Genomic DNA, 225,547 nt, shown 5'->3' with positions numbered 1-225,547 from the left:
GGAACTAAATCTTGTTTAGAGGAAACTAAATTGCCATTAAATTTGCAGTCTTTTAAGAAAGGTGACATTTTGGGGAGGAGACTGCTTTATCCAGAGACACCCAGCTCAAGAAGGTAATGCTGCCTTGCTACACAGGCTGAACTTTAACACATCTGTAAAAAATAAGTCCTGTTTTACTCACTGCTTTTACCTGAATTAATAATGTATCTTTGAAACAAACAAGTGACCCTATATCCCTATAGAGTCCTTTCTATGCCCCATTTTCAAATACAGCAAAAGAGACAGATGACACAGTACCCAAGGAATTATTTCCACAAAGAAAGCTTCAGACATAAACCAGAAATGGTTCTTCCACTCTCGTTCTAAAAAAGTTCATTTTCAAGAAAGGAAGTTTGCAATTCACTGCAGCTGGAGGATTTTTCATACGTCCCACCCCAGTCCATCCCCCGAGGATATAGAAACCCCCCCATGCGGCCACTGGGTCCGCAGCAGACAAGGGGTGGGCACAGGGATCCTCAGTCTGGGGTGGAAACAGAACCAACTCAGCAGGCCTTCTCCTCACCAAAGCCTAAATAAGATCTGCCTTGTGTGCGAGCTGCTCCACGGGCTGGGTTTGTTATGGGGCTTTTTTATTTGGAACAATTTCACTGTGGCGTGGCTGCTGACTAGATGCGTGGTGATGGAGTTCTGGGATCGCCCTCCCCCTCAGCGCCGCCTTCTGTCGGACCAAAGTTAGGGAACAGCCAGCATTAACATCATTCCTGGAGAAAGAAAGAAAGAAAGAATGGGAAAAAGGAGTTTCTAGCCGCCCGCTGAGGGGGAGGGAAGGGCCGGGCTTGTGCCGGCAGCGTCCCGCCGCAGCGGGGGCGATACGGAGAGAGGGAGGGAGCGGGCGGAGGGCGGCTGCGCGGCCGCCTACCCCGCGTACAGACGGCGGCGGAGCTGAGCGGAGCGGGGAGGCCACGGTGGGTGCCCGCGGGCGGTGGTGGCGGGCTCAGGGGGAGGGAAGGAGGGAGCGGCGGGGCGGGGAGAGGAGAGGAGAGGAGGCGGCTGCGGCCGCGCCCGCCCATCAGCGCCGTGCGGGAGTGGAGAGCGCTGGGGAGGGCGGCGATGGTGCTGCGTGCTGACGGCCGCCCCGCGCTCCTCCATAGGCGGCGGCCACGGAGGTCCTGAGGCGGCGGTGAGCGGGCACGGGGGGCGGCGGGGCAGGGCACGGCGCTGCGGTGTGCGGAGAGGGGGAGAGGCGGGGCAGGGAGTGCGGAGGACGGAGGGGGCCTCCGGATCTCCCCCGGGCCGGTAGGGAGCGGGCGGAGCTGGGGGCCTGGGGCCGCCCGAGAGAAGGGATCGCAGCGTGGACTCTTTCACGCTTTCTGAACTCTTTCTGGTCGCTCATGGGAACCAGCGTGGGTTTGGCCGGGTTTTTATCTCCAGCAATCGACACCTCCGCAAAGTGCGGGATGGTTTCTCTCCTGTTGGAGATTGTGTCATCCTCTCGAAACTGCGAGTTGAGAGCAACAAAGGCGGCGACTTCTTAGGAGCCTCCGGGAGCTGCTCGGTTCCCCTCCTGGGTAGTGGGGAAACGACGGGAACCGGTTTGATTCCGTGGGTGCGATGCGAAGTGGATGTAAGACGTGAAACTGCGGGGTTGGGTGTGGGGATCTGCGTGGGAGGAGGGAGCCGGGAGCCTGAGCGTGGGGCTGGGAAGGAGCGTGATGGGGTCCTGCCGCCTCTCCGAAGGAATGGAACGTGTTCGATGAGATGAGGTCCAAAGATCGGGCTGTTCTTGGGGCCTGAGCCTGTCGTGCTCAGGTTGTGCCCATCCTGCCTGTGCTTGGCTCCCATAATGTGACCCCAGTTACAGAATCACAGAGTTGTAGGGTTTGAGAGAGACCTCCAGAGATCATGGAGACCAGCCCCGCTGCCAAAACAGGCTCCCTAACGCAGATAGGCATCCAGACTGGTCTTGAATGTCTCCAGAAAAGTTATGCTGTCAAGAATTGGAATCAGCTGGGAGAACAACAGCAGAGGGTTGGTTCTTGTGCAAGAAATATGGATGAGGAAAGAGTCAATCTGCTCTTAGATCTTTTGTTGCAGTACGTTACAGCAGATTCTGCCACCACTCCTCATGCTATCAGACACACCTGTCTGTGCAGCTTGTACGCTGGGTGTTTGTGCTTCATCAGAAGAACCTCTCCTCCCATCAGCAAGCATGGCCATCCATAGCAGCCCTTAGATGTGAGCTGTATAATCACAGAGTCATTGAGATTGGAAACGGCTGCTAAGACCATGAAGTCCAACCATCCCTACTGTGCCCGGTAACCATATCCCTCAGTGTCTCATCCACACAGTTCTTGAACCCTTCCAGGGATGGTGGTTCTACCACCTCCCTGGTTAGCCCATTCCAATACTTCCTTACTGCTCTTTCTGAGAAGAAATTCTTCCTAATATCCAACCTGAACCTCCCCTGGCACAACGCAAGGCCATTCCCACTTATCCTATTGCTGTTACCTGGGAGAAAAGTCTGTCTCCCACCTCTCCACAGCCTCCTTTCAGGGAGTTGTAGAGAGCAATAATGTCTCCCCTGAGCGCTGGGGACTGATTCTTGCAATGTGCCTTTGCAAGACTTTTCAGACCAACACTAATCCAAGGTACTGGAGAGTTTGCATTCATGTTTCAGATTCTCTGGGATGAGCTGCAGTTTTTCTAGGAAAAGGTATTGCATCTGCCAGCTCAGTGGAAGGGAAGGTGTTGTGTTTGACCACGTTGCTTTTCTGTTTTTACTTTAAAGTGGGATTTGTCAGCCATGCGGCTCCTGTAAATATGGGTTAAATACAACATTGAAGAGCTGCAAATTGAAATGCACAGCCTTTATCTGTTCGCTTCCTAAGGAGTTCAGCAAAGCAAAAATGTTGACGTTCACACATGGAACAAGGGACAGTTCTAACTTAAATTGGCACACAGCTGTTTTCCTCTCAAATGAATGTGGGCCTGAGCAATAATAATTAGCAGTTGAGTAGCACAGTAAATCTTCCAAGTGCCATCAAATCATAATCAGCCAGCTCTAATAGCGTGCTGCTCCTGCAAGAGAGGTGAGTAATTAGACAGATAAAATGAGACTGGGCAGCCACTGAAATGGAGCTTATTGTTGAAGTGGCGGTCACTGGAACAAAGCTCTGCTTTATCACTGAACCTCTGAGAACTGCTGTACATTAAACACTGCCTCAAATATTTGTATGTTGAAATAGTAACCAATAAGGCCCGGAGGGCCTGGCTGCTGCAGGCACCCTTGTTGGAATTCTCTATCATCAGGAGACCTTGGTCTGGAGAGTCTTTGGTGGTTGTTCCACAGCACCTATCAGAACTTGGGCAGGTGTTGCATCAGCTCCTTGGGAAAAATGGTTTTCTCTGGAAGAGCCTTCCAGTTTACTCATGTAACAAGCCTAGAACTTTATGATGTTGATGATACTCCAAAACTGAAAGTGATTTCACCAGTGCGCTGTTAAGCTTGGGAACTTGTAAGCATTGGTCTGCCTGCCACATTTTAGACACTGGAGAGAAAATGTTGGTTAACAGCTTTGTGGTTTTAAAGTGAACCATTCAGTGAACCAGAGTTCTGGGATAGTGTGTCATGGTGCGGGAAATATCTATAAGCAGCTACCCTGAGCTGTCACTTTCTGTGGGACAAGCGTGGATGGAAAGCCATGAATACCAGAATAAGTTAATGCTGTGTGTTGCCGGTTAGCTGTTAATGAAATCTGTACATCTGTAAAGTAGGGTGGAACTCCTGAAAGAAGTGGTTCCCAGCCCCACCTCCTCCTCAGGTGCAGAGGAGGAAGCTGATGCTTATGGATGGGAAGGGCAGGAGAAGACTCTTTGGTGCTGTTTTTGTTTTGTCCAGGCTTCTCTTTCTCCTATGTCACTTAAATACTTGGTGAGCAGCTAGGCATATTCCTTGTGCATCATAATCTATTAAAATGCCTTCATTAAAGGCAGTTGAGTGCCTGCCTTGGGACAACGATATGTCCTGTGAATATGAAATCCAATTGCCAGGATAGGGATCTGCTATGCTTAGCTTATGAAACTTCTTAGGAAGAATAACAAGTGAGAAAACTTTGTTCTCAGGGTTTCATCTGTTCTTCATCTTTTATGTGTAAATTTACAATGTCGTGCCAGCACGCCACAGAAATTCAGTAAGATATAATTGGAGAACTACAGGAGATGTAGTGTTAAAGCTGCTGACGTTTGGTTGCTGATATTTGAAGGCTGTACTTTTTCAGGTCATTCAGTGTCATTATGGGTTTGTAGATGATACTGTAATGTCAGATTTAATACTGGATGTCGTGTCAGCACATTGTTCCTGTTGGAACCAGTTTATAGTCAGATGAGTGAAAAAGGAGGTAAAGCTGCCCTCCCCTTTCCAAGTGCCCCATTTCCAAGCTGAAAGTGAAACAGAGAGGGAGAAATGTGGAAACAATAAAAAAGTAAGTGCTGAAACTTGAATACCAGCTTCTTGTCAAGTGCTCCAGCCAGTCTGTCTGAAAACATCACTTCTGCAGACTTTCAGGTGGAAGACTTTCAACCTCTTCGTGCCTGTGCTTTGTCAGAGGAAGGGTATATTTGGGGTCGGGGTATTCTACCAGATGGTTTGTTTCTTGTACATTTGTCTTAGGAACATTTGTCTGTGTTTGGGGGAGAAGAAATGGAGGGAAATTCCTGTAGAGTTTGCTGAATTTCTTGAAAACGAATTTGAGAGTGGTCTTTGTGTCTTATTGACCTCTTCACTGAGCACCTATGTGTTATGTAGGTGCTTCATTTCAGGCATACATGCATAGAAGTCCCTCACCACTGGCATCCCTGAAATCTGCTTTATTTACAAAAAGAAAAAGTATATCTTGAGCTGAAAGATTCTTTGGGTGACTTTTCTTCATGGTGCTGTTGCAGATGATTTATAGTTGTGCTGTAGGCTTGAAATTGATGTTGAGTTTGACAGGAAACATTCTGATCCTATTCAGCTCTTTCTCAAGTGAGAGAACTTAAACACAAGTTCTTTACCACCTTCCCATGAAATCCATTTTATTTTTTTTGGTCTTGAATTTGTTGGGGTGTGGGGACAAAACTGTTGTAGTGCGCAGATTTCTGATGTTTTGAAGGTTGAGTACATAGTCATAAGTAGATACAACTGATACTCTGTAGAAGCCAGGTGCCCATTAGGTTCCAGCATGCCCTCTTACGCTGGAATCTTAATGCCATGGCTGTTTGCTTTGTAAAACTGAAGGTACAAGTTCTCTGTGCTACCACAGTTACACCAAGTTGCTGTAGAAACTGTTTCATTCAGTGTTGACTTCCTTTCTGTTTTGGAGTCAACACTGAAAGGCATAAAAGGTTGTGAGCGTAAACAATATTTGACACCAAATAGCATGCTTGAAGATATGTGAGTTCGTGTCTGTTCTGTAATTCTTCTTGGTTTTGCTTCATGTAATAGCCATTGTTGGGATCAGGTAGTGGGCAGGCCCTCAAGGCCTCTTACAGGGGAAAAAACAAGGAACTAAATGTGAAAGCTTTGTAGCTCATTACTGAGTGCAGACAGAACATGACTTATCTTGTTATCGCAAGGGTTATAGACACTCATTTGCAGCTCCTTGTTTGTACAAGGAATTGGTTCCCAGTGACTCATTTTATGTTTCAGATGAGGATTTTTCCCTTTTTAATATTATTTTCTTCAGCATCTCAATGACACGTGTAGATTGGTCTTCCATTTTTCACATAGACATGCGTAGCTATGCAGAGGGCATAGAAACCAATGAACCTGTGATGTGGGTGTCCCCAGGTCTCTAATGGGGTCCACCAAAGAAGGGTGATGGGATGTGATCTTCAAGCCACATTTGGAGCATGGCAGGTGTTCCGAGTGCTGGAGGATGGAGCTGGGGAAATCTTAACAATAACATTTCAGCCTTACATCAGTTATGTTTGGGGTTGTGTGTCAAAGGTTTTTGGTAGTTTATGGAGTGCAACAGTTTGTTATTACTGACCACTTTTCTTTTTTTATTTGCAAAACTTAGCATTTCAAACAAAAGTTACAGTAGGGAAAAGGAGTGGATGTGTATCACCTTTTATTATCTTTCCCATATAATTGCTGTGTGGAAGGTCCCTTCATACTGCTTGAGAGTGTGGTCCCTGAAATAATAGATCCGTATTTGTGACCAGTAAATTAACAGGGAAATCGGCTGCCAGGCAAGCAAATAGTTTGATAGGGTAGTACAAGTTCTGCTTCTGTTATTCACTTGTTAATGTCAGTGAGTAACAGTGCACGTGTTGCTTTGGGAGACAGTCTCTAGTATGTGTTGCTGACTGGATGACCATGTGGTTAGGTCTATAGGGAGTTATCACTCCAGCCTCATTTCAGAGTATACGAAACTTCCTTAAATATGTGTTTCACCTGGTAATAAATCACATTTTCTCCTTTAGAGGCCTTGTATTTCAAACATCTTAGGCTGTTTCAACTATTCAACCTTAAAAGGGTTGAGGTGCATTTTCTCCAAAAAGTGAGATAGTTGCCTGGGAAATCTGCTGTGGTGACCCACTGACCAAGATCTGCAGGCAATGGACCACCGTAACTTTTGCAGGCAATAGCAGAACATTAGCATTTTATTTTAGTTTTTTTACCTCAGAAAGTTTTCTTCATATGCTGTTCACTTGGCAAATGAACATGCTTAGGGGAAGAATCATGTCCCCAAGTACTTTTGAACAGCCTGGTTTATCAGTGTGCCCTGTCGCTGTAGTCTCTTGAATGACCTTGATGCGGTTACAAAGATGTACTAGCTGGCAGTGATACAAGTTTGTTTCCATCAGCTCTATAGACTCAGTTATTGAGTAGCTACACAGTTGGGTTATCATGTTGGAGCAGCCCGGTCAGCTGAAGCTTTATGCACACAAGCTTACTGTATTTTCTGGGATGGAAGGCTGTTTGGATTTGTTGCTCCTGTGGAGGTAGTTCACGCAACAGAGGCAGGCAAGAGAAAGCATTTCCTTATGTGCACTGGCTTCAACTGTGCATTGCTAAAGGCTGGTGAAAGCCAAGTGGCCTTCATAAGGTGGCCGTGAGGCATGAGAAATACCTCAAGTCACTTGGCCTGTTCCTCTCCAGCAAAAGTGGACTTGATAACCCTAGAGGTCTCTTTCAACCTTACCGATTCTATGATTCTGTGTACCTGAAAGAGAAACTTCCACCTAGCAGAAGATGTAAGCAGGGCGCTGAGCTATCTGATTCAATCTGCAGTCCCTTGCTTTTGACCTTTTAACCAGGAGTCTCCAATCCCTTTGGACATCTTAGGAAGGGATGCAGTAACAGGTGGTCATGTAACCAAGGGAGCTCACTGTCATATAGCTCTGAAGAATCAAATTAATTGGCTGGGAAGGCAGAAGCAAGTTTTAGCACCAGAGTGGTTCTGTCTTTTAAGTTTCTGTTGCATTTTTTTTTTTATTGCTATTAAAGAGGAAGGTGAGAGTATTCTATTTGATTAAATAATAAAATAGTTTAGACAAGTCTATTTGAATATTAACGGATTGGTCACCATTAAATGTTAACAATCTCGGTACTGATGTGTGTTGGTGGGTAATGTATGCAGTTGCTGTGGACCTGAAACTTTTAAGGTGGCTTATTTCACAGGGAAATAGATGGTTTATATCACTTACGTAATAATAAAGATGTAAGAGGTCATTTTTGTATCTTAATTGAGTTCTGGTTTGAGTTAGAAAATGCAGGTTGCTGAGTTCCTTTCTACAAGCTTAAGGTACAGTAACAATTGTGATCTGGAAAAAGAAAATCTTAGGTAGGCTTTTAAAATGTATTCCTAATAGTAAACAGTGAAGATGTACTCGATTTAATGTAATGGAGTTGTGTTTTTATACCTCTTCAGATGTTTATATTGACTGAAAAGAATTAAACTGTCATGAGAAAAATAAATTTTAAAGAGTAAAATGTAGTGCAGGTTCAAAATGTGTAATGGCAGTGGTGAGGTTTTAAGACCAGAAGCAGTTCTGTTGGTTGCTGTGATGAGGAGAGTGTTTTGGGGTACTCGAGTCTTTGCTCAGTGCAGAGATGAGGTACTGAGAAATGAACAAGATGTCAGTAAGAGTAGCTAGAACACTGGGAAGAGGCTTCATTGAAGATGAATGTCATGCTAGCATGGATGGCTAAGATCTAGAGTAGGTTTTCTGATGGGCACCATGTGTAGTCTGCTTCTCAGAGCAGTTTGAGGAATGATGAAGTTCTGAATCTCAGTTGCACAGCTCCAATTATTCCCGTGTGATCTGTTGTGTGAAGTTGTTCTGTGGTGAACTGCAAGCAGAAAAAGTGCCGTACAAACAGTAATTCAAAGAACAGGACTAATGAAACAAACAAATAGAGATCAACTTGCAGAGGTGTAAATTGGTTCATTTCGTTTACAGGTAAGAGAGACACTGCTGAAGAACTGAAGGGCGTTCTGTTATGATAAAAGGCATTCTTTTTGTTCTTGCCTGCCTCAATGTCAGATTGCTATTTTCTGTTGGCACGAATACAAGCGCTGTTTTGCTGTGTGGGCTCTTTGGCCCTGCTTGCTGTAATAAGCACAGAAGAGTCAAAAGGAGGATTTTTTACCTCAAACCTTTTAGTTACGTGATACTGTCCAACAGCTGCATTCTGTCTTTCACTACTGACTGTTAAACAGCCACACAGAGAAAACAAATTGTATTTAGTTTGATATGTGAAACTTGCTTGCATAGTGCCGAATATATTTTTCAATATTAGAGAAAATATTTAAGTTTGACGTTAGCTGAATTCTTTGATATATGCATGCTCTCTTATTCTGCCCCACCCATTGTTATTGCTTTGAGAATATTAAAGAATTGAAGATCACAGCATTTAACTTTTCACCGTAGAGTGAACTGCAGCTTGGGAAGTCTGCTGATGATGCAAAATGTGCTGCTTCTGCTTCCCTTTTCAGTGGTTTTGGACAAGGGGAAGAGAAACGATTGCTTGTCTAGACTTCAGTAATTTCTATATAAATTTACTTGTTGTGCAGACAGCATTCAGTTCGAGGTTTATGATGTATTTTCAATGATATGCTATGAAACCAGTTTATAGAGAAAAAGGAGAGGGAAAAAAATGTAGAGGCTGTTGTGCCAGAACTAAAATGCGTCTCATGGGAGTGATTGCTTTTTGTAGCACTTTGGAGGCACAAGGTACCCTGTCTATAAACTGTTTTCAGGACATTTTTCTTTTGTTTTCCCTTCCCAAATGTCACCTGGAGATATGGAGGGCTTTACTACCTGCTTATCTTTACTACTAATGTAGAATACAGGGTGAAGTCTTACAGCCACTTTTGCAGAAGTCTTATTGTGGCAGCCCACTGACCAATTGACGGAGGTACTGATCAGCATGAGAAAAGGTGAAGCCTTGTTTGAGTGCCAGCTGCCTTCAGTTAGTATTTCTGCCAATGCCCAGCCTTTTAATCTTTGAATTTCAAAATACAGCCTGTGAATTGCTGTAAGCAATTATTCTGCCCTAAATGATTGGGGTATATTCAGTTTTCAGGTAAGTGGATGAAAAATGGCTAGTAGAGCAAAGCATTAAAATACTACCAAAAAACAAAACAAAACAACAACAATAAAATAGTAATTATAATAATGATAACAATGATCAACATTATGTCTTATGTTTGCCAGTAAGACTCGGCACCTGTAAAGAAATATGCCTCTGTGTTGAGTGTCCCTTCGCCAGCAAAGCGGTTTGTGTGTGCACTCATACAGCTCCTCTTCTCTCCTGCTTCTCTCTATGGCTGATACTGTTTTGGTTCTTTGTTCTTCCACATGGTGAGGAAGCTGTGGATTATTCTGAAAAGATATTTAATTTTCCACCCTTTTGGGATTTAACTTGTCAAATTCTGGTCTCCTCCTTTTGTTAGTATCGCTTTGAGAGTTTCTATAAGTGGTGAACTGCTGATGCTTCTTATTGTTCAGTACCTTGTATCACTTTTTCTTGGGTAAGAATATGCAGCTTGAGTTGGGATAAACCTATACACTAGGACCAGGTTTTGTTGTTTCATTATAAAAATCATGGGAAGGTGAAAAGATATGGAAATTGGTTCCCATTTGGATGTCTGTGATTGTAGATAACTGTGTGATCTCTTCCCTGTTAGAAAATAAGGGAGATTGTCCTGCTGTGTTCCATTAGTTGGCTTAGTCTGATAATTAATCAATTAAGAGTGATATTAGGCATGGGGAATTGGAGATTCAGTCACTACTGCGAGGCACTGTTTAGTGGAGTAGGGAGATGTGGTAGTTATGGCTTAGAGTCTACTTTTGCTTTTAGCTCACTAGGGAAAACTTAGTGGATATTATGAAAAAAATTAAATTGCATCTTTTGACTAGAGGTGAATTCCATAGTCCTTTATGCTGTGAGATGAATGGATGACCTTTTAAGCCATCCTACTTTAAATGTAGGATAAAAAATAGATGGTGGGGAAGAGGGACTTGGGAGAAGGAAACATAACTATGCTCAGGACAAGCTAACTTCATGCATATGGCTGCTGCATTTCTGCTCAGAGATCTGACAAGTTGATCAAACCCTTACCTACCAAAGGCAGAAATCAAAGTCCTCCAGAAGAGAAGAAATTAACCTAATCAATGACTTCAGGTGCATACAACTATTATGTCAAATGTGGAAAAATTGTGTTCCTTACTATTGTATTTCTCCTTTTGTTCCCATTAAGACCTGGACTTGCAGTGAGTAACACAGTTCTAATAACAGCGGCTTGATGGTTTGTTTTGTTTCCCCCTCCAAAGTTGATGGCAGAGTGCAGTATTCAACTTGGGTATGTGAGGGAGATACTTGGAGTTGAAAACTGTTTACTTGGTGTGTTTGAGTTCTGTATGTTTTCATAATGAAATTTCTTAATCTTTTCTACTGCTATGGATTTACAGTTCCCTCTCTTCTTTTTTATTATTATTTTATTTTTTGTGTATGATTGTATTTGGGATGGCTGGAAACTTAATATTGAGCCTAATATTTGGGGCCAGGGGATGTTTGAGTGCCACATGCTTTCAAGGGATGAAACATGGTACGAAGACTGTGTTTTATAAGAGTCAAGCTCTTAGATTTTAGAGCGGTCACATTTTTTTAGCCTAGTTGTGGTGTTTCTCCTTCTTTTGTATTCTCTAGTCTTTCTTTGGGTCTCTGTGAAATAAAAGAGTAACACTTAATCTGCTGAATATAGAATTACCAAAATGATTTTGAGAACAGCAAAATCTGATACATTCCTTAACTGGTGTGGCTCTTTGTGGTCTAGCTTTGCCAATAAATCCAAATGCTCTTCTGTTATCTTTCCATTCTTATTTCTCTTAGTGCCTCAGCTGAGCAGGGTGATTAGAGGTTTATACAACCTTCTGCTAGGCTCCGTCTCAGTTCAGAGAATGCAGTTTGTTCCTGGGCACTGTGTGCATATGTCCTCAGTCTGACTTGCTGTCTGTTACTGCTCATAGAACACTGTCAAAAGAGAAGAAAGGTGATGCCAGGACTTGCTTTCCTCTCATGGCATCTAGGCCTGCAGAGGAAAAGGTTCTGCTGGCCTGTCCTTGTTATGCAGCCAAGGGTGTAATATGGCTCTTTGTCCTCTAACTCTATTAACAGGAATGAGTTGAGCATCCATACAAAGCAGAACTTCCCTGAACTCTGGTTTGTTGTTTTGTTGTTATTTTATTTATTTATTTTTTTTTCAACAGAGGGCTTGTCATTGTGTAAGGGAAGGGAGGAGGTGCTGCTATCTTGTTTTTCCTGTTTTCTGGCAATGCTATCTTCTGTAGCTTGTTCTGTCCTGTCATCTCTCCAAGTACCAAAATACTGCAGTTGGATGGAGTGCTGTTGCATTCCAGTGCACAGAGCTAACTGAGATGTGTGACGCTAAGCTATCTCACTGGCTGGGGCTTTAGGTCATCTGTCGTGTGTGTGTGGAAGATGTAAGAGTTCTGCACATCACTCTGCAGCTCTTCATGTTGCTGTCAAATAATACAAATGCTTATATTCTTTGTGGCAAGGTTTCTTCTATGCTCTGAAGCCTGTTTAATTTTTTTTTTTCTCAGAAACCATAAGCTTGGGCAGCACTAACAGGTGGAACAATCTCTTAGGAAAGGGATTAATGTCTTGTCCCATCTAAAAGGAAAAGGACTGCTAAGTCCTAAGTCATGTCACCATCGAGGGCTGTTTAAGTGTGAAGAATATCGTGGCTGTAGGACTCAATAAACACAGCGTGTCTTAATTGGGGATGAATCAGAAACGGGGTGTGTGTGTGAACTGTGTTCAAGGGGCAGTATAGGCAATTTAATAATTGTTAAGTTGTAAACAGCATATTGAATCATATAACGTGTAATTATATATGTTTTTCTGAAATGGCAATAAACAGCGAGAGGCTGAGGGACTTGCATTATCTGACCACGTTCCTGTTAACATATGTTATTTTGGGACAGAGCCCTTGTGCTGTGTCAACTAATGTTTTAGAGCAAGATCACGATTTCCTAACCATAGGCATTCCAAGTTTTCAAGTCGATTTGTCTACTAATTAATCTAGAGCTAAAAATTCCCTAATTGCAGGATTTAAATAAGACACTGTAAGCTATTCTGGAAGCTTTTGGCTTTCCTAAAGAGATCTTTGTTCATGAATGTCTGCTTTTTAAATGAACTTCATGTTTTCTGTCCAAGTTTTTCAGCTGACAGGTAGTTCTTGACGTTCTGATGGTGATGTGTTCGCATTGAATGCACTGTTCTTGCTGCTCAGCCAGCTCTGCATCCGTAGAGCTGAGTGCCATCTGGCAGATGGGCAAGCAGTAGGTAAATCATGATGGATCTCTTGAGCTGCAGAAAGCAGATCAACTGAGGATCCTTGGGTACAGAAAGTCTGAGTGGAAAAGGCAGTATCTACGCAGTGCTTGGAAGGTGGTGGTGCTTAGAAACCCTGCTGAGTATAGATTTAACAGAGATCCAAGGTGACTTGAGAGTTTGAGCAGTGCTGGAGTATGAAAACAGCAGTGCAAGTGGATGCTTCAGCCTTTTGGGAAATCCTGTAATGAGCCAGTGGGGAATGGTGCCTTCCTATGAAGTCTGGCTGCCTCATTGTGGGTAATGGGTCCATTTGATAACATGAAAGTAATGCTGTGTGTTGTTTGCTCTTGTTCAGATTTTTCTGATGTGCCCTGCAAATTGCTCGCTGGCTATGGAGTACATGCAGATAGAATGTATATCTTGTCTCAGTCAATTTCTGCGTCTGCATGATTATGGAAGAAAATGCCAAAAGAAGGGATCCAGTCTAAAAGAGCAAATTAATGATTATAGTTGCCATGATCTCTGCTTTTGCCAAACAGCTGCTAAGTGGAAGAAGGAATCTTAATGTTTGCACTTCATGCATCTGAATCAGGACACAAGCATCTTTTATGTTAACCAATTTATTTATATATTTTTTTCCAATTTGGTTTCACTGAACCATGTTTAAGACAGGTGATGCGCGGACCCGTTTGCTAGCTCACTTCAGAGGGTGGATAGTGATAGGAGAAGGGGGGATGGCTTTAAACTAAGACATGGGAGGTTTAGGTTAGATGTTAGAAGGAAGTTTTTCACCCAGAGGGTGGTGATGCACTGGAACAGGTTGCCCAAGGAGGCTGTGGATGTCCCATCCCTGGAGGCATTCAAGGCCAGGCTGGATTTGGCTCTGGGCAGCCTGGTCTGGTGGTTGGTGACCCTGAACATAGCAGGGGGGTTGAAACTCAATGATCATTTCAGTCCTTTTCAATCCAAGCCATTCAGTGATTCTGTGTGCCTTTAGCAGACTCTCAGGTACTGGGTATAAAGATGAGATGTACCCTTGCTCAAGTACAATACTCACTAATTTTCAAGAGTCTGCTCCTCCGCTGTGCTTTACTTCACAAAGGAGAAACATCTTTTTTATCACTTTAGCAGTTGCAAAGTGCTTTCAAGAAGTAGCAGTTAAATTGAACAGTTTGTGTGGAAAGCAGGTCAGGGGTGGAGGGAAGACCTTCCTCTATAGAGCAGGTCTTTGTGCGGGTGTCAGTGTGGTGCCTCTCCAGCACTGGTGCTGCCCTGTACAATGTGTCAGTGCTGGACTTGTAGTACCACCGTGCATGTGGAATGAAGAGCTACTTTCTGGACAGACGGAGCTCTGCTGCAGCCCATCTGCAGCTATCAGATCTACTTTTCCAAATGCTTACAGAACCTTGCTTTAAAGCTGCCTTAGCCAAAACCCTTAATAGGTTTTAGAGACCTCTAATTAAGCTTTCAAGTGATCGATGTTGACTTCTAAAAAGTAGATTGGTGTTCCTGTTGCTTTACAGCTCCATTTGCCCTTCAGGGGTTTTCTCCTGTTCTGCAGGAGAAACATAAAAACTTTGTACAGATTTTAACACCTGCTGGGAGAAACGTAGATTATTCACCTTCTGAATTGTATTTTGAACATCTAAAAAGTGGTGATCTAGTGCTCTGTAGTACCGTAGCTTCATTCGTAGTAATATCTAAGAATTTTGCATACAAATTTTTGCTTCTCTGTGAATGTCTTTTTTTCCTGTTTTACAGGGGAGCAAAGAAAATATAGTGCTCTAGACAGCAGACTTGATACCTACTACTGACCTTGAATTAATTCAGTTGAAGTAGAACAAAGATCTCCAAGCTTTATGCATTGGTCGTAAAAATGCCGTTGTTCTTGTGTATACAGTTCTTGACAGCTGAAACGTAGGCTTATGTTCTGGCTTGTCTGTTTTTCAGGGTAGAAATGCAGAATTTCACAATGGGAATTAATCATATCTTGTGTGAGTAATAGCTTTATTCCCAGACAGGTGAGTTCACAGATAAGACATCCATGGTGTCATCGAGCTGCTGACCTTGTAATGCTCTGTTCCTTATGTCGTGTGGCCCAGCAGTTTTTTTCCGAGAAATAGAACATGAAATGGTAACTGGAAAGGTGACACAGTTCTTTTTCTGCTGCAGATCCTGGGATTCTCTGGTGATTGCCTGTGTCATAGGGCTTCAGCAGTCATATAGAGAAGTTCACATTTCTGAGAAGTTGGTGATGTTGTTGATAGGGGAATGAATTTCTACTTTGCTGATTGGAAAGCAATTTGTGGAAGGACTGAAGTATGTTGGAATATAGTTTAGTTTTGAATAACCTATGACGGAGCAAGCCTTCATACTTGGTAAGACTGTTAAATACAGTAGTGATTTACAGATGCTACTGCAGTGTTAACATTTATCTTTCTTACTAAAGTTGGTGGGTTTTAGTATTTTTTTGTCCCAACATTTTACCTCATTAATGTCACAATGTTCTTATATTTACCTGAAAGTCAGCATTGTTTTGAGTAAAAAACAAAACAAAAAAAAAGAAGAAAAAACACCAAGCTGTAAAGTTTCCTGAAGTGAACTTTCTTTTTGTAGCACTGCATCCAGGAAATGTGAGGACTCATACTCTTGGCATGCTGTGCCTCGGTTCCTGCTGATCCAGTTGTGCTGTCTTCATTTACATTTATTATTACTGTCCTGCGAAGGGCTGCAGAACTGAGAAGGGATAGCTAGAAAGCGATGGATTGTTCAGTTATTGAGAATGGAAAGGTTCATATCTAAAAGCATCTGAACCCAGCAGTACTGGAGAATTGATCTAATGTAGCATGATTGATATTGCTTTACTACCACAGGAGAGTTAAAGCTTAAGCTTTTAAGAACCCAAGCTGTTTTTACAGCCCTGAAATTTCTGCTTTTCCCTTCATGAAGTTTATGTTAGTCGCAGGTGTCCTGCTGCTACTTAGCAATTAAAATGAAAGTTGCACGTCTGAGGAGCGCAGTAGGAACTGTGCCTCTCTCAAGTAGAGCTGACTAGCAGCAAATTCAGGGAGTTGCCAAGGGATCCCACATTGACAATTAAAACAAGAGAGGGATATTTGAGCCATGCCCCAATTTACGTGGATTATGCTAACTTTGTAGTGATAATTGTATGCTCTTCTGAATATGATTTTAATATCAGATGTGAAACATCAGCTGCCCTGATGTATAAAAGAACAGTCTCCAGTTGCCTAGGAAAACACGACTTTCATGATGATTATTATATACGTTTTGGACTGGATTTACTAGTTTGCCTTCCCTGGAGCCTCAGATAAACAAGTTGATCTGGTTCTGGTGATAGAGAGGCAGAACGGCAAGGGAGGGAGTGTACTGTCATCTACAACTCTGCATGTCTTCCATTGAGTCTTCTGTCCAGTGCTGGAAGCTGATTTCTTTCCACCTTCCAGGGAAGCAAGCTAATGCTTCTCCAGCCAAACGCATACTGCTTGCTCTGGGGTGCAAGCTGGGATTATAAAGTCACATTCCTCTGTCTTCCAGACACTGGAATCCAAGGGTGATTGAAGGCTTTGCAGGGAAATGCTGATGTCTCATGTGGCAGTATGTGAAGGCATCGCTGTATGGCCAGAACAGAAGGGATAGAAGCCTCCTATGCTTCTGGGAACGTTCAGCATACCTTGGCTTTCTTGGGTGTTATTGCAAGTTGGAGTTAATTACTGCTTTTTTACATAGGGGATGTCAGGTCAAGGAGAAAGCGTCAGTTTGAAGAAGAGATGCAACTGTAAACGGACTTTCTTGATAAAATGTGAGGTTTGGCCCAGGTGTATAGCACTGTGTTGCTGGGATTGCATCCTGTCTGCCTGCAGGAGCAAAACAGAGATGAAAGGAAGGCAGGAATGGAAGAAATTTCCACAAATTGAGGGGGAAAGGCATTCTACTGTGTTAATGCCAATGCCTCCAAATGAAAGGGGGACTGATGGAATGAGAAGAACCAAGAAGCACCTTTGGTTTAACAGCTTCTGTTCACATCATTTCCAGTGGTTATTTAGAGACTTCACAACAACAAAAGGAGAGAATAAACTGAAGGGGGAAAAAGATGAACTGTAGGTTGTGGGGCTTTCCTCCATTTATCACCTATTTGTAGCTGTAGACTTGAAAATGGCAAGCATAGCACAGGGTTTGTTTCTTTATTCTCTAAGGCAATACATGGTAATAGTGTGCAGTAAGTATCTCGAGTGTTGGATTCTAAACAATTATCCATAAACACAGCAGATTTGATTAGCTTATGTATTTACCCTGATTGCATACCTGACTTGAATATTTGCAAACAGTGCCTTATTTTGTGGAGAGTCTATGCAAATTGGACCTGCAGCTACAGGGAGCCACACTTGACGTACACACAAACCTGTGTGGATTTGAATATAAGGTTTCAAAAGGTACTGGAGCCCAAGGTTTTTGAGTTGGCTCCAGGGTTCCCACTTAAGCACAGTTTCAGCAGCGGTGTTACTGGGGATAAACTGGTAGATGCATTTTCAGTCTTCTTTAGGGGTGTGAGATGTGGGTCAGCATAAATAAATAGCATGGTGCCAGCACTCTGAGATTACAGGGCATGGCAGTGACTCCAGATGCTTGGGCTCTGAAATGGGAGAGGCCAGGCTTGCAAAATATCCTGGTACAGCCTCAGTTTGGTTTCACTGGGCTTTGTGAGCATTGGGTGGCTTCTGGAAAGCACTTTGCATTCATTGAGTGCTCAGCAAGACAGTTTGTGGTTTGTTTTTGGGCAGCTTAGTGTGTCTTTAGAGATTTAAATTTTAAGAGCCTATTTATTTATTTATTTATGGGCAGAAATACATGTTACAGTGTTTCTGCTTTCAAAAACTGGAATCTTCAGAGCAGAAGTTGATAAGGGGATCTTTCTGACTGCTAAGAGAAGAGCACTCATCAGAAATTGCCATTTTTGGCCAGATATACCGATAGAGCAGTGGGCAGTAATGTTCCTGTTGCAGACAGATAAAGTTTGACATGGAGAACGGGTTTCTTTTGGTTTAGTGTCTTTTTTTCTTGTTAACTATGCAGCAGATTTGGGACTTTCTGCTGCCTTTCTGCTGCCTCTCTTCTCTGTTTCTCATTTTGTCAAAGGAGAAAAATGAATCCCAGCATGTTTTCTGTGGTGATCTAGATGCTCCAACAGTGTTTTTATATTCTGTATTTTTATTTCCCTACTTCTAGCGAACGTAACAAATGACAGCATGCAACCGGAGCAGCTGTTCTCTGCATTTCTTGGCAGTGTGCTCTGATGAGATACGCAGTAAGAATGAAGTAGCTGCAGGCATCTCAGTGAGCCCATGTTGTTAAAACACAGCTTGTGACCTGGGGTTTTGGTTCTGAATGTGGAATGTGGGTAAAAATGCTGATCTGGAAGGCAGGGTAAACGACAAAGAACGTGTGTTGTTAAAAACCAGCGCACAAAGTAGTTGGCAAAGTTGTTGGAGCAGTTCAGCCTTTTGACTTTCAGTCTTGCGTTTTTAGGATCTCATTGACAAAATGACTAATAGTACAGCCTTCATCAAACACAATTACAGCAATACTTCCTTAATATTTTGGGTGGCAAATGTTCAGTAAAATCTTGAAAGAGCGGGCCATGACATTTCTAATTCTCAGGCGCTATTTCCAATTTAAAACTCATAACAATTCTGAGCATCTCAGCTGCACACATAAATAATTATAAATCAAGTTGATTTGAAGACTAAAGCAGTAGGAATAGGAGACTGTATACTCAACTGATGAGAGTTTGTCTGTCCTATTCGGTGTGAGGCTGTGTGGTGCTTTGTAGGTGCTGGACCCTTGCTGTGGGCTGCATAGTGCAGTTGAGAGAGGGGAGGTCACCAAGTATGCTTTTCTCATTGCACTGCCAGGGATGCCTGAGCCATATGCCCAAGAGGAATGAATTGGCACTGCTGCTCAGGAGCTTTGGAAAGGAGGTGTGTGAGGTAGGGGAGAGGCCTTTGGCCTCGGCTGCTTTCTGTCTTGAAGCTGTGCTGCCCATATGGCTTAGGGTGGAATGACATGGAGGGTGAGAAACTGCACACAGGGCTTGTTGTGACAAATGGTTTACACTTGAGTTAACTCTCTTGTCCCGAAGCAAATAAAACCATGATGTAACACCTTTCCGGCAGAAGTTGCACTTGTGTATGGTCAAGGAGTACATTCTGTCTCAGAGAGTAAACTGAAAGTCAGGTGCATGTGTGTGCTTCCCCAGCGTCAACTCTTACCTTGCTCCCTGGGAGCCTGTGCCAATGCTTCACCATTCTTTAGGAGATGAAATGTTTCCTCTTAGAGTCTGTGAAAGTGCAGTTTCAGATGTAATTTTCTTCTGACCACTTCCAGGGTTACGAAAGACCATAAATGGGTCAGCCCAAACTTCAAGGTAGAGAGAGAAATGACGGGATAGTTTCCTTATTCTCTATGAGTACCGGTGAGACAGAACTGTTGTGAGGAAGTTCTGTTACCTTTCTTGTCTGTCAAAGCAGCCCAGCACTGCAGTTTTAAGATGGTTTTTCATCTTCATAGAAGCAGGTGGTCAATTTTGTGTTGTTTTATTTTATCCTCAAGGTAAATATTTAATATTATTTATGTCTGTTGAGTTCTGTTAATATCAGAGGACTTGCAGAAAGTAACTACTGTGTATTCTTAACGCAGCTGTGTCTCATTTTGCAGATAACATGCATGTGTCACTCGCTGAAGCTCTGGAGGTTCGGGGAGGGCCGCTGCAAGAAGAAGAGATATGGGCTATTTTGAATCAGAGCGCAGAGAGCCTTCAAGAGCTCTTCAGAAAAGGTAAGCGTTTTCAAGGAGGGATACATGCAGAGCTATAAACATCTTGCTTATGTTTTCCTGTTATTACTCCTGTATTCTTCATCAGCTCTAAGTACTTATAGTAACCTACTTCTCAGTAGACTGCTGCTCCAGTGAGCCGTGCCTCAGCTCAGCAATTGTTTCCAGCCATTCCATCATGTTCTGTTGGGACATAAAACACATTGGGTTTTGCATGATGACAACATCACTTTGGTAGAAAGCTAATACGTACTCTGCGTTATTGTAGGCATTTAGAAAGGAGATGGAAACAGACAAAGTGTTAAACGTGGCTGATGTCATTGGAGCAATTTGATATTGAAGGGGTCACAAAATCATGTATAGTGTGGTCATGCTCAGGCTGCTCTAAAGTGATTCTGTCCCAGGTGAGGCAAAAGCAAGCTACTGCAAAAACTTGATCAAAGGGCTGGTAATCATGGCCTAGAGTGCATTTATTGATACATTTCTAGCTACTGAGAGGTACCTGATTGCCTGTTCTATTTTCAAATATTTTCAAGTGGTGTCAGTAAATTTCTTCCCACCCACTCCGAAGTAGACTGTAAGCAGAGGATCTTATCTGCAGTGCTGCTACTAATTGTCTGTCCTAGCATTAGATCTAAGTCTGGTGCCTTCCTTCTCTGTCATATTTTCCTTCTTTTTTATAATCTGCTTATAAACCCTTCAGCCTATTCTCTTCTCCTGTTGTTCCTCCCCTCATGTTCATTTTTTTAATAACAATAAAAACTGAAGTCAAGCTTTGGACATTGGTGTTACCTTTAATCTGGGCCTTAATTGGTTAGAGGCTGTGTTTCCATGGTATATCCAGCATTTGAGAACATTTGTGGGTTATATCATCTGCCTGTATCTAGGCATGCGTATGTGTGCTTATACAGATTTATTCAGGAAAAATCAGAAGCTTTCACTTTGAAAATGCTTGTTATTGTCATCATTTTGCCTTATTACTATGCAAGGGGCATATTTTCATTATTGAGGGAAAATTCCATTGTATTTTTTGCATGGATTTTGTTTCTGGCTCCAGCAAGATTAAATATGGCAGTTTTTTGGGGGTGGTTGGTTTTTTTTCTGTATGTGTTTTGTTTTTAAGATATGCTTTAGACAAACAGGGTGTCTCCTCAACCACCAGATCTGTCTCATATATGGTGCTACCTCTAGACGTGGTTCACAAGAATCAAAAGAAGGCAGATGTGGGCAGAAACTTTCATGAAGTATTAGATTTTTGAGCAAGATTGTCTTAATTTTTTTATCAGGAAATTTTATCAGCTTTTCTGAATTTATTTATTTATTTTTTTAATGTAAATTATGGGTAATTTTAGGTATTGTATACAAATTGAATTTCAGCCCTGTGCTAGCAACAGTCCACATGGCATGAGAAATATTCCCTATTAGGAATGTTCACTTTGTTGTTGCTACTTGACCAACTCTCTCTGCTCCTTGTATTGCAAGGAGGGAAAGCTGGCATCTTCTTTCCTATCTCTGATATCTCTAAAAGAGAATTGGAGAAAGATTTATTTATTTAAGACATTGAGCGTGAAGGACTACATAAAACTTCACTTAAGAGATATCTTGAATGGTAACAGAGCTGGACACTTCAGCACCTGAAAGAAGACTGTACCCTAAGTACATAACAGTGAAACTGCTTAAAAATTGTAGACTGGAGTGAGCATTTTACAAGAATGAAGTCTTCACTGGTAGCAGGAGCTCGCCCTTTCTTAGCAGTGAAGGAAAGAGTTATAATTACAGTGAAGAGTGCCAGCAAGTTGAGAGTGAGAACACAGAGCAGCCCTCCTTTGGAGGAACAATGTAGAAAGATGAGAGCACAGAAAGCAAAGCTGCCCCAGGTCTTCTGCTGTATACTTTTAAGGTAGGGCAACGTCTGCCAGTCAGGACTGGCTGAGATGGCAGCCGTTTCTGGTCTCACTTCCTATCAGTGAATACCAAAACGCAACTTTAGATAAAATCAGTGCCAGAAGAATCTGTCTCTTTTTGGATATGAAGGTGTTTTACTGAGCTGTTCTGCTAGTTCAGCAAACTGTTTTCAGTCGCATGCTATTAATTAGCCTGGAATATAGCCCTGTGGTAAAGTGCACTTTAAAAGACACCCAAATGAAAGGGCTTTACAATGTAACAGTGGTTGACAAGGGCAGTTTAATTCCTCCCAGCAAGATGCAGATAACCAGTCTTTAATGAAGATTTGGCTTCTCTAAGGAAAAAAATCTAGACATCTTTTTGGTCATCTTGAATATCAGTTTCTGTGCTGGCTTGTAAGGATGTGTTGCAAAGCTGATGGAATAAAGAACGCAGAGGTTCCCATGACCTTTGTTGTCTGTCTATTTCATTTGCCCTTTATGGAGGAGCTGTAGTGTACAGGGGATCCTAGAGAAGTCCTCTTTGTCACAATTAATTTTTAGTCAGAACGTACAGCTTGACAGAGTTTCCTCAGTGACAGAGGTCATGTTTCCAGAGTTGTTCAGACGTCTACAGCCACTCCTGGCTGAAGTACATTCACCACGTTTGGCTCTAGTCAGTCTCAGAGATGTGATGCTCTTCTCTTGCTCTTTGTATTGCTCTGGATCCCCTGAACATCTTATTCTGTAACAAAATCTAAGCTTGGTGAGGACGTTCTGTATCAGGTTTCCTCAGTTTAAAAAGCAACTGGAAAAAAAAAAAACAACAACACATCAGCTCCCCCCCTCAAAAAAAAAAAAAAAGAAAAAAAACATGACAGAATTCAGGACTATGGCCTAACCAGTTTGAAATTAGGATTAAATGCCATTGGAAATTGTCACTACTTACATTGTCACGTATTTGCAGCTTCCCCACATCAGCCCAGCAGCCGCACGTACACAGAGGAGTGACCAGCCTAAGAGATCATTTATGTATTTGTACAATGCTGGTCAAATTTTGGTAGTGTTCTCTGACTGAAGTTGAGAATTCCTGCTATTGTACCAACTGAGAAAGCATCCTTCATTTGTTCATTTGTTACATAAAATTGGTTTCAGGAAATTAGGAAAGAATATCTGAGACAAGTTTCTGTTAAAGATGTGATGACTTGACTTGTAAGAGTTGTGTTTCTTAGTGAGCCTGTCTACTTATCCATCAAAGTACCAAATACAAGTACGTAATGAAATTCTATGTCTTCCTTTGTTAATCACAAGTTACACCATATCTAATCCAGTGATTGATCAATAAATGTGCATCTTTTTATGCTTATTTGTATTTACAATTCTAAGAGTTGTTGAGCTCATTAAAATACTTTACAAATTGATTTCAATCATTATAAGCAGTGAAAGATCGGTTGGAAATGCTCATTTGGTAATAACTGGTGTAGAAGATCAAGGCTGGTAGCTGTCGTGTCAGCAAGTCATAAGCTGTTAAATGGGGAAGAAAGACAATCCAGTGCTCCTGATTGCAGTTGTGAAGTTTAAATGAATCTAGTGATTTGAAAAGGCTGATACCAGACCTGCCCTTCTCTTACATCTGTTTAATTATCTTCACTAACTGTTTTGTTGTTCAGAGGGTGAATCAGCTGTGTCAGACATGCTGAATCTTGTATTCAGCGCTGCGTGAAGGCAGAGGAAGAAGTCTTTGAAGTGCAGTATCTCGGCTGTGAGCACATAGGCGTAAGGAGCATGCTGTGCTCTTGGCACTCAGTAATAAACCAGGGTTTCTTCTCGTTAAATAGGTTGAAATGGGGAAAGCTTATCAGAGCTTGAAAGTGGGAAAGATTTCGTTGCTTCAGCCGCTCCTGTGCTAGCATGCTTTATGAGTTCTGGAAGTAGTTACACCATGTGGTTCGAATCAAACAATGTGCTCAGTACAGGAGGAAGAGAAGGGAAGAAAGCAGTTCTGCTAATAGGAGAGCGGGCTGGGTAAATACAGTCACTTTACAAAAATGTAAATGGAGAATCATTTCTCTGAAGAAAAATACCATCTGAAAGTGCATGTGAAGAAAGACGGTGATGTTTTTTTGAGCACCTGTAAACCTTGTTGAGTCACCCAGTTGCATGCACTTAGCTTGGGTGAGTGCAATGAAGGGCAAGGAGCCAAAGATGTTGGTGGAAACTAATGGTGAGTCCTGGTAATTGGAGCTGATTGCTTGGGGAAGAGGAGATGGAGTGGATCGTTCTTGTTGATTAGAGGGAAAATACAGTAAGAGGGGGAAAAATCCACATTTTCTAGCCATCCATTGCTGGCAGGTTTGAGCAAGTTGTTTTTTCTACTTTATGTATGTCATTTCCTACCAGTTTTGTTAATGGCTGTGGCCGAAGGGAGAAAAAGTTGAGAGGAAACACAATTAAAGGACTTGGAATCATTTAAATAGCTTAGGAATTCAGAATTACCAGCCATCGATATTGTAACATTGACCAATTTTAAACTACTGCCTGAACTTTCTAGTATTGTTTGGGTTCTTTTGCTCTGGCTACTTATGTGCTGTTAAACCATTTAAAAGACTGTTTTCGAAGTCTTCAATTTGTTTGGCAGATGCTATTTAGCTGAACAATCTTCCAGTTTTTATTACACTCAAAGCTAGTTCAGTCTCTCCTTTTAAGTAAGACCACACTGTTTATTTGTGCTTTGGCATTGATGATAAGCTGTGATCTCACAAGGGTTTTGTTACCATGCTGCATACTTCCAGAGTTAACTCAGAAGGTTGGCATCTCCAGCACAGCTGCAAGTTTCCTGCATATAAAACTGACCAGTAGTTGTAACCTGAATTCCAGTGCTTCTTGAAGTTTCTTTTTGTTCTTTTTGTTTTTTTCTCCTTTATTCTGAGGAGTAGGTTTCTCTTAATACTCTCAAAAATTCTTCTGAAGAACTAGAAGAGGAGATGAGCACCTGATGTAGCTGTAGGTGTCCCTATTTGTTGTAGGGGAGTTGTACTAGATGGCCTTTAAGGATCCCTTCCAACTCAAACAATTCTGATATTTTCCGTGGCACAGACACTGAGATGGAAGAGTAAAGTTACTTGAAAATACTGTTCTTAGGATAAATTTGCACAGTAGGAGCTTTGGTTTGTTATGGATGCTTCATCCTTTCTAAACATACGTTGAAGGTTATGGTGTAGGTAACCAATATATCGGTTAAAAGGTGCTAAAAGATGAAGCCATGAAATTGCCAACAAAAGAATCTTGGCAAAATCAACCCCTTTTCTACTCTTAACTGCATTCATTGTCCATAGTTTCAAATCATGCAGACTGTAGAATGTAAACAGAAGTATTTTACATGGATCAGTAAATTCAGTCTTTTCATCTACAGGGGACAGAAGCATGAGTTAGACTAAACCAATATTTGCAAGACTTCAGGCTAAATGGGTTGTTTTTTAGTATTGTCAAAACTAAATCGTGTTTCCATTCTCATAATCTCTGGTTTCTGTAGTGCACTTCAGAATATAAAGAGTTCGGAGTTATTTAAAGTCTTCATGGTACAAAACATAAAGGATAGAGCCTCATCTTTACTCAAGTTGGAGCTGTTCAGCAGAAATCTTACAGTATTTTTCAGTGCTTATTTTTGTATCAGTGAACACGCAGCTGGTCAAAATCCAGTAGCTTAGTTGCAGTGTTACTTTGGGAAGCTGATGGCCAACTGATGTTTTTTTTTCTAGAAGTGTTTTGCAATATAATGTAATGTCAAATGGGAGGGGTCTCTTCATGTCTGTATTTCTTCAAGTTAGCATGTCTGTGTACTGCATAGTAGTGAATAACAGTTGTTCTGTTTGTTTTGGAGGAAGCGGGGTTAGAGTTATGGTGCAAAATGTCTTTGGGGCTGGGAGAGGCAGATAATGTTGGTGTCTAAATCAGTTGGCTGTAGTGACTTTCTTTTACTTTTGCCATATCTGGTGTTTCAGGTAGTTGCTCAGTGAGTTTTCGACAGCTCATCTTGTTTGTAATTTTAAGTATTAGAAAAGGTCTCATATCATGAGGCTGAACTCCAGCTTTGGAAGCTTGTCATACTAAGAGAAGGTGAATGAAGAGATGGTCTTATATAATTCTTGCAATGTGTCTTGTTATATATTGTAGTGAAACTATCACCTTAGACAAAATTGGTTATTTTTACTTCTGTATCAAGCAGATGTTTTGTCTTAGCTGTTGCAAATGATGCTAAACTTGAATCGTTTTGTAGCCAGGGGTCAGTTAGATTGCCCAGAGGAAGAAGTGATGCATGTACTGCAGTCTAAGGATTGGTTATTAGTGTCTGCATGAAGTTTACATTTTCTTCTCTTGCCCAAATTTATTTGATGTTGTTGTGTATTCTCTCTTCTTTATGAGGAGAGATCATCATGTAGAGTTCTGTATTTGGATTTTGTATGGTTTTAGGGCACGTTTGCTTGGAGTGACCATCTGGTTTCTGTTGTGACAAACTGTGCTGATCTCTATGGGGAGCTCAGCAATTCTGTACAAGACCTTGAATTGATTTAGCCACCACGATCAGAGATGCCTGCTACAGTAATTACTGGTATGTTTGGGATCCAGAAGACAAAGTGAGAACAGCAAAATATATTTCTTAGAGGCAACAAGATTGAACCACCCTTGTGTATCACAAAGAGCGGAGGAAAAAGCGTTTCTATGCTGTGAATCTGGAGCTTTTCATGCTGGCTGGTAGCAAAGCACACTGGCATTTTAAAATGAATTAGGAAAACCATAACCAACTTTTTTTGTTTTTATATACAGTGTGCGCTTGTGTATATGTATGTATGTATGTATATATATATATATATATATATATATATATATATACACTCAAGTGACAAGTCGAAGCCTATATATATATATATATATATACACATGCTTCTTTTGGCTTTGACCTTGTCACTTGAGTGTTTTTGTTTGTTTAAATTGTTGAATGTGAACTTCTCAAATTAATTGTAAACTTCAAAAACTCTCGGGAAATAAAAAAACTGATGAAGAAGAAACATTTTGGAGTGAGAAGTGCAAGTTTTTACAGATTCAAGGGAGCTTAAACTTGAAATAATGAGTGGAAGCAGAGTCTGTAGGATCTGTCCATTTTAGAATGATTTCTGACCTTAATCGTCTCTCTCTCCTTTCAAGGGAAAATTGTGCTTAGGGTTTGACAACAATGTATATGTTGGCTTTTCTGCTGAATGAATTCCTCTGCATGCACTGGTAGGAGGTGATACTTGCTGAGCTTTCATGAGTTTGAATTTGGGAATGTTTTTCTGGATAATTGTACTCACTAGTTAATTACATAGTCCTGCTTCCCATATCATATAGAATGAGGGAAGCCTTAAAGCAGTTTCTTAGCTGCTTTGGGAGGAAGAAGAGTTGGAGAAATGGAAGGAATTACTCAGTAGATCCTTTTACATCTGATACCTGTATGTAGTAATTCAATACATTTGCTAGGAGATTAGAAATATTCTAGATTACAAGATAGTTGCACAGCCTGGGCACCAGCACTGCAGGAACATCCTAAACTGATAGGAGAGTGGAAAGTGTTTGTGGTGATGATGAAGAGAGAAATGATCATTCTGTTGTTGGTGCTTATGATGTAGAGGAGGAAGACCCTTTTAAGTCCTTTAAATGTTTCCTCAGCTCTTTGATAAATCATGTATTAGAAAACAGATTATTTGTCTTAATGCCTCCAGAAAAGTAATGAGTACATTTTTTGTTTTTACTGACATAAAAGCTTGTGCCTCCTTTGGTGAAATGGAGCTGTTTTGCTGTGAGATGTAAAAAAGAATTTCAACTCAAGGAAGTGGAGAAGGAAAGTTTTATTAGCCAGTTTGGTTCTCTGATTTCAATGCTTGTTTTGTTATTTCAAACTAAGGTTTGGAAAGAGAGTCCTAGAGTAGGGTTCAGCTTAGTTTGCCGCCTTCTACTGCTGACTAGAATTTTATTGCTTTTCAGTAGTGAAATTATTTCTTGCTTTGAACTAGATAAAACTGAAGTTCCCTGAAATGTTTCTTTTTTTGGCCCAGCCAGTCTAATACAGAATCTTCCTTTTCTCTGCTAACCTGGTCTTCTCTATCCAGATTGTTGCTGCTACACCAGTACTGTTAGGAAAGCAATTAAATCCATTCTTGCTTTGGAGCTGGCCTTCATGTCATGGCTTCTGTAGTGTTTGGTCATTTTGGTGTTTCGGGGGTGAAATAACCTGGGGATAGGAGATCTGTGAGTGTGACCCTGGGGGTATGAGTACTGACACAGAATTGTTAACTTTAAAAGACATAAAAAGGGGGGGAGGGGAGCTGAGAGGGAGGGACTACTATAGTGGTTATGAAGCACCTTAGTTGAAAAAGGAAATATATTGATATTGAATATGTGTTTGAGCAAATAAAGTTACATCAAGAAATGACACAGAACATTTGTATGTTAATCTGAAGATTTCCTTTTTCTTTCTTTCAAACACAGCTGACCCTGCTGCTCTGGGATTCATCATTTCCCCATGGTCTCTCCTCTTGCTTCCATCTGGCAGTGTATCATTTACTGATGACAATGTTTCCCAAGACCTGCGAGCATTCACAGCGCCCGAGGTTCTGCAGAACCAGTCCCTGTCATCTCTCTCAGATGTTGAGAAGGTACCGTGCCTCTTCTACTGCAGAGGGCTGTCTTTAAATGGACTTTTTTGTCTGTAGAATTCTTGATTTGTGTGCTTCATTGATTTCTTTTGGGAGAGGGGCAGGACCCTTCTGCTTTTATTGTTTTTTTGTACATGTAAGTGGGGTAGAGATTGTAGCTGTATTGTGCTTGTAGGAAGAAGTGTCTGTATGTAGATCTGCACGTGTTCTACTCACAGCCATGCTTGAATGGTGGCTATGTGATACATATACTACCCATCCTAGCTAATGGGAAGTGTCATTTCACCTTGTTTTTCTAAAAGTAGCATCAGCAATTCCTTTCAAACTGCATGTAAGAGGTAAGTAAAACAGTTACTCAAGCATGCCAAGACTTAAAAAATTCTTGCTCATCTCAGAAATTTTATTTTCATTGTTAAAAATACTCATGAATTGTGTGTAGAATTGTTCCTTTCCACCTTCCTTCTCTTCCCCAAGGGTTGATGATCAGGTAGGTAATGTCTGTGTATGAAATCCGCTCCAGGTCTTTGATACAAATGGTCACGGTGACTACAGCTTCTCAGATGTTTGCCTAACAACCATTTATTGCAAATGGCAATGCTCTGCTTTGTCCTTGTCAAAGATATTTAGAGGTAGGAGTAAAAGGAAGCTGAGCTCTATTCCCATCTCCTTGGCTTCTCAAGATCAGTAATCCTAAGGGAAGGATAGGAATCAAAGCTAGCATTGTTTTAAGCTGGGAACAAGCAGGAGGTTTGACAACATTTCTCCAGGAAGAACAGCACTCTGCTCTTACATCCAAGGAAGCTGCTCTTGGCATCAGTTGCTTTTCTATGCATAAGGACTATCAAAACTTGTTTCTGTCTACAGAATACATGGTGTGTGCTACTTCTTCTTTCCCCTAAATCTTGTATCTAGTTGCTTTTTCGCTTTTTCTTTTTTTTTTTTTTTCTTTTTTTTCTTCTTTACAACTATATCAGATGAAAATAACTGCATTTGCAGTTACAAGCTCTTCCTCTGCAATGTAGCAAAATGTAATGGCATAATATTGTATATTACTTGATCTATGACAAAACCAGGCAGCCAGCAACCTAAGTTGAAAGTTTTAAAAGAAAAGTAAAAATAAACACTGAAATGAAAGCCAGGATCAGATTCAGTGAAGTAGAATACAGCTGCCAAGTTCTGCAGTCATAGCATTGGAATTGTTTATCTTCTTTCAGGAGAGACAATATTGTTGAAGACAGTAACTTTGCCTCTAGTGTAAGCTGGGAGGTTAACATCAAAAACAGGCCTTTAAAAACATCAGAAACAAGTTTCTGAATGGCACATTTGAGAACTTCAGAACTGGTGGCATTCTTTGTTTCATGCCAGTATTCATTCAGGACATCTCATATTAAAAGCCGTGTTGTGATGTTTCTTAGTTGTTAGGGAAGAAATCAGAGTCCTTTAGGGAAGGACCGGACCGCTGAGGGTTGTAAACGTGGGCACAGAGTATATCAATAAGCAGTGACCAAACATTGGCATTCTGCACACACAGTGCTGATTAATCTCTGGTTACAGCAGTGCGAGTTTATCATGACAGCAACACAACTTTGCTTGCTGGAAATGAGACTCCAGGCTGCAGCTACTGTGATGATGTTTCCATTGGGAAACAAGAGCGTGTGGAAATTTATAAGTTTTGGCTTTACATAACCAAATTGCTCAGAGTCACCTATTAACTGAACAAAACCCTTTACTTTGTGGTTGAAGCTTCAGACTTTGGGTTTAGAATGAATTAACTTGATTCATGAACTCAACAAAATTTCTGCATGTTTTGTCCACGCTGTGAGGAGAAGGGTAAAAAATGAACTGTTGGGATACTGTGGGGTGATATAAAAACATTTGCGAAAAGGGTTGCTTCTGCCATTCTTGTTCTCACTTAACACTTGTCAGATGAATGACAGAGTGGTGCTCCTAGTGCAGCACTTGGGACTGGGTGCAGCTAAGGACAGCTGCAGTCTAAGTTGTTAGATGTTATTTTACTCATCCTCTAGTCAAATCCAGGGGATTCTTCATTGAATTCCTAGGAATGTCCCTTTGTGTTAAAAGAATTTAAGGATACTGTGTTTTCACAGTAGAAACAGTATACAGTAGTATTGTGTTAAAGTTACATTGGGTAGCATGCCAAGGGTGGAAGTGATTGTGATGCTGGTCTGTAACCCCTGAGGTGGGAGCTGCAGAGGTTAGTATGTCTGTGTGTAGTTCTTTCGTGATACCCATCCCTTAGGATGTATTTGCTTGCTTATGTGAAAGAAAACTTCCTGAAATAGCAAGGAGAGGTGAATTTGGCACAAAAACTTTACTGTAAAGTTATACTGGTAAAGCACTCTAATATTGGTAAAACAACGGCAAAACTCCTCACTTGGAGAATAACCTGGCCAAGCTAAGCAAGTTTTTCTCCTGGCATAAAAGCAGAACTGTAAATAATTATCTTTTTCTTTCTTCCCAGCGTTTTGTATGAACACCCTTGTAATATTATGGCATTGTTTGAAGGCATCTGGGCAGTTCAATAACTTACTTGTGCATGCTTTTTGTTACTAGTTGTTTCCCTTTACATCAGTATTAAACTATGTATTGGGATGCACAGTGTTTATTTTTCTCCAGATGAGCTGACTTCATGCTTCTTAGGTCTTGCTTTGCATTAGCTTCAAACATAGTTAAACTTCTTTTTCTTTTCTACTTCTGTGGTTTGCTGAACTCATTAAATGGAAATCTGAGTGTTTTTTGGATCTTGCTCTGAAATAGGTCTGCTCTGGAAGTTGGACTTTGTGCATTTTTATTTCTTATGTTCTCTGACCAGACAGTGACAGGATAGCTTTCAGCTCTGCAGCTGTGACCTCACTTGCTAGCTCAATGGAACAGTATGTGCATTGCTAACTATCAGACAACACAGTGGTCAGACGATGAATACCCTTCTGATTAATCTATGACACTCAATCAAATGGAATATAAGACAAATTTGATGCAACTGCAATACAGTGTATCAAAAGTTATAGTGAAAGATGATTCCGTGAAGTGAATTTGGTTTTGTTTTATAGATTGTGGAAATTATTGGAATTATTGTAAAACAAAGACAAAATAAAACTTTTATTTAGTAATTACTTCCTTACCCTGTCTCAAAGCTGTATATTGCTCTTTGCAATACATCATAAGGAAACATTTCCTGTTTTACAAGAGAAATCTGACCATGCGTCATACATGTGTCTGGGGCTACATATCTGTACAGTGCAGTGGTGACAGTTACGCTGTATTGCCTTTTGAGCAGTCTGGCCTAAACAGGAAATCATTTCTATATCCTTTTTCTGAGTCTTTGAGAATACATTTTGTTGCCCATACATGAAGAGACTTTCCAATGAAGAGATCAATTCTCATGTCCAACCTTCAGCTTCTTCTAGCTGTGCAATTTCCACCAATTCTACAGGCTTAGAATGACCATTTCACAGATTGCAAAATTGTCTGTCTGTTGCCTTTGTTCCCTCAGTTGTGACTTTATGAAACTTCATATGAAGTTCCTAGGCCTGGACAGAGCTTTTCAGCTTATGTATTTAGGACTTAAGTAAGATGTGTTGCTTTTCACTGGTGAAGAGACTTCCTTCAATGACTTAATCTTAATTTATATCTGTCCTCATAATTGCTGTTCATTGTCTGTGCAATTACTTAAAGTTGCACAGATACTGCGATCAATCTGATAGCAAGAGTCATCAGTAGTGTATGTTCCTTACAGTCCAGAAAACAGAAGTTACTTATCTGTGTCACAAATGACACAGTGTCCTATAGGGTTTGTGTGTGTGTTTGTGATCTTAAATCGGCAGTATTTGAAGGCTGTATAACTCCAGTTGAGCTTCATATGTTAAAGTCATATGTTAATATCACTGCTGTTGATATTAGCTGTCAGTTTATAGATATAATGATTAATATTATATATAAATGTATCTTACAACATCAATGACAGATTAAGTTGACTGCTTTATACCTTGATAATCCTGCATTCCTTGCATTCTCTCTTCTATCTCAGTCCTATCCATCCCTTGACAGTAGCAGCTGGCTGTCTTATTGAGGCCTGCTGTGCCTTCAGACCAAAGCATTAGGGTGCCTCAGGTTCCACCTTGCAGTCTGTGCCATATCTGAGGCTGCTGGCATGGATCACGTGAGCTTCTGCCTTCAACATGAGAGGAAAGTTTAAAGCTGAACAAAGAAGACAGAGACGTTGATGAGATGCATCCATTTTGTTGCAGTAGAGTTTGCTTCTCCAGCCCTCATGGAAAAAGGGAAGAAAAATCTGAAAGTCAGCTAAGCTTAACTGCCAAGAAAGTGCATGCACAAAATGACACTGAGTACTTTGCTCTGCTTTAAGATCTTTATATTTCCAGATGAACTCTCCTGAGTTGACATGTGTCTTTTGTCTTACTGCAGGTCCATATTTATTCTCTTGGTATGACGCTCTTCTGGGGAGCTGACCATGAAGTTCCTCAAAGCCAAGTAAGTTTCATTTGGTTTCACTTAGTACCTGGATTGTGTCACCACTGCTGCATGTGAATGAACACAGTGGCCTGTTCTTGTGGGACACCAAAGAGTGTGGATTATTTTCTGTACTTGTATACTTCTGAAATACTTCTGTATTTCCTGTGATGTGAGGGTATTGTTATCACACAGAAAGAAGGTGCTGATACCACATCTGTGTTTGTTTCTGTGAAGATATATTTGGGTTGGTCTATCCTTTAGTGTCACAGGCTGAAAGGCTATAATTAATGCTTCTGACAAAGGAAAAAATAATTTGTTTTAGTTCAAGCTTATGTATAATAACAAATGCTTAAGTAAAATGGCTTTACCCACAGTATAGCAACTTGTGATCTCTGCTGCTGTTGCTTTGGTGAGTGTGCACTCAGCATATGTAGCTACATTACACAATGGCCAAGAAAAGATATATGTTGTTTGGAATAGGGAGTAACTCCTACTACTGTCTTGTCAGCCACTATGGATGCAGACTGCTTAAAGCCAAATCTTGTTTCTCAAGAAGTCATCCACCACACCCACCACTCATTTTTGTAACAAGTCTGAAACATGAAATTCATCTACTGCCCGTGTGCTGCCTCCCACTCTGGCTGAGTTCTCAGCAGTCAGTATCATAACGGGTGGAAATCATGTGAACTGCATAGAGAGAACTTCTAATAGCGGATTTGCTATTGAGGGATTTGACAGTGTTGTGTAGCTTGGGAAGTTAAGGTATTTCTGTTTCATGATTTGGTTTGACCCCATTTATGGGTGTTATGCATAAGGGTAAGGAAGGAAATTTGAAGGCTGTCTGGCAGTATAAGTGCTTCATTTCTAATGTTTTTCTGTAGCGGAGTGGTAGTTGGGTTCTTAGTTCCGTTGATTTGGAGGTCTTTGTCTGAGTGCAGAAGTCAGAGAATTGAAAGCTGTGGTTTTTGTAGCAATACTTTTTTGTAATATCCTCCATGTCTGCCCCCTAAATCCCACTGTTCTCATAGAGAGCTTTCACATTTCTTTGTTATCCTGTCTTGTAGTAGATGAAAGGGACAGTATTAAAGCAGTGCTGGGAGAATATCTTGAGGCAGGTGCTATCTCCAAATGTTGTTTGTCAGAAATCAGATGACAGAGCCTGTGCCTGTGAGATGACCACCCCATCTGGGACAGCTCCAGATCAGAAAGCTGGAGTCTCAAGTGCTTGTGGCATCTGAGGTGTTAGCACTGACTGTTGCATACCCTGTGGAATCATATTGCACTGACACTGCTGGATTAACTGCATGCAGAGAAGAATTAAACCTAGATTGTTCTCAGCCTTGTGGGCACTGTCCTGAAACTACAGAGCTTTGCTTCCTTCACCAGCATTGTTGCCACTTTAGTCCTTGTTTCTTTGTTGATGATTTTTGGTGGTGTTGCTGCAATTTAGAAGTGCTAGCCCAGCTGGCACAGAATATTGAAACGTGGAACTACAGAACAATAGAGCAGTGGACAGAGGCTTAAAAAAGTATTGCAATGAGGATTTGATTTTTATGTTTGTGACTGGCAGAATGTTGAAAAACAACAAAAACAGTTAACTTACTCCAGACCTGGATAGTGACCTTAATGTTGGCATTCACTTAATGTAGGCAATAAATCTTGTGAATAGTCCTTTTATCACGTTGAATGTCTTTTGTTTCCATGTGTGCTACAGGGTGCTGTTAAAACTAATTCTGCTGTCCATTTTTGTTTGTCATTAGCCTATCAAACTTGGAGATCATCTCAACAGCATCCTCCTTGGCATGTGTGAAGATGTCATTTATGCTCGAGTATCTGTACGAACCGTTCTGGATGCCTGCAGTGCTCACATAAGGAACAGTAACTGTGCCCCATCTTTTTCATATGTGAAGCAGTTAGTTAGACTGGTCTTGGGAAGCCTGTCTGGGGTAAGTTTTCATAAGCATTTGAGGATTAAGGGAGATGGGCAGGAAGAGAGAAAAGATGGTAAAACAGGGTCACTCAATGGTCATTCTTCCTCTTGTTTTACCATGCTGCAATTCTGATAAGAGGGTGTGCAGAAGGGAGAAAAATTCTGAAATCCCAGGAGGGAACTGTTTCTTTCTCCACTTACCAGTTTGTGCAATCAACAGTTCCTTCTGGAATATAGATTCACAACTGCTGTTTCTGAGAAAGATACTTTTCTGAAATGGTTGTCTTTCTTGAAAGAAAAGTAGAGGAAAACGTAGTCTGGGGCAAGCACTGGACCTGTCACTATTTAAAATGCTGCTAAAATGATCACTGTGAATTTTCTTTTTTAAATGTATGCTTGACTTTCGGAGGGGCACTGATTAATGGGGAGAAGGACTGAGTCATCACTGTGTGCCAGTTCTCTTACATGCCTCCTCACCTCAGGGGTGGGATTATTTTAGGGGAATTTATTATCAAATTATGACAAATACATTGAGCTGCTTTAAGAAGTGAAATATGCTGCCTGTAGTTGTCCTGCAAAGTTACTGTTTTTGACAGAGGCATTTCCCTTCATCTGAACCATCACAACCTAGATAGGAATAGCCACATATTTTCAGGCTCTGAAAGCAACCAAAGGCATTGTGTTGTCAGTATTACTAGGACTGTTCTTTTCTCAGTACTTACTTTTCTTTGTGCTCTGTTTATGACTCCAACAGATGCTGAGCAGCATGTTTTTACTGGAATTATATGCCATTATGGTCTTGGTTTTATTCTATTTTATCCTATTGGAACACTTCTATCTCAGAGGGGTTATGTAAATGTAAAAATAACCAAGCAGCTAGATGCACAGTACTGTGATTAGAAAAACAGTACTTGACCTCAGAATACTCTCATTTTAAAATGTCCATCATTATTTAATGATTACATAGGTTCTTTGTACATCTAGTTTGGAAGTTTCTGCATGAGGTGACAGGTCTCTGTGTTTGTGTAGTAGTCAGAAGAAGCTGTTAATGACTGGCATCTAAAAGCAGCACTGAGCCTGAGCACCACAAAAAGCACTGCCTGGACTGTGAGGTTATATCTGTCAGCCTGGTGCTCTTTGTCATTGTATCTGATTTCATGGGCCAAGTTGCTAAATGGGCTTGTTCTGGGATGGAATAAAACAAAGACCTGCAAGGCCTTAATCACTGAAAATATTAAAATAAAGAAACAAACTTTAAATTGGGCAACAAGCTATAGAAACAATCAGGGAGAAGAATGAGTCATTCACCTTTGGGTTCTCAATGCCCCTTTTTGCTTAGCAAATGTTCTCCTTTTCTGCTGATCTTGTTCTTGTCAGCAGATGCGAAAAGGGCATCTTAGGTCAATGTGAGGGACTGGTCTGGCTTGGCCAGCCAGTGATGGCTGTAGTGGTCTCAAATGCACATCCTAAAGTATAGTCATGCTGAATCCAGCTGGCTTGTTCCTGATCGTGCTGCTGCCTGTTTTGCAGATGGATCAGCTTTCTTGCAATGGAGATAAAAAATTGCAGCCAGACAGGAGCCAGGCAATTCGGGAGAGGCTGAGGGGAAAAGGACTGCCCACAGGTAAGTGACCTGTTTCTGTGAGGATTGGGGCATAACAGCCCCATGGAAGACCAAGTGTGTTGGGTAGATGTTGCACCCAGTGTAGCTGAGCAGTGGAGCAACCAGCTCTGAGCCAGGCTTCCCTGACAGGAAGATGTGTTGTTCAGATAACCAGTCTTATCAGGGCTTCTTGGGAGCATTTTATGTTGCAGCAGCTGGACCAGTCTGAGTCACTGTGATGCAGGCAGTGCAATGTGATAATCACCTGAGGCCCCTCTTGCCCTAAAATGCTCAACTGTCCATACAATATATAGATATGCATACCAGTATGTGATGTCTCCCACACTTCATAAATGCATATTTTTCAGCTACCAGTATGTGATGTCTCCCACAAATACTCAACTTCATAAATGCGTATTTTTCAGCTACCACATTATCTCTTTGCATATTTGCCAGCAGCAAACATTGAACAAAAGTTATATTGGTGTTATGTTTGAGCTGCTCCTCTGCCTTTTAGTTCTGTGTCTTCTAAAACCAAAGACAGTACGGAGAATTGCAGGAACAAAAATAATCCATGGAATTGTCATTGGCAGGAGAAACTGCAGAAATATGATGCAAGTCTGGCAAGTCCTTGTTTTTCTTATAATTCTTATAAGACAAGCACTAGATCAGGCTGCTTCTTGATAAAGGAATAGTATGTAAACATTTGCTAGCTCTGTTTAGGAACAGCGTCTAGTACAACTGTCTCCTCATTTTCTGGCACAACTGCACACTCTGCCTCCTCAGAGGTTTGGTGTTCCACTTCTTTCCTATTGTCATCTCTCCCAGAGTATTTCTAAGCAGATCTTGGTGAGTAAGGGACTTAGGATGAATGAAACCATGTCATACATTGCTTCTGTGAACTTCTTAAGCCTTGCAATTTCTTCCCTGGTTCTCACCAGTTCTTTAAAGGTTGTGCCAGAACTCTTACTGTTTTGATTTGTTAAATTAATAATTTGTTCTTTGACCCTATTCCACCCCAATTTTTAGTTTCATTACATCCACAATTTCTTTACACGCTTTTGTACTTCTAAGAGTATGTACTTCTTCCATATTCCTCACTTTGTACTTTCATTTTGCTTTTTAAGTGGATTCCCATCATCTTAGGTTTAATTAATAACTTGCTACGTGTTGTAGAGGAACTTGATGTTAACGCATTGTCATTTGACTACTACCTTAAGCTGGGTAGTTTCCATGCTCTCATTTTCACCACCTCTTTTACACTTTTGATCCCGTGATTATCATTCATTAACTGTTTTGTTTATGGTCAAAATTAATATCTGTTTAGTTTTGAAGACATAGCAAGGTCGTTTTTAATCTGTTCTCACTGTGTTGCTGACCCTAATTTTTCTTTCCTTTGTTCTTTTCGCTAATTCTGAACGCTTTTCTGCTTTCATTTTTAAGTTCTCTTTTTTCAGTCTGTTTGTGCTTTGATAATTTTTTTTGGTCCTATTTTGTACAGTTTTCCTACCCATGAATTTCTCACTGAGCTTTTTAGCAATTTTTAAATTCCTTTTTTTTAATCTCCAGAAGTCCTGTTTAACCCACGGTCTTAACTGTATCTTAACAGTGAAGGTCTTGTTTAGAATTGCAGAGATTGGTACTGCATCTCTACCAGTATCTGCATGGCTTTTTGGCTCAGGACCAGGTTGAATAACCTCTCTTTTAATGTGGAAACATCTGAGAACTGTGCCTTTTACTTACAGAATAGAGGCTCTAACTGGTATTCTTCTGTTGTATCTTCTGACTTCTAAAATGGCATGTCAACATTATTGTTCTCTGTTATCCTGGCTCTCTTTGAATCACTTTGTATGCATAACTGTGCTTATGAGATAAATGAGAGGTGTTGCTTTTCATTTAATTAATACAGAAGTTGGTGAGGGTACAGTGTCTGGGCACTGGAAGGACTGTGGATCTGGACACTGACCTCTGTGTTCCCACATGCCTCTGGCTTTACCTGGTATTTCCACAGTGCTGGACAGACCGAGTTCCTGTAGTGTGTGGGTCTGGGAATTTTGTGTGTCAGGGAAGAACAACCAAAGTTATGGGGCTCTCTGGGGCAGAGGTGACCAATTGAGTTAGCTGCAGTATATTCAAAAACAGGATTTTAAATAGTCAGTGTTCACTTTATGAAATGCTTCTTTTATTCCTTTTTTTTTTTTTTTTTTCTGGGAACATCACATTGTCTTCACAGACCTAACTAAACCTAATCTTCACTGAAACACTGCTTGGGAAATGAAGTGAACTTGGTAGTCCGCAGACTGAAGTTGGCTGCATAGTTCTTAGCCTCTGTTTCCTCTTTCTCTCAAGTTAAGCACAAGTCCTTGCGTGCTCAGCATTACAGGTGGTGTGTGGCACAGTGAAAAATTGTGCACTACTGTTCAGGTACAAATATTGGCTTGTTTGCATCCTCCCAGACCCAATAATGAAGGTGTGAGTTATTAATACTGGATTTTTTTCCTAGTTTTGTCAATGTGAACTGTCAACTACCAAAAATGTCTGCTGATGACTGTATGCTTTTAGTGATAGCATACAGTATTTTGCTTCTTCCCTTCTGTTCTGCTAGAATTTAAAAAAAATAAAAAACATTCATTGTTTGTGCCTCTGTTTTCAGAAAAAGGAGAGAAATTGAATTCTGCTGTTCCTTTTTTTCTTTTTTTTTTTTTTGTAAATGTTTGGTATGTTCTGCTTCCGTCCCAATCTGTTTTAGTTTCCCTATACCTGCAGAACTCTGATTACTTCTCTCTTTTGCCTTAAAGGGCTTAAACCTGTCCTAGTTCCCCCTAAAACTTTCCGGTGTGTCTTCTGACTTCAGCCCTGTTCCCTAATGTGTTTTACTGCCATCATCTTAATTCTCTGTATTTCCATTTTAGATCCATGCCTTAATCTCCACTCATTCCTCAGGGAATACAGAGAGTCAGTACACCACAGAACTGAACAAAATGTCCATGTATCCAAAGCAGCTGTAACTATTTTCAGTTCCACTTGGCAGATATACTGAGCTTTGTATTGGAGTGTTAGGAAGGAGACCCAGTGAAAGGGGTCTCTGGGGTTAATGATTGACAGCTCTCAATGAATTAGGGCTTGGTTATTTCTTTTTCTGCAGCAGCGTGCTGTTTTGCTGGTGCTAATTCTGTCCATATGAACGCAGATCAGCTTCCCTGAGGGTACAGCTTTTAGGTTTCTGGAAAAGGGAGCTATGGGGTATTGTACTGATCCTACCAACAGTGGTCTCACAGAGTGAGCAGCCACAAGGAGAAAACCAGATTACAGTTTAAGAAAAGCAGTAATGCCATGAGAAAAATAAACCAAAAACAACTCAGAAAAGTACAGAGCCCTTTATTTTTCTCTCTGTTGATGCTGTACTGTTCTGCAATTGTGTATACTTGAAATAAATGCCTCTTTTTCCAGCTGCAAAATAGCCAGCACTTGCAAAGGTAGAAAGCTACTGGATTAGTGCTGTGATGCCGACTAGACTCTTTCCAGTAAGTCAGAAGTTATGTCCATCATTTTTCTCATGGCCAGTCATCAGCTGGATTTAACTCCATTCACCACCATTTTCTGGGCCAGGCCATCCAACCAGTTTTGTATCTAGCAGAGTCTACCTGTCTAAGCCATGGGCTGCCAAGCTTCTCCAGAAGAATACCATGGAAGACAGAGTCAGAGGGTTACCTAAAGTCTAGATAGACTATGTCCACAGCCTTTCCCTCTTGTACCAGTCAGGTCCCCTGGTCATTGAAGGAGATCAAGGTGGCTAAGCAGGACTTGGCCTCCATGAACCTGTGCTGGCTGGACATGATCCCTTAGTTGTCCCACACATGCTGTGCTCTAGGACTTTCCCTGATATCGAGGCCAGGCTGACAGACCTATAGTTCCCTCCATCCTTCTTACTATCCTTCTTGTAGATAGGCATCGCATTAGCAAGTCTCTGGTCATTGGGGACATCCCCGGTTAACCAAGACTTGTGGTAATTGATGGAAATTATGCACTGCTTCTACTTGGCTTTTTTTGTTTGTTTTTTTTTGAGGAGTCCTACGCAGTTAAGGAAAACATAGAGTGGATTGAAAATAAAGCTGCAGTCATTTTCACAGTAAGAAACTGAGCAGAAATCTTAACTGGACAGGAGACTTGTCTGCTGCTTACTGGGGTGTAATGCTGTTGAGTCATTGCTAAATTGTAGTTAGAGAGGATTGTCAGTGTATCGAATAGCTGTCAAAGAAAAAAAAATAGCAGCATGAAGCAAAAGCATTTATTATCAATTCTAAGACCATCAAAACATTGCTGTAAACATCAAACTTCAGACCACTTCTTAGTTGTGCTATGTTCATGCTTAATGGAGATGGTTGAGCTGAAGAGAGATATACTCCCCGTTTCAGTCTTTGAAAGGTGGAAATATTACCCTTTGGATTGCTTTTCCATGCCACGGTCATCCAAAATGACAGTTGCTGGGGCTTCTTCTCCTGGCTTAGAACAAACATATTGAAATATTTTGTTACTTCACTTGTTGAAATTAGATACATTGCTCTCCTTACATATACTAAGGTTGGATATTTTCAGTTATTTATTTCTGTCTTTACATCTTAAATATGATTATTAAATAGCTTCTTGCTCACATTCTCCCCAATTAAATTTGTTTTCGGTCTCTTTTATGACTCAGTTTCTGTGGTTATTTTGGTGAATGAGCTTCATGGCAGGGCTGACTGCAGAAGTAATTTATTCTAAATTAATGCTAGAGAACATCTGTTTAGTTGATGTTCTTATTTAGGAACTGACTTAGCCAGTAGAAATAAAAATGGTAAAACGTGGTGTGAGTCATCTGAACATTGGAGTTGTTATTAAAGCTTCCTATTCAAAACACGATAGACCTTGTAAGTCTTAAGGAATTATTGTGGAAGTTGTTTGATATAATTCTCTTGGTGTGACAAAAGGGTGAGTAATTTTCGAAGTCTTCCAAATAGAAAGCAAGGATTAATTTGCCACCATTCTCTTTTTGCTAAAAACTGTAGCATTCCTCCTTCAAAAGGATGTGTGGTCTGTGTAAAACCCAGTTGACATCTGTCCATTAACTGACAGAGGCCTGAGAGCTTGCTTTCCATCTCTGGAAGAGCTGAAATCCTGCACCAGGACAGCATCACTGTGTCTTCTGTGTGTTTATGTATGGGGTTGGAGCTTGTGATCAGGATTTGTCAACACCAAGGGTGGGCCTTAGTAAACGTATTTCATCTTTTCAAGAAATCTAGATACAGGTTTTTTTGCCTTCACGTTCCCACTACAGTGAATCTTGACTTGACCCAGTGCAGAGTCCATTGCAAGTTAACCTTATGTATTGTAGGGCTACAGGTTAAGTCTGCAAAATTCTAACCTTCATCTGTGCCAGAATACTGTGCCACCTGAGCAAGAGATAGAGATGAGTTTAAATGATCAAGAATGCTTACCTTATTTCTGCTTTATAGGAAACTGGAAATATAGAACAAAATTTTAGGTGCTAACTGCTTGGTAGACTTCGCTCTGTGTGAAGTGCTACAGTAATGACTAGCACTGTAAATAAAATAGAAGGTTCTAAGGCCCAATGAGGCTGCTTTTAGTTTTAACAAGAAATGTTCGTGTTTGGTTAACACTCTTCAGAATATTTATTGCTTCACAGCTGCCTGGCAAAAACTCCTTGAAATGAGAAAGTTTCCAGGGAAATGGATCAACAGATTAAATTTTAGTTCCCCATCTTGTTGAAAATGAGGTCTAAAAAGAGTTTACAGTGATGACCTCCACATGTGAACTAAGGCATCTTTGTCATTTTCTTGCCAAATACAAGCACATGACTTTCACTTATCAAAAAATACAGCACATAACTTTATTCCATTAATATGAAGATCTTTCCTCTGGCAGTATCTTCTTGCACACGCCTTTCTCAGCTCCTTGCTATTAGAAAAACAGAACTGAGTGTGTGGAAGAACGATTGCAAGAGATCAGTAAAACAAAACAGGCACTTGATGAAGGTTTTATTTTATTTATTTATTATTTCACCATCAGTAATCCAGTGCTGTTTTCATCCTGTACACGTGTGCACCCAGCAGTGCTGTGATTGATGGTGGTGAAAATCTTTCAACTGAAGTGTAATGGCTGCTGTGTTAATGAGCTGCTGGCCAGGCAGTGCTGAAAGTGTGGGCAAACACAGACCTCCTGGAACAAAGGGAGAAAGGGACACAAAGATTAGGGAGTAAACCAAACTGGAAATATAAAATACTGTGTCAGTGCTGCAGAAAATTGGCTATAGAACTGAGCTTCTCCTGGGGAATGCAGAAAGGGGAAAGCAGGGTTGCCCTTTGGCCTCAGTGAAAAAGAAATCAACCCACACGTCCAGCTCATTTCTTCCTTCACTGAGGAGACATTTTCTCAACAATTATAAAAAGTAAAAGGAGAAGGTGCAATTTTAGCAGCCAGCCCCCAGCCTTATCTCACTGTTGTGTTCTGTTGGCTCTTAATGGGCCCCATAAGGACTGCAAATCCAGCCTCCCCACTAGTTGCCCACTCACATCTGAAAGACTGATCACATTGTTTGGGGATAAGGACTTTTTCTTTTTCCTGAACATTAACAGTGTGGGAGGTGTTTTGTAAACTTACATAGAACCACTTCCTCTTTTCAGACCTCATGGTCTTGCATTGATAGTCCACTCTTTTCTGCATGTGTAGGCAGCCTCTCTCTTTCTCCCCTCATTTCAGGATGTGTGTATGGTGTATGTACATACCCACAAACACTGCTAAAAGGCAGCTAGAAGGGCTTCCTGGTTTTCACAAACAAAAAAGGATGATTAGAAGGGATTTTAACAAACATGCACTCAATTCTATATAGATAGACTCTGTGTTTGTGTGATGACATTTGTTCTTGCGTAGCATTTGACTGATTGTGTGTATGATCAAGCTAGCGCACAGGTGATTGCAGACAAACTGAATTGGGTTAGGAGCAGATGCAGCTCTCCAGCTCAGGTGAAAATTGCCAAGATTACAGGCAGTTGGAGTGAAAGATGGTTTGTAAATAGGGCTACTGTCAAAAAAAGCGTGGTTGTGTTTGTAGCTGAAGACAACAAAGGCAGTAGATCCATAGTCATGTAGAAAATGTAACTTCTGTCTTTTGTACGGGTGTGGAAACTTATATTTTGATGTTAGCACCAGAAGGTTGGTGGTGTGTTTTGGTTTTTTTTTTGTGAACTCTTGGTGATTAATTGCTATTCTTATGGTATGTATTCTCTCACTATGTATTATACTTTGGAATCATACAATTAATATAATTGCATTTGAATTATTTACAGTAATTATAAATAATTGCACCAGTGTAAAATCAAGTAGAAGATAAACACCCACAGGCAATATGTGAAATAGAGAACCCAGGCAGTATTCTGAGAGTTTGTTTTAACAGAGAAGTTACTGGGGAAGGAGAAAGCCTGTTTCTTTTTAGGACTTCGTTGCTCTAATATCTTAACTGCTATTGGAATGACCAGTCCCCTTTACTGAGATGTGGAGCAGCAGTTCTTTGTCCTGTTACACTGCTGGGAACTGGAGCACAGAGTAACTCCTGTGTGTGCTTACAACATTGTGAGCGTAGGTCATTGTGGAAATTAGGTGAAGAATGACCTGTAGGTATCACCAGGCTGCAGAGTGGAAGGGCAGTGTGGAAGTGGAGCATTTCCTCCAGTGTCTCCTGATGGGACAGCTCATACCCTTTCTCATCACACAATTAGCTGATTCGGTGAGGAACCTGTAGCAGTGAGTGATTTCTCAGCCATTGCTATTGAGCTATTGAGCTCACGGCCTTCACTTTTCCTCAAGAGGAATTCCCAGTTGGGTGAGTAATGCAAGGAGAAGAAAGTCTGCATCTTCTGAGCCACCGCATGAGCAAGAACAGTTCCTGCTGCACTCAGGCTCAGAGCCCTAACGTTTTGATATCAGATGTTTATGTGTGGGTAAGAGGCAAGGAACATTTTGCTTTGATTTTCATTAAGCACCTGCCTTCAGCTTGCTATCACAGAAACAGTGAAAGCAAGGAGTTCCCCATTCAAGTAGAGTATGAGAGTCCAAAAACCACAGGCTTTTAAAGCATTTCTGAGCGCAGCTACCATTGCCATCCTGTATTCTGTGGAACTTGATTTCTGCAGAGCAGACAGTAGCACAGGAGAGGTAGCTGTGAGGGTGGAGGGCAAAGCATGTTCGTGTATTCTGAGGTAAAGGCTGGTTTCTGTTCTCAGGAGGGCTTCAAGGCAGTTCTTTGTTACTAGATGTACATGGTAATAATTGGGAATTAAGTTAGCTCTAGGAAAGGCTGTATGTCTCCAGTTGAGTGGGCAGACAGTACTTAGGTGGTTCTGAGTAGAACACAGTCCTGTTGGATTTTCTCAATGAGAGAACCATGATAAAGCTCAGATTCCATGGTCAGGCAATGAGTGTTCTGCAGATTGAAAATGTTGGACTTCATAGTGACTTGTGCAATGTATTTGATCAGTGGTAGCTATGAGTAGACTACTGCAACAGAGTAGACTACTAAAACGGACTTAAGACTATTACAATTTTAATAATGCATAAGTATTGAAATATATTAGTTCTCCCTTCAGGAAGTAGCTGTTGGGCAGTCTCTGATGCTGATCTTTTTCTGTGAATTAACTCTCTAAACGGTTATTCTGAGATCAGAAAGTCTTAGCATGAGCTCTCAGTTCATTTGTGAATATTAAGAAATGTCATTACTGAATGCTTGTAATTAGTTCTGTAAAATTAGGCATGTACATTCACCAAATTTTATGTCTGAGGTGAACATAAGTATCCAAACTTTGCAGTGACTGTGATATGGTATTTTTCTGAGAACACGTATTTCTCTGCTAACATTCCACCTCAGGCAGTTTCATCTATTCTCAGAGCTATTTTGTGGTAAGGGAGAAGGAAGAGAGGCAGTGTTCATTATAACAAAACTTGAAGCATGCAGGCTCATAGAATCATCTTGACCTTGGAAACTTTGTCAGTTTTTTTTGTTGTGGAGCATTCCGTGTATTGAGAAACTGTTATCATCAAAAGCAGTCATTACAAGAAAAGTTACAGGAAAAGTGGGGATGTTTAAAATACCGAACTGCACAGTCATTCTTCCGTACTACTGATACTACTGTAAGGCATCTGTACATCCGTGGAACAAACCTGGACTTGTTGGGAGGTGATTACAAATAGCAGGTTGTGTGTTTGGGTGTGAGGGGTGAAAGGAGTCGCTGATTTCTGATTAATCATTACACAGTACTTCTGGTGCTAGTTCCAGACTTAAATAGAATTAATGGGAAATCAAATTCCAGTATGTATCTAGTAGTACTTTTTAATGCTATTGCTAAATTGGGAGGTGCACTAGTTTTCCTTGAGCTCTTCAGAAATAAGATGGAATGTTTCTCAGAGCTGAGATAGCTGGACTTTTGTCTTTGACTGAGCCAGTCTTTAAGCAGCTGTTTCACATGACGAAGTCAATGCCAAATACATGCTTATGGTGTGATTTCAAGCACATAATTTGTGTTGCACTCCTGTGTCCTAAGTATAATATGACTTACATGAAATGTCTCCTTATTCCAGGAAAATCCTCAGTGGTTGATGCACGTGACGAACACAAGACTCATTTCTCTCAACAGACAATGCTTAACAAAGGGCTTAGCAAGTCGATGGGATTTCTGGCCATGAGAGGAACACAAGGCGAGGAGGAATTTTTCCAGGGCATTTCCTCAGATTACAACTCAGGACAGGAAGATTCTTTCTATCCTTACAGATGTAAAACCAATGAGTTTGAAAACAAAGGTCACCTCCATACAGATGCAGCTCCCAAGCGAAAGGTGTGGGCTTCCTCCACAGACTTGCTTTGCACGAGCAACAAAGCAGCTGAGAGGGACCATGCTTCAGACTCCCACAGGCACAGTCATCAGTGTGAGACCTTTGCAGTACGGACTTCTACTGTGACCAGAAACAAAGAAGCAAGATATTCTGATGGGAGCATAGCACTGGATATCTTTGGACCTCAGAAACTGGACCAAACACGCCACGTGCCTGAGACATCAACTTCTGCAGCAATATCGAGTGCCTTTGACAGGATAAGGGAGAGACAGAAGAAGTTGCAGCTCCTGAGGGAAGCCATGAGTGTAGAAGGTTAGTGAAGCTTTTAGATGTTCTGAATTATTCCAGTCACTAAACAGAGATTTCTCTTTATGATAAATTTGAGTTCTCTTGTAGCAGCTCTTGAAACCGCTGAGATTTTACCTTGGCCTTCTATTTTTAAGTAAAATCAAAGTATTTGTTGCCAGCAAAAATGAAAGTTCTTGTGCAGATTACTTTCTCAGTAAACATAGTGACTCTCTTTAAGCCAGCTAGTATCAAGTGAAGTTAGGAAAAAGTAACAATATTGGCAACAGTAATTTCCCATTAAGGAAAATATTCTTCTCTAGCCATTAGGAATAGATTTATAACCCAGTGAAAACGAAGAAGTGGGTCACCTGGTAATCTCAGGTTTTGCTCTGTATAATTCTGGATGATCCAGTTGAGCCCATAAATATGTAATTTCTTTTGGGCTTATATTAAGATCTTTATCTCAGTGAGAATAATTATCAACAAGTTCCCCTGGTTAATTTAGAGAACATGGGGAGAGGAAAAAAAGCTGTTGTGGAAACTTCTGAAAACATCTTTATGTGGAGCCATATAATGAGAAACTGTGTATTTTGTTTGTTTTGAATGTGTGATTTGATTTTCAGGGGTTATAAATATAGTTCAGCTGAATTGGAACTGAGAGCCAAGTCATAACCTGTTCATGATGGGCCAGAAGGTATAACTTATTTATCTAAGGTATAAGCTGGAAGAGCTGTGTGTACAGAGCTAATTGAGTGATTTATTCTAATGTGTACGAAGTCCACACAATGGAGAACTAGCCTGGATGCCTTATGTCAGAAATAACAACTACATGATGTAATTTCTGTCTCATTGTCCTGCTCTGAGATGTAAGGACTACCTCAGGAACATCTCTAATAAGCAGAAATGATAAAACCTTTTATCAGTTGAAGTTGCCAAAATCACTCCTGTGGCCATTCCAGGAGAAGCCTATATTGCAGGTTGCATGGGAAGTTAATTCTTTCCTATGTGCGTGAGCCTTGTGCTTCAGAAAGAAGGAGCTGTACTGACAAGGCATAGGCAGTTTAAAAACTTGCTGTGATTGCTGCAATGATTGTGCAGAAAGGACACATGGAGATTTTTTGTGTCCTCATATTAACATCTTTCAATGAGGGTTATATTATCAAGTGAAGGAATGAATGTAGAGGGAAATAGCTCTGTAGAGATAACCATTGTTTGTTCAGACTAGGACTTCACCATCTGTAATTATCTACTGAGATGTCTGATGGTGCAAATGGGATGTTTTTGTTTTTGGTTCAAGAGTGTGGAATTGAAGGGGGACCATATCAAGTGTGTGAGTCACCTCAGATGTTTAGAGATAGGCACCTCGCAGAGTGCAAGAGGAGGCCACTCCCTGCATTAGGAAAGATAACCAGCTTTGTTGGTCAGGAGTTCAGCTTTGTGCAGGTTGATGTTGCACAACAGCAAAACCAAAAGCTCGGCCAAACCCCTTGATGAGTCAGGCTTTCTCATTCTCAGCTAAACAGATTGGAAGATGGCAGAGAATGTAACATGCCTCCTGTGCTTTGCCATCCTAGATGGGTCAGATGTGCGAAACTGTGCAGTTCATCTGGGGAATGGGTGAGCAAACCAGGAACTGGGGCTCTGCACTCAGGCAAGCTGAGTGACAAATCTATACAGGGCAGATGGAAGCAGTTGCAATGAGTCACTGCCCATCCTTAGGAATTCACAATCACTGCTTGCTACAAAAAAAGTCTTAGATACTTTCTCACCAAATAGCTGGGCTGCAGTATTCTTTTCTGCTCTTGATAGAGGAAGAAGGCACCTTTCACTCTTGTTTTGTAGTTAGAGTTCCGTGTTCTTCTGCTTTATTTTAGATTCTCCATTTTTCACTGCTTAGAAGTTGGGAGCCAATGTCTGACTGTGAACGTGATATTTTAATTAGAGCCAATTTGAAGAGGTGTTTTAGGACAATGAACAGGGAATGGTTTTTCACATGGGAGTTAGAATCATAGGATCAAAGAATGGCTTGTGTTGGAAGGCTCATACAGTGCCACATCATATGGTAGACATTGGAAAGGAGGAAGAAAGAGCAGGAGAACAAGGTGTTCCAGCAGATTGGTTGTCAGCAGTGACGGTTCTGCTCCAGCATGGAGTTGTGGAACAGCCCTGGGAGCCAGACTGGGGCTGGGCTCAGCAGTGTTGAGGTTATCTCCCTGCTTGGTGATGTAGTGGGACTGTTTGCAGTCCTGCTAAACCCAGGTCAAGGTTGCGCGTTAGGCGTGAGTAAGGCCTGCCTGCAGCTGTAACTTGTTTTTCAGTTTCTGAACTGTAAAATGGCACTGGACTTGGCAGGCAAAGATTCGCCGGATATAAGTTCCCTCTTCAATCTATGCAGGAATTTAAGTGACACGTGGCTTATTTCTCCCTTAACTTCTTTTCGGTTGAGCTGGCAAACTGTTTTGTTATTCACAAGGCCTTGAGGAGCTGGCTGTCTTGGAAAAAGAGAATGTTCTCATGCTCGGGCTCCAGTACACCAAGCTTGCACTCAGAGCAGATTTTACAACCCAAATTATAAACTCATGAAAAGTAGTGTTTATAGTGGAAAGAATGACAGAGCTTTAATTACAGCTGTGCTATAGTGGGATTGTTTGTAGTGAGCTACTGAACATCAAGCTGCACTATAATCTGCAGCCGGGATGCCTCGAGTGCTGCTGAACTGCTGTCTTTGTGTTCTTTCTCTGCATTGTGTTCATCAGCTGTATGCTAAGGAAAGCTGGGGACATTGCTCAGGTGCCAGAAGGTGGGAGGGGAAGAGCAGAGGACTGCTATTTAGTTCAAGGATACAGCAGCCAATTTTGAACTCTCAGAGCAGACTCCAAAATGTGCTTTAATCGTGCCAAGAAATGGAAGAATAAGTGCTGTGTCTCAGCTGTGATTGTTCATTCCTATTTTTGTAACAGAGTTGTGGTGACCTGAGTTAAAACCAAGCAATTATTGGTACCAAATGAGCTGATTCTGTTGTTCTCTTAAACCCTGGCAATTTTTGCTTGGCACCCTTGGCAACATCTCTGCTCAGAGGGAAAATACATTCAGTCTTTTACATGCAGGACCAGGGAGCAAGGATTTCAATGTCCTGCTGCAGGGGCACTTGGGCTGGTTGGAGAGCAGTGCTGCAGGGCTGGCTGTGCAGCAAGTAGCAGACAATAGGAGGAATAGGGGAGGATACCAAAAACTGGATCTTGATGAAGCTTTGGAATGTGACTACAGGGGTGGGGTGTGGGGGTGGTTTGGGAATATTCCCAAGACATTGTTAAAAGGTTTTGCAGTTGGAGCCATGTGAGTTCCAGACCCTCAGCTTGTTTTTATCCCTCTCTCTTTGTTACCTTTGATTTTTTCCTACTGAAAGGCTGGATGATGAGGTCTCCGTTATTTCTTCACTTACTGTTGCTTTCTCCATGGAGTCAGTAAGAGCAGACAGTAGTGTTCTGTGCCTCCAGAGATCAGCCTTTACCTCCCAGGTACATTTGTCTCACCAAGTGTTAGTTCCTGTGCAGGCTCATCTGGACTCCATTATAAAGCTTCTGTGTCATGGCTGTTGTATTTGGGTTGGTAGTGATGGGTGGGTGTCTGGGGGTACTTCACGTGCTCGGGATTTTAAAGACTCTCATAGTTTGAAGCTGCACTTGTGGATGAGGAAAGATGTCTGCAGGTGAGCAGACGTTGCATGCAGATGAGAGACTGGAATAGGGGAGCTGCTGGTGAAGTGGGAGATGGGATTTAGCAAAGAGGAACAGCTTCCCTACAAACTCATCTCTGTGAAGCCAGTGAAATGCACACTTCTTTCAGTTGGGTTATATTTATTCTGTAGGAGAAGCAGGGGAAATGCGAGTCACCCACAGTGATGTACACAATATGCATGTGGAAGCAGAGGCTCAGCTGACGCATATCTTACCATCACTGTGCTGTAGGATGATTTAAATGCAGTAGTGGTGCAATGAGCTTATCATGTGGTTGGTATTTCCGCTGTGGACTGAGTTCACCTTAAACAGTGTTCGAAAGCTGAAGGGTGGTTTATCAGAAGGTATAAAACAGACCTTGTAATCCCATCACTGCCCTGCAGAGTGGCAGGTGTTATCTGCTGTCACATCTGCAGCAGCTCACACTGTCTGGGAACAGGTTTGGGATTATCTCAGTCTAACAAAGCACTTAAAAACAAACAAAAACCAAAGCAGACCGCATTTGTCAAACTTTCAGCCAGCGTATGAGTGTGTGTGTGTGCCTCATCCTGGATGGTGTAGTCAAGATCCAGAAAAGAATGGTGGGAGGCACCAAGTTCTGGCAGCCCTTCGCCCTTCCAGCCCTGGAGATGTGTGGGACTGGCAGTTCTACATGGCTCTGCTCCTTCTTGTCACGCAGATGGTGCCAGACGCTGTGTACCAGATGGCCGTTAGGTTCTCTGGGAGGTCTGAGTGGTGACATGGTTGGTATGCTCAGTACAGCTTTTCTGTTCAGTGTGGTAACTGTGTATTAAAAACAAGGGTTGAGGCTGTTCCCCTGGAGGAGCAGATTTCTTCCTGTGGCTGTTAGTCCAGATGGATCTTCACTAGGAATTCAGACTGGGTTTCCATGCTCTTCCCACTGTACCTGCGCCGTTCTGCCTTGTGTAAGATCATTGAGGCTTGATTAGATGGAAAGGGGAAAAAGAAGGGTGAACATGACTCCAGCCTATTTGTTAAATACCTGTGAGGGAAGCAGATCCCAGGCCCTCTTCAAACGACTGCTTATGTGTTTTAAATAATGCAACAATGAAACTCTCTGCTAACAAAGATGGATACCACTAAAACCCACAGACCAGACTAGCACCCTTTCACAAAACTGCTCCTTTAACTCTGCCATCGTCTCAGCCCTTTTCCTTCTCTGTACAACCAGTTGTAATTTTGCAATAACACGCATTTGAGAACCAGTGTATCTAATGTGAGTCATGTGCTCGGGATAATGGCATTCCAAGTTGAATGCGGTTCTGATTTCTGTTGCAGTTGGCTGGGACAAGGCTTTCTGTAATGACGTGTCTGAGCTCGCATGCCTTGCCCTGCACAAATACCACGTTTTGTTATTCTGCATTAGGTGAGGTGCCTCTGGGGTTGTGCACTGCTGCCTTCCATGGGGAGGTGGAAAAAGTACCACTGCAGCACTGAGCAACATGGCCTGGGTTCTTTGCTCATCCTGTGTTGGATGGTAGCTGGTGTTAGCTTCAGTTGTATAACAAGTTGTATATGGATGTTGTAGTCACGGATTCTTAGAACACGCTGAAATTGAGAGGGAGTTTTTGTGTGTTTCTTTTATTTTTCTTTCCACTAAGGTATTGAAATGACCTAGGGTGTTCTGATAAGAGACTATCACCTAGCAGTGTATTGCATAGGAAAAGCTACTGGTAGAATAAGTTTTGCTACAGTGTGCTTGCTGTTTCTAGGAGTTAAATCAATCCTACACTCTCTCCTTAGTCACCAAATATAAAACAACAAGGTTGTTAAAAAAAAAAATCCCAGGGAAAGCTGTGGATTGCAGAGGGAAGTTCTTTATTGCCTTCATTAGCTGTCGTGGATTTCATCTTTCACCTTCCCACCTAATGAGCTGGAAGCTCATCCTTGTTTTTCTAACTATTGCATGAAGAACTGAACTTTACCTCAATCCCAGAGTCAGGACTCATGACCTTTGGAAGCCAGCCCTGATTTAGAAGGAATTCGGTTTGGTCATGATCCATGTGTCTTCTCTGAAGTTAAATCTCAGTGTGATGTGTTAAAATTGAAGAGAATGTGCTGAGGGAAGAAGGCAGAGTGAGCTATTCGGTGATTTTTTTCCAAGCACAGTAAATATAGTAGCCTCAGTATTGAATCCTATGCTCACAGGTCTGCCCTGCATGTCCTGTCTATGCCCCTGGCAAAGATCTCACGTGGTCAGGATGTGTGCATGTATCGCATCAACAGCTGAGAGCTGGGAGCTGCTGCCAATGAGAGGATGCCCCACGGCGATCGATCAGGACTCTGAGTGCATACTCTTTGGCTTGGGAGCTCAGCTCTCAGCTCCTGATTTAAAGCTTTACATGGATTTTGTGCAGAACGCCATGTCTCAAAGGAGCGGGCTGGAGGCACAGTTTGTGTGTCGTTCAGGAAGCCCAGTTGCTGACTGGGTGGAAAAAGGATCTGCTCAGAATCTCATGTTGTACTTTATTATGCCCTTCCTTTCCTCTTGCTTCAAAGCCAGCCAGCAGACTTGCAAAATCAGGAGTCAGTAAAACTGCTGGGAAAGAGGAGATCTGTTTTCATTTAAGTGTTTCTGCGCTGTAGCTGCTATATTGTGGTGGGGTGGGAGCATTGTAACAATACATGACAAAAGGCTCCCTACCAAATTTGGCCTTTGTTTCCCTGTCTAGTCAAGTAATGGTTAGGTTGATGGTGAATTTCTTTGCATTAAAATCCAGGGTGCTGAAGTAGCAGTTGTGAAAGGGAAGATGATTTTTGGTGCTGGGTTTGCAAGGTAGAGTGCTTGCCCTGCTGAAAAAAAGCTGCTCCTAGTAACCAAACAAGGCATCTTAGCTTGCTAGTTGAGCTCAGTTTCTTCCTTTCCAAACAGCAGATAACTGGTTTTCCATAAGAATATTTTTAATACTGGAGGTTTTTGCCCATTTCCCTTGTTATTTCTGTATGATAACCTCATTATTAATGATTCTCTCTCAGCAGATGTATCGCTGGGTTAATAACTCCTCTTCCAGCTGTACTCTGCAGTAACTTCAAATCCGCTGCTGCTACCTGCCCCATTGCTCAGCATTCTGTATTCCAACCTTTCCATTCTTTACTGCAGTGCTTTGCGTTTGTGTCTACAGCTGTTAAGAATGTTACCTGTATGAGGACCAAAGGCCTTCTAGAAAGGACAACTGAAGTGGTATCCTGAAGTGGTGAATGATGGAGGCTTTTTTGTTTGTTTGTTTTGCTTGTTTTCTGCTTACAAACACTCTATGTAGTTGTTCACTCACCTGCATATGAGAATGTTTGGGGAGGCTGTTGCAAATAGCACAGATGGATCCTTTCCACTGTCTCCTTTGCTTCAGTGTGTTAAAGAATCCACAAATGAGAGAAGTTGAGGCTGTGTTGTTCTGATTTCTCTTCAAATGCAGTTGTTTATTGTGGTTCTGTAGAAGTCCCAGAGAGACTCATTAATTGGTTGTTATGATTTATTTATTTATTTCTGTGGGTGCCGAACGTGAATGAATTATAATTTTCCAGTTCCTGCTTTCTTGCTGTGAGGGTTTTTCCTTTTTCATAGAGAAGGAACCAGGGGCTGGGCTGTGGTTGCACACAGGAGAGGTGCATGGACACTTATGACATTGGGTGATAGAGATTGGTTTTGTTCTGCCTTTTGGTTGTTTCTCTTTGGTTATTTTTGGGATTTTAGCCATCAATTTTAACTTGGGAGTGATTCTGAGAGGGAGTTATGAGGAGCCAGGAGAGGGGCTGCCGGCCCAGAACGCTGAGCCATGGAGGCAGCCCTGTGGATTCACAGAGTGCATCCTTGGCTTCCATGTTAACTAAGCACAGAGAGGCATTTAAAATACTGAGAACAGAGCACATTTCATTGCACTGTGTTTGATTCTACATTAGAACTGTTGTTCTCTTACTATTCCGATACCCCAATTTCAACTTTCAGAGCCTCTGAGAAGATACAAATCATACCACAGCGATGTTTACAGTACTTCGAGTGAAAGCCCATCCATTATTTCTTCAGAAGCAGATTTCAGGCAAGGTAAGATTTCAGTTTAAGAAATAACAAAACAAAAAGAAGTGAAGATAATTGTTTAAAAAAAAAAAAAAAAAGATGAAGGAAGTCTAAATCTGTAGTAGGAGGCTTGATAATTACCACTGGTCTGAAGTTGTAAGATGATCTCATATAATTACATAATTGTGTACAATTCAGCACAATTGGCAGTCTGTGCAGAAATGAGTTTGACATTTCACACTCTGAAAGGGAACTTGTCAGGAAAAGGTGGAAATGGTTAACTTCCCTGGAGGACTTGATCTAAATGGCATGCAGCCTTCCCAGACACAAAAACAATCAAGCTGTTGCTGGTGTACAATTGTAGTAAATTGCAAAAGCCTCATATGGAACACGTATGCTTTAATTATTTGGGTTTCAGAAGGTTTCTCTGTGCTCTCAGCTTTCTCCATGTTTTTGGCTGCCCTCTTCCTAAATGCTGAACCAGAGTCTAGGAAGTAGAAGCAAGCAGCAAGTAACAATCTTGGTCTTGAGGTACAGCTCCTGTAACTCACTTCCCTTCCATGTCTTGTCATTCAGACCAGGCTGCTTGTCAGTGTCTGCCCAAAGCCAAAAATTTCTGGGGTCTGTACGGGTGAGAGAGAGCACCTTTTGGTTACCTGCACTGCTGGGCTCTGCAAAACAGCTGTAATGTAAAAAACAGTTTCAAAGTCTTCATGTCCAAGAGCTCTCCTGCTGCCTTTGTTCATTGTGGGTACAGTCAGAGAGGAAAGCAAAATGCTTTGCAAAATCAGATTCTAAGTGTAGAATCTCAGCGCTGCTGCAGAGGACTTATCAGCAAAAGAGGTGACTTGTCAACAGGAAAGCAAGTAAGTCTATTATCAAAAGGAGAAAAGAATGACCACTATTTCATAAATCATAGAAAAGTGTCAGATTTCAGAAACAGAAATTAAACACGGGAGTTCAGCGATGTGTTGCTTTCCTAATTCCCTTCTTCTGAACTGCAGCACTGTGCTTTACCTCGCTGCTCTGATTCTGCTCCAAAGCAATTTTTAAGGTGACTCTGCCACTTGTACATTTCGTGACTGAAGAAGAAACATTTCAGGCTGGAAAGTTGTCTGTGTGTGGTTTTGTGGTTTTGATTGGATAGGGTTTTCTTGTGTTGTTTTTTTTTTTATTTAATTAGGCTTGCCTTAGTATTCTTCCTCAAAGAGCTTGTGGTATTGTTACCTTCATTGGAGGAAGCAGTAAGATCTCTGAGAACTAAAATGACTGGATAATGATTGCGTGTCTAATATCAGGAACACAGAAACCAGATTCTTTCTAAGTTGTCTTTGATGAAAATCTAATTAATCTCTGCTAAGTCCTTAATGTTAGATGGGATTGCTCCTTATGCTTTGTTGCCCATTTCTATACTAATTTGTCTTTTGGTTTGCCAGTGAGAAGAAATGAAGGATTCAAGAGGGATGATGCTGGTGGTGCTTTGCCAGGTACTGATGATATCTCTCAATCAAGTCAAGCACATTCTCAGAGGGCAAGGTAAGCCATGTGAAAGCAGTGTTTCTTGGAATGCTCGGTCTCTATCGGAGAAACTACTGTCAATCTGCAAGCAGATTTTTCGTGTGCTTCTGTGTAATGTTAGGAAACTGCATGTTGGACACTAAAATCATTTTAGAATTGCATATATTTCAGTATACTGAAATCATTTGTATTTTGATTATACTTCTCTGAAGGTTTTATAAAGTACTGATATCAGTAAGTATTATTTTGATGTGTGCTTACTTAATAATGGAGCTATAATATATAACTGCTTTAAAATAATCCAGCAGCTGTCCATGTAGTTGCTTTGTCTGACAAGCGCTTGGTTTCTGTTGGTGTTCCATGTTGTCTTTTTGCTTTTGTATAACCTCAGCACTGACTAGGCAGGCCCATTTTACTAAGTATTAGTACAACTTCTGCTTTCTGAGTTGCCTTTCACTGTTACATATATATTGGAATATTAAGTCTGTACATTATTGTGTTGTTGTTTTTGGTTTTTTTTTAATTTCTTTTACAAATGCTGTTCATCAGTACTGCTTTAAAAAGTGGGTTCTACTTTGTACTACACCTTAGTACAGCAGCAGCTGCTCTGAACATACCTGCTGGGTCCATTGTAAGTGTCTGAGCATCTTTCAGACATGGACCTTTTAGTCAGATGTTCTTTTGGTCTCTGTAAGATGCTGAGTCACTGTGGCATACCTATAATAATCCATTCAGTAGGATTGAAATTGCTTATGTTGTGGAAACAGAAGAGGCTGGGACATGTTTCCTTTCTTCACTGCAACAACCACCACCATCTCAGCAGCCTTCTGTTTTGTTTGGGATGGCTCAGGGGAATGATAGCTCAGTATTTTAGGATATTTATAACTTTCTATCATGGTGTTTCAGTGTACGTTTGGATCTGAGAGACAGAATGTCTCAGGTCTGGAGGCAAGCAAACCACGCACTCACAGCAGCACAGATGGCTGTGGGTCCCGTTCGACATACACACACTCACACACACACACACAGGTGTCCTGCACTGCATTACCTGCCCTGAATGCACCTGAGTGAGGCAGGGTCTAAGATGATCTGTGGGGGGAGTGCAGATTAGCAAAAGAAAGGTGACTTGGAAGTGTTATTTGGTCTGCTGAGATGACACATTGCTTTCTTAGCACTTGTACCGTGCCTGAAAACTGTAAATTATTTAGAAATATGTGTATTGGCAATTAAATGTAATGGCTTTTCTTGTAGTGGGAAAAGTATTTAAGCATTGCTTAGCTGGGTGAATACTTCTTTGGTGGTTGGAATGCATGTAACCCTGGCAAATCACAGAATCATTTGAATTGGAAGGGACCCTTAAAGGTCATCTAGTCTGACTCCCCTGCAATGAACAGGGACGTTTGCAGTTAGATCAGAGGCCCATCCAGACTGACCTTAAATGTCTCCAAGGGTGGGGCTTTTACCACCTCTCTGGACAACTGTGTGAGTGCTTCAGTACCACCCTTGTGTAAGAAAACTTCTTCCTTCTATCCAGTCTAAATCTACCCTCTTTTAGTTTGAAACCATTTCCTCTTGTCCTATCACAACAGACCCTGCTAAAGAGTCTGTCCCCTTCTTTTCAGATCCCCCTTTTAGATATTGAAAGGCCGTTATCAGGTCCCCCTGGAACTTTCTCTTCTCCATGCTGAATAGTCTCAGCTCTCTCAGCCTGTCCTCATAAGAGAGGTGTTCCCTTGGATCATTTTTATGGCCCTCCTCTGGATGTTGCCTAACAAGTCCATGTCGTTCCTGTACTGAGGATTCAACATCTGGATATGGTACTGCAGATGAGGTCTCAACCAGTGCAGGTTAGAGGGGCAGGATCACCTTCCTCTCCTTGCTGACCACGCTACTTTACATGCAGCCTGGGATATGGTTGGCTTTTTAGGCTGTGAGGACACATTGCTTGTCCAGCTTGCCATCTACCAGTATGCTCAAGTCTTTTTGGCTGAGCAGTCTCTGTCTTTACATCCCCCAGCTTGTACTGATAGTGAGAGTTGCCGTGATGCAGGTGCAAGAGCAGGAGGTGATAGGGAGTAAAGGGCTCTACACTTCTGCTTCCAGTTGTATGCCACCTCAGTACTGCGCTAGAATGGTCAAACAGTTCACTTACCACTGTGTGCATGGAGTCAGCTCAGAGCTTTCTTCATTCCTTTGCCATTGTTTCTTTCTTTCTTGATGTGCACTGTGAAGTCAGCCCTGTTTCCACAGTAGGTTTGAATTCAACACATGGAAGCTGCCAGTTCAGCACTGTGGCTGTACTTAAGAATGAGCCAGCAGTAATTCGCGGATGCTGATAGAGAACTTTTATTTCTGTTTGCAAAACATTTCAGAAACTGACTGTAGTACGTTGTATGGAAGCGAGTCACGCTGCTGTCAACAAATCAGGCCCATTATGGAAGTGGAAGTGCTACCATTAAAGATTAAGGACTTTCTCATGGTTCATTTCACAGTGCATCATTTCACTTTATATTGCTCTTTTAAGACTGTGTTTTTAATAGAGCTAGTTCGTGTACATATGGAATTCTGAAGAATACTACTCTGTATGCTCAGCACAGAATCATCTGCTGCTTTGCAATGGTGTGAACCTTACACTGATGTAACTGCAGTCTTCCTCCAAGGCCTGGTATTCATTTGAGTCTGGTGGTGTTGCTTGGCTTCATATCTGTGCCTGTGCTATAAGATACTGTTCTACAGCTGCACAAGAAATGGCATAGAAGGTACCACAAGTTCCTTACTGATTTCCATATTAGTCCCCCCCATTTCCTAAGGCTAAAAAAAGCTTTTTCTGCTGAAGAACCACGAGTAATTATAGTTAAGATATTTTAAAAGACTAAAATCTTAAAAGCAAATTCTACTTTTTTGTAGACCTATTGCAAAACAGCAAAGCAGCTAGGATCAGAATTTGTTGCTACAATAACAGTTTGATAATATCTCTGTTAATTACATGAGCTGAATGGGAGGCAGAGCTGGCTAGCTCCTTCTTTGTCATTCTCCAACTGCTACTAAAGGTTTGCAATTCAATGCCATGTAGAAAGGAGTACCATCAAACACAGTAACAGAATTCAGCAGGGACATTTCTGGGGATGCAAATGCACTGTTTATATCCAGAATACTGTATGTTGCTTCTTCAGAATGTTCTGCGCTGTTGAAGACTTTGTCTTTTCTGACTTCAGAAACACTCTTTCAAAGTACTTGCTAACAAGTAGTTCTAAGAAGCACATTCTCAGAGGTTTGGGGGTTTTGGCTCATCATTTGATTTCAGGGTTTGGGGCAGTATGTGACTGAATCCCCAGCTTGAGTCCTTTCAGCAGTTGGGAACAGTTTTAGTGCTCAGAGATACCATCTATACTTTGGTGCGTTTTAAATGTACTGCTTCTGTAGCATGTCATTAGAGACAGTCAGTTTAATTACTTGTGGAATGAACTTCGTACAATTGAGGTATAGCAAATGGGGGAATCTGGATCAAAGGGAATCTGCAGCCAATGCTAAGCAAGCAGTAAAGCTGCTCATTTACCAGGCTGTGGGACTCATGCTGCAGCCTGCTCCTGAGCTAGCAGAAGCCATCAATTTTTTTTTAGTAGTTTTAGAGTAAGGCGAAACCCTTCTTGTGTTCTGTCACCGCTGTTACCCTTTGAACTTCTCGGAATGCTTTCCTCGTGGCAGTGGATTGTGCCTGTTTTTCCTCTTTGCTTCTTGTATTTCTGATTTTTGTCCTTTTTTCTCTTTTTCCTCCTTCACTATTTCTTCCTTTTTCTCTCTAGGAGCAGCTGCTGACACGGATCTTTTCCTTCTGATCCCTTTCCTTCCATTCCTCACTACATTCCGTGTGCATCTCCGTCCTCTCCTACCCAAATGCATCACTCTTTCTCCATCTCTTCCTGACCTTCCCACTGCACTATCACAGAATGTCCACCCGCTTCCCTTCTTCCAGCCTCCTCCTCTGACCCAATCTGTGCTAATTCTTGGTAAGTACACCAGATGAGGTTCTGTATACACTTGCTGCTTATGGAGTCAGCCATCTGGGGGTTAATGAGCAGCTGTAGTGCTGTGATTTGCACTCAAACACAGACGAAAATACAGAGCAGCAACCAAGTACTTGCCTCATGGGGAACCAGAGAAAAAACACTTTTATCTGCTATGCTATCTGTTAGGAATGGAATTTGGAGTTTTTGGTGGGAGTAATAATACCTGCATGTTCCACATTTCTCAGAAGTGCTCTGCCTGTATCTGTCAACAGTATCTTCTCTAATGACAAAGGAGAGGTACAGTCCTGGCCTTGGAAACCTGACAGTGGCCTGTACTCTATCTTCCATTGAAATCTGTCTACCTGAGCCTGGCATTGTTGCATTTAGCCAAGATGTCAGTTTGCTATCTTGAACTGATGACAGCATTTGTGTCCTGCACCAGGAAAATGCCTGAAGCATTACATTTTTGAGTTTCCTCCCACTTGCCCCCATGCACTATTTCAGAAAAAGGCACGTGAGTTAAAAAGACAAAGCAGTGTGAGGATACTATTTTGCACAGTAACTTCTGATTGCTGTTGCATACGTCTGCCTGCTATTGGAGAGGCACTTTTTTTTCAGCAGTTGGCATTTTCACTCATGTGAAAGTGCTTTCAGATAAAGCCAGTTGTAACACGCCTCACTTTTTCATATCATCTTTGATAATTCACAGATACTTATGTTCAGAAGGTGTTTTGGTTTTGTTTTGTGTTGTGCTTTTCTTTTTCATTTCAGGGCCCATCCTTAGGCCTTGATCTGGAGAACGCTTGTGGGCATATTTAAGTAACTTCATTGTGAATATTCCCACGTACGTTGATCTCAATAAGCCTCCTCTCTGCGAAAAGCTGAGATGGTGCACAAGTCCCTGCAGGTCTGGGGCCTTTCCTCTTTGCTGTGTCCTTTTGGGCACACATTATTAAGTCTGTTACAGTGAGGAGCGGAGGAGGGAAAAGGGGAGCACTGTTATGAAGGCCCAGAACAGTGGGAAGGATAATGGGTTGACATGAATGCGATCTTCCATTACTCCTCAAGAACTTACCTGAAATTCCATTTGAGGATTCAGTGTTATTTTGCTTTGTTCTTGGCACATTGTTACCATTTTATTATTTGGGCTTTTCCACAGTAATATAAATTGTATTTTAAGTGTGCTTTTGTCTTGTCTGTTTATTGGCCAATGAAACTTCAATCTCAGGGAGTTTCAGAAGATGTTCTGTGTGGTTCTCACTTCTGGCATTCATTAGATGGAACTAAATCTGACGTCATGCCCACAAATTATCATAGACAATGGTGCTGTCTGCACAGAGGCATTTTCTTTTTTTTTTTAATTGATTTGTTCATCAAACACATTTGGGTTCTGATAAGAAACAGCTATAGGAATTGTTGTGTCCTAAAAAGTCTCAGTAAATGACCTTCTTACTACCAAGGGCTCTACATCAGCGTCAGTGAAGGACTTGATTTTACATTTGTCTGTATTCCTGAGATTCAGTGCAGCAATGTAAAGGATTCAGAACTCTTTCCATGTTTTTCATTGCTCCAGCGTGCCATCAAATTGGCTTAGCTTAGAATTGGAATTATTGACACAACTGATGATGGGTTGTTAGCAAAGTGAACTGAGCTTGCTGTTGTGCAAATATACCTTTGTTAAATGTGCTTTCTGGTGGATGGAAGTTCTGTTAAGTTCCCCTACCTACTTCTGTTTAAAAATTGTCTCTGTCTGATTCTCTATGCAGGAGAAGAATGATATTTTTTTCTTGCTTTAGGATTTCTAAAGAAGCCTTGATTCATTTGTTTTGAGTTTTGGGTTTAGAAATGTTTTTCCTTATGTATGGGAGAAAGGGAGAGGAGAGAAAAATATTTTGGGTTTTTTTTCTCCTATTTTTGCATTTCCAAATATCTGGATTTTCAATAAAAAACAGCATCCATCCACCTAAAATGGAATATGACTTTTTTTTCCCCTAATGAAAATAGATAAAATTTCAGCACGTGTGCTGATACAAGAACTGGAAACTAATTTGCTGTTTTCTCAGAAATAGTGGCATTTTTTATTTTTCTTGCTTGCTTTTTTTCCCCCTGCTGCTTCATTTAGACTCTTATTTATTACCACGCCTGTGTATCAGTGAAGCCATTTTAGCACTTTAAAATAAACATTTTTTTCCTGTTCAAAAAAGATGAAAACATTTAATTATTCTATTTATAATAATGTAGAATGCTGATATGTAGGCACGTCACATATTTTTCAGAGTGCATTTGAGCATTCATTTTTATACAAATAAATGACAGTTTGCAGTTGTCGAAACTTGGCATGTTCTACTCATTTTCCATACTGATTGCTTGCTGTAGGGTGCTTCAGTCCTGATGTGCTATATTCGTCTCCTGGCTGCTGAATAAACGTTGAGTTTAATGCAATATTTGTTAGGGGCTTGTTGATGTTTCTGATTTTTCACTTTGGAAATTGCTTAATGCAGAAGAATGTCTGATGCCTACTGGTAATGACTTTTATCCCCTCTGACTGTATAGCAGGCAGCATGAAGCATCATTTGACGGCAATCTCGTCAGTCAAGAAGCGATGCTGAAGCGCCAGGAAGAAGAAATGCTGCAGCTGCAGGCTCGTATGGCTCTCAGGCAGTCCCGGCCCAACCTCTACTCTGGAGATGCAATCAGGTCTTCTATGCTGGACATCACCAGAGATCCGCTCAGAGAAATAGCTCTGGAAACAGCCATGACTCAAAGGAAACTGAGGGTAATGCCTTGATCGTGGGTGAACTTATGTATTCTTTGAAAAAGAGCAGTGTCTCAGCTGAAACTGAAGTATGTGAGATTCATAAATCAGGTCTTGTAATAAGCAGTCATTGGTAGTTTGGTGTTGCCTTCTAGGAGAGACTTTGGAGATCTTGTTTTATTAGTGGGCAGGTAGGCAAATGCAGCATCAAAAGATAATGAAACGAACAGCAAGATGCAACTTGAATGTGCATTGAGTACTACAGTATCCAGCAAGGATAAGGTGCATTTTTCTCCTATATCCTGTCATGTTTTTAACCAGTTCTGTTTGTATTGGTTTCCCTTGGCAGAACGTAGATGTGTCCCACCACCTTCAAAGATTGTGAAATTAACAAACTGGGAAGGTAAAGACACACCAAGAGGATGTGTTTTACTCTTGGGTCCACCTTGAAGCATCATGCAAGCTCCCCTTTGCTTTCCCAGCTCTTGCTAGGAAAAGTAAAAGTGGATGAAATATGAGATTAAAGAGGAAGAGGGAGACAGAGATATAATATAGGCAGATGGAGCACTGATTGTTGGATAGATGGCAATTTGATGCCCCCTGCTGCTGCTTTCATTTCATTGGATTCTTTTTTTCTGGTTTGGATGGGAAAATATGACACGGGACCTAAATATGAATTTGCTGTCCCCTAATGCAGAGTTTGTCTCCAGACGCTCGTTTGTCTCCAGTCCCAACATTCTGGCTAGTTTATTCACGTAGGCTTTAACCAGCAATTATTTGGATGAAACTTGGGCCTGTTGCTTAAGGCATGATTTAAATCAATATTGTGCAGAGGCCTTCTTTAAGCGTTTGGACAGATTCTTTTGTAATTTCCAGGAATAACCAGCAGAATACTTGTTTGCCTACAGGCAGGGAGAAATTGGCCAGAATCTCTGCATGAACCTAGCAGGCAGAATTAGACTGAAGCATTTTAGCCTCTAGGAAAGGAGAGTTGTATGTTACAGGCAGAAGTTTGCTGAGGCAGAGTTGCCACCAGCACAGAGGACCTTCTCAGTGTCAGGCAACTGATGACTGAAAGAAGCCCATATGATCCTGATATGCAATGTGCGCCTTCTATTTTCAAGGAAGACAAAATCAGATTAATGTCCTAGCTTTTTGCCCTCAAAAGGAAGGACAACATAATAGTGGTAATGTCATCAACAGCATGGCCTGCCAGTGTGTCTGGCACGCATGTGGGTGAAATGAGGTTGTTCAAACCAACCAGCTCTTGGCAAGAATTCCTAGCGATTTTCCAGTTTCAGCCTTCAGTTCTTATTTAGTACTTACAGGGCAGGAGTTTACTGTGCCTCTGTCTCTTGTTCCAGTAATGCAGTATTAATTCGTACTCTTGTGCTTTGCAGAATTTCTTTGGCCCTGAGTTTGTGAAAATGACGATTGAACCATTCATCTCCTTGGATCTGCCAAAGTCTATCTTGGTAAGAAAGGGACTACTAAGCAGTTGGTGGCAGGGAAAATATATTTAACCAACAAAGGCACCTTAACCATGAGGCTGAACCTTGGGATATTTTATTTCATCAAACGCAGACAAAGAAAGGGAAGAATGATGATACAAGGAGGAAAGTAAATGTGATGCTTCTAAGTGGACAGAAGCTGGAGCTGACCTGTGACACCAAAACAATTTGCAAAGATGTCTTTGATATGGTTGTTGCCCATATTGGCTTAGTGGAGCATCATTTATTTGGACTGGCTACTTTAAGAGGTAAGAATAAATATTTTCTGGAGCAATAGGTATGAGAGCTAACTACAGGATGTTGGGAATAATTGGAGGCTGCCTGGCGCATACAGAGGTGTCACTTTGAGTTACACGCTCTTGTATGAGGCAAAATACATTCCTCAGGGAAGAAAATGTTTACTCAATAAAAGCCTACATTTGTCTGAGTAACAGCATCTCAGCTGGTTCTTTTTGGTTTCTGAGTGTTCTTCACTATTGCTTGTTGCCTTCATGCATGTTGCTGTCTAGTGCCCCACAGAAGATGTGAGCTGGGTTTAATTTGTATGTTCTTACAGCCTTTTGGGGGCAGCCCACAGGCATGCTGGGGCAAATGGTAGGGCCTTTTGTACAGAGTAAGATGCCTTCAAACTAGATAAATTTGTTTCTGAACTGTTCATTTTCTGCTGTTAGAACAGACCAGATGTTGGACTTTACTTTCCCCAAAGGGGAGAAGATCACTTTGGCAGCACTAACGTATTGAGACCCACGTTTCCTGTTTTTGTGTCTAGCAGGATATCACAGAACTGTAGCACTCAGAGTTCTGGCATGAGTCAGAAAACCTGAGCAGCCTGAGAGCCTTCTTCATCTGTACTTGGCTCCCAGTGCCTTTTGCAATTCAACCATGAAAATGTTTATAGAAGTGCAAATTGGACATAAATAGTAAGGGAGGGAGGGAGTGACAGATTAGGAATTCCTGTGGGTTAAGAAATTTGAAGGATACCATGGTGCCTGATTCATAGCCATCATGGAAGATGGTTTTTCTTTTTCTGCTCTCATATTTTTTTGTTAACTAAAAAAATATTTCTCCTGCTGTTACTCAGTGATCCCTTGGATCCTTGATAGACTGTGCTTACAATCCATTGTTGGGACAGTGAGGTTTTGTGATGGCTGAACCGAATTCCAGAATTGGAAATTCTGTCCTGACCCTCCAGCTGGAAAAATGACTTTGTTCTGTTTTTACCCATGTCCTTTTCTTTAACGTTCATGGCAGACAATGAATTTTTCTTCGTTGATCCTGACATAAAGCTGAGTAAAGTAGCTCCAGAAGGATGGAAAGAAGAGTCGAAGAAAAAGAACAAACCCCCTGTCAACTTCACTCTGTTTTTTCGCATCAAGTTTTTTGTGGATGATGTCAGTCTTATACAGTGAGTGTATGAACATCTTTTTAACCTCTTAAGCTCTGAACTTATGGACATAAATTGAATATTTATTGAGGATTCCAAATTCCCTAAAAATAAGAATACCAAAGATGATTTTTTGTGTCTTTCCTTTTTTTTTTTTTTTTTTTTTTTTTACCTTCTAGGCACACTCTCACTTGTCACCAGTATTACCTGCAGCTGCGGAAGGACATCCTGGAAGACAGGATGCACTGTGATGATGAGACAGCTTTATTGTTAGCATCCCTTGCTCTTCAAGCTGAGTATGGAGATTACCAGGCAGAGGTACATCATAAGTTTCATCTCTGTGAAATGATTTTTTTTGCTGCTTAATAAAAAAATGGACTGTGAGCTACTGTGCATCCTTCGCAGTTCCATCCTGGACAGGAAAGTCAGCCAATTGGTAACTGTAGTTTTGAAGTAGTCTAGCAGAGCTTAGACATGGGACTGCTGCGGAACCTAGTTCAAGATCCAATTGTTGAACCTTCCTTATTTAGTGGAGAAGGATTCAGGCTTGAATAGGCCTTCAAAATACAAGTGAAATTAAACTCTGGGTCAGCACTGGGATGCATAATCTCTCCCCTTGCTCTGTCTAAGTTTACAGATCTGTAGTTCTTTTTAAAATTAAGTCTTTATGTTTCAGGCATATCCATGTAGTCCATTGCATATGGAGACGCTGTTACAAAAATGTTTTGTATTGTAGGTGCATGGCATGTCATATTTCAGACTAGAACACTATGTCCCAGCTAGAGTGCTGGAGAAACTGGATACATCCTACATCAAGGAAGAGTTGCCAAAGTTGCATAGCACTTATGCAGGTGCTTCTGAAAAAGAGATAGAATTAGAATTCTTGAAGGTAAGTGATAGTGGTTTGTTTCCTTCATCAGACTTTATAATTCCTTTTGAGAAGATGAGTGCATGGACTTCAAGTAAAATAGAGGAAAACAGCTGGAAAGGAAGGAAGGTGAAAACGTATTCTTAAAAGGTTGATTGTTACAAGTGAAAAGAAATCATGATTGATGAGAGAGAAGTCCTTTCACTTTTTTTTTTTTCCATTGTCAGTATTGCTCTTGCTTTATCTCAAATGCAGTAGTTAAAGGCAACTACTGATCCTCATGTTTATGCTGAAGGAAGCTCTGATTATGAGGCAGCACATCCTGCATTTCCTTCATACTTGGTTTTTCTTCATCTTTGTGTGGAGGATGGGGAAAAGAATTTAAATAAGGAAAAGTTTTATTACAGCTCATACCCTTTGTGCTGCTTGAGATACTTGGTTTGAAGCAAGCCAGAAACATTACTGAGCAGACTTCCTTGTGCAGATAGCCTGAAAAATGATGGGAAGACTGCATATAATCACAGGTATACTTAGTTTATTCTAAAAGAGGCAACTGAGAAATGTCATTATGGGTTTTCTGCTGTTGCTCATGAGATAGTGATCAGATACTGCCTTGACTCAATGCATGAAAATGAACTTAGCAGGTAAGAGTTTGCAATTAAGCCACTGGATAACTATGACACCTGCATTTTCTTGGTCACTTTGAGACCACAATGGCAGAGGTGATCTCAGCTGTTGCTCATTTGGCAGAAATGTTCCTGTAATTGCTAAAAATTATGCTAAGCAGGAGCAGGGAACTTGATCCTAATTGAATCTAGGCTGACCAGTGGTGGGTAGAGAGAGAGCAGTTGGATTTCCTTGGCTGATACATTACCACAGTCCCTTCAGCAACGAATGAAGAGACTGAATGAATGAATGAATGACTAGGGCAGCAGAGTGAGCAGAGTTACTTCTTTTGACTGTCTTTGCTAACATCACAAAATGGAAGTGGAGATCTCATTCTGCATCAAAGGAATGTATTCACATACCAAATTCATCTGACTAGTTACAATTCATTTTTAGCAATTAGTTTGTGGAAAGTTCAATTTACCCAGAGGTTTTTATTGTTTGTACTTCAGTTGTGAGTTTTTAGATGAATCCTTGGTTTATGTGCTATAGCATTGCTGTTACAGAGCCCAGATACTACTGAGTCTTAAAGCCATCTAGAACAGTTTGTATTCAATGTCTTTGCTATTGTAACATCTGCGCACCGTGTATAGTCAATCGAAGAGGAAGCTTCTTTCCAAAATTCATCTCTGTTTTTAGTACTTGCGATATCCTTCACTTCAGACCCTTAGAATTGTTATTGCATTGATCTGTACAGCTGTGTCAGAGGCTCACAGAGTATGGTGTTCACCTTCATCACGTGTTACCGGAGAAGAGATCGCAGACAGGCATCCTGCTGGGGGTGTGCTCCAGAGGAGTCGTTATCTTTGAGGTTCACAATGGTGCCCGCACTCCTGTGCTGCGCTTCCCATGGAGAGAGACAAAAAAAATTTCCTTCAGTGTAAGTTGGTCTCTTACCCTGTACCTGTGTGTGTCCCTTTCTGCGTTTCTATCTCCAGATCCTGTTTCTTTGTGTTCATTATTTCTGCAAATTATGTTGCACTACTACAGCATAATCTGTGACGATGTCTTGTATGGCTGAGCCATGAAAACAGTACTTCTAGCTCCCATAACTTACTGGAATGCTGTGCCCATTTCTTCTGTGCTAAGGTTATCAGTAGTAAACTGATTAAATAATAATGAAGTGCCATCTCAGCTTGCTCAGAAGTAGCTTTAAAATGCTTCTGTGTTAAGCTCAAATTACTTTCAGGCCCTATGCATGTCTTCAGTCAATGCATTTTCTTCAGGAAAATTTGAATGCAGTCATTGTGCACAAGCAGATTAAAAGTTCTTCGTAGGGTAGAAGTCGTCACCATCTTAAACTTTTTTTTTCCCCCCCATCATGTAGAAGAAGAAAATAACATTGCAGAACACATCAGATGGTATCAAGCATTCCTTTCAGACTGACAACAGTAAAACCTGTCAGTACCTTTTGCATCTCTGCTCTTCCCAGCATAAGTTCCAGCTGCAGATGAGGACCAGGCAGAGCAACCAGGACACTCAGGACATCGGTAAGAACTGTGCTGTCACGTTGGTTTTTAATAACAATCTTTATGTGCTTTTATAAGAGGAGAAAAGCTGGACTTGAGCTTTGATAATTCCACTGCATGCTACACAGGTAGCTCTGCATTTGCAGGGATTGTACTCCAGAGCTTTTATTATGAGAACAAGAGGAAGAGTTGGCAATTGCACAGAGCCGGCAGCCAGGAACAACTCTTAAGTAAAAGAAATCTAAAAATAATTCATTAATAGTGCCTTCTCATTTGATTAATGGCTTTTGGTACATTTAAGAAAAAATAATTAGAGGTAGTTCTTTAATATGATGTTAAGAGTTTGTCCAGTGTGAAATGTGTTGAGTTGCTTATGTGAGGTTACAGATAAAGTAATATAAACACAATAGAGCAAATAAAGCAGGAAGCATTGTAATGGTGCTGTGTGTGTAAGCAGTGAGTGTGGCTGTCTTTATGCTACTTCCTTTTTGGTGGACCTTGCTAAGGAGCAACACTAATGACTTCTCTGCCAGTTTTCTTCAGATAGGAATTGCCACCTGGTTTGTGTGTATAAAAATAGCAGTGTTCTTTTAGGAATAAATAAATAAATAAATAAAAATCTGCAGAATAGAATCATTTAAAAGCAAAAAAAGTTAACAACAATCCAACAGCCCCTGTTCTAATTAATTTCTGTCCTGCTTGGAGCAGGGTTCACTTGGCTGGTGGCTGGCTGGCCTTCACTGCAGACCTGAAAGTGATCTTTGGGTCAGTCTGCCTTCTCACTCTCTCTTTGTTCCATATTTGTATCTGTCTGCATTCCAGTTGCTGTTAATCCGGGTTTTCGCTAGCATAGCTGGGATGGAGTCTGATCCCAAAGCAGTGGAGACTGTGATTTCTAATTTAGGGAAAAAAAAAAAAATCACATTGCAGCCATGCAGCCAAATCACTATCACAGAATCACAGAATTGAAGGGGTTGGAAGGGGCCTCCAGAGATCATCGAGTCCAACCCCCCTGCCAAAGCAGGTTCCCTACACAGGTAGGCATCCAGGTGGCTCTTGAATATCTCCAGAGAAGGAGATGCCATAACCTCCCTGGGCAGCCTGTTCCAGTGCTCCGTCACCCTCACTGTAAAGAAGTTCTTAAGCTCATTTGTGTGGAACTTCCTATGTTCCAGTTTCTGGCCATTTCCCCTTGTCCTGTCTCCACACACTGCTGAAAAGAGCCTGGCCTCGCCACTTCGCTCCCCACACCTCAGATATTTATAGACCTGGATCAGGTCTCCTCTCAGCCTTCTTTTCTCAAGGCTAAACAGACTCAGTTCACTTAGCCTTTCTTCATAGGGGAGATGCTCCAGGACCTTCACTATTTTTGTGGCCCTCCTCTGGACTCTTTCCAAGAGATCCCTGACTTTTTTGTACTGGGGGGCCCAGAACTGGATGCAGTACTCCAGATGAGGCCTTACCAGGGTGGAGAAGAGGGGGAGGATCACCTCCCTCCCTATGATCTTAGCTGAATAGAGAAATTATTCTGAGAAACGGAAGAAGACCCAGCGTGCATGGGAGTGACTTGCCATGGAACATTACAACAGAGAATGGAGACATGGGAAAGAGCACTTCATAGTCCCAGTGCTGCACAGTGTTTTCAGTTATCTGGGGGGAAAAAATCGTCATTATAACACATGTAAATCTAATAAAAAGTGTTAAGACTGGGAAAATAAAAGGAAAATGCCAATTCGGTAACATTCTGTCTGCATAAATAAAAAGAGAAGAGGCACAGAGCTCAGGAAAAGTGGAATTTATGATTTTGTGGTACACAAGAAAGGGCTTTTGCTATAACTTGAGGGATAATAGTTTCTTTTATTCACTTCTATCACACAGTGACCAGAACCAGACACTGAGTTTTAGGAATGAACTTTGAATACCTGAAAGGGTATTTAGAAAACCGCAAAGCACTGAGATTTAAGTCAGTTTTATTAAGGAAGTCTCCTGAGCACATGAGGATTCTCAGTTGGGGGTTGGCAGAAAGTATTCACCTGAAATCCATAGGAAAATTGTGGCTTGTGTTGGCAGGGATTAATAGCAACATCAGGAAAAGAGCCCTTAAAATATTTCATTAAAGTGCTTTTCCACAGGATGTGAGCCCAGCCATAGGCAGAAAATTGAGATTTGTGATGTCTGCTCCAGCAAAACCATTCTTACATAGCTCACTAGGTCTGTCTATGGTCATGACTGGGGCAGCTCTTTGATGTGGATATAGAAGTGGCAGTTGTGCACTAATTCACATTTTAAAATTACAAAAATTGTCTTCCACCACTACATGTTCCTTGTCTGCATGCTTAGTATGGATTGAATATGGATCAGTGGGCAGTCAGGTAGTCAAAATTCTGGTCAGCACTTTGCATTCTGTTCTTTGCAGCAGATGTGATATGCCTCTTCCTAAGGCCCTGCAGTTTAACAGAGAGTGTGAATGCTAATAAAGGGGATATTTTCCTGTTTAGCGTTGTTGCACTTAAGCACAGCAGATGGATAGGGCAGCGTACTGTCCAAGTTTTGTGTCTTTAGTGAACTAAATGGACCTGATGATGATGTGTACTTCTTAGCACTGTTGCTAAAGCAAAAAAATAACCTTGTTGCATGCCTTGTATAGGGAGATCACGCTGGCTCTGTTGTATAACTTGAAACTGTTCCTTGTTCTAAAAATTTCACAGAGCGAGCTTCCTTTAGGAGCCTGAACATCCATGCGGAGTCGGTGAAAGGCTTTGGCATGGGGCGGGCCATCAGCACGGGCAGCCTGGCCAGCAGCACCCTCAACCGCCTTGCCGTGCGCCCTCTATCTGTGCAAGCAGAGATCCTGAAGCGACTGTCCTGCTCCGAGCTCTCGCTCTTCCAACCACCCTCTGGCTCTTCAAAGGACAAGAATGAAAAGACTTCGTGGGAGGAAAGACCCAGGGTTATTAGCAAATCGTTCCATGATCTGAGTCAGAGCCATATCTCAGTTTACCCCCCGAAGAAGAATATTATCACAGCTTTGGACTCTTCCTCACAGAAAATAGAGGACTTAATGGGAAGAGTCTTTCAGCGAATGCCAAAATTTGATAGTGGATCAGCAGCGGGACCATTAAAACTGAACAAGTAAGAGTCTCTCTGAGCACCCTGAAATTCCTTTGTGTACATTTGATGTACATTTTGCATCAATTTTAATTTATTATTCATACCATTATTTTATTACATTGATCCCTCCCTTCCCTTTCCCAATTTCCTTTTCCCTCTGTCTGATTTCCCTTCTCTCCTTCTCCCCTTTAAGTTCAAAATCTCATGCAGGTTTAAGTAGAAGTCCTGAAAGAAAGAAAAATGAATCGGACTCATCATCCATGGAAGATACCGGGCAAGCCTATGTAGTAGGTCAGCACACAAAAATACTGTTACTGTATTTACTAACAAATTACAGTTGCTTCATATGTAGTGCTTTGATATTCATATAAACTGATGGTAGCTTTTTGACTTGAAAAAGGGATGAGGGCAAAGTTAATGCAGGCAAATTGCCTATTATTCCAGGTCAGTTGTAGCAAAGAAGAAAAATAAAATACTCCTATGGACAAAGTATCCAACTGTTCTAATACCACAGGTGTTCAAAGTACTGCACACAAGTAAGTCCTAGTAGCAGTAAAAAAGTATGTTCACAAAAACAAAACAAAAAAAACCCAATGTTTTTGAGCAGAAAAAGTGCTCCAAAGCAGCTGAATACAGTTATTTCTCACACTGGGATGTGGTATGTTAATTTTTTATATCTCTGTCATCAATTTTTGGTTGCAGGAGGCTTTCTGTTACAATAATAAAAGCTAGGATGATGGAAGTGTTCACAACATTAGCTTGCTTTTCATGTGTTTAATAAGATAACTGTGATTATTTATGTAGCTTTACAACAAGTGGGAGATGGGTAAGCACTCAGGCAGTAACATACAAACACTACAACTACCTACACTGCACTGAAATCAAGACAGAATGGGGAACTGAGGCTTTTCTGCATTATGAGCAGAAACTACTGAAGAGGGACATAAGGCATGTAGTTTCTGTAGTGACTGAAACCATTCTTGTTACTGCCTAAACTTGCTTGTTACTGTATAAAAACTTGCAAGGCTGCGGTTCTGATCTTTGTAAAGTTAGGCATATCCATCAAATAGAACTACAAAATTTAGTCTTTGTCTTAGGCTTTTTCTTAAAGCCTTACTGATTTCTTCTGAAGTTTAGAGTGGCTGAGAAGGCCATCGCTCTGTCCTTTCTTTAGTTCTTTGCCTTTGCATGAGCTTACACCTATCTGAACTTTGAAATGTGACCAAAGCACATTAACGGTTGGAATTTGCTCAACCATAGCTACATTGGTGTTTGCTCATTGTAGAAATAAATACTCTGCTATTGTGATGGGCTCATGCATGTTCTGTGTAAAGCCTAATGTGTCTTCATAGCTTTCTTGGGGAAAAAAATCATATTAATGTCCAATACTTGCATTCATGTTGCAGGTGTTAGCATGAGTAGCTCTGGAAATCTTCCATCATCAACACCATTAAAAGAGAGCAGTAAGTTGATAAATAACAATGCATCCATTCCATTGGTTAAGTTGGTAACTTTTAATTTATACTTGTTGAGAGCTTCACTGGCACTTTTTCTGTTCTTTGGCTATGTTTACATCAGACCTCTGCCAATCAGTTGAATGGGATTTTTGTCTAAATCTATCTCAAATACTGGTTTGGGGGTTGCTTCTGGAGAGAGATTTTTACATCTGTTATATAAAATATAACATACATAAATATAAAATACATGCTGATTTTTACAGCTACGGAAAGTATCTAGTTTGACTCGTTAAAGGTGCTGTTACCTGCAACAAACTTTGCTCTTCAAAGCTCCTCTCCCATGTTTGTGAGGCTGATGGTTCTGCATGGCCCCACATGACCATGTGCTGACTTTTGGAGTAGGGAGGGGTGGGGATAGAAGCTGTTTTCTGGTTGGGGCTCTCTGCTGTGTTCTCTTGCTCCAGTTTTTTTTGCCTGTTACTGAAGTGTAGAGTTCAGTAATGTTCTGTTGTTGAGGAAGTGCCTGTACCACTTCAGCAGAACTGGGCTAGGCACTCCAGTCCAAGCAGTTCCATCTTCTCTGGGTAGATCATTCATGAGTTCAGACTGACAGTATGCTGGCAATTTAAACAAGATGGGTCATAGTACATATTTCTAACATTAATTGTTTCAATTAAAGATTGTAAATAGAATTCACTCAGTAACCTTTTAGTAGCTTAGAACCATAGAATGGCTTGGGTTGGAAAGGACAATCAGGCTGCCAAGGGCCCCATCCAACTGGGTCATGAGTACCTCCAGGGAGGGTGGGCATCCACAGCTTCTCTGGGCAACCTTCTCTTTGCAGCTGGACCCACTATATTAGAGAGGATTTTCAGGCTATCAGAGGAGTGATCTGTTCTATGGAATAGAACTCAAAGACAAACCTGAAAGGATGTCAGTGTGCATGTGTTCATCTGGTGTCTGACTTAAGAAATGTTGGCTTTTCAGGTGAGTCTCTGCAAACAACACAGAACAGAGTTTCTTCACCAGAAAGAGAGATCACTTTGGTGAACCTGAAAAAGGATGAAAAAATGGGCTTGGGTATGTGACATTAGCATGGTTGAATTGTTTTGGATGTTTCTGGAAGCTGAAAATAATATAAGGATTTTGTGTTCTGTATTTAAGTGTATTTATTGTAGGACTGAGGAAAATAGTCATGGGCTGTATTTTAAAGACATTTAAGCTGCAGAAGCCTGGACTTCCTTGGTTACTCCTGCTGCTGACTTGAGTGGTGTTGGGCAAATCCATTTCTCAGTTTCTTTGTATTACATGTGGGCTGACATTTCTGCTTACTGTGAAATAATCTTAAAAAATGGCATTGAGGGATTATCTTTGTGTTCAAATAAAAGGATTGTGTCATGTGGACACCTCACAGTTGTGATGACTTAGAGGTTTTCAAGAAGTAAAGCTTATAAAGCTATTATAAATGAACTGTGTACTTCTATATTCTCATCATATAGCTGAACTGAACTTCAATTATGAGGTTTAGTGAGCCCAGAATCTCAGATATTTGGATTCCATTCCTTGTTTTTTTACTGTTGTTTTTCATAAACCCCCATCATTTTCCCCTGTAATCTGGTATCCCATAGAGTTTAGGGGAGTTCTTTGGAGCATCTCTGTTCTGTCACAGAGTACTGTAATGTAAATTTGAAGGGAGAAGGAGTCCTGGAGATCATATTTAGTATTGACACTGCATAGTAACTTAAGAGCTGACCAAGAACAAGAGCAATTTGTAGGGATTGTCCCTTCTGCCTTTTCTGCTGTTACTTTGGTCTTTTTGTTAGAGCAGAGAAAGCCTGACATCTTGGATGTTCATTTTTCTTGACCATGGACATCTTTCCCAGATTTACCTTGTAGAATTGGTAGAAATAGATATTATTTTATATATATATATTTTTTTTAATTTTACATTTAATAGAATGTCAAAAATTTTTTGTCTGCTTTGAAATACCAACTTGTGCTGGACCAACTTAGGCTCTGCTCACTGACATTTGCATCCTTTGGGCCTTTTTCAATAGGCTTTCAGATAGTTGGTGGAGAGAAGACGGGGAAACTTGATCTGGGAATTTTCATTCACTCAGTTACTCCTGGAGGCCCAGCTGATGTGGAAGGAACTCTGAAACCAGGTGAATGGTGTGAAAAGGGAAAGGTATACATGACAGAAAAGACCAAAAGTGGATGTTGGATTGTGTCTAAACAAGCGCTTTTGTGCAGGACACCGACTGATATCTGTGAACAGCACAAGTTTGGAGGGCGTCAGCCACCACACAGCATTAGAAATTATAGAGAATGCACCTGAGGATGTAACACTTGTTATCTCTCAGCCCAAGGAAAAGCCATCCAAAGGTATGGAGAGAGGTATTTCTTGGTATCAGACCACTGATCTGAGCAGCTGACTTGGCCATACATCACTTCTGTGCACCCCGGTTAATATGTGCTTACAGTTGTGTTAGAGACTGACAGCGGAAGCATTAAACTTTACACTTGGATCATTTGGGGTAATTTCAGTGAGGGCACACTGGTTGCACCTTATATAGAAAGCATTCTGTATGGTATAGAATGGTATAACCTCACGTGGCCCTAAACTGAGAAATTTGTGTAACACTGTAGACAGGATGTCACCAGTCCCTGCTGACTGTCTTCTCTTCTGGCTTTCAGCATCGTGTAGCACCTCACATCTCACTAATGGGACCAGGACCTATGCAAGAAGACCATCATCAGTGCAGGACAATGAGGCAGAGTCCTCTTCAGAGGAACCTAGCAGGTCCCGTGCTCATCAGAGGGCTGTAGCAGGCAGTGTGTCTGCCTTGTCAGGGGGCAGGCGGGATGGGAGTGTGAGCTCCCAGGACTCCAGGACTGAGAGTGCCAGCCTGTCCCAAAGCCAGACGGCTGGTTGCTTTGGCAGACGTGCCAGTGGCAGAGCCCAGCAGGATCCACAGAAGTACAGTGACTCCCAATCTGGGGTTTTGAAAACTAATGAGAAGAGAAGGTTGTCATCGGACAGTACTCGAGCCAAAATGAAAAGGTCGGGAGCTGTGGAGTCCGTGGAGTATTCTGACCGAGGAGATTCTGACATGGATGAAGCAACTTACTCCAGCAGTCAGGAGCAGCAGGTTGCTCAAAAGGCACAGTTTATTTCATGTCAAAGTTTCCCACTGGTGTAATAGTGGCAGTGAAATATCTGTCTGTTGGTGTGAATGAGGTGAAAGGGGCATGAGGGGAATGGCAGACTAACCCACAGTTTGTCCTCTTAATGCCAAATGCTGATAGCATGTTTCTACCAGGTTGGTGATTTCATTCAAAATAAGTGAAGAAATTCACTCCTGGAATTTCAAAGCATTTTCCAGCTTCACCGCGTCATGTCATGGGCATGTCTTACTCAAAGCAGATTCTGCTTTGGAATGAATATGTAATGCTCTTGTACATTCTGTAACGTCCATTCATTAAGTTTTGTCTCATGTGATCATAGTCTGATTACATTCCTAAAGAGATAAGAAAAGTAGTTCTGATGTAACTGAAATGAGAGCCTGGAGTAGCAACTGAACCTGTATCTTTTGACATTGATCTAATCAATGGAAAAAAAAACCTTGTCTAATGAAACTTCATTATTGTCTTATGAAGCTCTGAAATGAGCCATGCCCTGAGCAAAGACATTCTTCATTTTGCTGAAGTTACACAGCGGAAAGTACTATAAATTCATCCCTAACCTGTAATGACCGCTGTGTTGAGCTGATGAAGAGAGTTGCCTTAATTTATGCTAATTAATGCAACAGAACCTAGGCTGCTCTAATGGTGAAGCTCTAGTTATATTTTCTGTGTTCCATGACGTTAAAGACTCAACTACTGAAGGCCAAATGTGTTTCTGCACTAATGCTGTTTGATTGCAGCTGTGGAAGAGTTAAAGCACTGTGTCTCATGTGCTATACATAGTGGTACTTTCCCAGTGTGGAAACTTTTTGGCTGCAGCTGATTCAGAAACACATCCCTTAGGATCTGTTCTAACAACAAATCTCTTTTTTCTTCTTTTTTTCTTTTTTTCTTTTTTTCTTTTTTTCTTTTTTTTTGTTGTTGTTGTTGTTGTTGTTTTAATTAAAGGAATCTTCAGCAAATACAGCCGACAAAATGAATTCTAAAAAGGTTTCTGCAGAACTTCTTAAACCTGGAGATATCTTTGAGGTTGAACTAGCCAAAAAAGATAACGGCTTGGGAATAAGTGTCACGGTACTGTTTGACAAGGTTTTCAGATGTTTTCTCTTTTTCTCTACTCCCATAACCCATTAAATTACTAAATTCCAAGGAAGCAAAATATTTTCTGGAGTTACAGCAGAGCATGTAGTTTTACTGACTTACAATTTATCTTATCAAAGCTGAAAAATAGTGTTGTAAATTCTTCATGCCATCTTCCCTTCAGGTAACCTTCATTTGATGATTTACAGTGAAACCCCAAAGTCAAAATAGAATCTTATTGCAGCAGCTGTTTTGCAAGTACAAACTGAAAGATGGGCTTTGTCCTTTGCTCCCCAGTAACGTGGCAAGTCTGCAAGGGGGAGAAATTAGAGCTCTCCTACTGGGCATCACGTGCAGAAAAGGGGTTGTGTTACCTCAGAGTATTTGCACTCCATGCACATGTACTGTGTTGTGTTCTCCCTCTGCTGGTTAAAAGGCAGAAAGCAAAAAACTACCGAGATGCAACTTAGACCTGTCTGGCAGTGCCTCCTTGCAAGGTTACTGCCCACAGGAGACAAAAACGTACTTTTAATGGGTGAATTTCTCATCAGGTTATAAAATTTTGATGGTGATTCGCACTTAGGGGCTGCCACACCTCGCAGTGGCACCAGAGATGAAGAAAGTTAATCATAACTGATACGTACGTGTCTTTCGCTGCTCTGTTTTTGTGTTCAGAAATGCATCTGAGTATTTTAATATTCCAGAATTATCTCTGGCTGATAGATCAGCAGATTATGCAATAATTTGAGAATGGAAAAGTAGCATAAATTATAACAATAGAGAGCAGCTATTAACTGTAGATCAAATCTGTTGGGTTTTAGTGGCTGCTTATATCTAAACCAAGTCATTCTTCTCCCAAGTGTGGCAGTGTGGATAGGCATATGGGTGGAGTTGGGATTTGTAACCCCTGAAGTCACATTGCTCTGTCAAGTTCTCAGTGACTGGAGGCACAAAGGGTAAGCAGGACGTGGTTACTGAACAGCAGCAAGCCTGCAAGGCCTGGGGTTTTGCAGAAGCCATCACAAAATGCCAACAATGCATTGATTGCCCTTGGAGGAATTACCAAGTAGTGCCTTCACTGCACTTTCCTTTTTCAGCCTCCATGCTGAGCCTTGCACTGCCATCCTGCATAGTGGAGAAAAGAAGGACACAACCAGCTTTGTGCTTTAATCTTTCAGATGTAGCATCACATGCTTTCGGAGTGAACATTAACATTTTGTTGGTCTCCTTCCTCCCTCCCGTTTGTGGAACAATTCTGACAGTGTAGCATTGGCTGTCTGAGAGCCTGGAATGCAAAGGCCCACAGAAAATAGCGCCATTTGAGCTTGAGCAGATTTTTTCAGTGTACACCTTCAAAATTCTATGACCTGAGAGAAAAGAAGCACTCCTCAGTTTGTGTTACATCAGAGGGTGAACTGGAGTAGGGCACTGCATGGGATGCATCTTTGGCTGTTGCTGCTGGATGTGCTCACACAGTTCTTGGAGCTTTGTGTGCATGCAAGCGTGTTAACTCCAGCACAGCAGACATGCTTTGCTGCACGATACCTCTTTGATTGGAGTGCATTTGCATTGTGATGCATTGTGTTTGTACAGTCTTCCACCCTGGCCTCACTCGTAACAAACTGCATGACTGTGGACCATGCTTTGTAAAATGTTTTTGTTTGATGTGCCAGTAGTCAAAGTGCTTCCTTGAGTGCAGCTATCCTTGTAGTGTGTTGAATTGAATTACAAAATGTTCTAGCTGTAAAAAGACTGACATATCCTATTTTTGCTCTCCTTTTAGGGTGGTGTAAACACAAGTATAAAGCATGGTGGTATTTATGTGAAAGCAGTTATTCCAAAAGGAGCAGCTGAAGAAGATGGCAAAATAGAAAAAGGTATTTGGGGTCATTCCATCAGGGATTCTGAATGTGAGAAATGGTCAGAGAGCTGCCCAGGGTAGGCGTGAGGGTACACAGTGGCTTGGAAGCTGGGAAATCTGTTTAACAAAAGCACAATCTGAGAAGGCATCAAGAGGAAGAACGCCTTTCCTGAGGTCAAGTGTTTATGGTTTTAATTTTGTCTCAGGTGATGTGTCAGGTAATTCTGTTAATGTGAGGACAGAGGAGAGAGCAGCAGCAGAACCAAAAGAAAACTGCAGAGATGTGGAGGGGAAAGTATGAAACCATATTATTATCCATAATGCAGCCTGTTTTTGTGGAGAACACTTCTCTGTGTCAGCCTTGGGGAGGGAGAGCTTTTGTGTTATTTGTAGCCCTTTCACTTAGTGCATAGGGTAACTTCATACATAAAATCATTGTAATGGCTGTGGCTTTTCTTGTTTTTGAGCCAAGCTTCAGTCCTTACTAAAGAGATAACTTTACAGATTGAAATTGGTTTTTGATATAGATGTAAGAACTTTGTGGCAGATCCATCATTCCAGTAGTTAATGCTGGCTTTGATGTGGGATTGTCCCAGGTTGGTTTAGTTGTAAAGTTCTCCTCTTCGCTCAGAAAAGTAAGAGAAGATTAGGTACTAGGAAACATTTCTTCTCAGGAAGAGTGGTGAGGCACTGGACAAGGTTATCCAGGGAGGTGGTAGAGTCACCATCCCTAGAGTGTTCAAGAACTGTGAAGATATGGCATTGGAGAGCTGTGGTCAGTAGATGTGGTAGGGATGGTTGAGGTTGGACTAGATAATCTTAATGGTGTTTTCCAACTTCGACGATTCTGTGATTTGATTATTTACTTCAGTCACTGCCTTTATTAGCTGAGAGTTTATGGTTTCTGTGTTTTATTTACATTGTGCTTCATTTTTTCTCAAGTGATGGATTACTTATTTCTAGGTGACCGTGTGCTTTCTGTCAATGGGGTTAGTTTGGAAGGTGCTACTCATAAACAAGCTGTGGAAATGCTGAGAAACACTGGGCAGGTCAGTAGCTAAAGATCCTGACAAACTAGACTGTGCCATCTCCATGATCACTGCCAGTTAACCAGAGGATATTTCATCTTTTCAGGTGGTGCATCTGCTGTTGGAAAAAGGACAGATTTCAGTGGCAAAGGCTCATGCTCCAGTAACACCACAGTGCACACCACCAAATCTGGTGGGGCCATGTGAGCCTCAGGAGACAGCAGCAACAAGAGCTACGAACACCAAAGACTACAGCTTTGTCACTGCAGGTCTGGCCATGTAGGAAAACACTGGAAGAGTCCTTGAGTTTTATATAATTGTTTTTCTGTATCTCCTGTGAAATAGAAAGACGGGAGTCAGAACTGATTAGGAATCCATACCAAACCCCTGCACATCATGCAATTTTTGTGTTTCTGTGCCATTACAATTTGTTCTGAAGGTTTCCTTTCATATCTTGTTAACACAGTTCAGTGCCTGTGAACTGTTCGCTCTCTCACTGTTCCTTTCTTGTTCCTAATTTTGCCAGCAGGCCAGGGCTGTAGGATTGTTGAGATAGAAGGGTGCTGCTAATTCTGGTGCTGCTAAGATAAATGTAGCAGGGGTTAAATCCTCATATAAAAGTGAGAATTCCTGTTTTATATAACTGCTGCTCCTGTCTAGATGGGAACAGACATCCTGCCTGCCAGGAGCTACAGTTGCTGCTCTTACAGGTGTCTGTTCAGTGGCCAGAACAGGCACATCAGTCAGTTGTGATGACAGTCTCCTTAACGGGCTTCTGGAGAACTGAACTTTGAGGACACCTCCATGTGCTGTGTGGTGTGGAGTTAGGAAAGCAAGCTAAAAAACATCATGGCTGAAGGCAGAGTGCACTCCACTTGCTTTAATGGCCAGTGTGCTGTAGGAAATAATGTGCTACCACTTCTCTTACAGAGAACACATTTGAGGTAAAGCTGATGAAGAACAGCTCAGGTCTTGGGTTCAGCTTCTGCCGTGAGGATAATCCTACTCCAGAGCAGCTGGACTCAACCATTGTGAGGGTGAAGAAGCTCTTCCCTGGGCAGCCCGCTGCAGAGAGTGGGCAGATAGACATTGGGGATGTCATTCTCAAAGTGAATGGGGCATCGCTCAAGGGTTTATCCCAGCAGGTTAGTAATTTTTCTGTCTGTCTTCATGGTGTAAGTCGTGCTGTGGTAGTCCTGCACATCTTGGTGGCTCTGTCTAACACTGAACCCAAATATGGCTGTAGGAAGTCATCTCTGCCCTGAGGGGAACATCCCCAGAAGTCTCTCTTCTTCTTTGTCGGCCGCCACCTGGTATACTGCCGGACATCGACCCTGCTTTGTTGGTAAGGCCTGTGGCATAAGATTCTTCTTCTTTAATTGCTGTTTGAGGGTTCACTTGGGGGAGGGTTATTAATTAAATGCAAGATAGAGATGGAAAGATGGGGGAGTTGTGCTCACAGACGGTTGGCTCCTGTGATAAATTCCTCAGGAGTGTACTGAGAAGTTCAGAGACATGGAAAGAACAAGGGCCTTTTTGTTGGTATTTTGTTGGGGGTTTTGTCTTTGTTGGCTTCTTTAATTTTTGTACTTCAGGATTTTTAGCCGGGTTTATTACGATGTTTCTGAGGCGGGTGTTGCTTTGTAGCGCATAGATTTGAAGTTGATCTCAAATAGAAACTGTAACATGTGTGAAATATATTCTATGAAACAGCAATTTGTCTGCTTCTGGTGTACTGCAGTCTTTGCAACCGCACAACTGGAGTTTAATCCATTTAAATGTCCTTGCTTTCTGTAGACCCCCATCACTTCACCTCTACAAGTATTTCCAGATGTCAATAGAGAAGTTTCTGGTCCACCAAATGAAGAACAGGGTGACAGCTCAGATGAAAATGAAACTGCTGATTTGAGCAAGAGAAGGCTGAAGTCTCCCTCAAGGAGAGACAGCTACAGTGACAGTAGCAGGAGTGGCGATGAGGAGACAATGGACTCACTGGCACAGCTGGGTCAGAGCTGGAATTCTGCCCTCTGCCAGCCTCCGGATGAAGCTGTGACACAGGCACACAGCCAGCACGAGGCACGTGGTGCTCTTCGCACCATCTTGTATTCTGCCCATGAGACTCCTAGCAGGTCAGAGCTTGAGGACAGGTGAGCAGCTCATAATGATTCCTGTCATGCACTCATGGGAATGCTTCTTTTGTTTTGCTTGCTAGATCTGTATAAAATCAGTATTAGTTTGCGTATTAATTTACTGTTGACAGCCATGCTGTATTAGCTGATCCTCCTTGTCTATCTCCAGCACTCCGCTGTTGGATTTGACATCGATCCCACCCTGTAGAACCATTCCTGAAGTTACCACATCTGTTTTAATGAACAGCTGTTATGCTGCTTCTGCTTCTGAGCTGCCTCCACGCCTGGAAAGAATGGCCTCACTACTCAGCCAGCTGGAAAAAAGTGCTGAAGAATATGAACCGGTAATTTCCTGCTTCTGTCTTTCTGAGGTTTAAGTGTAACCTCTGCTGTGGCAGCTGGAAGTTTTTGTAGCCATAGTTTGGAGAGTGACTGAATAGAGGATAGGCATATTAATTTACAAACGTGATGATTGTAGGTTATACACGCAGTGAACTGGAGATGTCTTATAAATGGCACTTACACTCTGAACTGTGCTCATACAGTTGTCTGCAGTTGTTTTCTCTCTGAGGTTTTCAAGGATTGATAATATTTCCCTCTGTGAGCATCCTGTGTGCACAGGCAGATTTGCACACATATTTTGTGTATCGCTTTAGCCTAGAAGCTTGGTGTTAAACATTTCCCTAGCTCTAGGCAATTTCTCAAGCCAGACGTATATGCCAGTTACCTTGCTGTGTAGTTGGTTAGAGATCATGGGATAAATCAGGCCAGAGGGGTCCTCAGGAAACTCTGTTCTTTGCTGCTTTAATCAACATTTTGTGCTCTATTGTGAAATGTAGCATAGTTTTGAGACTTCTGTGATAGTTTCTTGCCACTCTGAAAAAATTTGTGCAGAGTATCAGAAGGAGCTTGTGCTTCCATAACCTCACGTAATTGATTCACAAATAAAAAAGAATGTGACAATTGAGCCTTGGTATGTTTCAGTTGTGGAAGCGTCCTAGGTTACACAGCTGTTCATGCCCATACTCCCTTTTGAGAACTAACATACTGTCTCCTTTTTAGTCTCTTCTTCAGAATTTATCTACAGACCTTCATGGCATTGTGTGAGTGTCTGTGCAAATGAAACAGATATGTGTCTTTGAAATGACAGTTCATGCAAATAAAAATAGAGAAGGTATATGTATGCATGCAGTTCCATGGAAAGACATAGTTTTGTCTTGTTGTAGGAAAATCTATTCTTCACTTACTTCACTTGACTAGATCCTGCTGTGCTGTCTTCCTCTGAGAGCCTTTTTATGTATGATAGCTAGTTCAGAATAAAGCAAGGTGCCAGTTTTGATGTGAGCCTTCACAGCACTGTTTAGATCATTAGGCCTTTGGTCCAAGGTCAGCTTCAGGCAAAAGAGCATCCTGTCCAAATGAGAGACAAGTGCTGGATACAGCTGAGTTGAGCCTGCTCTTACAGATGTCTCAGTGCTATCCAGGCTTGAGTTCCAGTTACACCAACTGGTGCATTAGTTATCTATTTCTGTCAGTGTTAAATTCAATTTCCCCATGGTCTAAAGCCGCTTCTGTTTTATGTGTGTGTTGTTAAGTGCTACTTTCTTCCCCTAGGAAGTAGAACTCCAGGTCACCATGACCAAGTCTGAAAAGGGCAGCCTGGGCTTTACGGTGACCAAAGGGAGCGATAATGTGGGCTGCTACATTCATGACATTGTTCAGGATCCTGCCAAAAGTGATGGGAGACTGCGACCTGGGGACCGACTCATAAAAGTGAGTGAATTACCATTTCCAGACAAAGGGGATGCATGAAAATAACAGTTTTGAGCCAAAACCAGAATAATTATGTGAACTCTGTGCTAAGATTAAATAGAATCATAGAATCCTAGAATGGCCTGGGCTGAAAAGGACCTCAAATATTATCTAATTTCAACCTCCCTGCCATGGGCAGAGTCACCAACCACCAGACCAGGCTGCCCAGAGCCACATTCAGCCTGGCCTTGAATGCCTCCAGGGATGGGGCATCCACAACCTCCTTGGTCAACCTGTTCCTGTGTGTTACCATCTGTTGGGGGAAAAGCTTCCTCCTAATATCTAACCCAAATCTCCCGTCTTACTTTAAAACCATTCTCCCTTTTCCTGTCACTATCAACCCATGTAAACAGCCGATCCCCCTCCTGCTTATACATTTCCTTCAAGTACTGGAAGGCCACAATAAGGTCTCCTTGGAGCCTTCTCTTTTCCAGGCTCTGTTGCTTTTGTCTCCACAGGTTAATGACATTGACGTCACCAACATGAGTCATACAGATGCAGTCAGCTTTCTTCGTGCTGCCCCAAAAACTGTCAGACTGGTTCTCGGACGTGTGTTGGAGTTACCTAAGATGCCAGTACTGCCTCACTTGCTGCCCGATATTACGCTAACGTGCCATAAAGAGGAGCTAGGTAATAGAGAATCATAGTGCCTTTTCATGCTAATGTGATTATTTTTCTTAAGTTCCAAAGAAAGTATTAGATCTTTTTTTGTTTTTTGTTGTTTTTTTTTTGCATCTTTCTCCACAGGTCTCTTGTTAGCAGGTGGTCATGACAGCATTTACCAAGTTGTATATATCAGTGACATTCTCCCCAAATCAGCTGCTGCCAGAGAGGAGAGTCTCCGTGCACTAGATATTATCCATTACATTAATGGGGTTAGCACACAAGGAATGACATTGAAAGAAGCCAGAAGAACATTGGAAACATCTCTTCCTTGGGTCGTGCTCAAAGTGACCAGGTGTGTTCTGGAACTGCATGCTTCCCTGTACTTATTGCTTTTCTCACTGATTATAAGTGGGTAAAACATGTTGCTGGTATGACAGCTATTCACCAGGGCAGTATCAGCTGGCATGTTATTGAGGGCTGGTGCTGCAAAAAGGGAACATATGCTCTCAGATTTGCACTTCAGTGCAATAGAAGGGCACTTAATACTTGCTGTGTTTTGTGTTTCTTGGGGAGACAAAGCTGTGTCAAGCTATCAAGTGTTAAAAACATTCACTAAATATGGCACAGAATGTTTTAATGCAATTATTCCTTTTCTTTTTTCCTTTTTATCTTTTTTTAATCAAAACCATTGTTACACATTCTACAAATATATGTATTTAAAAAAAAAAAAAGAGAATGAGAAAAAACTGTTCTGTGCTTACATAATTCCATCATGTGGATGTTCTGGCACAGCTCTGAATGTCAGAACCCTCTGGCACAGACCCATATTTTCACTAATCCCTGCTTCTGTTTTTATGGAAATACTGCAGTCTGACAAACGTCAGACTATTCCTAAGTTTTAAGTTTTGCTCGGAATGGGAAACCTGGCAACATTCCCCTCCATTTTGAAACCTGCTTGTCATGCTGATGTTCTTTGCTCCCTCCTCGCCTATCCTTTAATTTGGAGGCAAACAAGATCAAATCTTTGTCATAACCTAGAATAAAACTGCACAAAGCCCTCACTGATTCCTGAAGTAGGAACCAACCTAACTACTAGTGCTTCATCTCTGTCATTAAATGTTCTAATATTCCTGACCTGTTGAAATGCAAAGTGCAATGACAAGGTTTGATGATTGTTTATACTAAGATGTTAAAGAACTGGGTTTTTTTGTTTGTTTGTTTGTTTGGTGGTGGTTTTATTGATATATGTTGTTGTTTTTTTTAATGAAAATTTCTGCACGTTTCTTTTCATAGAGATGGTCATCCAGTACTTCCAAAATCCAGGAGTCCAGATAGCTCAGATTCGTGGTCAAAGAAAACCAATGGTAAGATTTCCATGGTCACTTATTGCATGTGAAATGCATATCTGTAAAAAAGAAGTGTTGTGGGTCTTACATGCTCTCTAGTGTGCATTGCACTACAACTCTGTGTGCTGAGATAGCTCCAGCAGGCATTCATTCAGTTTCTCTTGCAGTTCTGAAATTTTCTCTCATAACAAGCCAAAGTCATTCAAGGAGTAAATTTAACAGATCAATTATTATTATTATTATTACATATATATATATATATTTTTACTTGAGTCCTGTTTGTTCTGACCACAAATAAAAACATCGTTCTGTTACATCTGCAGTGGCTTCAGGTCTGATGTTCATCTTCTCTTTTCCAAGAGTAAAACAGCCCAGACTGATTTTATTGTATCCCCAGGGTTTGTTTCCATCTGTCTGCTTTCCTCTTCACATCTGGTGTCTGCAGCCCCACACATGGTGTGGACTGAGGTTCACCATTGCCTAGCAGACAAGCAATGGCTTTGAGCATTCTGTAGACAGCACTCCTTTTAGTACTGACCCTGTGAAAGCAGCTCTTTTGCTAAGTACTGCTTGCTTGGATTTAGTTCCAGCTGCATTTGCTTCTCTGCTGAATCACTGCATATACTGCCTCTTATGTCTGAAACATTCACTTTTTCCATTGACATTTGCTGCTTTCATTTGTTTTGATTCATCACAGTCCTGTTTTCCACACCTCTCCATTAATGTATCATTAAATATTATCATTAATATTAATATTATCATTAGTATTAATATAATTAAATTGAATATTGATCTTGCCTCGTGACATCATTTTAGTTCTTCCAATTGCTCATATACTTTTCAACTATAGTAACCATTGTTTCCAAAATGTTGGTCAAGATATTGGTTAGGAACCAGCACTGTAATTGGATCTTGGAAGACACTGCCTGAAACACCTTCCTTTATCTTTCTGTGCTTTCATCTAAATGCTTCATTTCTTACATGTGCTTTTACAAGCAAATCCAGAACGTACATAGCAACTACTTGTTCCACCATGTCTCATTTATTATACCAATAATGTGATGTTTGAGATAGGCACTGGTCTTTTATATCACAGTATCCCATTTTTTGTTGACAAGGAGGGGAAGATACCTTAGGGTGAGGATCCATGTGCAGATGATGTGTGTTGGTTTGGTTTTGCTGTTGGTTGGTTTTTTAGGGGGGAAAAACAGTGATAGATTATTGTGAAGTAGTAATCTATACAGTTGAAAAGGAAGGGAAATCACATCCTATTTCCATAAGGTGCAAGTATTGCCTTCCAACTGCAGGTTGTTAGGCTGCTTATCAACATTTATCTTTGCTTAGAGTTGGTTATTTTTACGAGCTTTCCTGCTTTCTCGTTCCATTGAGCTTGAAGTTCAAATAACCTCAATCAAGTATAGGTCATCAGTCATAATTTTGTCAATGACCATTAATCAAACAGGCAGAAATGTTACCTATTTCACAACACATCTTGTATCTTTTGTATAAAAGATCATCAATGGAAAGTAATGTAATTACAGTGAAAACGATGTTCTTAAGTTGTTGGCTTTTTTCCCCATTTTATTTAGGCTGCTCACATGGTGATCCCTGTGATAAAACAGAAAAGACGACTGATGCCTATGGGCCCAAGGTAAATATCCCTCAGGGGAGTACATTTTCATTACCTAGAAAAAAGGATATAGTTCATACAAGTTGTTTTTTAGTGTGTTTGAAAAAAATGTATTAATTAAACAGTGCTTTTCACCAAACTGTGCAGATCCAACTGTTGCCATTGGAAGTGAAAAAGCAATTATAAATACCCATGTTTTTATTGTTAAGTTGTACTGTTCTTCACTTGTCTTAGGTGAATGGCAACAGCATCATAGGACCTTCTCATGCAAACACAGAAAATAATATCCATCATACAAAGGGACAAATGAATCTCACAGGGTCTGGAGATGCCCCTTCGCTTGGCTTCACTGCTCCGATATCAGATGTTTCTAAACACAGTGACAAATCAGGTGAGATGAGATGAGGGTCATTCAGTATTTTGGTTCATGGATGAAGGAGAATCAAGGCAATTGCACAGTTTGAACGGACTGAAATAAGTCAAAGTAAGGATGGCAGTCATGTTTAGAAGATCATCCTCAAGCCCTGTATTGTGCTCTTGAGGAGTTTCTTAATGTTGGAAGTAGGTTTATGAAATCTGGATATTATGCCAGAGACGATGAGAGAAAGTCATAACAACTGGAAGTAACACTTCAGCATCTGCTCCTCTTTGCCCTGTCCCCTCCCCTGTTTAGGAAATATATATATATATAATTTTACACTATTTCATTTTAGAAGCAGAGGTTCCAGATGATGAGTATTATGATGAAGATGATCACAATGAAGTAGTCCAGTATCTGTTGGATGTTGTAGATGAGGAAGCCCAGAACCTCTTAAATCGTAACAATGCAACATCAGAAGCTCAGAGCCTTCTGCACATCAAGAAGGCCACATCGGAAGATCATCTGCCAGGTACTGAGTCACTGGAAAAACAGATCGCTGGAAACTAGGCCTCCTGAAAGTACAGTGCCTAGCGAGCAGTGGCAAATATGATGAGTGACATGGAATTGTTTTGTACAGCATAAGTAGAAATCAGACCTTCTAGAATTACAATTATTTCAGCACTTTCGTTCTTCTTGAAGTTCACTTTGCTTATTGCCATCCATTGTTACATTAAAATCAGGGAGGAAAGAGGACCTCAGCCAGTCGTATGAGCTCCACTACTTCAAATTTATTTTAGATGGGATTTGGCCTTTGCAAATGAAGATATATTGAACTTGTCAGATAGGGCAGCAGAGAACTGCTGTAGCAGCCAGATAGGTAAGACCTTTTCCATAAGGTTTTCATTATGACTTAACAAAGAGTGAGCAGAAGCCTTGTTTAGAACTTCTGTGGGTCTAAATATAATAGAGTTGCGAACATGCTGCTGGCATGTCAGTCTGCTCACTTAACAGCACTGGCCTGTTCGTCTGTTACACCATGGCACAGCAATTCTGTTATCTGTGCCAACAATCTCACTTTCAATTGCAGCTGTTATATTTAAAAAAGAGGAAGCCTCAGGTCTGATGCTTCAACATACTGATAACAGAGGGGCTTATTCTGGCGCCTGTAGTCTGGTATAACAAGATTCACATGTTTGAGAAGGTGATTTCTGGGCTTCTTTCAGTGTGTTTTTGCTCTTTTTTCTGCATTCTGATCTTCCTGCTCCAGTAGAGATGAATGGGAAACTGGCAGAAGATAAGTCTGAGGACACAGACTGTGATGGCTCATCTTTACCTGAAGATTTTTCAGAGGTGAGATGGCAAGAAGCTGGCAGATTTTTCTTTCTCAGATAGTCTCTTTCCATTTATCATCTTCCATATTTGCATGGAGTTTGTAGAAATACCCTTTCATGCATTTTAGATAATAATTATTTTTAAAATGTAATAATATAATTGCTTGTTAGGGTTATTTGAGCCATTTAATCTAAAATTTCATTGATTGCTGCATGGAGAAAGGGAGCAGGGACAATGAATATTGTGTAGACTTTCCAAAATGTAAATGCGAGGCTTCTTTCCCCTTACGTTTTACTAAAATACTCCCATTAATTTGACTGACTTTTATATATTGTATCCCCAGCATTATTACACGTCTTCTCTTAGATCAGTCATTAGCTTTCCAGGTGTTGTGTCAGATTAGCAGAGCTCTTGTCTGTCCAGCATGTCCCTGCAGCTATCTGTCCATTGAGAGGAGCAAAGGGATAAGTCAGCCATCCAGCTCTATCAGCGTTGTCTGACTATGACAGTAGAGACTTTCAAGGTGTCATAATGAGTAAAAAACATCTTGGAGACTTGCTCTTTCCTTAAAGAACTGAAATATCCTCTACTGAGTCTTCATTGTCTTTTGAGGAAAACCGTGTTGTTTTGGGTTAGTGAGCTGTCTCAAAGAGTCAAGTCTTGCATTACTTGGTGTTTTGAACTTACTCCCCTCCAAAAATACTGTGTGTAGCCATTCACATCCTTTAAAATCCACAGTAGGTGAATTTCATAACAACAACCTTGATATGTTTCGTTTCTCTTCCAACAGCCCATGCACATAAATGGTTGTGAAGACCATGGTGAGGAAGGAGCTGTGCCAGAAAGGTAACATTTCTTTTCCAATGTTTCTTGAAAGTAAACCTATGAGATTTGAAGTAGTCAGTAGAGATGTGTTATAATGCAAATTGGATGTGTGTGTAGGAAATATATATGTATAATGTCTTGTCAAATAGCTCTCTGTCCTTGTTATTTGAAAGGTTATAATTCACTTGAATATTAGACAGGTGTATGTGTTTTACCGTGCCCTGGCTGCATTTTAATTCCTTTGATATGTGGTTATAACACGTAAGTAGAACATTTGTCAGGTGGTTCCAAACAACTTCATTTGCACTGTACTAATAGTTTGTTTCTTTCAAACAAGGAAGAAATTCAAACAGTCTTGTCTTCGATTGGAATCTTCACAAGGTTCCCTAATGTGATTTCTTCAGGTCTTAAAGTGCCCACGTAGTTCCACTGATTAGTCTAATAACCACTTGGCTGCTTGACACTTACTGTTGGTACATGGAAAACTGAGAGCGTACCTGACCACGTTATTAGCTTCTGCTTTGACCTGCCTTGAGTCCTGGAAATCCCCATGATGTTATTTCTGTGCTAAATATTAAAGAAAAAGAAAAATGTGGGTGTTTCATATCAGTGCAGTGGATCTGGTCCATCGGTACCTGTAGCTGTAAATAACTTTCTGGTGATGCTTCATGAGGTTGCAACTGCATTGGAAGTCTCTAGGTGTCGCTTCTTACTTCTGTTCTTTGCTCTCCTTAGATCTCCTCCACAGCCTCCCTCGAGTCAAGCAGATGAAGATGAAATCACGTGGGGAAGTGATGAATTGCCAATTGAATCATTCAGCCAGGAATGTGTAAATAAAGGCAAGAGCTTCGGCAAACCATTAATTGAAAACTGAGGATCACATTAAGTAGCCAATATGTTCAGATGTGAATTTTTAAAAGTCTTGGATATGGTTTGAGGGTGTGATATAAGCAAAAACTTTTTGAGAATTAGAAATGTCAAGTCCTGAAATCCTTATACAGAAGCCATCTGTCTCTAGTGTGTGTATTCATTAAAAGAAGAAAATAAAGATCAGTGTAAGCCTTGGGACTGAACAAGTAGGTTTAAGACACTTAATTGCAGTAACAGACAGCCCTTGAGTTGGTTAATGTTGTCATGTTTCCAAGGGGCACTGAAGCCTGATAGGAACCTTTCATGGCAAGGAAACCATCTAGTGCGAGGACATGCAACATTGCACTGCATTTTACATATTTCCTTCCTTTTAGTTGTTAATTTAGTTTAGTTTAGATTATTATTTGCGCAGCCATGCAAATCAGCCTCATTCTTCTGCCAGATCTCCCTCTGGTGACAAACGAAGAGATCTCCTCTCTCCGTGCCGTGAGTGTGCTCCCTGGTGGCAAGTACTGTGGAACGAAGCTGAAGGCAGCCATCAGGGTACTGCGGGGACTGCTGGAACAGGGGGTTCCTTCCAAAGAGATCGAAGTGAGTAGCATCGATCTTGTTAGGGCCTTTGTTCTAAAACACAGCCTTTTAACAGGATGGAACTGACATAGAACAGTTGATTCATCACTGCCTTAAATACCACAGCTCTTTAATTTGAAGCTCTTTAAAAGAATGAGAAGAGTTCCTTCACAAACATCCCCCTTCACCCCCCACCCAGCAGCTGCTGAGAGATGAGATTGGGTCGAGTTGGGAGTTCAATTCAAAAATGTGTTTGCATCTTTCTTAACCTTCTGTAGTTTTTGTGGCTTCACAAAACATTCTTTCCCTACAGAATCTTCAAGAGTTAAAACCATTGGATCAGTGTTTGATTGGACAAGCAAAGGAGAACAGGAGGAAGAACAGATACAAAAACATCCTCCCTTGTGAGTATTAATGGGTCTGGCAGTCAGGGTAGATATTTTGTCTCAATTTGTATGGAAAATTAATTGGATCTGCTGCTGAGCAGGAAAAAAATAAATAGAGCAGACGTTTTCTACGTGTTTGCAGTCAATATTTATAAAGTGGTGTAAGACTGGTGAACAACAAACTCATGCAACAGCTAAGAATGAATGGCCAGAGATTTTTCAGGTGTTTCAACAGATCCCACTCATTCTTAAATGACATACATGGATGTAGACAGACAATTTTTTTAATATATATATTATTATTCAGTTTTACTTGTGTAAATTTGGAATAACAGACAGATATACTACTGTCAGTAAATTTCCTGCAGCAAAATGTTGTTTGTTAGCTGGGAGCAGTGTTATGGAGCAGTAACAACTGACACAGGCTTAGCTCTGCATGAGAAGTATTGAGCCTCGGCATCAGGAGTGCTTCAGTTGAGGTCAGGCACCACAGTGTCTGTTGGTTAGATTTCCTCCCTGACCATCTTTTTCTTTATTCAAATAGAAGTACTGATCTGTATTTCGATGCAAGTATTGCATTGTGTTTTATGTTTTCTGTTTTGCAATAAAATGTTGAAACACCTTTGGAGATAGACACCATGTGAGTGTGTAAGGCTCAGCATCTCTGCTGTGTGAAGATTTAATTGTATTCACACCTAACACTGAAGTATTTCTGTTGTTTTGGAAATGCAGATGATACCACCAGAGTTCCTCTTGGCAGTGAAGGTGGATACATCAATGCCAGCTTCATTCGCATGCCAGTGGGGAATGAAGAGTTTGTCTACATTGCTTGTCAAGGACCTCTCCCCACTACTGTAGCAGACTTCTGGCAGATGGTTTGGGAGCAGAATTGTACTGTGATTGCCATGATGACTCAGGAGGTTGAAGGAGAGAAGATAAAATGCCAACGTTACTGGCCAGATGTGCTCCATAAAACCACCATGATAACAGATAGACTGCGTCTGGCTCTTGTAAGGTTTCAGCAACTGAAGGGCTTCATCATCAGAGTGCTGGAGCTAGAAGAGATCCAGGTAAGTCAGTCTGATTTTTATGTGCTTTTTGAGTGCTGGCATTTCTGTCTTTGTGCTGGTGTCTTGCCTGGTTTTAATCACAACGTCTGCTCTGAGAAGTAATGTAGTGCTTCTCTTTGCCCAGTGATAGTTATTGAGCAACTCATCAGCCCTACAGTTTGTGCTGCTGTGGGACCTTTACAGGAGAAGGCAGTTGGGCCAGGAGGAGATTTTTTGATGCTAACTAGACTTCAAATGTGGCTCCCTGGGTGTTTTTGTCCACAGAAGCAGAAAGATATGTAGAGATACAGCATTCAGTCTGGATGGTTTGTTCCTGTGCATGGTTGGTCTGCACAGAAAACCTCATACTATTTAACCACCTACTGTTTATTTTCAGTTTGAGTCATCATTTCTTTGGTTTCGTTGAATTGCAGACCAATCTGATGGAACAAATCTCTCTCTTCTAAGGCTTAACATTTAGGAACTTCTCTGTCTTCTTTTTCTTCTTGCTATGTGCAACATTTTGTTCCTACTGTTGTTGTTAACCCTCAGACAGGTGAGGTACGGCACATTTCCCACCTGAACTTCACCGCCTGGCCCGACCATGACACCCCTTCTCAGCCAGACGACCTGCTGACGTTCATCTCCTACATGCGGCACGTCCACAGATCAGGACCCATCGTAACACACTGCAGTGCGGGCATTGGCCGCTCAGGGACCCTGATTTGTATCGATGTAGTTCTGGGGCTCATCAGCAGAGACCTCGATGTGAGTACATGAGAGAATGGGCTCAACCATGCTTCTGACTCGCAAGAACTCTGCTCAGTGGGAGTATTACTTCCATATTTAAAATGAGTGATGAAAGAAACCATCACAAACTCACACTGTAGAAACACCTTGACCTAAGATAGCAATATGTCAATTTCTTTTTCCAGCACCAATGGGAATGTACTTTCTTGGGGGATACTGAGGAAAGTGCTGGCTAGCTTCGGTATGTTACTGTCCACCATTGGGCCAGTACAGCAAATCCTTTTGTGAGTTTGTAGGGAAGCAGAGCTATGGTGAGCTCAGTAGGGTTTTTAAGCACCCACCAAATGTCCAGAAGATTTATACACCAGGAGAAATGAAAGGCATTGTGTTTGGTTGGGCCAAAGGACTAGATTTTTTGCATACTCAGCTCTTGGTAACAGTAATCCATAAAGCCAGTGGAGGTGCACAGAGAAAGTAAAAGGTGTAGGAGAGTGACATCCTTATTGCCCTGAGGCAGCTCATGCTGGTAACCTACCAAGTGTATGCAGGATACACACAAGTGTAAGTTGTTTCACTGCTACATGTTTCATGGACCTGGTTGGATTCCTTGGTGTGGTGCTGGGGATATTTTGTGTATGCACGTATGGATTTATTCAGCACTTAACTTGCTGCTGTTTACTTTGGTAGTTTGACATCTCAGACCTGGTGCGCACAATGCGTCTGCAGCGGCATGGGATGGTGCAGACTGAGGTGAGTCTCCAAGTACAGCTTTCCAGACACTGGGATTCTAAGTCTGATGTACCGAGAAGCTTCCTGTAGTGATCATCTTTGTGCCCTCTAATGCAAGCCCTGTGTTATGAGAATGAAATTGGATGGATGTCTCTGAGTATCGGGATGCATTTTATAGATTAAAAATTATATGCAGCTTTAAGCATGCTGTGCTCTTTCAATTTGTGACTAAAAAGAAGAGTTGGAACTGGAGTTTTCTTCTTCCTAAAGAGAGGAAATCAGTTGAGCTTTTCTGGGCAAATATATATATATATAACATGCTAAAGAGAGGGCCTCACTGTACCTGCTCTGAATCACTGAAACCAGTGGAGACCATCCTGAAGTCTCCTTTTGGAGGGAGGTGTTTAGCTAGAAGTAAACCAAACCTCTGGGAGCAATCTAGGTCTGGAGATATTGAACCTACATCAGACCTGGAACCACTTTTTGAAAAGGGCTTTTCTCAGTAGAGTTTCCAAAAGCAAACAGAAAAGAACTCTCACCCCAAATCATGCATTAGCTCCCAAAGCTACACTGCTAACATAATATGCACTCTGATCTTCCTCTTGCAGGATCAGTACATCTTCTGCTATCAAGTTGTCCTGTATGTCCTGAATCATCTCCAGCACGAAGAAGAGAGGCAAATAAAATCCTGAACTGGAAGTGCTTTCAAAAATAAGGAAGTGAGGAAACCTGAAGGCTCTCACCTGTTCTTTGTTCTGCCAATACTATCAAAGTCCTTTTCTTCAGCTGCTGTCAAATGTTTTCTCTATCTATCTCTGTGTGTCACTGCAGATAAGGTACATAGTGTATGGACAAAGGACAGCTTGTACCATACCACTGGTGTCTTCAGCCCATGGACACAGCTGTGAGATATTTGTATAACAGTAAATAATATTTAATAAAGCTGCATTTTTTTGCAGCTTCCTTAATACGTGATTAAATACTCAAATAAAAAATATTTTAATGAAAAAATGGGGAAAAGAAAAAAAAAAAAGAAGTAATGTAAAAATACTCCTGCAGCTCTGCAGCTGCTCTGGAGTATTTGTTTCGTAGGGGGTGGGATAAAGCAGTATTTTTGTCCTGGCAAAATTTATTACCATGCTGTTTTAATGGTTTCTTTTAAAAGCTTGTGTATGGCAAAATGTTTTGGCCTTTTAGTACAGTTGGAACTATTTTATAGAGGGTATCTTAAATCAGTATTTAAGCTTTAAGAGCTGCCTGTTAGTGTAAGGATAGCGGTGACTGTTTACTGTAAGTACCACAGTTAACAATGTTTACTTGATAGAGTTCCATGTATATATTTATATACTTTTACAAAAAAAAAAAAAAAAAAGAAAAGAAAAGAAAAGAAGTTGAATTATCAGATGTCTAACTTTATAACTTATTAGGCATCTCTACTCTGTAAATAAAAATACACTTAATGTCCACTGGTGGGTGAATCTGGCTGTTTCTGTGTCCTCCTCCTACAGAGGTCTCCAACCTTTGGGCTTAGCTGGGCCATGTGCACTGGAGAGGAATCGTGTTGAGCTGTGTATGTGTAGGTCACTGTGAAAGTAATGCCTCCTGTTTATTTCTGATGCAAAGAGCACAATAACACTATTTGATGGAGCAAATTCTCAGCTACAAAACACTATTTTTCAACAGTCATCACTGTTAGCTATGCGTTTTCACCTGCAAGGATCAAGAGCCCACATGCTGTGTTGTAACAGTCTGCAGGTTGGATCTGCCCGCTGTATGCCAATGTTTAGCTTGGCAAAGGAACAGACGGAATAACTCTTCCATTAATTATCTTTGATATAGCACCCACCCTCCATTATAGCAGAGTAAGTTCTCAAGTAGTAGAAGAAAAGTACACACATGGAGAGAAAAATATGTTTGTGAGGCCTGCTATCAGTATGGCTCCATGCTCACATTGTAAAACCAGCGATGGTAACAAGAGTTCTCCACGCTCACACTTGCTGCAACACACAGGGTGAAAGGGAAGCCCATTTCTGCCTCCTCTAGCACTGAATGTGCAGTATTTCATGCAGGTACACACCTGGCTTTTCCCCAGCCCTCTCAATTTACAGTCAGCTGCATTTACGTGGCAGCAACTGAAAGGTTTTGTCTGAAGCTTCTCTGCTTGGGCCTCAGACCCTCCCCTCTGCATCTTCTCTCAAGGGTTCTGCTGGGGGCTGCACCTACCACAGCACCAGCATTTGCATAGGAAACATAATCTCACGGATGTTACCTAATGAGATGATTAAAAAAATAACTTGGTGAACAGGCAATCCAGGCAGAGTGCCCTGTGCTGCAGTTATTTACAACAGCATTAACTCTCCTGCTCCATGATGTGAAATCTGCCACTAAACCTGGGAAAATATTCAGTCCCCTTGCAACTTCAAAGCATGCCGTAAGGTCAGAGACATAAGGGGTACATGATTTCCTTAGCCACGTACTTCTAGAGTGCTTCACCTCTCTCTGCAGACTATATGTCCTTGCCAGGTTGCCCCTCCACATCATCTTTGGGATGCTGGTACACGTCGGGCCTAGGTGTGTCTGGCTTGTCTCCAGCCTGGAGCAGGTGATGCAGAGATCAAGCTCATGTCTGAAAGGCTCTTTGCTCACCGGTACGAGCTGGGGGGCTTTGTTCCCAGCCCAGGTCTACCTCTGTGCAGTTTCAGCTTCCTTCAGTGTTGAGGGTAAGAGAGCGTACAATGCCATCAGCCTCTTTTAGGCTGTCAGATTCCAGCTCCAGAAAGCTCTCTGGTAGGAGAGGGCTTATACAAGTCTGGTGAAGAGCCATGATCATGTTCTTGAGTTGAATGTCTGATTGGAACTGCATTCCGTCTGAAAATTCAGGTAATGTATCAACATTGACTGGAAATGGAGTCACAAGTGTACCAAATATGAATTGTTTTCCAATCTTCAAACCCATTCCCAAATTCTTGCATCAAAACACAAGGCAAGGTGCCTGTTTCTCACTGTTCACAGGCTGTGTTCTGCCAGCATATCAAAGAGCATCCAACCATCTCCCATAACTGGAGTCAGCACTGTGCTGTGCCTCTCGACTAACATTTATCTGGGGCTAAAACCCACCTCCTCAAGCCATTGCATCACCTTCTCAAGCAGTATCAGTGACAACAGCGTGCTGGGAGACAAGGCCACAGGCAGCCAGGGCCTTTCCATGCTGCCTCAGGACAGAGCAGGAGAGGTGTGAAGGCATCGTTCAGAATGTCCCAGTGAGGCTTCAGAAAGCAGGCCATGCTGTCCTTTGGTGGGACCAGGCCTCTCTCTGCAGTCACAGCTCTCTGCTGCACAACCAGGTGCCTGCTGGGAATGTCTGGACCCACTGCTGTCCTGCCCTTCCCTGCTTCTTCAGAAGCTGGCTTCATGGGGCCTGGGGTGTTTCCAGTAGGACAAAAAGAGATGTTGGAGCCCAAGCCTAACATTCATATGCAGATCAGCGTAAAGCACTGTCCTCTTTCCATGTCAATTGTATTCCACAGTCTGTGCCTAATGAAGTTTGCCTTTGTGGGTGTGACAGAACTTCATTAAATGGATTCCTTTGCCAGTGCCCACCTACAGAATGAATTCCTACTGGGTTGGGAGAGCCTTGCTTACTGGTGTCTGGCTTAACTCTTTTTTGTTTGTCACCTGATTCTGAAGACACCAGCAAGAGAAGAGTGAATAAGCCTTCTAACCTTACCTTCAGTTTGGCTCTGACGTTTTCCAGATGCATAAAAGGAAAACGAACCTCTAGGTTTGGTTAGAGGCTGAGAGAGTTGATGAGAACCTGGTGGGCTGCCTCAGCCTCTTCTCATCTAGAATGCCCGGGTTAGGGCAAGGAGAACAGGAAAAATATCTTTAAGAGGCAATGAAAAGGTCCAGAAGAGAGTTTTATTAGGTTCCTGAAGTTCCTCAAGTCTCTCAATGGAAAAGGTAAAGTGAAGATGAACTGCTCTGTGGTCAGCTCCAGGATGAGCTGTGTGCAGCAATGGAGCGGGTCAGGCAGTGCATTTTGGGTAAGGTATCTAAGGATGAAGCGTTGCCCCGGCAGCGCCTTCGTTGATGTTCTGTTCCCAGCATCCCAGCGCCCAACCTGAAGGCTCAACCTGAAGGTACCTGTGGCTTTACTCTTCCATTCCCACCACCCTCCCGTTCACACTTGAAAGTTAAGGCTTTGAAAAACAAGTGCCAGGCTCAGCCTTCTTCTCTTTGGGCCTGCATTTCTGACACACGTGGCAAAACCCATCACCAGAGCATCACAAGTCCACCATTCCCTTGAGTGCTGCTTTCCTAGGTGGCTGGGAGATGGCCACAGCCTTCCCTGTGCCACGCTGTCCCCTGGTTCTCGTTCACAGTATCACAGACAGTATCTCTGACCTCAATCTCTGTGCATACAGTACAGAGGATATGGGACACTCGCCCCGGTGACTCCTGGCAGTTCTTCAGCACTCACTGTTTTCTCTTATTTCATTTTAGGATCGAAAATTGCTGCTACAGCTTGAACTACTGACTTCTGAGTGAGCTCGATGCCATAGATAGTTCTCTGCCTGCTGTCACCATACCACGCAACTTGTGGGTAAGGCCATTTTTACTGTCATTTGTGTGGAATACAGGAATATTTCAGTGGTCTTCGTTGTTGCCTTCCTCACTGCAGGGCCTCGTGGTGGTGTTTTGCTGCTTTATTTTCTGAAAGCTGTCCCTGAGCTGTTTAATCCAACCAGAGGGCCCTCAGGAAGCCATATGGTCTGTCAGCATGTGTGTGGTGTATGTGTGAGCTCTGAGGGAGTTCTCTCCGTAGGCTGGTGGAAGTCGGGTGTTGAAAAGGCCTCTTTGCTCATGGTTCTGGTTAGCTGCTGATTGGTAGAAGGTGCTCTGTTGGAGATGACCTCACCTCGGGTTGCGTTTGGTTAAGAAGCTGGGATTTCACATTAATCATCTGTGGCATGGCTCAGCAGCATACAGGGCAGGCAGCAGATGAGCTGCCCCTCCTGACGGCCTCCTCCTGCAGCATCAGCACCGGGCAGGCTGCTTGCATTTATTTTGTCTTCCACCAGGGTTCGTTGATAGTACATTGCAGATGCCCAGACAAACAGTGCTAACCTTTCCTTTTCTCACTGAAGAGTTATAGTCTATTCGAAGTAGAGAATCATATAATAACTCAGGTTGGAAAAGACCTTAAAGAGTGAAGAAATAAAGGGTTTTTTGCCCTTTAAGCAAAATGCACTGATAATGATATGGTTGTTTTTGGAACAAGAAAAGCCATCCTAATTAGATTACCCATCTAGTTTGATTGACATCAAAGAGGAGAGCTGTAGGTGTTTCCGTTCATTGCAGAGGAGCTGGATCAGATGGCCTTTAAAGGTCCCTTCCAACACAAACAGCTCTGTGATTCTATAGCTCTACGATTTCAGGTCTGCTGTTACAGTGGCATAAAGGGCAGCCTCTTGCAATAACTACTGCAACATCCTTCCCCTTCTGTTTCCTCCTTTCTTCCTTTGGTGAGGTGGCCTGGGACAGTGCCTATAGTACTGCTGAGTCACCATCCCTGGAGGTGTTCAAGAGCCATGGGGATGTGGTACTAAGGAACATGGTGGTACTAAGGAACATAGTTTAGTAGGCAGTATTGGAGGTAGGTGGACTGTTGGTCTAGATTATCCTTGAGGCCTTTTCCAACCTCGGTGACTCTCTATGAAAGATTTAGGCTGCTAGGGAGAATCGAGGGATTCACACAGTTCTGAATATATCTGAGAGGGGAGGATGAGGACTGTGTCTCCAAATGGGTTTGGAGAATTAATTTAAAACAGATTTTGGATGCAACACAAATCCAAACTGAAAAGCTGAGCACAGAGAAAGAAAATACGCATTCAGATTTCATTTTCTAGTCAGCATGACAAATGTTTTGGACATCACTATGTTGTCATGACTTACTACTTTGGAACCTGAAGACACATCACATTTGCTTCTTTAACTCTCCCATTTCCCCTCTCTGTCCTGGATGTTCCTGGGTTGGTCTTTGACTGTTCAAGCAAAGCTTGGGTGGCATCCTCTGGGTACAGTGTGCTATTGTTTTGCAAGGAGATGTTCAATATCTGTTTTTCTCTCTTTCAGATGAGCTGACTGCAGAAAGACAGCTATGGCATCTCCAGGCAAAGAGAGCATCCCACATGATAGGTAGGAATTCATTTGCTCTTCTCCTGTCTATGGAGTTGTCTTCATAACTATGAAGAATCGGTTAAAGAAATCCACTTTCTGGAACTCTGCAATATAATGCATAACAGCCGGGTCAAAAGCAAACCAAAATCCCAGGCATTTAGTTTCTTGGTGTCCTACATACCTCTCTGCCTCATCTGGGGATTGAATATTGCTGCAAAATGAATCTGACAGCTGTAGTGAATCTGAAGGGTACATTGTGTTCTGTACATAGATTGTTATCTTGATTCAATTGGAATATAAATCAGGAGATTTAACACCCTTGCACAGTGTGGTTTCTGACAGTTTCAGTGCCAAAGCCAACAAGGACTATAAACCTCTCTCTGACTTTAACTGTTTGTGAAAGTTCTTACTGGTGATGGAACATTTGAAGACATTAACAGTGATAAGTCAGCAGTGCCTGGGGAGATAATGGAAATTCCTCCTGACGGCTGCCAAAATCTCCTCGGGTACAGCCTGCAGTGCGGTCTGCTTTGTGGGAGAAGGTGGTTTCTGTTTTCAAGTCTATTTCCTTTACTTTAAATCCTGAAGCACAAAGGGCTGCTTTCCCCTTGCTTCTCAGAAATGGTTCATTTTTAACATCTATACCATTTTTCTTCTTCTTTTCCTTTCTCTTTTTTTCCCCCTAACTAGCTGCATTCATCTTGGTTTTCTGTTCTTAAAGCCCAAACTACCTTTTGGTTACGTTCCTCCCCTCCTACTTTTTTCAGTGCCGTGCTGCTTTTCCTTTCCCCTGCCACTTCTGTAGCCATGCAAGCTGGGTGAGACCTGGTGCTGAGTGCTTTGCATGCTTTGCCCAGCAAGGGTGTGCTGCTGGCAGACGGATGGAGATCTGGAAGTGCTAAGTTTAAGGAGGTGCTATAAAGCAAAGCCTGTGGAGAGGTGTTTGGTCCAGACTCCTGCCATTGCCCACAGCATGCAACTTGATTTGCCTCGTTAAACTGGTTTTTGTCTATGCTTGTATGTTTGAGTTTCTGGGTTTTACTTGCTTTCCAGCTGTACACTGGAGGCAGGAGTTTAGGGGAAAGGTTAATCTATCATCTGGACATGTGAAGCCTGTGAAATGCTGTGCTGTGTGGTGTTGTACCCTGTGCTTTACAGCAGCAACGTATGTGTTTGTTGCACAGCTGTTTCCACAGCTGGGGCTGGGGGAAGACAGGAGTATATCGAGCCCTTGCAAGGTTTGTATACACTTTGGAATTACCAGAGCACAAGCCATTCCTTAGGGATGAACCCTTCTGCAGGCATCAGCCTCTGCTTTTCTATGGAGGTGATGAGAAGGAGCAGGGCAAGAGGACATTGCCTTCTAGGGGTGCTAAAGGGCTGCACTGTTAGGGGTTGTCCTGCAAGTCTGCGTCAGCCTTTGCCTTCTGACCTGGTGCAGAAGTGCTCTCTGTAAATAAAAAGGCTTTGCTGCTTCGCACACCTGGAATCACAGCCTGGAATCACAACGCACGTGTGACCCTTCTCACCTTCCAATGTGGAGGACTCATCAGTGGCAGTGGTGGTGGAGAGATGGATTTCTTGTCAACAGACCTGGCAGGACGTGCTTTAATTAAAAGAGAGCAGTGCCTCTCGAAGGCTGAAAGTAAGGGTGTGTGTCTGCTTAAAAAAACACAGTGCGGTACAATATAATGAGACGTTTGGAAAAGGTTGGTAAGGGCATGAAGCTGACCTATTTCTGGGGATAAACAAGCACTTGTTGTGTCGTACAGCAAATGTGATACTTCAGGAAAGCTCACATGGCCAATGTCTAATTATTTTAATACCGTGTGGTATCTACTGCATTTATCCTTTATGCCTCCACCATGCCTGCTGTCCATGTCCCTCAGTGCCACATCCACACAGTTCCTGAACACCCCCAGGGATGGTGACTGCACCACCTCCCCGTGCAGCCTGTGCCAATGGAGCACCACTCTTGCTGAGAAGAAATTGTTCCTAATATCCACCCTGAACCCTTTGCCTGTGATATTTACATCAGGGATGCACTCCTCAGTGTGACAGGTTGTGTTTTATTGACCTGTTTTGTTTGCATTTTACCTCACGGAGACTGCTTCCTTCGTTTGGAGCACACTTTTCAGAGGCGAGGGCTGGAAAAGGGGAAACTTAATCCCCGGTGGGTGAATAAAACCTATGTGGGGGAAGGCTGCGTCCTGCTGATGCTGAGCACAGCAGCACAGGGGGCACTTTGGGAAGTCTGAGAGGAATAATGTGTTGGTGCTGTTGGCTATAGGAGACAAGGAAGAAGACACAATTTTCACACTTTGCTCCAACAAAATACAGGTCTCAGCCTGGCGAAACGCGGCCAAACGCCTTTCGGTAGCTCGTATTTCTGTTCTTTAAACCACCTCCCCCCGCTCAGCCCTTCGGCCCGCCCCACGCCTCCTCCACGGGCTGCGGGCCGTACCACAGCGCCCGGAGAAGGGGGGGTACAAGGGGGAGCGGCGGGGGGCTGCGGGCACCGAGCGGCAGCCACGTCCGTCGGCGGGCGCACGGCGAGGGGCCTCGGGCAGCCCCGCGGCCGCACCGCCCCTTCGGGCCGCGGGTGGCCGCCGCTCCCTCGGTGGGGTCGGGGAATGCGGCGGGCCGGAGGAGGGCCCGGATGAGCGTAACCCAACCCGGGCCGGGCAGCTCAGGGCAGAGCGAGCGATGAGGCGCTGCGGGGCGTAGCGCGGCCGTGGGGCTGCGGGAGGGCCCCATGGAGGCGGCGGGGCCGGCGGCGTGAGCTTCGCCATGGCCGCGCAGTCCAGGTACGGCTGTGAGGGGATCCGGGGGGCACAGCTCGGAGAGAGTCACCGGCTTCGGGGGGCGGAGGGGGGTCACCCGGTTAAGTGGGGGGGGCAGGGGGGGTCACCCGGCTCTGTTGGGGTCGTTCCGGGATTCCCCGAGCAGGGGATGCCCTCCGGCATCCCGCAGCAGGGAGGGAGGTGGCGGCACACCCCCCTCCCCGGCTCTCGGGGCATTGAGGTGACCGAACTACAGCTGCGAGTGTATGGCTTCCTAAAGGGCTGAACTCTCTCTCCGTGCGACAGACACCAAGGCTTAGTTTTACGGCGCTTTTTCTTCTTGTTCCCGTGTTCCCTTACTCGCTAACTAACCTCTGCCTGCTTGAAGATCGGCACTAAAGTCAGGTTGCTGCCTGTTTTAAGAGAGAGTGGGAGCGAGGGTGAGCAGCGGTGTGCCCCGATGGAGCTGGGTTAGCCACGGGGTGCCAGAGATGCGTGCAGCACCAGTGCATAGAAGCCTTTATTCAACACCAAAGCCGCGTACGCTCAGTAACTGCAGTCATACTACATAGGCAAGAGAGGCCAAGCACCCGCAGAACCGATTTGTTACAGGCGTGTCAGGGGGTTCTGTCTGTTAGGTGTGAGCCTTTTGGTTTTGCATCTCTTTTGTCAAAGAAAACCACCCAACCAACCCCGCAGTCGGTTTGTGCAAGCTCGGTAAATCACCGGTGCTATGGTGTGATACAGAACACCGCAGCGTTTTGGGTATCGCTCGGCGTGAGGCCTTTTGGGCAGCCCTCCATCTGCTTGGGTTTGCTGTTTCTCGCTTGCTGTGCATTTCAATAGGCACGGCCAGGAGAAGGGAGGTCAACCTGGGGAGGATGCGGGTTTGGCAGCGAGAAAATTCAGCGTCCTTCTTTCGTTTTCAGTGCTCATATGGCATTTGGATTCAGTGTTCTGGAGGTGGCAGATTAAGGGGAAAAAGGAGGTGAAACACACCTGTTGCTGCTCAGCAGTGCTTCAGAAATTGCAGTGGTGGTGACTGAGAAACTGGTGCACTAGTAAATGCCATAACTGTATTTTCTTTTAATACTATATATTAAAATTGATTGTGTGGTGAGTTGGGTGTTTTAGCTGCTTGAGATGAATCAGCTTTTCCCACCAGCTGCTGTAATCACCTTACATCTAGAAGCAGTCAATGGAGGGGCTATCCCTCAGCCTGTGCTGTTCAGTGCACAGTGTGGGCTGCTTTGTGTTTCACTTGCTGGCTGGGCTATAGGCTTGCAGCTGCAGCTCTGTGCGTTCCCTTCTGGAACATGCAGATGATGTGATGCTTGTAGCATCCCCGAGCAGCATGGACCATGCTGGGCTGTTGTGCTGTGTTCAGGGCTGCACGAGCAGAACAGATAAGTTCATTTCTCCAGAGCTGGGGACAACATGAAGCACCCCAACAGCCACATCTCAACTCCTTGAGAGTCAGGGAATAGTGCTGGGCCCTCAGTAAAAAAAAGAAGGGAATGCTGTGTCCAGACACCATGTAGCTCCATCTGCATTTAAACCAGTCAGTGCAGCAAAACAGTTTCTTCTGGAGGGAGTGGTGCTGAGGCTTTTCCCTGAGGAAGATGCAGCTTGGTTTTTGCTCTGTGTCGTTTCGCAGCTTTCTGGGCCAGATCTCCAGGCACATTTCATAACGTGTTTGTTCTGCGGGTCCTGCCGATACAGGCAGATGCCAGTATTGGTGATACTGCGTTCCAGGCAGCTGATGCAGGTGAAGAAGGGCTGAAACATTGTCTTGTGTTACCTCACCTGTCAGCCCAAAGATGAAACATCCTCGGTCCCGTGGTGGCTTTGCCAACGCGCTGCTCCTCCTGAGGGCTGCTGCAAACACAGCTTGGCAGGGTCTTGGGGTTGTTCTGCTGCCTGGTGAATGAGGGTGGGGATCAGGGAGTTATTTCTACAGTATTGTGTGCTGCAGTTGAAGCTGCTGGATGGAGTTGGTTGTGGCCATGGTGAGAGCATGAAGACACACGTAGTGCTGGCTGGACTGGCTGGGGCAGGTGTCCTCCCAGGTGCAGCACCTTGCTGGAGCAAAACACTTGATGGGAAGCAGCTGAGCACAGGTTTTCCACAGCTGTGCATTCACACAGCTTGGGGATGAGACCCCCGTCGGGGGAGGTGCTTGCTCAGTTCTAGTTCTCAGTGCCTCACTGGTTTGGGTACTGTCAAGATGAGATACCTCAGCAAGTTCCAGTAGGTGAACTTCATTAAGCCGTTTCACACTTCACATGAGCGTGTTTGTCTTCTGGGTTGGTCTGGGGATGGGTACGTTTAGTGTTTGGAACTGTCACTTGTAGTTGTATTGTGGTTTATTGTAACAGCGACATGAAGTTGTGCTACTGTTGTTTCTTCAGCCTTACCCATCAGGTTAAGGGAAAACTGTCCCTGCTTTAACATATAGAGAGAGGTTGATAAGGAAAATGGTTAACTGTAGAATCATAGATTGGTTTGGGTTGTTCCCCTAGGTTGGAGGGGCCTTTAATGAGGCCCATCACCTCCAGGGATGAGGCATCCACAGCCTCTCTGAGCAGCTTATGCCAGTGCCTCACCACCCTGTGAGAAAAGCTTTCATCCTAACATCTCACCTAAATCTCCTCTCTTTTAGTTTAAAGCCATTCCCCCTTGTCCTGTCACTATCAGACCATGTAAAAAGTTGGTCCCCCTCCTGCTTGTTAGCTCCCTTCTGAGTACTGTAAAGCCACTGCAGGGTCTCCCTGGAGCCTTCTCCAAGCTAAACAAGCCCAGCTCCCTCAACCTTTCCTTATAAGATTGGTGCTCCAGCCCACTGATGACTTTTGTAGCCTTCCTCTGGACCTTCTGCAACAGCTCCACATCCTTGCAGTGCTGGGGGCCCCAGGCCAGGATGCAGTATTACAGCTGAGTCCTCACAGGGGTAGAGTAGAGGGGGTCAGTCACCTCCCTCTCCCTGCTGGCAACTCCTCTGTTGATAAGGCCCAGGATACTGTTCAAATGTGCACTGCTCGCTCATGTCCAGCTTTTTGTCTGTCAGAACCCCCAGGTTCTTCCCTGCAGCGCTGCTCTCAAGGAGTTCTTCTCCCAGGCTATACTTGCACCTGAAATTGCCTTGATCCAAGTGCAACACCTTTTACTTGGCCTTATTGAACCTCCTTAAGTTCTCACACACCTGCTTTTCAAGCCAGTCCAGGTCCCTTTGGATAGCGTCCCTCCCATCTATTCTATCAACTGCACCACTCAGCTTGGTGTCATCAGCCAACTTGCTGAGGGTGCACTGGTTCCCATCATCTATGTCATTGATAAAGGTGTTGAAGAGCGCCGGTCCCCAGATGGACCCCTGGAGGACACCGCTCATGACCGGCCTCCACCTGGGCATAGAGCCATTGACTACAGCCGTCTGGCTGCAACCATCCAGCCAATTCCTTCCCCCCCTAATAATCCACCCTTCAAACCTCTCCTGTTTAGAGATAAGGATGTGGCGGGAGACCATGTCAAAGGCCTTGCACAAGTCCAGGTAGACAACATCAGTTGCCATTGGTTAATGTTTAACCTCTTTGGCAACAGCAAAACTCATTCTCAGAACTGGGGGAAAAAAAAAAAAAAAAAAAAAAGAAAAGAAGCTTGCCTTGTTTTTGTGCTTGTTGCAAAAATTAAAACAAAGGAAAAGAAAAAATTCCTCACCAAAACCTAAACAGGAAGAGAGCAGATGCCTCTATCCAAAAAAGCAAAATGAGAAGCAATAGGCTGGTGTTATATTCATACACATTTTTTGCTCTGGATGCAGCAGGCTGCAGCTCTTTCCCCAGGATCCTGTTTCCTAGCAGGCAGTGTTGCATGCAGGGATCCTGCTGGCAGGCGGGAATGGTGTGATGCAGCTCTCCCCATCCCTGTGCCCTCGGCAGCACACGCTGTTCTAGAAAGCGTTGTTCCCGTATTGCCAGTAAGCCCGTGGCCGTGCTGTCCCAGCTGGCGGTCGGGAACATGTTTCTTCATGCCTGAACCAGAGCCACGTGTGATGGGCAGGGAGCGGGCCCGCGGGGTGAAGGGCAGCGTGGAGAGTCATCCATCTCAACGCCCTGGTCTCTGTAGATGAGGAAACAGAAGTGCCTGGTGTGTAAAGCCCTGGGTGTGCAGTCATAGAAAGCAGCTTTTTGCCTTGCCTCGCCGGGTCTGACATGAGGAATGCTCTCACTTCTCCATTCCTGCTGGGCGTCCTTTGGCAGATGTACTGCATGCAGCCTCTGTTCCTTGTTGGGAAACATCACCTTGCGTTGTCAGCAGCGTGTGAGTGCATTGATGGCTCTTGGTTGTGAGACCTGATGGGGCCATTTCCAGTTCCAACAGCACGTGAAGTCTATAAGAGACTAATGAAATTCTATTGAACTGCCCAGATTCTGGAGGGAAAGAAAAACAGGCAGGAAGGGGCCAGCTGAAATTCTTCCCTGTTGGGAAAAAGCAGAGTTTGTGAGTTGGGTGGTGCAGTGTAATTAAGTACTGGCAAGTAAGAAAGCTGAAATAAAGCTAATGATGCTATAGGAAGATGTGCCATCTAGTTGTAACATGCTTTTCGTAGGCTGCTTATGAAAACAGTCTGTTCGATGGGGAAAACAAAAGCTTTACTTTCTAGTCTTTACAGAATGCAAGAGTTTGTATTGAGCAGTGCTGTAGCCTAATAAACAACTGCTGATAACAGCCGCTGAAGGAAGGGTTACCTGATAGATGAATTCATCTGATAAAACAAGCATCTCCAAGCACAGAGATGTCCTTAAGGATGGACTGTGAATAGTCCTATGCAGGCTGTGCAAAAGGAAACCATGCTAGGAACCTGGGTTTTGCAGTTTGGGAACATCATGTGTGCAGGGCAGCACAGCCTGATTGGAAGGAAGAATTTAACTGAGGAAAAGGGAAGAGTTTTTCCTTCTGAGTTGCCCTTAGACTTTGTGTCAGGTTTTTGGAGGACCAGCACAGACAGCCCAGAATTTCCTCTTCATGATTTGTCAATAAGTGAAAATGGTTTGTCATTGCCACACCTCCTGCTGGTTGCAACCAAACCCACCTCAGTCTGGTTTTGGTGCAAGTAGCGATAGATTAATATCTCTTTCCATGTGCTGCTTTGTTAAACCAAGCCTATCCTGTAATGCTTGTAAAGCCGGACACAATCTGGATTGATTCTTATAGCTAAAGAGCATTCAGGCCTCTTGTGGACTAAATCTTATATCGTTTTGGGGGTCAAATGCTGTTGCTTTGGTGCTCACCCTAAGTCTGTTGCTAGTTTTTTCCCAATTGGTGGTGAGGGGATTTAGTCATGGGGCAGATGGAGAGGTGGACAACTTCTGAGCAAGGCAGATGTCAGGAAAATTATATCTCTATCGCCTTTTTCCTTTGCATGTAGATTAAATATCAAGGTAATGGTTTCCCTTTGAAAACACGCTATTCTCCACTTTCTTTCTGATCAAGGAAACTTACAGGTGGAAGGTGTGTTTACTGGAGTAGTGCAATGTTAAAGACCATTTATGTGCAGCAGTCTGTGTACGCTCATTTCCAGCCAGTGTGTCCTCTCCATGTGCTGTAAGGCAATGGACTGTTTTCAACACCAAGAGGAGAAATTTGGATCAGAACCTATTCTTTTCATTTCCTTGTAGCTCTTGCCAGCGGTAAGCTGCTTTGGGGCAGGAGGTTTGGGAGGCTTTGACACTGGGCATAGTACTGGGCAGACATGGGCAGAGGGTGAGGATTCTGGCAGTGTGCACAAAAGGATTTAAAAGCCACAGAGATGGAGCTGGGGCTCACTGCAGGGCATCTGCTGGGAGAGCCTAAGGGCAGCTGCTTCCCAATGCAGAGGCAATGCATGGGCCTCGCTGGGGTGAGAGGGACCCAAGGGGCAGCAATGCTGCTTTGCCCTACAGCAGCTTGGTGCAGTTTTCCAGCCTCAGTTGCAAGATGGCATGAAACCACTTTAGTTTATTGTCTGGGCTGATGTGGCTTCCTTCCTTCTGGGAAGGAGGGCAGTGAGCCGGGCAAGAAACCCTCCTGTCCTGCACATGGGTGTCTCCAGTGGCTCCCCAGTTTGGTGAGCCTGACTCGGATCCTCTCCACAGTGTTACCTGTCCCTTGCTGAGCTACTCCCCACACTCCTGTGGTTGCATCGCCATCACCCTCAGTTGCCTTAAAGGAAACATGAAACCAAGTAGAAACACAAAACCTCACGGAGCAATCTCTTAATTGCGGTGCTGCCAGTGGCTGTCTGCCCTATGAACACTGCGCTTGCAGGGTGTCAGTGAGGAGAGAGGGGAGTATGAAATGAAATACACTAGGTGGGAAATTGCTGCCAACCTGAGCACCAAGCTAAGCGTGGCAAATGAACGGACAGTCTCGGTGCTTTTGGAGGTAGGAATCGCCTCGTTTGGTGCAGTCACTGTGTGAGACACTTATATTGTACCAGGATAAACGCACATAGAGTGATTAATGAATAGTGGCAAGATACCCATGCGTGAGCTGACCTGAGGCAACCCAGAAAAAGTATTAATCAACACATTTCCCAGTTGCTGGCAGCTAACTCCTGGTATGCAGCACTTTGCCATTTCAGCTGGAAAATGCATTGTCCCTTGGCTTCACTGTACAAATCATGCCTTGCGCTGCTATATGGGCTGCGAAAACCAGCGCACGGGTTTTCAGCTGTGGAAGGGCTGTGTTTAAAGGCACACTGACCTTAGAATGCCTTGGTGTTGCTGTAAAACAGACTGAGTATCGACCTGGCAGCACGTTTGGTTATACAGCTGTGTGCTCTCCAGAGCAGAGCGGGCTTATCAGTCACTATGTGCTCAGGGCAGCAGGTAAATATTTTGGAAGCAGCCTTGCTGGTTCCCACCGGTGCTCCCCTTTCCCAGTTTCCCTGTGCAAGCACGCATGGCTCCTACAGCAAACGCTGTGCACACCAGTAGGGCTGAGCTCTGGTTCCAATCTGGCTTCCAGTGCCAAGGGAAACATGCCATTTGCAACCAGCGGTTTGCACGATAGAAGGAAAATGGTCTTTTTTTAATCGAGGGACTTCAAGTTGTGCAACAGATCTGTTCAGAATTGAAGGGAGAGGAGTATTTGTAGCCTTTTTGTAGTTGCTAATAGTGCTACTAGGCATGCTTCGGTACCTGCCTAATGCAGCCTGTCATGGGTTATTGCTGTGCGTGGCTTGAATGCCGTCCAAGCCTTGGGAGTGACAATGAGCTGCTTTGTTACTCAGACAGCAGAGCACGGTCCAAGTGCAGTGTGAAACTCCAGCACGGAGAAGTGCCCAGATAGGCAGTGTGCGTGCCTCGGTGCAATCAAACGCGGGCTGCAGACCATGGGAAAGTGAGCAGATGTTTCTGTGCGGAGATGGAAAACTTTGGACATAGTTGGGGAATCATTAGAACCTGGCAGAGGCTGCGGGAAAGAGTTTTTAAATGGGCTTTTGAGCGTATAAGCGGACTGCTTCTGCAAACACTGCTAATCTCCTTCTGTTCCTGCTTAGTCCTTGCAGTGCAGATAAGACTTGTTCAACCTGTTGCGTGGTACCTGCTGTTATGTAAGTGGAAAGCTCAAAAGAGCAGGGAAATCTTTTCCTTTGCTGCACAATTTGTCTGCCGCTGGTTGCAGTGAAACCATGCAATAATTTTGGCCTTCAGTAACCCCTGTTTTTTTTCTAGTTCATAGAATTGTAGAATGGCCTGGGTTGAAAAGGGCCACAATGCTCATCCAGTTTCAACTCCCTGTTATATGCAGAGTCACCAACCACCAGAGCAGGCTGCCCAGAGCCACATCCAGCCTGGCCTTGAATGCCTGCACGTACGGGGCATCCACAGCCTCCTTGGGCAACCTGCTCCAGTGTGCCACCAACCTCTGGGTGAAAAACCTCATCCTAATATCTGGATGTGGCTCTGGGCAGCCTGCTCTGGTGGTTGGTGACCCTGCACATAGCAGGGGGTTGAAACTAGATGAGCATTGTGGTCCTTTCCCAGGCCATTCTATGATTCTTTGGTGCTGAAGAGAACAACACTAGGATATTTTAATAGCATTTAAGCAGCCAGTTCTATAAAATCGGTGGGCAAAAAAAAGCACATCTGCTTGAGTAATCTTAGCATAGCCTTAAAGACAGAAATTCACTGCATTCAACTCCTTGCACCTTGCAGTGTGCTAGAAGAACTGATGTAGAACCAAGGAGTGTAAGATGTAAATCCTTGGTTTTGCCTTGCAAAGTGGTTTCAGGTGGATAATGAAACACTTTCTGATATGTAATAGCTGATAGCATCTGGATTTTTTTTCCCTGTAACCTAATTTTTCTTCAGATCTTTTTTCTACTAGTGATTTCAGTGGGGCTCCGGGGAAACAGTGAGTTCCCCTAACAGTTGGGCTTTCCTTTACTGATTACATTGGTGCGAGGTCAGCCTTAAAATGTTTGGCACTTTGGCCCGAGGAGGAAGTAGTTCTAAGCAACTGTGACTTTGTTTCTTACAGTCACTTAAGACAAAAATGTGTGTGAAACAAAATCTTGTAATCATGTGAACAAAGGAATGAAGTAGGTCAGGGAAGTTGTTATTTAAAAGGGAAAAGAATGATCCCTATCCTCCTTGATCCCTACTGTTTAGCTCTTTCTCAACCAGTGCTGCTTTGCTGCAGCTTTTCCCATGTGATCTCAGGGCTCCAAGATTTACTTGTGCAAGGCACTCTTCTGCAGCCTGTTGCAGGGAAACACAAACCTGATTTTGCTGTTTTGTTCCCCTTTTGGTAGCTTGCTGCTGCAGATACACAGTTCTCTTGCTGCCCATAAGTGTGTTACCAATGAATTGATTGGCCTGAGCCACAACAAAAGCTACTCAGAGCAATATTTCAGTGCGAATTTGGCATGGAGATAATAGCACAGAGGATTTATGTTAGCTGCCCTGGCACATTCAGGCCGTGGGTAGCTCATTGAAGTGGCGTAGTTGGAAGGCCAGTTATTTGTTTGGAAGGCCATATGCTGTGACCACAGCCCTTCTGCAACCCGAGGTGCCTGCAGTACCCCTGGTTAGTTAAGCACACGCTTTCTCTAGTGAGATTTAATCCCGGGCTGCTTCCTTTTAAACCTACTTTGCACTGGGGCTGTGTGGTAATATTTAGACAAGGAGGAGCCGGGTTGGCTCCCATCAGCCCTGGAGAGTGCCTGTGGATATCTTCAAAGCGTGCTTTCCCATTGTCTTCCTCCTTATCTAGGGAAATCACGATGGAGTAAGTGTGTGGCGCTGGCTGCGCATTTCAGAACTGTTTGTGTTTTCTTATGCACTATTTGGTAGACGTCTGGCCCTTGCTGATCAGCGTATTAAATGCAAACAGGCTGCGTTTTCAGCTTAAAAATCTTGCTCTTGGTGGAAAAACGGGATCCTCGCGTGTTGGTTGTGGTGTGTTGCTCTACTGCAAAACGGTATTGCTTTGTTTTGTGTTTGTTAAGTGGGATCAATAAGCACGCGTTAGCCCAGGGTGCTCCTTTCTGAAAAGCTCATGAGCCTGTGCAGTGTCTAACACAAGGGCTCGGAAGCAGTGGGGCGATGTGGGGCTGCAGGAGGGAAGATCCTTGTCTCTGGAGTCACCAGAGGCACGGGCTCCTCTGGCCTGCTTGCATTATCCTCTCCTTCCCTCACCTACCCAGGAAGGCAGAAGCGCCCGCGGGGCTGGAAGGCGGTTGGACTGCATGCTTGGCTTGGGGAAGTCCTGAGCCTGGTGAGTTAGGCTGCTCTATGAGACAGAACACTGTCTCTAAGAGACAAAGTGGGCAGGATTTATCATCGCTGCTACCCGATGATTTACATTTTTCACATTTCCTCCTTTGCCTGCGCATCCAGATCAAACGCAGCCTTAAATCTATCATAGTTCTGAGGCCTGGCTGCTGTCCTTGTAATTACTCTTCACACATGCACGCCTTCCTAGAAGCCCTCCTGGTGTATTTGCATTTAGATGGAGAGTGACAGCTTTGGTGTTCCCTGCATAACTTCTAGTTAACGCCTTTCCTGGCTGCATTCTGTTAAGCTCAGCACACTGGGGCTCTTAGGAGGCAGCAGCTTGGTTAAGTGCTCTTACCAAAGACAGCTAATATATAAACACTTGTGGATGTGCGGATGGGCCACGAGGTCTCCATCTTTTGCTCAGCGTCCAATATTGGCAGTGTCGATGGTGCTGATGTAGAAAATAATTGACTAACCATGCCATCTGTTGCACTGCTGCCATGTGATTTATCATTGGTTTCTGCTCAAACTGTGTATGTGCTGTGAAACGGTGTTTGATGATGTGAAAAGGAGCTTAACAATATCCAGCAAGTCGCAACGTGATGGCATTACCGTAAAGGAAAGGAAGGAGAGGTTGGGATGAGGCACGTTGTGTGCTGTTCTATGTGAATGCAAGGGCTGTCTTTGATCTGCACGTCTCCACCTCGTGGGGCGAGCTGCCTGGGCCATGCGTGGCAGCATTTCTTTCCAAGTTAAACAAGAACGTGTCCCTTGCTCTTGGGAAATGTTGATCAGCAGCTTCTCATCACAGAAGAGAGGCTGCCTTAATGACCAAATGACTTGAATAAATTAATGTTTTCCTGCAGTTGTACTAAAAGGAAATGTTCCCTCTTAATGTTTAGGAGGAAGAGGTTCTGCGTGTTCGGAGGGAAGCAAGCGTCGTTTGTTTGCTTTTAACCTTTCCCCACCCCCTTCCCTGCTGTTGGAGTCATTCCTTTTGGGGCCAGTAGCAGATCTGATTACCATTTAAGCAAATACACATCTTTATTTTCATTTTGTTTTCATACAGAGAGCACCCAGGACAGGAGGAGAAGCAGCTCTCTGTCCACTGCAGGCTGTTTTCTGAGGACAGTGTCATGGGCTGTGTAGTCACACACCAGCATTTGAACTTGCATTAAAGACAGTGATGGCTCTGAGGACAGTTTGGGAGCATGCTGGCATCCTTGTGGCTTGTGTTACAGACCACGATTCTGCTGTTGGACAGAGGCCCCTGTGCCCTGCTGTGCGGGGCAGCACCCAGCATGCTTCCTTGCTGTGGAGCCCTGACTCCAAAGGCAAATCAACCCACCAACTGTTGGAAAGCAAGGGTGGGGTTGGAGGAGGTTTCTTGACAGGCACACAGAGCTGCAGAGGTGATGGATGGCTGTCAGCTGGGAGTCAGCACTGGGACATGGAGCAGTCAGGGGAGACGCTATGCTCAGGGCCCTGACTTGCAAGCCCTCATGCCTACCTACTAGCCCTGCAACAGTGGCACATCCCTCTGCTTTCAGAATGAGGGAGCAAGCATCGTGGCAAATCACTGCATCCCTCCCTCCTGCATCCCTCCTCTCTTCTTCACAGCTTTGTAAAAGGAATTTATTGCTGGGAAGCAAGCTTGGGGTCAAGGAGGGTTCAGGGAAAGAAAAGGTCTTAAGGGGGCTCACTGCTGCTGCAGCAGGCAGCACAAAACGTGTGCTGCACACAGTGCTGGGATGCAGATAGGAAAGAGTTATGTTTTGGTAAATACTACGGCTGCAAGAGATGCAAGTTACAAGTGTGTTGGGTTTTTGGTTTTCCTTTTGTTTGAATGTAATCAGGAACTCTGAGGAAAACAGTGTGATAGCTCTGAATATGGATGCTTGCCAGCCCAGAAATAGAAGGATATCCATAATCCACTGGGGACGCAGCACAAGGCTTGAGTAGAAAACATTTTGCAAGGTCATGTTATGTGGCTTGGTTGTTTTGCTTTTTTTGTAATTGTTGCTGTTAAACTGCTTGTGAGCGTTCTGCTTCTGCTCTAAGCCAAGAACTTGTGAGATACTTATGACGGAGCATGATGGAAAGGACAAACTGTTCCGTCTTCCTGGGAGGACAAACAGAACAAGCCCTCAGGGCTTTACCTGGTGTTTTCTGTATCTCACACTGATGTTCCTCTACATCCTTTCCCATCAGTTTCTGCTCCCATATGTGTAGACACATTCTATTTTATCTTAATAGACGTAGTGTTATTGCTGAGAGAGCTTGTGGTAAAGAGGATGAAATACACCCGCGGTACAAGAAGTGATGTGCTGATAATGCTTTCATTTGCAATTAGTGCTCAGGAACTCAAACTCAAAACAGTCGAGTTGTTCATGTTTCTTGCTTTTGTTTGTCTTTTTTTGTTGTTGGCAAAGCACTGAAGCTCAGCCTTATGCAGCATCCAAGTGGAGGATGCTTTGCTTGTGTGTACCCAGGGTCAGTTCTATTTTGCATAGCTGAATAATGCCTGCCCGTTGCATTGACATGAAGTCCCTTGAAGCCGATAAGAATATTTTTGCCTTTTTCAGTGGGTTTGGCTCACCCTCCTGCTCTGCAATTTGGAACAGAATTTGGTCAGAATTTCCACTTGTTTGCTCTGCAGCGGAGCCCAGCTGTGAAGTGATTCAGAATCTCAGCGATCTGCCAGCCGGGGAAATAGGCAAGCACTGGTGCCGGTGTTCAGGGATTATCGCCCTTTTCACTCTTGATTTGCTGTTGATAGTGGTGTGAACTTTTGTTCTTTGGATCTCAGGTTTTCAAGTACTGCTGCAGGTACCTTATGGAACAATAGAGCAGATGGTAAAGAGATGTTTTGTGCTCTAGTAGTGACTTGAGAGGCTTGTAAAGGTAACTGAGATTGTTGTGGTTTTGGGCCTGTTGGAAGGAGAGGAATTACTCTTCTAGTCAGGAAAACACTCCTCAAGAGGCATTCCTTTGTCGTTGTGGTTCTTCTGTCTTCCTGCCCTGCCAAAAGAGGTGAGCAATCTCTCACCTGGGGAGGTAAAGCAAGATGCAGCATCTGCTGCTGCTTTTATCTCTTTGTATTGTTTAGATGCATATTTCAAACAGCTCTTTCTCAGCGCAGAGCTGTGCCAGCTCAATGACCCGTCGGCAGGAGGCCTGGATCTGTGGTGCAGTGAAGTGTATCAGCAAAGTGTGCTTGGCGAAAGCTAGTGCAGTAGCTGTGTATCCTCTAGCCCAGCCAACACTGTCAGAAGTTCAGTAAGTACTGAGTCAAAACAAAACCAAGCATGCGTATGATGGAGTGTTCACTATTGTGGACCAAGACAGAAATAGCCACAGGGCAACATGAGTCAAAATGCCTATCAGGAGACATGAAGAGGAGGAAGGAGCTTAGCTCTGTGTGATGCTGTCTCATTGCAAAAAGCAGATATCCTTTATGTTTGCTAATTTCCTCTATGTGCTACCCGCACAACGATGATAACGATGGCTGAGAGTTGCCGTAAGAAAGCTTGGCTGGGAGAACGGCGGGTGCTGAGGGAGGTGGTGAAGAAACCTATTTTAGAAAACCCATTGCAGCCTGAGATGGGATTATGTCCAATAGGTGTTTCTGCAGCTTTCCCTGTGAGGTTGTGTGTGTGATGAAACAGAACTGTGTGGCACTTGGCCAGGATGAGCAAATGTGCTTTGTGTGCAAATGCTTCCAGGTCTGATTGTGGCAGCAAATCTCTGCTTGGATCACCAGGAGAAGGAGTTCATTGTAATTGTATTTCTTGCCACTGGTGTGGCTGGGATGGGGAGGGACTCGGGGAACTGCAGGAAGCCGGCTCTGTGTGCGTGTTCCTGTTGGATCTTTGTCATGGAGCTGAGCACTGTTGGTAGCCACTGCACGGTGCTGGCTTCCACAGGCAAAAGCTAGGGCAGTGAAGGTGCTGGTGAGTCCGAAGAGAGCTTTTTGTGCAGGAGAGCTGTGCAACCTGCAGGGGAAGCCAGCAAATGCGGGGTGAGTTGTCCAACCTCCCCATTGCATTGCATTGCCTTCTGCAACTACATGGGAGGTGAGCTGGGGGGAAAGAGGAGCTGCTCCAGTCCTGCTCATCTAAGAGATGTGATCTGTAATTGGTGTCCATATCCCAAAATGTGTCTGTAATCTCATGAGTGTACGGGGAGGGTTTTAAAGATCCACTTTGTGCTAACAGACAATGTCTTAGCTGTTAGATCATCTCCTGGGGCCTTTCCATGCTTGCTCTGACGGGAATTTCTGTAAGTTTATATGAAGAATATTTACAGAATCCTTTTCTAGTTCCTGGAATGTTTGGAAGGTGATGTTTCATTCAGTAAAAATGTTTCCAGATAACTCACACAGGAACGTTTAGAAAATAGCGTCAGCACAAAATGCATTCATCTAAGAAATCACTTGTACACAATTTGAAGTAGTGGATGTAGCCGCAGTTTCTTCTATCTCCCCTTATTAATCTTCCTAATTTATTGTCTTCTGCAGTCGTGTTGCACATCTGCCAGGACTCGCAAGGAAACTGTGCAGCAAACTCATGATATGTGGGACATTTTTTACTTGCTAGATGCCATCACATGCACAGAGGATGTATTTGTCTTGCATATTGTTTTTAGCAGATGGGTTGTGTGTTTATTGAACCAGTGATGTGCGATTCCTTTCTGTTTTTCAACTTGCATTGTTTTCAGAAGTGAGGTACATTGTGCTTACTGGAAGCTTCTGGTTTTGCTGCGTTTGGAAACAATCCAGCACTAGCAAAGTGGGAAACTATTTGAAATGTGCATAGTTTAACCCCTGAATACGTTTATCTGTCTCAGTAGAATAAAGTACCTCCTTGCTGCAGTTCCATTTATGGAAATTTCCCGCTTTGCAGCATCATTTCCAGAGCTCTCTTGGAGTCAGGAAAACCACACTGCGGCAGTCAGACCTATTCTCTGGGGACAGCTGAATTTTGGGTAGTTGACAGTGTGTGATGGCTGAGGAGGCATCTCCATGGGGAAGATGTGATGATTCCCTGCCAGACTGGGATAAATCAGAAGTCATAAACTAAGAACAACTCAAGAGCTGCCTGCATGCAGGAGGCAGCATGATGGTGAAGGAGAGAAATGCCTGTGTCTACCTACTTTGCCAATGTGATTTTTCTTCCCAGGTGTCCATAAGCGCTAGAGCATAGATCCCCTTATTTTGCAGTGGTGCCTCACAGCGGAGCTTCAGCTTGCAATGTCTGGTTTTCCATGAAGTCTTGCTGCTGCATGTGAGACAGCTTTGTTGCTGTTTTGATGTAAGGCTGGTGAAGTGAGGAGGATGTCTGTGGTTCAGGAAGAATGGAGTGCTCCTGTGTTGGGCTTTCCAAATTCCTGAGATCTTCTTTTTAAACGTGGTTATTTGATGGGATTAAATGCAACTACACCGTTGCCTAAGTAAGCAGTGAGTACCCAAGTGGAGGGTTTCAAGCCAGTTTCTAAAGTTGTTAAAGTTCAAACTCTGAAATAGTTTTTCTCCCAAGTGAAGAGCTGAAGTATTGAGTAGTTTCTTGGATTGCTATTCACTATTAAATGGATGATTATTTTCCTTCTTCCTGCCTTTCTTGATAAATGGTGTTGGCAGTAGAAATCTGTGAGATGGATGCATGCTGTATGTTGTATGTTACATTGCGTTGCAGTACTGCAAATACTAGGCATGACTATTTTATTGCCTGTGGCCAACCTGTGCATTTCAAGTTGCTGTGCTCGATGTAATTGTCTGAAAACAAAGGGTTCCACGCAAAGCAGACACCCGCTGATAACACTGCTGTAAAACACTGACCACTCTTTCATTCTCTCTTTCCTAAAGCTTGTACAATGAGGACAGAAACTTGCTGCGTATTCAGGAGAGACAGAGGCGGAATCAGGAGGCTCTGCAGGAGAAAGACAGGTTCCCTGAGAACACCCCACTCTTTCCTGAGCCGTACAAGGTAGTGACGGGGGGGCTGCATGGTGGTCTCATCTGCTTAACTGGGGATAACAGTATGTGCATTTAAAATTCCATGGGTGGTAACATGCAGTGTGGACTTCAGGTTGGGCAGGTTCTGCTGGGGGTCTCCTGAAGTGTGGGAGTTGGTAGGAGAAATCTCACAAGTGGATGGGCTATGCATCTATTTGCAGGCTGTGTTGATAACAAGTGAGCCTTCAGCATCTTCTCCAGTGAGTAATACTGATAAGAGCAGCCCGATCTGCTTTGCAGAGACTGCCTGCAGAAACAAGATGACCTTGATAACTTGTGGTGATAAGAAAAAGATGTCAGGGGTTGCCTCTTCTTAAGCTGGCTCTATGAGATTGTTTTTTTTCTGTGCTTTTCAGATTTCCCATTCTGTTCTTCTGTTTCAGACTACTAAAGAGGATGAGTTGTCAAGCCGTATTCAGAATATGCTGGGCAATTACGATGACTTGCAGGATCTTATTATTAATGACAGATGCCATCAGAATCTCATAGGGATACCAGAGATCGATGTTCCTCAGATCCCACAAAGAAAGCCCAGTCGCCCATCCTTCCCTGAAAAGACCAGCTGTACGTTATCATCTTCATTCCACCATGCAACCCGCTATCCATACATGGGACCTCCAGTCATTGCTCCTCCCCATCCAGGCCACTACGCCCCCCACCAAAAGGCACAACCAGGAACAGGACCAGCTCCAGGCTGGCATGCCAAGAGTCACAGCTCGTCCAGCAGCTGGAGCCAAGGTCAGGAACACAAGCGTGGCAGGCCGGACAGTCATGCCGGTTCTCACCACAACAGAACTGACAGGCACCCTGCTGGTGGAGGTCGTGCTCCTGAACCTCAGGCCACTCTTTTGGAGCTTTCTCCATTGCTACCATCTTTGTCTTCTCCAGTGGCACCCCTGTCACCTCTACATTCCATCCAGCACACTAATTCCAAGTCACAGAAGAGTAGCAAAGCTCATGGCCCAGCCTACGCTCAATCACCTCAGGACCGAGCGGTGGGTTCACGAGAGAATAAAAGTCAGGACAACTCAGCTGTCGTCTTGGCTGGCACCACTCAGCCTTCCTCTCAACCCTTTCCTCCACCTTTGCCGTCAAAAACCAGTGCAATGCAGCAGAAACCAACTGCCTATGTCAGACCAATGGATGGCCAAGAGCAGGCTCCTGTGGAGTCACCGGATCTCAAGCCTCTGCTGGAGGAATACCATGGTGAACCATATGAAAACATCTCAGATTTGAAGGCAAACACCAAGGCCAAGTTAACCAAATTGAACATCTCGTCTGAGCCCACTGAGGTGAGTGCAATTGTCAGAGGGCTTTGTTGCATGAAGGGTTCATCTGTGGGAAAGCGGGGTATTGAAGAACAGAGGCTGCCAGCGCACTGATGGCTGTGCATGTTACCATGTCTGGAAGGTGCATTTTGAGGTAGAATTCTGCTTGGTTTTCTCCTGGATGGGACAAGGAAGAGAGATGCTTCCTTTGCTTGTATGTCAAGTTTTATAAAACAACATTGTTGTGTGTATTCTGGGGAGCATTACTGTGCTCATCCTTAGGCTTATCTGTGTCCTGTGGCACGTGAATCTCCCAGTGCTGTTTTCTGAGATATTTGTTGAGAAGACCTATGGAGACACGTTTAGAATTGCATTTTGACTCTCTAATAAAAAGGAATAGGGTGGATGCCATCTGCTTTTCCTGGTAGAGTGTTGGGAGATGTTTTGATGGGCTGCAAATAGCTGTAGGCAGTTTCATGTGGAAAAACAGGAAGCTGGTAATGTAACATTGTCAAGAAGTTGTGAAAATAGTTTTGTGCTGAGAGAATTTGTTTCACTGTTGATTTGGCATAGCGTGTCATAACTCACAATGGGAAGAGCAGTGTGTTCTGAAGTTTGTTGTTTGCTCCTCCAGATGTTTTACTCCTAGGGGTAGTAAAGCAACATGGAGTCTTATCTTCTTCGTTACCCGTTCCTCATCACCCAGAAGTACTTTTAAAGGCTGTTTTTGTGTGTGTGTGTGTTTATTTTTTTCTTTAGAGAAAAAAAAAAATGCTTATTTGTAAGAAATGAGACTTCCTTATTCTCTCTTAGCTCCATTTCTACATCCATCTTACCATTTTTTACATCTGCATGATCTTTGTGTTACCTTGTGTATGTATCCGCATTAAGCTGAGCTAAGATAGGACAACAGTGGCAATGATGCTGTCTGCTGAGTGACCTTCTTTCCATTCACTTTCCATTAAGCACATACCTCTGGAGCTCAGTGTGTGTCAGTAATCCTGCACCATAATGAGGCAGAAGTGCTATTGGTGTGTGGCCTAGGAAGAACACCATAGAAAGGGAATTGAAACTAATACAGGAAACGATTCTGTGCTAGACAAAACCCTACTTCCAGTTTGATTTACATGGTTGGGTACCTGGATAAGCTCTGTGCTGGATGTGTGGGGTGAGATGGGTGTCTGGGGTGAGTGGGTGGGCTGTTTGCTCTTAGAAAACAGCTTCTTCCCTGTGATGTCCCTTGACATGGTTTGGGAAAACCATGTCTTCTAGCACATGTTTTGTGGTTAATTGAATTTCAAAGGCATCTATCACCTGCAGCTGTGGATTCATTATGGGCAGCTCCTGCTCCTGGCAGCACTGAGGAGTTAAGCATTCCTGTCTGAACAGACGAGCAGATCCACTGCAGGGCGAGTGAATCCACAGCAGATAACAGCAGTGACTCACTTTGCATTCACATACAGAAACTCAACAGTGTTTCTCCTTTTGTCTGAATTAAAAACTTCACGTTTAGACTTTATTCCCTTCCTATGACTTCCATTTACAAACATGGTGGTGTCCTAAAGGAAACAGGCTTGATGGCAGGGCCAGGAATCAGCGAAGCTGCTTTGATAGACAGTGTTGATAAATCCTGAAGCATTCTTAAGGGCACAGAGTCTAAATAAATGTGCAGCACTTGGTGCTTGGGGAAGATTAAACTTCCTTTTTCCTGAGTTTTATTAATGTTGGTAGGTAGCTCCTTTTGTCCCGTATAATGAGACATCGCTGGGATGACTCTTTCACCTACAAAGTGGGAAGTAAGTTGAGAAGCAGCTCATATGACAAATGAGATTGATTTCTCTCCCCCTTTTTTGGTTCGTTTGCTTCTGTTTGTTTGTTGTTTTGCACCATAAAGTTTAGTGTTTCCCCACTACCCACTTCATGGTCGGAGATGTTGGATGGGATTTCAGAAGGGTTTCCTTGCTTCACAAGCATTGCATGAATTTGTCTTTTTATAGTGGGTCAAACGTGAACGACTGTTGTTATTCCTGGATTCTCAACTCAAGGCCCTGAGAGCAAGGAATGCTCTTGTTAACAGTAAAATGCATACCCTGCAGTTGTGGTTGTGATTAACATCTCCAAACCTCCATCTGAGCAATGTGGACTAACACACACAGTTTACAGAGGGTGAATGAATACATTCAGATGCAGCTCTGACAGGGTGGGATCGAAATAAAATGAAGTCTGTCCTGAAAGGGCGGTGTTATTAGTGTGATCTAGGGCACAAGGCGATACCCTGGGAAAGCAGTAAGGTTGATAAGCTGCTCAGTAAAGCTCCAGCTGGCCTTTAGAAAGCGGAGAAGTGTATATGTGACAGAAAGATAACAGGAAGACAACTTCACTTTCCACATTTCTCCCGGGCACTTGGCCAGGATCCCTTAACCACAGGGCAGCAGTGCTGTGTGGACTGGGACACGTGCTCAGCCTCTCCCAGTTAAAGCACATTGTCTGATAGAAGTGTTAGCACTTGCTGGGAACCTGGGGTTACAAAGTGTGTCTTGAGCAATATGGCTCCTGCAGCTTCCCTGTTTGTAACCCTTGCATTGGCACGACTCAAAAGGGGATTAGAACTCTGATATTATGGGCTGTGTGCCCATATCCTACCTCTGAAGGATTATTTTTGGCTCCTACGGATGAGTCCCAGCTTCTTCTTGAAAGGATTAACCATTGCTGTCATTGCTTGAGCATTTGCACACAGCAGCTGCTTTGATTGCGACTTTAGGAAAGCAGCAATTCAGCAAAGGGAGCTGATTGCATAGAACTATCTATTAAAAAATTAGCATGGGAATGGAAATAGCCATGGCTAACTGCGGCTGAGTGCTGCAGCTGTATTAGTTGCTGTGTTTTGCCAGGCAACTCGTTAGGGTGGAAGGCCTGCGAGGGGAAATGAGCTGCCGACTGCTGGGGCATAGGGACTGCAGTGGTGGCTGCATAGCAGCATCTCAGAGAGGGAATTGCTGTGGGGAAAAGCAACAGGAGCAAGTACAGCTTGGGTTCCTTGCATGCAAGTGTGTGGCTTATAACGAGAGGCATTCTGTGCTGCTTGTGTGAGCCGTCACTGCTCCATGTTGTAAGCAGCAATGTGAAACAGGGTGATCTGAGAAGGCTGAGAGCTTGTGACAGCGAGGTCTTCCAGCAGGCTGGCTTCACAGCTAACCAGAGGTAACTTTAATTTCTAATTATTGAAGAATTGTATCGGTAGCCATCCTGCTACAAGCATCTATTATGAACTGGGGGGAGTGTGCGTCATTGGGAGTGTGCGTCATTGGGATTTATTACTGGGCATCAAGCAGCTGGACCTGGGCTGGTCCTTGCTCTCAGGCATAACACAAGCAATCTGCCCAGTTTGGTTAGAAGGAATGGAAGTTTGGTGTCACCGCTCCCTTGTGTTGGGCACCATGGGCCCTATTCCCTAACAGGAATCCCTTGTTTTCTCTCACCTGATAGATGCACAGTATCTTAGGAGGAATCAAACCCAATCCTGGTGGACTGGGGAAAATTATATGGCCGTGTTATTTTGTTTCCTTTGTGTTTTTTTGTTTGTTTTTTTTTTCAACTGTGCCAAAGCATGCAGATAGAATAATGTAAACAGAAAAAGCGACTCGTTGTGCTTGATTTAATAGGTGAGTCCCACTGGAGGCAAAAGACATTTTTCCCTTGTGTGCCTCCTCTTTGGAAGAAGCGATTTGTTTGACCCAGGCTGGAAACAAACCAGCAGCTTCATGTCAAAGCAGCTACGGCAGCTCACGCGGAACACCTTCTGCCAACCTGATGTGGATTTCAAAACACTCCACGCCGTATCTTGCACTGGTGCAAAGTACCAAAGGGACAGAAGTTGCCAGTTTGGACCATAAAGGGGGAAGGCAAATATTGCTAAGCAACCGTGTGCTTGAGAGAGCGTTTTTCGGAGAGGAGCCAAGGGAGCTGTACCTGGGAGCATCACTGCGCTCACAGCTCAGCACCAGGGAAGAGATTGAAAGTTCTTTGCTGGCAGGGCCACCACTGGCATAAAAAACATCGTAATCTCCTGACACCGATCAGGGCTGCTGGGGGGATGTGTGAAAACAGGAAATTTCCCTTGCCATGTAGGAAGGCGGTGAGCGATACTGATGCTGACAGAGGTAAGTGCTGAGCTGATGGCTACAGCGACCTCACTTCTGTCTGGGGACTTGGGGCTAGGACTGTGGGCACCCCGCCTGCACCCTGGGGGTCTGTCGGGGACAGAGAGCTCATAGTGTGACAAGGGAGACGGGCTATGCAGTGCTGGCGTGGGGACCAGGGGGCGGGCAGGGATCAGCCTGCTGTCCCCAGTGCTGCTGGAGAGAGGGAAGTGGCTTCGTTTGAGCCCTTGAAGTACTTTGATGATGCCTCTGGTATCTTATTCAAGTGATGCATTTTCTTCCAGATTCCTTTTCCAATGTTGGACATCACCTTAATACTCTCCTAACACTGCTCTGAGCAACTTTCTGGCTTTGCTCTGATTCCTAATGCTGTGGAAATGAAGGGAGGTGGTTATCACGTTTCATGTTCTATTGCTCTGTGTGGACTCTGGTGAGCTCAGGTGAAGGGTGTTTTGTAGCTCAGGGGTGGTGCTCCATGGGTGTCTCCTGTGTCAGCACAGTGATGCGTGCTCTAGCTGGTACTGCTCTTTCCTCCTGGCATCACAGCAGTCTCGTGCCCTTGCCCTGTACAGCAGCAAGGAGTGACTACACCAAAGTGTGAGTCAGCTTTGATTTGTGATGAGCGTGATCAGAGTATTACCTGGACAGGTATTACCTGGTAGGGCATGTTGTGCTGTTTCTAAAGCATGACTCTACCAGCGTGTTAATTGCTGAAGTAATATCCAGAAACTAGTGGTGTTCTTTCTGTGCTGTACTACGCATCATGGTGTTCTGTGCTAGAGTGTCAGGTCTCATGTTTCATTCAGGCTGAGTTCTAAAGAGGTAGTTGACTGAATTATCCACAGTATCTCCCTCCCTCCCAAACTTTTGCAGCCAGTTTTCATAATCTCCATGACAAACATTTATTACTTCAGCAATAAATCGGTACCTAATTGATTATTTCAACTTTTCAGGCAGTCGTTCTTTCTCTTTGGCTGCTTGAGTTGAGAATGAGTAGTGGCCACATAGCAATGCCTTCTCCTTAAGTTTAGAAAATCAGTTTCTGTACCACCACCATTTTAATGAGAGAGCTTTTCCTTGTGGTTGTATGGCCACAGAAGACCTTTGCCAGGGAGATAAACGTGTTGGTTGGTGATGATTTACAGTGACACAGCTACTCACTCATAAAGCACTCTGCTCTCTCACTTCCAGAGCATCAAATCTAGAACTACTCCTTTTGCTTGCGGATCAGTTGTAAAACGATAGGAAGAGTTGTCTTCGTAAGCAAAAGGCTGCCCTGCTGTTTTTTTCCCCACAGGTTTAGTTCCTTGGCTTGGAAGCACTTGGAAAGGCTTCTTGCATTTCTCTGAAGGTTTAAAAATAGCACCTAGGCTTTCCTGGTTATGAGTGGTCCTGACAAGTATGTTTCTGTTCTCTTGCCTCCTCGCTGAATTCAGATGAAGATCAGAATTGACAGTAAAATAATTTCTCAAGCTAATAGCAGAGGATTTATGAAGGAAATGTGCATACAAAATGGCTGTTGTCATGCAAGGGAAACCACGCTAGTGCTAAAATAATGTCGACATCAAAAGTCAGCCTGCTCCATGGCTGCAACTCCTGTGTGACTTGGAAGCTGCTTCCTCCTCCGAGTGCCCCAGGGGCTGTGAGGCTGGCACTGAGTGTTCTCAGATAAACAGGAGTGGTCAGGAATGGCATGGTGAAGAGAGGAGGTCTGGGAAGCCTGTGCTCTGTTCTCAAAGTGGTGCTCAGTGCTTTCATTTTGAAAGTACTTCACTTGAGTACTGCAGAGCATCAAAGAGTCGTAAAATGACCCGGGTTGAAAAGGACCACAATGCTCATCCAGTTTCAACCCCCCTGCTATGTGCAGGGTCACCAACCACCAGACCATGCTGCACAGAGCCACATCCAGCCTGGCCTTGAATGCCTTCAGGGATGGGGCATCCACAACCTCCTTGGTCAACCTGTTCCAATCTTAACGATGTTTAGGTCAAATTCTTTATTTTCCCTTTTAAAAATGCCAGTAATTGTATATGTACTTAAAAAAACAAAACAGCCCTCTAATAACAGTTTCTCAAGTTGAAAGGGATGAGAAGAAAATGGTGTTTATTTAGCGTGCTTCTTTTACTTGCTGCAGCCTGGTTGCTTTTCTTTGCTCCTCGCTGGCAGCAGTGGCTCCCATGTGCCATCCGTTCTCCTGTGGTTTGCAGGGGTCTTTTTTCTACTGCTGCAGTTGTGAGAGCAATGCTTTCCCTTTGTCTTCTGCAAAATCACACAGGCTTCCAGAGCGTGCTCTGCTGATAGCTGATGGATGCATTCCAGCTTGTTTTGTGATACAGAACACGAGAGCATCCTTGGAGGATAACCCTGGTGTCTGGTGTTCCTCACTGCGTTCGAGTGGTGAAAGCCTGTGTGGTTGTCAAGCAAAAATAGATGTGAGGGTTAATATTTGTATTAAAATACAATATTAATCGGGAAGCAGCTCTAAGTGGGAGCTTAGTGGTATCGTTGGTGAACTTTTCTGCAGTGATGAAGTTAGGAAAAAAGAAACACAGTGAATGCCTACTTGGTGGTGGCTCCAAGGCATTACTCTGAAGTGCAGCATTACAGCTGTATTGCTTTTGCAGCTATAATATCAAATGGCAGAAGGAAGGGATGCCATGCAGAGGGACCTAGATAAGCTTGACAGAGGGACCCATGTGAATCTAATGATGTTCAGCAAAGCAGAATGCGAGGTTTTGCACGAGAAGGTTGTGGAGGGACCTCATTACAGGATTACAGTATTTAAAGGAGCTCATAAACATGAGGGAAATCAACTTTTTACACAGGAAAACAGTGATAGGACCAGGGGGGAGCTCGGAACCTGGTGATCCTTGGGCTCCCTTTCAATCCAAGCTGTTCTATGATTCGATTCTGTGATGTTCACAGGAGTCCAGGAGCTGGGACTCGAGGACCTGGTGCACAGTATCTCCACTTAAAGATCACTTACAGGTGGTCTTCAAGTTTGCTTTCTCAAGCTTAGGGTTTTTGTTTCTTTATTGGCTGAGTGCACATGGGTGCATAGGAATAAGGAAGGAAATAAAATGCAGAGAATCTTAGCAACTGACCCTTTTGGTGGCTTCTTACTTTATGCCCATGTATTTTTTTTAATGGGTTTCCATGAAGTTTATATAATCAGTGGTGAGCAAACATTTGATGAGTGCATGTCTTATGTCAGTTGGTAAAAATAAACTCATTCTTCTTCCCTCTTTTTTGTTGTAGCAAACCTTGCCCAGTGATAGCCAATGCGTTGAAGAAATTTTGAAGGTAGGTGCTCTGAAATACCAGCTCTCTGTGCTTAACTCTGTTTTTCCCACAGTAAAATAGTGTGAATAGAAACCCTGCTGTGCTTCAGTTTATTAGCCAGGAGAGTCTTTGGGTACACTGCAGAGAAGCAAAGCCACCAAATCCAAATAGAGATGGAGGTGCAGTGCCAGGCTTCCTGTCTGCATGTGATGTCATGCAGTGTGGTGTGTCCCAGGACATGTAGCTCGGTGCACCTTGGCAGATGTCACCTGAAACTGAATGGCTGCTCCAGGGCCGAGCCAGGGCTGCTGATGAAGAGCTGACTCCCTGAGCAGCCCACTGGCTCATGATGCTAATTCTGTACCCAGGTGGCTACGCAGCTTCCACGCAAACTGCTTCTCGTTCTTGCTCAAAAACCCCTCTAGATTGCTCCAAACCCTGCTTCGTAGAGCCAAGGGTAGCAACGTGGATTTATTTCCCTATAAATTATCATGCCTTACTCAATTCTTGATTGATAAGGATCCTGGAGACACTTCTGAGCTCTCTTAATTGTGCCTTGATGAAAAAAAAGGCATCTGCAAATTCCAGCCCAGTAGAGATTTTGACCCTGTAGTTGATGTACTTGCTGCCAAATGTACAAAATGCACTTTGCACAGACATGCTCCCCACGCATTTTCTTTCAAGCCTTCAGGCAAACTGTGTGGTGCAGCTTGGGCTATGCAGGTGTGCTTGCTAGGAGTGAGTCCTTTACCTGGGATGGGTGCTCTGCCCAGAGGAAGGCTTCTTGACACACCATCTCCCATGTCGACAAGGACAATTCTGTGATTCTGTGACTTCAGGTGGAGCCATGCAAGTCTTAAGCTTAAAAATTCACCTGCATGTATCAATGGAAATACTGCATTTTGCTTTTCTCTATCTCTTTCCAGGAAATGACACACTCATGGCCACCTCTCTTGACAGCTATTCACACGCCAAGTGCTTCGGAGCCCTCCAAATTCCCCTTTCCAACAAAGGTAAATCAGCCTCTTTTTCCAGACCTTTTGATAGATCACAGGGGTTTCCCATCTCTGGCACGTGCTTCCATCTGATTTTCATCTACCTTTCATAGATAAAGCCTGACAGGAGAGATTCTCTTCTGTAGAAGCCTGATAAATTAAAGCACATTGGCTCTAGCTGTGACTGCAGTGCAGAAACATGTTCAGCATCATGTCTCTTCAGCAACACAAGAAGAGGTTTCATCTTTGTTTTCAACAAAAATATTTGATGCCTGCATTAAACAGAAATATTTGGCAGCTCTGCTAAAATGTTCTGTATTTCTTCATAAAGGCACATACCATGAAGGTGCCAGCAGCACATTCCTGATGGTAGTAGCACATGGCAATTTGTCAGTGCTAAACTACGTCAAAGCAGCTGAAACTCATAGGCAGCTCAAAGGCAAACTTTGGCAAGGCAGGCTTTTATAACACGCTGAAATCACTGATATGTAGCTATTAAGAGAGATCTGCTTGTTTTATTCTCAACTTTTCACTTTGTCTTTTCCTTCCAGGAATCGCAGCATATCACATCTGTAGCACAGAATCACAGTAAGTAGAAATCCAAATAACACGTGGTGATATGTATGAGCTGGCAGATAGCTTTGTGTGCTGTGTTTAGCACTGGGGAGAATATCAGATGTTCACCTTGATTAAGGAGCACAGTTTCCTGGGCTTGGCTGAATACTAAGGAATTTAGATAGTGCTTAGGAGATTGTGTCCATTACTTACCTGGAAATTGTTCTGGGAGAGAACAAACAGTGTTCTATTAGGAATTCTATTAGGAAATCCTATTTGGGGTGGTGAATAATCCCACTGGCAAACGATTACACCCTGGAAGAGAGTGATTTTCTAATCTGACATCCAAAGCCCGTAAGGTAAAGTATAGTTCACAAGGGGCAAGCAAAACCAACCGCTTCGTTTTTGATTTACAGAGCAGTATGACGCACCTTCCAAAACGTTGCCTAGTTCTCATCCAACAATATCGTAAGTAACCAGACTCAGTTCCCATGCTCTACTCTGCAGTTACATGAAAGAATCTGTAAAGAATTACCGTTTGGCTTGCTTGGTGTTTCTGAAGATGAAAGGTTTATCAGTTTGGTTTTTTCAACTGAGTGAATGTACAAACAAAGAAACTCCAACCACACAACGATCAGTGCACCAAGTGGAGGGGTTTTGCTGTGTTGCTTTGTGGCCACTTCATGTCGTCGCATACCGTGTGTGTGTTAGTCATGTGTTAAACTGATACAGATTGCAAAGGAGACAGAAGTAAAGCTGATTTGTTTGGCAGAACATTGGGAAGTTTGTGAGGCTTCCTTCCTAAAGTGATGGGCTGGAATTTGTGGACACTTGAGGTGATGTTTTAAGAGATCCCATGGTCTAATTTTCATCAGCTGCCAGGGAAAGGTTCCCTTAGTTGTTTTAATTAAAAGTGTTGTGCTTCAGTTGTTTTAATTAAAACAAAACAAACAAAAACCCAGCAACGACAAGAATAAAACCTTTCATGCAGAGCTTCCAAAAACCTCAGCATACATTCTGTGTAGTGGGGTGGATATAAATTCCTGTACCTTTTTAATATTGACTTATTTCTTCTCTCTTTTCTGTTTCTTTTCCCTATCGTTCTGTGGTTCCTCTTAGCAGAAGGCTTTGTAGAATTTGAGCCTGAATTTGTAGAAGTTTATGCATAAGCCCAGTTTTGCAGAGGCAGGGAAGGAGTGCCAGCTGATGCATCTGTTGCTTCAATGCCATTATTTAAGCCAGTGGAAAAGATTTGTAATAGCAGAAAGATGACTTGGAGCAGTTCCGGTGGGTTAAAGCGGTTATCTACTAATTAGGTTAATTACAGGAATTTCTTGACGGTAGTTTTATGCAGGCTGACTTTCAGTCCTTTGGGGATTAAGCTGGCCAGATGGCAGCATTGTTGGGCCCTGAGCCCTGAATAGCAGAATCCATTCCACATCTCAAATAGGAGGCTGAGTTGTCTGTGTGCAACCATTGAACGCCTGTCATTTCGGTGATAATACAGAGCTCGTTTACTTCAGGCTGTGCTGTTGGAGGGCTGCAAGCTGCAGGCTACAAAACTTAAACCTATTTCCTTTTAAACTTTGCTTTATGATGAATAATTAAGTTGGTAAGAACAACAAAAAAGGCTGGAATGGGCACAAGTGAGAGGAAGAGAATCTCCCCACCTTGAGATTTCTCATGCAAGCTCTTTGTGGAAGCCTTCCTGACCTGAGCTGTTAACCCAGCCAGAACCATCCTATTGCTGTTGTTGGGAGCATCTCACTGAGTCTCTGCAGTTAGAGATTTCATTGCATGAAGACAAATCAAAGCCCTCTGGAGCCAGCAAGGAAGAAGGGACCCCATCCCACATCACCGTCCCACCTCAGAGGATGAAGGGACCCTGTGGTCACTGATGTCCATTGTTAAATGCAGTGTCTGTAGCATCTTAGAGCTAGCTCTCATGTACCCTGGACACACTTAACCTGCTTAATTGCCTACAAAGGCAATTGAGGCCAGAGCAGCAGAGCAGTTTACATCCAGAGGGAAGCGAATGGAGATTTACCCAAGGACTTACCCCGCATGTTTCCCTTGAACTGCTATGGCCCTCCGTTTTTGTTTTTGTTGCTCTTTGCACAACAGGGCTTTCTTTGCTCTGCAAAAGCCACGTGACCGTCTGAAAGCTCAGCTGCTCAGCATCACTCGCGTTACCCAGCGTAGCAGGCTGAACAGAAATGGCGCTTGTGCCTCTTAATTAGAGACTGAAATCCCTGTGCATCTGTGTACCCAAATTAAGCATTCAACTCCCTGAGGGGCCTGGGTTCCCAGATGGCTTTCATTGTTGGATGCAGCCCCTGCACTTGCAGCTGCCTGTGCTGGAATGGGGAGCTGCCAGCCCGGCCTGGTGGTCGGCAGGGAGGGAGCAGCCCCTGCTTCAATGGAGATGTTTGGCAAAGCCACTCTGGCTTCAGCACTGCTTGTCTGGTGAAAAGAGCTCTTTTTAAATAGATTTGCAGGGAGATTGATGGCGTGCATGGGAGCTGCTGGTCCTGCAAGTGAGAACTTGACATCTTTCAAGTGCTGAACTAATAAAAGCATTACAATTATTAGAGCAGGTTTATTTTCTTTAACCAGGCTATTTGATAATTTGTTGAAACGTTGTTTTGGGGAAACTAGCTTTGTCTATCCATGCAGGAGTATGACTCATTTAAAATAGAGGCAAGCTCCTCCTCGGTCCTGAATTGAACTTCAGTGGTTGCAATGCTCCTGCACTCTCTGTTTAACTTAGCAGCAGCTCAGGCTAAAAAGGCAGATGTAAAAGACTATCTATGATGCTTCCTTATGTTATCTCTCACCTCTAAAGCAATGTCTGTGGTCCAGGATGCTTGAAGCGAAGCAAACCGAAAACCAGAAAACCACTTTGGATGCAGGGAGTTGTTTTCCACCTTAGTGTCCTTTATTGCTTCTCTCCGGTGTTTACTACAAGAAGAGGCTCCAGGTGGTGTCTGCAGGGGAGGTGTGTGCAGAAATGAGGCACTGGAGGCTGGGAGATGGAGGAGGATAGCCCTGAGGGAAGGCACAGTCAAAATGCCTGAGCGAAGAAAGCTTGTACCTCTGTGAAGGTGCAGGCGAGCCCTCATGGCACAGAGCCTTTTCTGCATGGGTTAGAAGTAATGGGGGCTGTGGGTAGCTGCAGTCCCTGCAGGAGGGGCTGGCTTAACTGCTGGGCACCAAAAACCATGAGTGGTTCTTCGTGCTGTCCTGCTCTATGCCAGCCTCAGTCTGACTCAGATGGTTGTCACGCAGAAGCAGAGCCTTTAGAGACAGGTTTTGTCTGTGAGCTGTACAGCAGCAGCTGCATGGACGTGTTTCAACAGCAGAGCTATGAACTGGAAAAATAACCACAGCAGCGACACGTTGCATCGTTGGTGCTGTAGTGTCTGTAGTTTGTCTGCTAGGCTTTGGGGGATGGGGACAGGAGGATGCAATTTGTCCCTTCTGGTTTGGACACCCAGACATTTGTCTTTGCATCCACTCTTGAGTTCTGAGAGTCTTATAGCTTGAAAATAAACTGCATCAGAGTTGCTGTGTCATCAGAATCAGCAGTTGCTCTCCAGCACTGCCAGCCCTGGCATCTTTGGAAGGAAACTATGCTTATGTGAGATATACATCCTACCAAAATAAGAATGCACCCTAGGCTAGCAAGGTTCTATGGGATTCAAAGATGTAAATAAAAAAGATGAGAAGAATTAAAGAAAGGCTTCTTTACAAGCAGGAAAGCGTTCCAATTTTCCTTTTCCAAACCAAGAACTTGGAAGTGTAGTATTTAGAAGGGAGATAGCCCCTCACTCAGATCCCATCCAGAAACAAAAAGAAGGAAAAAAACATCTAATTTAGCAGCATTACCAGCAAGAGATGGAGCTGGATGGATCGAGTTCTTCAGTTTAATGGTGCAAGCAAATGGAGTGGCAGCGATGCAGGAAGATGGGAGTACATAACTCAGTAATGGAACTTGCTACTGTATTAGGGTGTTGTTTTCCACAGAGGCTGAAGATGAGGGGTGTTCTCATTAGTGGATATTCAGTTCCAGGTCACCCTGGTCCAAGCACGAAGGATTTGTCTTCCTTTCTAGAAGGAGTGGACAGGACCATGGGTGTGTTAGGAGCTGATGTGCTGTAGCTGTTGGTATGTGGCTGTACGTAGGTGTGGAGTTTCCTGTAGGATTCCATCATCCAGCTGGGCTGGACGTGCCCTAGAAAGTGGGTGCTTTTCCTTCTGTGTGAGCAAGAATGTTTGCATATAGCAGCAAATAACAAACTGCCATGCTGTGGCTTTATGTAGAGGGGCTGGATTCCCTCCTGAAGTTCTGGAAGCAGAGGAATTGTTATTGGTTCTGAAAGGAAGCAAAAGTATTCATCAGCATAACAAGCCTTGAGAATAATTGCTGGAGTCTGTTATCTCTTTGTTGTCTATGTGTAATTCCTGTTAGCTCTGATATTAATGATGGAGCTTTTTGTTTGAAGGAAACATACAGCCTTTGCTTTGAATTATGGTGCTTGAATCTGCTGCTTGGAAAAGTTCTGTGATAATGCCTGAGTTCCCCTTCAACCCGGCTACTGGTGAAACTGGAAGCACTGGTTACCGGCTGCAGCCTTAGGATTTAGTTGTGTATTTGAACGGCATCCCGCTCTGTCCTCTGGCAGCAGTAGACCAGATTTCACCTGCCCCTTGCTGTACCAGAACTGTGCTTCTTCAGCAGCTGTCTATGCATGCACCCTGTGAAGCTTTGCACTGCTGGACAAAGCACCCTGAGGCTGGGAGTCATGTTGCCATTCCTTCTGGTACCCGTAGGATTAGCAGCTTGAGCATGCCAAAAAGTAAAATAGGAATTGGGAGATCTGTTTGTTTAGGAAAGCGAGTCTTCTCTCGGGGTCTGCTGCTTGAAAACGTGTCTGCCCTGGCTGATGTGTTTCTTCTGGTTGTCTTTCAGAGTGCTCCAGGAGGACCTGCAGCTCAGTGATAGTGAAGAGAGTGGTGACGACCAAGTCAGTTTTAGATGTTTTATCCCCTCTGCACACAGACATCCCATAAAATCATCGCAGCTTGTTGCATTGCTCTGAGCTCCTAAAGCTAACCTTTCCTTCCCCTCTCCCATTTGTTTTTTGAACAAAACAGGTTGTTGAACGGCCACCTTCTTCACTTGATCCTCCAAGGTACATGTTTGTTCCCAGACTGCTAGTTAGACCAAATCTCTTGGAAGAGGGGGGAGAACTTTGCTTTTTTGTGCATGAGATGTATGGGAATGGGATCCTTTTTCTGCTCTGGTTTGTAGCTGCCTGAAGCTGCTGTTCAGCTTTGGTTTCAGTTACAGAAAGTTTAAATTAGAAATAAATAATCCAGGCAAGCTGGATTTTGCTTTTGAACCAGAATTGTATTCAGCCAACTGTTCTCCCTTTGCCATGAGTGGGAGATGAAGGTTTTATTATTTCCAGAGGTATTTTTTTTTTTTAATTCTGATGTTTTATCTGTGGATATGGCTGTGTTTTCCTTTGGCCTTCTCACCTTTCCTTCCAGTGCCAAAATAAGGGGTTTAGGTTTTATTTCTGGATACTGCCATATCAATATAATAAGTAAACTTCACGAGTGCTGCTTTCTAATTTTGTCTCCTGGTGGCCTTGCAGTGCCCTGCAGTCCCAGCCCGAGAGCGTGGCATCAGCACATTCCAACAGCACAGAGTCAGGGAGCAGCAGTGACTCAGACAGCTCTTCAGACTCTTCAGAGACAGAGAGCAGCTCGAGTGACAGTGAAGCCAACGACCCTCCGAGAGTGTCAGCTCCTGAGGTGAATGCAAAGTAAATGTAGAGGCTGCTTAATGTGGACTCGCTGCTGTCAGACCTGAAATATGGTCGTCCTTCAGGTGTCCCGGTGACACCTCTGCTGTATCATCAAAACTCCTCCTGCCTTTTGCTTCTCTGCCAGAGTTTGTCAACCGAATAACCCTCAGTAATACTTTTACGTGCCTAACCTTGAAACGCTCCCCTTGTCTTTCGGCATCATTGGCTGGCATTGCTGGAGAATTTATGCCTTCACCTGTGTGGTACAAGCAAATTGTAGGTGGGAACTGTAGCTTGCCACAGTGCTTTGGGGCCTATCTCTGGAAGTGCAGCTGCTGCTGCCCCTGTTCAGTTCCTGCATGTGAGTGGCAGACTCAGCTTCTCCCAGATCGCAGCAGAAGGGATAGGACCTGCAGGAAGGGCAGGAATGTGCTTAGCTTTGCTTCTGTTGGGTTTGGCTCAGATAGTGCTGCACTGGCATTTCTGAGGCTGTTATGGGGAAATGCAGGGAAATGGAGCTCAGTGCCTCAGAGTTGCATAATGACCGAGAGAGTGCAGCTTTTAAAAATCCGCTGCAGCTGTGTTCATGTCCCATAGCTTAAAGCAGTCCTCCAGTTCGCAGGACATTCTTAGGCCATTAGGAACGTGCATGGTTCAGCCTGATGGACTGCAGCTTACGTAAAGCAATTCACTGTCTACTCTGAGGGACTCACACGAAGTCCAGAAACTCCATCGTTTATTCCCCCTGTCCTCTATAGCTCAAACTTCCCTTTCTTTTACCTTAGAATCGCACTAACGTTTCACATCTAACACCTTTCACATTTCAGCAGTTCACTTGCAGACTTTGCCTTGTGCAATGGGAGAAACAGATGCCTTCTCATACCCAGTTGTGCCTGCTTTATACTGATAATGTTACACGATAAGATGGTTCTCACTCTAGTTAAACCCTAGTTATTGTGAACTGACCATTTTATACCCATTTTTATTCAGCAACCTCCTGATCCATTTTGCACAAGGAGCAGGTTAGCGCTCTTGGCTTATTTTTATTAGATCCAGCTCTTCATATGAGAGCAAATAATTCAAGAAATATAGTTAATATTTCCTTGTTTGTATTTTGTTTTTAAAAAATACTGTCTCCTTATCCTTTGTGTTTGGAAAGGCTGAACATCCCTGTGAGGGTGTAGATCACACACGGTAGCTGATGATAAGTGCAGAACAGGGTCAACATCTGCCACTGTCTGATAGCTGCCTACTTACACTATTATCCAAAACCTACCATGTTCCTAAGTGAGGCCTTGATAGTGTTAACAACAACAAAATGCTCCTGAGGAGCTAATAAGTAAAAAATGGTAGCGAAAATAGGGAAGAGATCATTATCTGAAAACAAGAATGGATTTATTTATTTATTATTTAATTTTATGTGATTAAACCAAGTCTGTTTTTAAGCCAGGCTCCTCTTTGGAGTCGTGGCTGAAGACATGTTACTGTGTTCTGCTGCACAAAGGAGGGCTGAGTCTGGGTGGAGAAGAAAACCACTGCAGAAGGGATTAATTAGTCCTGGAAGACCTTTCCTGTGCTAGAGCTTTTTTTTCTGAGAAGTGCTGTGGCTGTTCTCAGAATAGGGAGTTGTGGCTGAGAAATAAGTGGTATTTTCTGAACTGGCTCCAGAGAATTGTGCCCTTAATTTGCAATTTGCAGCTTTGATGTCTGTTTTTATGGCTGCTTGGTTAACTCTCTTTTCAATTTGTCAGACCTTTGTTTTGATCTGTAGAGCTTCTCCTAGTCGTGTGATATATCTGGTCAATGTAGCTCAGTGGTAGCTCATACCTTGTGTGATGAGAGGGACCTAACTGTCAGCACAGGCAGAGGGCTCAGAAGAGGCCGGGCTTGATGTGTTGGCTGTATACTTTCTTTTGATAAATGCTTTAAAACACAGGAGCGTGCCAGCGTACCTGTCAGACTTCAGTGAGATGTGACAGCTCTTGATCATCTTGTTCAAATGATTTGGTAAAAGCATCGTGAGGATAGCACCTGCTTTGTTTTTGCAGTGGGTATGTCTGTGCACATCTGACTGTGCAGGGTGCTGGTTAGTGGCACAGAGCACACCAAGGTGAAGCTTTTGTGCAGAGCAGCCTCTCACTGCATGACAAGTGGGGCTGGAGAAACTCTGGTGTGTTGTGCCACATGTTTGACTGGTCCTGTGTAAAAAGGATGCCTGTGCTTCTGAATTAAGGGTTGGTCTTCATGTACCAGAGCATTCCTTCTTTCTCACGGTCTTTTGCCTTCAAGATCATTTAACAGTACAGGGAAGCTTGGGTTCTGATAGCCAGTGCTCAGTTTGAGATAAAGATGTCAGCCTTGCGTACTTCCTTTCTCTTTCTATCTGCAGCCCGACCCACCAATTTCCAATAAGTGGCAGCTTGACAACTGGCTTACCAAGGTGAACCCACCAGCAGTGCCAACAGAAAGCTCCAGCGACACTGCCTGCTCAGATGGCCACGAGGAGGACAAGGAGCAGCCCATCAGCAACAGTTCCTCCTGCGAGCATGTTGCACCGAGGGAGCCTTACGAGAGGAACTCCATCCAAGCAGCCCAGGCTCCTCAGGATGTTCATCTTCCGACCCAACTTGGCTGCCAGAAGTCTCCTGTGCGCACTGAGGAGCCCTCACAGAGGCACACGGTGGGAATCAAAAGGCCCAGCAAGCTCCCGGTACATGAAGAGCCCAAGGGAGGCCTGAAGGTGGAGAGCGAGCCTGCTCCTTATGAGATCAGAGAGCAGACTTGCAGAGAGAAGCCAAAACCCAAAACAAAAAGCAGACCCAAATCCTGTGACCAAAAAGAACTGAAACCCCAACTGCAGGAGGCTCCTAAGGAGAAGAAGCACAAGAGCTCCCACCACGCCAACGCCCTGCTGGACCACGGACCCGTGAGGGATGTTCTGGAAGGCAGTGCCCAGGAGCGTCCCACTCTCAAACACCTTCCTGAGGGCCAGGACGCAGCTCCCACCAGGACTAGTGGCCACAGGTCTGCTGCTGAGGTCAAAGAGGGTTTTCACAAGGGGAAACTTCCTCTGCCCACCAAGGAGAAGAAGTTGCTGCCACCAGTGAGTGACGTGCCTGGCAGTCCCAGCCTCCTGGTTAGAATTGATCTCCCCCTCCTGTCAAGAGTTCCCCAGCTTCCTGAGAAGGGAAACCAAAAGAAGAGAGCGGAGGTGAGGGAGCACCCTGGCATCAAGGGGCTGGACTTGGAGAAGAAAAGCACAGACACTCCTGACAGGTCCTTCAAAAAGAGGAAGGTGAGAGGTGGAGGTGGAGGTGGGTTTGTGCAGAGACCACGATGGTGTACATAGAACTGCCTGAAAAACCCCTGCAATGTGGTTTGTTCCTTCTTCATAGCTTCAGGGTGGACTCATTAACCTACTACTGCAGCGTTGCCAAATTTTTAAAGGGACCTCTTGTCAAAAACTATCCACTGATGTTTCTTATTGGTCAGAAATCCACTGCTGAGTAAACAAAAAGCCCAGCAAGCTGTCTAACAAATGCTTTGGTGTTTCCAAAAAATTAATCCTAGTTTCAGCTCTAGGAGAGCTTTGCGGGGCTGCAGTGCCTTCTCTGTGCACCTCGTGTTACAGACATGGCCTCAGCCATCAGCTGTCCCTTTCAGGAGAGCATGCTGCCCTCAACCCTTGTTCTGCAGCTAACAACTATATTATCCTACAATTAGAATAGTTGCTTTTCCTTGAGTTACAGTACAACATTCCTTCAGGAGGAGGTGGCTTAGCATGTGTGGGTGAATAACCTTGGTTTGGGGCAGGTTTCATTTGCTCCTGTTACCTCATGATCTTCCTGTGGTTGTGTGGGAGAACTGAGAAGAGCAGGGAGACAGTGAAGAAACGTGGATGCCCCAGTGGTTCCTGTCCTGTGGTACAGCAGGAAGAAGGCAGGCAGTGAATCTGTCACTGCTCCTACCGGTCTCTCCAGAGCCAAAGAGGAGCTATCTGATGCCAGGCACATCGTGCCCCGCAACCTGAGCGTCTGATGGCAGGAAAGCCCATGTCCTGGCCTCGCCACGCGTGTTGGGTCAGTGTGCCACAGTGCCCTTGGCAGCATAGGCTCCCTCACAGCCAGCTGGGTCAGCTGCAGCTGCCAGACCTTTTCTGAAGCAGTGTGGAGATCAACCTGAGAAATGGCGTAAGGATGTGATCCCAGTGCTGGAGCCCTGCCCTGATGGCTCTGCACCGTCCACGTGCAACCCGCCACGCTGCATCACCCAGTTTGTATCACAGCATCTGTGGAGCGTGCATAAAAGGTGTCCTTTATTACCCCTCTGCCTCGGTGGTTCTTGCTGTACTGAAGGACAGTGTGTAGGCAGCACATCACCTTGTAATTGATTCTTGCTGGTAACACCTGAATCCCTGCACCTGTCAGGAATCTGAGTGGTTCAAGTCTCCGATGAGTATGCAGAAATCACATCATGAAATGTGTGTTTTCAGCTATGGAAGTACGTTAGTTTTCAGCTGTTGGCATGGAGAGCTTTAGCTGTTCCATCCCCTCCATGACGAAACAATTGTTCTGTCCAAGCACAAGTGGATAAAGGTCATTTCAGGATACTCAGCCTGAAATCCACTGTACTCTGGCTTTCCACTTTGCTGGTTCCAATCTCTTGTTTTTAATGCAAAACCACGAAAGTTAGCTGGTTTGATCTGCACTTCATGTGAAATTTGATTTTATTTTGTTTGTGTTTGTTAGAGAGAAAAGGAGAAGGACATTGATAGCAAGAAAAGGAAGTTGGGCAAAGAAGCAAAATCATTGCAGTCTTCACCTAACAAAGACTCCTGTAAATTGAAGTGAGTATATGGTGGTGGGATGGTAGAAAGGTGCATTAAACTGAGCATTTCTTTATGACTTAAGACAGGAGCTGCACCTTCCATTCTTAACGTGCCTTTGGAAACATAATCTGCTGCAAATTTGTCTGCCACGTGGCTATGGGAGCGTAATTTGCCTTTTTATTTGTTGCAGATGTGCAGCTGCCCTTAGTATTCCTCATTTTCCTCTCCCTTTGTAACACTTAAGGTGATGTTTTGGTGCTTGGCCTCCTCCTACACTTGCATTTTGTTGCTGTAAAAGCTGCATGTGGTGGCGCTTGTCCCGATTTCTGTCAGATGAAACGAAATGAAGACTCGGCCATTTGAAACACAAGCGTATCCATCCTGCAGTTCAGATTGCTGAACTGATCCATCCATTACACACAGCTCAAAAAATCTGTTGAGGCTGCAGGAAATGAAATTGCTGGTTGTGCCAGCGCTGCTTTTCCTTCTAGGCTGATATCCACGCAGTGGCACTGCCATCTTTCAGAAGAGATACTGTGCAACAAAATGATTGCGTGGAGTCTGGCGTTTCTGTTGGAAATAATGCGGCAGATTGCCTGCCTGCTGGGACCCTGTCTGACTGCATTGGTAATCCCTGGTCAGGAGCATTTCCCTTCTCCCCTCAGACCGTCCCATTGTGTAGCTGAATGGGTGCACATTCACTGTGCCTTGTGAACCACACCAGGATTTTCAGGTGGCTTTCATAGCCAGAAATGTCTCCTTTATTCCACCAACTGCCTGGGCAGTGCTTTAGCTCTGCTAAAACTCCCCTCATGATTTGCACAACACAGACCACTAGCATTTTGGCTGGGTCTGTGTGAAGTCTTCCAAGAATCTATTTCAATGGGCAGCGCTCCCGAGAGAGGAGACTGGTGCATCCATCATGGGCTGCTGCAGTCATTTTCAGCTTACTCATGGCCTGAGCTTGAGGTATTGGCTTGGATTTGTTGAGGTTTGCATCCTGACTCAGCTGCTTCTCTGTAGGGAAAACCTTGACAGTCTTACAGCACTAATCTGTCAGAACCCATGTTTAGCACTCCTTGCTGCTGAGTTCTGCTTATAGCTGCAGGAGTTCCCTCATAATCCCAACCCCAGATGATGGATATTTGGCCCAGTATTATTAAATATGATCAGCTCTGCCATTTAAAAGCACAGCATTTTCAGTCTTTCTCCCTTGAATCCTCACGTGTGTTGCCTAGTAGAGTTGGCAACTCCTGAAGGACCAACAGGGCTTAATTCTGCTGAGGCCTTGATTCTGCATGGGATCATGTGTCAGGACAGGTGTCGGTGACAGCAGAAGATGCCTTATTCCATAGCAGGCGAACAGAGGCAGCGCAGTGGATCCCTTGCCATCTTGGGCGATTGGTCCTGGAAATTTTCCTTGCACCTCCTCCCTTTTTCAGTGAAAAGGTGCTGTGGCATTTTTGCAGCATCTGCTTGCATGTGTTTCCTGCAAGGATGAGTCCAGAGGCTTATTCCTACCTCTGGAGCAACCTGCTTGTGTGTTGCTGACAGCTGAACGCAGGGTATCTAACACACAGCAGGATCCCTGAAGCTTCATCTTTGTTTCTGATAGAATCTTTGTTAATAAGTCATCTTGCATTTCTGAAGCAATTTAAACAGTCTTGGTACACAGCGTGTTTAAGGATGATTTTTTATTATAACAAAAAGACCCAACACCCTTAATATTGTATAGATAACGTATTCATCCCAACTGCAAAATTCACTTCCCATCTCCAGAGCATGGAACGCTTCGTCTGAGACCCAGAACAAAGATCTCGGGCAACCCCTGCCACTGCCGCCTATGTCTCCCACTCATCCTGCACCAAAGCCAACCAAGAAGGCCCACAAGAGGCCCAGGAGCGAGAATGGCCAGCCGCCTGCCACTGCCAGCAGCACTGCCCTGGACACAAGCAACCACAAGGATCCTTCTTCCGCCAAGCAGAAGAAAATGGTGGAAAACCACTCTGAGCAGGTGAAGGGCAGCAAAGTAGGTATTGGGTATTAATGGTGGGATGCGTCCTGCAACTTGTGGCTGCTGCTTGATTCTCGTTAGAAACCCGTCTGTGGGTTATTAAGTGGGGAGAACAGTAAGAGAAAGCTCTTTGAAATATATTTGTCCCTTCAGCAGTCTGTGACTGTATCTTGCTAGCTTAAACGGCTTGCATTAAAAAATATTGTTAATGATTCTTGCAGCTGGGTCTTCACATTAGTGGGTTAGAAAATTGAACTGTGTTGCTGTTTCTGAGTGCCTGGACGTGTGTGGTCCAGAACTTTCATGTGTGTGCACACTGATGGAGACTGTGCACGCTGTATTAGCTGGCTTCTCACTACGTTCTTTTTCCTGACATTGTAGTTAGTAATGCAGAATCAGCAGTTGCAGTGGTTAAGATAGATGTAAGTGTGAATGGATATTACCAGTTCCTGTCTTTTCCAGTGGCTGTGAAAAATGTGCTGCTGGCAGCCTTACTGCTGTCTAAGCTGTTGTACAAGGAAACCTGCTGCCTAATTTCTGCCTGCTCAGGGAATGTTTGAATGGCATTAAAACCTCAGCAGCAGCCTGGTGGGAAGCCAGGTTTTCATTTCCAGTATTGGTTCGGGGTCTGGGAAAGAAGAGGGGGAGGAGCCTTGAAAAGCAGCTTCTATTTCAGACAAGTAAACATTTTCACTTCAAATTTAGGAAAGCCGTGTTTCAGAACTATTCTAAGTGGGTCTCTCTAATCAGCTTTATCTTTGCTCCTGATTTTTCAGGGATCTGCAGGGGATGTCACAAATCCTTTACCAGTGCCTTCTGTGCCAAATGGTACCTCCAAACCAAGGAGACCTCAAATCAAGTTTGAAGGGTAGGTAAGATTTTGTTTTGTGCTCCTGTGAAGATGCTGGGCAAGGTTGGCCATGCAGCTGCCATGGCTCCTGCTTTGTACTGAGCATTGCTTTTGTTAGACCTGCCTTGTTGCTTCTCGGATGTCCCCACAAAGCAGTTGTCTCTCTTTTTAGCTGCTCTCAGTTTGAGGGAAGCTGCTGTTGAAGTCAGGTACTTGTTTAACTCAGAGACATTCCACTCTGCATGGGAGTGTGCCTGACAGCAAGGGATGGTGTTAGTTTCTTTGAGTCGTGGCAGGTGGCAGGCCCTAGGTTATGAACCTCTAAACAGGCAGATGACATTCATGTAGTGATTCTTCTAAATCTGATGTGTGTTTGATGGCAGTATCAGCTTGTCTTGGAGTCACATTGTCATCTAGATAAGGAAGGTTAACACTGGTACTTCCCCTACCTTTTGTCTCTTACATTTGTTTTCCTCTGCTCGTGTCCATTTCAGACAGCATTTGACCGAATATTACCTGGAAGAGGCCAAGAAGATGAAGCACGAAGCTGACGCCATGGTAAGCCTGGGCTGTCAGGGGGAAGGTCAGTTGTAGGGGGGTTCACTCTGAAATATCAGGGTCCTGGTGATAACTGCGTTGCTGTTGAACAACAAATGCATGGTGACCAGGACAACATTAGGGGCTCAACAGAGAACCTTCCATCACTACCTGCAGGCCTGATGTGTGCTTTGTAATTTCTTCAAATTCTGCCTGTTTAGAGAGAGAAAAGGAATTCAGGTACACTTGAGTTAAATAGTTTTTGTCATAGTCTGAAAGTGCAAATTTTTTTCAACAGGTGGACAAGACTGGAAAGGCCTTTCAGTACCTCGACGCTGCCCTTTCCTTTGTTGAATATGGGATGGCCCTGGAATCGAATGCAGTAGCACCAAAGCCTGCGTACAGCATCTTCGCTGACACAATAGATCTCCTCAAGTAAGTGGCTTTCGAACCGTGATGATCAGGCAGTGTGCTTGGAGGGAAGCAGCGGTTGTATTTGTTAGTGATACATATGACATCTGTGAGTGGTACAACACAGGGAGCCAGATACTGAATAGAAAAGAGACGGGAACCACTTGATTCATGTTGAAGTTGAGGTTGCGTGAGTATTTTCAACAGCTGCTTTGATTTCCTCCCCATGGAGCTGATTGAAACAGCTGCCAGTAATTTTTTTATAGTGGACTTAAAGACCTTTAAACTTCACTGCTTTCTGATTTTGATGGACTGTGTTTTCACAGTGCTTTGTTGCTTTCTGAGCAGTGTTTGAGGCAGTAGCATACAGCAGATCTTCTAAACAGACTTGAGAACCCTGATGACTAAGAAGATGCTGTTCATTTTGTTCCCTCAGATACGTAATGACACTAAAACCCTTTACGGATGTCTCAGCGTCTTCACATGAACGTGTCTTTGCTGTCTTATGGTGCGTAACTGTTTTGCTGCCTTCATATTCTGTCTGTAGACTTGCTATAGTGAAAGTCCTGGTACTTGGAGGGACAAAGGGAATGAGTTAAATGGGAATCAGAGTTCTTCAGGGGAAAAAACAATATAAAAACCAGAGCAAACCAGAATATGTTTAAAGTGTGCTAGGATATAAGAGACCAGGCACAGAAGGTGCAGGCTCCAAAATTTGACCTGTTGGTAACTGGAGAGTGCATGAAGGCCTTCACCCCAGGTAGTAGAATGGGATTTGCCTGCCCACGTTTTGGCTGTGTAACTGTTGCTGTAGCTGAATCACAGAATCACAGAATTGTAGGGGTTGGAAGGGACCTCTAGAGATCATCGAGTCCAACCCCCCTGTCAAAGCAGGTTCCCTACACCACGTCACACAGGTAGGCGTCCAGGTGGGTTTTGAATATCTCCAGAGAAGGAGACTCCACCACCTCCCTGGGCAGCCTGTTCCAGTGCTCCATCACCCTCACCATAAAGAAGTTCTTTCACACATTCATGCAGAACAGCTGAGCACAGCTGATGCTGATGGTTGAGGGCTCACTCAGCCCCTGACATCCAAAAGCGTCTGTCTCCTTAAAACACAGCCCTTCCTCTTTTTCACAGAATCTGACTCTTCTTAGGCTGAGCGGGAGAGGAAATCATGAACTTGATTTGGCAGAGGCTGATGGGTGCTGGTGCCTACCTGGCACTGTCATTGCTGGCACAGTGGCACCAGGCACGAGTGCTGACTCTTGACTGTCTTTCTGTTCACAGCATGCGCTGCCAGTCCCTCCTGCACATGGCAATGTTTCGTTACAAAAGAGACACTGCAGTAAAGTATTCCAGGATCCTGAATGACCACTTCAAGGTAGGCCGCTTGTATCGCCAGCTCAGGGGCTGCAGTTGGTTCTGATATTGGCCAAGAAAACTAACAAGAACTCTCTTCCTTGCTGCAGAGTTCTTCCAGAGTAACTCAGGCACCTTCTCCGTGTGTTGCAAGGTAAGGTGTAGAAATCTGCATCTGTAAAGGTGTGAGCAGAAACCTAAGTGGGAATCTTTAAGATGCTAACTGCATTTGAGAATGACTTGCCATCCACTCCACCTTGCCACCTCACATCATGTGTAGGGGGCACAAGGGTGTTTCTGCACGCCACAAAACCATGACAATGTGTAGCAGCAAAAGGAAAAGGAAAGCTGCCATTTAAGAGTGCTTGACCCAAAGCTCAGAACACAGGGCCTGTACCTTAAGGACACAGATTAAAAGTTTCCCTGTGTTTTACAGTGATTGTATTTGGGAAGTAGGTGCCCAGTTCCACATTGGTCCCCTTTAAACCCTGTGACTGAGAGGCTCACTTGGTCTAGAGCTAGTTATTTTTCTGCCATGTGTGCACTACAGCCTGCTGATATTAAATGGCCTCCCAGGTGCAGTGGTGGAACTAGTGGCAGGAAGCTGTGATGGGACCTTGCAGGCTAGCAAGCTGGCCACATTAAGTGCAGGTCCAGATGACACCAGATAGCTCCTGGCATGAAATAGCCTTGTGATAGGACAGCTCTGAAAACAGACATTGACGGTGGTGTTTGTTTCTCCTGCAGAAGCACAGGCGTGCCTTCTCCTCATTCTCCAGTGCCCTCTCCTGCCAGATCGATGAGTTCTCAGCAGGGATCAAATGGTAGCAATTGTGGTTGCAATAGCGTTGGCTCTTCAGTCACCATCCCAAGCATCACCTCTTCATACGTCAACATCACTTCCTATGTCCTCTATGCGTATAATATTTGGGAACATGCTGATGCACTGTCCAAGAATAATAAGGGTAAGGTTTCTTCACTTTAGCTCTTCCATTTTGCACACTGTGTTTATTTGTACGAGCTTAATTAAATTCTAACACTTGGTATAACAAACACCATAACTACAGGAGAAAGCCTTAAATACATTGAAATAGACACCTGCGATGTATTGGCAGGTTTTTGGCAGAAGTACTTAGTGATGATATATTGGTGAGTGTTCCAATTGAAAGGTTGTCTTGGCAGCCTCAGATGTCTGTGAACTAAGGGTGAGAGTTCAGGGCAGGAAACCAGGCAAATCGCTTTGTGCTAATGAGAGAAAGCCAGCCCAGGGGTTTTTCTGCTCTTTGTTTTTCCCTTGCAGGGAGCTTAGGTTTTCTGAGTTGGTTCACTTCACTTTCAATCAGATTTGTGCCCAGTAGCCCTGTGTTTCATTTTGTTTGTCAGAATTCTCTGACTCTGAAATTCTTGACTTGAAAATGGTAAGACTGGTTTCCTGCTATGAGACAGTAAGCAAGCAGCACTTGAACTGGAGTCTTTATTGAGTATGTGACAAGCATTTGGCAGTAAAACCACTGCTACGTTCTTATTGCATAGAATCACAGAATCGTAGGGGTTGGAGGGTATCCCCCCCTGGGGATTATCTGGTCCAACTTCCCCACTAAAGTGGGTTCCCTAAAATAGGTTGCACAGGAAAATGTGCAGGCAGGCTTTGAATGTCTCCAGAGAAGGAAGCTCCACGGCTTCTTTGGACAGCTGTTCCAGTGCTCTGTCACCCTCACAGGAAAGTTCTTCCTCCTGTTCCTATGGAATTCCTGTGTTGCAGTCTGTGCCCGCTGCCCCCATCACTGCACACCACAGAAAAGAGCCTGGCCCCACACACTTGATTCCCATCCTTTAGGTAGTGATAAGCACTGATCAGATCCAGTCTCAACCTTCCCTTTTCCAGGCTGAACTGTCCCAGCTCTCTCAGCCTTTCCCCATGCAGGTGCTCCAGGCCCCCATCATCTTTGTTGCCCTTTGCTGGACACTAGAAGTTCCCCATCCTTCTTGAGCTGTGGAGCCCAGAGCTGGGCACGGTGCTGCAGATGTGGCCTCCCCAGGGCAGAGTAGAGGCGAAGGATCACCTCCCTCACGCTGCTGGCCGCGCTCTCTACAACGCACCCCAGTGCTCACAGTGCTGTTGTTCATCACACACACAGTGTTTTGGGGTGAAGGGATATATTGCCAAATATTCTGCGCCTGTTGCTTGAAACCAACCAATCATTTTCTCTCTCTCTAATCTTTTTGCAGAGTTTTTTGCTGAGCTCAGCACAGCGGTGTGCCCTCTGGCACTGACCAGTAGCATGGCCGAAATGGTACACTACACTAGACAGGGTTTACATTGGCTGAGACTGAACACAAGTACGCCTTAACTGGTGCTCTCGGTGGCTAAGTACCTTGAACTCTTTTGCACTTTGGAAGCTTCAGAAACACTCTGGCTTGCTGAATTATTGGATACGAAGCACCTGCAAGGGAAATAAATAAAGGTGAAGTAATCTGGTTACACTGGAAAAAAATGAACTTTATTTTAGGGTAGCATTTTGTTGCCTTGGAAAAGAAGAGACAGAGGAGGGCCTCAGCGTTGATGGCACCTTCGTTTAAAATGGTGAAGTGCAATGAATCATCTGAGTGGCTCTATGTGTTGATGGTCTATAAACATTTCTATTACAAATAACCAGCAGGACAATAATCATACCTGAAGAAGTGCCGACAAGAAGGAAATCTGCCTCCAGAAGTTATTATGCAACACACCACGGTCTGCAATGGTTGTGTGCCTGAAGGAGATGTGGAATGAGTGTATTTGCGAGCGTGAGTACGATCCATCATGTTGGATCTTGGTTTTTGGATGGCGAGTGGCATCCCCATCAATTCAGTACAGACAGCAGAGTGCTCTGACTCGCCGGCCCCAGCCTCACTCACATGTGTTGCCTGCCAGCAGCTGCACTGATGACACCCTGCCAACGGTGCTGCACGTCCACTTCCAAAGTCACGTCACTGTGCCTCCATCTCACCTCACACGCACCCTAACATGACGTTGCTCACCATCTCGCTCGTGAACGCTTTTTTCACAGCTTTTTTCAGCTGTGAAAGCCAAATGCAGCTGGGGCTCGGCATTGGCCCTGCAATGGAGGGATGTTACTCCTGCTGAGGACACCTTGTCTGCTCACACTGCGCCAATTCAGGGGGAGTGGACAGATGTCTTTGGTCACTGTGCTCACTTGAGCGCTGCCCTGGGTGGGAGAGTTGGGACAGGGAGAGGCCATGTGGCCTCATGGGGCACAGAGTGAGTCCTGTGTTCAGACGTTGGCCTGCAGCCCTTGCTGGTCCCAGTGAATATCCAGGAGCAGGATTTGGATACCAAAATCAGGTGCCCTTCACGTGGGAGGTAACTGTGTGCTCTACCTCAGCTAAACCACAGAGTGGGCCCAGGGATGTGCAACCTGTCTTCAAGGGAGCACAAAAGGGAACAGCGAGGTGTTTGTAAGCCTTTGTCCTTGTCAGGAGTTGCATTTTTAGAACTGTGATTTGGCAGGTGGCAGAAGCAGCGAAGGCAGCATCCACGGCACTTGTAGGAAGACAGTCTTCTGTACCCAAAGATTTCCTGTTGCATGACAGCAGCATCTTGCCATCCTCATATCTGATAGTGTGCCTTAGCCCTCTGGTCCCCTCTCACGTTCCTCACAGCTGTGGGAGTGGTGAAGAGGAGGACGATATCCCAAAATAAATTGTGCTTACAGGGAAGAATGTATCTCCGGTCAGTTAGCTCCCTTTCCCTACGTAATTTCAGTGTGGAGGAGCAGGTCTGCACAAGTGCAGCAGTAACCCCTTGCAAAATGCCTGCGGGTAGTTCAGAGGCTCACGAGAATCCGCAGTAAATACTTGGAAGCAGGGGGGGTTCTGCATTACCACACATAGGTCCTGCAGGCGTGGCTTTCCCCTGCTGGGGGCTAACCCAGCAATGCTGTGCCGGAGACGTACCCTTGAGTTGTCGTATGTTCACTTTATTAAAAGCCTTAGTGCATTTCGGGGATAAGCTGCCCCGGGGCAGTGGCGAGGAGTAACTGGGAGCCTGTTCATGGCGTGCAAAGTGGAGGGTCGCTGCCACTTTCTGTTTTCGCCATGCAGTAAGGCTGTGTCCAGGTGCTCCAGCTGAGGAAGAGGGCAGGGAGTGCTGTCGTGGTTGGAAAGCAGCTGGAAGGTGGAAAAGGGTTTCTCATTTCAAAGCCAGGGGTGGGTGGAAGCAGCGCTTTCTTTCTGTTGGTGGAAGAGACAGCTTAAGTTGGAGCTCATTTTCAGAAAGCCATCGTATTTCCATCATGAGCCAGGTGAGAGGCCCGTGAGGGAAAGATGCCCATAGTTTTCACCTGAGTTTGATCAGGCCCTTCAAAAAATGGGGGGAAAGAAAAAAAGAGGATTTGCCATTAGGAAACAAAACCATCCGAGGAAAATTAGAGGTGATGGTTGAGTCCCTGAAGGAGAGGAGGCTGTGGTGGCAATGCAGCATCATTTCCACACAATATTTATTTAGAAGAAATAATGTGTTTGAATTGTTATATGTTCTATTTTTAAGATGCCTTTTATTTAAGAGTTGAAAAGCCCTGCTTCCATGGAGACAGAGATCTCTTCTGTTAACTGAAGGTCAAAGTCTGATTGCAATGTCCTTGTGTTTGGTTTTTCTCCCTTCCATCTTGGTTCTCATTACAAACCTGTATACCTTAAACTTATTTTGGGGGCATGTGTGCCTCTTGTACATAACCTCTGCCCTGTGTGCGACGGAGTGTCCGACATGGTCAATTCGCTCATGTGGGTAATAAACAATACATGAAGTAGCCCGTTTGTTGTGAGTCGTTGCCAGAGTCTTCGTGTTCTAGGAGAGAAATTGCTGTCTGCCCTCTGCTTTGTTTGGTGGCGGTGAATGTCTTTGCTCCCAGGAACAGCGATTTCACCTCTCCACATTGCTGGGATACGCGTTTAATTCAGGTCTTTTCTGCAATACGCTTTGCACCTATCACGTTTGCTGCTAATGGATGTGGTTTTTAATGTAGCATCTGAAGCATTCCGAATACTGGACCCTGTTTTAAATGCTTGCTTTTGTTTTTGGCAAAGCAGCTGCATGAAAGTTGATTGCGGTCTCACTTGGATCTCTCTCTGACGGCTCGTGCTTGCTTTACGTTAATTGCACTGTTAATAATCAAAGTCAACAGCATTCCTGGGCCACTGTCAGCATTTCTGAATATGTTTCCAAACACTGCTATTCCTGACCCATAGGTTTGTACACATATCTGCAACATGCTGCTGCTGCTCTTCTGGGGTGTTGAGTTGAGCAGTGAGGCCCCTGGAAGTCCTATGGGGCTTCTTTCCCCCAGTGTTGTTGAGGTCAGGCTTTTCTTTAGGTCCAGCGTTTTGCTTCAGAATGCTTCTGTTCAACCACTCTTCTGTTCAAGCCACGCTGATGGCTTTGTTCTGTTCTACTCCTACATTTGGAAGAGGCATTCCTGGGAGCCACATGGAGCCCAGCATCTTGTGGCACTCCGAGTATCTCAGAACAGAGCTGCTGAGGATGGAGAGAAGATATCAAATGTCACTGCTGTGATTCCATATGTATTTTTTAAACCCTATCTTGCTCAACATTTTAATGTGCATGTGAAACACCACAATTCTCTGTGGAGATGTCCTTAAAGTAAGGTTTGAATGTTGCTGAGTGTTGCCTGCCATGAGCCGGGCCCTTGGGCACATGGGATCTGTGGCACAGGAAAGGAAAACAAGGTAAAGTTCCCTCCAAAGAAATTGTGCCACAGATCTTTTTGTCTGTCTTCTGTACGGGGAGATGAACTGCTGTGTGCACGTGTGTATGGATCATATAAAGGCAGAGTTTATACATAATTCAAACAAATTAATTTTGACTTGCTTGTTTTTAAATTCTTCCAGTGAAAGAAATGGCAGTGTGATCTGAAACGGCAAAATGCCAAACAAGCCGCCAGGGGGTGGAATTTCTTGTTTCAGCAATCCCAAGCTGAGTGGCTACAGCCTCAGCTCTGCTCCACGTCGCTGGGGCACCCATGTGTGGCTGTGACTGCTGCCTCTGCCTCGCTGTGCCTTTTTTTTGCCTCTGTCGGGCTGATGGAAGGCACGTCCACTTGCCTTTCTGAAGCCCACACAGTGCAGATGTGTTAGGACTGGGAGGAGCACCCGTCGGGTGAGTAACTATCAGAGATTTGTGGTTCAGACCAGCAGGTGCCTGCCTACATGGATGCTGTTTGTCCGCATCTGACTGCAGGCAGATGGCTGCAGTTATGTGGCTGCGGGTGGACTCGGTTTTGGTGCCATAAGAGCTTTCAAATTGGAAGCCAAGGCACTGCATCCAAAAACACTGTGAGGTGTCAGCAGCACCAAGCTTGATGACAGAGCCAGGAAAGAATTACAAATATTAGTTTAATCTCCTGGCAAGGAACGCTGTGCTTTCTGCCAGCTCCAGTCAAGAGACCACGCAAAGGTTCGGGAAACAAATACTGATGTGGCAGAAGTAGCCAGCAAAACATTGTGGAACATCTGGAACTTGGGTTTTCAGCACACGGTGCTGCTGTGGCACAGAGATTTGTTTTAAAAGTCAATTCAGCCTAAATGAAAATACAAGGCTTCATTTCATTGAATCACAAAAGCACAGCATGGCTTGGGTTGGAAGGAACCTTAAAACCCACCCAGTTCCCTGGCAGAGAAGGCACAGACATTTGCTGCTCTCCCGTCACCTGAACAAGGCAGTACCTCGGGGTTGTGGTCACAGAGGACAATCAGTCCCCACCCTGTACGTGTTTGGGCAAGAACAGGATGCTGAGGTCTTTCCAACCAGACCTGACCTTGCAGACAGGGTTTGTAACTGTGTAACAAGTCACTTGTGCACAGAGCAGTGACGAGTTCCTGTTTTAGTCCTTGCTCTAAGTATTGCTGCTTTTCCATTCTTCCTGCTGCCGACTGAAAGCTTCAACTGGTTTTGAGAGATTGTTTTGGCTGAATAATCCTAAGGACCCACGACCTCAACTGTTACCCCACATCTGTTACTGGATCCTGAAATTCAGCCTGGCCGCTAGACTTGCACTCAAAACTCTCAACAGAACACTGCAAATGTGTGTGTGTGTGTCCCTTTCCTGTGACAAAGGGGTTTCAGAGACCACTGCAGCCTTCAGCTGTTACTTTGGGGTTGATCTCTTCACAGATGGAGCCTTTCAGAGGGAGTCATTACTACAGATTTTATTGAGGATAAAACAATGTCAGTATTCCAGTCGCTATGCTCAGGCTCTGAGAGTCTTTTCAGCTTTGTAACAAGTGTGTGGGGCTGAGGGAGCACTCGAGAGGCAGGTCCAGGCTGAGTGCTGCCATCTCCACCGCAGCCAGCAGTCCCACAGCAGGTGAGCAGTTAACATCTGTATCCAGTTAGCCCAGGGAGAACCGAAAAGCTCTGTTTCAAAGATCTTCTATGATTAGGAAACGTTTTAAGATTGCATTCCTGATAATAAGTTAGTTATGTTAAGAAATGGCACTCCAGTCCCTCAGGAAACACACAGCAGGGCTGTCAGGTGAGGCTCAGTGATGCTGCCCTCTGCTTGCTCCTCACTTGTCCACGTCTGGTTTGCAGTTCAATGAGTCCCTGCAACAGCTGCCTCAAATGGCTCTTTATCTTCACTTCTCAAAGATGGAATGATCTCAGCATGGAGCGAGACAAAGTCACACTGCTGTCCCATGTTTTCACAGGCTCTTCTACACTGCAGTTGTCAGCCACCAGAAGCTTAAAAGTCACAGAAGGTAACATTTTCACAGGGAAAATGTATTGTGTTCCTTAACCTACCACACAAACCACCACATTTAAAAGCTCTGCAGTGCTTCTGTATGATTGTTCCCCTGGAATTTGGAGGAGGCAGCTGAGTTCACATGCAGTCAACTACATTGCTGGATCCTTGGCCCACATCACGGATCTGGCTGCTGAGGCAGGCACACACGGCAACGCCTGCCCCAGCTCTGCAGTGTGACACAGAGCCAACGAGTTCCCACCTGGAGCACAGGGCAAAGGAGAAGACGACAAGTGAGTCTGTGTCCTTTCTGAGTAACCTGAGTTATTATTCCAAGATTTGAAATTCTATTATAGAACCTAGCTGTTAACTGTACTTTGTTCATTCATTCTCATTATTTCTCCAGTAAGTTTAGGGCAAAATCAGATTGGAACTACCACAGGAACACAGATTCAAACTGAGTGAAGGTAAGAGGACAAGGGACGGCCAAGAGGAGGAAGAGGGAGGAGGGTGTGCCTAAATAAGAATTCCAAGAAGAACCTAGTGACGTGAGCAGCACTCCCACATCGCTTATGTGAGTATTACTCAATTACTGTACGCTGCTTCTGTTATGCTGTGTTCCTTCCATACAGGCGGATATGGTTTCTTTTTTAGGCCAAATAAAAAAAGAGAATTACCTGTTAACTATGGGATCAAATGCTTCCACGGTATTCAGGTAGGCGTTACCGTTGTGACCTCCAACTGCAAAAATTCTGCCCATCAGCGTTGCGATGCCAACTCCCCCCCTCGGGGTTGTGAGCTCTGCGACATACTCCCATTTGTCACTGCGTGGGTCAAAGCGCTCCACGGAGCTCAGTGGAGAGTTGTCATCAAAGCCACCTGCAAAAAGTCATTAGATATTGATACCTGGCCACTTCCAGTGGTGGTGATGGCCTAGATGTGCATTACACGGCTTTTCTTAGCATGCAGTGGCCTAGTGCCCCAGTCTGTTTTTAACCAAATCTTAAAGCCACCTGAACATTAATTCAACAGCTCTCTCCACTGTCAGCAAGCTCTTGCAGTACTTTCAAAACAAGCCACTGCTGAAAACCAAAGTAGGAAACAAATCCTTGAATAAGACTGATTTCAGTAATGCGTTCCCATTGGTGTGGGCCAGTGAAACTTCTTATTTCCTAGCTACCACTCCTTCGTTCAACCGTGCCCTCATGCTTTCTTCTCCTGCACAGGAGCACATCATACAGGACAGCTCTGCCCAACACAGTGCCTTGGCCTACTCACCGACAACATACAGGCAACCATGGAGCTCACTGACACCATTGCCCGCTCTTCGCTGCCCCATCTCTTTCACTTCCATCCACTTGTCCAAATGGGGATCATATTTCTCCACACTGGAAAGAGATGCTATGCCATCATTGCCACCCACAGCATACACATGGTTCTGAAAAAGTTGAATAGGGAAAGATTGTTTAGAAAACTTAATATTTGAAAAGCAGCACTGAGAGGAAACAAACTCACCATGAGGGCTACGGAGCCGACTCCCCCCCGGGGTGTGTTCATGGGGGCTATCGCACTCCATCGATCGGACTCAATGTCGTATCTTTCCACATCACTGAAGCACGTGTTGTCATCTAGACCTCCTATTGCATAAATAGGGCCCCCGAGGGAAGCAAGAGCAATTCCTCTCCTAAGAGAAGCATGGAATCAGGGCCTCAGTGCACATCCGTAAAGGGGATGAGAAAGACATCAGGTGCAATGGTAACTGACTGGTAAGGCTTTCAAAGTAGTGGGAAAAAAGTAATAAAGTAATGGGTCTGCAATACTGCCCAGCTTCCTAAGTAAGAAATGTCACAGAAGTCCAGAACTGAACTTTGCCAGAAGGAAGAGGTTCCCTGGCCATGAAGCATTTTACTATACATGTGCTGGTGGCTATCATTGTTTATAAGAGATAAAATACCAGAAAACCACTTAACCAGTTTCAGAATCTTTATCTGTTATCAGAACATAAGCACAGTTGCAATGGAAAAGCTTCTCCTCATTTCTGAAGCCAGCCCATCCTAAAGAAAAGCCCAAATAGGATGAGAGTGGCATTAGAAAGCAAGAAAGCACCAGGGCCTTTCCCTGGAGAGGGGGATTTTGTAGTTCTGCACTGAAATACTTGGTATATAACACACGACTTTGTGTTTGCAAACAATATGTGCAAATATGTGCAAGTATATGACACAGATTTTTGTTTGCTCTGCAGAAGATAAGCACAGCATTTAAGCCACAACATAGAAAAAAGAATCCTAAAAATAGCAGAGTTTGGAAGCCCACATAAAGGCAGAACAAATGGGTTTCCAGCAGTAGCAGGAGATGATTATCATGGAGTAGGACTTAAACTTTGTACCATGTGGGATCATGGCACACGTACCTCTTTGTGTTCATTGATGCCTTAATCATCCACTTGTTTGTGAGAGGATCAAACACTTCCATGCTTCCTAAATGTTCATTTCCATCATGTCCACCCACTGCATAGACTCTACCTGAAAGGCACACACGTATTTGGATATGGAGGTTGCTTGGTAACATTTCAGTTTTCATTTACATGTGTGGGGCAACGAGCCCAAACAAGGTCATGTTTTTAAAGGTTTTTGGTTACTGGGATTTTATTAAGGAAGGACTTTGTACTTTTATATGTTCTGATCAACCAGAGATCTGTTTTATCACAGATTTTACACAGATCCTGAGATACATCGACATGAAATCCTCCCATAACTCAAGCAGTGCAGGCCAGGTCAATTTCAGATGTTTACCTCAGCTTCTCCCAGATTTTACAGGGAAAGATTTCCATTCTGATGCAGCAACACAGGGGTGACTGTGGACAGAGGGGAGTTGCACCATGGATACTAAGCTGCCTGCCAAAAGTTGTGGACCCAAAGATAAAGGTTGCTCTGTCCTCGGAGACTCAGTGGCTAGTTTGTATGGATTTAAATATGAAGGAAGCTTACATGAGAACTAGCAAACTCTGGGTTACTCTGCTGTGCACCTCCATTTGTTTAGGAATGGTCTGGAAATGATTAAATCACTTAAGGCAGCAGGCTACGTGCAGTTGGCAGTAATAGCTTTTCAGTAAGTGTGCTCTCAGATATTGTTTTAGAAGGAAAAACCTCTTCATGGGGAAGAAGTTTTATGAAAACAAAGAATACTGAACTGATAAGTCATGTAACTCTTTTGAACGAGGTTGCCCGAGTAGGATTACTGACCTCCCACAGAGATTACACCCACGTGTCTTCTCCTGCTGTTCATTTCAGGGCCGAAGAACCAGCTGTTCTTATTTATAGAGTAACACTCAATGCTGCGGAATGGGTCACCTGATCCTCCCCTGCCACCAACACAGAACAGCACACCTGGAGGAGACAAAGGAGGCTTCCATAGAGCTTGCAGAGAAAACAGGGATCAAATTCTACACCAGAGTTGACGGCAAACCACATACTTCAGGAGAAGCCTTATTTCACTTCAAGGGGGGCAGTAATTGCCCTGTATACGGGATGATGGCCTTTGGCATTTGTTTGGCATGCTTTTAGGACAATTTATTGTCTACTCTCTCATAAAAGCAAGGCATATTTTAAACAGGCTTTTTTTTTTTTCTGATTTGCTTAGGGAGAAAAACTGATTGATTGCTACATCTTAACTGAATATAAGAATTAGAATTTGCGGTCTAACATGCATGACTTGCTTTTGGTGTTGGTTAAGCAGAGTTTAACAGCTCGCTCAGCGTTCTGGCACCAAAAGGTGTATGTCCACTGGTTTCTGTACAGCTTTCTGCTTACTGCCTGCACGTAATACCCCTAACAGCTCTAGCCAATAAGATTAAATGCTGCTCTAAACAGAGAAACTGCCAAAATTCTGTTCAGAAAATGCAGCCCATAACCTAATCACCAGGGGGACATAATGGCTTTCCCAGTTACACATTAACATCCACTTCCATTAAGCTGTCTAACCCTATGCAGATGCTCTGCCTTTTCTCCACACCACTCCATACTGGATAATCAGACACACATTTAATTACCAGCAGTCTGCTTCCTTGGTGTTGTGCGAATGGAGTATTCAAAGTCTGGCACTGCCCTGCTGCTCAGGTGAAGGTGGTAGTTTCTTGCTTCATCCAGCAAATCCCTACATTTTAGATTCTGCTTGACAATCTCTTCCTTTGCCACAACACCCATAAGGAAACAAATGGGCAAGAGAGGCAGTCGTACCTGACAGAAATGAACACAGTTGAAGTAACTGGCTAAACTGATCTGACCATTTATAGTGACGTACACGTAACGGACTTCGACTTCCAAGCCAACTGTCAGCCCCACACCCTTCACAGAATCACAGAATTGTAGGGGTTGGAAGGGACCTCTAGAGATCATTGAATCCAACCCCCTGCCAAAGCAGGCTCCCTACACCACGTCACACAGGTAGGTGTACAGTTGGGTCTTGAATATCTCCAGAGAAGGAGACTCCACCACCTCCCTGGGCAGCCTGTTCCAGTGCTGAAGTTACCCTTCAGTAAGAAGAGCAGCTTTTGTTTTCTTTTCCAGACTAACCCTGATACAAACGGTTATTTTTGGTGACAATTATTTGCCACAACCATTTGCGACTGTAGGCAAATGCCTTTGCAATGGAGGAAGAAGGGCAGCTGCCCATACCAGGGGAGTGTGAGCACTTCCTTCCTGAGCCAGCAGTTCTGGAATAGCACATTTCAGATTAGTGTGGTAATGGCAAGTCAATGGAAACCCTGTCAGAGTGAACTAAGGGGCAGGAATCCCCTTCTCTAGGGTGGGCTTGACAGAGCTCACAATAAAATGAAACAACCAGTTACAGCTAATTGCCAAAGTCTGGAGGGAGCATAGAGCAGCCTGGGTGTCAGAGAGGACTACAGAGCAAAAAGTACAGTCTTTTCAAACAAGACTATAAAATCTTGGCATCGGATACACAGTGGAATATAATAACAGGAGAAGGTTCAAGACTGTTGAAAGGATTAATGTGAAAATAGTGTGATGATGCAGTGACACAAAGGAGAACTGTAAGGATGTAACGGTACTGGCAGATGTTGATACAGTGAGGTTGCTACTGTACAGATTTCAGTTTTCCTAATGGCTATTGTTACCAAGGTGCTTCTTTCCCCAAATCCTTCCTATCCTTCCTCAGAATGGTTGATGGTCAGGCACGATGACGAGGCTGCCTGAGTGAGACCACTACCAGCAGCCACTGCCTGGAACAATCCCAAGGACAGAGCAGATCTGAAGTGAGGTCAGCCTCAATTTCCACCCTGAAATGTCCCTCCCCATAGAATTCATTTCTGCAAACCTTTAATTCCTCCTTCTGGGAGAAGCAATGAGGAATATGAAGGATAATCAGAGTGGGGTGTCAAAAAGAAGGCCAGCAATTTTGACAGGTCTGAACAGGGGCAAACTGAAGTAAAGTAGTGTCTTGCTTTTGATGAGCCCTCAGATAGCTCCGCAAGGTGCAGGACAAACCCAGCATATCAGGAGCTTCTCAGAGAAGCAGAATGGTGCTGTTACACAAGTGTCTTTGACTCTAAGTTGATCTCTCTTGCAATTCTTCCTTAACCACTTGGGTTCAATCCTGTTTCTTCACTTTCTTTGGCACTGGTTTATTTTAGGCTGACCCAAAGCACTGCCAGTGCCCTGCTAATAGACTTGGGAGGTTAATGATACATTAAGAACTCCAGGCTGATGAGAAGTCAGAAGTTTATGATAACAGGAAAACCCCTAAGAGTGACTATGATGTATGATCAACTGTTAGGAAGCCCAGTCCTGTTTTCTGCTGGCAATTACATTGTATTCAACTCTAGACTCTACATATCTTGCTAAATAGCCCTTATTTTCAGTTTTACTTGTTCAGTGCTTTGCTCCAGACTCTAGTTTCCACGAATAAAGCTAATAATCTGCTAACATAACTGTATTATATACAATTATATAACTGCATCCTTTTAAAAAGCCCCAATTATATAGCCTGTATATTTAAAGGAGTTTTATTTTTTTTACCCCAAACCTTACGGCAGTCTAGACGCAACTGAAAATGTTTAAACAGTCGTGATCTTTTACAGAGATATATCAAAAATGATGTGTCAGGACAAAAACAGCACCATGTTAGCAGACCTCTTGATACTCCTATGATGCAAATACGATCAATGCAGCATGTTCCCAGTGGAGTTCAGGGACAGCTGTGAGACCCCAAGCTGATCCAGTTTACTATGATGCTTGTGGCACTCTGCAGCACACAACATGTTCCCCCTCCTCCTCAGGGCAGGTTCCTATCTCAAATGCTGGATTAAAATCAGCATGTGCAAAGCTTTATTGAAACAGTCCACATTTTGACAGGAAGGGCTCTGGGTGTTCATCCGAGTGACCCTGTGATGCTGTGACATGTTTCTCTCAGCAATGAACACTTACTTAACAAGCCTAGAGGATTAAACTGCACACTCCTTTCAGAGCCTACAGGTAATCAGCAGTACTACTCTAGCTTTAATGGGTCTGCAAAATCTTGGCCTTTCCCTATTTATGTATACAAACATTCTAGAAAGTAGCATCCCTTGATGACTTATCTCCATTACAGTTTTGCCTCCCTAGCCATCCAACTATACCTCTTAAACAGCTTTGTTCTCCTTTCCAAGTACAAACACTTACCAGCAAGGGAAATTACATTTGGGCTGTAGTGACATTGAGCCACATGAAGTGATGGCTCTGTGTTCTCCACCTCCCTACGTGTAAAACTAGAGATACCGTGTTGTGGCAGAGATGTAACTTTTTGTTGACTTCCCCTTCCTCCCCCCACTGATGACTTTACAGTAAGTAATATTTTTCATGACAGAAACTGAGTAACATAACTTCATCCTGACAGTCCCAAGGCCTAACCTGCTTGCACTGCCAATACATGACTTGTATTCACAAGCACCGACTGGTAAAAACGTTTTTCTTCTCATAATCTACCTAAGTAAAACCAGCTGACACAGACCCAAATCAGTGATGCCTGCCCTACCTGTGCGAGAATTTCATCCAGCCACGTGGCATGATGCTGTGGATTGGCCAGCAGCCACTTGATAGCAGCATTGTAAACCTGCTTTTCATTTTCTACGTTCAGGTCACTGGAGGACAACAGTTTATGGAGGTGCTGAGGTGAGACGCTCACAAAGTCTTCACATTCCACCACCTCAGTAAAATGTTCACAAGCATATTGATCGGCCATGTCCATCAGGTCAATGCGGTTGTGGCTCTCTGCAAATGACCTGACCGCCAGGCAGTTGGAAGGATGGAAGTGCAGCTTCATGTATTCACAGCACGCCTTTGCTACCAGTTCCACCTGAAGAATGCAAGCTGCATACAGGAGTGGCTGGACGTTATCCACAGTCAGTGTCAGCCGGGAGCTGTAGACAAACTTCACAAGGTCTTCTATCGCATCGCCATCAAAGTCCCTGATCTCAATCAGCGTCTGCTTGGCTTCAGCCATTTCTGAAAGAAACATGGCTCTGAAGTAAGGTATAACACATGCCAGCACCAGTTTGTGGCAGGAGATGAGCTTTGTACCAACCTGAGAAAAAGAAAAGAAAACTATTTTATTGAAATATCAATTTCAGGTAGTTTTCTTCCAGTTATAAAAGACAGTTAAGCTGAAAAGGTAAATTTCTGAGCCAAGCATACACTGAGCTTCTGTATTTTGCTGAAACAAATGAATTCCATCTCCCTCATACTGCTGACATTAGATTAGACATTAGACATCAGCACATCCCAAGCAGATTTCAGCTGTAACCTGACTACCAGAGTAGGACAAGGTTGTAGCAGAAGGAAGCAGTACTTGATTAAGCAATACTCAATGTTTGTACGTGCTGGCAAACATAGCTGCAAATGGTAGTTACAAATTTCCTGTGATCAGGACATAAGTAATAGAAAGCTGAGATGAAAAGAATGCATTTAAAACAACACTGCATAAGAATAATAAAACTGGCTTCATCCTTTTCGTTTCCTCTTTGATCAGTTGTAGAACAATGTGATTGAGGGTTTTTTATTTTCCAGGAGAATGCTGGAAGCTCAATTTGTTACAGAAATCCTGTTTGCCAGGAAAGATCTAGCATAGAAACACAGGAGGCAAAACTACGGATAACATTTGGGATCAAAGTGTGTGAACAGAGAGTCTGCAAGGAGCTGGAAGCTGAAATAACATAGTAGAGAACAAATCAACCATGGGAACTTCCTTACAGAGCAAACTGGGTGAGGTGAGTCATGAACTTGCTCTCCTGGATTGTCAGTATCTTAATCATTTACATTTTAGTTGTGACCTTTGTAAATTACAAAAAATCTAAGAGCTTATCTAGAAATGCCTCAGCTCAAACAGGGATTCTGTCACTTCCACACCCCTGCCCAAACTCACTGCCATCTCCAGCACATTTATAGCTTAATCTTCAGACTGTTAAAACACAATGAATGTGGGTGGTCTCTGTCACCTTCAGCGTAACATCACAGAGCTCTCCAGCCTCAAAGAAGTGAAGAAGAGAGCTGTGGAAATCCTTCCAAGCCTCGTTTGCTTCAAATACAAAGATATCATCTTCACCATCACTGCTGGAAGATCGAGTTTGCTTTTGCTGTGACCGCCTCTTTCCCTTCATTGGATGTTGTTTTGCCTGCTCTGGGACCATGGATTCTGAAGCCATTGGTTGTTTCGTCTTTTGCAGAGTGAACCGTCAAATATTCCCACCGAGACAAAGTCCAGCCCATCAGGAGTCAGTCCTAAAATGTAGCTAAGTTCTTTTCATCTTCCTATCTAAAAGCACATACACAAGCACACACACACAAAAAAAAAAAAGGACAAAGGAGATATCAGGTAATGTCAGTATCCACCATCAGATTACATGCTAAAAATACTACTGCTGATCTTAGTTAGGGGGAGTGGGAAGAGGGGAAGAGTCCTGCAGGCAAATCATATGCAGGTACCTTTGGGAAAAGCCCTTGTTTATGAACTCGTTCCCCACACTTGTTGAAAAAAGATATGAAGAAAAGGCAGTGATGTGTCCTCTGCTGTTCCTCACCTAACATCTGTGGATAGCAGAGGAGCAGAAGGGCCATGGACCACAGGCAGATGGGATTCTCTCCTCATCTCATCACTGCTGCCAGAGACAGACTAATTTGACCCCCACAGGTATATCTGTACATACTCAGTTTTTCTCAATCTCAACAGCCAGAGCAATCCCAAAGTATTATCTGTATTGATGCATATGTAAAAATGAAGCCACTCTATTAGTGTTTCAACAAGAATTAAAGTGTAAAGGAATTTATGTTTAAGGAAAAATTTTGGAATGATTTTCCTTTACCTAATATTAACCTAAAACATGAAAATGTGCATGCAGCAAATCGTGTTACTGTTTGCTAGCTTTTTAGACTCTATCTACCTGACTTAGCTGCAGGTGTTTTTGGTGTCTAAGATTTATGCAGATCTGACAAAAGGAATCGTGGTTGTTCTATCACAGCTTTCCAAGAATTGAAAGACACATCTGGGATATCACAGACAATAGAAAGAAGGTTTACTTTGGCTTCTGTCACACAAATATTTCACTCTTCCAAATACTGTGACCTCCAGTCTGGCTAAGTCTGAAGTCCACTTTTTTATCTGTAAATAAAACTCAAGCACTAGGGAAGAGCACATCATTTTCCAGCTTGATAGCACATGTGAAGTTTCAATTCTGTGTGTCTAACACCCATGACAATTTGAAACCTGTGACATCAGTAAGATGTAACAGTAGTGATAGAATTAGAGGGAATGGTTTTAAGTTGCGCCAGGGGAGATTCAGTCAGTACATTAGGAAGTATTACTTCTAGGAAAGGGTAGTCAGGCATTGCAATGCACTGCACAGGGAGGTGGTGGAGTCACCGACCATGGGAGTATTCAAGAAACGTTTGGATGTTGTGTTGATGAATATGATCTAGCCGGGAAGTACTGGGAATGGTTGGACTAGATGATCTTCTAGGTCTTTTCCAACCCTGATAATACTGTGATACTGTGTGATACTGTGATTTAGGCTGTGCATCCACAAGCTTTGTGGAAGATGGTAAGCCCAGAAGAAAAACATGAAATACTATTGGAAAGCATGAAGATATTGATCCAAGTTACAAGCTACTAGAGTCCTGTTACATTCTGGCAAGTGAGAGCATCAAGTTTGTAAGGTTCAAAGACAAACACCTCTGGAAAGCAGAGAGAATATTGAGTATTGTGTTCCTCTTTTAGATTGGGATAGCTTTTATTTTGTGTTTGCTCGTTAACTTACTGTGCGTTCTACTAAGAAATGATCCTTCCTCAATTCAGTGATTCCTGCTCCTGGGCTCTGGCACTGGAAGAAGTTGACTGACCGATGGAACAAAATGAAGCTTTTAAAATAAAGATGTAAGTCATGTGGGTGAGTGCAGACCTTCTGTTCTTCTGGAATATTTTTAAGGTATCCGTGCCACTTAATACATTTACAACTCCTCATGCATCAGAAAGAGCAGGAAGTGACTCCAGGTGATCGGATGGTCTCAGTCTCAGTGTTGCTGACAGCTCCACGTTCTGTGCAGCCACGGTGCTGTTGTCTGCAGTCAGCCAGGCAGGTTACAGTGAGACGAAACTAATGCTGCAGCAAGCAAAGATCCTTCCTGTAAAAGATATCCAAGAAAAAGACAGAAGTTGGAACACTGTACAAGGATTATGAAGAATGTCACGTGTGATTCAGAAGTAAAACAGAGCAAACAATGGTACTTTTACAGCTGAGTTGAAGTGCTGCTTTCAAACAGAACTGCCACTGATGACTAAACAATGGTTTGCAGCTCATAAGTCATAAGGTTATTTCACTTGGTGTTACGTGCTAAATTTATCTGCGTGTTTTAACTGATTGCACACATGGCTTTACCACACACATGGCTCTTTGTAAAAGTGACTGGTGGTGTAAGGTTTACCTGTTCTGGACTTGCCATTGCAAGCACCAACACAAAGCCCACAATTTCTAAGCTAAATCAACACTGCTGGGGTAACTTTTTGTTTGTTTCGTTTGTTTTTAAATATAATAAATAGAACAGTAGCTCAAAAACCAGACTTAACTGGTTGTGAACCATGCTTTTCATCCTCATAGGATGCTCCTATTAAATGAAGCTGCTAGTGACAGTCTGAGCAATCATTTGGATAAGAAGAGCACTGATATGGACTGATACATTTAGCAGTGGTTCTGCAGGAGCAGATACTGGAGCCCTTGGTCTCCTCACACCAGAGGAAATCACAGTCACAGGAACCACATGTACCAGGGAACTCTCAGTATAAATCATGGCAATATCAGGTAAGTGTATGGGCACATAGAATGGCTTAGGTTGGACAGGACCTCAAGGGTCATCAAGGTTAGCGCTGCCAAACTCCACATTTAATACTAGACCAGGTATTAATACTAGATCACATGACATTAAAATCCTCCTCACATAAAAGAAGTTTCTTCAAGGCACTGAAGTTAACAGGCTTAAAAAACCTGGATTTATAATTCAGACCCCAAGCAGTCTGACACACTATGGCTTCATCATGATGAGACTTTGTGACAGATATTAATACACCGTGAAAGAGTTTGTTCATCTCCCACATCACCAATTCAGGAACATCTTGTTTCTGTGACATTTCTTGCCTCCCAAATCACTTAGATACTGTACCCATAGATCCTCCGCTTGTCTTAATTATAGTATCTCACACTTTGAGTCTTCAAACAAACCCTCATCATCTGTGGAAAATAGCAGCTGAGATTACGAGACAGCTGCACCTTTGTAGGAGATGGAGATCTGTGTAGATATCCAGCTGGCTGCTGATAATTAAGAGCTACCAGGTTGCATCAGACTTGAGAAATATCACTGTCCAAGTTCCTATCACTTATTTAAGAAATCAAGCAATGTTTTTGACAGAGATTTAAAGTAAGTCAACAACCAATGCCATAAAGAGCTTGTCATATAAAAATGGTGCACTTTTAGATTTAAGCACAGAAGTAATACTATGAGATGTAATACACAACATTAAGGTCATGTATTTGCAGTCTATCAGGATCCTGGCACAAGGAGAGATGTTTAATTTGCAGAAGCTAACCAGGCTGGGATGATTTAAATGCCCGTCTCTCAGCATTTACTGTCCTTACACTTTAAACAGAACAGAGTTTTAGTAGTCCTTCAATAGAACAGTAAACGGAAATGTGAAGGTCTCGCAGAAGTCACGAAGGTCAGTGTACTTCAAGTCCAAGCCTACTCCTCCTCCTTGCCTGTACTGGAATGATAAATTGTTTTGTCATTGCACAGCCTTAAAGGGACAGCAGAAGAAAGTGGGTTGGGAACCTACACCCAGGAGCGGAGTAAACTCCTGGAAAGGGCTGACAATAGCAGGACACGGGGAAATGGTTTTAAGTTAAAAGTGGGAAGATTTAGGTTGGATGTTCGGGGAAAGTTCTTCACTAGGAGAGTGGTTAGGCCCTGGAACAGGCTGCCCAGGGAGGTCGTGGATGCCCCGTCCTTGGAGGTGTTCAAGGCCAGGTTGGACGGGGCCCTGGGCAACCTGATCTAGTAAAGGTGTATGTTTGATGGCCCTGCCAGGCAGGGGGGTTGGAACTACATGATCCTTGAGGTCCCTTCCAACCCGGGTCATTCTGTGATTCTGTGGTATTTCTCAACGACTCAGTAATGCAAAAGTTCACCAGTTTAAGCATCACTCGCTACAACACTTACTAAGCATTCAGGACTGTATGCAAAATGTTCTGTCAATTACGCACTCAGAATCCACTGACTGACACAGAAAAGCCATTCAGATGCCCCTCAAATAAACAAGAATGCAATAACAGCAGCCAGCTGCTAGAGGTGAGGTTACTGCATGCAAACGGAGGCTTTCTTTTCTAAAGTACAGTCACAGCCAGCCATAACCCTCCTTTCATCTCAGCAGTGAAGAGCTCTGGCCTGGATACAGCCTGAGTACACACTTAAGTGCCTGGCTCTAAGGAATCTGAAGGAAGTGCCTCATTCATAACATCAGCTGTTACTCCGTAGGCAGCTACTTTGCACTTTTCATAGAAGAGTAACCCCCCCCGGTGCAAAAAGGCCTTACTCCCTGTTTACAGCTCACCCCTGTTTGCTGCCATCAATTTTACTTCTTGAGTTATGAACATTTAGAACATTCGTCGTGTCTGTGTTGGCAGCGTGCAGCTGGTCAGCGCTGATATTCGAAGATCCCATCAGAGCCCTCCTTTACTACTGCATGTATACAAACAAGCAGAGATGGTAGCTCAGAGCCCCCCATACATTAGAGATGCCTTAGGTTCAACTAAGAGGAACATCCCAAAGTGAACTGCTTTAGGTTCAGTCACTTGGGCCAAAGCATCTGAAATTGAAGAGAGCATAAAACAAAGCACTTGGCTTCAGTGTAAGTAACGTGCCTGAAATAACTCTGCAGCTAAAGGGGATATGAGCATCAGCCACAAGCAGGGCACTAATGTCACTCATGAAGCGAAGGAAACAAGGATCCTCCCCTGTGACACTGATCTGGGAGAGGATCGTCCTCCTGCCTCAGCTGCCAGAAGCAGAAAGATGCTTTCATGATACAAAAGGACTTTGTCATAGCAACAAAACTAACTAGTTAAGATGGAGCCTGATAAGTCTCTGCAGGTAACTGTACGGCGCTGCTGCCGCCCACGAGGTTACATGAAAACATGGGAAAGTTCAAGTCACACGCTGCATTGCAAGCCTATGCTTAGTTTAAGTCTCATTAAATACACCTGAAAATGAAAGTAATCAAAACAACATAATTCAGATTCCACATGCCTATCTAGTTCTCACTCAGAGAGTGGTCAGGCACTGGAATGGCTGCCCAGGGAGGTGGTGGAGTCGCCATCCCTGGCAGTGTTCAACAGGCATCTGGATAGGGAGCTAGGAGACATGGTTTAGGGGTTTCCTGTAGGTATGGTAAAGGGAGGACGGTTGGACTAGATGATCTTATAGGTCCATTCCAACCTTGTGGTCCCATGATGATTCTATGATGATGAAGAGGGAAGATGTGGCACTGAGAGACAGGATTAGTGGGCATGGCTGAGGGTTGGACATAGTGTACCTGAGCTGTGAGCTCCTTCAGTGCCTGCACATAAACAACAGGAGCAATCTCAGCATGTAGCACAGTAGATTTACACAGGTAAGAGTTCAGGCATAGATTACAGAGTAACCAGCTCACTCTAATCCAATGTTTTATCTCCACAGGGCTGCTGAACCTTGCACAGCTTCACCTCCAGCACAAGCAGAACACACCCACCTGCTGAGATTTAAGCCTGAGTGCAATCAGTGTGGGATTTCTGCTGCTGTGCTACTTTCCTGTGCAAAATACACACTGTTTGTGCTTCCAGTAGCCTTTGTGACAAAGAACAGCCCCAAAACTCTGCATTCTGTCACCTTTATGACCACATCGTGCAGGACTATTATAGAAAGGGGCACATAGGAACTAGGAGATGCACCACCTGCACATCCCTTAACAAGATCTCTCCAATTGCAATTTCCTACCAACCAATACGGAATTGTCCGGGGGGGATGGCAAGGTGGAACCCATCAACAGATGACAGACACCTGGGCAAGGCAGCTCATAACGGGCCGAAGGAGCACTTCCCTTTTGCATGAGCAGGAAGGAAGCAATGGGAGCCCCTCCCTGGCAGCTGCAGGTAATTTTTCCCACCGTTTAAGCAGCATAAGAGTTGATGTGATCCTCCATTCCTCCTCTCGCAGCCTCAGGTTCCCTTCAGGGCCCGGGGCCAGGCCCAGACGCGCCGCCCTCCCCGCTGAGGGCCGCGGCCTCCGAGCGTTCTACCTCCCTCCCCCTCATAAGCGGGCTGTGGCCTCTGGAACCACCCAAGGAACCGTTCATCGGGTAAATCGAAGGGAAAGAGGGGTCGGGGTGTTAGCGGTGAGGGAAGGAGGGATGAATAAGGGCCCCACGCCGCCGCCGCTCACCTGAGCTCCGCCGAGGGCCGCCGGGAGGAGGGGGCGAGCAGCGCGCATGCGCGGTGAGGAGGCGGGAAGAGGCGGTGTGGGGCTGTGGTGCCTCACAGCACATCAGTTCAAAAAGCACAATTTCGGTCAAATATCGAGCACAAGTGACTAAAGTTTTCTAAAAACCCCAGCTGTAGCTGTGCACACAGAGTTTGCTGTGAGCAATGAATGTATTTCCCTGTTGCGCATCTGTTGAACTGGAGTTTCTCAAAGACTATTTTGATTGTGAGCATTAAAAAACAAAGAATGCAGAGGAGAAATTGTTTGCATGAGGGCATGTTTATTCATGGTAACAGGACTGCTGCAAAATGCAAAATATTTTGAGTGTTGCTCCAGTCATCAGGTGGAGGCCATAGTGCATCCAGCTGCTCTGGATGAAGTTACCTTGTATGCAGGGAAAAGGTTTGACTCCACCAGAGATGCTCAGAGCTACATAATTTCTGTTCTTAATTAGCACATCAGTAGTACGGCCAGCCCCTAATTTCACAGCTCAGTGGTGCTTGCATTCCCTTGGCACGGGGCTCAGGTCAGAACTGTGGCTGAGGCAGGGAAGTGCCAACTCCAAGAGATGACTCAGAAGGAGGCAGAGCATGAGTCCAGAGCCTCTCACTCAAATCACAAGTGCCCTAAGCCAGTGTGTGAGATGCCAGTATTCATCTGTAGGTCTTTACAGGAAGTTGCTACGTGAGGTTTGATGGCATAGGCTCCTGCTAAGTACCTGTAACAACCAGATTTTGGGATAAGCTTGTCTCTTGTGGCCAAGAAGAGAACCAAGATGCTTAGGAGGCCTGACAGTTTGATTTGCTGTCACTTGTGTTCATGGGATAAAGGCTTAAATCCTCTTTTATGTTCCTTTATACCAAGCAGAAGTGGAAATATGCAGCTCAAATAAAAGCAGAAGCAGCATAAAACAGCTTATTTCAAGAGAGATGCAAAACAAAAAACCCCTTCTCAGATTCTGGGATTGTCTCCAAGAAAGGGAAAACAAGTACAAAAATAATTCATGTGTATTAAGCTGGCTTCTGTTTCAATCATGACTCAAATGTTCTATAGTATGGCATTTAAGTGCAATTCATTCAGAAGTCTTCAGTGTTTTATAACTTTTCATTACTTATTTTAACTTCTATTCCATGCACGGAATACTGAAAAAGCTCTTTTTCAGCCACAAGATTCAGAAACTAGAATCCAATTGTCCCAGTGTAAGAAATGGTATTTAGCCACACCCTGAATGCCCTGTTCCATGCTGGTTGTATAAGCAGCAAAAGAACCTTTCCTCCCAATTAGCCTGTCAGCAACACAGACTTAGGCCTGTTACCACCTAAGAGCAGGTGGAGCCATGTTAAAACTTCTCTATCTTCTGAAGGATCCAAGTTTGTAGTACAAGTGCTCAGGACATCAATATGGATTATATTGGAAGCTGCTTAGTTCTAGCTCTGCTTAACCTGGCGGGTTTTCTGGCCTCCCTCAAATGGCCACTTGTCAGCCAACATCTGTCACAGTCTGGAGTTGCAGAAGTAGGCAAAAAGTCAATCTGTGCTCTATAAAGGTCTTTGGCATTTCATCACGTGGTACCACATGGTAAAGTGTTCGTACAGAACTTGGGAGGATTAACTGATCACTGCAGTCATACTAGAGCTGGCTTGAGGGCAAGATCTGGTCTCATCTGGGGGCTGTATCCCATACACCCGCAATGTCAGGTTTCCCTTCTCCTGCAGAGTATCCCTGCTCTGCTGCTCACCTGTACATGGAAAAGTAGAGCATGAAGGGGAAGTCCAGAATCACCCAGGGCTGGCAGTGCTACAGCATCCTGTGCAATGAGTAGGATCAGCATTTCAGAGGGGTGGGATAAATAAACCCTCACTTCTGTAAGTGCTGTTTGAAGAGATGAAAACAGGTGTACGGAATTGTGTGTGCTAACTGGTGTCAGTACTGGCTTTAAATTTGTACTGCAATAAGTTCATTAATTCGTTGAAATGAAGCCAGAGCAAGGAGACTCTTGCTTCCCAGTTGATATATACTTGTTTCAGAGGGAGGTGTTTGAATCTGATCTAGGAATCACCAGCAAGCATTCTGAGAAATGGCCTAAGCAGAGAGCATATATTATTTAACAGTGCATCTTAAATGCACCTATAGGATATGACTGTGACTGTTAACTGCTGAGAGACACCTGGTTAAAGAACTGCTTTTATTCTGCACACGTTGTGCTAGTGGAGCTCATACATAATAGGCAATCAACATATTTAGGTAACACTTGATTAAGAGGCTGTATTATTGCAGGTACTCACTACAAAGAATGCATTAAACTGTGTGCAGAATGAGACTTTTGGAACTTAAAGATTCATCACGTTGAAGCAGGCCACCTCTAAGCATTCCTCCACACAAGGTAATTTTACTCAGTGGTAAAACCAGATTAATTTATACTCTACAATCCCACTGCACTCACATGAGCAGTTGTGCACATTGCATAACAGTCCAACTTCTTGAGCTGCATCTCTGCTAACACACCGTGTTATGCACATCTGTTCCTGCTGCAGGTGTTGAATGGCCCTTAAGGTGTGATGAGAAGTGGTGGCGTGGAAGAAGTACCCAGCTCAATTCTGCTCCAAATCGTTGTGCTATACTCAGCAGATGTTCTGATTTCAGTCACGTCATGAAACAATTTCCTTTTCACTGATTGCTTCCATGCCCAACAATTGCATCAAACTTAACATCGCTCATCTTTTTGAGATAATTCAAGGCACGTTCTGGGAACAACCTGGAACAAAAAAAAAAAACAAAAACCCACAAAATTAAACGTAGGATAAGAATTCAGGTTTCGGAGGAAGTGTTACCACAGGTGGGGCTGGAGCTCATCGGGGCACAGAATGCATCAGAACATCAGACTGAGATCAGAACTTAAATCTGGGGAGTACTTCCTAAAAACCCATTGCCTTCATAACTGACTACATTGACAGTCCCTTCAGCACCTTCCATCTTTTATGATCACTTCAAGGGCAGATATCCACTGCAAAGGACATTGATTCAATTACTGCTTGTGGGTTTAGTGTTAAATGTAGACAGGTACACTGAAATGAGAACTGACCTTGCTTTCCCTTTGCTCACAGTGTCTGCTGTTGTCAGTGGGAAGAAACAATACAGTGTAGCATTGACTTGCCCCAGCTTCTAAAATAGCACTAAATTTAATCTGATGTTAAAGTGCTGTCAAGAAATGTTTAGATGTTGTACCAAGCGACATGGTTTAGCTGGAAATATTAGTGACAGGTGGACAATTGGACTGGATGACCTTAGGGGTCTTTTCCAACTCTGGTGATTCTATGAAGTGTAATGCTTGTATGCTCCTGTAGTTATTCCTTATGTTGTCCTATACCTTTCAAAAAGTAAAGCAATGCGTTGATTTGATGGAACAAAAACCATTTTCTGGTTGGTCAGTATTCCTTCCATCAGTGCCTTCACAACTTCATCAACCTCCAAGATCTTTCCAAGCCTAAAACCAAAGGAAAGCATATATGTAAAGGCAACAGTGATAAAACATGGGCAGCTGCTGAATGTGAAGTAGGATGCTTCACATGTACACAAAGTCAGGTGAGTAAAGGACAACTGCTATGTGGGACATACACTCAGTTTGAATAACAGAGGTAAAGCAGGGGCAAATAGGTAATGCTGACTTGTGATCATTACCTAGTACTGGGGTTTTTGACAAATCCAGTATTGATAAAAACTGGACAGAGACACGTTGTTTTTATTCCATCCTTTCCCAGAGAAGACAGTTCGTCCGTTAGGGCTTTATGAAATCCAACTGCAGCAAACTTGCTTGCACTGATGGAGGAAAAAAAGCACAAATCAGAAGGCACGAATGTTATTTCCACCCTGGTAGAAAGGGGCTGAGAGAACATGCAGTACTGACTAGTGAGGGAAGCAATGCGATCCACTTGGGAAGGCAGGGACTAACTCTAATTTTTGCTGTCTTACAGTGTTTTCCTAACATAGATATCGCTGCCTGGCAAACATTTTGGGATGTGAAGTGGAATATCTGAGTAATCTCAATAGTGAACTGTCAGAGGAGCATTAGGGGATATGAATTGGCATGCATAAGTCTGATGGTTTTCTTTTTGAAACCTAATTCAGTAAACAGTGTCACATCCAGCATTTCTTACTACAAGAAGAAAACAATATGGCCTGAGTCTGTAAAACTGAGAAGAAAGAATGGTAAAAAGAAACTAGTCATAGTTTTTCTTATGGCTACAGCAACTCACAAGAGCACGATGTTAATCTAAGAAGAAGGAAAGCAGATACCTTTTTCACCAATCAAAGTCTGGATCAGTTATGGGGAGGAAAAAAAAAATAGATTTCATTAGTTTATTTGTCATATCATTAGTCCTTCATTGAAGCATTGTTCCCAATTCAGTCAGAGCTAACAAGTAAATCACTGGGCATCTACAAGTCTTTATGTGCTGGGTGTTGTGGATTTCTTCTTCCTTTGGAAGAAGCTGACTGAGTGTATTTCTTTCCTCTCCATGTTTGCTGGTGGAGAAGACAAAGGTAAGAAATGAAAGGAGCTGATTTAAGGTCACTTACCAATAAGTCACCATGAAAGGAACTACAAAATGACCTGCTGCAGAAGCCACTGTGACAATGTGACCGTGGTTGTTTTTCATCATTGTTGGCAGAAAAGCTCTCGTTGTCTTGAAAGGGATTTAGAACAAGGGCCACAAAAAGGGTCGGGGGAGGAGGAAAAGAGTCATGTCTTAAATGTTTTCAATGCTGTTCCCAAATACGTGCAATTAAGCGACTAATGCTTTTCCTAATGCTAGGTGGATTCTGAGAGCCACAGAAACACCCATTCTCCCTCCAGCTACTGCACTCTGTACCCTGATTTCTGGAAGGACCCTTGCAGCAAAGTAAGGTATCAGCAGAAGATGTTCTTGGTGCCTGGCTGAGAGTGCCCAAACAGCCTGACCCAAAGACAGACACTAAGACATCTGTGACATAGACCAACCTACAGCGCAGGAGAGGCCATCACTGGCCAATAAGGAAAAGACAAGAGAGCCAGGCCAGCTCCAGATTAGCAAGAGACAATCAAGTTTCCCAACAACCGGACCGAGTGCGTGCTTGCTATACACACAAAGCAGCACAAGGATTTGGTAATTTGCCTGCAGCTTTAAATAACTGTGGGTCTAAACATATATCCTTAATAATGCTCACATTGAATGTGCTGGAGACCCTTACCCAGATGTGAGCGAGAATGTTGACTTCAAAGGTTTTCTCCACTTGGTGGTCCTGGGTGGAGAGCAGGTCAGCAGCTGCAATCACACCAGCGTTATTCACCAGGATGGAGACATCACCAATGTCCTTTTTCACCTTTTGGACCATAAGATATGTAGGTGAACATCGCTTGTTAACATACAAAGTGCATGAGTAGCAAATGATTTAATTCCTACAACGATTTCCTTGCAGGTAGGAACATGTCGTACCCTTCTTGTGGCCAAAACCACAACAGTCGTGAAAGCTGATTTAGATTTGACATCTTTCCCTTTTTTATTGTCAGTTATTACAGCATCCTACGCATCACCCATGGACAAACATGCACTGTGGACATACAGAACGATTTGAACCATGCCCTACACTGCAGCCTTTCACATTTCTACGCCTGCTCCTCAGCAATCGGCAGCAGGAAGTTTGGTTGCAGGGTCTAAAGTCTGAAGCATGAGCTCAGCAGGACAAAGGCTGGGACAGGCTGCAGTACCTGAGGGTATGTACGTACAGCAGCAAAAAGTGGACAGATCGCAGGGCTTCCCCAAATCAAAGCCTGTGTGGGTAAGCGCTGCCACATGCACCTGCCCCCCTACCTTGTCGGCAGCGCTGTAGATCTCCTCCCTTTTGCTGCAGTCCACCACAAAGGTGTGCACGGTGGCTCCCAGACTTTCGCATTCTGCTGCCGTCTCCTTCAGGCCATGCTGCGGGAAGAAGGACGCGTGTTGTGACACGGGTGTCACTGTCTCGTTACAGCCCGTTTAGCTGCCCCGTCAGGACCCATCCCGGCCTCACCGCCTCGACGTCCCACAGCACCAGGCGGCTCTGGCACCGGGCGAACTCTCGGGCCGTGGCTCTGCCCAGGCCGCGGGCAGCGCCCGTCACCAGCACCAGCTCCCCGCGGACGTTCTTCCTCTTGACGGGCAGCAGCAGCTTCAGCAGCGCCTCCACGTAGGAGTACAGCAGCGTGCCCACGAACAGCAGCAGATCCACCGCCAGGTTCATCTTGCGACCGCTCCGCACCACCGGGACAGCTCAATGCACGCGGCCCCGCCGGGAGACCAGGGAGAGGGATGCAGCCAGTCGGGAGAGCGGAGTGAGAAGGGGACGGGGCCAAAGGACGGGCTCAGCCAACCGAATGGTGGCTCCGCCCAATGAGGGCGGTGAGCTCTGGGAGGCGGTCATTTGTTTTGTTTACCAAACAAATAAACCACCTCAAGATCCTAAGTAGGAGCTGGTGGTGCTGCAGCAGAGGTTTGTGTGCTACAGTGACCGTCTAAAGGATGGGATGGAGGTTCCACAGAGCCCAGAGTCTGAGGGCTCAGCTGCTGCAGTAGTGCCCTTCCTCGTTTGCTGACAGTGGCAGTGTGGGCACTGAATTGATGTGGGAACGTTTGTTGTTAAGAAATGATGAAGAAATTGTGGTTACTTGCTACCTAGCGTTTATTCAGACATAGAAAGGAAGCAGACAAGAGTGCGGCGAGCTATTCACTGTGACCCACGTTGGCTTCAGTCACGGGAACCCCACTGCTGAGCTGTGGTTTCACTGTGCTGGTGATAAAAAGCATGAGGAAGCTGAAGGAAGAAGATGATTGGGAAGCAGCGGTATTTCATAGGAGATGGCCCTGGTTGTCCAGATAGGTATCTACAGAGTAAGAATAGAACTGCAGGTTAGAACCAATGGCATTAGTGGCTTTAGTCTGTTCATTGTTAATTCTAGAAGTACCACGCTGAACGAGACATAAAAGCTGCACTGCTTCCAAGTTATTTAGTATGTTATTTCTGGAAGGAAAATATGTTCTAAAGGCTATTTATTGCATAATTAGAGCAATGCAAGTGAGAAGTAGGCAGATGTAGCGGTAGGGTTTGCTGTAGGCTTGTGTCTTATACTACAAGGCAGGAGGCTTACCTCAGACTTCCAGCACAAGGGTTGGCCGAGCGTACTTGCGCTGATTCAGGAGGCCGCCAAGAAGGGGCAAGACAACGCGAGTTCCTTTTTGTGGGCGCTGTGAAAGCAGAAGAATTGTGCATCAGTGTTTCCCAGCTCAGTACCAACCCCTCCAGGTCAATGTGAATGTTATTGCTGGTGAGATTCAGGAACTGAGAAACAGAAGACTTACCTCTTCTAGGCTCTCCGAACCAGAGCTTTCAACGCTGTCAGAGCCCTTCTGTAGAAGAAGTACGAGTTTTTATTTTATTTTATTTTATTTTTGAGCAAAGCACAATTCATTGTACTTGGTGGTATGCTGTTGATGGTGGGTTTTTTCTTGTTGTTTATTATTGCCGAGAATAAAACTAACAGACACTTCCTTTTTGGTTTTAAAACCATACATATTGTTAATCAACATGTCCTGTTAGCGTGCTACATCTGAAAAGGGAAGTTGTTCTTCAGTGTCTGAAAAACTGTCTGCTTAGTTCTGTGCTGATGGAATAAGAACTTGGTTGATGGTCTGGGTGTGAGCTTGCTATTTGTTGTTTTCGCTTTCAAGTCTGAGAAGGGCTTAATCTTAACCTGGAAATCTAAATTGGGAATACCATGAATGCATTTAGCCATGTAACAACCTTTGGTGTTCTTGAGGCTGTCCTGAAGATAAAAGCCATGTAATTTCCAGCTAACAGTGTTAAGATTTCCCACACCGGATGCCTGTGTATTTTTGTTCAGTACTTACGGCATTGGTGACAACAAGGACCGTGCTCAGGATGCAGGACAGCAGCAGGAACTTCATTGTGAGAGAGACTCCTGTGAAGCAGACAGCAAGTAGCGTTACAGCTTTTGGCTGAAGGGGGAGATGTGGAGGAGCAATGAGGCTGTCCTCTGAGAGGAGTGACAGGGAAATGGGGCAGCAGGAGCTGTGTTGTCAGTTGTGTGCACTGTGTTGTGTGTCCTCAAGTGCCAGCCCTGTCTTTGAGCTGCTGATGTGTGCAGTCAGGGTAAGGAAGGGGTGTTTTTTGAGTGGTCCTTGCCAGGAGCTGTTTCTTTGCAGCCTCACAGAAAGGCTGAGGGACCTCTGGAGCTGATGGAGTTCACCCCCCTCCCACATCCAGGCCCTTTCAGCAGGGTCAGCTGGAGCAGGTTTGTCCAGGACTGTGTCCAGGTGGGATCAGAGCCTCTCCTGTGGTGGAGGCTCCACAGTCTGTCTGGACAACCTACTTCAGTATCTGCCTGCAACATAGCACAGATAAGAGCCAAGGATCTGTGTTACCTTTGGGCTGCATGTTGAGCGGCTGATCAGAAGGAGGCAGGTGGCTCAGGCGATGGCGATAGTGATGCATGGATGGACATTGTCTATATATATGGTTTTGGGCACAGTGGCTTGCATCAGAAAACCACAAGATGTCATGAGTCATGTCTTCTTTGGACCTGCTGATTGTTTAGTTTAATTACTTCCCTCCTGGTAAAGCAGCCAAATTTTTTAGTTGACCTTTATAATTTTTATATAATCCCTGGGGGATTGACAGGTTTGGCAATGGGAACGTGTGTTGTGTTTGCGCTGTGAAAGGAATGTCTGTTGTCTTTTTCACTATGGAAGTTCTCCTAGCTACGTAGGAAGCACTTGTCCAGAGTACTGAAGCTGCTAACTTAGAGGAAGGGTTACAGTTTCCAAAATGGAAATATCAGCTGCTTGTGGAACCCCTTTCCAGGGTCCATGTGTATAACAACATCAGTAGAACCCACCATCGGTGTGTTCACCAAGGTGAACAAGGCTCCTGCAGTGAAACAGTCAGCCTGATGGATGAGCGGAGAGCAGTGGATATGGTCTTCTTTGGTGTTAATAAGGCCTTTACCATTGTCTCCTGCAATGTCTAAAGAAATGTGACTTCTTTGAAAGAAAGTCTCATCCTGAGTGAAAAGAACTGATAGTGACTGCAGAAAACAAACAAAATATACCCCTGCACCCCAAAATAAAAGGGCAGAAGTGGGAATAACTGCAGATCTATTTGAGAAACCTGTGAAAATCCTGATCTGTCTTGCTGATGCAGTTTGCCTCAGGGAACTTGGACAGTTTTAAGGAAAGTCTTCCCTGTTTGTCCTCCTGAATTCTGTTTTCACTGCACCTTTTTCTACCACTTGGCTGGAGCAGAGCACCGGTTGGTTTTAATCTTAGTGGAGAATAGACAGTCCCTTGTGTGCTGATCTTTCCCAAACAGGCTGATGAACGAGCTTTGATTGCTGTAAGCAGGCTGACCCATGGCTGTGGTCAGGCAGAACAAAATGCTGTCCTAACTTCTTCCTCCCTAAGTGATTTATAGTTCCAGAGAAGGGCTCTTTATCAAATGGAATTTGCACAGAGCAAACTAATGTACAACTAATCCAAAGTAGTGTATATGCTCTGCTATGTGATGTTATAGAAGGCGCAGTGGGTGATGTCAGGATTACGTGAGGAACTGTCAGCAAAATATATGTTGGTGGTCACCCATCCTTTGCTTATGAAAGATACTGCTGTGCTGAACTTCCTGGTGGCTTTATTCATTGTCTCGTGGGGTTATCAGGACAGAGTTGTGCTGGGATAAGAAGCCCTTGCTCATACGAGGGCAAAGGAGCAAGAGGCAGATGGAGTTCTGTCTCCTGAGCTTCCCTAATGGCATTTCTGACTGCCATTCCTTTTGACATGGTTCAGGTGAAGGCTGTGGTCTCCTCTCTGTAGGGAGTGTTTGGGGTCTCCTGCTTCCAGCAGAGCACATCTGGAGTGTTTTTTGTGAAGTGCTTGGCTTGACATCACAAAGCTACTCATATTCTAGAGTAATTTATCTCATTTTTTAATTTGACCTGTGTTCTACAGTATGCTTTTGTAACGTAACTGCTTTTGGATCAGCCTGTTGTATTTTGCATATCTAATTGAGTCTACACTGCCCAGTTCTGTCACTTCTGTGTAATTCAGCATCCAGAACTCTAACCGAAATAGAAATGTTAATAAGAAATGGGAGAATCTGAAAGATCGCTTGGGTTTATTCCTCCAGCTCTAACAATGTATTTGCATTGTCCTGTTTGAAGGGGATTACTTGCTTTTCTCTTTTCATTTAGAAATTCAGATGTGTTCAAATTGTGTTCATAATTGGATATAGAAGGATTTTCCTTTTACCTACTCTAAGGAGAGTGAAGGCTCCATTAATGTCCAGAATTGGCTTGTATGAGATTAGTTGTTAATAGAGATTTTGTCCCAGTGCTTTGGCTGCAGTTACTCATCCTATATGTGGGAAAGATGTTTGATTCCACTGGAGATACACAGAACTACAGACTTGTTATTCTTCTCCTGGCACTTGTTTCTCTTCTTAATTAGCACATCAGTAGTGCAGCCAGACCCTAATTTCACAGCTCAGCAGTGCTGGCATTCTCCTGGCATGGGGCTCAGGTCAGAACTGTGGCTGAGGCAGGGAAGTGCCAGCTCCAGGAGATGGCTCAGAGGGACATAGAGATGAGTCCAGTGTCTCTCACCCCACTCACAAGTGCCTTAAGCCAGTGTGTGAGATGCCAGTATTCAACTTCTGCTAAGCGTCTGTAACAACCAGATTTTGGGATAAGCTTGTCTCTTGTGGCCAGGAAGAGAACTGAGGAGCCTTAAAAAAAACATTGGTATGCAGAACAAGGACCATGTTAGAAGCCACCCACTTCTTGCCGTGCTTAATGTGGGCAGTGTATTCAGACCTCCTGCAAATGCAAAATTCAGACCTCCTAGCCAGCCAATGCCTGCCACAGTGAGGAGCTATGTGAGTAGGCAGAAAGAATCTGTGCTCTGAAGAGGTCTTTGACCGGTGTTTCATCGCATGGTGTTCTCTTGTACCTCAGGGCAAAGGCAGTTAGTTCATGCAGAACTTTGGAAGCTTAACCTCCTGGTCATTGCAGGTCCTGGTAGAGCAGGTGGCTGGCTCATGGCTGGATCATGAGGAAGAGCTTGGCCCATCTGGGGCTGTTCCCCTTATACTCCTGCCCATTGGTCTGGCACACACATCTCTGTCTGGGCCCAGGCACTGGCAGAGTATTCCTGCACTGCAGTTCCCCTGTACTTGCATGGGGAACCACAGGTTAAAGCCCAGGATTATCCAGGGCTGACTGTGCTACAGCATCTTGTGCAATGAATGGGTTTAGCATTTCACAGGATTGGAATTGATAAACTCTGAGGAAGGAGAACAGGTATGGGGTTATTTGACACCTTCTGGGTAGAGATCTGCTTTTATTCTGTTGTACAAGTTGTTCTGACGGTGCTCATGCATGATGGACAATCAAACATACTTAGGTAACACATGATTAAAAAGCTGTATTATTTCAAGTACTCGTTACAAAAGCACAAAACATGGAGCGTGCAATACAAGGCTTTTTGAACTTAAAATGCTTCATTAAGATGAAGTGGGACACCTCAAAGAACTCCTCCCCACACAAGACAGTGTTGCTCAGTGATAAGACCAGACTAATCCCACTCAGGATTAGAAGACTCAGGCAATCCCATTGTATTCATGTAGGTAGCTTCTCCGACCCCAAAATAGGCCTTGCTGGATTTGCTGTCTGCTGCCGTAGTAGGAGCCAGAGATGGTAGAATGCACAGTCAGAACAGTGCTTCTGACTTCTAGAGTTGCATCTCTGCTCTGCTAACACACCACATTACTCATATCTGTTCCTGCTGGTGTGGGATGGACCTTAAGGTGCGATGGGAAGTGGTGGCGTGGAAGAAGTACCCATCTCAATTCTGCTCTGAATCCAAATCATTGAGCTACACTCAGCAGATGTTCTGATTTCAGTCATTTCACGGGGAAATAAGAAACAATTTCCTTTTCACTGATTGCTTCCATGCCCAACAATTGCATCAAACTTAACATCGGTCAGCTTCTTGAGAACATTCGAGGCACGTTCTGGAATCAACCTGAAGGATGAAAAAAAAAAAGTAAAAAAATCCATGAAATTAAACCTAGGATAAGAATTCAGGTTTCAGAGGAAGTGTTACCACAGGTGGGACTGGAGCTCATCAGGGCACAGACTGCATGTGAACATCAGACTGACACCAGAACTTAAATCTGGGGAGTACTTCCTAAAAACCCATTGCCTTCATAACTGTTCGACTAGCTTGACAGTCCCTTCAGCACCTTCCCCCTTTTATGATCACTTCAAGGGTAGATATCCACTGCAAAAGATGTTGGCTGCAACACTGCATGCAGGACCCACGAAGGTTTAACACTGAGTAGAGAGCTGTGCTTATTAAGTGTTTTTCTACTTTCAAAAGCAGCAGTCTGAGGAAAGGGTGGGATGGTAAAAACAGAGACCTTGAGGTGCACTTCCCTCTTCTATGATTTTTTTTCTTAGCATGAGCCGTATTTGTGTCTCTTTGTGTCTGCCTGCTCCCAGCTTAACACAGAGTTATCTCAAGGGTTATGACAGTATTAAGTACCACTCCTTTGTGGCTTTGCACACTTCTGCTGTCCAAGTATCCCTTGGAATGCAAAAGAGTTGTTTTTTAACTGTGTGATGTTGAGTTTCATTAACAAGTTATTATGAAGTGTTTCTTGGGATGCTGTAGAAGTTGACTGAAGTGTCAATTTAGTTGTTCTTATGCAAATTTCAGGCCTTGAGTCAGAGCTCCAGTGAAAACAGAGCCTCACTAGAGGAGAAGATACACTGAATATTAAAGCTTGAGAGGACAAATTTCACTTCACATAGCAGAGAGAAGCAGCATTCTCAGCCTCCATGACCTAGACCTTCTGGTGTTGACTCAGAACACTAAAAAGCAGCAGTTGTTCAGCTGTTTCTGGAGTTTGCCTAGGGCTCCTGTTCCAGACAAATTGTTCTTTGCAAGCCCTGTGGCAATTCCCATTTGTGAAGGAAAAGTGATCCCTTGATCTCTCTCCATCTGAAGTTAAATAAGGAACGACATAAATAAATGAATGCAGTGGTGAAAAATATTGACGGTAGTAGAAAGTAAATGAAGCTGGGTTGAACCTAAATTTCTCGTATCTAGCTGTCAAGCAAGAATATTTCTATGCTGCCAAATGTAGTATTTGACTGCTAACGGTGCTAATTACATTTCCTCCTACAGTGAAGCTTAAACTTGAAGCCAATGTTACTAATGTGATGCTTGTACTCTCCTGCATTTATGTTGCATCTTTTTTCCCCTTCTTTGGTGGTTTATTTGTATGTGTGTGTTTGTGTGCCACTTACATTTCAGAAACTAAAGCAAAGCTCAGCTGTGGTGGAACAAAAACCATTTTCTGGTTGGTCAATATTCCTTCCATCAGTGCCTTCACAACTTCATCTACCTCCAAGATCTTTCCAAGCCTAAAATCAAAGGAAAGCATATAAGTAAGGGCAACAGTGATAAAACATGGGCAGCTGCTAAATGTGAAGTAGGATACTTCACATGTGCACAAAGTCAGGTAAATAAAGGACAACTGCTATGTGGGAAATACACTCGGTTTGAATAACAGGTAAAGCAGGGACAAATATGTAATGCTGACTTGTGATCATTGTTACCTAGTACTGGGGTTTTTGACAAATCCAGTATTCATAAAAACTGGACAGAGACACGTTGTTTTTATTCCATCCTTTCCCAGTGAAGTCAGCTCCTCCGTTAGAGCTTTATGAAATCCAACTGCAGCAAACTTGCTTGAACTGGTGGAGGAAAAAAGCACAAATCAGAAGGCATGAATGTTATTTCCAGCCTCAGAAATGGAAAGGGGCTGAGAGAACATGCAGTACTGACTAGTGAGGGAAACAATGGGAAGGCGGGGGCTAATTCTAACTGTTGCTGTGCCACAGCTCAGTGCTGAAATACACAGTGCAGACTGGAGAAGACACTATGGGATGCAAAGTGAGCATCCTTCAGAAAGTTACCTTTATCATGAAGAGTCTGATAAATCTTAGCGCATAAACCCGAAGCGTTTACTTGTTAGAGTGGTGTTAGAAAATTCTTGGCAAGCAGAAACAGATGAACACATTTGATGCTAAGGATCTGAACAGTGAAAACTGGTTAAAACTCCTGGCTCAGGAGTTCTCCTGCTACCAACAGTGACTCCCTGTGCAGAAACGTACCCAGGGAAAATGGTTCTGTTTGGAACCACCGTGGTAGAGGGCTAACAACATGCAGTCTGATAACATGCCACGTTAGAGCTCTTCTGTAACTTTGTTCATGAAATATAAATACTTCTAGTTTAAATGGGCAGTGCATTGATCTCTCAGTAGTGATGTGATGCTTGCAACACTAAGTATTAGCATGTTTCTTTTGTCATGTGAATGGTTTACTGTCAAAGTCTGCATTTTACCACGTGGTGGCAGAAGTATTTCTATGTACCGAAGTCACTGTCACAAATACTAGAAATACGAAAAGCTACTCATTATACGTTTACTTGACAAAACTACAGTGACTCACAAGAGCACTACAGTCTAATAAGAAGGGAATAAAATACCTTTCTTAGTAAGCAAAAGTCCAGATCAGTTACGGAGAGAAAAAAGATTGAAGATTGCATTAGTTGATTTGTAACACATTAGTCTTTCACCGGATCACCTGAATCAGTCAGAGCTAATAAGCAAATCAGTGGGTACCTCTATTGGTCCTTATGTTGTGGGTTTTTTCTCCTTAGCACTGTCCTTTGGAAGTAGCTTATTCAGTGGGAAGTTTATTTCTGTTACTCCGTGTTTGCTGGTGAAGAAGACACAATTAAAATTAAATGAAGAGAGCTGATTTTGAAGTCACTTACCAATAAGCCACCATGAAAGAAGTTACAAATTGACCTGCTGCAGAAGCCACTGTGACAATGTGACCGTGGTTGTTCTTCATCATTGTAGGCAGAAAAGCTCTCGTTGTCTTGAAAAGGAGTTTTAAAAGGGGCAGAAATAAGGTGATGAGGAGGAAAAGAGCAATGACTTCTTAGATGTCCTCAACACTGATTCTAATTGCATGCAATTAAGTGAAGCTCTCCCTAATGCAAGATACCACACAGCACCCAAGGCCAGAGGCTGATGCTCATGTTGCTCCTAAGCTGCTTTCTAGATTTCCCTTGTCAGCAGCAACATTGCCAGTGTCTCTTTCCCACCACATACAATCCCTTAGTTCTCATTTTTCCCACTGCAAGCAGAATTTCTTTAACTTTCTTTAATTTCTTTTCTGTGCCCTCCACCCTGTAAGGCCCTGCTGACAGCTGTGTCCCCAGGGCTAGTTGCCACAATGCCAAGGAGCCCAGAGCCCAGCTCTGAGATGTCTCATCTGCATCACTTCCATGCAGGCCACTGGCAAAGAGCGGAGAGAAGCTCTACAGGGGATAAAGCAGGTGCCACTCTCATCCTTACCAACACTCACAAAAACAGAGACATAAACACAGCAACAGCCCTTACCCAGATGTGAGCAAGAATGTTGACTTCAAACATTTTCTCTATTTGGTGGTCCTGGGTGGAGAGCAGGTCAGCAGCTGCAATCACACCGGCGTTATTTACCAGGATGGAGACATCACCAATGTCCTTTTTCACCTTTTGGACAAAAGGAGGCCCATGACATTCATTATCACAGATGTGCAAGGCTGTGAGCAACAATTAATTTAACTCTTTACAATCCTGTGGGGCTTTTTTTTGTTTGTTTTTTGTTTTAGGTTCTTTTTTCAGAGAGGAGAAAATCATGTTCTTTCCCAATCTGGTGGGAACTGTGCAGTATCTTGAAAGCTGATTTAGATCTCGTGTTTTTCCCTTATTTACTGCCAGCATTTATAGTCTCCTACATATCACCCACAGAAAATATGCTCTACACAGTCACAGCTGCACAATCTACGTGGAAAACCTCAGGTGCTGTTTTCCAGCCTTTCTCAAACCCCCGGCATGTCTGGGTAATTCTTGGCTCACGTGCCTACTTCCCCCACCTTCTCAGCAGCGCTGTAGATCTCTTCTCTTTTGCTGCAGTCCACCACAAAGGTGTGAACAGTGGCTCCCAGCCCTTCACACTCTGTTGCTGTCTCCCTGAGGCCATGCTATGGGAGGAAGGAAAGAAGGATACATGTATGACATGAGCATAATGGCCTCAGTACAGCCCACTTAGTTGCATGTGCGACCATACATTGCCTGAGCTTTGCTGTTCAGGCACCATGGCATCTTGGGGGAGGACTTTAAATTTAGGACCTGCACAGGACTGCTGCTGGAAATGGAATGGAGAGACAAATAATGCCCTTGCCTCATTAAAGCTCATTTAGCTGGACAGTGGGAAGTGGGCACCAGGTGACATCTGGAAGCCTCCTGATTGTAAGCAGAGGACTAAAGCACGGCTGCAGGTGACAGCCTGGAGATACCAGAGGTGCCCAGCATATGGCATGAATAACAGTCTGGCTGTGAGAAAAGAGGTTACTAATCATCTTTGTGGCCCCCTGCTGGACTCTAGGAGATCCCTTTCTTTCTTGAACTGGAGAGCCCCAAACTGGACATAGTGCTCCAGATGCATTTAAACTAAAAAAGGGGGAGATTTAGGTTAGATGTTCAGAAGAATTTTTTCACTCAGCAGGTGGTGGTGAGGCACTGGGATAGGCTGCCCAGAGAGGCAGTGAATACCCCATCTCTGGAGACATTCAAAGCCAGGCTGGATTGGATCCAGGTTGGACTGCAGCCTGGTCTGGTGGTTGGCAACCTTGTCCATGGCAGGGGCTTAGAACTAGCCGCACCCAGACGGCTCCCAGCTCCCCACAGCCACCTGCAGCCCCCAGCCCCGCTCCCCTCGCCCCGTCAGGACCCATCCAGCCTCACCGCCTCGACGTCCCACAGCACCAGGCGGCTCTGGCACCGGGCGAACTCTCGGGCCGTGGCTCTGCCCAGGCCGCGGGCAGCGCCCGTCACCAGCACCAGCTCCCCGCGGACGTTCTTCCTCTTGACGGGCAGCAGCAGCTTCAGCAGCGCCTCCACGTAGGAGTACAGCAGCGTGCCCACGAACAGCAGCAGCCCCAGCACTAGGTTCATGGTGCCACACGGTACCCAAACGGTCCCTTGGTCCGTGACCAAGCGGAGCGTGTTGTGGGGCGGGAGGAGGACACCGATGGGCGGGACTCGGCGCTGGTTGGCCGCTCTCCGCCTAATGAGAGGGCAGCTTGTAACGTGGTGCCGGTGGTTCCGGGTTGGGGTCGCTCCGGTAGGCCGGGCCGAGCGCTTTGGTGCTGGGGGATGTTGGTTTTCGGCCCGGCTCGGGCTGTCGCCGTGTTGTCCGTCACGGTTGTGTTGTCCCCGCCCGCCCGGTGCGGGCTGAGCCGCCTCCCGCACATCAGGTACGGCGGCACCCGGGGTGTGTGAGGAACAGCGGGCCTGTCTGTTGTGTGTGGTGCAGTCTAATAAGATGAGACGTTTAGTACCATACTTAATACTTAATAAGTATTCTGTGATTCTAGGAATAAGGTGTTGCTTTCGTTTTTTTCTTCCAGTAACTCTGCAGCTCACTGGCTCCATCCCGCTAACATGTTTGACAGTTGTAACGCTAAGGATTTCTACCACAGCAAAGCTCTCACCTCCCCGTATCCCAGATCGCGTGTTGAGCGTGCCCATGTTCCTGCAGATAAAGTGGACTGGTTGACTGAATGGAAGGACTACCGACCTGTGGAGTACACTGCAGTGTCTATTTTGTCTGGACCCCAATGGGCAGATCCGCAGGTCAGGTGAGTGGAAGGAGACAGGGAGCACTTGAAAATGCAAAGGCAGTTTGTAATGTAGATTCCTGCATTTTTTATATGGGGAAAATCCAGTCGGTAGACTGATTCTTGTGACAGTTTGAGGGGAATTGCTTTGGGGAGCAGTAAATGTGCTTCTATAGACAGCTGCCTCCCTACCAGCACCAAAGATGCACACAGAGCGTAGGCATTAAACATGTTTTGAAAGTCAGGGATTGCATTTAGCAGCTGTGATAAAGCATACCTAAGAAAATATCTGCACGCTGCACTTACATTAGGAAAGCATTCGTTAGCTTCATCCCTGGGTAACGTCTTATGATCCCTAATATGAACAAGAACAGCTTTGAAATACTGCTTGAATGAAAAGGAGGAAATGTTGAGTGCTTTAGAGCATCATACTTATCCGCGGATTTAAACAGATGGTCATCAGTTATTGCTCAGATTTTATACCCCCCTACAGAAATGGGAGGAGCTGCATTTTAAGTTTTGGTAAAAACTGCTTGTTGGCCAATTGGGTGTCACACACTGGGTAGCTGGCCTTCAGCCAGAGGGATGTGACAGGCTTTATAACTTCGGATTACTCTTTTTCACAGCGATAAAAGTTTCTCACCCAAATTTAATGAGAGAGATGGAGAAGTGGAGAGGACAAGTTGGAATGGCTTGTATGTGGTTGAAAACGGGAGGCCACGGTGAGTGATTTTTCTTTGTGTATGTGTTTCAATGATTTAGTTGTAGGGCTCTTAAACATCTGTATCGGTTCTAATAGATGGTACCTGCATGAACAAAATGAGGGTAGTCTTCCCTAGAGACAGAAAAGAATGTTGTTTCTGGAAAAAGCTGTGCTGAGAGGCATGAAAAAGTTGGCCTGGACTGCCCCAAGAGTGGGTTGTGGGGGCCCGAGGGAGGCAGAAGATCAGGGAAATGACACAGCCATTTTGTTCTCCTTTGTGTACTCTGTCGGCTACAAAAAGGTGATGACAGAGAACTGTTCTTTTTTATTCTTTAAAGCTAATGCTGACATTGGGTGTACATTGCTGTCCTTTCTGTGATTCAGGCTTCATTAAAGCTACTTTTTTTTGTATACTTGGAGCCCTGCATGGGCAAATAGTGCTGCTAAATACTCTGTGCCACTTATTTCAGAAACCCGGCAGGAAGGACAGGTCTCACAGGGAGAGGATTACTGGGACGCTGGGGACCAAACCATGCTGCTGATCCTGTTGTTACCAGGTAAGGGATGGGTGACTGAAAGGTAATGTATAGTACAGCAGGAAAATACTGAGTGACTCGGTTACAAAGTCAGTGGCATGCCTGTTTTTGCACTGTAGGAAATGCTGGGTTGGCCTAGTATATAAGAAGAGGACATTATCAAAACACTACTAAAGCTACTCATTTATGTCCATGAAAGTGATGCAAATTCAAGTTCTATTTTTCCTCTTGAATTAGATTGCTTTTTGCTTTAGTCACTGCGGTTCTTCTAAATCCTTTACTGTACACAGTACAATGGATGCTTTTGGCCTTTTGTTGGTGCCCAATAGATGGTTTGGAAGTGTTGCAGCCAAAATTTACTCTTTGAGCAGAAGTCATCTCGTTATCCTCATGTCGTGAGTAGACAAAAATAAAGCTATAGGTGAAAGCTTTATAATGAGAGTTTCAGCAGATATAGATGTTCAGGACCTAGCAGTGAAACTGCATGGATGAGATCTTCCCAGGCAGCTATTGTCTGGTTTTGCTCAGGGACTGTACTTTACCTGATAGACTACTATGTGAGGGCCCCACTGTTATGTTTGGCTCCTACAACAAAGCAGAAAATAATGCTCTTGTTTGTCATTTTCTGCAGGTGGAAGAGGGATAGAAGTGGCAATAAAGTAGCTCACCCAGTTACTGGCAAAAACATCTTGCAGTTCGTAGCTATCAAGAGGAGAGACTGTGGGGAGTGGGCCATCCCTGGGGTAAGTTCTGGGAGTGGAAGACTTCCCCTTTAGGCAAAGTCAAGAGCAGATGTGTGTGATAAAACTGCTTTGTAAGGATGAGCTCATTGTGTATAGGGAAGGAGAAAGGTAATACAAATACTTTTTTCTCAGGCATCTTTTAGTGGGCTTCTTGATTTTTCCACATTACGAGGCAATATATTAATTTTGAGAGTGTCTTTTGCTTAATATAGATATAATTCAATGTTATAGATATAACTTAATCTGCTCCAGTTTTTGGAGGATGAGCATGCTTGCGCTTTATCCACAAATACAGATTTCCTTCCATATCCAGAGCTCGATGCAGGTAGTTTTAATACCCTACATGCCAGTCGAACAATGCTATGTCAAATGAGGTCTGAGGGTACTCCTATTTCTTTCCCTGTCAGGGGATGGTGGATCCAGGGGAGAAGATCAGCGCTACTCTTAAGCGGGAGTTTGGAGAAGAGGCTTTGAACTCCTTACAGAAATCACCTGAGGAGAAAGCAGAGCTGGAAAAGCAACTCCAGAGACTGTTCAGCCAGGAGCACTTTGTGGTAAGCCATGTGTCTTTGGGGTTGCCTCTGAACTCTGTAGATAACCCGCAGCTATTGAGGAACCGAGGAAGAGTAGCTGTTAGTAAAATAAGCTGTGATACTGAATTTCTCGTCATGTAAGATTGTAAGGGTGAATGCATCTGAGAAAAACACTTTTTAATTATTCCACCTCATTTTTATGCTGTTTCTTTTGGTTGTTCACTATATTAGGTGTACAGAGGATACGTGGATGACCCTCGTAACACCGATAATGCTTGGATGGAGACAGAGGCTGTGAACTACCATGATGAAAGTGGTAGGTATCTTTGTTTGTGTTTTTAGCTGCTTTTTACTTCATGTACTCTTCTGAAATATTGGTGTCTGTGAGGCTGAGGTGTGCAATGGAAATGTATGAGCATGAAAGTGGGGTTTGAGTTCTTGGACTGAAACAAGTGCATGTCAGGATCTCTTGTCTTTTGTGATGTTCACCCACAGCAAGTAGTAGTTGTTCCCCTTCAATTTCTCTCTACCCTGAACTGAGAAACCTAAGCCATATTCAGGCAAATTCTGTATTGTTGTGTTAGTTCCAACCCACAAACTGAGCCTTTGTGTGGAGACTGAATGCTAAGCCTGATTTCTTTTTGGTCACTTGAGTCGGTTTAATTTCCAATTTCAATGGTGGAGGACCTTCAGCTCTTTTTTATTCTCCTTCAGCAGCTATGTGTCTCTGGTAGTGGTCAGATTTTCATTTATTGCTTCGATGTTCTGGCTACTCTTGACACCTTTTATCTTGGGTACTCTGCCAGAGTAATCGTGTACCTTATTTTACTTTAGTAAAGCAATTGGAATGGACATACATTTCTGGTTCTTAGACTGATCTGTAATCCTGAGTTCTCGTCTCTCCCCTCTTGAGATTGATTGGTTTAGTTCACCGTCATTTTTGCTGTTTTGAGTAGTGTTGAAGCTTAGCACGCTGCTGGTTCTTGATTTATCAACTCTCAGAAGTAAAGAAGGTTGTTCCTTTGATATTTATTTTAAATAATAAGCATTTATTGTCTTGTTTATGCAGTACTGAGACTTGACTCAGAAACCAGAGTTAGAAATTATACAGGGTAATTCAAAAGCTTTTCTCCACATCTCCACTGAAGTGTTTTTTAAATACTTTTGAGCCTTTAATAAAGTGTTAAGTATTCTCATTTTGTGTAGGTATGAATCACTTTCAGAATTTGGTTTGTAAAGTAGTATAAATAAAATAGTGGAAGGGAGGAACTGATTGGGTGTGAGATGAGAAAGTGGGGGGAAGATGCAAGAGTGTGTCCTAACTCTTGTTTTGTGGACAGGTGAGACCATGGATAACTTGCCTCTGGAAGCAGGTGATGATGCTGGGATGGTGAAGTGGGTTGACATCAGTGAGAAGCTCAAGCTGTATGCAAATCACAGCTACTTCATCAAGCTTGTGACAGAGAAATGGGGAGCCCACTGGAGTGAGGAACCTGGTCCTGAGTGTCCTGAGTGATGCAAAGGAGGAACGGAACCACGTTTGAAGGCTGGTGTTCGGCAGCCTTGGAACTGAGATGATGCTGAACTTCTCATTGCTCCCTTACAGTGTATGCCTCATTTAAAGGACTTTGTTATTGCAAGTAACATGTAATAATAACTCTTATCACCTGCGTACAGCCTTCCAGCTGTGAGGTTAGCACTGTATACACAGGCAGAGCTGGCTATGATGGAACATGCAATGACAAGGACTTTTAGAAGGTTTGAAATGGCTTCTTTGAATTTCTCAAAGAGTGAAAAATGAGGTGAATGTGGAACTGTTAACTTCTTAATTATTTGCAGCCAAATCTTTATATCAGCAGAGCTGCAAGAGAATGCTGGGATTCTGACTGTAGTTCTGAGCTACACTTGAGCTCTATTTTTGCACTTGTTTCTTGTCAGGGGTATGAAGCTTTCACAAGTCTGTGGCTTGTAGGATGATGACCGGAATAGTTACTAAGATTAATTAAAGAAATATGTATTTAAGTGATTTATTTTTTTCTGAGTGCACTAGTTGCTCCAGATCTGTATAGCTGTACCAGCCTTGGTGGTGTAGTTGTTTGTCTAGCAGGAATCTGCTGTGTGACATGGGTCGTCTTACTGCTGTGCTTCAAGAAGCAGGAGAAGAAATATCTTAAAAACACCGTCTTTTCATATAGTAGGATTTACACTTTACGGACTGGTAAATGTGATCAATGCCAAAAAATAAACCCCAAAACCAACAACCAATGCAACAAAGAAACCCAAACAAGATCTGTTTATTTGACATTTCTATGCAGAGTGCTACTGACAGTAAACGACAGGAAAAGAAAACCTATTTCAAAGTAGTTTTTATCGGTGTATTATAAAATCCACATCCTATAATTCTACGGAAGGGTTTTGTGAACAACTCTCTCATCAGGTTAGTCGTCTTACTAAGAGATTATTGGTACATGCAGAGGGAAACACTGTTTAGGTATGAGCTACTTAGAGCTCTTAAACACTACTGCTGCTAATGAATTTGTAACAATTAGGCACTTGTGTTATCCAAGAGCGACTTGTTCTGCCTCCAAGAATCTTATGCCAACTTATTCCTGAAAATTAACAGAGCTGTTAATTGCAGTCATAAATGGGCATTGCATGTTTGACAAGCTGTAGCGCTGCATGGGGATTCTGCTCAGGCGGGCTCAGAACAGGAGATTCTCATTTATGTCTTCTGCAACAGAGAAGGGAATGTTATTACCATTTGCCAAAGTGCTGTTTTTATGCAGTGTTGTTACTCAAAATGGTGTACAGAAATTCTAAGTTCTGTCTACCTATATTCTTGTACTCTGGAACTTTGCGGTGGTAATGCTTTGTACTGTGTGTTTTCCTGGTCTTCAAGGCTTACCTTCCTTAATCCCAAAGCAGTGGCACCACTCTTTCAAAGTGATAAGTTTGTCTTGGTCTCCATCACACTCCTGGAAGAAACGGGTTATGCAGTGTTCCATGGGAACGAGGGAGGCTCTCAAAGGAGCGAGCTCTGAATGAGTCAGTGATCTGAAAGGAGGAGAACACAAGTAGAGGTGTATTTCTGTGATGCTCTTTGCTTTAAGGCCTTTAAAACACAAATCCCACCAAATGGCATGAGTAAAGGCCCGCAGTCTGAATCTTATTCTCAGAGGTAAGTTTTGGAGGATCACTGCTTGCTTGTATCACCTGAGAGAACAGTCCCTTATGTAGGGAATACTTAAGTGGTTTAAGATAGTAAAATGTTCTTAACTTGACCTACAAATCAGAACTTAACATAAGAAAGGGTTCTTACCTGTCAACTGGGTGCTGGTCAAGCTGATAAAATTGCCAGTGCACAGGATACACATACATGTGGTAGTTTTTCTCAAAGTCATGCAGGAGAAGCTCAACTGGGTGCTCACCAGAGACGAGACGCTTCTCATTCAGGTATATCTTTTTGACCTGAACACATCAGAGGAATAGATTCTTGTTTTGAGATGAAGATGTGGCCTGAACAGAGCTCTCCACCAAGGAGGCAATTTGGAGAAATTAATCTTTGATGAAATGCTACCAAGGAAATGATTTTTATTGTTTATGACTGTACCGCATAGAAAAACTTGTCTCAGATTTGCCAAGTGGATGTTGGTGGTTACTGTGTAAACTTCAGTAGTAACTGGAAAGGAAGTCTGACCCCGTATGACTCAGTAAGCATCAGGCCCAGGTAAAAAAAGAAAGTGGCCTCAGACAGTTGGAGGCAAAGCTGACTTTGATATTAGTGTACCTTCAGTTCTGGGATAAGCAGCTCAGCTTTGGTGTATCAGATACTGTGTAATTCATACCTGTTAGTATGAGTTTTTCATGGTAGGCCATGACCCTCTTGGTAGTTACAGGTGTAGTCTTTAAAATCGCTTGTTTCATCTGGTTTGTACTAACCATGTCGCTGCATCTTCCTATTTGAAAATGTATCGCTTACCTTATTCCTTTGCTTTTCGGTTAGAAATGCAGACGTATCCTGATCACGTTCATAATATTGCATTAAGATGTTTTTGAGCCAGTCTCTCATACGGAGAGGGAACTGATTCACTTCATAATCAGTACAGTGGGGTATGTCTGTGTCAAAACACAAAGCTTTTGTTAAGTCTCCATTCAAGCATTTCTGAGCCAAGTTAGGCTTGATTCTCACTAACAGACTTCCAGTTCAGCTTAAAGTTGATGGAGTTGGTAACGTATGAAACTGGGAATGCATCTAGCAGGTTCAGTAATACACCTGCAGGTTGAGGGTTGGACCTAAAGGACTTTTACAACTGAGATGATATTATGATTCTGCATTTGGTGTCTAGATAGCTCTGTGAGGTTTTTTGTCGTTTTTTTTGTGCATGATGTTTTAATCTATGAAGTTAATGTATATACTGTATAGATATGAAAAAAATCTTCATGTGGTAAAGCACTGGACACAAGACAGTGCTAGGAGAAGATAGGGTTAGCAGCCAATTTTAAGCACAGGAGGGATGTATTTGGGATTCAGCCATTTAAGTTCTATATGGAAAAAGGAATCTTACGTTTGCAGGCACCCATATAGTCCAGGTGCAGCTGGCGTCCCATTTTTGTCCCTTCAAGTTGACATTTGGTGCCAAAGAGTTGGCACGTACCATCGTAAGTCTTATTATCAGTGCCACAAACCTAAGGGAGTGAAAAACAAACATGCTCACCCCTCTGTCTATGTTCAGAAAAATTACTTGGTCAGTAATGGAGGCCTTACAATAAAAGGGCTGCTGCAATACGATGTAGCAGTGGGAATACCCACAGAGACTGCATGTGATTGGATGTATTGAAAACTCTAGTCAGAATATGCTTACTTAAGGGTTAGGTGGCTGTACTTACACAGCTGAATTTAGACATCTGAATTTATTTCTGTGTGGTAGTAATACAGCGTCTGAGATGCTACTGTGTTATTACACCAGGTATGTACTAGTATTTGCTATGCCCTCTGAAAGCTTGAATGGATAAATTATTGTTTTTAATGACAGGAAAAAGCAGTGTTCCCTGGGAGGCTAATGGAAGCAAGTCACATTGGCTATATAGATTTATACTATTCTCAAGTAATAGTATTGATTCTCTACTCAAATTGACAGTTACTGAGATGATCCAAGCCCATTTGCATGATCCTTAGGGTATAATTATCCTAAATAATGACAGGGGAATGTGGTATCTTGTAAGCGTTGTTGCTGGCTTTCCCACATGCTGTGCGCTGAATGTAATACTTACACGCTCATAATCTTTGGTGGAAGGGCAAGCAGCAGGATCTTGGCAAATACAGCTGGGTTTTCCTTGCTTGTCTGCTTGGCAGACTTTTCCTCTTTTGCAGTGGAAGTTTCTACAAAGATCTAGAAATAATATCAAGAAGGAGAGAGCGTAAGAATGGGATGAAAACAAGTGTTTCTGCCAAGTGCTACTCACATGGTCAAATAGAAACAAGTACTCACCAAGAAGTTGAGTGCTTTTTGCAAGTTTAAGACATCGCTGAATCATTCACTGAATAAAAGTCAAGTTTTAAGTGAAGTTCTCTAAACAATTCCTTGCACTCCCAGCTATAAGTTACAAAGGGGTAGTTTTAGTAGAAAATGATTCCCAGCCTGTAGTGCTGACACTAAGATGTGTGCAACAACTAAATATATTTTTCAGAAAACAGGAGTGAATCCAAGGACATGCAAAAAGGATTCTTCTCTGGAACATATCTGGTGTATAATGATGGACCAGCGCAATTCAGTCATGTGAAATTGCACACTGCCCAAGGCAGAAAAGAAGTGCAGGCCAGCAGATTCCCAAGCCACAGTGAGTTAGCAGTGATGTGTGAGCTTGGCATAGGGTTTACTCACCTGGGAGAGCCTTCCCAGTGCTGTTCCTTGCACTTTCCTCATGATATGAACCTCCTGTGGTCTTAACCTGTGTAAGTCACAGAGACAGAAGCTGTGGTGAATCTTGGAAGGAAAAAATACTTGGAATTTTTTTTTCCTCAGATACAAATATAGCAAACTGAGTCAGATTTTTATTTGCTTTGGAAAGAGGTTGCTATGTGAAATATGCAAGAGGGATAAGGCCTCTAACAGCATTAGGGTGCTGTCTTCTCTGGAGCAGCCAGAAGTTCAGTAAGACCTGGGCTCCTCATAGTCTGCAGTAAGTGACATGCAGCATGTGGTACCTTGAGGCTAACATAACCATTGCTTCAGTCCTTACTTGGGGCATCAGAGAGCACAGACTGCATCTCAGCAGTGCCTGGGGAGCTGCTTGGGGCTGGAGCGCCCTATGGGATGTGAATTGTGCTCACTTCCTTTCTGGTCCTACTTCAGTGTTGTGCAGGAAATGTCACACAACAAACTGAGTGAATAATGTGTAAAAGAGATGAAACCTCCAAAATAACATTAATTTGTTCGACCCGTTAGTCTCCAAAGCGTACTTTTGACCACAAGGAACTTAAGGATGTTTTTTTTTCCCTCTTCTAGTTACATTTTAAAGAGAATTTACCTCATCCTCATGCTCCGTTGAATTCATGCTCTCAACAGAGCTACTTGTTCGCAGTTGTTGCTTGCTGCTGGAATTAGGGGGCTCATGGTGGTAATGATTGTCTTCAGAGTGAGTAACATCTTTAATTTTGTCACCTTTGTAATCCTGCATCTCCCTATAAACTCCACTGTCATCTCCAGCAGTTACTTCCTCTTTTTGCTTGTTAGTGATACTGTCCTGGTCATTGTTTTGCATTCTTTCCTCTTCCTCATAGACTGCTTCCCTCCAGACATTGCCAAGATCTTCCTCACCATCATCACCACTATCATTATCATCCTCCTCAGCACTGCTGCCCTCCTTATCCTGCCTTTTCGTCACTGCTCTGTGTTTGCGCTGATTGACTACTTGAAAATGCTCTTTGCTTTCTTCACTTTGTCTTTTTTCACCTTGATCCTCATTATGATTTTTCTTTGAGAGAGGGAATTTTCCTTCCTTGTAGAGCTTTTCCTGACTTTCCTCCTCCATGCTGAATTTCTCACCGTGTCTCTTGGTTATACGTACTGGCAGACTGGAATCTCTCAAGAATTCACCAGATGGCCGGCTGTTTTCATTTTGCCATCTCCTGTATTGTCTTCCATGGCTTGTCCCACGGGCTCTGTGTTTCATGTCCCTGTAATCAGTTTCTTCACCCCATTCCTCATCTTCTTCCTCCCCAGCTTCCTCTTCTTCACTTTCATTGTTGTTTTCATCTAGGCCAACTGTGTTTTTATTGTATTTCCATGTGTTGCGCTCACGAACCAGACCAAGAGCATCCACTGGACTTTCTCCTCTCAGAGCCCACTGACCAGCCATGTTGCCGTGTTTCCTGTGCCTCCTGGGCTGGTGGTGCTCAGAGCTGTGCTGTTCCCTGCTGCTGCCAGAGTTGCTTTCCTGGTTATCAGAAGCCAACCCTGGATTACTGTGCAGAGTAAGGAAGTTAATGCTCCTCAGGCTGTTTTTTGTTTGATGCTCACCATCACCTTGTCCTTGTCTTTTGGCAGCCAAGGGCTCATCCTTCTGTGTATCCAGTACCTCTGCTTTTATGGTCCTGTGGCCAGACAGCACATCACCTTTGTTTACAAACCCTGTGTTCTCTTCCTCTGGCATTTCAGAATGAGTATATTTATGCTGTGGGAGGGGGAAAAAGCACCACCAAAGATTTAACAAATAGACTAACAAATAGGTGTTCACATCAAAGTTTCTGCTGGAAACTCTTAAAAGGAACAGTTACTTTCTTCTTTTTCATTACAGTGCACTATCTGGATTGGCATGAGATGTACCTAGAAAGCTGCACAGAGCTGGATATGATTAGTTATTTGAAAATGTTATTGGAAGGGAAGGTATTTTGTATTTCATTTCTATACAGCATTCTCTTAGATTTGGCTTTATGGAACATTTGTTGGTTTGGAGCCCAAGTCCTTTGTGTCTGATCTACAGGTGCTCATCAGAATAACACAATAAAGACTGGTTGGATTTACCTTGAATGCAAAACTGTGAGCTCTGTGCTTAGCCTACATAGATGGCGTTGTGCTGTTGAAGTCACCTGTCTCACTACCACCAGAGCTGCCTGTCTGGTTTGCCAGCCACTGTATAGCTTGCCAAGATGAACTGTGTCTTTCTAATGCTCTGTGTTGCATTGTGGCCAAAATTCTTACATGGCTGAGAATCTGTGTATGATTTTCTAACTAATGTGTATGAGGTAATGGCTTCTATGTGGTTGATATGAAATTGTAGGTTGCCTCTTATTGCTTAAAAAACAAGAGTACCTTCTCTGCAGTTTTCTGTCCATGGGCCCCAAATTGGTAGTTCAATGGATCGGTCTAGAAGAAACAGTTATATTAAAAACCTGTTTATAAATGATTTTGTTAGCCTGCGGAGCTATACAGGGTTTTCAAGGAAGTGGATAGTTCAAGTGTGTATAATAATAGCATGGTGAGTGCTTACTGGAGTAGTGAAAGCAGATCCTAGAAGACAAATCAGGAGCAATACAGTCTTCATGTTTTTCAGATCTTAAACAGGATGGTAGTTAATGGCTCAGTGGTAGGGTTTGAAGGTTTCCTTTCTGCAAGTAACATGAAATGAAACAAAGTTAGGGTGTAGGCACTGTGGTTTAGAAATTATTGATGGAAGCAGTGTAGTGGTTGCTGTAGGTTGAAAGTCAGTCTGAAAACCCAACATTTCTATGCAGTGCCCAGTTGTATGTAAATTCAGGATTTTGACCAATTTATCATGGGCACAAGCTGCTGGATTTCAAGGAGTGTTTGGACAGTGCTCTCAGACACAGGGTTTGAATACTGAGTGGTTCTGTGTGGAGCCAGGAGTTGGATTTGATGATCCTTAGGGGTTCCTTCCAACTCAAGATATTCTTTGATTCCATGATCGAGAGGGCACTTTGGTTCTGCCCCTTTTACAGGACTTAGGCTGTGTGCTGTATCCACTAGCTATAGAACCTTCCTGCTTGGAAAGCTCCAAACCCAACTCTGCTGCACTGTAGCATGAGGCAGATGGCTGGAAGAGCATGCAGTGCAGTAGGAGTTTCTTCAGCTTGTGCTAATATTCTCAAGTGGGTGGAAGGCAAATTGTTTTCACCTGGCAAAAGTCACTGGCTTATTTTCTCACCTTAGCAGTACATATGCACTGGAATTTCATACGACTTTAGGTGTATCCTCAGGAAAACAAAAAATGAACAGATCGTATCGTTTCAGATTTTCCTTGATCTTACTCACTGTTTTGCTTTCATTCTGCTTTTTATTTTGTCCTATATTTTTCCCTGTGGTTGTGAGTAATCACTGGGATTTTCCTTTTGCTTCTGTGTCTGTTTGCGTTCTACTGACTGTTTTTAATCTCTGGAAATTCTCTCCTCTCTGCTCTTTAAAATACTTTGAATTTCTACCTCAGGTGTTTCCATTTTCATTCCTTTCCATGTATCTTTACCAACACAAATGAAACACTTTGTTACCTGAAGCTCGTGGTCTCTTTTTTTACTGTTTGAGCTTTCTGGCATATGAGAACATTGGCAGTAGTTCAGTACAGTTGGGTCAACTGTATTCAAATGTGTGAGACTCAGTGTGTGCTTTCAAAACGTCCTTGGCTGGGGGGAACACCAAAAGCACAAAAGGAGGATTCCAGGGAAGCCTGTATTTATGTGAGCTAAGAAACAACCAATCTAGCTGTTGCCATGAGTAGATCTGTTTGCATTATAGATATAGAGCCCTAATAACAGTAAGCTGCGCTCTTGAAGAACTGCTAGGGAAGAAGTACTTCAATTGTAGCACTAGAAGCCAGGTAGCGTTCCTCTGTCTTTGTTTCAAATCCGCAGTACAGCTCTGGGCACTGAGTTTCTCAGTTCTGAAATCCCATTACGTGTATTTGTTTTGGTAAAGTAGTTTGATAGCTATAAATGTATTATAAATTCATAATTACTGGCTCACTAGCTGGCTTCACTGCTTCTGCCTTTGTGCAAATAATGAAAAGCATGAAGTAAGTGAAGTTTATATAGCGAAATAGAAATTTGATGTGATTTTTTTTTCTATTGCCAACCTACAGCGGCCCATGGGAAGCATTACTTTTTATTTATTGGGTAAGCCTTGACAGTCTTGAATTGACTATAGGAATACATCCTAGTTGGGTATTTTTTTTCTTGTCACAGTAGTCCAAAGGAGTTGCCAACATTTATAAAGCTGCTCCGATACAGGTTAATCTGCCCCAAACACTAAGCAGCATCTCTAAGAATTAAGCTCCTTCTTGAACTATGATGTTTGTGCAAGTATTGCCCTTGTTAATCGTGTTATTTAACTTTCTGACAGGGCAACAAAACTTGTTTCTGAGCAGGAAGCATTTCCTCACACTGGTTTCAGAGCAAGGAGTTCTGATTGCACCTCATATTGGTCCTGACTGCTGAAATAGGTAATTTGTTGTCTTACGCTACCAGTTCCATTATGGCATTGATGCTGGGAGCTGTTTGCAATAGGTGAGTGGAAACTACCAGACTACTTCAAAAGCCACAGTAAAAAAAATATTTTTCAGTGCTGACTGCACTCTTAAAGAAGAGGGAGCGGTGGGGAAAGCTGGGATTACTGTCATAAAAGCTGCAAAGTCAATAACCACAGCAGCTGCCTCAACAAAGGGAGAAAAAGTCTTTGTACAATGGACTGTGGCCCTTCCATCCTCCAGGGCTGAGAGGAGTGTTTCTCTTGGCATCACTTCAGTTTCAGTGAAGTGCCAGGGGATAACTGTGAAACATGCTAGGACCTTTTGCCAGAACCCAAGAGAACAGTTTTGTTTTGTCCAAGCAATCTGGGTGAAGGATTGGAGGTGGTGTACTGGAGCCAGAGGCAAGGGATGTGAAGTTTGAGCTTAGCGGGAGAAAAGCACCATGAGCACTTCCTGCAGGCTCACTGCCCTTCTCTCTGTAAAGGTCTTGGCTTATGGCAATGGGATTTTTTTGCACTTCCTCATTTAGTCTTCTGGTGCTAGAAAAGATAAGTCTGGGTAAGTGCAAACGTAAAGCACAGTAACTAAAATGACAGTCATGGAAGAAGCTCAGCATTATCTAACGTCATATGAAGCAAGGATTTGCATTGCGACACTATTCTTTTCTTCTACCCTGAGATCTAAATGTGAAGACACTTTGTTCTTTCTCTCGTTTCCAAATCTGTCCCATAGAACTGTGCTTCTAAAAACAAGCTTTTGTGTCACTTCATATGAGCAAAACCGTCGGTATTGCAGATGGAGCTATTCTGAAAGCAGCACGCCTCCACCTCAAGAAATGCAGTCACCGTGCTTTGCAATGAGATCTGTAGGGAAGCTTGATCAAAAGACAAACATGGAATTAATTCCTTGCATAGCAGGATCTTGTACCAAGAAATGGGGAATTTAACGCCTGGCATATTGAGAAAGCAATACTAACTATCACTGCCTTTTTCAGTCTTGGAAAGAAGAAATTTTTGCCTGAAACCTGGAGGGGGCAGAAGCTTTGACTCACTCACTCCTACAGTGAGTTCCCTGTAGGATGCATCCAGCTCAGTTTAAAATGGAAAAAAAAAAGTCTGTCTTGACAAATGGCAGCTATTTTGAGTAGACAACCCTAGAATGATGTTTTTCCAGAGAACAGCACAGAGCTGCTGTGTGGAGATGGAGCTTAGGATGCTCCTGTTGCTCGGATGCGGGTGCACTGAGTCATATTAAGCAGCTCCAGTTTTGGGGGTTGCATCTCTTCTCTTGGGAAGCCCGAAAGTTATAACCACCAGTTTAAGTTCTACCTAGACTTCTGATCATGTCTTCCAGCCTCAGGTTGCAGAGACGTTTGTTTATGGCTTTATTTCACTGTTAGTGCTCCTGCAGTTACTGGTGTCTTTCCAGGCACAGGAGCAATGCATTATTGGTGATCAGTGATGACTGATGGGCTTGTCCCTGGCACTACACAATGGCTATCACTCTTATCAAGTGTGGCAGCAGTCACTTGTAATGTGATCAATGACATGATTTTTTGTGTCTAGAGGCCTTCAGTTGATGATATCTGGCCTGCCAGTCTTGCCTGTTCTTACTTATAACATTTTGAAGACCAGTTCCCCTTCATCAGCCAAGAATTTCACCAAGGCTCACTGTCTGTCATTGCTCACAGCATGAAGTATGCAGCTTAAATGGGGAGTGAGAGAAAACCATCTGCAAGAGTAGATGAGGTGGAAAGTGCAGCTTTTACTGTTTCCTTTGTGTTTTGTTTCTAAATGAGCCTTTTTGGTCAGCCATTGGCACAGCAAATCCAATGCAGCCATCATATTCTCAGGGCTTATGAAATGCCACCCAGAAATGATTAATTGGCAGAGACTGCAGCTGAAGGTGATGAATGCCTTGTGATAAACAAAAGCAAGCATGTAAACTGACCTAGTTTCAGCTCTGGCAGTGGGAGAAATCTTCTGCATAGTCCTTTGTCATTAGACCTAACTCTAGAAAAATGGAGGTGCCTTATCCGCCACTCTTAATGAGAGTGGCAGCTGTCCAGGATTTGGGAAAGAGAATGAGAAGACGTCAGGTTTGGAACTCAGTACCTCATTGTGTGCAGTGGACAGATACACAATGATTCTTTTCTCAAGAGGATGGGACTTGGGTGATGAGTTTTTTGAGTAAAACATGATAAGACACTGCAATTCTTTTCATAATCATTTAAACAACAGAGGCTTCAGAACTGAGCTTTTGCTCACATACCTTGAAATACCTTGGTAAAATGGTGCAGTGTGAGGCTTTGAAGTCAGCCCATTGCCTGTTTCAGCAGGAAATGCAGATGCTGATGCCCACAACCTCACCAGTAAGTACTTCAGATATCTGGACCTCATAAGCAGGTGATAATCACAGCATTCATAATTGTGAGTTGATCAAGTTTTATGTATAAGCATCTAAGAGAAAGTTGTGAACTACAGTATGGAAAATAAGAATTGCACAAAGTCTTCCTGTTACCAAGATCTGCATTGATTTTCTTCAAGTGCATCTGGTAAAGCACAGTCTGTTTCTAAAGTTCTTGTAGGAGAGTGAGTGTGTGTGTGTACACACATACATGTCCATAAACTAATCCATGTGCCTGCTTATACACAGCAAAGACAGTGTTGGACCTGAACGGAGTCAACAAAAGAGTGTTAATTAGAAAGTAGATCCCAGAAGAGGAAAATAATTCTACTCCTAGTGACAAGAATCAATCTCTTTGACACTACCTGTTCTTTAGCTGCAAAAGCCATCGGCTCTAAGTCCTTCATGGCTGCTCAGTTCAATAAAAACAGTGTTATTTCAGGACACCCTAGGAATGGTTTTTAAACAATTCATTTGTGCTTAATATAAATTGTTAGATCTATTATACTCTCTTTCTACAAAATGAGGCATTTCATTTTATTTTGCCCAAAGTTCTGTGTTTTTTTTCTTCCATATCCCCCCCTCACCGCTGCCCCCATGTAGTTTAAGCCAAATTCAAGCTGATAAAGAGCTATTTTGATTAGATTTGAGAAGTACCTAAATGAGACCTGTTGAACAGCCAGGATGATTTTATGTGTTTGATAAAAATTTGTCTGTTATCACACCCTGGAATCTGCATTTCCTTTGCAGATCCTATACGGATTGAAGGGTTTTTTTTTTGCCTGTTCTACAACCACCTTTGTGAAAGATTCCTCAAGACCAACCACATCTCCTGCCTCAGCTCTAATCCATGGGAAGGGACAAGGCTGTACCTTTTTGTATCCCTGTCTTTTGGAGGAGGTTCCTGAACTGATGCTGCAGGAGATCTGGCAGGTGTTGAGAAACCAGGTCACCCAGCAGCTCTCAAAGTAGATGACTGTATGTTTTCTGTTGGTCATCTCATAATGCTTTATTGTTCTGTGGGATCAGGAGGAAAATAATAGTCTCATTGGTAAGATAAAGGTCACCTTCAACACAATAATTACACTGTGCTTTCTCTTCTAAGAAACTCTGCTCCAGGCATAAATGCTTGATATGATTTATCCATAAAACATAAAACAACACTCTAAGACATTCAGTTTGTTGGAAAGAAAAACAAACAACCTTACAACAACAAAGACAATAGAGGATTACATAGAAGACATTTATGATTTTAACTCAAACATTAAGAAGAAACAGTACCATAGCAGTAGAAGAGGTGCTCCTACTTGGTTAGCCAGTGGTGCACTGGAAATCCGTGAGCCTTGCAAAATTTTCCTGTGGTATATTTTGGCATCGAGTGTGGAATCTTTCAGAAAGCGTGTTTTTCTGTGAGCTTCTGAGGAGGAAGGTCTGACTCTGGATCTCAGTAAAACAAAATGAAACACCGTCCTGGGCATCCACTGGATGAGGCGGAGGGATTGGAGGATGAATTAGTGAAATTCTGCTGAATTAATCGAATGAGAAAAACCATTCAGTGCTCACAGGCTCTGGGCCAGTGGGGCTCAGCCATAGTGTGGGAAGGGCATATTTAGCCTTTCAGGGGGAAGGGTGCCAAAGGGAACGGGTGCAGTAGTTTCTGTCACTCTGGTTGGCCCCAGAAGAGCTGAACAAGAGATCAGCTGGGGCAGTCACTTTGCCTGGCTGCAAGCAAGCAAAGCAAGGAGGATTCTGGTCCTTGCTAAGTTTTACAGTGCTGTTTCAATATGCTGTGCAAACTGCATGAAAGCCTGTGGAAAGAAAGAAAGAAAAAGAGAAAAGCAAAGCTCTAAATTAAAAAACAAAACCAAATAATTTTACAGAATCCATTGAAATCTTGGAGTGTTGCATAATTCTTGAGTTACCTGTGTTAGTGCTGTTGCCATGGCTGTGCCATCTCTTGGATAGTGATGGTGCTAGCAGAGGGAGCTGGTATATGTGTGAAAATCTGCAAGTTGTTCTGTTTTGGGTGGAAACAGCTACACTATGCACCTCACTTGTAAGAGATGCAGGAGTATGTTTATTGGTATAATACGACGTGGTGGTCTAACAAGTTTGGAGATGGATGGGTACACTTGATTATTTACTGCACAGAGAATAAGGTTCAACACCTTTGTGTCATGAGGCGTGGAGAGGACCTTGTTGCTTTCTTAGCTCCTGAACCACAAGAGTACTGGATCCACTCCTACAGTGTACAAAAACTTAATTTCTGTATGGCCAACTATGGAACTTATTGGTAATAAATCAAAACAAGTGGGAGGAAAAAAGAACGATATCACTGCCAAGTCCACCTCCTGTAGTCCGTACAGAAAATAAAACTTTGACAAAATACCATGAGAAACTCTATAAATCCCTCTCCCTTTTATCTCTGCTTCTCTGCCTGGAAACTGATTGATGCCTATTGGAGTTGAAATTCTGCTGTCCTGTCAGCTAGTCAGCGTCTGAAGGGAGAGGTGAGCTTTCAGAGCTTATGTTTTCTCCTTTTGTTATTCATTAATAAAAAGATGATCCTTTATTCAGAGCTTTGTGGTATGCCATGAATATCTCTCTGCGATATCTGACTGGTTTTGCTGGGAATGTGTTCAGCAAGCCCCTCTGTGCCAGGGAGATCATTGTAGGGAATGCTTTTGTTTCTGGATGGATGTTTCTGTCCCCAAGAAGGGGGACTGTGCTGTCATGGTAAAATATAGGTGGGTAAAGAAGCTGAGTAGCTGCTTCCCTGGAAGACTACAACCTCAAAATTACTCTTGTGACTCATTTGATGATATCACTTGGAAACTGAATAATTATATCCTGTCCCCACCTGTATTTGACGTGGGACGATGGATTGGATGTTAGTGTGTCTGAAGGGGAGGTGACAGATGGTAAGGTTTGTGACAGTATTGATAGTGGTTTGACAGTAGAAGGTCAAGACCTCATTGCATACCTATGTTATACCAGTGGTCCCCATGCTCTGCATCTCTGCTTTGGCATCATTTTGTGTTTCAGGGCTGCGCTTGTTGCCTGTGGGCCCAGAAGCCATGTCAGTGGAAAGATGCTTTATAATGCCTGTATATTTGTGACTGAACGCTAAGTGAATGAAGATCAGCAAAATAAGAGGAGGATGAGCTGGAGGAAGCTTGTCTTAGTAACACAGCTGTCAAGTGCTGCATTGCCAGGCAGGAGCAACTGCAAGGACAGGTTTGTTGTTATTGGAGCTGTGCTCATCTGTGTGCTTAGTGCAGTGCTAGACTTTCAGACCTGTGCCCACAAGGGAGTGGTGTTGAGCCACCATTTGCATACCAGGTGCGTGGGATGGATTCACAGGTTTCCTGTATGTCAAGTGTAATACAACCTCAGTGCCTGTTCTGGTTCTGAAATAAAGAAAGTCAAAGAACTGACTTTTCTGTCAGATTTCCTTTACACTGCATTAGGAATAATACAGACACCTTGAAATTCAGGTGGTCTTTAGAATACAGAAAGAAACTGTGTAAATACACCTGTGGTTGTATCCATAATAATCTACTTATGTGTCTATGCCTTTTTTTTCCCCCCTTTTTCTTTCTTAACAATCTAGTGAAGGGGAAGAAAGGGTGTGAAAGCATTTGGAGTCTGATGTGCCTCCTCCAGCCCTTGCTGGGGGCCTGAGTCTATATTCAGCCAGACGGTGCTGATGGAGCACTGAGCATAATTGCAGTGGTAATTACAGGGACTGTATAATGCTAGTTTCTATGCCTGATTGTCTCACGGGGTTAAATTTTCTCCTCTGTACCAACTTAAATGAGTACTTGATTCCATCTGCCCATTTTATCCCCAAGGAATGAAAATTCAAATGCTTCCTGAGGGCATCCCAAACTCAGACTGGAAGTTTTACAATGTGAATGAGTGCTCTCATGGCTTTCTGAAGTTGAAAACTTACACTTCTTAATTAGGGACGGCACCGTCCTGTGCCCTGTCTAAATGAGCACTCGGATGGAGTGTGACAATGAATGCGTATGAGCTGACGACGAGTATTTTCTAGCTGAGCTATCCCCTATGAATTCAGCGAGGGGAAAAACATCAACAAAATGTGGCATCTCATTAAAAGGGAAATGAAAACAAACACATGCAGAATAAGATTAAAAAAATAAGGATAAAAAAGAAGAGGGTTTTTAAGTCCATTACTTCAAGGGCTCCGCTTCTACATTTCTGCAACCAAGGTAGAGCCATACAGACGAGATGCTTTCAAGGTTCATCTTATTCCAGCATCCCACCATCCCCTTGTTATTCCTTATTAAAATAAATGAAGGAATTCCTGGCTGTGGCCACATGAATTCCTTGAGCTCATCCCTCCTTGTAGCGCTGATCTGTGCCTTATCTGCATAGCACAAAGCCAGTCCAAGGGGGAACTTTGCCAAAACCAATCATTGCTCTTTTTTTTTTCTTTATCAGTCTCAAATAAACCTGTTTTAGCTGTGTTTGTGTTGTGATTTTCCTGATGGGAGATGAGAAAGACCAGCAGCCAGGACTCACATCCACCCCAACGTATGGAGGTGATGTGAGGGAAGTGGCTCCGACGCTGCCGCTGCTGCCTGTATGTGACTGCTAAATCGGGTGCTGGTCCTCCAGGGTGTGCTGCACTCTCTGTATTAGAGACTTGAGCCCGTCGCCCCTGAGCCGCAGTGCTGGGCTGTGTCGTGTTTGACCACATTGCCTACGCAAGCTGAAATTAAAAGTTTAAAAAAGAGGGAGAGAAATAAACATCCCTGCCAGCCCGGGAACATTCAACTCCCGTTGGGGAGGAGCTATTTTAAAGTGCAGACAGAGAAATGGCTATTTTTTGCCCCTCGGCCAGACTGACTCAACTAATGCTCTGTATGTAATGCTCTTGTGAATTCTTAAAAAGACGAGTGAAAAAAAAAAAGCAAAACAAAACCAAGAACAGGAAGGGTGGGTCAGCCAGCACCAGGTAGATACGGATGTAACCTGAAAGTTTCTGAGCTATATTAACTCAGTAGATGTGAGATGTCACGAAGTGCTTTGGCACTGAGGTGTGTGTTTGCATTAATGAGACCTTTGGAGAAGTGTAATGCACAATATTATGCATAAAGCACTTTTTGGTGACCATTTCCGTCCAGTGAAGCACAATGTGTGTAGTGTCACTATGCCTGGACCCCGTGGCCCCCAGAGGTGATGTGAGGCAGCCGGCACGAACAGAAACATGACTACCAGCCCAGGGGCCGGGGTTGGATCAGTGCATGTGGTCAAGATGCTCAGAGGTGGCTGCCTGGAACAGCATTTCCAGCTGCTCTTTCATTCACTGCATTTGCATTTCTTTTGTTCCTCTGACACTCAAAGCTCAGGATTCAGGGTCCAAGGAAGTGATGGAGCTGCCATTTCTGGAGGTGACTAAGAACTGTGGAGATGTGGCACTGAGGGATGTGTTCATTGGGCATGGTGGGGATGGGTTGGTGGTTGGACTTGGTGATCTGAGAGGTCTTCTCCAACCTTAATGGTTCTATGATTCTAGTTGCACCCCTTTTTTGGGGAGCAGATGGCCATCACCTGCTGCAGGTGGGCACACTGCTGCTTACCTCCCATCCAAGGTGCGAGGGTGGGACTGTGGCCATGCTTCTGCCCAACTACAGCAATGCATTTAGCTGGAGCATGATGATGGCAGAGCTCGGTGATGACTGTCACTGCCTTTCAGGTATCTCCATCCTGGGGACAGAGATGCTGCAGTCTGTGCCTGGAATTTGGGGTGTTTTAGTCCAATTTTGAGCTGTGTTCTGTTTCCCAGGGGTTTGGCTGTGCACTGCCTGTTTATGGGTTCACTGGCGCCGGGTCTTCAGGGGTTGAGTTAGATGCAGGCCAGACTCCAAGAGCCAAACAACAGCAGGTGGTAATTGTTCGAGGCACCTAAAATAAGTCTGGTGATATATGCTCACATCTTGTGCGGGCCAGGGGTATAATTTGGTCCCAGGTCAAGAGGAAAACACATCCCACCTAATCTGCAGGATGAGACAGAGGAGGAGGAGGAGGGGTTTGATGGTGAGATACAGACAGTGGCACATAACACTGCAGGGGCACTGGCATGGTCCTGGTCCCGGTCCCAGTCCCAGTCTCTTGCCCCAAGGGACCCTGGAGTGACTGCTGGATGTATCCATCCGTTGGTACATTCAAACACTGTATGCGCATAAGGATGTTTGCCTATCGCTGTTCCCTCCCCCTGCCCCATACTATACATCCGAGGGCCGGGGTCCAGCGTGGGTGCCCCATTTCCTGCACGTCATGCCTGGAAGTGTGCACTGAGGGGGTAAATTTAGCAAGGAAAACACAGGGCCGGGCCAGCTGCTCAACACCCTCCTTCCCCCCCCCCCCCACCAGCAGCTGTTTTTGGGGCTGGCGTCCCGCCGGAGGAAGCGTGGGAGGCTGTTTCCCGCTGACACCTCCGCGCCTGGCCCCAGTGCCATTGGCTGCCCATGGCCCCGGGCAGCAGTTAAATGCCAGGCAGCCGTGCCGGGAGGGCAGCACGAGCACCACACGCTTCTACACTTCAGCTGCAGGATGAAGGCTGTGCTGCTGATATTGCTGCTGTGGGCTGCAGCCCGTGCCCACCCTGTAAGTACCCAGCACAGCCCTGAAACTGGCTGGTTCTGCTCCAAATCCAGCTGGCTATTCTCTCAGACCTGCTGGTTCTGCCCCAACCTGACCCAAGGTTTTCTCTTTGTGTGTAGGTGCCTGGCCATCTCTCTGCGTCCCAAGAGCCTGAGGTAAGGTGGTGTGCTCCGTGGCTGTAGGGTGTCATTTATGGGATGCTGATGGGGAGCAATGCTGTGGGTCTGGGAGCTTTGCCCACTGCTTTGGGCCATTAGAGATGAAGTTCATGCCATCTCTGCTAACCTGATATGCTATGCTGTTCTCATGCTAAAAAAAAGGAGTTTCTGTGCTCCAAACTGCTGTGGTCTGGGCTTCCCTGAGCTCAGAGCCTCCTTATACTTGTATCTTTGCGAGATGACATGTTTTGAAAGACCAAAGTCATGTCTGCCTATGGCCAAGAAGGACTGTCCCTCTGCCTTGTCCTCCCATCATCCTAGCTCAAGGGGTGAGCTGGGAAGCACTGTGGGGCTGTGGTTGGGAGCAGCAGGGATGCAGTGATGCTTGGGCACCCAACATGCTGTGTTGTCCACAGGATGCAGCACCAGGGGATGTGGCAAATGCGCTGGGTCCTGTCCTGGGTGATGAAGACCATGGACGCCTCCGTGCCAACTTGGGGCCATGGGAGACCAGTGATGCGGACATAGCCATTGGGAACCATGTGGAGCGAGACCTCGCTGAACACAACGGGCTGCCTGACTGGCCTGGAGATGAGGAGGATGACAGCGGGGACGACACCTTTGATGAGGATAAGGAAGAGGGTGCAGGGCCTGCTTATGGCACTGGGGACATTGGAGGACATGGTGACAGTAGCAGCAGCAGCAGCAGTGAGAGTGCGATGGCCCCACGCCGCCACATCCGATACCGTGGTGGCTCCAGGTGGGGAGGAGGCAGCAGCAGCAGCCAGGAGGATGATGAGGAGAGCATTGGGTTGGGCAGTGAAGGCATGCAGGGTGACGACCCCTCCGTCTTTGACAGCCTGGGTGGCAGGAACCGTGGCAGCCCCTGGGAGGATGAAGACAGCCACTCCCCAGAGACTGAGGACACCAACTCCATAGAAGACAGTGAGGAAAAGAGTCACTCACAGGAGAACAGCGAGGCCAGCAAGTCCAGCGAGGATAGCGGGTCCAGGGAGGATGGGGACAGCCCATCCCAGGAGGATGGGGACAGTCCTTCCAGGGAAGATGAAGACAGCCCATCCCAAGAGGATGGGGACAGCCCATCCCAGGAGAATGAGGACAGCCCATCACAGGAGGCATCAGATGAGGAGTCTGCAGAGGATGGCTCAGAAGAGGCAGTGAGTGCATCCCAGGAACGCAGCAGCAGGGAGGAGAGGGCATCCGCAGAGGACAGAAGTGCGGTGTCAAACCTTGATACCGAGGAGGAGCAGAGCAGGTCCAAAGAGGACAGCTTAGAGACAGAGGAAGACATCTCCAAGCCTGATGAGGATGCTCCAAGTGAATCAACTGAGAGCCAGAGCTCATCCCCAGAGGGCAGCCAGGAGGACAGTGATGGTGAGCAGGACAGGGCAGTGAGCGAAGAGAGCACATCCACAGAGAGCACCAACAGTGCATCCCCAGAAGAGGATGATGATGATGATGATGATGATGATGAGCACTCCCAGGAGGCTACCAGCCGTGGGGATGCCAGCTCACTGCGCAGCCTGACACACCGTAGGCGGCGGCCAGGTGCCTACCACAGGAAGCAGGCTGCCGAGCTCGATGACAACGACTGCCAGGATGGGTACTGATGGCACTGCTGCGTCATTTGTTTGTGGTGGAGTCAGGTCAGCCTCTGCTTCTGCAGACAGACAGGGTGAGGGCTGGCCATGTGGGCAGTGAGTGGTGGGGCCGGCTGTGGGGAATCCCAAGTCCTGACCTGCAGGTGGGGACATCCCACTGCTCTCTCCTTGCCCTTGCTGCTGGGAGTCGTACATGGCATCGCACCGGCACACACTGCACCATGCTGGGGGGGGGGTGTATGTAATATTTTGTAAGAAATGTACAGAAAGTCTTCTATTGTAACCTCTTTATGTCCACGGCACTTATCTCTCCATGCTGAAATGTATCCTGTGTACGTCCTTGATTCACATTAAAACCATCAGACCCCAGCGCTGCAGCTCTGCTGCTGCTTCTCTCTGTGTTGGGGTCAGGGCTGGGCAGAGGGGACACAAACAGCGCTTTTGGTGCACAGCTGGAGAGAGGCACCGCTTTGGCTCCATGTCTGAAATCAGGTTTCTGTGTACCAGAGCTGAATCTGGAGCAGAGCTGTGCCCACACCAGCCCACTGTTAGCTGAGAGCCGGTACTGAGCCATGTCTCTCCTGTGTGTGGGATCTGCTGCAGCACAGCATAGCCCCTACAATATGCCAAGTCTATTTACTGTGCACAAAGTCCATTGCAGTGCATGAACTTCCAAACACCTCTTGGTAAAAACACTCTCCTGACATGCTGGTGCCCAGCTCCTTGTGCACACCTTGCAGCTCCATGTTGCTGCTGAATCTGGATCTACAGCAGAACTGCACCTAGCATTAATTCCCTTCACCTGTCTTCCTGCCACATAGTGTGGGAAATGGCATGAAGCACAGATTGAGCTGATGCAAGGAGCCAGGTCAGATGCTCATACCTAAGGCTGATGCATTTAGGTGCACCATGACGCCAAGCACCGTGAGCTCCTGCCTGTGTTTGCTGTGCTTATTTTTGGTGCTGAGGTTTCCTGCCAGCATAGCTGCAGGGAGATGGCACCGCCTCAGCAAGCTGCAAAAATACCCACCGCACACTGCAACGTGCTGGGCAGCACCTGGATGGGGCATGGCTCCATGGGGCAGAGCACAGGGTGCCCCCCTCACCTTCCTCCTCCTTCTCCTTCTCCTGGGGGGCCCTGCGTTCGTCATCACATGCCCTAATGAGCCCATTGTGGAGCCTGCAGGTGTTGAGTTGCGCTCTGTGGGGCCGAGCCCCATGTGTGGCACCACAGGGACATGGGGCTGGCTGGTGCCAGCCCTCACTCTGCCCTGCCAGCTAAAATAGGCACTGGGTATGCGGTCATTATGCCCCAGCTTTTTTTAGGGATCTTGGGTGAAATCAGCTCTTTTAGAGTCAAAGTTCTTTTTTTAAACCAGTGTCCCTCTAATTACATTAAAAATCACCCCTGGCAGCACTCTCCAATTAAATTTAGTCTCCGACCTCAGCAAGCTTTGCCTGTCCCCATCCCCATCTCCACTGTTGATGCCCATCTCCATTTTGCCCTCCAAGCACCACATTTTTCACCTCTTTAGCAGCGACTGCAGTGTTGGCGCTGGAAAACCACATTGCTTTTTTTGATATTTCCTTTTATTTTTAATTTTTTCTTTTTTTTTTTTCTCTGTGGCTTTTCCTGGCCTGAGCTGGTGTTGGCTGAAAGCCGTGGCCAGCCCTGTGCGTCCCCTGTAATTATGACTGCTGCGCCTTTGGGGATGGGGACAGGGTGGCCAACTGGGGGCACGAGGGCCACTGGACCTCTGGGTGGCCACAGGGACCTCTCTGCCCCACTCAGATGTGGGAACGGCATGAGCTGTTCCCCAAAACCAGCTGATGTGGCTATGGAGGTGAGGACAGAAATTAGCGTGGTCTGACTTGCACTGACGGGAAGCACCGCGTCCCCAGCCCATGTCACCCCATGGGAGGTTGGGACCGTGTGGTGGTCTCACTGTGGTGGCTCTGTCCCATGTGGTCTCTTCCTCATGTTGCATAAAGGGACATCTCCAGGCAGTCTCCTCCTCTCACATTCTCAGCCTGTTCTCCATCAATGCTTTCAACCCAAGGGACTGTGGTGAGATCACTCTTTCTTCTTTTTTGGGTTGCTTTACAGTGGCAGAATTTCCCAAAAAGGGAGGCAGCAAAAAAAAAGAAAGAAAAAGAAAAAAAAAGAAAAACAAAACAACCCCCAAACCAGATTTCCCAATATTTATTTTAACCAAGGCCCAGCACATTATTATACCCTCCAGCCTTGGCCAGACCCTCAATTAAGTGCTGTGGCGCATCCCTCCTGGCAGCGGGGCACTTGAAAATTTGGGGGTTTTCTGGGCGGGCAGAGCCAGGGCAGGGCGGTGATGGGCTGTGGCGGGGGGGCCCCGCGGCTGCCTTATAACCCACAGGGCAGCGGCCACAAGAAATCAGTGCTGGCCCAGTGGCACCATGAGGACAGCGCTGCTGCTCGCCTGCCTGCTGGCCACCGCCTCCGCCTTCTCAGTGAGGAGCTGGCTGCGCAGAGCCCGGGCTGGTGACTCGGAGGAGAATGCGGTAGGGTTGTGCCACGACGGCGCTGGAGCATTGTAGTCCCCCTAAGCTGTGGGGCTGACTCCCTCCCTCTCCTGGCAGGTGCTGAAGAGCCGGCACCGGTACTATCTGTACCGCTACGCCTACCCGCCGCTGCATCGCTACAAGGTGGGTCCGTCGGGTTCCGTGGGTCCCCAGTCTCATGTGCAGGGATATTGCTCCAGCAAGCCTCTGCTGGGCTAAGGCTGCGATGCCCATGATACTGATGGCAATGGCTCTGCTCTCCCTTCACACAGGGCAGTGACTCCTCGGAAGAGGGGGACGGCTCAGAGGAGGAGGAGGAAGGGGGGGTGAGTATGGGCCTCCAGCATGTAGAAACTCAGGGACTTGCATCTGAGCCATCCCACAGATTTTTGGATGAGTGTGAGTCCCCTGTCGTGTCTCCTCCTCACTCCACAGGCACCGTCCCATGCAGGTACTCAGGCAGCAGGTGAGGGGCTGACCCCTGGGGATGTGGGGCCAGGGGGTGAGGCTGCGTCCACCCATCAGGTGAGCTCTCTGAATTCAGAACCCTGAGGTGTGACTGATCCGGGTTATTTACTGCCCTCTCCCTGTGTGCTGCAGGGCTGCAAAGGGGGCCAGAAGGGGACACAGGGTGATTCAGGAGATGAGGACAGTGATGAGGAAGAGGAGGAAGAGGAAGAGGAGGAAGAAGAAGAGGTAGAGGAGCAGGATGTCAGTGTCAATGGGACCAGCACCAACACCACAGCAGAGACACCCCGTGGGAACAGCACTGCGGCAGCCGAGGAAGAGGAAGAGGAGGAGGAGGAGGAGGAGGAGGAGGGAGAGGAAGAAGAGGAGGAGGAAGCTGAAGCCACCACCGCTGCTGCCACCGCTGCTGCTGCCACCACTGCGCAAGATGAAGCAACCACACTGGGTGATGATCAGCGCTTTGAGGCCACTACAGCTGGGGAGCAGTGGGAGTACGAGGTGACAGCGGGAGCCCGCGGGGATGAAGGTCCCACTGAGGGCAGCTATGGGGACCAGGAAGGGCCACCACGTGGGGACACCTACCGCAACTATGAGGATGAGTACGGCTACTACAAGGGGCATGGCTATGACATCTATGGGCAGGATTACTACTATAGCCAGTGAGTGAGTGGTGGAATGCACAACACCGCCCTGGCCTGAGTACTGTCATCCATGTATCGCAGAAACTCAATAAAGCAACAAGTGGAGCTCATGCACAAGGCTTGGTTTGCTTCTGACCATATGTTGTGTGCGTCTTGGGGATCCCTACAAGCCGTGGGGTTACGCTTGCTTGGGGTGTGGACTTTGCACATTGCCTTCTTCCAGCCAGTGGAAGATGACCCCTCAATGTGGTCCCTTCCCAAAAAGTGTTTCGGGGCATGGTGGGATAAATGCAGCATCTAATGGTGGAGGCAAGGCAATACTCAGGCAATAACCTCACAATGTTGCACCCTGCCCAGCCCCACAACCACAAATGCTCCGATAAGGCCCTGGGGTGGCTGCCAACATCAGGGCCTGGTCCCCACGTCAGCCCTGGCATTCCCATGGCCCTGTCCCCACGGCAGCAGGGCTGGCTGGGCGCCGCACTAATTATCAGGCAATTGTGGCCCCAGTGCAGATATTTATACATCATGCTTTCTGTTTGTGCGGCCAGGTGGAACATTTGATAGCTGCCTGCCACCACAGGCACATTTTTAGATGGAAATTACTCCCCCCCGGCACCCGCGGACCTTGACAAATGGCCCTGGGCTGGAGCTGATTGGCTCTGGGCACCCCTGGGCAACTTTAAATTTCAGCTCAGGGTGCAGAGCCCCCAGCATCGCCTGTGGAACTGGGCTCCAAGCAGCACAGGTAACCCCCTCCCCCAGGCTTCACCACAGGGCTGCACCTCACAGCGGGTCATGCTGTGCCCCCAGGAGCCAGCCAGGATGCGCGCAGTCTTCTTCTGCCTCTGCCTCTGCCTGCTGGGCACCGTGCTGCCCACACCCGTGAGTATAGCACTGCCTCCGGGAATGCCCCTTCCAATGCCCCATTGAATAGGCCATCTAATGCCCCACTAACTGCTCCATCAACTACTCTGTCCAATACCCCTATAACTATCCCATTGAACACCCCATTAACTACCCTATTAACTATCCCATTGAACACCCCATTAACTACTCTATTAACTATCCCATTGAATAGTTCATCCAATATCCCATCTAATACCCCATCAGTTACTTGGTAAAATGTTCCATTATCTACCCCATTAACAGTCCCATCATATATGCCATCCAACATGCCATTAATTATCCCGTTAACTACTTTATTAACTATCCCAATGAATACTCCATTCAATATCCCATCTAATACTCCACAGAATATCTCATCTAGTACTCCAGCTACCTTATTAACTACTCAGTCAAATACCCCATATAACATCCTGTGGAATATTCCATCAAATATCCTATTAGCTATCCAATTCAATAACCCATTGAGCACCCCCATCAAATATCTCATTGGCTACTCCACCAAAAAACTATACTCCAATCAATAACCCCATCAAATACCCCACAAACTACCCCACCAAATACTCCCTTAATTATCCCCATCAAATATCTCATTGACTACTCCATTGACAGCCCCATTAACTAACCTATCAAATAAACCATTACATATCCCAGTAGCTTCTCTATCAACTACCCTTTTAACTACCTATCAAATACCCCATCTAATACTCTATTAACTAACACATCAGTTAACATATTGGGATACCCCATTATATACCCCACTGATTACTTCATTGATTACCCCATTGAATACTCATCTAATGCTGATACTTTCCTGCCTGCAGGTGCCACCTCCAGCCAGGGCAAGAGGAAACTGCCCTGGACAGCACCAGGTAGGTCACATCCCACTAAAATGGGTGTGAAAAAGGAGAGAAGCAAGACTTGAGTGCCATGGGATGGAGACGTGGGGGTCAGGGCACACATAAGTGATGGGATGAGAGGAGATAATTAATTATTTTCTTTTTCACCCAAGATATTGCTGAAAGGTTGCAACACCAATCATGGCTTCTTCGTCTTCAAGTTTATGCACTCCTTCATGAGGAGAAACCAGACACAGGTGAAGGTGAGCAGGATGGGGGCACAGCACGGGACCCTGGGGTGTTCCTGCTGCCTTGTGCCCACCCTCCCTATCCCCCTATAGAAAGAAGAAGGTGACCACCAGGGCACAATCCATGGCCGCTGGCTGGGTAAGGTGGACGGGGAGACCCTAGGACAAGGTGTTGGAAGCAGCCATGTGCCAGAGGACAAGGACAGCCCCAAGCCCCACAGCCACATCACTCCAGTAAGCAAAGTGGGAGGCCGTGCTCTGCGCCCCAGTACTGGTGACAGCATCAGTGTGTATCCCACCTCAACCAGCATGGAAGGCAGCGGTGACATGGGTTCAATGTTGCTGGGGGAGATCATCAATGGTGAAGATGGCCTCCCCCAGAGCACCCGCCCTGGTGAACCTCATGGAGATGGCAATGGTGGTAACGGTGTTACACCAGGGGATGGGGCTGTGACAGCAGGGAGGGAGAGGGCCACCGATTCCGAAGGGGCTGGGGGTGAGGGCAGCAGCCATGCCACTGTGCCTGACCAAGGGCAAGCAGGCACCATGGTGACAGGAGACTCTGCCATCACCTCTGTCACCAAGAAGGAGGATGTCCATGTGGATGCGGAAGACATAGGCGAGTTTGCATACATCCCCTACGTGGATGCTGCCACCATCACCCGGGGGCAGGACGGTGAAACACATGTCTCTCCGAAGGATGAGGTGCAGATTTACATTGGAAGAGCCAACATCCAAGTGGGTGAGAATGACGGCAGTGCGGGTAGCACTGGTGCTACCAGCGAGGCCAATGTCATCCCTGCGGCGGTGAATGCCAGGCCTCAGGGATACCCTGAGGAATCAACCTCCATGGCCACCGTGCATCATGGGGACAGTGCCACCAGCAGGCCTGGGGACCACCCTTCTGCAGGAAACAGTGGGGACGGTGCCACTGCCAACCACAGCGGACAAGAGCTGGAGGTCCCTAGCCCTCAGGAGAGCACTGATGGTGAGGCCACTGTCACCACAGCAGCCGGCAGCCAAAGTGGAAAGGGGAGAAGTGGGCAGAGACCAGTGGGGAAGCATAGCCTCCCAGCCACCATGACAACTCAGGGTGCCAGAGGCACAGCCTCCTCAGGGCTGACTATGGGGGACTGTAGCACTGCTGTGAGCACACCACCTGAGAAAGGGAGCCAGGTGGCCACTGCAGGGCAAGAAGGGAGCAGGGAGGTGGGAACAGCAGGTCCAAAGAGACAGAGGGCTAGGATCCAGCAAGAGGTGGCACCAGCACCTGATGTAGAGGGAGGAATGGTGGTCCCTGAGGGGCACGGGGCCAGGACCCAGCCAGGGGTGTCATCAGCACCCAGCACGATGGAGACTGAAGCCCCAGAGAGGCATAGGAGCAGGGTTCAGCAAGGAGTAGCACCAGTACATAGTATGGAGAGGGAAACAGTGACCCCAGAGAGGCAGAGGGCCAGGATGCAACCAGGGTCAGCCAGGATGCAACCAGGGTCAGCCAGGCTGGGACAAGTAGCGAGACCAGAGGTGGCACCAGCACCCAGCACAGCAGGGGGAATTGTGGCCCCAGAGGGCCACCGGGCCAGGGTTTGGCCAGGGGCAGCACCAGCACCTGGAGTGATACGGGTGGCCAGGCCAGCCCCCAGCAGAGTATATAATGGGGACAAAAGGGATGCCATGGGAAAGTCCACTGATGTGCCAAGGGATCCCTGGGTGTGGGGCAGCACCAGCCCCCAAACCCAGCACACCAGGGGCAGCATGGTGGCAGGAAGCTTTTCCCACCTGCATGGAGGGCAGAGGATGGGGAGCCTGGCAGAGCTGGAGCGCTCCAGGCAGGTGGAGCAGGTGAGGCAAGCCGACCGGCTGCGCCTGCATGAGCGAGCCCTGTATGGCCTCAGTGGGGTGGGTGGCCCCCTGCAGCCCCTTGCAGCCCAAGCTGACTCCTGGAGCGCCGACAGCAGCCAGTCTTCTGAGGGGCAGTGGGGCAGCCGCAGTAACAGCGGTGAGGAGGATGGCGAGGTCAGGGGGTATCCCCACCGCCGAAGGTCCTTCTGAGGAGTGCCCTCAAAAGCATCAGGGTGACGCAGCACCCTCTCGGCGGCGTAGGGTAGCATTGTTCCCGAGGAAAGATGTGGGGAGAAAAGCCCTCCAGCCTCACCGTGCTTCTGAAGAAATAAAGGCATTTCTGTCACTATCACTGGCGTTTGCCTAATTCTATCCCCAGCCCGAGCACATCCGCATGCGGGCTATGGCCACCAATGAGCGTTGGGCACCATCTAGTGGGGAAACCTTTGGGTGGGGGAGCGCTCCGCAGCTTACGCACCATCTAGGAATGGGATAAAAGCACACAGCGGTGTGTTTCATAGAATCATAGAACTGTTTGACTTGGAAGGAACCCTTCCAATACTTCCAAGTTTCCCGAGGAAAGGCTGCTTACCGGGGCGTTCCAGCAGAATACGATTGCCATTGGCACAACGTGCTCTCTGGCTCAGTGGAGCTGCAGATGCTGGGGTAAGCCCTGGTTTATGGAAGCTGTAACGCACTCCATCGCTGGTCCCAGCGTTGTCCCTGAGCTGGGAGCTGTCACCAGGTGGCGTTAGGAGCAGAGCTGTAGGGTTTCTTGTCCCGTCCAGTGCAGAAGGGAAGCCCAGCATCCCCACAGCAGTACTCTGCAGAAGCCGTAATGACTGCTACTGATGTTCAGCATCTCAGCACCTTCCTCACGAAGTGCGGTGGTTTTTGGCTGCAGCCCCAACAACAAAAGCATCCAGTTTTGTCAGGTGTCACTCCTTCCCAAGGCAACACACACAAAAGGAGCTCAAATGTTCCCTAGGACTGCCCTGCCCCACAGCTATTTAGCACCCAGGAACTCCCTTCCCTGCTTTTTGGAAGGGCAGCAGCTATTCCTTGTCCCAGGCCACCAGCCTGTTTGCAAGCCCAGTCTGGAGATCTGCAGTGCGATGGCTTAAAGAGTAGGAATGAGCAGCAGGTGGGGTCACTATTACCCTAGGTTTCCTCCACTACCCAGCTTTCTCACCACCACTGTAGTTCTACCACCACCTCTCCAAGTTCTATCGCATGTACCACCACCACCACCACTGCTCCAAAGTTCCAGCCCCTGTCCAGCCATCACTTGGGTCCCGTTATCACCTTAGATCTTACAGTCATCTCCCTGGTCCCACCACCACTGCTCAAGAACCCACCCCATATCCCACCACCACCAGCACCTGAGTCCCACTAGCACCCCAGATCCTCCCACCAACACTCCATGTCCCATCATCATTACTATCACCACTGCCACCCAGGTCCCTCCACCCTCCTCCCACCACCATTGCTTCTGGTTTCGCCCCAAGTCCCACTACCACCACCCCAGTCCTCCCATCACCCCAGGAATATCTGGGGGTAATTTTGCCATCTCTTTTCTCCCCATACCACAGATTGGTCTGCATCATCCTCAGCAAAAGCCTCCTCCTGGAAAGGTTCCTGGATGTGAGAAATACACATCAGGGGATTCAGCTGTAATGTCTGTAGCACCTACAGGGAACAGGATAGGAAGTGGTGGATGTTTTTTCAGCTCTGTGGGCTGAGTTTTCTAGAATCCTGCTGGAACATCCCACATTGCCGAGCATGCAGACACGTATATGTGAGGGCTGTGGGGAGCAGTGTTTGCATGCGGGTTTTACAACTACCTGAGATCAGAACGGGGTTTGTCATGTCCAGCAGAGGCTCACAAGCACGCGCATGTTGCAGCATATGTTTACTCTTTGGAGAACTGCATTTATAGACAGGGAGAAAGGAGCAGCAGGCCAGCTGTCATTATAGGTTGTGGCAGCCCATCCTAGACCGCTGCCCTAAACAGGAAGGCAAAGAGACGTCTGTCCTTCTTCAGTGTTACAGACCAAACCCATTGCAGTGTTTTGAAATGTACAACCCATAGCTCAAAATAGCCCCATTCTTGTGCTTTGGGTTCTATTTGCAATTATACCTTGTGACAGGAAGATCACCATGTTAATTACATTTCACAGAAGACATGTTTCTCCTCTGCTTTCCTAGACTGTCCTGCAAGAGATTACTGCACCGAAAGAATAACACAAACAAGCCAACCGCCTGCTGTTTGCATTGGAAAGCCCCATTTCCCCCCCCTCCACCCCCGCCTCCTCCCGCACTAGTTAGGGCAGGTTCTGTGCAGATCAAGATTTCCTGGAGAGTAGTAGCTGATGGGAAATCATTAAGAGAAACATGGGCATAGCTGTGGGTTAGGGGTGAGATTTGAGCTTCTCTCAGGCATCATTGCCATGTCTGATGTGTAGACGGTGCTGAGCCAGGAGTTGACAATTGATGAGCAAAGTGATGTGGCACCAGTGATCCTTTTTTAAACCTTTCCTGGGACTGGTAAGTGAATGATCAGCAAGGACCAGTTTATCCCGTGCAGCAACAATGCAAAAGTGGGCCCATGCAGGGACAAAATGAACATTAACACAGAATAGTTTGTGTCATAAAGGACCTTTAAGGCCACCTAGTCTGACTCCCCTGCAGTGAACAGGGACACCTACAGGTGCTCAGAGCCCCATCCAGCCTGACTCTGAATGTATCCAGAGATGGGACATCCACCAACCCTCTGGACAACTTGTGTCACCGCCTCATCACCCTTAGTATAAAAAATTTCATCCTGACATCCAATCTAAATGACCTGTGCTAAAACTGATTTGAAACTCTTTTTTTAATATCACTCTAAGTAGACGTCAGGTAGAATGAAAGTTTGAACATCTTCCTGTGATAGTTGCCAGGAAGCTACGTGGCTTTAGTTGTATTTACCCTTGATGGAAATTCTAAGTTATCCAGCCCTCCTCTTCCCATGTCAAGCCTCAAGCAGGGAGTTCAGGTTATTTGCATTAGGATTTCTGGCATCGCACACATCCAGAGTGTTGGTTTTTTCCATTTACTTTATTACTTCTGTATGACTCAGATCTCCAGAATTTCATTAGGTGCACTGAGGGGGATGTCACACATTAACTCTGTGTGTGTGTGTTTCTATACCTGTGCCTGTGACCCAGCACATCAGTGCTACAGGAATAGAACCACAGAATATCCTGAATTGACAGGGATCCATAAGTACCAATGAGTCTAATTCCTGACTACACACAGCACCACCCCAAATCTAAACCCTGTATCTGATGGCACTGACCAAAATCTCCTTGAGCTCTGACAGCTTGGGGCCATGACCACTACCCTGGAGATCCTGTGCCGTACCTACCTACAGCTATCACCTTGCTCCCAACCCAGCCCTGCCTCCTGCTGCCTGGTTGATTGCCTGGCTGCAGCTTAAGCCATGTTTCAACATCAGCTATTTTGGGCCTAGCAGATGGGGTTTCTCCATACAGAATGGAAGATTCTTCCCAAAACTGTGTGTCATCCTCTATGCTCACATTTTCCATGGATGAGGAGAAGTCATCTGACTTCATGGTGATAAGCAAGGCTCAGTAAGTGACCTGCAGCTCTGGATTGTTATTTATTGACCCCAGTGTTCCAAATGCAAATCCCTGATGTCATATATGTGTCTGCAGAGCTGGCTGCCCCTTCTTGCTGTTTGTTTTCCAGCCTGCTCATTAACCAAATTTCTTAGGCTCTCCTTCCCTCTAGTTAATGTATAGCTACAGTTCACTTCCTCCTTTGCATGTATATGCCAACCACAGTTTGCCATTTACTCTGCCAAATTTATAGCTGCAAACTCAACCAACAATCTTTCTAGGTAGCCACTATGAATTATGTGCAAAATGTAATTTCCTAAATCTGGATGTGATTATCTTCTTTCCTTCTCCAAAACACCCTCCTTTCCAAAGGCGCTGGGAGGCACAGAAGGGGACCAGGACTCAAAGCATCAGTGCTGCCATGCTGTCAGCCATGCTGTGCCACTTTCCTGTGCCTCAATGCAATCTGCTGGTGTTTGGTTCCCCCACAAAATCAGATCAGGCTGCTTCCTCCCCAGACCAGGTGCCCAGCTCTCTAATTTCCCCCTGCCATGCCCACGGCTGGGTTTTTCCTCCCACTCAAGGCACGCAGCAGCCAGTGGAGATATTTGTTTTCATGCTGACTCAGGGCTGCATCCTTCCCCCTCCAGTCTTGAAGCAGAAGTCATGAAAACCGCTCACAAAAAAACATGAAACTTGTACAAAAGCAAGGTGGTTTGTGGTGTGCAGCCATGGCTGGGTCTGTGTTCAGGTCGAGCGGCGGGGTCATAGCTCATCCCAGAAGTACTGTGCTATATCTCAGCCCTCCTGGAGCTGTAGGAGCAGGCTTCAGACAAGAGGCCCTGTGTGCAGGCAGCCGCAGGTGTGTGGGCTGCTATCCTGCCTAGCGCTGCTCCAAGTCAAATTAAAAAGGTAAAAGCCAGGAAAGAACTTCATCTGGCCACTACTGTTAAAGAAAAGTGGTTGTACGAATACATATTAACAGCAAGAAGGAGGTCATTGAGTCTCTCCCACTTTTATTGGATGTAGTGGGGACCATAGTATCACTGAGGATGAAAGACTGAGGTTCTCAGTGCCTTCTTTACTTCTGTTTTTAATAGTCAGACAAATTATCCCTGAGGGACTGCAGATGATACCAAGTTGGGAAGGAAGAGCTGATCTGCCTGAAGGTAGAAACGGCCTCTGGAGGGATCTGAACAGGCAGGATCAATGAGTTGAAGTCAATTGTATGAGCTTCAACAAGAACAAGTGCTGTGTGCTGTGTTTTGGTCACAGTAACCCCATACATTACTATGGGATTGGGGCAGAGAGACTGGAGATCTGCATGGATGAAAAGGTTCTGCATGTGTTGGTCTGTGCTTAACTGAACATGAACCAGCAGTGTGCCCAGGTGGCCAAGAAGGCCAGCAGCACCCTGGCTTGTGTTAGAAATAGTGCAGCCAGCAGGAGCAGGGAGGTGATTGTCTCTCTGGGCTAAGTTCTGGTTAAGATGCATCTTGAGTACTCCGTTCAGTTGTGGGCTTCTCACTACAAGAAATACACTGAGGCCGTGGAATGTATTTAGAGAAAGGCAATGGAACTGTACAGGTTTTGGAGCACATAAGGGTCTTACGGGGAGCAGCTGAGATAAATGGGATTATTCCGTCTGGAGGAGCCTCAGAGAGGAGACCTTATAGCTCTCTGTAGCTGTCTGAATGAAGGTGGTAGCATGGTGGGAGTCATCATCTTCTCCGAGGTATCAGCAACACGATGAGTGGGAATGACCTCAAGTTGCACGAGGAGATGTTCAGGTTGGATATCAGGAAACATTTATTCTTAGAAAGAGTGGCGAGACATTGGCACAGGCTTCCCAGGGAGGTGATGGAGTCACCATCTCTGGAGATGTTCAAGAAGAGGGAAGATAGGTCATGGTTAGTGGGCATGGTGTGAATGGGCTGACAATTGGACTAGATAATCTTGGTGGTCTTTCCAACTTTAATGATTGTAATGCATCTGTTCTGCACCAGCCCTTGCCAGAGACAGGGTGCCCTATCAAACACTTACCTCTGGGGCTGGAAGCAAGATTTTTGGTGCTCACTTCTGCTTGAGCACATGGAAATGTAACTGCAGGGTTCATGAAGGGTGCAAAAGGTGCAAGAAGGGCTGCAAGCTGTTCTGCTGCCTCTGTGTCACAGTAGTCGGGTGACTTTCCAGTGATTTCGCAAGGTAGAACAAGGCAACGTTGTTCTTTCCACACTTGCTCTAAGCATGAAGATCTTTCCATTTGTGTGGCCTCTTCTTGGAGGAGGAAATTTTGCCATGGGAATAGGAAATGGGGATGCTGAGATGGCAGGGGATTGGGAAACAACTAGTCACCATGCTTTTTGCAAAGCTTTGTGCAAAAAGCAGTCTTCTGCAAATCTGTATGTGAGGCTGAATTCCACTCAATGCTCTCTCTTGAGGATGCTGCTCTGTCGTCCCAGAACACAGCTGGAATTGCTCAGCCCCATGTGTACTAAGTGGGATCCATGGCAAATACCAGAGCTAGGATGACCTGCACCCAGAGTGCTGATGGCTGCAGGATGGCCAAAAGCACACTGGGCTGGCATGGGTTTGGCTCTACTGTAGGACAAGTTCCCTTGACAAGAGCTCAGGATTTAACAGAACATCAAAGGGAAAGCATCTCTTAGCTACAACAGATTACATATTACAAGCCCCAATAGCCCCAGAAGTCAAAATCTGGTGCACTCCTTCTTGTCCAAATGCAATGAACCAAGCTCCAAAGAAGATCAGGTTGGATATTAGGAGCAATTGCATCTGAGAAGGAGTGCTGAGGCACTGGTACAGGCTGCCCAGGGAGGTGGTGGACCCACCGTCCCTGGAAGTGTTCAAGAGCTGTGTGGATGTGGCACTGAGGGATGTGGGCAGTGGGCATGGTGGGGATGGGTTGGTGGTTGAACTGGATGACCTTAGAGATCTTCTCCAACCTTATGTTTTCTATGATTCTGCTGTTCCCCTGTTCTCCAGCATTTGTAGGAATTTCAGTGTAGGAAGTGGAAATGGTGAAAGTCCCCTTTTTGCTCTGCTTGTTCCTTATCACTGGGAGAACAAGGAGCACAGCCTCCTGCCAAGGCACAGGAATTTCTCAGCTGGGCAAAACAATTTACAGGATGAATAACCACATAATGAGGGACATGAGACGAGTGCTAAATTTACTACATCTGTGCACCAGCTGATCTTGCATAAAATTAAGCTCTTTAGTAAGTGTCACTTCACGTCCTGTTTGTGAATTACTGCAAAACATGGATGTTATTCCTCAGCTCTTGCAAAACAACACTCCAGCTCTGGCAATAGTGCTCAGAAGTGCTGCCATGTCCCAGCAGGCCGAAACACCAGTTGTCAGCCAGAAACAACCCCCTGGGGCCACACCACATCCCGGGGGGCTGCCCTTTTGAAGCAGCCATTGAGTAGCATCTATGTGTGTTTCTCTGGGCATATCCCATGCTACCTAATGCTCAAGTGAAAATTTCCACCTGCAGGTGGGAGCCTGCGTCTGCATTCAGGGGCTTCAGGAAGAGCTCTGCCTTCCAGAAGCACCAAGATGCAGATGTGGTGGGAGTTGACATAGATGGGCTAGATGACTGGACTAGATGATTTGAGTGGTCTTTTCCAACCTTAATGATACTGCAACAGAACAGACCTAAATCCTCAGGAAATTTCTGTTCCTGAAAGCTCTGGAGAGTAGTAAGTAACCCAGAGGTAGTAAGTAACAATGGTCCCACACTGCTCCAAAGATAAAACTGTGATGGTCCTCATTCATGTGGATCTATACGTGGGTTTCTGGACACATAGAACAGTTATTGATGTGCTAGCAATGGACCAAATCTCCTCCTAGGCTGTTCATTTGCATTATTATGCAGATTACGCAGGCTGTTGCTATTGTCAGATAAAAAATATCATTATATAAGTCTGCGTGACTTTCTGGTGAGCAGACACTAAGCAAATTTGGGTCTATTTCTCCTGCTGTTTCTAAACAGACAACAAAATGTAAGCAAGTACAAGATGCCTGGTGGCAATGGCTGTGACACAATGTTTATCTCTTTTGTGCAAAATTAAGCCATTCCCTCACAAAGTGAACACCTTCAAAAGCTGCAAAATCAGTAGCCAGATATGTTGTGAATGCTCTAACCCTGGAGGTGTTCAAGGACAGGTTGGATGGAGTTCTTGCTGGATGGCAATCAGCCTATGACAGGGGTTTGGGGTGAACTTGCTTTGAGGTCCCTTCCAACTCAAACCATTCTGTGGTTCAATGGTCAAAACTGCAGAGAGATAACAGCTTTAAGACAGTTAAGAACACTTTGCCTTCTTTAGGACTGCATGGAAGGGTTTTCTGTGCTTTAATGACACACCTCGTTGCAATTTCAAAGATACACTGAGGGAAAGAGAGTCTGGAACAGGCTGCCCAGGGAAGTAATGGAGTCACTGATCCTGGAGGTGTTCAATAAATGTGGGGATGTGGCACTGAGAGACATGGTTAGTGAGCATGGTAGAGATGGGTTGGGACTGGAGTTGGTGATCTTAGAGGTCTTTTCCAATGATTCTGTGATTCTCTGTGAGACTTGCAGCATGTCATGGATAAGGCAGGCAAGATCCAGGCAAGGCACAGCT

General features: G+C 44.4%; 10 protein-coding genes and 2 long non-coding RNA genes across 41 annotated transcripts; 7 read left to right on the top strand and 5 right to left on the bottom strand.

The window, feature by feature from the left end:
* Positions 1 to 513: 513 nt before the first annotated feature.
* PTPN13 (protein tyrosine phosphatase non-receptor type 13) lies at positions 514 to 96,000 on the top strand. Of its 18 annotated transcripts, none has more exons than XM_085546709.1 (48): positions 514 to 611; positions 19,586 to 19,705; positions 28,108 to 28,274; positions 32,721 to 32,786; positions 34,529 to 34,714; positions 36,229 to 36,322; positions 45,929 to 46,492; positions 54,170 to 54,265; positions 55,675 to 55,774; positions 62,317 to 62,539; positions 63,919 to 63,993; positions 64,103 to 64,277; positions 65,281 to 65,434; positions 65,593 to 65,731; positions 66,150 to 66,302; positions 67,645 to 67,827; positions 68,275 to 68,437; positions 71,125 to 71,548; positions 71,721 to 71,818; positions 72,934 to 72,990; positions 73,972 to 74,064; positions 75,042 to 75,149; positions 75,238 to 75,369; positions 75,682 to 76,148; positions 77,119 to 77,259; positions 79,034 to 79,127; positions 80,075 to 80,160; positions 80,246 to 80,408; positions 81,070 to 81,284; positions 81,386 to 81,484; positions 81,937 to 82,286; positions 82,438 to 82,612; positions 83,883 to 84,041; positions 84,539 to 84,710; positions 84,828 to 85,038; positions 85,980 to 86,050; positions 87,622 to 87,683; positions 87,897 to 88,053; positions 88,376 to 88,552; positions 89,291 to 89,373; positions 90,146 to 90,201; positions 90,916 to 91,019; positions 91,493 to 91,641; positions 91,934 to 92,024; positions 92,739 to 93,076; positions 93,608 to 93,823; positions 94,493 to 94,555; positions 95,143 to 96,000. In XM_085546709.1, the coding sequence occupies exons 2-48, from the start codon at positions 19,591 to 19,593 to the stop codon at positions 95,224 to 95,226; spliced, it is 7,548 nt and encodes a 2,515-aa protein (XP_085402835.1). In that variant the 5' UTR covers positions 514 to 611; positions 19,586 to 19,590; the 3' UTR covers positions 95,227 to 96,000. The 18 variants fall into 18 exon arrangements, with proteins under 18 accessions (XP_085402835.1, XP_085402836.1, XP_015717144.2 ...); XM_085546710.1 differs by lacking the exon at positions 514 to 611 and adding an exon at positions 829 to 965 and having other exon boundaries at positions 62,320 to 62,539; XM_015861658.2 differs by lacking the exon at positions 514 to 611 and adding an exon at positions 829 to 965.
* Positions 96,001 to 100,679: 4,679 nt separating this feature from the next.
* AFF1 (ALF transcription elongation factor 1) lies at positions 100,680 to 150,160 on the top strand. Of its 6 annotated transcripts, none has more exons than XM_015861533.3 (21): positions 100,680 to 100,732; positions 119,125 to 119,245; positions 119,658 to 120,566; positions 127,961 to 128,005; positions 128,911 to 128,997; positions 129,531 to 129,567; positions 129,951 to 130,002; positions 134,507 to 134,561; positions 134,692 to 134,729; positions 135,198 to 135,357; positions 137,740 to 138,645; positions 140,099 to 140,196; positions 141,958 to 142,207; positions 142,969 to 143,060; positions 143,537 to 143,600; positions 143,878 to 144,014; positions 144,427 to 144,498; positions 145,281 to 145,374; positions 145,463 to 145,506; positions 146,100 to 146,317; positions 147,582 to 150,160. In XM_015861533.3, the coding sequence occupies exons 1-21, from the start codon at positions 100,695 to 100,697 to the stop codon at positions 147,701 to 147,703; spliced, it is 3,639 nt and encodes a 1,212-aa protein (XP_015717019.2). In that variant the 5' UTR covers positions 100,680 to 100,694; the 3' UTR covers positions 147,704 to 150,160. The 6 variants fall into 6 exon arrangements, with proteins under 6 accessions (XP_015717019.2, XP_085402823.1, XP_015717020.2 ...); XM_085546697.1 differs by lacking the exon at positions 100,680 to 100,732 and adding an exon at positions 103,407 to 103,521 and having other exon boundaries at positions 141,958 to 142,192; XM_015861534.3 differs by lacking the exon at positions 100,680 to 100,732 and adding an exon at positions 103,407 to 103,521.
* Positions 150,161 to 152,561: 2,401 nt separating this feature from the next.
* Positions 152,562 to 168,172, bottom strand: KLHL8 (kelch like family member 8). Of its 2 annotated transcripts, XM_085546701.1 has the most exons (11): positions 168,121 to 168,172; positions 163,416 to 163,779; positions 161,601 to 161,917; positions 160,142 to 160,690; positions 157,161 to 157,347; positions 156,355 to 156,498; positions 155,523 to 155,634; positions 154,628 to 154,796; positions 154,391 to 154,550; positions 153,790 to 153,991; positions 152,562 to 153,374 (listed from the first exon to the last, which is right to left on the bottom strand). In XM_085546701.1, the coding sequence occupies exons 3-11, from the start codon at positions 161,805 to 161,807 to the stop codon at positions 153,251 to 153,253; spliced, it is 1,854 nt and encodes a 617-aa protein (XP_085402827.1). In that variant the 5' UTR covers positions 161,808 to 161,917; positions 163,416 to 163,779; positions 168,121 to 168,172; the 3' UTR covers positions 152,562 to 153,250. The 2 variants fall into 2 exon arrangements, with proteins under 2 accessions (XP_085402827.1, XP_032299876.2); XM_032443985.2 differs by lacking the exon at positions 161,601 to 161,917.
* Positions 168,173 to 170,330: 2,158 nt separating this feature from the next.
* Positions 170,331 to 174,484, bottom strand: LOC107313393 (estradiol 17-beta-dehydrogenase 11-like). Of its 2 annotated transcripts, XR_014945835.1 has the most exons (8): positions 174,205 to 174,484; positions 174,006 to 174,113; positions 173,386 to 173,517; positions 172,735 to 172,841; positions 172,453 to 172,471; positions 171,838 to 171,975; positions 171,527 to 171,643; positions 170,331 to 170,914 (listed from the first exon to the last, which is right to left on the bottom strand). XR_014945835.1 is itself a non-coding variant. In XM_015861542.3 (7 exons), exons 1-7 carry the CDS (start codon positions 174,412 to 174,414, stop codon positions 170,827 to 170,829), a joined length of 900 nt encoding a protein of 299 aa, XP_015717028.2. In that variant the 5' UTR covers positions 174,415 to 174,484; the 3' UTR covers positions 170,331 to 170,826. The 2 variants fall into 2 exon arrangements, 1 of the variants encoding a protein (XP_015717028.2); XM_015861542.3 differs by lacking the exon at positions 172,453 to 172,471.
* LOC146761068 (uncharacterized) lies at positions 173,768 to 174,360 on the top strand. Its single transcript, XR_014945839.1, has 2 exons — positions 173,768 to 173,908; positions 174,166 to 174,360. It is a non-coding gene; the product is annotated as an uncharacterized LOC146761068 (long non-coding RNA).
* Positions 174,485 to 174,834: 350 nt separating the features above from the next.
* Positions 174,835 to 176,719, bottom strand: LOC146761067 (uncharacterized). Its single transcript, XR_014945838.1, has 5 exons — positions 176,613 to 176,719; positions 176,079 to 176,149; positions 175,530 to 175,577; positions 175,319 to 175,415; positions 174,835 to 175,054 (listed from the first exon to the last, which is right to left on the bottom strand). It is a non-coding gene; the product is annotated as an uncharacterized LOC146761067 (long non-coding RNA).
* Positions 176,720 to 179,559: 2,840 nt separating this feature from the next.
* LOC107313394 (estradiol 17-beta-dehydrogenase 11-like) lies at positions 179,560 to 185,389 on the bottom strand. 3 transcript variants are annotated; one of them, XR_014945836.1, is made up of 8 exons: positions 185,108 to 185,389; positions 184,237 to 184,344; positions 183,722 to 183,853; positions 183,122 to 183,194; positions 182,933 to 183,029; positions 181,865 to 182,002; positions 181,553 to 181,669; positions 179,560 to 180,263 (listed from the first exon to the last, which is right to left on the bottom strand). XR_014945836.1 is itself a non-coding variant. In XM_015861543.3 (7 exons), exons 1-7 carry the CDS (start codon positions 185,315 to 185,317, stop codon positions 180,176 to 180,178), a joined length of 900 nt encoding a protein of 299 aa, XP_015717029.2. In that variant the 5' UTR covers positions 185,318 to 185,389; the 3' UTR covers positions 179,560 to 180,175. The 3 variants fall into 3 exon arrangements, 1 of the variants encoding a protein (XP_015717029.2); XR_014945837.1 differs by lacking the exon at positions 183,122 to 183,194; XM_015861543.3 differs by lacking the exon at positions 182,933 to 183,029 and having other exon boundaries at positions 183,088 to 183,194.
* A 71-nt stretch (positions 185,390 to 185,460) lies between these two features.
* On the top strand, positions 185,461 to 190,775 carry NUDT9 (nudix hydrolase 9). Its single transcript, XM_015861541.3, has 8 exons — positions 185,461 to 185,619; positions 185,773 to 186,003; positions 186,609 to 186,704; positions 187,156 to 187,242; positions 187,853 to 187,964; positions 188,372 to 188,518; positions 188,729 to 188,813; positions 189,838 to 190,775. Exons 1-8 carry the CDS (start codon positions 185,519 to 185,521, stop codon positions 190,011 to 190,013), a joined length of 1,035 nt encoding a protein of 344 aa, XP_015717027.2. The 5' UTR covers positions 185,461 to 185,518; the 3' UTR covers positions 190,014 to 190,775.
* Positions 190,772 to 202,829, bottom strand: SPARCL1 (SPARC like 1). 4 transcript variants are annotated; one of them, XM_085546699.1, is made up of 11 exons: positions 202,690 to 202,829; positions 196,988 to 197,105; positions 196,810 to 196,863; positions 195,026 to 196,171; positions 194,380 to 194,446; positions 193,769 to 193,887; positions 193,063 to 193,183; positions 192,477 to 192,613; positions 191,817 to 191,965; positions 191,403 to 191,551; positions 190,772 to 191,228 (listed from the first exon to the last, which is right to left on the bottom strand). In XM_085546699.1, the coding sequence occupies exons 2-11, from the start codon at positions 197,039 to 197,041 to the stop codon at positions 191,200 to 191,202; spliced, it is 2,025 nt and encodes a 674-aa protein (XP_085402825.1). In that variant the 5' UTR covers positions 197,042 to 197,105; positions 202,690 to 202,829; the 3' UTR covers positions 190,772 to 191,199. The 4 variants fall into 4 exon arrangements, with proteins under 4 accessions (XP_085402825.1, XP_015717021.2, XP_085402826.1 ...); XM_015861535.3 differs by having other exon boundaries at positions 202,664 to 202,821; XM_085546700.1 differs by lacking the exon at positions 196,810 to 196,863.
* A 5,046-nt stretch (positions 202,830 to 207,875) lies between these two features.
* On the top strand, positions 207,876 to 210,164 carry DMP1 (dentin matrix acidic phosphoprotein 1). The gene is made up of 3 exons (XM_015861515.3): positions 207,876 to 208,018; positions 208,135 to 208,170; positions 208,590 to 210,164. Exons 1-3 carry the CDS (start codon positions 207,965 to 207,967, stop codon positions 209,802 to 209,804), a joined length of 1,305 nt encoding a protein of 434 aa, XP_015717001.3. The 5' UTR covers positions 207,876 to 207,964; the 3' UTR covers positions 209,805 to 210,164.
* Positions 210,165 to 212,208: 2,044 nt separating this feature from the next.
* On the top strand, positions 212,209 to 213,552 carry IBSP (integrin binding sialoprotein). Its single transcript, XM_015861466.3, has 5 exons — positions 212,209 to 212,333; positions 212,412 to 212,477; positions 212,606 to 212,659; positions 212,769 to 212,858; positions 212,934 to 213,552. The coding sequence occupies exons 1-5, from the start codon at positions 212,229 to 212,231 to the stop codon at positions 213,462 to 213,464; spliced, it is 846 nt and encodes a 281-aa protein (XP_015716952.1). The 5' UTR covers positions 212,209 to 212,228; the 3' UTR covers positions 213,465 to 213,552.
* A 577-nt stretch (positions 213,553 to 214,129) lies between these two features.
* Positions 214,130 to 217,607, top strand: LOC107313329 (ovocleidin-116-like). The gene is made up of 4 exons (XM_085546704.1): positions 214,130 to 214,327; positions 215,173 to 215,220; positions 215,361 to 215,450; positions 215,529 to 217,607. The coding sequence occupies exons 1-4, from the start codon at positions 214,241 to 214,243 to the stop codon at positions 217,485 to 217,487; spliced, it is 2,184 nt and encodes a 727-aa protein (XP_085402830.1). The 5' UTR covers positions 214,130 to 214,240; the 3' UTR covers positions 217,488 to 217,607.
* The last annotated feature ends 7,940 nt before the right edge of the window (positions 217,608 to 225,547 follow it).

Source organism: Coturnix japonica, chromosome 4 (genome assembly GCF_054131305.1).
Source record: "Coturnix japonica strain WE chromosome 4, WE-NBRP24, whole genome shotgun sequence".
NCBI classification, from domain to species: domain Eukaryota; kingdom Metazoa; phylum Chordata; class Aves; order Galliformes; family Phasianidae; genus Coturnix; species Coturnix japonica.
Note: the sequence above shows the minus strand (reverse complement) of the source record. Positions and strands in the feature narration are given on the sequence as shown.

What these genes read in the sequence shown, in the direction of transcription:
- PTPN13 (XM_085546709.1), top strand. Translation starts at nt 19,591, where the DNA reads ATGCATGTGTCACTCGCTGAAGCTCTGGAGGTTCGGGGAGGGCCGCTG. An exon ending in AGATGGCAAAATAGAAAAAG is followed by an intron (nt 79,128 to 80,074) that starts GTATTTGGGGTC and finishes ACTTATTTCTAG; the next exon opens with GTGACCGTGTGCTTTCTGTC. An exon ending in ACATCGACCCTGCTTTGTTG is followed by an intron (nt 81,485 to 81,936) that starts GTAAGGCCTGTG and finishes TGCTTTCTGTAG; the next exon opens with ACCCCCATCACTTCACCTCT.
- AFF1 (XM_015861530.3), top strand. Translation starts at nt 112,866, where the DNA reads ATGCAAACAGGCTGCGTTTTCAGCTTAAAAATCTTGCTCTTGGTGGAA. An exon ending in TCTTTCCTGAGCCGTACAAG is followed by an intron (nt 119,246 to 119,657) that starts GTAGTGACGGGG and finishes CTTCTGTTTCAG; the next exon opens with ACTACTAAAGAGGATGAGTT. An exon ending in AATTCCCCTTTCCAACAAAG is followed by an intron (nt 128,998 to 129,530) that starts GTAAATCAGCCT and finishes TTTTCCTTCCAG; the next exon opens with GAATCGCAGCATATCACATC.
- KLHL8 (XM_085546701.1), bottom strand. Translation starts at nt 161,807, where the DNA reads ATGGCTTCAGAATCCATGGTCCCAGAGCAGGCAAAACAACATCCAATG. An exon ending in GCATCAATGAACACAAAGAG is followed by an intron (nt 154,797 to 155,522) that starts GTACGTGTGCCA and finishes TGCTTCTCTTAG; the next exon opens with GAGAGGAATTGCTCTTGCTT. An exon ending in TCGGCTCCGTAGCCCTCATG is followed by an intron (nt 154,551 to 154,627) that starts GTGAGTTTGTTT and finishes CAACTTTTTCAG; the next exon opens with AACCATGTGTATGCTGTGGG.
- LOC107313393 (XM_015861542.3), bottom strand. Translation starts at nt 174,414, where the DNA reads ATGAACCTGGCGGTGGATCTGCTGCTGTTCGTGGGCACGCTGCTGTAC. An exon ending in TCTACAGCGCTGCCGACAAG is followed by an intron (nt 173,518 to 174,005) that starts GTAGGGGGGCAG and finishes ATGGTCCAAAAG; the next exon opens with GTGAAAAAGGACATTGGTGA. An exon ending in GTCAAAAACCCCAGTACTAG is followed by an intron (nt 171,644 to 171,837) that starts GTAATGATCACA and finishes CTTTGGTTTTAG; the next exon opens with GCTTGGAAAGATCTTGGAGG.
- LOC107313394 (XM_015861543.3), bottom strand. Translation starts at nt 185,317, where the DNA reads ATGAACCTAGTGCTGGGGCTGCTGCTGTTCGTGGGCACGCTGCTGTAC. An exon ending in GTCAAAAACCCCAGTACTAG is followed by an intron (nt 181,670 to 181,864) that starts GTAACAATGATC and finishes CTTTGATTTTAG; the next exon opens with GCTTGGAAAGATCTTGGAGG. An exon ending in TTTGCTTTAGTTTCTGAAAT is followed by an intron (nt 180,264 to 181,552) that starts GTAAGTGGCACA and finishes TTCATCCTTCAG; the next exon opens with GTTGATTCCAGAACGTGCCT.
- NUDT9 (XM_015861541.3), top strand. Translation starts at nt 185,519, where the DNA reads ATGTTGGTTTTCGGCCCGGCTCGGGCTGTCGCCGTGTTGTCCGTCACG. An exon ending in GTTGAAAACGGGAGGCCACG is followed by an intron (nt 186,705 to 187,155) that starts GTGAGTGATTTT and finishes CACTTATTTCAG; the next exon opens with AAACCCGGCAGGAAGGACAG. An exon ending in GCTGATCCTGTTGTTACCAG is followed by an intron (nt 187,243 to 187,852) that starts GTAAGGGATGGG and finishes CATTTTCTGCAG; the next exon opens with GTGGAAGAGGGATAGAAGTG.
- SPARCL1 (XM_085546699.1), bottom strand. Translation starts at nt 197,041, where the DNA reads ATGAAGACTGTATTGCTCCTGATTTGTCTTCTAGGATCTGCTTTCACT. An exon ending in GACAGAAAACTGCAGAGAAG is followed by an intron (nt 196,172 to 196,809) that starts GTACTCTTGTTT and finishes CCCCTCCCACAG; the next exon opens with CATAAATATACTCATTCTGA. An exon ending in CTATATGGGTGCCTGCAAAC is followed by an intron (nt 192,614 to 193,062) that starts GTAAGATTCCTT and finishes GTTTTGACACAG; the next exon opens with ACATACCCCACTGTACTGAT.
- DMP1 (XM_015861515.3), top strand. Translation starts at nt 207,965, where the DNA reads ATGAAGGCTGTGCTGCTGATATTGCTGCTGTGGGCTGCAGCCCGTGCC. An exon ending in CTGCAGCCCGTGCCCACCCT is followed by an intron (nt 208,019 to 208,134) that starts GTAAGTACCCAG and finishes CTTTGTGTGTAG; the next exon opens with GTGCCTGGCCATCTCTCTGC. An exon ending in CTGCGTCCCAAGAGCCTGAG is followed by an intron (nt 208,171 to 208,589) that starts GTAAGGTGGTGT and finishes TGTTGTCCACAG; the next exon opens with GATGCAGCACCAGGGGATGT.
- IBSP (XM_015861466.3), top strand. Translation starts at nt 212,229, where the DNA reads ATGAGGACAGCGCTGCTGCTCGCCTGCCTGCTGGCCACCGCCTCCGCC. An exon ending in AGGAGGAGGAGGAAGGGGGG is followed by an intron (nt 212,660 to 212,768) that starts GTGAGTATGGGC and finishes CTCACTCCACAG; the next exon opens with GCACCGTCCCATGCAGGTAC. An exon ending in AGGCTGCGTCCACCCATCAG is followed by an intron (nt 212,859 to 212,933) that starts GTGAGCTCTCTG and finishes TGTGTGCTGCAG; the next exon opens with GGCTGCAAAGGGGGCCAGAA.
- LOC107313329 (XM_085546704.1), top strand. Translation starts at nt 214,241, where the DNA reads ATGCTGTGCCCCCAGGAGCCAGCCAGGATGCGCGCAGTCTTCTTCTGC. An exon ending in GCACCGTGCTGCCCACACCC is followed by an intron (nt 214,328 to 215,172) that starts GTGAGTATAGCA and finishes TCCTGCCTGCAG; the next exon opens with GTGCCACCTCCAGCCAGGGC. An exon ending in GAAACCAGACACAGGTGAAG is followed by an intron (nt 215,451 to 215,528) that starts GTGAGCAGGATG and finishes ATCCCCCTATAG; the next exon opens with AAAGAAGAAGGTGACCACCA.